Below are 281,050 nucleotides of genomic sequence, written 5' to 3'. Positions count from 1 at the left end.
TCCTCGGGGCGCGTCTTGCTTGGGCCTCTCTCCTAGAGGCCCTCTGTCAGACCCAGTGTTAACATGTGGCAAGACGCTCCTCGGGGCGCGTCTTGCTTGGGCCTCTCTCCTGGAGGCACTCAGTCAGACTGAGTAGTGACATGTGGCCTGACGCTCCTCGGGGCGCGTGTTGCTTGGGCCTCCCTCCTGGAGGCGCTCAGTCAGACCAAGTGGTGACATGTGGCAAGACACTCCTCGGGGCGCGTCTTGCTTGGGCCTCTCTCCTGGAGGCCCTCTGTCAGACCCAGAGTTGACATGTGTCAAGACGCTCCTCGGGGCGCGTCTTGCTTGGGCTTCTCTCCTGGAGGCCCTCAGTCAGACCCATTGTTGACATGTGGCAAGACGCTCCTCGGGGCGCGTCTTGCTTGGGCCTCTCTCCTGGAGGCGCTCAGTCAGACCGAGTGCTGACATAAGGCAAGAAGCTCCTCGGGGCGCGTCTTGCTTGGGCCTCTCTCCTGGAGGCGCTCAGTCAGACCCAGTGCTGACATGTGGCAAGATGCTCCTCGGGGCGCGTCTTGCTTGGGCCTCTCTCCTGGAGGCGCTCAGTCAGACTGAGTAGTGACATGTGGCAAGAAGCTCCTCGGGGCGCGTCTTGCTTGGGCTTCTCTCCTGGAGGCCCTCAGTAAGACCCATTGTTGACATGTGGCAAGACGCTCCTCGGGGCGCGTCTTGCTTGGGCCTCTCTCCTGGAGGCGCTCAGTCAGACTGAGTAGTGACATGTGTCCTGACGCTCCTCGGGGCGCGTGTTGCTTGGGCCTCCCTCCTGGAGGCGCTCAGTCAGACCAAGTGGTGACATGTGGCAAGACACTCCTCGGGGCGCGTCTTGCTTGGGCCTCTCTCCTGGAGGCCCTCTGTCAGACCCAGTGTTGACATGTGTCAAGACGCTCCTCGGGGCGCGTCTTGCTTGGGCTTCTCTCCTGGAGGCCCTCAGTCAGACCCATTGTTGACATGTGGCAAGACGCTCCTCGGGGCGCGTCTTGCTTGGGCCTCTCTCCTGGAGGCGCTCAGTCAGACCGAGTGCTGACATGTGGCAAGACGCTCCTCGGGCCGCGTGTTGCTTGGGCTTCTCTCCTGGAGGCCCTCAGTCAGACCCATTGTTGACATGTGGCAAGACGCTCCTCGGGGCGCGTCTTGCTTGGGCCTCTCTCCGGGAGGCGCTCAGTCAGACCGAGTGCTGACATAAGGCAAGAAGCTCCTCGGGGCGCGTCTTGCTGGGGCCTCTCTCCTGGAGGCGCTCAGTCAGACCCAGTGCTGACATGTGGCAAGATGCTCCTCGGGGCGCGTCTTGCTTGGGCCTCTCTCCTGGAGGCGCTCAGTCAGACTGAGTAGTGACATGTGGCCTGACGCTCCTCGGGGCGCGTCTTGCTTGGGCCTCTCTCCTGGAGGCGCTCAGTCAGACCCAGTGGTGACATGTGGCAAGACACTCCTCGGGGCGCGTCTTGCTTGGGCCTCTCTCCTGGAGGCCCTCTGTCAGACCCAGTGTTGACATGTGTCAAGACGCTCCTCGGGGCGCGTCTTGCTTGGGCTTCTCTCCTGGAGGCCCTCAGTCAGACCCATTGTTGACATGTGGCAAGACGCTCCTCGGGGCGCGTCTTGCTTGGGCCTCTCTCCTGGAGGCGCTCAGTCAGACCGAGTGCTGACATGTGGCAAGACGCTCCTCGGGCCGCGTGTTGCTTGGGCTTCTCTCCTGGAGGCCCTCAGTCAGACCCATTGTTGACATGTGGCAAGACGCTCCTCGGGGCGCGTCTTGCTTGGGCCTCTCTCCGGGAGGCGCTCAGTCAGACCGAGTGCTGACATAAGGCAAGATGCTCCTCGGGGCGCGTCTTGCTTGGGCCTCTCTCCTGGAGGCGCTCAGTCAGACTGAGTAGTGACATGTGGCCTGACGCTCCTCGGGGCGCGTCTTGCTTGGGCCTCTCTCCTGGAGGCGATCAGTCAGACCCAGTGGTGACATGTGGCAAGACACTCCTCGGGGCGCGTCTTGCTTGGGCCTCTCTCCTGGAGGCCCTCTGTCAGACCCAGTGTTAACATGTGGCAAGACGCTCCTCGGGGCGCGTCTTGCTTGGGCCTCTCTCCTGGAGGCACTCAGTCAGACTGAGTAGTGACATGTGGCCTGACGCTCCTCGGGGCGCGTGTTGCTTGGGCCTCCCTCCTGGAGGCGCTCAGTCAGACCAAGTGGTGACATGTGGCAAGACACTCCTCGGGGCGCATCTTGCTTGGGCCTCTCTCCTGGAGGCCCTCTGTCAGACCCAGAGTTGACATGTGTCAAGACGCTCCTCGGGGCGCGTCTTGCTTGGGCTTCTCTCCTGGAGGCCCTCAGTCAGACCCATTGTTGACATGTGGCAAGACGCTCCTCGGGGCGCGTCTTGCTTGGGCCTCTCTCCTGGAGGCGCTCAGTCAGACCGAGTGCTGACATAAGGCAAGAAGCTCCTCGGGGCGCGTCTTGCTGGGGCCTCTCTCCTGGAGGCGCTCAGTCAGACCCAGTGCTGACATGTGGCAAGATGCTCCTCGGGGCGCGTCTTGCTTGGGCCTCTCTCCTGGAGGCGCTCAGTCAGACTGAGTAGTGACATGTGGCCTGACGCTCCTCGGGGCGTGTCTTGCTTGGGCCTCTCTCCTGGAGGCGCTCAGTCAGACCCAGTGGTGACATGTGGCAAGACACTCCTCGGGGCGCATCTTGCTTGGGCCTCTCTCCTGGAGGCCCTCTGTCAGACCCAGTGTTGACATGTGTCAAGACGCTCCTCGGGGCGCGTCTTGCTTGGGCTTCTCTCCTGGAGGCCCTCAGTCAGACCCATTGTTGACATGTGGCAAGACGCTCCTCGGGGCGCGTCTTGCTTGGGCTTCTCTCCTGGAGGCGCTCAGACAGACCCAGTGTTGACATGTGACAAGATGCTCCTCGGGGCGCGTCTTGCTTGGGCCTCTTTCCTGGAGGCGCTCAGTCAGACCCAGAGGTGACATGTGGCAAGACGCTCCTCGGGGCGCGTCTTATTTGGGCCTCTCTCCTGGGGGCCCGCAGTCAGACCCAGTGTTGACATGTGGCAAGACGCTCCTCGGGGCGCGTCTTGCTTGGGCTTCTCTCCTGGAGGCCCTCAGTCAGACCCATTGTTGACATGTGGCAAGACGCTCCTCGGGGCACGTCTTGCTTGGGCCTCTCTCCTGGAGGCGCTCAGCCAGACCGAGTAGTGACATGTGGCAAGACGCTCCTCGGGGCGCGTCTTGCTTGGGCCGAACTCCAGAAGGCCCTCAATCAGACCCAGTGTAAACACGTGGCAAGACGCTCCTCGGGGCGCGTCTTACTTGGGGCTCTCTCCTGGAGGCGCTCAGTCAGACCAAGTGGTGACATGTGGCAAGATACTCCTCGGGGCGCGTCTTGCTTGGCCCTCTCTCCTGGAGGCCCTCTGTCAGACCCAGTGTTGACATGTGGCAAGACACTCCTCGGGAGGCGTCTTGCTTGGGCCTCTCTCATGGAGGCCCTCTGTCAGACCCAGTGTTGACATGTGTCAAGACGCTCCTCGGGGCGCGTCTTGCTTGGGCCTCTCTCCAGAAGGCCCTCAATCAGACCGAGTGCTGACATGTGGCAAGAAGCTCCTCGGGGCGCGTCTTGCTTGGGCTTCTCTCCTGGAGGCCCTCAGTAAGACCCATTGTTGACATGTGGCAAGACGCTCCTCCGGGCGCATCTTGCTTGGGCCTCTCTCCTGGAGGCCCTCAGTCAGACCCATTGTTGACATGTGGCAAGACGCTCCTCGGGGCGCGTCTTGCTTGGGCCTCTCTCCTGGAGGCGCTCAGTCAGACCGAGTGCTGACATAAGGCAAGACGCTCCTCGGGGCGCGTCGTGCTGGGGCCTCTCTCCTGGAGGCGCTCAGTCAGACCCAGTGCTGACATGTGGCAAGACGCTCCTCGGGGCGCGTCTTGCTTGGGCCTCTCTCCTGGAGGCGCTCATTCAGACCCAGTGGTGACATGTGGCAAGACGCTCCTCGGGGCGCGTATTGCTTGGGCCTCTCTCCTGAATGACCTATGTCAGACCGAGTGTTGACATGTGGCAAGACTCTCCCCGGGGCGTGTCTTGCTTGGGCTTCTCTCATGGAGGCCCTCAGTCCGACCCAGTGTTGACATGTGTCAAGACGCTCCTCGGGGCGTGTCTTGCTTGGGCCTCTCTCCTGGAGGCGCTCAGTCAGACCCAGTGTTGACATGTGTCAAGACGCTCCTCGGGGCGTGTCTTGCTTGGGCCTCTCTCCTGGAGGCGCTCAGTCAGACCCAGTGTTGACATGTGGCAAGAAGCTCCTCTGGGCGCGTCTTGCTTGGGCTTCTCTCCTGGAGGCGCTCAGTCAGACCGAGTAGTGACATTTGGCAAGATGCTCCTTGGGGCGCGTCTTGCTTGGACCTCTCTCCTGGAGGCGCTCAGTTAGACCGAGTAGTGACATGTGGCAAGACACTCCTCAGGGTGCGTCTTGCTTGGGCCTCTCTCCTGGAGGCGCTCAGTCAGACCGAGTGCTGACATAAGGCAAGACGCTCCTCGGGGCGCGTCTTGCTGGGGCCTCTCTCCTGGAGGTGCTCAATCAGACCCAGTGGTGACACGTGGCAAGACGCTCCTCTGGGCGCGTCTTGCTTGGGCCTCTCTCCTGGAGGAGCTCAGTCAGACCCAGTGGTGACACGTGGCAAGACGCTCCTCGGGGCGCGTCTTGCTTGGGCCTCTCTCCTGGAGGCGCTCAGTCAGACCCAGTGTTGACATGTGTCAAGACGCTCCTCGGGCGTTTGTTGCTTGCGCCTCTCTCCTGGAGGCGCTCAGTCAGACCCAGAGGTGACATGTGGCAAGACGCTCCTTGGGCCTCTCTCCTGGAGGCGCTCAGTCAGACCCAGTGTTGACATGTGGCAAGACGTTCCTCGGGGCACGTCTTGCTTGGACCTCTCTCCTGGAGGTGCTCAGTCAGACCCAGTGTTGACATGTGGCAAGACGCTCATCGGGGCGCGTCTTGCTGGGGCTTCTCTCATGGAGGCACTCAGTCAGACCCATTGTTGACATGTGGCAAGATGCTCCTCGGGGCACGTCTTGCTTGGGCCTCTCTCCTGGAGGCGCTCAGTCTGACCCAGAGGAGACATGTGTCAAGACGCTCCTCGGGGTGCGTCTTGCTTGGGCCTCTCTCCTGGAGGCGCTCAGTCAGACCGAGTGCTGACATGTGGCAAGACGCTCCTCCGGGCGTGTCTTGCTTGGGCCTCTCTCCAGGAGGCGCTCAGTCAGACCCAGTGTTCACATGGGCTCCCCGAGGAGCGTCTTGCTACATGTCAACAATGGGTCTGACTGAGGGCCTCCAGGAGAGAAGCCAAAGCAAAACGCGCCCCGAGGAGCTTCTTTCCACATGTCAACAATGGGTCTTACTGAGGGCCTCCATGAGAGAAGCCCAAGCAAGACGCGCCCCGAGGAGTGTCTTGCCACATGTCAACACTGTGTCTGACTGAGCGCCTCCAGGAGAGAGGCCCAAGCAAGATGCGCCCCGAGGAGCGTCTTGCCACGTGTCACCACTGGGTCTGACTGAGCTCCTCCAGGAGAGAGGCCCAAGCAAGACGCGCCCAGAGGAGCGTCTTGCCTTATGTCAGCACTCGGTCTGACTGAGCGCCTCCAGGAGAGATGCCCAAGCAAGACGCGCCCTGAGGAGCGTCTTGCCACATGTCACTACTCGGTTTAACTGAGCGCCTCCAGGAGAGAGGTCCAAGCAAGACGCGCCCCGAGGAGCGTCTTGCCAAATGTCACTACTCGGTCTGACTGAGCGCCTCCAGGAGGGAGGTCCAAGCAAGACGCGCCCCGAGGAGCGTCAGGCCACATGTCACTACTCAGTCTGACTGAGCGCCTCCAGGAGAGAGGCCCAAGCAAGACGCGCCCCGAGGAGCGTCTTGCCACATGTCAACACTGGGTCTAATTGAGCGCCTCCAGGAGAGAGGCCTAAGCAAGACGCGCCCCGAGGAGCCTCTTGCCACATGTCACTACTCGGTCTGACTGAGCGCCTCCAGGAGAGAGGTCCAAGCAACACGCGCCCCGAGGAGCGTCTTGCCACATGTCACTACTCGGTCTGACTGATCGCCTCCAGGAGAGAGGCCCAAGCAAGACACGCCCCGGGAGCGTCTTGACACATGTCAACACTGGGTCTGACTGAGGGCCTCCATGAGAGAATCCCAAGCAAGACGCGCCCCGAGGAGAGTCTTGCCACATGTCAACACTGGGTCTGACAGAGGGCATCCAGGAGAGAGGCCCAAGCAAAACGCGCCCCGAGGAGCGTCTTGCCACATGTCAACAATGGGTCTTACTGAGGGCCTCCATGAGAGAAGCCCAAGCAAGACGCGCCCCGAGGAGTGTCTTGCCACATGTCAACACTGTGTCTGACTGAGCGCCTCCAGGAGAGAGGGCCAAGCAAGATGCGCCCCGAGGAGCGTCTTGCCACGTGTCACTACTGGGTCTGACTGAGCTCCTCCAGGAGAGAGGCCCAAGCAAGACGCGCCCAGAGGAGCGTCTTGCCACGTGTCACCACTGGGTCTGATTGAGCACCTCCAGGAGAGAGGCCCCAGCAAGACGCGCCCAGAGGAGCGTCTTGCCACGTGTCACCACTGGGTCTGACTGAGCTCCTCCAGGAGAGAGACCCAAGCAAGACGCGCCCCGAGGAGTGTCTTGCCACATGTCAACACTGGGTCTGACAGAGGGCCTCCAGGAGAGAGGCCCAAGCAAGACGAGCCCCGAGGAGTGTCTTGCCACATGTCACCACTTGGTCTGACTGAGCGCCTCCAGGAGAGAGGCCCAAGCAACACGCGCCCCGAGGAGCGTCTTGCCAAATGTCACTACTCGGTCTGACTGAGCGCCTCCAGGAGGGAGGTCCAAGCAAGACGCGCCCCGAGGAGCGTCAGGCCACATGTCACTACTCAGTCTGACTGAGCGCCTCCAGGAGAGAGGCCCAAGCAAGACGCGCCCCGAGGAGCGTCTTGCCACATGTCAACACTGGGTCTAATTGAGCGCCTCCAGGAGAGAGGCCTAAGCAAGACGCGCCCCGAGGAGCGTCTTGCCACATGTCACTACTCGGTCTGACTGAGCGCCTCCAGGAGAGAGGTCCAAGCAACACGCGCCCCGAGGAGCGTCTTGCCACATGTCACTACTCGGTCTGACTGATCGCCTCCAGGAGAGAGGCCCAAGCAAGACACGCCCCGGGAGCGTCTTGACACATGTCAACACTGGGTCTGACTGAGGGCCTCCATGAGAGAATCCCAAGCAAGACGCGCCCCGAGGAGAGTCTTGCCACATGTCAACACTGGGTCTGACAGAGGGCATCCAGGAGAGAGGCCCAAGCAAAACGCGCCCCGAGGAGCGTCTTGCCACATGTCAACAATGGGTCTTACTGAGGGCCTCCATGAGAGAAGCCCAAGCAAGACGCGCCCCGAGGAGTGTCTTGCCACATGTCAACACTGTGTCTGACTGAGCGCCTCCAGGAGAGAGGCCCAAGCAAGATGCGCCCCGAGGAGCGTCTTGCCACGTGTCACCACTGGGTCTGACTGAGCTCCTCCAGGAGAGAGGCCCAAGCAAGACGCGCCCAGAGGAGCGTCTTGCCACGTGTCACCACTGGGTCTGATTGAGCACCTCCAGGAGAGAGGCCCCAGCAAGACGCGCCCAGAGGAGCGTCTTGCCACGTGTCACCACTGGGTCTGACTGAGCTCCTCCAGGAGAGAGACCCAAGCAAGACGCGCCCCGAGGAGTGTCTTGCCACATGTCAACACTGGGTCTGACAGAGGGCCTCCAGGAGAGAGGCCCAAGCAAGACGAGCCCCGAGGAGTGTCTTGCCACATGTCACCACTTGGTCTGACTGAGCGCCTCCAGGAGAGAGGCCCAAGCAACACGCGCCCCGAGGAGCATCAGGCCACATGTCACTACTCAGTCTGACTGAGCGCCTCCAGGAGAGAGGCCCAAGCAAGACGCGCCCCGAGGAGCGTCTTGCCACGTGTCAACACTGGGTCTGATTGAGGGCCTTCTGGAGAGAGGCCCAAGCAAGACGCGCCCCGAGGAGCGTCTTGCCACATGTCACCACTTGGTCTGACTGAGCGCCTCCAGGAGAGAGGCCCAAGCAACACACGCCCCGAGGAGCGTCAGGCCACATGTCACTACTCAGTCTGACTGAGCGCCTCCAGGAGAGAGGCCCAAGCAAGACACGCCCCAAGGAGCGTCTTGCCACATGTCAACAATGGGTCTTACTGAGGGCCTCCAGGAGAGAAGCCCAAGCAAGACGCGCCCCGAGGAGCTTCTTGCCACAGTACTCAGCACTCGGTCTGACTGAGCGCCTCCAGGAGAGAGGCCAAAGCAAGACGCGCCCCGAGGAGCGTCTTGACACATGTCAACACTGGGTCTGACAGAGGGCCTCCATGAGAGAGGCCCAAGCAAGACGCGCCCCGAGGAGTGTCGTGCCACATGTCAACACTGGGTCTGACAGAGGGCCTCCAGGAGAGAGGCCCAAGCAAGACGCGCCCCAAGGAGTGTCTTGCCACATGTCACCACTTGGTCTGACTGAGCGCCTCCAGGAGAGAGGCCCAAGCAACACGCGCCCCGAGGAGCGTCAGGCCACATGTCACTACTCAGTCTGACTAAGCGGCTCCAGGAGAGAGGCCCAAGCAAGACGCGCCCCGAGGAGCGTCTTGCCACATGTCAACAATGGGTCTGACTGAGGGCCTCCAGGAGAGAAGCCCAAGCAAGACGCGCCCCGAGGAGCGTTTTGCCACATGTCAACAATGGGTCTTACTGAGGGCCTCCATGAGAGAAGCCCAAGCAAGACGCGCCCCGAGGAGTGTCTTGCCACATGTCAACACTGTGTCTGACTGAGCGCCTCCAGGAGAGAGGCCCAAGCAAGATGCGCCCCGAGGAGCGTCTTGCCACGTGTCACCACTGGGTCTGACTGAGCTCCTCCAGGAGAGAGGCCCAAGCAAGACGCGCCCAGAGGAGCGTCTTGCCACGTGTCACCACTGGGTCTGATTGAGCACCTCCAGGAGAGAGGCCCCAGCAAGACGCGCCCAGAGGAGCGTCTTGCCACGTGTCACCACTGGGTCTGACTGAGCTCCTCCAGGAGAGAGACCCAAGCAAGACGCGCCCCGAGGAGTGTCTTGCCACATGTCAACACTGGGTCTGACAGAGGGCCTCCAGGAGAGAGGCCCAAGCAAGACGAGCCCCGAGGAGTGTCTTGCCACATGTCACCACTTGGTCTGACTGAGCGCCTCCAGGAGAGAGGCCCAAGCAACACGCGCCCCGAGGAGCATCAGGCCACATGTCACTACTCAGTCTGACTGAGCGCCTCCAGGAGAGAGGCCCAAGCAAGACGCGCCCCGAGGAGCGTCTTGCCACGTGTCAACACTGGGTCTGATTGAGGGCCTTCTGGAGAGAGGCCCAAGCAAGACGCGCCCCGAGGAGCGTCTTGCCACATGTCACCACTTGGTCTGACTGAGCGCCTCCAGGAGAGAGGCCCAAGCAACACACGCCCCGAGGAGCGTCAGGCCACATGTCACTACTCAGTCTGACTGAGCGCCTCCAGGAGAGAGGCCCAAGCAAGACACGCCCCAAGGAGCGTCTTGCCACATGTCAACAATGGGTCTTACTGAGGGCCTCCAGGAGAGAAGCCCAAGCAAGACGCGCCCCGAGGAGCGTCTTGCCACATGTCACTACTCGGTCTGACTGAGCGCCTCCAGGAGAGAGGTCCAAGCAACACGCGCCCCGAGGAGCGTCTTGCCACATGTCACTACTCGGTCTGACTGATCGCCTCCAGGAGAGAGGCCCAAGCAAGACACGCCCCGGGAGCGTCTTGACACATGTCAACACTGGGTCTGACTGAGGGCCTCCATGAGAGAATCCCAAGCAAGACGCGCCCCGAGGAGAGTCTTGCCACATGTCAACACTGGGTCTGACAGAGGGCATCCAGGAGAGAGGCCCAAGCAAAACGCGCCCCGAGGAGCGTCTTGCCACATGTCAACAATGGGTCTTACTGAGGGCCTCCATGAGAGAAGCCCAAGCAAGACGCGCCCCGAGGAGTGTCTTGCCACATGTCAACACTGTGTCTGACTGAGCGCCTCCAGGAGAGAGGCCCAAGCAAGATGCGCCCCGAGGAGCGTCTTGCCACGTGTCACCACTGGGTCTGACTGAGCTCCTCCAGGAGAGAGGCCCAAGCAAGACGCGCCCAGAGGAGCGTCTTGCCACGTGTCACCACTGGGTCTGATTGAGCACCTCCAGGAGAGAGGCCCCAGCAAGACGCGCCCAGAGGAGCGTCTTGCCACGTGTCACCACTGGGTCTGACTGAGCTCCTCCAGGAGAGAGACCCAAGCAAGACGCGCCCCGAGGAGTGTCTTGCCACATGTCAACACTGGGTCTGACAGAGGGCCTCCAGGAGAGAGGCCCAAGCAAGACGAGCCCCGAGGAGTGTCTTGCCACATGTCACCACTTGGTCTGACTGAGCGCCTCCAGGAGAGAGGCCCAAGCAACACGCGCCCCGAGGAGCATCAGGCCACATGTCACTACTCAGTCTGACTGAGCGCCTCCAGGAGAGAGGCCCAAGCAAGACGCGCCCCGAGGAGCGTCTTGCCACGTGTCAACACTGGGTCTGATTGAGGGCCTTCTGGAGAGAGGCCCAAGCAAGACGCGCCCCGAGGAGCGTCTTGCCACATGTCACCACTTGGTCTGACTGAGCGCCTCCAGGAGAGAGGCCCAAGCAACACACGCCCCGAGGAGCGTCAGGCCACATGTCACTACTCAGTCTGACTGAGCGCCTCCAGGAGAGAGGCCCAAGCAAGACACGCCCCAAGGAGCGTCTTGCCACATGTCAACAATGGGTCTTACTGAGGGCCTCCAGGAGAGAAGCCCAAGCAAGACGCGCCCCGAGGAGCTTCTTGCCACAGTACTCAGCACTCGGTCTGACTGAGCGCCTCCAGGAGAGAGGCCAAAGCAAGACGCGCCCCGAGGAGCGTCTTGACACATGTCAACACTGGGTCTGACAGAGGGCCTCCATGAGAGAGGCCCAAGCAAGACGCGCCCCGAGGAGTGTCGTGCCACATGTCAACACTGGGTCTGACAGAGGGCCTCCAGGAGAGAGGCCCAAGCAAGACGCGCCCCAAGGAGTGTCTTGCCACATGTCACCACTTGGTCTGACTGAGCGCCTCCAGGAGAGAGGCCCAAGCAACACGCGCCCCGAGGAGCGTCAGGCCACATGTCACTACTCAGTCTGACTAAGCGGCTCCAGGAGAGAGGCCCAAGCAAGACGCGCTCCGAGGAGCGTCTTGCCACATGTCAACAATGGGTCTGACTGAGGGCCTCCAGGAGAGAAGCCCAAGCAAGACGCGCCCCGAGGAGCGTTTTGCCACATGTCAACAATGGGTCTTACTGAGGGCCTCCATGAGAGAAGCCCAAGCAAGACGCGCCCCGAGGAGTGTCTTGCCACATGTCAACACTGTGTCTGACTGAGCGCCTCCAGGAGAGAGGCCCAAGCAAGATGCGCCCCGAGGAGCGTCTTGCCACGTGTCACCACTGGGTCTGACTGAGCTCCTCCAGGAGAGAGGCCCAAGCAAGACGCGCCCAGAGGAGCGTCTTGCCACGTGTCACCACTGGGTCTGATTGAGCACCTCCAGGAGAGAGGCCCCAGCAAGACGCGCCCAGAGGAGCGTCTTGCCACGTGTCACCACTGGGTCTGACTGAGCTCCTCCAGGAGAGAGACCCAAGCAAGACGCGCCCCGAGGAGTGTCTTGCCACATGTCAACACTGGGTCTGACAGAGGGCCTCCAGGAGAGAGGCCCAAGCAAGACGAGCCCCGAGGAGTGTCTTGCCACATGTCACCACTTGGTCTGACTGAGCGCCTCCAGGAGAGAGGCCCAAGCAACACGCGCCCCGAGGAGCATCAGGCCACATGTCACTACTCAGTCTGACTGAGCGCCTCCAGGAGAGAGGCCCAAGCAAGACGCGCCCCGAGGAGCGTCTTGCCACGTGTCAACACTGGGTCTGATTGAGGGCCTTCTGGAGAGAGGCCCAAGCAAGACGCGCCCCGAGGAGCGTCTTGCCACATGTCACCACTTGGTCTGACTGAGCGCCTCCAGGAGAGAGGCCCAAGCAACACACGCCCCGAGGAGCGTCAGGCCACATGTCACTACTCAGTCTGACTGAGCGCCTCCAGGAGAGAGGCCCAAGCAAGACACGCCCCAAGGAGCGTCTTGCCACATGTCAACAATGGGTCTTACTGAGGGCCTCCAGGAGAGAAGCCCAAGCAAGACGCGCCCCGAGGAGCTTCTTGCCACAGTACTCAGCACTCGGTCTGACTGAGCGCCTCCAGGAGAGAGGCCAAAGCAAGACGCGCCCCGAGGAGCGTCTTGACACATGTCAACACTGGGTCTGACAGAGGGCCTCCATGAGAGAGGCCCAAGCAAGACGCGCCCCGAGGAGTGTCGTGCCACATGTCAACACTGGGTCTGACAGAGGGCCTCCAGGAGAGAGGCCCAAGCAAGACGCGCCCCAAGGAGTGTCTTGCCACATGTCACCACTTGGTCTGACTGAGCGCCTCCAGGAGAGAGGCCCAAGCAACACGCGCCCCGAGGAGCGTCAGGCCACATGTCACTACTCAGTCTGACTAAGCGGCTCCAGGAGAGAGGCCCAAGCAAGACGCGCCCCGAGGAGCGTCTTGCCACATGTCAACAATGGGTCTGACTGAGGGCCTCCAGGAGAGAAGCCCAAGCAAGACGCGCCCCGAGGAGCGTTTTGCCACATGTCAACACTGGGTCTGACTGAGGGCCTCCAGGAGAGAAGCCCAAGCAAGACGCGCCCCGAGGAGCGTTTTGCCACATGTCAACAATGGGTCTGACTGAGGGCCTCCAGGAGAGAAGCCCAGGCAAGACGCGCCCCGAGGAGCGTCTTGCCACATGTCAGCACTGGGTCTGATTGAGGGCCTTCTGGAGAGAGGCCCAAGCAAGACGTGCCCCGAGGAGCGTCTTGCCACATGTCAACAATGGGTCTGACTGAGGGCCTCCAGGAGAGAAGCCCAAGCAAGACGCGCCCCGAGGAGCGTCTTGCCACATGTCAGCACTCGGTCTGACTGAGCGCCTCCAGGAGAGAGGCCCACGCAAGACGCGCCCCGAGGAGCGTCTTACCACATGTCAACACTGGGTCTGACTGAGCGCCTCCAGGAGAGAGGCCCAAGCAAGACGCGCCCCGAGGAGCGTCTTGCCACATGTGAACACTGGGTCTGACTGAGTGCCTCCAGGAGAGAGTCCCAAGCAAGACGCGCTCGGAGGAGCGTCTTGCCACATGTCAGCACTCGGTCTGACTGAGCGCCTCCAGGAGAGAGGCCCAAGCAAGACGTGCCCCGAGGAGCATCTTGACACATGTCTCCTCTGGGTCTGACTGAGCGCCTCCAGGAGAGAGGCCCAAGCAAGACGCGCCCCGAGGAGCGTCTTGCCACATGTCAACACTGGGTCTGACTGAGTGCCTCCATGAGAGAAGCCCCAGCAAGATGCGCCCCGAGGAGCATCTTGCCACATGTCAACACTGGGTCTGACTGAGAACCTCCAGGAGAGAGGCCCAAGCAAGACGCGCCCCGAGGAGCGTCTTGCCACATGTCAACACTGGGTCTGACTGAGCGCCTCCAGGAGAGAGGCCCAAGCAAGACGCGCCCCGAGGAGCGTCTTGTCACATGTCACTACTCGGTCTGACTGAGCGCCTCCAGGAGAGAGGCCCAAGCAAGACGTGCCCCGAGTAGCGTGTTGCCACATGTCAACAATGGTTCTGACTGAGGGCTTCCAGGAGAGAAGCCCAAGCAAGAAGCGCCCCCAGGAGCGTCTTGCCACATGTCAACACTGGGTCTGACTGAGCGCCTCCAAGAGAGAGGCCCAAGCAAGACACGCCCCGAGGAGCGTCTTGACACATGTCAACACTGGGTCTGACTGAGGGCCTCCATGAGAGAAGCCCAAGCAAGACGCGCCCCGAGGAGAGTCTTGCCACATGTCAACACTGGGTCTGACAGAGGGCATCCAGGAGAGAGGCCCAAGCAATACGCGCCCCGAGGAGCGTCTTGCCACATGTCACCACTGGGTCTGACTGAGCGCCTCCAGGAGAGAGGCCCCAGAAAGACGCGCCCCGAGGAGCGTCTTGCCTTATGTCAGCACTCGGTCTGACTGAGCGCCTCCAGGAGAGAGGCCCAAGCAAGACGTGCCCCGAGGAGCGTCTTGCCACATGTCAACACTGGGTCTGACTGAGGGCCTCTAGGAGAGAGGCCCAAATAAGACGCGCCCTGAGGAGCGTCTTGCCACATGTCAACAATGGGTCTGACTGAGGGCCTCCAGGAGAGAAGCCCAAGCAAGACGCGCCCCGAGGAGCGTCTTGCCACATGTCAGCAATCGGTCTGACTGAGCGCCTCCAGGAGAGAGGCCCAAGCAAGACGCGCCCCGAGGAGCGTCTTGCCACATTTCAACACTGGGTCTGACTGAGCGCCTCCAGGAGAGAGGCCCAAGCAATACGCGCCCCGAGGAGAGTCTTGCCACATGTGAAAACTGGGTCTGACTGAGCGCCTCCAGGAGAGAGGCCCAAGCAAGACGCGCCCGGAGGAGCGTCTTGCCACATGTCAGCACTGGGTCTGACTGAGCGCCTCCAGGAGAGAGGCCCAAGCAAGACACGCCCCGAGGAGCGTCTTGACACATGTCAACACTGGGTCGGACTGAGGGCCTCCATGAGAGAAGCCCAAGCAAGACGCGCCCCGAGGAGAGTCTTGCCACATGTCAACACTCGGTCTGACAGAGGGCATTCAGGAGAGAGGCCCAAGCAATACGCGCCCCGAGGAGCGTCTTGCCACATGTCACCACTGGGTCTGAATGAGCGCCTCCAGGAAAGAGGCCCAACCAAGACGCGCCCCGAGGAGCGTCTTGCCACGTGACAACACTGGGTCTGACTGAGCGCCTCCAGGAGAGAGGCCCAAGCAAGACGCGCCCCGAGGAGCGTCTTTCCACGTGTCACCACTGGGTCTGACTGAGCGCCTCCAGGAGAGAGGCCCAAGCAAGACACGCCCCGAGGAGCGTATTGAAACATGTCAACACTGGGTCTGACAGAGGGCCTCCAGGAGAGAGGCCCAAGCAAGACGCGCCCCGAGGAGCGTCAGGTCACATGTCAACAATGGGTCTGACTGAGGGCCTCTAGGAGAGAGGCCCAAATAAGACGCGCCCCGAGGAGCGTCTTGCCACATGTCAACAATGGGTCTGACTGAGGGCCTCCAGGAGAGAAGCCCAAGCAAGACGCGCCCCGAGGAGCGTCTTGCCACATGTCAGCACTCGGTCTGACTGAGCGCCTCCAGGAGAGAGGCCCAAGCAAGATGCGCCCCGAGGAGCGTCTTGCCACGTGTCACCACTGGGTCTGACTGAGCTCCTCCAGGAGAGAGGCCCAAGCAAGACGCGCCCAGAGGAGCGTCTTGCCACGTGTCACCACTGGGTCTGATTGAGCACCTCCAGGAGAGAGGCCCCAGCAAGACGCGCCCAGAGGAGCGTCTTGCCACGTGTCACCACTGGGTCTGACTGAGCTCCTCCAGGAGAGAGACCCAAGCAAGACGCGCCCCGAGGAGTGTCTTGCCACATGTCAACACTGGGTCTGACAGAGGGCCTCCAGGAGAGAGGCCCAAGCAAGACGAGCCCCGAGGAGTGTCTTGCCACATGTCACCACTTGGTCTGACTGAGCGCCTCCAGGAGAGAGGCCCAAGCAACACGCGCCCCGAGGAGCATCAGGCCACATGTCACTACTCAGTCTGACTGAGCGCCTCCAGGAGAGAGGCCCAAGCAAGACGCGCCCCGAGGAGCGTCTTGCCACGTGTCAACACTGGGTCTGATTGAGGGCCTTCTGGAGAGAGGCCCAAGCAAGACGCGCCCCGAGGAGCGTCTTGCCACATGTCACCACTTGGTCTGACTGAGCGCCTCCAGGAGAGAGGCCCAAGCAACACACGCCCCGAGGAGCGTCAGGCCACATGTCACTACTCAGTCTGACTGAGCGCCTCCAGGAGAGAGGCCCAAGCAAGACACGCCCCAAGGAGCGTCTTGCCACATGTCAACAATGGGTCTTACTGAGGGCCTCCAGGAGAGAAGCCCAAGCAAGACGCGCCCCGAGGAGCTTCTTGCCACAGTACTCAGCACTCGGTCTGACTGAGCGCCTCCAGGAGAGAGGCCAAAGCAAGACGCGCCCCGAGGAGCGTCTTGACACATGTCAACACTGGGTCTGACAGAGGGCCTCCATGAGAGAGGCCCAAGCAAGACGCGCCCCGAGGAGTGTCGTGCCACATGTCAACACTGGGTCTGACAGAGGGCCTCCAGGAGAGAGGCCCAAGCAAGACGCGCCCCAAGGAGTGTCTTGCCACATGTCACCACTTGGTCTGACTGAGCGCCTCCAGGAGAGAGGCCCAAGCAACACGCGCCCCGAGGAGCGTCAGGCCACATGTCACTACTCAGTCTGACTAAGCGGCTCCAGGAGAGAGGCCCAAGCAAGACGCGCCCCGAGGAGCGTCTTGCCACATGTCAACAATGGGTCTGACTGAGGGCCTCCAGGAGAGAAGCCCAAGCAAGACGCGCCCCGAGGAGCGTTTTGCCACATGTCAACACTGGGTCTGACTGAGGGCCTCCAGGAGAGAAGCCCAAGCAAGACGCGCCCCGAGGAGCGTTTTGCCACATGTCAACAATGGGTCTGACTGAGGGCCTCCAGGAGAGAAGCCCAGGCAAGACGCGCCCCGAGGAGCGTCTTGCCACATGTCAGCACTGGGTCTGATTGAGGGCCTTCTGGAGAGAGGCCCAAGCAAGACGTGCCCCGAGGAGCGTCTTGCCACATGTCAACAATGGGTCTGACTGAGGGCCTCCAGGAGAGAAGCCCAAGCAAGACGCGCCCCGAGGAGCGTCTTGCCACATGTCAGCACTCGGTCTGACTGAGCGCCTCCAGGAGAGAGGCCCACGCAAGACGCGCCCCGAGGAGCGTCTTACCACATGTCAACACTGGGTCTGACTGAGCGCCTCCAGGAGAGAGGCCCAAGCAAGACGCGCCCCGAGGAGCGTCTTGCCACATGTGAACACTGGGTCTGACTGAGTGCCTCCAGGAGAGAGTCCCAAGCAAGACGCGCTCGGAGGAGCGTCTTGCCACATGTCAGCACTCGGTCTGACTGAGCGCCTCCAGGAGAGAGGCCCAAGCAAGACGTGCCCCGAGGAGCATCTTGACACATGTCTCCTCTGGGTCTGACTGAGCGCCTCCAGGAGAGAGGCCCAAGCAAGACGCGCCCCGAGGAGCGTCTTGCCACATGTCAACACTGGGTCTGACTGAGTGCCTCCATGAGAGAAGCCCCAGCAAGATGCGCCCCGAGGAGCATCTTGCCACATGTCAACACTGGGTCTGACTGAGAACCTCCAGGAGAGAGGCCCAAGCAAGACGCGCCCCGAGGAGCGTCTTGCCACATGTCAACACTGGGTCTGACTGAGCGCCTCCAGGAGAGAGGCCCAAGCAAGACGCGCCCCGAGGAGCGTCTTGTCACATGTCACTACTCGGTCTGACTGAGCGCCTCCAGGAGAGAGGCCCAAGCAAGACGTGCCCCGAGTAGCGTGTTGCCACATGTCAACAATGGTTCTGACTGAGGGCTTCCAGGAGAGAAGCCCAAGCAAGAAGCGCCCCCAGGAGCGTCTTGCCACATGTCAACACTGGGTCTGACTGAGCGCCTCCAAGAGAGAGGCCCAAGCAAGACACGCACCGAGGAGCGTCTTGACACATGTCAACACTGGGTCTGACTGAGGGCCTCCATGAGAGAAGCCCAAGCAAGACGCGCCCCGAGGAGAGTCTTGCCACATGTCAACACTGGGTCTGACAGAGGGCATCCAGGAGAGAGGCCCAAGCAATACGCGCCCCGAGGAGCGTCTTGCCACATGTCACCACTGGGTCTGACTGAGCGCCTCCAGGAGAGAGGCCCCAGAAAGACGCGCCCCGAGGAGCGTCTTGCCTTATGTCAGCACTCGGTCTGACTGAGCGCCTCCAGGAGAGAGGCCCAAGCAAGACGTGCCCCGAGGAGCGTCTTGCCACATGTCAACACTGGGTCTGACTGAGGGCCTCTAGGAGAGAGGCCCAAATAAGACGCGCCCTGAGGAGCGTCTTGCCACATGTCAACAATGGGTCTGACTGAGGGCCTCCAGGAGAGAAGCCCAAGCAAGACGCGCCCCGAGGAGCGTCTTGCCACATGTCAGCAATCGGTCTGACTGAGCGCCTCCAGGAGAGAGGCCCAAGCAAGACGCGCCCCGAGGAGCGTCTTGCCACATTTCAACACTGGGTCTGACTGAGCGCCTCCAGGAGAGAGGCACAAGCAATACGCGCCCCGAGGAGAGTCTTGCCACATGTGAAAACTGGGTCTGACTGAGCGCCTCCAGGAGAGAGGCCCAAGCAAGACGCGCCCGGAGGAGCGTCTTGCCACATGTCAGCACTGGGTCTGACTGAGCGCCTCCAGGAGAGAGGCCCAAGCAAGACACGCCCCGAGGAGCGTCTTGACACATGTCAACACTGGGTCGGACTGAGGGCCTCCATGAGAGAAGCCCAAGCAAGACGCGCCCCGAGGAGAGTCTTGCCACATGTCAACACTCGGTCTGACAGAGGGCATTCAGGAGAGAGGCCCAAGCAATACGCGCCCCGAGGAGCGTCTTGCCACATGTCACCACTGGGTCTGAATGAGCGCCTCCAGGAAAGAGGCCCAACCAAGACGCGCCCCGAGGAGCGTCTTGCCACGTGACAACACTGGGTCTGACTGAGCGCCTCCAGGAGAGAGGCCCAAGCAAGACGCGCCCCGAGGAGCGTCTTTCCACGTGTCACCACTGGGTCTGACTGAGCGCCTCCAGGAGAGAGGCCCAAGCAAGACACGCCCCGAGGAGCGTATTGAAACATGTCAACACTGGGTCTGACAGAGGGCCTCCAGGAGAGAGGCCCAAGCAAGACGCGCCCCGAGGAGCGTCAGGTCACATGTCAACAATGGGTCTGACTGAGGGCCTCTAGGAGAGAGGCCCAAATAAGACGCGCCCCGAGGAGCGTCTTGCCACATGTCAACAATGGGTCTGACTGAGGGCCTCCAGGAGAGAAGCCCAAGCAAGACGCGCCCCGAGGAGCGTCTTGCCACATGTCAGCACTCGGTCTGACTGAGCGCCTCCAGGAGAGAGGCCCAAGCAAGACGCGCCCCGAGGAGCGTCTTGCCACATGTCAACACTGGGTCTGACTGAGCTCCTCCAGGAGAGAGGCCCAAGCAAGACGCGCCCCGAGGAGAGTCTTGCCACATGTGAAAACTGGGTCTGACTGAGCGCCTCCAGGACAGAGGCCCAAGCAAGACGCGCCCGGAGTAGCGTCTTGCCACATGTCAGCACTGGGTCTGACTGAGCGCCTCCAGGAGAGAGGCCCAAGCAAGACACGCCCCGAGGAGCGTCTTGACACATGTCAACACTGGGTCGGACTGAGGGTCTCCATGAGAGAAGCCCAAGCAAGACGCGCCCCGAGGAGAGTCTTGCCACATGTCAACACTCGGTCTGACAGAGGGCATTCAGGAGAGAGGCCCAAGCAATACGCGCCCCGAGGAGCGTCTTGCCACATGTCACCACTGGGTCTGAATGAGCGCCTCCAGGAAAGAGGCCCAACCAAGACGCGCCCCGAGGAGCGTCTTGCCACGTGACAACACTGGGTCTGACTGAGCACCTCCAGGAGAGAGGCCCAAGCAAGACGCGCCCCGAGGAGCGTCTTTCCACGTGTCACCACTGGGTCTGACTGAGCGCCTCCAGGAGAGAGGCCCAAGCAAGACACGCCCCGAGGAGCGTATTGACGCATGTCAACACTGGGTCTGACAGAAGGCCTCCAGGAGAGAGGCCCAAGCAAGACGCGCCCCCAGGAGTGTCTTGCCACATGTCACCACTGGGTCTGACTGAGCGCCTCCAGGAGAGAGGCCCAAGCAAGACGCGCCCCGAGGAGTGTCAGGCCACATGTCACTACTCAGTCTGACTGAGCGCCTCCAGGAGAGAGGCCCAAGCAAGACGCGCCCCGAGGAGCGTCTTGCCACATGTCAGCACTGGGTCTGACTGAGCGCCTCCAGGAGAGAGGCCCAAGCAAGACGCGCCCCGAGGAGTGTCTTGCCACACGTCACCACTTGGTCTGACTGAGCGCCTCCAGGAGAGAGGCCCAAGCAACACGCGCCCCGAGGAGCGTCAGGCCACATGTCACTACTCAGTCTGACTGAGCGCCTCCAAGAGAGAGGCCCAAGTAAGACGTGCCCCGAGGAGCGTCTTGCCACGTGTCAACACTGGGTCTGATTGAGGGCCTTCTGGAGAGAGGCCCAAGCAAGACGCGCCCCGAGGAGCGTCTTGCCACATGTCAACAATGGGTCTTACTGAGGGCCTCCAGGAGAGAAGCCCAAGCAACACGCGCCCCGAGGAGCTTCTTGCCACATGTCAGCACTCGGTCTGACTGAGCGCCTCCAGGAGAGAGGCCAAAGCAAGACGCGCCCCGAGGAGCGTCTTGACACATGTCAACACTGGGTCTAACAGAGGGCTTCCATGAGAGAGGCCGAAGCAAGACGCACCCCGAGGAGTGTCTTGCCACATGTCAACACTGGGTCTGACTGAGCGCCTCCAGGAGAGAGGCCCAAGCAAGACGCGCCCCGAGGAGCGTCTTGCCACGTGTCAACACTGGGTCTGACTGAGCGCCTCCAGGAGAGAGGCCCAAGCAAGATGCGCCCCGAGGAGCGTCTTGCCACGTGTCACCACTGGGTCTGACTGAGCGCCTCCAGGAGAGAGGCCCAAGCAAGACGCGCCCAGAGGAGCGTCTTGCCACGTGTCACCACTGGGTATGATTGAGCGCCTCCAGAAGAGAGGCCCCAGCAAGACGCGCCCCGAGGAGCATCTTGCCTTATGTCACTACTCGGTCTGACTGAGCGCCTCCAGGAGAGAGGCCCAAGCAAGACGTGCCCCGAGGAGCGTCTTGCCACATGTCAACACTGGGTCTGACTGAGGGCCTCCAGGAGAGAAGCCCAAGCAAGACGCGCCCCGAGGAGCGTCTTACCACATGTCATTACTGGGTCTGACTGAGCGCCTCCAGAAGAGAGGCCCAAGCAAGACGCGCCCCGAGGAGCGTCAGGCCACATGTCACTACTCAGTCTGACTGAGCGCCTCCAGGAGAGAGGCCCAAGCGAGACGCGCCCCGAGGAGCGTCTTGCCACATGTCAACACTGGGTCTGATTGAGGGCCTTCTGGAGAGAGGCCCAAGCAAGACGCGCCCCGAGGAGCGTCTTGCCACATGTCAACAATGGGTCTTACTGAGGGCCTCCAGGAGAGAGGCCCAAGCAAGATGCGCCCGGAGGAGCGTCTTGCCACATGTCAACACTGGGTTTGACAGAGGGCCTCCAGGAGAGAGGCCCAAGCAAGACGCGCCCCGAGGAGCGTCTTGCCACATGTCACCTCTGGTTCTGACTGAGCGCCTCCAGGAGAGAGGCCAAAGCAAGACGCGCCCCGAGGAGCGTCTTGCCACATGTCAACAATGGGTCTGACTGAGGGCCTCCAGGAAAGAAGCCCAAGCAACACGCGGCCCGAGGAGCGTCTTGCCACATGTCAGCATTCGGTCTTACTGAGCGCCTCCAGGAGAGAGGCCCAAGCAAGACGCGCCCCGAGGAGCGTCTTGCCACATGTCAACAATGGGTCTGACTGAGGGCCTCCAGGAGAGAAGCCCAAGCAAGACGCGCCCCATGGAGCGTCTTGACACATGTTAACACTGGGTCTGACAGAGGGCCTCCAGGAGAGAGGCGCAAGCAAAACGCGCCCCGAGGAGTGTCTTGCCACATGTCACCACTGGGTCTGACTGAGCGCCTACAGGAGAGAGGCCCAAGCAAGACGCGCCCCGAGGAGCGTCAGGCCACATGTCACTACTCAGTCTGACTGAGCGCCTCCAGGAGAGAGGCCCAAGCAAGAAGCGCCCCGAGGAGCGTCTTGCCACATGTCAACACTGGGTCTGACTGAGCGCCTCCAGGAGAGAGGCCCAAGCAAGACGCGCCCCGACGAGCGTCTTGCCACTTGTCAACACTGGGTCTGACTGAGCGCCTCCAGGAGAGAGGCCCAAGCAAGATGCGCCCCGAGGAGCTTCTTGCCACGTGTCACCACTGGGTCTGACTGAGCGCCTCCAGGAGAGAGGCCCAAGCAAGACGCGCCCCGAGGAGCGTCTTGCCACGTGTCACCACTGGGTCTGATTGAGCGCCTCCAGGAGAGAGGCCCCAGCAAGACCGGTCAGGCCTGCAGTGTACACATCAGAGACATGATGTTCTTTCACAGAACTGAGGTTGTTCATTACTAAATGACTTTTACAGGAATATTGTTATTATACTATTCAACAGGTTGATCATAATAATGTGTATTAAACCCACAACATAGCACTGAGGACAGAGGGACTTTATATGAATTAGTACTTAATGGAAACGATACATAATGATACATAAGAGCCATGTCATACATTCAGCCTAGGAATAGTAGCATTGTGCACTATTAAAAATATACACATCATTTGCTCGAATCCCATTGTTGCAAAGTAAAACTCTAATAAAACTCTAGTCTGACATCAACAGAGAAGACTTAGTGTATGTACTACAAATACAGCATTAGGATTTCGAGTGGACCCTGCACCTTGTGAACCATCAGAGGCTTATGACGCAACATATCTTCCAGTTGCTATTAGACAAGTTATAATTCTCGACCATTTTTCGGAACTGGTTTCTTGGGTCCGTGAGTAAATGCCAAATGAGATGATAGTCCTTAAGTAAGTTCCTGGCGATCCCACGTCACGCTCTTGCCCATCAGCCGGTGAACGCTGAGACGGAACTCGATGAGAGCGATGTATTTTTTAAGTGCTCCGAATGTACTTCTAACAAGCGTGCGATTCACTTCGTGAGTAAACCGCAGCTGCAGCTGATTCAAACAGTCAAGCCAACTTTCTACATCACAATATGCGTTTTGTAGTTAGTCGAGTTACCTTTTGTGTGGCGCTTGCACGGGTTGTTAGCGTCCAGCTCCCAGCTTAGAGAGTCCTGTATTGACACAGACGTCAATACATCTCGATGTCATGCAACACACAAAGTCTGTCGCATACAGGTGGGTTAACACATGTACGATACCTTTTGTGTGGCGCATGCACGGGTCGTTAGCGTCCAGCTCCCGGCTTATAGAGAGTCCTGTATGGACACAGATGTCAATACATCCCGATGTCATGCAACACACAAAGTCTGTCGCATACAGGTGGGTTAACACACATGTACGATATGTGCGATGGCACGCCCGTTTACAATGGGACACTAGTTGTTGTGCGGCCGAGAGTATCGCGATCATACCGTTGAGATGTGTAGAAAGCGCGTACACGCCAGCCTTCCACGTTTCCAAAGTTTCCAGCAGTCTAGAGGGACTTGTCTTAGCGCGCACGGCTGTGCTGAATTTGCGTTGGGTAGACACAACGGCTTCGACCTCGCTTAGGATCTGTGGGCTCATGTACTCGTGGTAGGCCAAGACGTGTATAGTCGAGCGCGGTGACGCCCCGAACACTTGACCCGGTTTTGTTGTGGCGATATGCGTGTCCAGTTACGCTGCAAAGTCCGCATGTCTAGCGTGTATTGATTTCACAGCTCGCTCATACCCCAACAGTACGGTCCGTAGAAGTTCGTTCACTTGTTTCCATGCGCTCGTGGAACACAGGACATCGCAACCTCTGTGATACTCAAGTAAAGCCTCACACACCAGCTGCTTGCACGTTGGAAATACAATCGGTAGTAACTTCTTACTCCACTCTATGTTGAACTCGTATAGTATGTACATGGGCGGTTGCGGCGGTTTGCGCATTTTCTATCTACCCTCCGCTAATATGACTCTCTGGTCTGTCTCCTGAGATGGTGCGGTTGGAACTTGCGAGAGTGCACTATCGACGGTCGGCGTTTCCATTTCGTCAACTGTGCCATTTTCAGCCGCTGGCAAACGGCCATCGACGGTCGATGCGAGACACCAACATAACGTTAGACCGCGACCCTCATGCCAGTTTTCTGTAGTACTGGTTGTAGTTTCTGGTGCACACTCGAAACGCCATTACGATCACAATTACGTTGATTAATAAATCCAGTGTTGTAGCGACTTCAGCCAGCGCCGTCGCGCAACTCGTGTCGGTGTTATCTCTCGATACTTTCATTCGTATCCGAGCGTATGCAGAATCTACGGATCTGGTGAAGTTGCTTGTCACTAGCTTGCGCACATTTGATATGGCACTTAGCGCGAGACTCACACAACCTGCAGTGGCGACCGTCGCGTCAGTGCAAAGTTTTTCGGATATATCGCTCGCAACATCGTTTGTCATTTGCTGTACACTGCGCACACTGGCCGCGAGGTCGCGGAGAGGGTCTTCGTTACGAGCTACTCTGGTAGCGCCGTGGTTGATGAGGATGATCATCTTTAGCAATAGTTCATCTCGAAGCGCAACGATGGTGAGGGCGACGGGTTGGCCGGTTCCGCCTTCAGGCCACTCGGTTGCCGCTAGATTGCCCAATGCCACACACGCAGACGAACCCTGTACACACTCAATGACCCGTGTGCGATCGTTGATTTCTGCTAGTACGTTTGCTAGTTCTACGTGCTTCCACGGATCGGGCGTGGGCACGCGCTTGTTTTAGAGGCGTTTTCGCGCAGCCTCTACCCTGCACGACCGCTCGTGGCCGCACTAACTATATTTATCTTTATTTGTTTCACACACACACACACACACACACACACACACACACACACACACACACACACACACACACACACACACACACACACACACACACACACACACACACACAAACACACACACACACACACACACACACACACACACACACACACACACACACACACACACAGGCCCTTGCGTGCAAACCCCGGTCAGGCCTGCAGTGTACACATCAGAGACATGATGTTCTTTCACAGAACTGAGGTTGTTCATTACTAAATGACTTTTACAGGAATATTGTTATTATACTATTCAACAGGTTGATCGTAATAATGTGTATTAAACCCACAACCTAGCACTGAGGACAGAGGGACTTTATTTAAATTAGTACTTAATGGAAACGATACATAATGATACATAAGAGCCATGTCATACATTCAGCCTAGGAATAGTAGCATTGTGCACTATTAAAAATATACACATCAATTGCTCGAATCCCATTGTTGCAAAGTAAAACTCTAATAAAACTCGTCTGACATCAACAGAGAAGACTTAGTGTATGTACTACAAATACAGCATTAGGATTTCGAGTGGACCGTGCACCTTGTGAACCATCAGAGGCTTATGACGCAACATATCTTCCAGTTGCTATTAGACAAGTTATAATTCTCGACCATTTTTCGGAATTGGTTTCTTGGGTCCGTGAGTAAATGCCAAATGAGATGATAGTCCTTAAGTAAGTTCCTGGCGATCCCATGTCACGCTCTTGCCCATCAGCCGGTGAACGCTGAGACAGAACTCGATGAGAGCGATGTATTTTTTAAGTGCTCCGAATGTACTTCTAACAAGCGTGCGATTCACTTCGTGAGTAAACCGCAGCTGCAGCTGATTCAAACAGTCGAGCCAACTTTCTACATCACAATATTTGTTTTGTAGTTAGTCGAGTTACCTTTTGTGTGGCGCATGCACGGGTCGTTAGCGTCCAGCTCCCAGCTTAGAGAGTCCTGTATTGACACAGACGTCAATACATCTCGATGTCATGCAACACACAAAGTCTGTCGCATACAGGTGGGTTAACACATGTACGATACCTTTTGTGTGGCGCATGCACGGGTCGTTAGCGTCCAGCTCCCGGCTTATAGAGAGTCCTGTATTGACACAGACGTCAATACATCTCGATGTCATGCAAAACACAAAGTCTGTCGCATACAGGTGGGTGAACACACATGTACGATGTGTGCAATGGCGCGCCCGTTTACAATGGGACACGGCGATGATCATTGTTAACCAAACTCTTGTTTCTCACGACAGGTGGTAGCGTTGTCTCCTGCACCTGGTCTTCGTGCACAGAGGGTGTTGTAATGTGCTCGTCATAGTCGCGATCGTTGTCACTCGAATCCGTTGTTCTCACGACAGGTGGTAGCGTTGTCTCCTGCATGTTGTCTTCGCGTGCGGCAAGCGTTGTGCTGTGCTCGTTATAATGGTTGTCTTCGTACAAAGGGGGTGTTGAATACTTCTTCGCGAGTAGTCTAGGAAGTGGTGTGATGGGACGTATCTCAGAGGCATTATGTGAGCGTACCATCATGGCCTGAGCAACTGCGACTACTGAGAGTACACCCAGTACAGACAGCGAGACCTTTTTTTTTCTTGGGTGTTGTACGTGTGGGTACAGCCGCTTTAATGGCAGTGAGAGCAAGTGGTCAAATGTATTTATAGGTCACTAGCAGAAACTAAGGCACGTGGTCAGAGTGTAATCGTAACCACCGTAGCTCTTGTCATAATTTAATATACATAGAAATCAGAAACGGGCATGTCAGGATAGACATCGCGAGTGATAATGCGGCCAGTACCTGTGTGCGCTTGAGAGCACCTTGTTGTTCTACTGTGGTGCCCACGCCGCCGGGTCTGTAAATGTCATCGACCTTCTTTATATACGCATACGCTAAAGACCGTATATTCTCTATGGATTTGAACACGTCCTTTGTTTCGCGTAACGCTTGAGCTGTCTCGAGCGTGATGTTGTGAGGCTACGCCAGTGTTTCGCGTGCACCGAGGTCCGAAAGGGCGTGCGCTACAACTATTAACCTTGGTTTGGGAGTGTGGCGAAACGCTCGCTCCGCTGTAATGGGCAGATGCAATGTTATCACCTGGTACGTTTCGTTAGTCGGGTCATAACACACCGGTCCGTGACACGGACCGTAACGACCTGTGCATGCGCCACACAAAAGGTATCGTACATGTGTTAACCCACCTGTATGCGACAGACTTTGTGTGTTGAATGACATCGAGATGTATTGACGTCTGTGTCAATACAGGACTCTCTAAGCTGGGAGCTGGACGCTAACGACCCGTGCATGCGCCACACAAAAGGTAACTCGACTAACTACAAAACGAATATTGTGATGTAGAAAGTTGGCTCGACTGTTTGAATCAGCTGCAGCTGCGGTTTACTCACGAAGTGAATCGCACGCTTGTTAGAAGTAAATTCGGAGCACTTAAAAAATACATCGCTCTCATCGAGTTCTGTCTCAGCGTTCACCGGCTGATGGGCAAGAGTGTGACATGGGATCGCCAGGAACTTACTTAAGGACTATCATCTCATTTGGCATTTACTCACGGACCCAAGAAACCAGTTCCGAAAAATGGTCGAGAATTATAACTTGTCTAATAGCAACTGGAAGATATGTTGCGTCATAAGCCTCTGATGGTTCACAAGGTGCACGGTCCACTCGAAATCCTAATGCTGTATTTGTAGTACATACACTAAGTCTTCTCTGTTGATGTCAGACTAGAGTTTTATTAGAGTTTTACTTTGCAACAATGGGATTCGAGCAATTGATGTGTATATTTTTAATAGTGCACAATGCTACTATTCCTAGGCTGAATGTATGACATGGCTCTTATGTATCATTATGTATCGTTTCCATTAAGTACTAATTTAAATAAAGTCCCTCTGTCCTCAGTGCTAGGTTGTGGGTTTAATACACATTATTATGATCAACCTGTTGAATAGTATAATAACAATATTCCTGTAAAAGTCATTTAGTAATGAACAACCTCAGTTCTGTGAAAGAACATCATGTCTCTGATGTGTACACTGCAGGCCTGACCGGGGTTTGCACGCAAGGGCCTGTGTGTGTGTGTGTGTGTGTGTGTGTGTGTGTGTGTGTGTGTGTGTGTGTGTGTGTGTGTGTGTGCGTGTGTGTGTGTGTGTGTGTGTGTGTGTGTGTGTGTGTGTGTGTGTGTGTGTGTGTGTGTGTGTGTGTGTGTGTGTGTGTGTGTGTGTGTGTGAAACAAATAAAGATAAATATAGCTAGTGCGGCCACGAGCGGTCGTGCAGGGTAGAGGCTGCGCGAAAACGCCTCTAAAACAAGCGCGTGCCCACGCCCGATCCGTGGAAGCACGTAGAACTAGCAAACGTACTAGCAGAAATCAACGATCGCACACGGGTCATTGAGTGTGTACAGGGTTCGTCTGCGTGTGTGGCATTGGGCAATCTAGCGGCAAGCGAGTGGCCTTAAGGCGGAACCGGCCAACCCGTCGCCCTCACCATCGTTGCGCTTCGAGATGAACTATTGCTAAAGATGATCATCCTCATCAACCACGGCGCTACCAGAGTAGCTCGTAACGAAGACCCTCTCCGCGACCTCGCGGCCAGTGTGCGCAGTGTACAGCAAATGACAAACGATGTTGCGAGCGATATATCCGAAAAACTTTGCACTGACGCGACGGTCGCCACCGCAGGTTGTGTGAGTCTCGCGCTAAGTGCCATATCAAATGTGCGCAAGCTAGTGACAAGCAACTTCACCAGATCCGTAGATTCTGCATACGCTCGGATACGAATGAAAGTATCGAGAGATAACACCAACACGAGTTGCGCGACGGCGCTGGCTGAAGTCGCTACAACACTGGATTTATTAATCAACGTAATTGTGATCGTAATGGCGTTTCGAGTGTGCACCAGAAACTACAACCAGTACTACAGAAAACTGGCATGAGGGTCGCAGTCTAACGTTATGTTGGTGTCTCGCATCGACCGTCGACGGCCGTTTGCCAGCGGCTGAAAATGGCACAGCTGACGAAATGGAAACGCCGACCGTCGATAGTGCACTCTCGCAAGTTCCAACCGCACCATCTCAGGAGACAGACCACAGAGTCATATTAGCGGAGGGTAGATAGAAAATTCGCAAACCGCCGCAACCGCCCATATACATACTATACGAGTTCAACATAGAGTGGAGTAAGAAGTTACTACCGATTGTATTTCCAACGTGCAAGCAGCTGGTGTGTGACGCTTTACTTGAGTATCACATAGGTTGCGATGTCCTGTGTTCCACGAGCGCATGGAAACAAGTGAACGAACTTCTACGGACCGTACTGTTGGGGTATGAGCGAGCTGTGAAATCAATACACGCTAGACATGCGGACTTTGCCGCGTAACTGGACACGCATATCGCCACAACAAAACCGGGTCAAGTGTTCGGGGCGTCACCGCGCTCGACTATACACGTCTTGGCCTACCACGAGTACATGAGCCCACAGATCCTAAGCGAGGTCGAAGCCGTTGTGTCTACCCAACGCAAATTCAGCACAGCCGTGCGCGCTAAGACAAGTCCCTCTAGACTGCTGGAAACTTTGGAAACGTGGAAGGCTGGCGTGTACGCGCTTTCTACACATCTCAACGGTATGATCGCGATACTCTCGGCCGCACAACAACTAGTGTCCCATTGTAAACGGGCGTGCCATCGCACATATCGTACATGTGTGTTAACCCACCTGTATGCGACAGACTTTGTGTGTTGCATGACATCGGGATGTATTGACGTCTGTGTCCATACAGGACTCTCTATAAGCCGGGAGCTGGACGCTAACGACCCGTGCATGCGCCACACAAAAGGTATCGTACATGTGTTAACCCACCTGTATGCGACAGACTTTGTGTGTTGCATGACATCGAGATGTATTGACGTCTGTGTCAATACAGGACTCTCTAAGCTGGGAGCTGGACGCTAACAACCCGTGCAAGCGCCACACAAAAGGTAACTCGACTAACTACAAAACGCATATTAAGATGTAGAAAGTTGGCTTGACTGTTTGAATCAGCTGCAGCTGCGGTTTACTCACGAAGTGAATCGCACGCTTGTTAGAAGTACATTCGGAGCACTTAAAAAATACATCGCTCTCATCGAGTTCCGTCTCAGCGTTCACCGGCTGATGGGCAAGAGCGTGACGTGGGATCGCCAGGAACTTACTTAAGGACTATCATCTCATTTGGCATTTAATCACGGACCCAAGAAACCAGTTCCGAAAAATGGTCGAGAATTATAACTTGTCTAATAGCAACTGGAAGATATGTTGCGTCATAAGCCTCTGATGGTTCACAAGGTGCACGGTCCACTCGAAATCCTAATGCTGTATTTGTAGTACATACACTAAGTCTTCTCTGTTGATGTCAGACTAGAGTTTTATTAGAGTTTTACTTTGCAACAATGGGATTCGAGCAATTGATGTGTATATTTTTAATAGCCTATTCCTAGGCTGAATGTATGACATGGCTCTTATGTATCATTATGTATCGTTTCCATTAAGTACTAATTTAAATAAAGTCCCTCTGTCCTCAGTGCTAGGTTGTGGGTTTAATACACATTATTAAGATCAACCTGTTGATTAGTATAACAACAATATTCCTGTAAAAGTCATTTAGTAATGAACAACCTCAGTTCTGTGAAAGAACATCATGTCTCTGATGTGTACACTGCAGGCCTGACCGGGGTTTGCACGCAAGGGCCTGTGTGTGTGTGTGTGTGCGTGTGTGTGTGTGTGTGTGTGTGTGTGTGTGTGTGTGTGTGTGTGAAACAAATAAAGATAAATATAGCTAGTGCGGCCACGAGCGGTCGTGCAGGGTAGAGGCTGCACGAAAACACCTCTAAAACAAGCGCGTGCCCACGCCCGATCCGTGGAAGCACGTAGAACTAGCAAACGTACTAGCAGAAATCAACGATCGCACACGGGTCATTGAGTGTGTACAGGGTTCATCTGCGTGTGTGGCATTGGGCAATCTAGCGGCAACCGAGTGGCCTGAAGGCGGAACCGGCCAACCCGTCGCTCTCACCATCGTTGCGCTTCGAGATGAACTATTGCTAAAGATGATCGTCCTCGTCAACCACTGCGCTACCAGAGTTACCACGACATGCACCTTAAAAGCGTTCTCGTTTGGGTCAGCGCCACCAGAATTGAATTGGAGGTGCTCAGTCAGACCGAGTGCTGACATGTGGCAAGACGCTCCTAGAGCCGCGTGTTGCTTGGGCTTCTCTCCTGGAGGCCCTCAGTCAGACCCCTTGTTGACATGTGGCAAGACGCTCCTCGGGGTGCGTCTTGCTTGGGCCTCTCTCCTGGAGGCGCTCAGTCAGACCGAGTGCTGACATGTGGCAAGACGCTCCTCGGGGCGCGTCTTGCTTTGGCTTCTCTCCTGGAGGCGCTCAGAAAGACCCAGTGTTGACATGTGACAAGACCCTCCTCGGGGCGCGTCTTGCTTGGGCCTCTCTCCTGGAGGCGCTCAGTCAGAACCAGAGGTGACATGTGGCAAGACGCTCCTCTGGGCGCGTCTTGCTTGGGCCTCTCTCCTGGAGGCCCTCTTTCAGACCCAGTGTTGACATGTGGCAAGATGCTCTTCCGGGCGCATCTTGCTTGGGCCTCTCTCCTGGAGGCCCTCAGTCAGACCCATTGTTGACATGTGGCAAGACGCTCCTCGGGGCGCGTCTTGCTTGGGCCTCTCTCCTGGAGGCGCTCAGTCAGACCGAGTGCTGACATAAGGCAAGACGCTCCTCGGGGCGCGTCTTGCTGGGGCCTCTCTCCTGGAGGCGCTCAGTCAGACCCAGTGCTGACATGTGGCAAGACGCTCCTCGGGGCGCGTCTTGCTTGGGCCTCTCTCCTGGAGGCGCTCAGTCAGACTGAGTAGTGACATGTGGCCTGACGCTCCTCGGGGCGCGTCTTGTTTGGGCCTCTCTCCTGGAGGCGCTCAGTCAGACCCAGTGGTGACATGTGGCAAGACACTCCTCGGGGCGCGTCTTGCTTGGGCCTCTCTCCTGGAGGCCTTCTGTCAGACCCAGTGTTGACATGCGTCAATACGCTCCTCGGGGCGTGTCTTGCTTGGGCCTCTCTCCTGGAGGCGCTCAGTCAGACTCAGTGGTGACACGTGGAAAGACGCTCCTCGGGGCTCCTCTTGCTTGGGCCTCTCTCCTGGAGGCGCTCAGTCAGACCCAGTGTTGTCACGTGGCAAGACGCTCCTCGGGGCGCGTCTTGGTTGGGCCTCTTTCCTGGAGGCGCTCATTCAGACCCAGTGGTGACATGTGGCAAGACGCTCCTCGGGGCGCGTATTGCTTGGGCCTCTCTCCTGAATGCCCTCTGTCAGACCGAGTGTTGACATGTGGCAAGACTCTCCTCGGCGCGCGTCTTGCTTGGGCTTCTCTCATGGAGGCCCTCAGTCCAACCCAGTGTTGACATGTGACATGTTTCAATACGCTCCTCGGGGCGTGTCTTGCTTGGGCCTCTCTCCTGGAGGCGCTCAGTCAGACCCAGTGGTGACACGTGGAAAGACGCTCCTCGGGGCGCGTCTTGCTTGGGCCTCTCTCCTGGAGGCGCTCAGTCAGACCCAGTGTTGTCACGTGGCAAGACGCTCCTCGGGACGCGTCTTGGTTGGGCCTCTTTCCTGGAGGCGCTCATTCAGACCCAGTGGTGACATGTGGCAAGACGCTCCTCGGGGTGCGTATTGCTTGGGCCTCTCTCCTGAATGCCCTCTGTCAGACCGAGTGTTGACATGTGGCAAGACTCTCCTCGGGGCGCGTCTTGCTTGGGCTTCTCTCATGGAGGCCCTCAGTCCGACCCAGTGTTGACATGTGTCAAGACGCTCCTCGGGGCGTGTCTTGCTTGGGCCTCTCTCCTGGAGGCGCTCAGTCAGACCCAGTGCTGACATGTGGCAAGACGCTCCTCCGGGCGCGTCTTGCTTGGGCCTCTCTCCTGGAGGCGCTCAGTCAGACCCAGTTTTCACATGTGGCAAGACTCTCCTCGGGGCGCGTCTTGCTTGGGCCTCTCTCCTGGAGGCGCTCAGTCAGACCCAGTGATGAAATGTGGCAAGACGCTCCTCGGGGCGCGTCTTGCTTGGGCCTCTCTCCTGGAGGCGCTCAGTCAGACCGATTGCTGACATGTGGCAAGACGCTCCTCGGGGCGCGTCTTGCTTGGGCTTCTCTCCTGGAGGCCCTCAGTCAGACCCATTGTTGACATGTGGCAAGACGCTCCTCGGGGCGCGTCTTATTTGGGCCTCTCTCCTAGAGGCCCTCAGTCAGACCCAGTGTTGACATGTGGCAAGACGCTCCTCGGGGCACGTCTTGCTTGGGCCTCTCTCCTGGAGGCGCTCAGTCAGACCGATTAGTGACATGTGGCAAGACGCTCCTCGGGGCGCGTCTTGCTAGGGCCTCTCTCCTGGAGGCGCTCAGTCAGACCGAGTGCTGACATAAGGCAAGACGCTCCTCGGGGCGCGTCTTTCTGGGGCCTCTCTCCTGGAGGCGCTCAGTCAGACCCAGTGGTGACATGTGGCAAGACGCTCCTCGGGGCGCGTATTGCTTGGGCCTCTCTCCTGGATGCCCTCTGTCAGACCCAGTGTTGACATGTGGCAAGACTCTCCTCGGGACGCGTCTTGCTTGGGCTTCTCTCATGGAGGCCCTCAGTCAGACCCAGTGTTGACATGTGTCAAGACGCTCCTCGGGGCTTGTCTTGCTTGGGCCTCTCTCTTGGAGGCGCTCAGTCAGACCCAGTGTTGACATGTGGCAAGACGCTCCTCGGGGCGCTTCTTGCTTGGGCTTCTCTCCTGGAAGCCCTCAGTCAGAACCATTGTTGACATGTGGCAAGACGCTACTCGGGGCACATCTTGCTTGGGCCTCTCTCCTGGAGGCGCTCAGTCAGACCGAGTAGTGACATGTGACAAGACGCTCCTCGGGGTGCGTCTTGCTTGGGCCTCTCTCCTGGAGGCGCTCAGTCAGACCCAGTGTTGACATGTGGCAAGACGCTCCTCGGGGCGCGTCTTGCTTGGGCCTCTCTCCTGGAGGTTCTCAGTCAGACCCAGTGTTGACATGTGGCAAGATGCTCCTCGGGGCGCATCTTGCTGGGGCTTCTCTCATGCAGGCACTCAGTCAGACCCAGTGTTGACATGTGGCAAGACGCTCCTCGGGGCGCGTCTTGCTTGGGCCTCTCTCCTGGAGGCGCTCAGTCAGACCCAGAGGAGACATGTGTCAAGATGCTCCTCGGGGCACGTCTTGCTTGGGCCTCTCTCCTGGAGGCGCTCAGTCAGACCGAGTGCTGACATGTGGCAAGACGCTCCTCCGAGCGCGTCTTGCTTGGGACTCTCTCCTGGAGGCACTCAGTCAGACCCAGTGTTCACATGTGGCAAGACGCTCCTCGGGGCGCGTCTTGCTTGGGCCTCTCTCCTGGAGGCGCTCAGTCAGACCCAGTGTTGACATGTGGCAAGACGCTCCTCGGGGCTCGTCTTGCGTGGGCCTCTCTCCTGGAGGCGCTCAGTCAGACCGAGTGCTGACATGTGGCAAGACGCTCCTCGGGGCGCGTCTTGCTTGGGCTTCTCTCCTGGAGGCCCTCAGTCAGACCCATTGTTGACATGTGGCAAGACGCTCCTCGGGGCGCGTCTTGCTTGGGCCTCTCTCCAGAAGGCCCTCAATCAGACCCAGTGCTGACATGTGGCAAGACGCTCCTCGCGGCGCGTCTGGCCTGGGCTTCTCTCCTGGAGGCCCTCAGTCAGACCCATTGTTGACATGTGGCAAGCCGCTCCTCGGGGCGCGTCTCATTTGGGCCTCTCTCCTGGAGGCCCTCAGTCAGACCCATTGTTGACATGTGGCAAAACGCTCCTCGGGGCGCGTCTTGCTTGGGCCTCTCTCCTGGAGCCGCTTAGTCAGACTGAGTAGTGACATGTGGCCTGACGCTCCTCGGGGCGCGTGTTGCTTGGGCCTCTCTCCTGGAGGCGCTCAGTCAGACCAAGTGGTGACATGTGGCAAGACACTCCTTGGGGCGCGTCTTGCTTGGGCCTCTCTCCTGGAGGCCCTCTGTCAGACCCAGTGTTGACATGTGGCACGACACTCCTCGGGGCGCGTCTTGCTTGGGCCTCTCTCCTGGAGGCCCTCTGTCAGACCCAGTGTTGACATGTGGGAAGACACTCCTCGGGGCGCGTCTTGCTTGGGTCTCTCTCCTGGAGGAGCTCAGTCAGACCCAGGGGTGACACGTGGCAAGACGCTCCTCGGGGCGCGTCTTGCTGGGGCCTCTCTCCTGGAGGTGCTCAATAAGACCCAGTGGTGACACGTGGCAAGACGCTCCTCTGGGCGCATCTTGCTTGGGCCTCTCTCCTGGAGGAGCTCAGTCAGACCCAGTGGTGACACGTGGCAAGACGCTCCTCGGGGCGCATCTTGCTTGGGCCTCTGTCCTGGAGGCGCTCAGTCAGACACAGTGTTGACATGTGGCAAGACACTCCTCGGGGCGCGTCTTGCTTGGGCTTCTCTCATGGAGGCCCTCAGTAAGACCCATTGTTGACATGTGGCAAGACGCTCCTCGGGGCGCGTATTGCTTGGGCCTCTCTCCTGGATGCCCTCTGTCAGACCCAGTGTTGACATGTGGCAAGACTCTCCTCGGGGCGCGTCTTGCTTGGGATTCTCTCATGGAGGCCCTCAGTCAGACCCAGTGTTGACATGTGTCAAGACGCTCCCGGGGCGTGTCTTGCTTGGGCCTCTCTCCTGGAGGCGATCAGTCAGACCGAGTAGTGACATGTGGCAAGACGCTCCTCGGGGCGCGTCTTGCTTAGGCCTCTCTCCTGGAGGCGCTCAATTAGACCCAGTGTTGACATGTGCCAAGACGCTCCTCGGGGCGCGTCTTGCTTGGGCCTCTCTCCTGGAGGCGCTCAGTCAGACTGAGTAGTGACATGTGGCCTGACGCTCCTCGGGGCGCGTCTTGCTTGGACCTCCCTCCTGGAGGCGCTCAGTCAGACCGAGTAGTGACATTTGGCAAGACGCTCCTCGGGGCGCGTCTTGCTTGGACCTCTCCCCTGGAGGCGCTCAGTTAAACCGAGTAGTGACATGTGGCAAGACGCTCCTCGGGGCGCGTCTTGCTTGGGCCTCTCTCCTGGAGGCGCTCAGTCAGACCGAGTGCTGACATAAGGCAAGACGCTCCTCTAGGAGCGTCTTGCTTGGGCCTCTCTCCTGGAGGAGCTCAGTCAGACCCAGTGGTGACACGTGGCAAGACGCTCCTCGGGGCGCATCTTGCTTGGGCCTCTCTCCTGGAGGCGCTCAGTCAGACACAGTGTTGACATGTGGCAAGACACTCCTCGGGGCGCGTCTTGCTTGGGCTTCTCTCATGGAGGCCCTCAGTAAGACCCATTGTTGACATGTGGAAAGAAGCTCCTCGGGGCGCGTTTTGCTTTGGCTTCTCTCCTGGAGGCCCTCAGTCAGACCCATTGTTGACATGTAGCAAGACGCTCCTCGGGGCGCGTGTTGCTTGGGCTTCTCTCCTGGAGGCCCTCAGTAAGACCCATTGTTGACATGTGGCAAGACGCTCCTCGGGGCGCGTCTTGCTTGGGCCTCTCTCCAGAAGGCCCTCAATCAGACCCAGTGTTGACACGTGGCAAGACGCTCCTCGGGGCACGTCTTACTTGGGCCTCTCTCCTGGAGGAGCTCAGTCAGACCAAGTGGTGACATGTGGCAAGACACTCCTCGGGGCGTGTCTTGCTTGGGCCTCTCTCCTGGAGGCCCTCTGTCAGACCCAGTGTTGACAAGTGTCAAGACACTCCTCGGGGCGCGTCTTGCTTGGGCTTCTCTCCTGGAGGCACTCAGAAAGACCCAGTGTTGACATGTGAAAAGACGCTCCTCAGGGCGCGTCTTGGTTGGGTCTCTCTCCTGGAGGCGCTCAGTCAGACCCAGTGGTGACATGTGGCAAGACGCTCCTCGGGGCGCGTCTTGCTTGGGCCTCTCTCCTGGATGCCCTCTGTCAGACCGAGTGTTGACATGTGGCAAGACTCTCCTCGGGGCGCGTCTTGCTTGGGCTTCTCTCATGGAGGCGCTCAGTCAGACCCAGTGTTGACATGTGTCAAGACGCTCCGCGGGGCGTGTCTTGCTTGGGCTTCTCTCCTGGAGGCCCTCAGTCAGACCCATTGTTGACATGTTGCAAGACGCTCCTCAGGGCACGTCTTGCTTGGGCCTCTCTCCTGGAGGCGCTCAAACAGACCGAGTAGTGACATGTGGCAAGACGCTTCTCGGGGCGCGTCTTGCTGGGGCTTCTCTCATGGAGGCACTCAGTCAGACCCAGTGTTGACATGTGGCAAGACGCTCCTCGGGGCGCGTCTTGCTTGGACCTCTCTCCCTGAGGCGCTCAGTCAGACCGAGTAGTGACATGTGGCAAGACGCTCCTCGGGGCGCGTCTTGCTTGGACCTCTCTCCCTGAGGCGCTCAGTCAGACCCAGTATTGACATTTGGCAAGACACTCCTCGGGGCGCGTCTTGCTTGGGCCTCTCTCATGGAGGCCCTCTGTCAGACCCAGTGTTGACATGTGTCAAGACGCTCCTCGGTGCGCGTCTTGCTTGGGCCTCTCTCCTGGAGGTGCTCAGTCAGACCGAGTGCTGACATGTGGCAAGACGCTCCTCGAGCCGCGTGTTGCTTGGGCTTCTCTCCTGGAGGCCCTCAGTCAGACCCCTTGTTGACATGTGGCAAGACGCTCCTCGGGGCGCGTCTTGCTTGGGCCTCTCTCCTGAAGGCGCTCAGTCAGACCGAGTGCTGACATGTGGCAAGACGCTCCTCGGGGCGCATCTTGCTTGGGCTTCTCTCCTGGAGGCGCTCAGAAAGACCCAGTGTTGACATGTGACAAGACGCTCCTCGGGGCGCGTCTGGCTTGGGCCTCTCTCCTGGAGGCGCTCAGTCAGAACCAGAGGTGACATGTGGCAAGACGCTCCTCGGGGCGCGTTTTGCTTGGGCCTCTCTCCTGGAGGCCCTCTTTCAGACCCAGTGTTGACATGTGGCAAGATGCTCCTCCGGGCGCATCTTGCTTGGGCCTCTCTCCTGGAGGCCCTCAGTCAGACCCATTGTTGACATGTGGCAAGACGCTCCTCGGGGCGCGTCTTGCTTGGGCCTCTCTCCTGGAGGCGCTGAGTCAGACCGAGTGCTGACATAAGGCAAGACGCTCCTCGTGGCGCGTCTTGCTGGGGCCTCTCTCCTGGAGGCGCTCAGTCAGACCCAGTGCTGACATGTGGCAAGACGCTCCTCGGGGCGCGTCTTGCTTGGGCCTCTCTCCTGGAGGCGCTCAGTCAGACCCAGTGGTGACATGTGGCAAGACACTCCTCGGGGCGCGTCTTGCTTGGGCCTCTCTCCTGGAGGCCCTCTGTCAGACCCAGTGTTGACATGTGTCAATACGCTCCTCGGGGCGTGTCTTGCTTGGGCCTCTCTCCTGGAGGCGCTCAGTCAGACCCAGTGGTGACACGTGGAAAGACGCTCCTCGGGGCGCGTCTTGCTTGGGCCTCTCTCCTGGAGGCGCTCAGTCAGACCCAGTGTTGTCACGTGGCAAGACGCTCCTCGGGGCGCGTCTTGGTTGGGTCTCTTTCCTGGAGGCGCTCATTCAGACCCAGTGGTGACATGTGGCAAGACGCTCCTCGGGGCGCGTATTGCTTGGGCCTCTCTCCTGAATGCCCTCTGTCAGACCGAGTGTTGACATGTGGCAAGACTCTCCTCGGGGCGCGTCTTGCTTGGGCTTCTCTCATGGAGGCCCTCAGTCCGACCCAGTGTTGACATGTGTCAAGACGCTCCTCGGGGCGTGTCTTGCTTGGGCCTCTCTCCTGGAGGCGCTCAGTCAGACCCAGTGCTGACATGTGGCAAAACGCTCCTCCGGGCGCGTCTTGCTTGGGCCTCTCTCCTGGAGGCGCTCAGTCAGACCCAGTTTTCACATGTGGCAAGACTCTCCTCGGGGCGCGTCTTGCTTGGGCCTCTCTCCTGGAGGCGCTCAGTCAGACCCAGTGTTGACATGTGGCAAGACGCTCCTCGGGGCGCGTCTTGCTTGGGCCTCTCTCCTGGAGGCGCTCAGTCAGACCGAGTGCTGACATGTGGCAAGACGCTCTTCGGGGCGCGTCTTGCTTGGGCTTCTCTCCTGGAGGCCCTCAGTCAGACCCATTGTTTGACCTGTGGCAAGACGCTCTTCGGGGCGCGTCTTATTTGGGCCTCTCTCCTAGAGGCCCTCAGTCAGACCCATTGTTGACATGTGGCCTGACGCTCCTCGGGGCGCGTCTTGCTTGGGCCTCTCTCCTGGAGGCCCTCTGTCAGACCCAGTGTTGACATGTTTCAATACGCTCCTCGGGGCGTGTCTTGCTTGGGCCTCTCTCCTGGAGGCGCTCAGTCAGACCCAGTGGTGACACGTGGAAAGACGCTCCTCGGGGCGCGTCTTGCTTGGGCCTCTCTCCTGGAGGCGCTCAGTCAGACCCAGTGTTGTCACGTTGCAAGACGCTCCTCGGGGCGCGTCTTGGTTGGGCCTCTTTCCTGGAGGCGCTCATTCAGACCCCGTGGTGACATGTGGCAAGACGCTCCTCGGGGCGCGTATTGCTTGGGCCTCTCTCCTGAATGCCCTCTGTCAGACCGAGTGTTGACATGTGGCAAGACTCTCCTCGGGGCGCGTCTTGCTTGGGCTTCTCTCATGGAGGCCCTCAGTCCGACCCAGTGTTGACATGTGTCAAGACGCTCCTCGGGGCGTGTCTTGCTTGGGCCTCTCACCTGGAGGCGCTCAGTCAGACCCAGTTTTCACATGTGGCAAGACTCTCCTCGGGGCGCGTCTTGCTTGGGCCTCTCTCCTGGAGGCGCTCAGTCAGACCCAGTGTTGAAATGTGGCAAGACGCTCCTCGGGGCGCGTCTTGCTTGGGCCTCTCTCCTGGAGGCGCTCAGTCAGACCAAGTGCTGACATGTGGCAAGACGCTCCTCGGGGCGCGTCTTGCTTGGGCTTCTCTCCTGGAGGCCCTCAGTCAGACCCTTTGTTGACATGTGGCAAGACGCTCCTCGGGGCGCGTCTTATTTGGGCCTCTCTCCTAGAGGCCCTCAGTCAGACCCAGTGTTGACATGTGGCAAGACGCTCCTCGGGGCGTGTCTTGCTTGGGCCTCTCTCCTGGAGGCGCTCAGTCAGACCCAGTTTTCACATGTGGCAAGACTCTCCTCGGGGCGCGTCTTGCTTGGGCCTCTCTCCTGGAGGCGCTCAGTCAGACCCAGTGTTGAAATGTGGCAAGACGCTCCTCGGGGCGCGTCTTGCTTGGGCCTCTCTCCTGGAGGCGCTCAGTCAGACCAAGTGCTGACATGTGGCAAGACGCTCCTCGGGGCGCGTCTTGCTTGGGCTTCTCTCCTGGAGGCCCTCAGTCAGACCCTTTGTTGACATGTGGCAAGACGCTCCTCGGGGCGCGTCTTATTTGGGCCTCTCTCCTAGAGGCCCTCAGTCAGACCCAGTGTTGACATGTGGCAAGACGCTCCTCGGGGCACGTCTTGCTTGGGCCTCTCTCCTGGAGGTGCTCAGTCAGACCGATTAGTGACATGTGGCAAGACGCTCCTCGGGGCGCTTCTTGCTAGGGCCTCTCTCCTGGAGGCGCTCAGTCAGACCGAGTGCTGACATAAGGCAAGACGCTCCTCGGGGGGCGTCTTTCTGCGGCCTCTCTCCTGGAGGCGCTCAGTCAGACCCAGTGGTGACATGTGGCAAGACGCTCCTCGGGGCGCGTATTGCTTGGGCCTCTCTCCTGGATGCCCTCTGTTAGACCCAGTGTTGACATGTGGCAAGACTCTCCTCGGGGCGCGTCTTGCTTGGGCTTCTCTCATGGAGGCCCTAAGTCAGACCCAGTGTTGACATGTGTCAAGACGCTCCTCGGGGCGTGTCTTGCTTGGGCCTCTCTCCTGGAGGCGCTCAGTCAGACCCAGTGTTGACATGTGGCAAGACGCTCCTCGGGGCGCTTCTTGCTTGGGCTTCTCTCCTGGAGGCCCTCAGTCAGACCCATTGTTGACATGTGGCAAGACGCTCCTCGGGGCGCGTCTTATTTGGGCCTCTCTCCTAGAGGCCCTCAGTCAGACCCATTGTTGACATGTGGCCTGACGCTCCTCGGGGCGCGTCTTGCTTGGGCCTCTCTCCTGGAGGCCCTCTGTCAGACCCAGTGTTGACATGTTTCAATACGCTCCTCGGGGCGTGTCTTGCTTGGGCCTCTCTCCTGGAGGCGCTCAGTCAGACCCAGTGGTGACACGTGGAAAGACGCTCCTCGGGGCGCGTCTTGCTTGGGCCTCTCTCCTGGAGGCGCTCAGTCAGACCCAGTGTTGTCACGTTGCAAGACGCTCCTCGGGGCGCGTCTTGGTTGGGCCTCTCTCCTGGAGGCGCTCAGTCAGACCGAGTGCTGACATGTGGCAAGACGCTCTTCGGGGCGCGTCTTGCTTGGGCTTCTCTCCTGGAGGCCCTCAGTCAGACCCATTGTTTGACCTGTGGCAAGACGCTCCTCGGGGTGCGTCTTATTTGGGCCTCTCTCCTAGAGGCCCTCAGTCAGACCCATTGTTGACATGTGGCAAGACACTCCTCGGGGCGCGTCTTGGTTGGGCCTCTCTCCTGGAGGCGCTCAGTCAGACTGAGTAGTGACATGTGGCCTGACGCTCCTCGGGGCGCGTGTTGCTTGGGCCTCTCTCCTGGAGGCGCTCAGTCAGACCAAGTGGTGACATGTGGCAAGACGCTCCTCGGGGCGCGTCTTGCTTGGGCCTCTCTCCAGAAGGCCCTCAATCAGACCCAGTGTTGACACGTGGCAAGACGCTCCTCGGGGCGCGTCTTGCTTGGGCCTCTCTCCTGGAGGCGCTCAGTCAGACTGAGTAGTGACATGTGGCCTGATGCTCCTCGGGGCGCATGTTGCTTGGGCCTCTCTCCTGGAGGCGCTCAGTCAGACCAAGTGGTGACATGTGGCAAGACACTCCTCGGGGCTCGTCTTGCTTGGGCCTCTCTCCTGGAGGCCCTCTGTCAGACCCATTGTTGACATGTGGCAAGACACTCCTCGGGGCGCGTCTTGCTTTGGTCTCTCTCCTGGAGGAGCTCAGTCAGACCCAGTGGTGACACGTGGCAAGACGCTCCTCGGGGCGCGTCTTGCTGGGGCCTCTCTCCTGGAGGTGCTCAATCAGACCCAGTGGTGACACGTGGCAAGACGCTCCTCTGGGCGCGTCTTGCTTGGGCCTCTCTCCTGGAGGAGCTCAGTCAGACCCAGTGGTGACACGTGGCAAGACGCTCCTCGGGGCGCATCTTGCTTGGGCCTCTCTCCTGGAGTCGCTCAGTCAGACACAGTGTTGACATGTGGCAAGACACTCCTCGGGGCGCGTCTTGCCTGGGCTTCTCTCATGGAGGCCCTCAGTAAGACCCATTGTTGACATGTGGAAAGAAGCTCCTCAGGGAGCGTTTTGCTTTGGCTTCTCTCCTGGAGGCCCTCAGTCAGACCCATTGTTGACATGTGGCAAGACGCTCCTCGGGGCGCGTATTGCTTGGGCCTCTCTCCTGGATGCCCTCTGTCAGACCCAGTGTTGACATGTGGCAAGACTCTCCTCGGGGCGCGTCTTGCCTGGGATTCTCTCATGGAGGCCCTCAGTCAGACCCAGTGTTGACATGTGTCAAGACGCTCCCGGGGCGTGTCTTGCTTGGGCCTCTCTCCTGGAGGCGCTCAGTCAGACCGAGTAGTGACATGTGGCAAAACGCTCATCGGGGCCCGTCTTGCTGGGGCTTCTCTCATGGAGGCACTCAGTCAGACCCAGTGTTGACATGTGGCAAGACGCTCCTCGGGGCGCGTCTTGCTTGGGCCTCTCTCCTGGAGGCGCTCAATTAGACCCAGTGTTGACATGTGGCAAGACGCTCCTCGGGGCGCGTCTTGCTTGGGCCTCTCACCTGGAGGCGCTCAGTCAGACCCAGTGCTGACATGTGGCAAGACGCTCCTCGGGGCGCGTCTTGCTTGGGCCTCTCTCCTGGAGGCGCTCAGTCAGACTGAGTAGTGACATGTGGCCTGACGCTCCTCGGGGCGCGTCTTGCTTGGACCTCCCTCCTGGAGGCGCTCAGTCAGACCGAGTAGTGACATTTGGCAAGACGCTCCTCGGGGCGCGTCTTGCCTTGACCTCTCTCCTGGAGGCGCTCAGTTAAACCGAGTAGTGACATGTGGCAAGACGCTCTTCGGGGCGCGTCTTGCTTGGGCCTCTCTCCTGGAGGCGCTCAGTCAGACCGAGTGCTGACATAAGGCAAGACGCACCTCGGGGCGCGTCTTGCTGGGGCCTCTCTCCTGGAGGTGCTCAATCAGACCCAGTCGTGACACGTGGCAAGACGCTCCTCTGGGCGCGTCTTGCTTGGGCCTCTCTCCTGGAGGAGCTCAGTCAGACCCAGTGGTGACACGTGGCAAGACGCTCCTCGGGGCGCATCTTGCTTGGGCCTCTCTCCTGGAGGCGCTCAGTCAGACACAGTGTTGACATGTGGCAAGACACTCCTCGGGGCGCGTCTTGCTTGGGCTTTTCTCATGGAGGCCCTCAGTAAGACCCATTGTTGACATGTGGAAAGAAGCTCCTCGGGGCGCGTTTTGCTTTGGCTTCTCTCCTGGAGGCCCTCAGTCAGACCCATTGTTGACATGTAGCAAGACGCTCCTCGGGGCGCGTATTGCTTGGGCCTCTCTCCTGGATGCCCTCTGTCAGACCCAGTGTTGACATGTGGCAAGACTCTCCTCGGGGCGCGTCTTGCTTGGGATTCTCTCATGGAGGCCCTCAGTCAGACCCAGTGTTGACATGTGTCAAGACGCTCCCGGGAAGTGTCTTGCTTCGGCCTCTCTCCTGGATGCGCTCAGTCAGACCCAGTGTTGACATGTGGCAAGACGCTCCTCGGGGCACGTCTTGCTTGGGCCTCTCTCCTGGAGGCGCTCAGTCAGACCGAGTAGTGACATGTGGCAAGACGCTCCTCGGGGCCCGTCTTGCTGGGGCTTCTCTCATGGAGGAACTCAGTCAGACCCAGTGTTGACATGTGGCAAGACGCTCCTCGGGGCGCGTGTTGCTTGGACCTCTCTCCTGGAGGCGCTCAATTAGACCCAGTGTTGACATGTGGCAAGACGCTCCTCGGGGCGCGTCTTGCTTGGGCCTCTCTCCAGAAGGCCCTCAATCAGACCCAGTGTTGACATGTGGCAAGACGCTCCTCGGGGCGCGTGTTGCTTGGGCCTCTCTCCTGGAGGCGCTCAGTCAGACTGAGTAGTGACATGTGGCATGACGCTCCTCGGGGCGCGTGTTGCTTGGGCCTCTCTCCTGTAGGCGCTCAGTCAGACCAAGTGGTGACATGTGGCAAGACACTCCTCGGGGCTCGTCTTGCTTGGGCCTCTCTCCTGGAGGCCCTCTGTCAGACCCAGTGTTGACATGTGGCAAGACACTCCTCGGGGCGCGTCTTGCTTGGGCCTCTCTCATGGAGGCCCTCTGTCAGACCCAGTGTTGACATGTGTCAAGACGCTCCTCGGGGCGCATCTTGCTTTGGCCTCTCTCCTGGAGGCGCTCAGTCAGACCGAGTGCTGACATGTGGCAAGAAGCTCCTCGGGGCGCGTCTTGCTTGGGCTTCTCTCCTGGAGGCCGTCAGTAAGACCCATTGTTGACATGTGGAAAGACGCTCCTCGGGGCGCGTCTTGCTTGGGCCTCTCTCCTGGAGGCGCTCAGTCAGACTGAGTAGTGACATGTGGCCTGACGCTCCTCGGGGCGCGTGTTGCTTGGGCTTCTCTCCTGGAGGCGCTCAGTCAGACCAAGTGGTGACATGTGGCAAGACACTCCTCGGGGCGCGTCTTGCTTGCGCCTCTCTCCTGGAGGCCCTCTGTCAGACCCAGTGTTGACATGTGTCAAGACGCTCCTCGGGGCGCGTCTTGCTTGGGCTACTCTCCTGGAGGCCCTCAGTCAGACCCATTGTTGACATGTGGCAAGACGCTCCTCGGGGCGCGTCTTGCTTGGGCCTCTCTCCTGGAGGCGCTCAGTCAGACCGAGTGCTGACATGTGGCAAGACGCTCCTCGGGCCGCGTGTTGCTTGGGCTTCTCTCCTGGAGGCCCTCAGTCAGACCCATTGTTGACATGTGGCAAGACGCTCCTCGGGGCGTGTCTTGCTTGGGCCTCTCTCCTGGAGGCGCTCAGACAGACCCAGTGTTGACATGTGACAAGACGCTCCTCGGGGCGCGTCTTGCTTGGGCCTCTCTCCTGGAGGCTCTCAGTCAGAACCAGAGGTGACATGTGGCAAGACGCTCCTCGGGGCGCGTCTTGCTTGGGCCTCTCTCCTGGAGGCCCTCTGTCAGACCCAGTGTTGACATGTGGCAAGACGCTCCTCCGGGCGCATCTTGCTTGGGCCTCTCTCCTGGAGGCCCTCAGTCAGACCCATTGTTGACATGTGGCAAGACGCTCCTCGGGGCGCGTCTTGCTTGGGCCTCTCTCCTGGAGGCGCTCTGTCAGACCGAGTGCTGACATAAGGCAAGACGCTCCTCGGGGCGCGTCTTGCTGGGGCCTCTCTCCTGGAGGCGCTCAGTCAGACCCAGTGCTGACATGTGGCAAGACGATCCTCGGGGCGCGTCTTGCTTGGGCCTCTCACCTGGAGGCGCTCAGTCAGACCCAGTGTTGACATGTGGCAAGACGCTCCTCGGGGCGCGTCTTGCTTGGGCCTCTCTCCTGGAGGCGCTCAGTCAGACCCAGTGTTGACATGTGGCAAGAGGCTCCTGTGGGCGCGTCTTGCTTGGGCCTCTCTCCTGGAGGCGCTCAGTCAGACCCAGTGGTGACACGTGGAAAGACGCTCCTCGGGGTGCGTCTTGCTTGGGCCTCTCTCCTGGAGGCGCTCAGTCAGACCCAGTGGTGACATGTGGCAAGACGCTCCTCGGGGCGCATATTGCTGGGGCCTCTCTCCTGAATGCCCTCTGTCAGACCGAGTGTTGACATGTGGCAAGACTCTCCTCGGGGCGCGTCTTGCTTGGGCTTCTCTCATGGAGGCCCTCAGTCCGACCCAGTCTTGACATGTGTCAAGACGCTCCTCGGGGAGTGTCTTGCTTGGGCCTCTCTCCTGGAGGCGCTCAGTCAGACCCAGTGCTGACATGTGGCAAGACGCTCCTCGGGGCGCGTCTTGCTTGGGCCTCTCTCCTGGAGGCGCTCAGTCAGACTGAGTAGTGACATGTGGCCTGACGCTCCTCGGGGCGCGTCTTGCTTGGACCTCCCTCCTGGAGGCGCTCAGTCAGACCGAGTAGTGACATTTGGCAAGACGCTCCTCGGGGCGCGTCTTGCTTGGACCTCTCTCCTGGAGGCGCTCAGTTAGACCGAGTAGTGACATGTGGCAAGACGCTCCTCGGGGCGCGTCTTGCTGGGGCCTCTCTCCTGGAGGTGCTCAATCAGACCCAGTGGTGACACGTGGCAAGACGCTCCTCTGGGCGCGTCTTGCTTGGGCCTCTCTGCTGGAGGAGCTCAGTCAGACCCAGTGGTGACACGTGGCAAGACGCTCCTCGGGGCGCATCTTGCTTGGGCCTCTCTCCTGGAGGCGCTAAGTCAGACCCAGTGTTGACACGTGGCAAGACGCTCCTCGGGGCGCGTCTTGCTTGGGCCTCTCTCCTGGAGGCGCTCAGTCAGACACAGTGTTGACATGTGGAAAGACACTCCTCGGGGCGCGTCTTGCTTGGGCTTCTCTCATGGAGGCCCTCAGTAAGACCCATTGATGACATGTGGAAAGAAGCTCCTCAGGGCGCGTCTTGCTTTGGCTTCTCTCCTGGAGGCCCTCAGTCAGACCCATTGTTGACAAGTGGCAAGACGCTCCTCGGGGCGCGTATTGCTTGGGCCTCTCTCCTGGATGCCCTCTGTCAGACCCAGTGTTGACATGTGGCAAGACTCTTCTCGGGGCGCGTCTTGCTTGGGCTTCTCTCATGGAGGCCCTCAGTCAGACCCAGTGTTGACATGTGTCAAGACGCTCCTCGAGGCGTGTCTTGCTTGGGCCTCTCTCCTGGAGGCGCTCAGTCAGACCCAGTGTTGACATGTGGCAAGCCGTTCCTCGGGGCACGTCTTGCTTGGGCCTCTCTCCTGGAGGCGCTCAGTCAGACCGAGTAGTGACATGTGGCAAGACGCTCCTCGGGGCCCGTCTTGCTGGGGCTTCTCTCATGGAGGCACTCAGTCAGACCCAGTGTTGACATGTGGCAAGACGCTCCTCGGGGCGCGTGTTGCTTGGACCTCTCTCCTTGAGGCGCTCAGTCAGACCGAGTAGTGACATGTGGCAAGACGCTCCTCGAGGCGCGTCTTGCTTGGCCCTCTCTCCTGGAGGCGCTCAATTAGACCCAGTGTTGACATGTGGCAAGACGCTCCTCGGGGCGCGTCTTGCTTGGGCTTCTCCCCTGGAGGCCCTCAGTCAGACCCATTGTTGACATATGGCAAGACGCTCCTCGGGGCGCTTCTTGCTTGGGCCTCTCTCCTGGAGGCGCTCAGTCAGACCGAGTGCTGACATGAGGCAAGACGCTCCTCGGGGCGCGTCTTGCTGGGGCCTCTCTCCTAGAGGCGCTCAGTCAGACCGAGTAGTGACATGTGGCAAGACGCTCCTCGGGGCGCGTCTTGCTTGGGCCTCTCTCCTCGAGGCGCTCATTCAGACCGAGTGCTGACATAAGGCAAGACGCTCCTCGGGGCGCGTCTTGCTGGGGCCTCTCTCCTGGAGGTGCTCATTCAGACCCAGTGGTGACACGTGGCAAGACGCTCCTCTGGGCGCGTCTTGCTTGGGCCTCTCTCCTGGAGGAGCTCAGTCAGACCAAGTGGTGACACGTGGCAAGACGCTCCTCGGGGCGCATCTTGCTTGGGCCTCTCTCCTGGAGGCGCTAAGTCAGACCCAGTGTTGACACGTGGCAAGACGCTCCTCGGGGCGCGTCTTGCTTGGGCCTCTCTCCTGGAGGCGCTCAGTCAGACACAGTGTTGACATGTGGCAAGACACTCCTCGGGGCGCGTCTTGCTTGGGCTTCTCTCATGGAGGCCCTCAGTAAGACCCATTGTTGACATGTGGAAAGAAGCTCCTCGGGGCGCGTCTTGCTTTGGCTTCTCTCCTGGAGGCCCTCAGTCAGACCCATTGTTGACATGTGGCAAGACGCTCCTCGGGGCGCGTATTGCTTGGGCCTCTCTCCTGGATGCCCTCTGTCAGACCCAGTGTTGACATGTGGCAAGACTCTCCTCGGGCCGCGTCTTGCTTGGGCTTCTCTCATGGAGGCCCTCAGTCAGACCCAGTGTTGACATGTGTCAAGACGCTCCTCGGGGCGTGTCTTGCTTGGGCCTCTCTCCTGGAGGCGCTCAGTAAGACCCAGTGTTGACATGTGGCAAGACGCTCCTCGGGGCACGTCTTGCTTGGGCCTCTCTCCTGGAGGCGCTCAGTCAGACCGAGTAGTGACATGTGGCAAGACGCTCCTCGGGGCGCTTCTTGCTTGGGCCTCTCTCCTGGAGGCGCTCAGTGAGACCGAGTGCTGACATGAGGCAAGACGCTCCTCGGGGCGCGTCTTGCTGGGGCCTCTCTCCTGGAGGTGCTCATTCAGACCCAGTGGTGACACGTGGCAAGACGCTCCTCTGGGCGCGTCTTGCTTGGGCCTCTCTCCTGGAGGAGCTCAGGCAGACCCAGTGGTGACACGTGGCAAGACGCTCCTCGGGGCGCATCTTGCTTGGGCCTCTCTCCTGGAGGCGCTAAGTCAGACCCAGTGTTGACACGTGGCAAGACGCTCCTCGGGGCGCGTCTTGCTTGGGCCTCTCTCCTGGAGGCGCTCAGTCAGACACAGTGTTGACAGGTGGCAAGACACTCCTCGGGGCGCGTCTTGCTTGGGCTTCTCTCATGGAGGCCCTCAGTAAGACCCATTGTTGACATGTGGAAAGAAGCTCCTCGGGGCGCGTCTTGCTTTGGCTTCTCTCCTGGAGGCCCTCAGTCAGACCCATTGTTGACATGTGGCAAGACGCTCCTCGGGGCGCGTATTGCTTGGGCCTCTCTCCTGGAGGCGCTCAGTCAGACCGAGTGCTGACATGAGGCAAGACGCTCCTCGGGGCGCGTCTTGCTGGGGCCTCTCTCCTGGAGGCGCTCAGTCAGACCCAGAGGTGACATGTGGCAAGACGCTCCTCGGGCCTCTCTCCTGGAGGCGCTCAGTCAGACCCAGTGTAGACATGTGGCAAGTCTCTCCTCGGGGCGCATCTTGCTTGGGCTTCTCTCCTGGAGGCCCTCAGTCAGACCCAGTGTTGACATGTGGCAAGACGCTCCTCGGGGCGCGTCTTATTTGGGACTCTCTCCTGGAGGCCCTCAGTCAGACCCAGTGTTGACATGTGGCAAGACGCTCCTCGGGGCGCGTCTTGCTTGGGCTTCTCTCCTGGAGGCCCTCAGTCATACCCATTGTTGACATGTGGCAAGACGCTCCTCGGGGCACGTCTTGCTTGGGCCTCTCTCCTGGAGGCGCTCAGTCAGACCGAGTAGTGACATGTGGCAAGACGCTCCTCGGGGCTCGTCTTGCTTGGGCCTCTCTCCAGAAGGCCCTCAATCAGACCCAGTGTAAACACGTGGCAAGACGCTCCTCGGGGCGCGTCTTACTTGGGGCTCTCTCCTGGAGGCGCTCAGTCAGACTGAGTAGTGACATGTGGCCTGACGCTCCTCGGGGCATGTGTTGCTTGGGCCTCTCTCCTGGAGGCGCTCAGTCAGACCAAGTGGTGACATGTGGCAAGATACTCCTCGGGGCGCGTCTTGCTTGGGCCTCTCTCCTGGAGGCCCTCTGTCAGACCCAGTGATGACATGTGGCAAGACACTCCTCGGGGCGCGTCTTGCTTGGGCCTCTCTCATGGAGGCCCTCTGTCAGACCCAGTGTTGACATGTGTCAAGACGCTCCTCGGGGCGCGTCTTGCTTGGGCCTCTCTCCAGAAGGCCCTCAATCAGACCGAGTGCTGACATGTGGCAAGAAGCTCCTCGGGGCGCGTCTTGCTTGGGCTTCTCTCCTGGAGGCCCTCAGTAAGACCCATTGTTGACATGTGGCAAGACGCTCCTCGGGGCGCGTCTTGCTTGGGCCTCTCTCCTGGAGGCGCTCAGTCAGACTGAGTAGTGACATGTGGCCTGACGCTCCTCGGGGCGCGTGTTGCTTGGGCCTCCCTCCTGGAGGCGCTCAGTCAGACCAAGTGGTGACATGTGTCAAGACGCTCCTCGGGGCGCGTCTTGCTTGGGCTTCTCTCCTGGAGGCCCTCAGTCAGACCCATTGTTGACATGTGGCAAGACGCTCCTCGGGGCGCGTCTTGCTAGGGCCTCTCTCCTGGAGGCGCTCAGTCAGACCGAGTGCTGACATGTGGCAAGACGCTCCTCGGGCCGCGTGTTGCTCGGGCTTCTCTCCTGGAGGCCCTCAGTCAGACCCATTGTTGACATGTGGCAAGACGCTCCTCGGGGCGCTTTTTGCTTGGGCCTCTCTCCTGGAGGCGCTCAGTCAGACCGAGTGCTGACATAAGGCAAGAAGCTCCTCGGGGCGCGTCTTGCTGGGGCCTCTCTCCTGGAGGCGCTCAGTCAGACCCAGTGCTGACATGTGGCAAGATGCTCCTCGGGGCGCGTCTTGCTTGGGCCTCTCTCCTGGAGGCGCTCAGTCAGACCCAGAGGTGACATGTGGCAAGACGCTCCTCGGGGCGCGTCTTATTTGGGCCTCTCTCCTGGAGGCCCTCAGTCAGACCCAGTGTTGACATGTGGCAAGACGCTCCTCGGGGCGCGTCTTGCTTGGGCTTCTCTCCTGGAGGCCCTCAGTCAGACCCATTGTTGACATGTGGCAAGACGCTCCTCGGGGCACGTCTTGCTTGGGCCTCTCTCCTGGAGGCGCTCAGTCAGACCGAGTAGTGACATGTGGCAAGACGCTCCTCGGGGCGCGTCTTGCTTGGGCCTCTCTCCAGAAGGCCCTCAATCAGACCCAGTGTAAACACGTGGCAAGACGCTCCTCGGGGCGCGTCTTACTTGGGGCTCTCTCCTGGAGGCGCTCAGTCAGACCAAGTGGTGACATGTGGCAAGATACTCCTCGGGGCGCGTCTTGCTTGGGCCTCTCTCCTGGAGGCCCTCTGTCAGACCCAGTGTTGACATGTGGCAAGACACTCCTCGGGGCGCGTCTTGCTTGGGCCTCTCTCATGGAGGCCCTCTGTCAGACCCAGTGTTGACATGTGTCAAGACGCTCCTCGGGGCGCGTCTTGCTTGGGCCTCTCTCCAGAAGGCCCTCAATCAGACCGAGTGCTGACATGTGGCAAGAAGCTCCTCGGGGCGCGTCTTGCTTGGGCTTCTCTCCTGGAGGCCCTCAGTAAGACCCATTGTTGACATGTGGCAAGACGCTCCTCGGGGCGCGTCTTGCTTGGGCCTCTCTCCTGGAGGCGCTCAGTCAGACTGAGTAGTGACATGTGGCCTGACGCTCCTCGGGGCGCGTGTTGCTTGGGCCTCCCTCCTGGAGGCGCTCAGTCAGACCAAGTGGTGACATGTGGCAAGACACTCCTCGGGGCGCGTCTTGCTTGGGCCTCTCTCCTGGAGGCCCTCTGTCAGACCCAGTGTTGACATGTGTCAAGACGCTCCTCGGGGCGCGTCTTGCTTGGGCTTCTCTCCTGGAGGCCCTCAGTCAGACCCATTGTTGACATGTGGCAAGACGCTCCTCGGGGCGCGTCTTGCTTGGGCCTCTCTCCTGGAGGCGCTCAGTCAGACCGAGTGCTGACATGTGGCAAGACGCTCCTCGGGCCGCGTGTTGCTTGGGGTTCTCTCCTGGAGGCCCTCAGTCAGACCCATTGTTGACATGTGGCAAGACGCTCCTCGGCGCGCGTCTTGCTTGGGCCTCTCTCCGGGAGGCGCTCAGTCAGACCGAGTGCTGACATAAGGCAAGAAGCTCCTCGGGGCGCGTCTTGCTGGGGCCTCTCTCCTGGAGGCGCTCAGTCAGACCCAGTGCTGACATGTGGCAAGATGCTCCTCGGGGCGCGTCTTGCTTGGGCCTCTCTCCTGGAGGCGCTCAGTCAGACTGAGTAGTGACATGTGGCCTGACGCTCCTCGGGGCGCGTCTTGCTTGGGCCTCTCTCCTGGAGGCGCTCAGTCAGACCCAGTGGTGACATGTGGCAAGACACTCCTCGGGGCGCGTCTTGCTTGGGCCTCTCTCCTGGAGGCCCTCTGTCAGACCCAGTGTTAACATGTGGCAAGACGCTCCTCGGGGCGCGTCTTGCTTGGGCCTCTCTCCTGGAGGCACTCAGTCAGAGTGAGTAGTGACATGTGGCCTGACGCTCCTGGGGGCGCGTGTTGCTTGGGCCTCCCTCCTGGAGGCGCTCAGTCAGACCAAGTGGTGACATGTGGCAAGACACTCCTCGGGGCGCGTCTTGCTTGGGCCTCTCTCCTGGAGGCCCTCTGTCAGAACCAGAGTTGACATGTGTCAAGACGCTCCTCGGGGCGCGTCTTGCTTGGGCTTCTCTCCTGGAGGCCCTCAGTCAGACCCATTGTTGACATGTGGCAAGACGCTCCTCGGGGCGCGTCTTGCTTGGGCCTCTCTCCTGGAGGCGCTCAGTCAGACCGAGTGCTGACATGTGGCAAGACGCTCCTCGGGCCGCGTGTTGCTTGGGCTTCTCTCCTGGAGGCCCTCAGTCAGACCCATTGTTGACATGTGGCAAGACGCTCCTCGGGGCGCGTCTTGCTTGGGCCTCTCTCCTGGAGGCGCTCAGTCAGACCGAGTGCTGACATAAGGCAAGAAGCTCCTCGGGGCGCGTCTTGCTTGGGCCTCTCTCCTGGAGGCGCTCAGTCAGACCGATTGCTGACATGTGGCAAGACGCTCCTCGGGCCGCGTGTTGCTTGGGCTTCTCTCCTGGAGGCCCTCAGTCAGACCCATTGTTGACATGTGGCAAGACGCTCCTCGGGGCGCTTTTTGCTTGGGCCTCTCTCCTGGAGGCGCTCAGTCAGACCGAGTGCTGACATAAGGCAAGAAGCTCCTCGGGGCGCGTCTTGCTGCGGCCTCTCTCCTGGAGGCGCTCAGTCAGACCCAGTGCTAACATGTGGCAAGATGCTCCTCGGGGCGCGTCTTGCTTGGGCCTCTCTCCTGGAGGCGCTCAGTCAGACTGAGTAGTGACATGTGGCCTGACGCTCCTCGGGGCGCGTCTTGCTTGGGCCTCTCTCCTGGAGGCGCTCAGTCAGACCCAGTGGTGACATGTGGCAAGACACTCCTCGGGGCGCGTCTTGCTTGGGCCTCTCTCCTGGAGGCCCTCTGTCAGACCCAGTGTTGACATGTGTCAAGACGCTCCTCGGGGCGCGTCTTGCTTGGGCTTCTCTCCTGGAGGCCCTCAGTCAGACCCATTGTTGACATGTGGCAAGACGCTCCTCGGGGCGCGTCTTGCTTGGGCTTCTCTCCTGGAGGCGCTCAGACAGACCCAGTGTTGACATGTGACAAGATGCTCCTCGGGGCGCGTCTTGCTTGGGCCTCTCTCCTGGAGGCGCTCAGTCAGACCCAGAGGTGACATGTGGCAAGACGCTCCTCGGGGCGCGTCTTATTTGGGCCTCTCTCCTGGAGGCCCTCAGTCAGACCCAGTGTTGACATGTGGCAAGACGCTCCTCGGGGCGCGTCTTGCTTGGGCTTCTCTCCTGGAGGCCCTCAGTCAGACCCATTGTTGACATGTGGCAAGACGCTCCTCGGGGCAGGTCTTGCTTGGGCCTCTCTCCTGGAGGCGCTCAGTCAGACCGAGTAGTGACATGTGGCAAGACGCTCCTCGGGGCGCGTCTTGCTTGGGCCTCTCTCCAGAAGGCCCTCAATCAGACCCAGTGTAAACACGTGGCAAGACGCTCCTCGGGGTGCGTCTTACTTGGGGCTCTCTCCTGGAGGCGCTCAGTCAGACCAAGTGGTGACATGTGGCAAGATACTCCTCGGGGCGCGTCTTGCTTGGGCCTCTCTCCTGGAGGCCCTCTGTCAGACCCAGTGTTGACATGTGGCAAGACACTCCTCGGGGCGCGTCTTGCTTGGGCCTCTCTCATGGAGGCCCTCTGTCAGACCCAGTGTTGACATGTGTCAAGACGCTCCTCGGGGCGCGTCTTGCTTGGGCCTCTCTCCAGAAGGCCCTCAATCAGACCGAGTGCTGACATGTGGCAAGAAGCTCCTCGGGGCGCGTCTTGCTTGGGCTTCTCTCCTGGAGGCCCTCAGTAAGACCCATTGTTGACATGTGGCAAGACGCTCCTCGGGGCGCGTCTTGCTTGGGCCTCTCTCCTGGAGGCGCTCAGTCAGACTGAGTAGTGACATGTGGCCTGACGCTCCTCGGGGCGCGTGTTGCTTGGGCCTCCCTCCTGGAGGCGCTCAGTCAGACCAAGTGGTGACATGTGGCAAGACACTCCTCGGGGCGCGTCTTGCTTGGGCCTCTCTCCTGGAGGCCCTCTGTCAGACCCAGTGTTGACATGTGTCAAGACGCTCCTCGGGGCGCGTCTTGCTTGGGCTTCTCTCCTGGAGGCCCTCAGTCAGACCCATTGTTGACATGTGGCAAGACGCTCCTCGGGGCGCGTCTTGCTTGGGCCTCTCTCCTGGAGGCGCTCAGTCAGACCGAGTGCTGACATGTGGCAAGACGCTCCTCGGGCCGCGTGTTGCTTGGGCTTCTCTCCTGGAGGCCCTCAGTCAGACCCATTGTTGACATGTGGCAAGACGCTCCTCGGCGCGCGTCTTGCTTGGGCCTCTCTCCGGGAGGCGCTCAGTCAGACCGAGTGCTGACATAAGGCAAGAAGCTCCTCGGGGCGCGTCTTGCTGGGGCCTCTCTCCTGGAGGCGCTCAGTCAGACCCAGTGCTGACATGTGGCAAGATGCTCCTCGGGGCGCGTCTTGCTTGGGCCTCTCTCCTGGAGGCGCTCAGTCAGACTGAGTAGTGACATGTGGCCTGACGCTCCTCGGGGCGCGTCTTGCTTGGGCCTCTCTCCTGGAGGCGCTCAGTCAGACCCAGTGGTGACATGTGGCAAGACACTCCTCGGGGCGCGTCTTGCTTGGGCCTCTCTCCTGGAGGCCCTCTGTCAGACCCAGTGTTAACATGTGGCAAGACGCTCCTCGGGGCGCGTCTTGCTTGGGCCTCTCTCCTGGAGGCACTCAGTCAGACTGAGTAGTGACATGTGGCCTGATTCTCCTCGGGGCGCGTGTTGCTTGGGCCTCCCTCCTGGAGGCGCTCAGTCAGTTCAAGTGGTGACATGTGGCAAGACACTCCTCGGGGCGCGTCTTGCTTGGGCCTCTCTCCTGGAGGCCCTCTGTCAGAACCAGAGTTGACATGTGTCAAGACGCTCCTCGGGGCGCGTCTTGCTTGGGCTTCTCTCCTGGAGGCCCTCAGTCAGACCCATTGTTGACATGTGGCAAGACGCTCCTCGGGGCGCGTCTTGCTTGGGCCTCTCTCCTGGAGGTGCTCAGTCAGACCGAGTGCTGACATGTGGCAAGACGCTCCTCGGGCCGCGTGTTGCTTGGGCTTCTCTCCTGGAGGCCCTCAGTCAGACCCATTGTTGACATGTGGCAAGACGCTCCTCGGGGCGCGTCTTGCTTGGGCCTCTCTCCTGGAGGCGCTCAGTCAGACCGAGTGCTGACATAAGGCAAGAAGCTCCTCGGGGCGCGTCTTGCTGGGGCCTCTCTCCTGGAGGCGCTCAGTCAGACCCAGTGCTGACATGTGGCAAGATGCTCCTCGGGGCGCGTCTTGCTTGGGCCTCTCTCCTGGAGGCGCTCAGTCAGACTGAGTAGTGACATGTGGCCTGACGCTCCTCGGGGCGTGTCTTGCTTGGGCCTCTCTCCTGGAGGCGCTCAGTCAGACCCAGTGGTGACATGTGGCAAGACGCTCCTCCGGGCGCGTCTTGCTTGGGCCTCTCTCCTGGAGGCCCTCTGTCAGACCCAGTGTTGACATGTGGCAAGACACTCCTCGGGGCGCGTCTTGCTTGGGCCTCTCTCATGGAGGCCCTCTGTCAGACCCAGTGTTGACATGTGTCAAGACGCTCCTCGGGGCGCGTCTTGCTTGGGCCTCTCTCCAGAAGGCCCTCAATCAGACCGAGTGCTGACATGTGGCAAGAAGCTCCTCGGGGCGCGTCTTGCTTGGGCTTCTCTCCTGGAGGCCCTCAGTAAGACCCATTGTTGACATGTGGCAAGACGCTCCTCCGGGCGCATCTTGCTTGGGCCTCTCTCCTGGAGGCCCTCAGTCAGACCCATTGTTGACATGTGGCAAGACGCTCCTCGGGGCGCGTCTTGCTTGGGCCTCTCTCCTGGAGGCGCTCAGTCAGACCGAGTGCTGACATAAGGCAAGACGCTCCTCGGGGCGCGTCGTGCTGGGGCCTCTCTCCTGGAGGCGCTCAGTCAGACCCAGTGCTGACATGTGGCAAGATGCTCCTCGGGGCGCGTCTTGCTTGGGCCTCTCTCCTGGAGGCGCTCATTCAGACCCAGTGGTGACATGTGGCAAGACGCTCCTCGGGGCGCGTATTGCTTGGGCCTCTCTCCTGAATGACCTATGTCAGACCGAGTGTTGACATGTGGCAAGACTCTCCCCGGGGCGCGTCTTGCTTGGGCCTCTCTCCTGGAGGCCCTCTGTCAGAACCAGAGTTGACATGTGTCAAGACGCTCCTCGGGGCGCGTCTTGCTTGGGCTTCTCTCCTGGAGGCCCTCAGTCAGACCCATTGTTGACATGTGGCAAGACGCTCCTCGGGGCGCGTCTTGCTTGGGCCTCTCTCCTGGAGGCGCTCAGTCAGACCGAGTGCTGACATGTGGCAAGACGCTCCTCGGGCCGCGTGTTGCTTGGGCTTCTCTCCTGGAGGCCCTCAGTCAGACCCATTGTTGACATGTGGCAAGACGCTCCTCGGGGTGCGTCTTGCTTGGGCCTCTCTCCTGGAGGCGCTCAGTCAGACCGATTGCTGACATAAGGCAAGAAGCTCCTCGGGGCGCGTCTTGCTGGGGCCTCTCTCCTGGAGGCGCTCAGTCAGACCCAGTGCTGACATGTGGCAAGATGCTCCTCGGGGCGCGTCTTGCTTGGGCCTCTCTCCTGGAGGCGCTCAGTCAGACTGAGTAGTGACATGTGGCCTGACGCTCCTCGGGGCGTGTCTTGCTTGGGCCTCTCTCCTGGAGGCGCTCAGTCAGACCCAGTGGTGACATGTGGCAAGACACTCCTCGGGGCGCATCTTGCTTGGGCCTCTCTCCTGGAGGCCCTCTGTCAGACCCAGTGTTGACATGTGTCAAGACGCTCCTCGGGGCGCGTCTTGCTTGGGCTTCTCTCCTGGAGGCCCTCAGTCAGACCCATTGTTGACATGTGGCAAGACGCTCCTCGGGGCGCGTCTTGCTTGGGCTTCTCTCCTGGAGGTGCTCAGACAGACCCAGTGTTGACATGTGACAAGATGCTCCTCGGGGCGCGTCTTGCTTGGGCCTCTCTCCTGGAGGCGCTCAGTCAGACCCAGAGGTGACATGTGGCAAGACGCTCCTCGGGGCGCGTCTTATTTGGGCCTCTCTCCTGGAGGCCCGCAGTCAGACCCAGTGTTGACATGTGGCAAGACGCTCCTCGGGGCACGTCTTGCTTGGGCCTCTCTCCTGGAGGCGCTCAGCCAGACCGAGTAGTGACATGTGGCAAGACGCTCCTCGGGGCGCGTCTTGCTTGGGCCGCTCTCCAGAAGGCCCTCAATCAGACCCAGTGTAAACACGTGGCAAGACGCTCCTCGGGGCGCGTCTTACTTGGGGCTCTCTCCTGGAGGCGCTCAGTCAGACCAAGTGGTGACATGTGGCAAGATACTCCTCGGGGCGCGTCTTGCTTGGGCCTCTCTCCTGGAGGCCCTCTGTCAGACCCAGTGTTGACATGTGGCAAGACACTCCTCGGGGCGCGTCTTGCTTGGGCCTCTCTCATGGAGGCCCTCTGTCAGACCCAGTGTTGACATGTGTCAAGACGCTCCTCGGGGCGCGTCTTGCTTGGGCCTCTCTCCAGAAGGCCCTCAATCAGACCGAGTGCTGACATGTGGCAAGAAGCTCCTCGGGGCGCGTCTTGCTTGGGCTTCTCTCCTGGAGGCCCTCAGTAAGACCCATTGTTGACATGTGGCAAGACGCTCCTCCGGGCGCATCTTGCTTGGGCCTCTCTCCTGGAGGCCCTCAGTCAGACCCATTGTTGACATGTGGCAAGACGCTCCTCGGGGCGCGTCTTGCTTGGGCCTCTCTCCTGGAGGCGCTCAGTCAGACCGAGTGCTGACTTAAGGCAAGACGCTCCTCGGGGCGCGTCGTGCTGGGGCCTCTCTCCTGGAGGCGCTCAGTCAGACCCAGTGCTGACATGTGGCAAGATGCTCCTCGGGGCGCGTCTTGCTTGGGCCTCTCTCCTGGAGGCGCTCATTCAGACCCAGTGGTGACATGTGTCAAGACGCTCCTCGGGGCGCGTATTGCTTGGGCCTCTCTCCTGAATGACCTATGTCAGACCGAGTGTTGACATGTGGCAAGACTCTCCCCGGGGCGCGTCTTGCTTGGGCTTCTCTCATGGAGGCCCTCAGTCCGACCCAGTGTTGACATGTGTCAAGACGCTCCTCGGGGCGTGTCTTGCTTGGGCCTCTCTCCTGGAGGCGCTCAGTCAGACCCAGTGTTGACATGTGGCAAGACGCTCCTCTGGGCTCGTCTTGCTTGGGCTTCTCTCCTGGAGGCGCTCAGTCAGACCGAGTAGTGACATTTGGCAAGACGCTCCTCGGGGCGCGTCTTGCTTGGACCTCTCTCCTGGAGGCGCTCAGTTAGACCGAGTAGTGACATGTGGCAAGACGCTCCTCAGGGCGCGTCTTGCTTGGGCCTCTCTCCTGGAGGCGCTCAGTCAGACCGAGTGCTGACATAAGGCAAGACGCTCCTCGGGGCGCGTCTTGCTGGGGCCTCTCTCCTGGAGGTGCTCAATCAGACCCAGTGGTGACACGTGGCAAGACGCTCCTCTGGGCGCGTCTTGCTTGGGCCTCTCTCCTGGAGGAGCTCAGTCAGACCCAGTGGTGACACGTGGCAAGACGCTCCTCGGGGCGCATCTTGCTGGGGCCTCTCTCCTGGAGGCGCTCAGTCAGACCCAGTGCTGACATGTGGCAAGATGCTCCTCGGGGCGCGTCTTGCTTGGGCCTCTCTCCTGGAGGCGCTCAGTCAGACTGAGTAGTGACATGTGGCCTGACGCTCCTCGGGGCGTGTCTTGCTTGGGCCTCTCTCCTGGAGGCGCTCAGTCAGACCCAGTGGTGACATGTGGCAAGACACTCCTCGGGGCGCATCTTGCTTGGGCCTCTCTCCTGGAGGCCCTCTGTCAGACCCAGTGTTGACATGTGTCAAGACGCTCCTCGGGGCGCGTCTTGCTTGGGCTTCTCTCCTGGAGGCCCTCAGTCAGACCCATTGTTGACATGTGGCAAGACGCTCCTCGGGGCGCGTCTTGCTTGGGCTTCTCTCCTGGAGGTGCTCAGACAGACCCAGTGTTGACATGTGACAAGATGCTCCTCGGGGCGCGTCTTGCTTGGGCCTCTCTCCTGGAGGCGCTCAGTCAGACCCAGAGGTGACATGTGGCAAGACGCTCCTCGGGGCGCGTCTTATTTGGGCCTCTCTCCTGGAGGCCCGCAGTCAGACCCAGTGTTGACATGTGGCAAGACGCTCCTCGGGGCACGTCTTGCTTGGGCCTCTCTCCTGGAGGCGCTCAGCCAGACCGAGTAGTGACATGTGGCAAGACGCTCCTCGGGGCGCGTCTTGCTTGGGCCGCTCTCCAGAAGGCCCTCAATCAGACCCAGTGTAAACACGTGGCAAGACGCTCCTCGGGGCGCGTCTTACTTGGGGCTCTCTCCTGGAGGCGCTCAGTCAGACCAAGTGGTGACATGTGGCAAGATACTCCTCGGGGCGCGTCTTGCTTGGGCCTCTCTCCTGGAGGCCCTCTGTCAGACCCAGTGTTGACATGTGGCAAGACACTCCTCGGGGCGCGTCTTGCTTGGGCCTCTCTCATGGAGGCCCTCTGTCAGACCCAGTGTTGACATGTGTCAAGACGCTCCTCGGGGCGCGTCTTGCTTGGGCCTCTCTCCAGAAGGCCCTCAATCAGACCGAGTGCTGACATGTGGCAAGAAGCTCCTCGGGGCGCGTCTTGCTTGGGCTTCTCTCCTGGAGGCCCTCAGTAAGACCCATTGTTGACATGTGGCAAGACGCTCCTCCGGGCGCATCTTGCTTGGGCCTCTCTCCTGGAGGCCCTCAGTCAGACCCATTGTTGACATGTGGCAAGACGCTCCTCGGGGCGCGTCTTGCTTGGGCCTCTCTCCTGGAGGCGCTCAGTCAGACCGAGTGCTGACTTAAGGCAAGACGCTCCTCGGGGCGCGTCGTGCTGGGGCCTCTCTCCTGGAGGCGCTCAGTCAGACCCAGTGCTGACATGTGGCAAGATGCTCCTCGGGGCGCGTCTTGCTTGGGCCTCTCTCCTGGAGGCGCTCATTCAGACCCAGTGGTGACATGTGTCAAGACGCTCCTCGGGGCGCGTATTGCTTGGGCCTCTCTCCTGAATGACCTATGTCAGACCGAGTGTTGACATGTGGCAAGACTCTCCCCGGGGCGCGTCTTGCTTGGGCTTCTCTCATGGAGGCCCTCAGTCCGACCCAGTGTTGACATGTGTCAAGACGCTCCTCGGGGCGTGTCTTGCTTGGGCCTCTCTCCTGGAGGCGCTCAGTCAGACCCAGTGTTGACATGTGGCAAGACGCTCCTCTGGGCTCGTCTTGCTTGGGCTTCTCTCCTGGAGGCGCTCAGTCAGACCGAGTAGTGACATTTGGCAAGACGCTCCTCGGGGCGCGTCTTGCTTGGACCTCTCTCCTGGAGGCGCTCAGTTAGACCGAGTAGTGACATGTGGCAAGACGCTCCTCAGGGCGCGTCTTGCTTGGGCCTCTCTCCTGGAGGCGCTCAGTCAGACCGAGTGCTGACATAAGGCAAGACGCTCCTCGGGGCGCGTCTTGCTGGGGCCTCTCTCCTGGAGGTGCTCAATCAGACCCAGTGGTGACACGTGGCAAGACGCTCCTCTGGGCGCGTCTTGCTTGGGCCTCTCTCCTGGAGGAGCTCAGTCAGACCCAGTGGTGACACGTGGCAAGACGCTCCTCGGGGCGCATCTTGCTTGGGCCTCTCTCCTGGAGGCGCTAAGTCAGACCCAGTGTTGACACGTGGCAAGACGCTCCTCGGGGCGCGTCTTGCTTGGGCCTCTCTCCTGGAGGCGCTCAGTCAGACACAGTGTTGACATGTGGCAAGACACTCCTCGGGGCGCGTCTTGCTTGGGCTTCTCTCATGGAGGCCCTCAGTAAGACCCATTGTTGACATGTGGAAAGAAGCTCCTCGGGGAGCGTCTTGCTTTGGCTTCTCTCCTGGAGGCCCTCAGTCAGACCCATTGTTCACATGTGGCAAGACGCTCCTCGGGGCGCTTATTGCTTGGGCCTCTCTCCTGGATGCCCTCTGTCAGACCCAGTGTTGACATGTGGCAAGACTCTCCTCGGGGCGCGTCTTGCTTGGGCATCTCTCATGGAGGCCCTCAGTCAGACCCAGTGTTGACATGTGTCAAGACGCTCCTCGGGGAGCTTCTTGCTTGGGCTTCTCTCCTGGAGGCCCTCAGTCAGACCCATTGTTGACATGTGGCAAGACGCTCCTCGGGGCACGTCTTGCTTGGGCCTCTCTCCTGGAGGCGCTCAGTCAGACCGAGTAGTGACATGTGGCAAGACGCTCCTCGGGGCGCGTGTTGCTTGGGCCTCTCTCCTGGAGGCGCTCAATTAGACCAAGTGTTGACATGTGGCAAGACGCTCCTCGGGGCGCGTCTTGCTTGGGCTTCTCTCCTGGAGGCCCTCAGTCAGACCCATTGTTGACATGTGGCAAGATGCTCCTCGGGGCGCTTCTTGCTTGGGCCTCTCTCCTGGAGGCGCTCAGTCAGACCCAGTGTTGACATGTGTCAAGACGCTCCTCGGGCATTTGTTGCTTGCGCCTCTCTCCTGGAGGCGCTCAGTCAGACCCAGAGGTGACATGTGGCAAGACGCTCCTTGGGCCTCTCTCCTGGAGGCGCTCAGTCAGACCCAGTGTTGACATGTGGCAAGACGTTCCTCGGGGCGCGTCTTGCTTGGACCTCTCTCCTGGAGGTGCTCAGTCAGACCCAGTGTTGACATGTGGCAAGACGCTCATCGGGGCGCGTCTTGCTGGGGCTTCTCTCATGGAGGCACTCAGTCAGACCCAGTGTTGACATGTGGCAAGATGCTCCTCGGGGCACGTCTTGCTTGGGCCTCTCTCCTGGAGGCGCTCAGTCAGACCCAGAGGAGACATGTGTCAAGACGCTCCTCGGGGTGCGTCTTGCTTGGGCCTCTCTCCTGGAGGCGCTCAGTCAGACCGAGTGCTGACATGTGGCAAGACGCTCCTCCGGGCGCGTCTTGCTTGGGCCTCTCTCCAGGAGGCGCTCAGTCAGACCCAGTGTTCACATGTGGCAAGACGCTCCTCGGGGCGCGTCTTGCTTGGGCCTCTCTCCTGGAGGCGCTCAGTCAGACCCAGTGGTGACATGTGGCAAGACGCTCCTCCGGGCGCATCTTGCTTGGGCCTCTCTCCTGGAGGCCCTCAGTCAGACCCATTGTTGACATGTGGCAAGATGCTCCTCGGGGCGCGTCTTGCTTGGGCCTCTCTCCTGGAGGCGCTCAGTCAGACCGAGTGCTGACATAAGGCAAGACGCTCCTCGGGGCGCGTCGTGCTGGGGCCTCTCTCCTGGAGGCGCTCAGTCAGACCCAGTGCTGACATGTGGCAAGACGCTCCTCGGGGCGCGTCTTGCTTGGGCCTCTCTCCTGGAGGCGCTCATTCAGACCCAGTGGTGAAAGGTGGCAAGACGCTCCTCGGGGCGCGTATTGCTTGGGCCTCTCTCCTGAATGCCCTATGTCAGACCGAGTGTTGACAGGTGGCAAGACTCTCCCCGGGGCGCGTCTTGCTTGGGCTTCTCTCATGGAGGCCCTCAGTCCGACCCAGTGTTGACATGTGTCAAGACGCTCCTCGGGGCGTGTCTTGCTTGGGCCTCTCTCCTGGAGGCGCTCAGTCAGACCCAGTGTTGACATGTGGCAAGACGCTCCTCGGGACACGTCTTGCTTGGGCCTCTCTCCTGGAGGCGCTCAGTCGGACCGAGTAGTGACATGTGGCAAGACGCTCCTCGGGGCGCGTCTTGCTTGGACATCCCTCCTGGAGGCGCTCAGTCAGACCGAGTAGTGACATTTGGCAAGACGCTCCTCGGGGCGCGTCTTGCTTGGACCTCTCTCCTGGAGGCGCTCAGTTAGACCGAGTAGTGACATGTGGCAAGACGCTCCTCAGGGCGCGTCTTGCTTGGGCCTCTCTCCTGGAGGTGCTCAATCAGACCCAGTGGTGACACGTGGCAAGACACTCCTCTGGGCGCGTCTTGCTTGGGCCTCTCTCCTGGAGGAGCTCAGTCAGACCCAGTGGTGACACGTGGCAAGACGCTCCTCGGGGCGCATCTTGCTTGGGCCTCTCTCCTGGAGGCGCTAAGTCAGACCCAGTGTTGACACGTGGCAAGACGCTCCTCGGGGCGCGTCTTGCTTGGGCCTCTCTCCTGGAGGCGCTCAGTCAGACACAGTGTTGACATGTGGCAAGACACTCCTCGGGGCGCGTCTTGCTTGGGCTTCTCTCATGGAGGCCCTCAGTAAGACCCATTGTTGACATGTGGCAAGACGCTCCTCGGGGCACGTCTTGCTTGGGCCTCTCTCCTGGAGGCGCTCAGTCAGACCGAGTAGTGACATGTGGGAAGACGCTCCTCGGGGCGCGTCTTGCTGGGGCTTCTCTCATGGATGCACTCAGTCAGACCCAGTGTTGACATGTGTCAAGACGCTCCTCGGGGAGCTTCTTGCTTGGGCTTCTCTCCTGGAGGCCCTCAGTCAGACCCATTGTTGACATGTGGCAAGACGCTCCTCGGGGCACGTCTTGCTTGGGCCTCTCTCCTGGAGGCGCTCAGTCAGACCGAGTAGTGACATGTGGGAAGACGCTCCTCGGGGCGCGTCTTGCTGGGGCTTCTCTCATGGATGCACTCAGTCAGACCCAGTGTTGACATGTGTCAAGACGCTCCTCGGGGCGCGTGTTGCTTGCGCCTCTCTCCTGGAGGCGCTCAGTCAGACCCAGAGGTGACATGTGGCAAGATGCTCCTTGGGCCTCTCTCCTGGAGGCGCTCAGTCAGACCCAGTGTTGACATGTAGCAAGACGTTCCTCGGGGCGCGTCTTGCTTGGACCTCTCTCCTGGAGGTGCTCAGTCAGACCCAGTGTTGACATGTGGCAAGACGCTCATCGGGGCGCGTCTTGCTGGGGCTTCTCTCATGGAGGCACTCAGTCAGACCCAGTGTTGACATGTGGCAAGATGCTCCTCGGGGCACTTCTTGCTTGGGCCTCTCTCCTGGAGGCGCTCAGTCAGACCCAGAGGAGACATGTGTCAAGACGCTCCTCGGGGTGCGTCTTGCTTGGGCCTCTCTCCTGGAGGCGCTCAGTCAGACCGAGTGCTGACATGTGGCAAGACGCTCCTCCGGGCGCGTCTTGCTTGGGCCTCTCTCCAGGAGGCGCTCAGTCAGACCCAGTGTTCACATGGGCTCCCCGAGGAGCGTCTTGCCACATGTCAACAATGGGTCTTACTAAGGGGCTCCAGGAGAGAAGCCCAAGCAACACGCGCCCCGAGGAGCGTCTTGCTACATGTCAACAATGGGTCTGACTGAGGGCCTCCAGGAGAGAAGCCAAAGCAAAACGCGCCCCGAGGAGCTTCTTTCCACATGTCAACAATGGGTCTTACTGAGGGCCTCCATGAGAGAAGCCCAAGCAAGACGCGCCCCGAGGAGTGTCTTGCCACATGTCAACACTGTGTCTGACTGAGCGCCTCCAGGAGAGAGGCCCAAGCAAGATGCGCCCCGAGGAGCGTCTTGCCACGTGTCACCACTGGGTCTGACTGAGCTCCTCCAGGAGAGAGGCCCAAGCAAGATGCGCCCAGAGGAGCGTCTTGCCTTATGTCAGCACTCGGTCTGACTGAGCGCCTCCAGGAGAGATGCCCAAGCAAGACGCGCCCCGAGGAGCGTCTTGCCACATGTCACTACTCGGTTTAACTGAGCGCCTCCAGGAGAGAGGCCCAAGCAAGACGCGCCCCGGGGAGCGTCTTGCCACATGTCAACACTCGGTCTAATTGAGCGCCTCCAGGAGAGAGGCCTAAGCAAGACGCGCCCCGAGGAGCGGCTTGCCACATGTCACTACTCGGTCTGACTGAGCGCCTCCAGGAGAGAGGTCCAAGCAACACGCGCCCCGAGGAGCGTCTTGCCACATGTCACTACTCGGTCTGACTGATCGCCTCCAGGAGAGAGGCCCAAGCAAGACACGCCCCGGGAGCGTCTTGACACATGTCAACACTGGGTCTGACTGAGGGCCTCCATGAGAGAATCCCAAGCAAGACGCGCCCCGAGGAGAGTCTTGCCACATGTCAACACTGGGTCTGACAGAGGGCATCCAGGAGAGAGGCCCAAGCAATACGCGCCCCGAGGAGCGTCTTGCCACATGTCAACAATGGGTCTTACTGAGGGCCTCCATGAGAGAAGCCCAAGCAAGACGCGCCCCGAGGAGTGTCTTGCCACATGTCAACACTGTGTCTGACTGAGCGCCTCCAGGAGAGAGGCCCAAGCAAGATGCGCCCCGAGGAGCGTCTTGCCACGTGTCACCACTGGGTCTGACTGAGCTCCTCCAGGAGAGAGGCCCAAGCAAGACGCGCCCAGAGGAGCGTCTTGCCACGTGTCACCACTGGGTCTGATTGAGCACCTCCAGGAGAGAGGCCCCAGCAAGACGCGCCCAGAGGAGCGTCTTGCCACGTGTCACCACTGGGTCTGACTGAGCTCCTCCAGGAGAGAGACCCAAGCAAGACGCGCCCCGAGGAGTGTCTTGCCACATGTCAACACTGGGTCTGACAGAGGGCCTCCAGGAGAGAGGCCCAAGCAAGACGAGCCCCGAGGAGTGTCTTGCCACATGTCACCACTTGGTCTGACTGAGCGCCTCCAGGAGAGAGGCCCAAGCAACACGCGCCCCGAGGAGCATCAGGCCACATGTCACTACTCAGTCTGACTGAGCGCCTCCAGGAGAGAGGCCCAAGCAAGACGCGCCCCGAGGAGCGTCTTGCCACGTGTCGACACTGGGTCTGATTGAGGGCCTTCTGGAGAGAGGCCCAAGCAAGACGCGCCCCGAGGAGCGTCTTGCCACATGTCACCACTTGGTCTGACTGAGCGCCTCCAGGAGAGAGGCCCAAGCAACACGCGCCCCGAGGAGCGTCAGGCCACATGTCACTACTCAGTCTGACTGAGCGCCTCCAGGAGAGAGGCCCAAGCAAGACACGCCCCAAGGAGCATCTTGCCACATGTCAACAATGGGTCTTACTGAGGGCCTCCAGGAGAGAAGCCCAAGCAAGACGCGCCCCGAGGAGCTTCTTGCCACAGTACTCAGCACTCCGTCTGACTGAGCGCCTCCAGGAGAGAGGCCAAAGCAAGACGCGCCCCGAGGAGCGTCTTGACACATGTCAACACTGGGTCTGACAGAGGGCCTCCATGAGAGAGGCCCAAGCAAGACGCGCCCCAAGGAGTGTCGTGCCACATGTCAACACTGGGTCTGACAGAGGGCCTCCAGGAGAGAGGCCCAAGCAAGACGCGCCCCAAGGAGTGTCTTGCCACATGTCACCACTTGGTCTGACTGAGCGCCTCCAGGAGAGAGGCCCAAGCAACACGCGCCCCGAGGAGCGTCAGGCCACATGTCACTACTCAGTCTGACTAAGCGGCTCCAGGAGAGAGGCCCAAGCAAGACGCGCCCCGAGGAGCGTCTTGCCACATGTCAACAATGGGTCTGACTGAGGGCCTCCAGGAGAGAAGCCCAAGCAAGACGCGCCCCGAGGAGCGTTTTGTCACATGTCAACACTGGGTCTGACTGAGGGCCTCCAGGAGAGAGGCCCAAATGAGACGCGCCCCGAGGAGCGGCTTGCCACATGTCAACAATGGGTCTGACTGAGGGCCTCCAGGAGAGAAGCCCAGGCAAGACGCGCCCCGAGGAGCGTCTTGCCACATGTCAGCACTGGGTCTGATTGAGGGCCTTCTGGAGAGAGGCCCAAGCAAGACGTGCCCCGAGGAGCGTCTTGCCACATGTCAACAATGGGTCTGACTGAGGGCCTCCAGGAGAGAAGCCCAAGCAAGACGCGCCCCGAGGAGCGTCTTGCCACATGTCAGCACTCGGTCTGACTGAGCGCCTCCAGGAGAGAGGCCCACGCAAGACGCGCCCCGAGGAGCGTCTTGCCACATGTCAACACTGGGTCTGACTGAGCGCCTCCAGGAGAGAGGCCCAAGCAAGACGCGCCCCGAGGAGCGTCTTGCCACATGTGAACACTGGGTCTGACTAAGTGCCTCCAGGAGATAGTCCCAAGCAAGACGCGCTCGGAGGAGCGTCTTGCCACATGTCAGCACTCGGTCTGACTGAGCGCCTCCAGGAGAGAGGCCCAAGCAAGACGTGCCCCGAGGAGCATCTTGACACATGTCTCCTCTGGGTCTGACTGAGCACCTCCAGGAGAGAGGCCCAAGCAAGACGCGCCCCGAGGAGCGTCTTGCCACATGTCAACACTGGGTCTGACTGAGTGCCTCCATGAGAGAAGCCCCAGCAAGATGCGCCCCGAGGAGCATCTTGCCACATGTCAACACTGGGTCTGACTGAGAACCTCCAGGAGAGAGGCCCAAGCAAGACGCGCCCCGAGGAGCGTCTTGCCACATGTCAACACTGGGTCTGACTGAGCGCCTCCAGGAGAGAGGCCCAAGCAAGACGCGCCCCGAGGAGCGTCTTGTCACATGTCACTACTCGGTCTGACTGAGCGCCTCCAGGAGAGAGGCCCAAGCAAGACGTGCCCCGAGTAGCGTGTTGCCACATGTCAACAATGGTTCTGACTGAGGGCTTCCAGGAGAGAAGCCCAAGCAAGAAGCGCCCCCAGGAGCGTCTTGCCACATGTCAACACTGGGTCTGACTGAGCGCCTCCAAGAGAGAGGCCCAAGCAAGACACGCCCCGAGGAGCGTCTTGACACATGTTAACACTGGGTCTGACTGAGGGCCTCCATGAGAGAAGCCCAAGCAAGACGCGCCCCGAGGAGAGTCTTGCCACATGTCAACACTGGGTCTGACAGAGGGCATCCAGGAGAGAGGCCCAAGCAATACGCGCCCTGAGGAGCGTCTTGCCACATGTCACCACTGGGTCTGACTGAGCGCCTCCAGGAGAGAGGCCCCAGAAAGACGCGCCCCGAAGAGCGTCTTGCCTTATGTCAGCACTCGGTCTGACTGAGCGCCTCCAGGAGAGAGGCCCAAGCAAGACGTGCCCCGAGGAGCGTCTTGCCACATGTCAACACTGGGTCTGACTGAGGGCCTCTAGGAGAGAGGCCCAAATAAGACGCGCCCTGAGGAGCGTCTTGCCACATGTCAACAATGGGTCTGACTGAGGGCCTCCAGGATAGAAGCCCAAGCAAGACGCGCCCCGAGGAGCGTCTTGCCACATGTCAGCAATCGGTCTGACTGAGCGCCTCCAGGAGAGAGGCCCAAGCAAGACGCGCCCCGAGGAGCGTCTTGCCACATTTCAACACTGGGTCTGACTGAGCGCCTCCAGGAGAGAGGCCCAAGCAAGACGCGCCCCGAGGAGAGTCTTGCCACATGTGAAAACTGGGTCTGACTGAGCGCCTCCAGGAGAGAGGCCCAAGCAAGACGCGCCCGGAGGAGCGTCTTGCCACATGTCAGCACTGGGTCTGACTGAGCGCCTCCAGGAGAGAGGCCCAAGCAAGACATGCCCCGAGGAGCGTCTTGACACATGTCAACACTGGGTCGGACTGAGGGCCTCCATGAGAGAAGCCCAAGCAAGACGCGCCCCGAGGAGAGTCTTGCCACATGTCAACACTCGGTCTGACAGAGGGCATTCAGGAGAGAGGCCCAAGCAATACGCGCCCCGAGGAGCGTCTTGCCACATGTCACCACTGGGTCTGAATGAGCGCCTCCAGGAAAGAGGCCCAACCAAGACGCGCCCCGAGGAGCGTCTTGCCACGTGACAACACTGGGTCTGACTGAGCGCCTCCAGGAGAGAGGCCCAAGCAAGATGCGCCCCGAGGAGCGTCTTTCCACGTGTCACCACTGGGTCTGACTGAGCGCCTCCAGGAGAGAGGCCCAAGCAAGACACGCCCCGAGGAGCGTATTGAAACATGTCAACACTGGGTCTGACAGAGGGCCTCCAGGAGAGAGGCCCAAGCAAGACGCGCCCCGAGGAGCGTCAGGCCACATGTCAACAATGGGTCACACTGAGGGCCTCCAGGAGAGAAGCCCAAGCAAGACGCGCCCCGAGGAGCGTCTTGCCACATGTCAGCACTCGGTCTGACTGAGCGCCTCCAGGAGAGAGGCCCAAGCAAGACGCGCCCCGAGGAGCGTCTTGCCACATGTCAACACTGGGTCTGACTGAGCGCCTCCAGGAGAGAGGCCCAAGCAAGACGCGCCCCGAGGAGAGTCTTGCCACATGTGAAAACTGGGTCTGACTGAGCGGCTCCAGGAGAGAGGCCCAAGCAAGACGCGCCCGGAGTAGCGTCTTGCCACATGTCAGCACTGGGTCTGACTGAGCGCCTCCAGGAGAGAGGCCCAAGCAACACGCGCCCCGAGGAGCGTCAGGCCACATGTCACTACTCAGTCTGACTAAGCGGCTCCAGGAGAGAGGCCCAAGCAAGACGCGCCCCGAGGAGCGTCTTGCCACATGTCAACAATGGGTCTGACTGAGGGCCTCCAGGAGAGAAGCCCAAGCAAGACGCGCCCCGAGGAGCGTTTTGCCACATGTCAACACTGGGTCTGACTGAGGGCCTCCAGGAGAGAGGCCCAAATGAGACGCGCCCCGAGGAGCGGCTTGCCACATGTCAACAATGGGTCTGACTGAGGGCCTCCAGGAGAGAAGCCCAGGCAAGACGCGCCCCGAGGAGCGTCTTGCCACATGTCAGCACTGGGTCTGATTGAGGGCCTTCTGGAGAGAGGCCCAAGCAAGACGTGCCCCGAGGAGCGTCTTGCCACATGTCAACAATGGGTCTGACTGAGGGCCTCCAGGAGAGAAGCCCAAGCAAGACGCGCCCCGAGGAGCGTCTTGCCACATGTCAGCACTCGGTCTGACTGAGCGCCTCCAGGAGAGAGGCCCACGCAAGACGCGCCCCGAGGAGCGTCTTGCCACATGTCAACACTGGGTCTGACTGAGCGCCTCCAGGAGAGAGGCCCAAGCAAGACGCGCCCCGAGGAGCGTCTTGCCACATGTGAACACTGGGTCTGACTAAGTGCCTCCAGGAGATAGTCCCAAGCAAGACGCGCTCGGAGGAGCGTCTTGCCACATGTCAGCACTCGGTCTGACTGAGCGCCTCCAGGAGAGAGGCCCAAGCAAGACGTGCCCCGAGGAGCATCTTGACACATGTCTCCTCTGGGTCTGACTGAGCGCCTCCAGGAGAGAGGCCCAAGCAAGACGCGCCCCGAGGAGCGTCTTGCCACATGTCAACACTGGGTCTGACTGAGTGCCTCCATGAGAGAAGCCCCAGCAAGATGCGCCCCGAGGAGCATCTTGCCACATGTCAACACTGGGTCTGACTGAGAACCTCCAGGAGAGAGGCCCAAGCAAGACGCGCCCCGAGGAGCGTCTTGCCACATGTCAACACTGGGTCTGACTGAGCGCCTCCAGGAGAGAGGCCCAAGCAAGACGCGCCCCGAGGAGCGTCTTGTCAAATGTCACTACTCGGTCTGACTGAGCGCCTCCAGGAGAGAGGCCCAAGCAAGACGTGCCCCGAGTAGCGTGTTGCCACATGTCAACAATGGTTCTGACTGAGGGCTTCCAGGAGAGAAGCCCAAGCAAGAAGCGCCCCCAGGAGCGTCTTGCCACATGTCAACACTGGGTCTGACTGAGCGCCTCCAAGAGAGAGGCCCAAGCAAGACACGCCCCGAGGAGCGTCTTGACACATGTCAACACTGGGTCTGACTGAGGGCCTCCATGAGAGAAGCCCAAGCAAGACGCGCCCCGAGGAGAGTCTTGCCACATGTCAACACTGGGTCTGACAGAGGGCATCCAGGAGAGAGGCCCAAGCAATACGCGCCCTGAGGAGCGTCTTGCCACATGTCACCACTGGGTCTGACTGAGCGCCTCCAGGAGAGAGGCCCCAGAAAGACGCGCCCCGAGGAGCGTCTTGCCTTATGTCAGCACTCAGTCTGACTGAGCGCCTCCAGGAGAGAGGCCCAAGCAAGACGTGCCCCGAGGAGCGTCTTGCCACATGTCAACACTGGGTCTGACTGAGGGCCTCTAGGAGAGAGGCCCAAATAAGACGCGCCCTGAGGAGCGTCTTGCCACATGTCAACAATGGGTCTGACTGAGGGCCTCCAGGAGAGAAGCCCAAGCAAGACGCGCCCCGAGGAGCGTCTTGCCACATGTCAGCAATCGGTCTGACTGAGCGCCTCCAGGAGAGAGGCCCAAGCAAGACACGCCCCGAGGAGCGTCATGCCACATTTCAACACTGGGTCTGACTGAGCGCCTCCAGGAGAGAGGCCCAAGCAAGACGCGCCCCGAGGAGAGTCTTGCCACATGTGAAAACTGGGTCTGACTGAGCGCCTCCAGGAGAGAGGCCCAAGCAAGACGCGCCCGGAGGAGCGTCTTGCCACATGTCAGCACTGGGTCTGACTGAGCGCCTCCAGGAGAGAGGCCCAAGCAAGACACACCCCGAGGAGTGTCTTAACACATGTCAACACTGGGTCGGACTGAGGGCCTCCATGAGAGAAGCCCAAGCAAGACGCGCCCCGAGGAGAGTCTTGCCACATGTCAACACTCGGTCTGACAGAGGGCATTCAGGAGAGAGGCCCAAGCAATACGCGCCCCGAGGAGCGTCTTGCCACATGTCACCACTGGGTCTGAATGAGCGCCTCCAGGAAAGAGGCCCAACCAAGACGCGCCCCGAGGAGCGTCTTGCCACGTGACAACACTGGGTCTGACTGAGCGCCTCCAGGAGAGAGGCCCAAGCAAGACGCGCCCCGAGGAGCGTCTTTCCACGTGTCACCACTGGGTCTGACTGAGCACCTCCAGGAGAGAGGCCCAAGCAAGACACGCCCCGAGGAGCGTATTGAAACATGTCAACACTGGGTCTGACAGAGGGCCTCCAGGAGAGAGGCCCAAGCAAGACGCGCCCCGAGGAGCGTCAGGCCACATGTCAACAATGGGTCTGACTGAGGGCCTCTAGGAGAGAGGCCCAAATAAGACGCGCCCCGAGAAGCGTCTTGCCACATGTCAACAATGGGTCTGACTGAGGGCCTCCAGGAGAGAAGCCCAAGCAAGACGCGCCCGGAGTAGCGTCTTGCCACATGTCAGCACTGGGTCTGACTGAGCGCCTCCAGGAGAGAGGCCCAAGCAAGACACGCCCCGAGGAGCGTCTTGACACATGTCAACACTGGGTCGGACTGAGGGCCTCCATGAGAGAAGCCCAAGCAAGACGCGCCCCGAGGAGAGTCTTGCCACATGTCAACACTCGGTCTGACAGAGGGCATTCAGGAGAGAGGCCCAAGCAATACGCGCCCCAAGGAGCGTCTTGCCACATGTCACCACTGGGTCTGAATGAGCGCCTCCAGGAAAGAGGCCCAACCAAGACGCGCCCCGAGGAGCGTCTTGCCACGTGACAACACTGGGTCTGACTGAGCGCCTCCAGGAGAGAGGCCCAAGCAAGACGCGCCCCGAGGAGCGTCTTTCCACGTGTCACCACTGGGTCTGACTGAGCTTCTCCAGGAGAGAGACCCAAGCAAGACACGCCCCCAGGAGTGTCTTGCCACATGTCACCACTGGGTCTGACTGAGCGCCTGCAGGAGAGAGGCCCAAGCAAGACGAGCCCCGAGGAGCGTCAGGCCACATGTCACTACTCAGTCTGACTGAGCGCCTCCAGGAGAGAGGCCCAAGCAACACGCGCCCCGAGGAGCGTCTTGCCACATGTCATCAATGGGTCTTACTGAGGGCCTCCAGGAGAGAAGCCCAAGCAACACGCGCCCCGAGGAGCTTCTTGCCACATGTCAGCACTCGGTCTGACTGAGCGCCTCCAGGAGAGAGGCCAAAGCAAGACGTGCCCCGAGGAGCGTCTTGACACATGTCAACACTGGGTCTAACAGAGGGCCTCCATGAGAGAGGCCGAAGCAAGACGCACCCCGAGGAGTGTCTTGCCACATGTCAACACTGGGTCTGACTTAGCGCCTCCAGGAGAGAGGCCCAAGCAAGACGCGCCCCGAGGAGCGTCTTGCCACGTGTCAACACTGGGTCTTACTGAGCGCCTCCAGGAGAGAGGCCCAAGCAAGATGCGCCCCGAGGAGCGTCTTGCCACGTGTCACCACTGGGTATGATTGAGCGCCTCCAGGAGAGAGGCCCCAGCAAGACGCGCCCCGAGGAGCGTCTTGCCTTATGTCACTACTCGGTCTGACTGAGCGCCTCCAGGAGAGAGGCCCAAGCAAGACGTGCCCCGAGGAGCGTCTTGCCACATGTCAACACTGGGTCTGACTGAGGGCCTCCAGGAGAGAAGCCCAAGCAAGACGCTCCCCGAGGAGCGTCTTACCACATGTCATTACTGGGTCTGACTGAGCGCCTCCAGAAGAGAGGCCCAAGCAAGACGCGCCCCGAGGAGCGTCAGGCCACATGTCACTACTCAGTCCGACTGAGCGCCTCCAGGAGAGAGGCCCAAGCGAGACGCGCCCCGAGGAGCGTCTTGCCACATGTCAACACTGGGTCTGATTGAGGGCCTTCTGGAGAGAGGCCCAAGCAAGACGCGCCCAGAGGAGCGTCTTGCCACATGTCAACAATGGGTCTTACTGAGGGCCTCCAGGAGTTAGGCCCAAGCAAGATGCGCCCGGAGGAGCGTCTTGCCACATGTCAACACTGGGTTTGACAGAGGGCCTCCAGGAGAGAGGCCCAAGCAAGACGCGCCCCGAGGAGCGTCTTGCCACATGTCACCTCTGGTTCTGACTGAGCGCCTCCAGGAGAGAGGCCAAAGCAAGACGCGCCCCGAGGAGCGTCTTGCCACATGTCAACAATGGGTCTGACTGAGGGCCTCCAGGAAAGAAGCCCAAGCAACACGCGGCTCGAGGAGCGTCTTGCCACATGTCAGCATTCGGTCTTACTGAGCGCCTCCAGGAGAGAGGCCCAAGCAAGACGCGCCCCGAGGAGCGTCTTGCCACATGTCAACAATGGGTCTGACTGAGGGCCTCCAGGAGAGAAGCCCAAGCAAGACGCGCCCCGTGGAGCGTCTTGACACATGTTAACACTGGGTCTCACAGAGGGCCTCCAGGAGAGAGGCGCAAGCAAGACGCGCCCCGAGGAGTGTCTTGCCACATGTCACCACTGGGTCTGACTGAGCGCCTACAGGAGAGAGGCCCAAGCAAGACGCGCCCCGAGGAGCGTCAGGCCACATGTCACTACTCAGTCTGACTGAGCGCCTCCAGGAGAGAGGCCCAAGCAAGAAGCGCCCCGAGGAGCGTCTTGCCACATGTCAACACTGGGTCTGACTGAGCGCCTCCAGGAGAGAGGCCCAAGCAAGACGCGCCCCGACGAGCGTCTTGCCACTTGTCAACACTGGGTCTGACTGAGCGCCTCCAGGAGAGAGGCCCAAGCAAGATGCGCCCCGAGGAGCTTCTTGCCACGTGTCACCACTGGGTCTGACTGAGCGCCTCCAGGAGAGAGGCCCAAGCAAGACGCGCCCCGAGGAGCGTCTTGCCACGTGTCACCACTGGGTCTGATTGAGCGCCTCCAGGAGAGAGGCCCCAGCAAGACCGGTCAGGCCTGCAGTGTACACATCAGAGACATGATGTTCTTTCACAGAACTGAGGTTGTTCATTACTAAATGACTTTTACAGGAATATTGTTATTATACTATTCAACAGGTTGATCATAATAATGTGTATTAAACCCACAACCTAGCACTGAGGACAGAGGGACTTTATTTAAATTAGTACTTAATGGAAACGATACATAATGATACATAAGAGCCATGTCATACATTCAGCCTAGGAATAGTAGCATTGTGCACTATTAAAAATATACACATCAATTGCTCGAATCCCATTGTTGCAAAGTAAAACTCTAATAAAACTCTAGTCTGACATCAACAGAGAAGACTTAGTGTATGTACTACAAATACAGCATTAGGATTTCGAGTGGACCGTGCACCTTGTGAACCATCAGAGGCTTATGACGCAACATATCTTCCAGTTGCTATTAGACAAGTTATAATTCTCGACCATTTTTCGGAACTGGTTTCTTGGGTCCCTGAGTAAATGCCAAATGAGATGATAGTCCTTAAGTAAGTTCCTGGCGATCCCATGTCACGCTCTTGCCCATCAGCCGTTGAACGCTGAGACAGAACTCGATGAGAGCGATGTATTTTTTAAGTGCTCCGAATTTACTTCTAACAAGCGTGCGATTCACTTCGTGAGTAAACCGCAGCTGCAGCTGATTCAAACAGTCGAGCCAACTTTCTACATCACAATATTCGTTTTGTAGTTAGTCAAGTTACCTTTTTTGTGGCGCATGCACGGGTCGTTAGCGTCCAGCTCCCAGCTTAGAGAGTCCTGTATTGACACAGACGTCAATACATCTCGATGTCATGCAACACACAAAGTCTGTCGCATACAGGTGGGTTAACACATGTACGATACCTTTTGTGTGGCGCATGCACAGGTCGTTACGGTCCGTGTCACGGACCGGTGTGTTACGACCCGACTAACGAAACGTACCAGGTGATAACATTGCATCTGCCCATTACAGCGGAGCGAGCGTTTCGCCACACTCCCAAACCAAGGTTAATAGTTGTAGCGCACGCCCTTTCGGACCTCGGTGCACGCGAAACACTGGCGTAGCCTCACAACATCACGCTCGAGACAGCTCAAGCGTTACGCGAAACAAAGGACGTGTTCAAATCCATAGAGAATATACGGTCTTTAGCGTATGCCTATATAAAGAAGGTCGATGACATTTACAGACCCGGCGGCGTGGGCACCACAGTAGAACAACAAGGTGCTCTCAAGCGCACACAGGTACTGGCCGCATTATCACTCGCGATGTCTATCCTGACATGCCCGTTTCTGATTTCTATGTATATTAAATTATGACAAGAGCTACGGTGGTTACGATTACACTCTGACCACGTGCCTTAGTTTCTGCTAGTGACCTATAAATACATTTGACCACTTGCTCTCACTGCCATTAAAGCGGCTGTACCCACACGTACAACACCCAAGAAAAAAAAAGGTCTCGCTGTCTGTACTGGGTGTACTCTCAGTAGTCGCAGTTGCTCAGGCCATGATGGTACGCTCACATAACGCCTCTGAGATACGTCCCATCACACCACTTCCTAGACTACTCGCGAAGGAGTATTCAACACCCCCTTTGTACGAAGACAACCATTATAACGAGCACAGCACAACGCTTGCCGCACGCAAAGACAAAATGCAGGAGACAACGCTACCACCTGTCGTGAGAACAACGGATTCGAGTGACAACGATCGCGACTATGACGAGCACATTACAACACCCTCTGTGCACGAAGACCAGGTGCAGGAGACAACGCTACCACCTGTCGTGAGAAACAAGAGTTTGGTTAACAATGATCATCGCCGTGTCCCATTGTAAACGGGCGCGCCATTGCACACATCGTACATGTGTGTTAACCCACCTGTATGCGACAGACTTTGTGTGTTGCATGACATCGAGATGTATTGACGTCTGTGTCAATACAGGACTCTCTATAAGCCGGGAGCTGGACGCTAACGACCCGTGCATGCGCCACACAAAAGGTATCGTACATGTGTTAACCCACCTGTATGCGACAGACTTTGTGTGTTGCATGACATCGAGATGTATTGACGTCTGTGTCAATACAGGACTCTCTAAGCTGGGAGCTGGACGCTAACGACCCGTGCATGCGCCACACAAAAGGTAACTCGACTAACTACAAAACAAATATTGTGATGTAGAAAGTTGGCTCGACTGTTTGAATCAGCTGTAGCTGCGGTTTACTCACGAAGTGAATCGCACGCTTGTTAGAAGTACATTCGGAGCACTTAAAAAATACATCGCTCTCATCGAGTTCTGTCTCAGCGTTCACCGGCTGATGGGCAAGAGCGTGACATGGGATCGCCAGGAACTTACTTAAGGACTATCATCTCATTTGGCATTTACTCACGGACCCAAGAAACCAGTTCCGAAAAATGGTCGAGAATTATAACTTGTCTAATAGCAACTGGAAGATATGTTGCGTCATAAGCCTCTGATGGTTCACAAGGTGCACGGTCCACTCGAAATCCTAATGCTGTATTTGTAGTACATACACTAAGTCTTCTCTGTTGATGTCAGACTAGAGTTTTATTAGAGTTTTACTTTGCAACAATGGGATTCGAGCAATTGATGTGTATATTTTTAATAGCCTATTCCTAGGCTGAATGTATGACATGGCTCTTATGTATCATTATGTATCGTTTCCATTAAGTACTAATTTAAATAAAGTCCCTCTGTCCTCAGTGCTAGGTTGTGGGTTTAATACACATTATTATGATCAACCTGTTGATTAGTATAACAACAATATTCCTGTAAAAGTCATTTAGTAATGAACAACCTCAGATCTGTGAAAGAACATCATGTCTCTGATGTGTACACTGCAGGCCTCACCGGGGTTTGCACGCAAGGGCCTGTGTGTGTGTGTGTGTGTGTGTGTGTGTGTGTGTGCGTGTGTGTGTGTGTGTGTGTGTGTGTGTGTGTGTGTGTGTGTGTGTGTGTGTGTGTGTGTGAAACAAATAAAGATAAATATAGCTAGTGCGGCCACGAGCGGTCGTGCAGGGTAGAGGCTGCACGAAAACACCTCTAAAACAAGCACGTGCCCACGCCCGATCCGTGGAAGCACGTAGAACTAGCAAACGTACTAGCAGAAATCAACGATCGCACACGGGTCATTGAGTGTGTACAGGGTTCATCTGCGTGTGTGGCATTGGGCAATCTAGCGGCAACCGAGTGGCCTGAAGGCGGAACCGGCCAACCCGTCGCTCTCACCATCGTTGCGCTTCGAGATGAACTATTGCTAAAGATGATCGTCCTCGTCAACCACTGCGCTACCAGAGTTACCACGACATGCGCCTTAAAAGCGTTCTCGTTTGGGTCAGCGCCACCAGAATTGAATCGGCAAGTCAGCGGATATTACACAACTCGTAACGAAGACCCTCTCCGCGACGTCGCGGCCAGTGTGCGCAGTGTACAGCAAATGACAAACGATGTTGCGAGCGATATATCGGAAAAACTTTGCACTGACTCGACGGTCGCCACTGCAGGTTGTGTGAGTCTCGCGCAAAGTGCCATATCAAACGTGCGCAAGCTAGTGACAGGCAACTTCACCAGATCCGTAGATTCTGCATACGCTTGGATACGAATGAAAGTATCGAGAGATAACACCGACACGAGTTGCGCGACGGCGCTGGCTGCAGTCGCTACAACACTGGATTTATTAATCAACGCAATTGTGATCGTAATGGCGTATCGAGTGTGCACCAGAAACTACAACCAGTACTACAGAAAACTGGCATGAGGGTCGCGGTCTAACGTTATGTTGGTGTCTCGCATCGACCGTCGACAGCCGTTTGCCAGCGGCTGAAAATGGCACAGTTGACGAAATGGAAACGCCGACCGTCGATAGTGCACTCTCGCAAGTTCCAACCGCACCATCTCAGGAGACAGACCACAGAGGCATATTAGCGGAGGGTAGATAGAAAATGCGCAAACCGCCGCAACCGCCCATATACATACTATACGAGTTCAACATAGAGTGGAGTAAGAAGTTACTACCGATTGTATTTCCAACGTGCAAGCAGCTGGTGTGTGACGCTTTACTTGAGTATCACAGAGGTTGCGATGTCCTGTGTTCCACGAGCGCATGGAAACAAGTGAACGAACTTCTACGGACCGTACTGTTGGGGTGTGAGCGAGCTGTAAAATCAATACACGCTAGACACGCGGACTTTGCCGCGTTACTGGACACGCATATCGCCACAACAAAACCGGGTCACGTGTTCGGGGCGTCACCGCGCTCGACTATACACGTCTTGGCCTACCACGAGTACATGAGCCCACAGATCCTAAGCGAGGTCGAAGCCGTTGTGTCTACCCAACGCAAATTCAGCACAGCCGTGCGCGCTAAGACAAGTCCCTCTAGACTGCTGGAAACTTTGGAAACGTGGAAGGCTGGCGTGTAATCGCTTTCTACACATCTCAACGGTATGATCGCGATACTCTCGGCCGCACAACAACTAATGGTCATGTGTTCGGAAGGTCTGATCAGGTCTGACATGACCGGTTGTCAATCGACGTCGAGCGTTCACTCACACACGGATATCCTGGCGTACAGTAAAGCGACGGCGACCTCTACACTCACGTTGATCGCCAATGTTTCGAAGGGCAATCGAGTGTGTTGGCTGACGAAAGCTATGGTGACCGACGGTCGCGTCGACTACAATGTGCCTCATTGCGACTGGAGAGGCGTATGTGATCCTTTGCAAATCGATAACACCACCGCGGTCGAGTGCGAAGTCACGGTCGGCGGCGTGTTGTCCTTACTGTGCCCCATACAATGTGACGGTCCATGTGACGGACCGGTGTGTTACGACCCGACTAACGAAACGTACCAGGTGATAACATTGCAACAGCCCATTACAGTGGAGCGAGCGTTTCGCCACACTCCCAAACCAAGGTTAATAGTTGTAGCGCACGCCCTTTCGGACCTCGGTGCACGTGAAACACTGGCGTACACTCACAACATCACGCTCGAGACAGCTCAAGCGTTACGCGAAACAAAGGACGTGTTCAAATCCATAGAGAATATACGGTCTTTAGCGTATGCGTATATAAAGAAGGTCGATGACATTTACAGACCCGGCGGCGTGGGCACCACAGTAGAACAACAAGGTGCTCTCAAGCGCACACAGATACTGGCCGCATTATCACTCGCGATGTCTATCCTGACATGCCCGTTTCTGATTTCTATGTATATTAAATTATGACAAGAGGTACGGTGGTTACGATTACACTCTGACCACGTGCCTTAGTTTCTGCTAGTGACCTATAAATACATTTGCCCACTTGCTCTCACTGCCATTAAAGCGGCTGTACCCACACGTACAACATCCAAGAAAAAAAAAGATCTCGCTGTCTGTACTGGGTGTACTCTCAGTAGTCGCAGTTGCTCAGGCCATGGTGGTACGCTCACATAACGCCTCTGAGATACGTCCCATCACACCACCTCCTACACTACTCGCGAAGGAGTATTCAACCTCCCCTTTGTACGAAGACAACCATTATAACGAGCACAGCACAACGCTTGCCGCACGCGAAGACAACATGCAGGAGACAACGCTACCACCTGTCGTGAGAAAAACGTATTCGAGTGACAACGATCGCGACTATGATGAGCACATTACAAAACCCTCTGTGCACGAAGACCAGGTGCAGGAGACAACGCTACCACCTGTCGTGAGAAACAAGAATTTGGTTAACAATGATCATCGTCGTGTCCCATTGTAAACGGGCGTGCCATCGCACACATCGTACATGTGTGTTAACCCACCTGTATGCGACAGACTTTGTGTGTTGCATGACATCGAGATGTATTGACGTCTGTGTCAATACAGGACTCTCTATAAGCCGGGAGCTGGACGCTAACGACCCGTGCATGCGCCACACAAAAGGTATCGTACATGTGTTAACCCACCTGTATGCGACAGACTTTGTGTGTTGCATGACATCGAGATGTATTGACGTCTGTGTCAATACAGGACTCTCTAAGCTGGGAGCTGGACGCTAACAACCCGTGCATGCGCCACACAAAAGGTAACTCGACTAACTACAAAACGAATATTGTGATGTAGAAAGTTGGCTTGACTGTTTGAATCAGCTGCAGCTGCGGTTTACACACGAAGTGAATCGCACGCTTGTTAGAAGTACATTCGAAGCACTTAAAAAATACATCGCTCTCATCGAGTTCCGTCTCAGCGTTCACCGGCTGATGGGCAAGTGCGTGACGTGGGATCGCCAGGAACTTACTTAAGGACTATCATCTCATTTGGCATTTACTCACGGACCCAAGAAACCAGTTCCGAAAAATGGTCGAGAATTATAACTTGTCTAATAGCAACTGGAAGATATGTTGCGTCATAAGCCTCTGATGGTTCACAAGGTGCACGGTCCACTCGAAATCCTAATGCTGTATTTGTAGTACATACACTAAGTCTTCTCTGTTGATGTCAAACTAGAGTTTTATTAGAGTTTTACTTTGCAACAATGGGATTCGAGCAATTGATGTGTATATTTTTAATAGTGCACAATGCTACTATTCCTAGGCTGAATGTATGACATGGCTCTTATGTATCATTATGTATCGTTTCCATTAAGTACTAATTTAAATAAAGTCCCTCTGTCCTCACTGCTAGGTTGTGGGTTTAATACACATTATTATGATAAACCTGTTGAATAGTATAATAACAATATTCCTGTAAAAGTCATTTAGTAATGAACAACCTCAGTTCTGTGAAAGAACATCATGTCTCTGATGTGTACACTGCAGGCCTGACCGGTCTTGCTGGGGCCTCTCTCCTGGAGGCGCTCAATCAGACCCAGTGGTGACACGTGGCAAGACGCTCCTCGGGGCGCGTCTTGCTTGGGCCTCTCTCCTGGAGGCGCTCAGTCAGACCCAGTGGTGACACGTGGCAAGAACCTCCTCGGGGCGCATCTTGCTTGGGCCTCTCTCCTGAAGGCGCTCAGTCAGACCCAGTGTTGACACATGGCAAGACGCTCGTCGGGGCGCGTCTTGCTTGGGCCTCTCTCCTGGAGGCGCTCAGTCAGACCCAGTGTTGACATGTGGCAAGACACTCCTCGGGGCGCATCTTGCTTGGGCCTCTCTCATGGAGGCCCTCTGTCAGACCCAGTGTTGACATGTGTCAAGACGCTCCTCGGGGCGCGTCTTGCTTTGGCCTCTCTCCTGGAGGCGCTCAGTCAGACCGAGTGCTGACATGTGGCAAGAAGCTCCTCGGGGCGCGTCTTGCTTGGGCTTCTCTCCTGGAGGCCCTCAGTAAGCCCCATTGTTGGCATGTGGCAAGACGCTCCTCGTGGCGCGTATTGCTTGGGCCTCTCTCCAGAAGGCCCTCAATCAGACCCAGTGTTGACACGTGGCAAGACGCTCCTTGGGGCGCGTCTTGCTTGGGCCTCTCTCCTGGAGGCGCTCAGTCAGACTGAGTAGTGACATGTGGCCTGACGCTCCTCGGGGCGCGTCTTGCTTGGGCCTCTCTCCTGGAGGCGCTCAGTCAGACCCAGTGGTGACATGTGGCAAGACACTCCTCGGGGCGCGTCTTGCTTGGGCCTCTCTCCTGGAGGCCCTCTGTCAGACCCAGTGTTGACATGTGTCAAGACGCTCCACGGTGCGCGTCTTGCTTGGGCTTCTTTCCTGGAGGCCCTCAGTCAGACCCATTGTTGACATGTGGCAAGACGCTCCTCTGGGCGCGTCTTGCTTGGGCCTCTCTCCTGGAGGCGCTCAGTCAGAACCAGAGGTGACATGTGGAAAGACGCTCCTCGGGGCGCGTCTGGCTTGGGCCTCTCTCCAGAAGGCCCTCAATCAGACCCAGTGTTGACATGTGGCAAGATGCTCCTCAGGGCGCGTCTCGCTTGGGCCTCTCTACTGGAGGCGCTCAGTCAGACCCAGTGTTGACATGTGGTAAGACGCTCCTCGGGGCGCGTCTTGCTTGGGCTTCTCTCCTGGAGGCCCTCAGTCAGACCCATTGTTGACATGTGGCAAGACGCTCCTCGGGGCACGTCATGCTTGGGCCTCTCTCCTGGAGGCGCTCAGTCAGACCGAGTAGTGACATAAGGCAAGACGCTCCTCGGGGCGCGTCTTGCTGGGGCCTCTCTCCTGGAGGCGCTCAATCAGACCCAGTGGTGACACGTGGCAAGACGCTCCTCGGGGCACGTCTTGCTTGGGCTTCTCTCCTGGAGGCGCTCAGTCAGACCCAGTGGTGACACGTGGCAAGATGCTCCTCGGGGGGCATCTTGCTTGGGCGTCTCTCCTGGAGGCCCTCAGTCATACCCATTGTTGACATGTGGCAAGACGCTCCTCGGGGAGCGTCTTGCTTGGGCCTCTCTCCTGGAGGCGATCAGTCAGACCGAGTGCTGACATGTGGCAAGACGCTCCTCCCCGGCCGCGTGTTGCTTGGGCTTCTCTCCTGGAGGCCCTCAGTCATACCCATTGTTGACATGTGGCAAGACGCTCCTCGGGGCGCGTCTTGCTTTGGCCTCTCTCCTGGAGGCGCTCAGTCAGACCGAGTGCTGACATGTGGAAAGACGCTCCTCGGGGCACGTATTGCTTGGGCATCTCTCCTGGATGCCCTCTGTCAGACCGAGTGTTGACATGTGGCAAGACTCTCCTTGGGGCGCGTCTTGCTTGGGCTACTCTCATGGAGGCCCTCAGTCAGACCCAGTGTTGACATGTGTCAAGACGCTCCTCGGGGCGTGTCTTGCTTGGGCTTCTCTCCTGGAGGCCCTCAGTCAGACCCATTGTTGACATGTGGCAAGACGCTCCTCGGGGCACGTTTTGCTTGGGCCTCTCTCCTGGAGGCGCTCAAACAGACCGAGTAGTGACATGTGGCAAGACGCTCCTCGGGGCGCGTCTTGCTGGGGCTTCTCTCATGGAGGCACTCAGTCAGACCCAGTGTTGACATGTGGCAAGACGCTCCTCGGGGCGCGTCTTGCTTGGACCTCTCTCCCTGAGGCGCTCAGTCAGACCGAGTAGTGACATGTGGCAAGACGCTCCTCGGGGCGCGTCTTGCTTGGACCTCTCTCCCTGAGGCGCTCAGTCAGACCCAGTGTTGACATTTGGCAAGACACTCCTCGGGGCGCGTCTTGCTTGGGCCTCCCTCATGCAGGCCCTCTGTCAGACCCAGTGTTGACATGTGTCAAGACGCTCCTCGGGGCGCGTCTTGCTTGGGCCTCTCTCCTGGAGGCGCTCAGTCAGACCGAGTGCTGACATGTGGCAAGACGCTCCTCGAGTCGCGTGTTGCTTGGGCTTCTCTCCTGGAGGCCCTCAGTCAGACCCATTGTTGACATGTGGCAAGACGCTCCTCGGGGCGCGTCTTGCTTGGGCCTCTCTCCTGGAGGCGCTCAGTCAGACCAAGTGCTGACATGTGGCAAGACGCTCCTCGGGGCGCATCTTGCTTGGGCTTCTCTCCTGGAGGCGCTCAGAAAGACCCAGTGTTGACATGTGACAAGACGCTCCTCGGGGCGCGTCTTGCTTGGGCCTCTCTCCTCGAGGCGCTTAGTCAGAACCAGAGGTGACATGTGGCAAGACGCTCCTCGGGGCGCTTCTTGCTTGGGCCTCTCTCCTGGAGGCCCTCTTTCAGACCCAGTGTTGACATGTGGCAAGACGCTCCTCCGGGTGCATCTTGCTTGGGCCTCTCTCCTGGAGGCCCTCAGTCAGTCCCAGTGTTGACATGTGGCAAGACGCTCCTCGGGGCGCGTCTTGCTTGGGCCTCTCTCCTGGAGGCGCTCAGTCAGACTGAGTGCTGACATAAGGCAAGGCGCTCCTCGGGGCGCATCTTGCTGGGGCCTCTCTCCTGGAGGCGCTCAGTCAGACCCAGTGCTGACATATGGAAAGACGCTCCTCCGGGCGCGTCTTGCTTGGGCCTCTCTCCTGGAGGTGCTCAGTCAGACTGAGTAGTGACATGTGGCCTGACGCTCCTCGGGGCGCGTCTTGCTTGGGCCTCTCTCCTGGAGGCGCTCAGTCAGACCCAGTGGTGACATGTGGCAAGACACTCCTCGGGGCGCGTCTTTCTTGGGCCTCTCTCCTGGAGGCCCTCTGTCAGACCCAGTGTTGACATGTGTCAATACGCTCCTCGGGGCGTGTCTTGCTTGGGCCTCTCTCCTGGAGGCCCTCAGTCAGACCCAGTGGTGACACGTGGAAAGACGCTCCTCGGGGCGCGTCTTGCTTGGGCCTCTCTCCGGGAGGCGCTCAGTCAGACCCAGTGTTGACACGTGGCAAGACGCTCCTCGGGGCGCGTCTTGGTTGGGCCTCTTTCCTGGAGGCGCTCATTCAGACCCAGTGGGGACATGTGGCAAGACGCTCCTCTGGGCGCGTATTGCTTGGGCCTCTCTCCTGAATGCCCTATGTCAGACCGAGTGTTGACATGTGGCAAGACTCTCCTTGGGGCGCGTCTTGCTTGGGCTTCTCTCATGGAGGCCCTCAGTCCGACCCAGTGTTGACATGTGTCAAGACGCTCCTCGGGGCGTGTCTTGCTTGGGCCTCTCTCCTGGAGGCGCTCAGTCAGACCCAGTGCTGACATGTGGCAAGACGCTCATCCGGGCGCGTCTTGCTTGGGCCTCTCTCCTGGAGGCGCTCAGTCACACCCAGTGTTCACATGTGGCAAGACTCTCCTCGGGGCGCGTCTTGCTTGGGCCTATCTCCTGGAGGCGCTCAGTCAGACCCACTGTTGACATGTGGCAAGACGCTCCTCGGGGCGCGTCTTGCTTGGGCCTCTCTCCTGGAGGCGCTCAGTCAGACCGAGTGCTGACATGTGGCAAGACGCTCCTCGGGGCGCGTCTTGCTTGGGCTTCTCTCCTGGAGGCCCTCAGTCAGACCCATTGTTGACATGTGGCAAGACGCTCCTCGGGGCGCGTCTTATTTGGACCTCTCTCCTAGAGGCCCTCAGTCAGACCCAGTGTTGACATGTGGCAAGACGCTCCTCGGGGCGCGTCTTGCTTGGGCTTCTCTCCTGGAGGCCCTCAGTCAGACCCATTGTTGACATGTGGCAAGACGCTCCTCGGGGCACGTCTTGCTTGGGCCTCTCTCCTGGAGGCGCTCAGTCAGACCGAGTAGTGACATGTGGCAAGACGCTCCTCGGGGCGCGTCTTGCTTGGACCTCTCTCCTGGAGGCGCTCAGTTAGACCGAGTATTGACATGTGGCAAGTAGCTCCTCGGGGCGCGTCTTGCTTGGGCCTCTCTCCTGGAGGCGCTCAGTCAGACCGAGTGCTGACATAAGGCAAGACGCTCCTCAGGGCGCATCATGCTGGGGCCTCTCTCCTGGAGGTGCTCAATCAGACCCAGTGGTGACACGTGGCAAGACACTCCTCGGGGCGTGTCTTGCTTGGGCCTCTCTCCTGGAGGAGCTCAGTCAGACCCAGTGGTGACACGTGGCAAGACACTCCTCGGGGCGCGTCTTGCTTGGGCCTCTCTCATGGAGGCCCTCTGTCAGACCCAGTGTTGACATGTGTCAAGACGCTCTTCGGGGCGCGTCTTGCTTGGGCCTCTCTCCTGGAGGCGCTCAGTCAGACCGAGTGCTGACATGTGGCAAGAAGCTCCTCGGGGCGCGTCTTGCTTGGGCTTCTCTCCTGGAGGCCCTCAGTCAGACCCATTGTTAACATGTGGCAAGACGCTCCTCGGGGCGCGTCTTGCTTGGGCCTCTCTCCAGAAGGCCCTCAATCAGACCCAGTGTTGACACGTGGCAAGACGCTCCTCGAGCGCTTCTTGCTTGGGCCTCTCTCCTGGAGGCGCTCAGTCGGACCCAGTGGTGACATGTGGCAAGACGCTCCTCGGGGCGCGTATTGCTTGGGCCTCTCTCCTGGATGCCCTCTGTCAGACCCAGTGTTGACATGTGGCAAGACTCTCCTCGGGGCGCGTCTTGCTTGGGCTTCTCTCATGGAGGCCCTCAGTCAGACCCAGTGTTGACATGTGTCAAGACGCTCCTCGGGGCGTGTCTTGCTTGGGCCTATCTCCTGGAGGCGCTCAGTCAGACCCAGTGTTGACATGTGGCAAGACGCTCCTCGGGGCGCTTCTTGCTTGGGCTTCTCTCCTGGAGGCCCTCAGTCAGACCCATTGTTGACATGTGGCAAGACGCTCCTCGGGGCGCGTCTTGCTTGGGCCTCTCTCCTGGAGGTTCTCAGTCAGACCCAGTGTTGACATGTGGCAAGATGCTCCTCGGGGCGCGTCTTGCTGGGGCTTCTCTCATGGAGGCACTCAGTCAGACCCAGTGTTGACATGTGGCAAGAGGCTCCTCGGGGCACGTCTTGCTTGGGCCTCTCTCCTGGAGGCGCTCAGTCAGAACCAGAGGAGACATGTGTCAAGATGCTCCTCGGGGCGCGTCTTGCTTGGGCCTCTCTCCTGGAGGCGCTCAGTCAGACCGAGTGCTGACATGTGGCAAGACGCTCCTCCGGGCGCGTCTTGCTTGGGCCTCTCTCCTGGAGGCGCTCAGTCAGACCCAGTGTTCACATGTGGCAAGACGCTCCTCGGGGTGCGTCTTGCTTGGGCCTCACTCCTGGAGGCGCTCAGTCAGACCCAGTGTTGACATGTGGCAAGACGCTCCTCGGGGCACGTCTTGCTTGGGCCTCTCTCCTGGAGGCGCTCAGTCAGACCGAGTGCTGACATGTCGCAAGACGCTCCTCGGGGTGCGTCTTGCTTGGGCTTCTCTCCTGGAGGCCCTCAGTCAGACCCATTGTTGACATGTGGCAAGACGCTCCTCGGGGCGCGTCTCATTTGGGCCTCTCTCCTGGAGGCCCTCAGTCAGACCCAGTGTTGACATGTGGCAAGACGCTCCTCGGGGCGCGTCTTGCTTGGGCTTCTCTCCTGGAGGCCCTCAGTCAGACCCATTGTTGACATAAGACAAGACGCTCCTCGGGGCGCGTCTTGCTTGGGCCTTTCACCAGAAGGCCCTCAATCAGACCCAGTGCTGACATGTGGCAAGACGCTCCTCGGGGCCCGTCTTGCTTGGGCTTCTCTCCTGGAGGCCCTCAGTCAGACCCATTGTTGACATGTGGCAAGCGCTCCTCGGGGCACGTCTTGCTTGGGCCTCTCTCCTGGAGGCGCTCAGTCAGACCGAGTAGTGACATGTGGCAAGACGCTCCTCGGGGCGTGTCTTGCTTGGGCCTCTCTCCTGGAGGCGCTCAGTCAGACCGAGTGCTGACATAAGGCAAGACGCTCCTCGGGGCGCGTCTTGCTGAGGCCTCTCTCCTGGAGGTGCTCTATCAGACCCAGTGGTGACACGTGGCAAGACGCTCCTCGGGGCGCGTCTTGCTTGGGCCTCTCTCCTGGAGGAGCTCAGTCAGATCCAGTGGTGACACGTGGCAAGACGCTCCTCAGGGCGCATCTTGCTTGGGCCTCTCTCCTGGAGGCGCTAAGTCAGACCCTGTGTTGAAACGTGGCAAGACGCTCCTCGGGGCGCGTCTTGCTTTGGCCTCTCTCCTGGAGGCGCTCAGTCAGACCGAGTGCTGACATGTGGCAAGAAGCTCCTCAGGGCGCGTCTTGCTTGGGCTTCTCTCCTGGAGGCCCTCAGTCAGACCCATTGTTGACATGTGGCAAGACGCTCCTCGGGGCGCGTCTTGCTTGGGCCTCTCTCAAGAAGGCCCTCAATCAGACCCAGTGTTGACACGTGGCAAGACGCTCCTCGGGGCGCTTCTTGCTTGGGCCTCTCTCCTGGAGGCGCTCAGTCAGACCCAGTGTTGACATGTGGCAAGACGCTCCTCGGGGCGCTTCTTGCTTGGGCTTCTCTCCTGGAGGCCCTCAGTCAGACCCATTGTTGACATGTGGCAAGACGCTCAACGGGGCACGTCTTGCTTGGGCCTCTCTCCTGGAGGCGCTCAGTCAGACCGAGTAGTGACATGTGACAAGACGCTCCTCGGGGCGCGTCTTGCTTGGGCCTCTCTCCTGGAGGCGCTCAGAAAGACCCAGTGTTGACATGTGACAAGACGCTCCTCGGGGCGCGTCTTGCTTGGGCCTCTCTCCTGGAGGCGCTCAGTCAGACCCAGTGGTGACATGTGGCAAGACACTCCTCGGGGCGCGTCTTGGTTGGGTCTCTCTCCTGGAGGCGCTCAGTCAGACCCAGTGGTGACATGTGGCAAGACGCTCCTCGGGGCGCGTATTGCTTGGGCTTCTCTCCTGGAGGCCCTCAGTCAGACCCATTGTTGACATGTGGCAAGACGCTCCTCGGGGCACGTCTTGCTTGGGCCTCTCTCCTGGAGGCGCTCAAACAGACCGAGTAGTGACATGTGGCAAGACGCTCCTCGGGGCGCGTCTTGCTGGGGCTTCTCTCATGGAGGCACTCAGTCAGACCCAGTGTTGACATGTGGCAAGACGCTCCTCGGGGCACGTCTTGCTTGGACCTCTCTCCCTGAGGCGCTCAGTCAGACCGAGTAGTGACATGTGGCAAGACGCTCCTCGGGGCGCGTCTTGCTTGGACCTCTCTCCCTGAGGCGCTCTGTCAGACCCAGTGTTGACATTTGGCAAGACACTCCTCGGGGCGCGTCTTGCTTGGGCCTCTCTCATGGAGGCCCTCTGTCAGACCCAGTGTTGACATGTGTCAAGACGCTCCGCGGGGCGCGTCTTGCTTGGGCCTCTCTCCTGGAGGCGCTCAGTCAGACCGAGTGCTGACATGTGGCAAGACGCTCCTCGAGCCGCGTGTTGCTTGGGCTTCTCTCCTGGAGGCCCTCAGTCAGACCCATTGTTGACATGTGGCAAGACGCTCCTCGGGGCGTGTCTTGCTTGGGCCTCTCTCCTGGAGGCGCTCAGTCAGACCGAGTAGTGACATGTGACAAGACGCTCCTCGGGGCGCGTCTTGCTTGGGCCTCTCTCCTGGAGGCGCTCAGAAAGACCCAGTGTTGACATGTGACAAGACGCTCCTCGGGGCGCGTCTTGCTTGGGCCTCTCTCCTGGAGGCGCTCAGTCAGACCCAGTGGTGACATGTGGCAAGACACTCCTCGGGGCGCGTCTTGGTTGGGTCTCTCTCCTGGAGGCGCTCAGTCAGACCCAGTGGTGACATGTGGCAAGACGCTCCTCGGGGCGCGTATTGCTTGGGCTTCTCTCCTGGAGGCCCTCAGTCAGACCCATTGTTGACATGTGGCAAGACGCTCCTCGGGGCACGTCTTGCTTGGGCCTCTCTCCTGGAGGCGCTCAAACAGACCGAGTAGTGACATGTGGCAAGACGCTCCTCGGGGCGCGTCTTGCTGGGGCTTCTCTCATGGAGGCACTCAGTCAGACCCAGTGTTGACATGTGGCAAGACGCTCCTCGGGGCACGTCTTGCTTGGACCTCTCTCCCTGAGGCGCTCAGTCAGACCGAGTAGTGACATGTGGCAAGACGCTCCTCGGGGCGCGTCTTGCTTGGACCTCTCTCCCTGAGGCGCTCAGTCAGACCCAGTGTTGACATTTGGCAAGACACTCCTCGGGGCGCGTCTTGCTTGGGCCTCTCTCATGGAGGCCCTCTGTCAGACCCAGTGTTGACATGTGTCAAGACGCTCCGCGGGGCGCGTCTTGCTTGGGCCTCTCTCCTGGAGGCGCTCAGTCAGACCGAGTGCTGACATGTGGCAAGACGCTCCTCGAGCCGCGTGTTGCTTGGGCTTCTCTCCTGGAGGCCCTCAGTCAGAACCAGAGGTGACATGTGGCAAGACGCTCCTCGGGGCGCGTCTTGCTTGGGCCTCTCTCCAGAAGGCCCTCAATCAGACCCAGTGTTGACACGTGGCAAGACGCTCCTCGGGGCGCGTCTTGCTTGGGCCTCTCTCCTGGAGGCGCTCAGTCAGACCCAGTGGTGACATGTGGCAAGACGCACCTCGGGGCGCGTATTGCTTGGGCCTCTCTCCTGGATGCCCTCTGTCAGACCCAGTGTTGACATGTGGCAAGACTCTCCTCGGGGCGCGTCTTGCTTGGGCTTCTCTCATGGAGGCCCTCAGTCAGACCCAGTGTTGACATGTGTCAAGAAGCTCCTCGGGGCGTGTCTTGCTTGGGCCTCTCTCCTGGAGGCGCTCAGTCAGACCCAGTGTTGACATGTGGCAAGACGCTCCTCGGGGCACTTCTTGCTTGGGCTTCTCTCCTGGAGGCCCTCAGTCAGACCCATTGTTGACATGTGGCAAGACGCTCCTCGGGGCACGTCTTGCTTGGGCCTCTCTCCTGGAGGCGCTCAGTCAGACCGAGTAGTGACATGTGACAAGACGCTCCTCGGGGTGCGTCTTGCTTGGGCCTCTCTCCTGGAGGCGCTCCGTCAGACCCAGTGTTGACATGTGGCAAGACGCTCCTCGGGGCACGTCTTGCTTGGGCCTCTCTCCTGGAGGCGCTCAGTCAGACCGAGTGCTGACATGTTGCAAGACGCTCCTCGGGGCGCGTCTTGCTTGGGCTTCTCTCCTGGAGGCCCTCAGTCAGACCCATTGTTGACATGTGGCAAGACGCTCCTCGGGGCGCGTCTCATTTGGGCCTCTCTCCTGGAGGCTCTCAGTCAGACCCAGTGTTGACATGTGGCAAGACGCTCCTCGGGGCGCATCTTGCTTGGGCTTCTCTCCTGTAGGCCCTCAGTCAGACCCATTGTTGACATGTGGCAAGACGCTCCTCGGGGCACGTCTTGCTTGGGCCTCTCTCCTAGAGGCGCTCAGTCAGACCGAGTAGTGACATGTGGCAAGACGCTCCTCGGTGCGTTTCATGCTTGGGCCTCTCTCCTGGAGGCGCTCAGTCAGACCGAGTGCTGACATAAGGCAAGACGCTCCTCGGGGCGCGTCTTGCTGGGGCCTCTCTCCTGGAGGTGTTCTATCAGACCCAGTGGTGACACGTGGCAAGACGCTCCTCGGGGCGCGTCTTGCTTGGGCCTCTCTCCTGGAGGAGCTCAGTCAGACCCAGTGGTGACACGTGGCAGGACGCTCCTCGGGGCGCATCTTGCTTGGGCCGCTCTCCTGGAGGCGCTAAGTCAGACCCAGTGTTGACTTGTGGCAAGACGCTCCTCGGGGCGCGTCTTGCTTTGGCCTCTCTCCTGGAGGCGCTCAGTCAGACCGAGTACTGACATGTGGCAAGAAGCTCCTCGGGGCGCGTCTTGCTTGGGCTTCTCTCCTGGAGGCCCTCAGTCAGACCCATTGTTGACATGTGGCAAGACGCTCCTCGGGGCGCGTCTTGCTTGGGCCTCTCTCCAGAAGGCCCTCAATCATACCCAGTGTTGACATGTGGCAAGACGCTCCTCGGGGCGCGTCTTGCTTGGGCCTCTCTCCTGGAGGCGCTCAGTCAGACTGAGTAGTGACATGTGGTCTGACGCTCCTCGGGGCGCGTCTTGCTTGGGCCTCTCTCCTGGAGGCGCTCAGTCAGACCCAGTGGTGACATGTGGCAAGACACTCCTCGGGGCGCGTCTTGCTTGGGCCTCTCTCCTGGAGGCCCTCTGTCAGACCCAGTGTTGACATGTGTCAAGACGTTCCACGGGGCGCGTCTTGCTTGGCCTTCTCTCCTGGAGGCCCTCAGTCAAACCCATTGTTGACATGTGGCAAGACGCTCCTCGGGGCGCGTCTTGCTTGGGCCTCTCTCCTGGAGGGGCTCAGTCAGACAGAGTGCTGACATGTGGCAAGACGCTCCTCGGGCCGCGTGTTGCTTGGGCTTCTTTCCTGGAGGCCCTCAGTAAGACCAATTGTTGACATGTGGCAAGACGCTCCTCGGGGCGCGTCTTGCTTGTGCCTTTCTCCAGAAGGCCCTCAATCAGACCCAGTGTTGACATGTGGCAAGACGCTCCTCGGGGCGCGTCTTGCTGGGGCTTCTCTCATGGAGGCACTCAGTCAGACCCAGTGTTGACATGTTGCAAGACGCTCCTCGGGGCACGTCTTGCTTGGGCCTCTCTCCTGGAGGCGCTCAGTCAGACCCAGAGGAGACATGTGTCAAGATGCTCCTCGGGGCGCGTCTTGCTTGGGCCTCTCTCCTGGAGGCGCTCAGTCAGACCGAGTGCTGACATGTGGCAAGACGCTCCTCCGGGCGCGTCTTGCTTGGGCCTCTCTCCTGGAGGCGCTCAGTCAGACCCAGTGTTCACATGTGGCAAGACGCTCCTCGGGGTGCGTCTTGCTTGGGCCTCTCTCCTGGAGGCGCTCCGTCAGACCCAGTGTTGACATGTGGCAAGATGCTCCTCGGGGCACGTCTTGCTTGGGCCTCTCTCCTGGAGGCGCTCAGTCAGACCGAGTGCTGACATGTTGCAAGACGCTCCTCGGGGCGCGTCTTGCTTGGGCTTCTCTCCTGGAGGCCCTCAGTCAGACCCATTGTTGACATGTGGCAAGACGCTCCTCGGGGCGCGTCTCATTTGGGCCTCTCTCCTGGAGGCTCTCAGTCAGACCCAGTGTTGACATGTGGCAAGACGCTCCTTGGGGCGCATCTTGCTTGGGCTTCTCTCCTGTAGGCCCTCAGTCAGACCCATTGTTGACATGTGGCAAGACGCTCCTCGGGGCACGTCTTGCTTGGGCCTCTCTCCTGGAGGCGCTCAGTCAGACCGAGTAGTGACATGTGGCAAGACGCTCCTCAGTGCGTGTCATGCTTGGGCCTCTCTCCTGGAGGCGCTCAGTCAGACCGAGTGCTGACATAAGGCAAGACGCTCCTCGGGGCGCGTCTTGCTGGGGCCTCTCTCCTGGAGGTGTTCTATCAGACCCAGTGGTGACACGTGGCAAGACGCTCCTCGGGGCGCGTCTTGCTTGGGCCTCTCTCCTGGAGGAGCTCAGTCAGACCCAGTGGTGACACGTGGCATGACGCTCCTCGGGGCGCATCTTGCTTGGGCCGCTCTCCTGGAGGCGCTAAGTCAGACCCAGTGTTGACATGTGGCAAGACGCTCCTCGGGGCGCGTCTTGCTTTGGCCTCTCTCCTGGAGGCGCTCAGTCAGACCGAGTGCTGACATGTGGCAAGAAGCTCCTCGGGGCGCGTCTTGCTTGGGCATCTCTCCTGGAGGCCCTCAGTCAGACCCATTGTTGACATGTGGCAAGACGCTCCTCGGGGCGCGTCTTGCTTGGGCCTCTCTCCAGAAGGCCCTCAATCATACCCAGTGTTGACACGTGGCAAGACTCTCCTCGGGGCGCGTCTTGCTTGGGCCTCTCTCCTGGAGGCGCTCAGTCGGACTGAGTAGTGACATGTGGTCTGACGCTCCTCGGGGCGCGTCTTGCTTGGGCCTCTCTCCTGGAGGCGCTCAGTCAGACCCAGTGGTGACATGTGGCAAGACACTCCTCGGGGCGCGTCTTGCTTGGGCCTCTCTCCTGGAGGCCCTCTGTCAGACCCAGTGTTGACATGTGTCAAGACGTTCCACGGGGCGCGTCTTGCTTGGCCTTCTCTCCTGGAGGCCCTCAGTCAAACCCATTGTTGACATGTGGCAAGACGCTCCTCGGTGCGCGTCTTGCTTGGGCCTCTCTCCTGGAGGCGCTCAGTCAGAACCAGAGGTGACATGTGGCAAGACGCTCCTCGGGGCGCGTCTTGCTTCAGCCTCTCTCCTGGAGGCCCTCTGTCAGACCCAGTGTTGACATGTGGCAAGACTTTCCTCCGGGCGCATCTTGCTTTGGCCTTTCTCCTGCAGACCCTCAGTAAGACCCATTGTTGACATGTGGCAAGACGCTCCTCGGGGCGCGTCTTGCTTGTGCCTTTCTCCAGAAGGCCCTCAATCAGACCCAGTGTTGACATGTGGCAAGACGCTCCTCGGGGCGCATCTTGCTTGGGCCTCTCTCCTGGAGACTCTCAGTCAGACTGAGTAGTGACATGTGGCCTGACGCTCCTCGGGGCGCGTCTTGCTTGGGCCTCTCTCCTGGAGGCGCTCGGTCAGACCCAGTGTTGACATGTGGCAAGACGCTCCTCGGGGCACGTCTTGCTTGGGCCTCTCTCCTGGAGGCGCTCAGTCAGACCGAGTAGTGACATGTGGCAAGACGCTCCTCGGGGCGCGTCATGCTTGGACCTCTCTCCTGGAGGCGCTCAGTTAGACCGAGTAGTGACATGTCGCAAGACGCTCCTCGGGGCGCGTCTTGCTTGGGCCTCTCTCCTGGAGGCGCTCAGTCAGACCGAGTGCTGACATAAGGCAAGACGCTCCTCGGGGCGTGTCTTGCTGGGGCCTCTCTCCTGGAGGCGCTCAATCAGACCCAGTGGTGACACGTGGCAAGACGCACCTCGGGGCGCGTCTTGCTTGGGCCTCTCTCCTGGAGGCGCTCAGTCAGAGCCAGTGGTGTTACGTGGCAAGACGCTCCTCGGGGCGCATCTTGCTTGGGCCTCTCTCCTGGAGGCACTCAGTCAGACCCAGTGTTGACACGTGGCAAGACATTCCTCGGGGCGCGTCTTGCTTGGGCCTCTCTCCTGGAGGCGCTCAGTCAGACCCAGTGTTGACATGTGGCAAGACACTCCTCGGGGCGTGTCTTGCTTGGGCCTCTCTCATGGAGGCCCTCTGTCAGACCCAGTGTTGACATGTGTCAAGACGCTCCTCGGGGCGCGTCTTCCTTTGGCCTCTCTCCTGGAGGCCCTCTGTCAGACCCAGTGTTGACATGTGTCAAGACGCTCCTCAGGGCGCGTCTTGCTTGGGCTTCTCTCCTGGACGCCCTCAGTCATACCCATTGTTGACATGTGGCAAGACGCTCCTCGGGGCGCGTCTTGCTTTGGCCTCTCTCCTGGAGGCGCTCAGTCAGACCGAGTGCTGACATGTGGCAAGACACTCCTCGGGCCGCGTGTTGCTTGGGCTTCTCTCCTAGAGGCCCTCAGTCAGACCCATTGTTGACCAGTTGCAAGACGCTCCTCGGGGCGCGTCTTGCTTGGGCCTCTCTCCTGCAGGCGCTCAGTCAGACCGAGTGCTGACATGTGGAAAGACGCTCCTCGGGGCGCGTCTTGCTTGGGCTTCTCTCCTGGAGGCGCTCAGAAAGACCCAGTGTTGACATGTGACAAGACGCTCCTCGGGGCGCGTCTTGCTTGGGCCTCTCTCCTGCAGGCGCTCAGTCAGACCCAGTGGTGACATGTGGCAAGACACTCCTCGGGGCGCATCTTGCTTGGGCCTCTCTCCTGGAGGCCCTCTGTCAGACCCAGTGTTGGCATGTGGCAAGACATTCCTCAGGGCGCGTCTTGGTTGGGCTTCTCTCATGGAGGCCCTCAGTCAGACCCAGTGTTGACATGTGTCAAGACGCTCCTCGGGGCGTGTCTTGCTTGGGCCTCTCTCCTGGAGGCGCTCAGTCAGACCCAGTGTTGACATGTGGCAAGACGCTCCTCGGGGCGCGTCTTGCTTGGGCTACTCTCCTGGAGGCCCTCAGTCAGACCCATTGTTGACATGTGGCAAGACGCTCCTCGGGGCACGTCTTGCTTGGACCTCTCTCCCTGAGGCGCTCAGTCAGACCGAGTAGTGACATGTGGCAAGACGCTCCTCGGGGCGCGTCTTGCTTGGACCTCTCTCCCTGAGGCGCTCTGTCAGACCCAGTGTTGACATTTGGCAAGACACTCCTCGGGGCGCGTCTTGCTTGGGCCTCTCTCATGGAGGCCCTCTGTCAGACCCAGTGTTGACATGTGTCAAGACGCTCCTCGGGGGAAGTCTTGCTTTGGCCTCTCTCCTGGAGGCGCTCAGTCATACCCATTGTTGACATGTGGCAAGACGCTCCTCGGGACGCGTCTTGCTTGGGCCTCTCTCCAGAAGGCCCTCAATCAGGCCCAGTGTTGACACGTGGCAAGACGCTCCTCGGGCGCGTGTCTTGCTTGGGCCTCTCTCCTGGAGGCGCTCAGTCAGACCCAGTGGTGACACTAGCAAGACGCTCCTCGGGGCGCATCTTGCTTGGGCCTCTCTCCTGGAGGCGCTCAGTCAGACCCAGTGTTGACACGTGGCAAGACGCTCCTCGGGGCGCGTCTTGCTTGGGCCTCTCTCCTGGAGGCGCTCAGTCAGACCAAGTGTTGACACGTGGCAAGACGCTCCTCGGGGCGTGTCTTGCTTGGGCCTCTCTCCTGGAGGCGCTCAGTCAGACCCAGTGGTGACACTAGCAAGACGCTCCTCGGGGCGCATCTTGCTTGGGCCTCTCTCCTGGAGGCGCTCAGTCAGACCCAGTGTTGACACGTGGCAAGACGCTCCTCGGGGCGCGTCTTGCTTGGGCCTCTCTCCTGGAGGCGCTCAGTCAGACCAAGTGTTGACATGTGGCAAGACACTCCTCCGGGCGCGTCTTGCTTGGGCCTCTCTCATGGACGCCCTCTGTCAGACCCAGTGTTGACATGTGTCAAGACGCTCCTCAGGGCGCATCTTGCTTTGGCCTCTCTCCTGGAGGCCCTCAGTCATACCCATTGTTGACATGTGGCAAGACGCTCCTCGGGGCGCGTCTTGCTTTGGCCTCTCTCCTGGAGGCGCTCAGTCAGACCGAGTGCTGACATGTGGCAAGACGCTCCTCGGGCCGCGTGTTGCTTGGGCTTCTCTCCTGGAGGCCCTCAGTCAGACCCATTGTTGACATCTTGCAAGACGCTCCTTTGGGCGCGTCTTGCTTGGGCCTCTCTCCTGGAGGCGCTCAGTAAGACCCAGTTTTGACATGTGACAAGACGCTCCTCGGGGCGCGTCTTGCTTGGGCCTCTCTCCTGGAGGCGCTCAGTCAGACCCAGTGGTGACATGTGGCAAGACACTCCTCGGGGCGCGTCTTGCTTCAGCCTCTCTCCTGGAGGCCCTCTGTCAGACCCAGTGTTGACATGTGGCAAGACTTTCCTCCGGGCGCATCTTGCTTTGGCCTTTCTCCTGCAGACCCTCAGTAAGACCCATTGTTGACATGTGGCAAGACGCTCCTCGGGGCGCGTCTTGCTTGTGCCTTTCTCCAGAAGGCCCTCAATCAGACCCAGTGTTGACATGTGGCAAGACGCTCCTCGGGGCGCATCTTGCTTGGGCCTCTCTCCTGGAGGCGCTCAGTCAGACTGAGTAGTGACATTTGGCCTGACGCTCCTCGGAGCGCGTCTTGCTTGGGCCTCTCTCCTGGAGGCGCTCGGTCAGACCCAGTGTTGACATGTGGCAAGACGCTCCTCGGGGCACGTCTTGCTTGGGCCTCTCTCCTGGAGGCGCTCAGTCAGACCGAGTAGTGACATGTGGCAAGACGCTCCTCGGGGCGCGTCATGCTTGGACCTCTCTCCTGGAGGCGCTCAGTTAGACCGAGTAGTGACATGTCGCAAGACGCTCCTCGGGGCGCGTCTTGCTTGGGCCTCTCTCCTGGAGGCGCTCAGTCAGACCGAGTGCTGACATAAGGCAAGAAGCTCCTCGGGGCGTGTCTTGCTGGGGCCTCTCTCCTGGAGGCGCTCAATCAGACCCAGTGGTGACACGTGGCAAGACGCACCTCGGGGCGCGTCTTGCTTGGGCCTCTCTCCTGGAGGCGCTCAGTCAGAGCCAGTGGTGTTACGTGGCAAGACGCTCCTCGGGGCGCATCTTGCTTGGGCCTCTCTCCTGGAGGCACTCAGTCAGACCCAGTGTTGACACGTGGCAAGACATTCCTCGGGGCGCGTCTTGCTTGGGCCTCTCTCCTGGAGGCGCTCAGTCAGACCCAGTGTTGACATGTGGCAAGACACTCCTCGGGGCGCATCTTGCTTGGGCCTCTCTCCTGGAGGCCCTCTGTCAGACCCAGTGTTGGCATGTGGCAAGACATTCCTCAGGGCGCGTCTTGGTTGGGCTTCTCTCATGGAGGCCCTCAGTCAGACCCAGTGTTGACATGTGTCAAGACGCTCCTCGGGGCGTGTCTTGCTTGGGCCTCTCTCCTGGAGGCGCTCAGTCAGACCCAGTGTTGACATGTGGCAAGACGCTCCTCGGGGCGCGTCTTGCTTGGGCTACTCTCCTGGAGGCCCTCAGTCAGACCCATTGTTGACATGTGGCAAGACGCTCCTCATGGCACGTCTTGCTTGGGCTTCTCTCCTGGAGGCGCTCAAACAGACCGAGTAGTGACATGTGGCAAGACACTCCTCGGGGCGCGTCTTGCTGGGGCTTCTCTCATGGAGGCACTCAGTCAGACCCAGTGTTGACATGTGTCAAGACGTTCCACGGGGCGCGTCTTGCTTGGCCTTCTCTCCTGGAGGCCCTCAGTCAAACCCATTGTTGACATGTGGCAAGACGCTCCTCGGGGCGCGTCTTGCTTGGGCCTCTCTCCTGGAGGGGCTCAGTCAGACCGAGTGCTGACATGTGGCAAGACGCTCCTCGGGCCGCGTGTTGCTTGGGCTTCTTTCCTGGAGGCCCTCAGTCAGACCCATTGTTGACATGTGGCAAGACGCTCCTCGGTGCGCGTCTTGCTTGGGCCTTTCTCCTGCAGACCCTCAGTAAGACCAATTGTTGACATGTGGCGAGACGCTCCTCGGGGCGCGTCTTGCTTGTGCCTTTCTCCAGAAGGCCCTCAATCAGACCCAGTGTTGACATGTGGCAAGACGCTCCTCGGGGCGCGTCTTGCTGGGGCTTCTCTCATGGAGGCACTCAGTCAGACCCAGTGTTGACATGTTGCAAGACGCTCCTCGGGGCACGTCTTGCTTGGGCCTCTCTCCTGGAGGCGCTCAGTCAGACCCAGAGGAGACATGTGTCAAGATGCTCCTCGGGGCGCGTCTTGCTTGGGCCTCTCTCCTGGAGGCGCTCAGTCAGACCGAGTGCTGACATGTGGCAAGACGCTCCTCCGGGCGCGTCTTGCTTGGGCCTCTCTCCTGGAGGCGCTCAGTCAGACCCAGTGTTCACATGTGGCAAGACGCTCCTCGGGGTGCGTCTTGCTTGGGCCTCTCTCCTGGAGGCGCTCCGTCAGACCCAGTGTTGACATGTGGCAAGATGCTCCTCGGGGCACGTCTTGCTTGGGCCTCTCTCCTGGAGGCGCTCAGTCAGACCGAGTGCTGACATGTTGCAAGACGCTCCTCGGGGCGCGTCTTGCTTGGGCTTCTCTCCTGGAGGCCCTCAGTCAGACCCATTGTTGACATGTGGCAAGACGCTCCTCGGGGCGCGTCTCATTTGGGCCTCTCTCCTGGAGGCTCTCAGTCAGACCCAGTGTTGACATGTGGCAAGACGCTCCTTGGGGCGCATCTTGCTTGGGCTTCTCTCCTGTAGGCCCTCAGTCAGACCCATTGTAGACATGTGGCAAGACGCTCCTCGGGGCACGTCTTGCTTGGGCCTCTCTCCTGGAGGCGCTCAGTCAGACCGAGTAGTGACATGTGGCAAGACGCTCCTCAGTGCGTGTCATGCTTGGGCCTCTCTCCTGGAGGCGCTCAGTCAGACCGAGTGCTGACATAAGGCAAGACGCTCCTCGGGGCGCGTCTTGCTGGGGCCTCTCTCCTGGAGGTGTTCTATCAGACCCAGTGGTGACACGTGGCAAGACGCTCCTCGGGGCGCGTCTTGCTTGGGCCTCTCTCCTGGAGGAGCTCAGTCAGACCCAGTGGTGACACGTGGCATGACGCTCCTCGGGGCGCATCTTGCTTGGGCCGCTCTCCTGGAGGCGCTAAGTCAGACCCAGTGTTGACATGTGGCAAGACGCTCCTCGGGGCGCGTCTTGCTTTGGCCTCTCTCCTGGAGGCGCTCAGTCAGACCGAGTGCTGACATGTGGCAAGAAGCTCCTCGGGGCGCGTCTTGCTTGGGCATCTCTCCTGGAGGCCCTCAGTCAGACCCATTGTTGACATGTGGCAAGACGCTCCTCGGGGCGCGTCTTGCTTGGGCCTCTCTCCAGAAGGCCCTCAATCATACCCAGTGTTGACACGTGGCAAGACTCTCCTCGGGGCGCGTCTTGCTTGGGCCTCTCTCCTGGAGGCGCTCAGTCGGACTGAGTAGTGACATGTGGTCTGACGCTCCTCGGGGCGCGTCTTGCTTGGGCCTCTCTCCTGGAGGCGCTCAGTCAGACCCAGTGGTGACATGTGGCAAGACACTCCTCGGGGCGCGTCTTGCTTGGGCCTCTCTCCTGGAGGCCCTCTGTCAGACCCAGTGTTGACATGTGTCAAGACGTTCCACGGGGCGCGTCTTGCTTGGCCTTCTCTCCTGGAGGCCCTCAGTCAAACCCATTGTTGACATGTGGCAAGACGCTCCTCGGTGCGCGTCTTGCTTGGGCCTCTCTCCTGGAGGCGCTCAGTCAGAACCAGAGGTGACATGTGGCAAGACGCTCCTCGGGGCGCGTCTTGCTTCAGCCTCTCTCCTGGAGGCCCTCTGTCAGACCCAGTGTTGACATGTGGCAAGACTTTCCTCCGGGCGCATCTTGCTTTGGCCTTTCTCCTGCAGACCCTCAGTAAGACCCATTGTTGACATGTGGCAAGACGCTCCTCGGGGCGCGTCTTGCTTGTGCCTTTCTCCAGAAGGCCCTCAATCAGACCCAGTGTTGACATGTGGCAAGACGCTCCTCGGGGCGCATCTTGCTTGGGCCTCTCTCCTGGAGGCGCTCAGTCAGACTGAGTAGTGACATGTGGCCTGACGCTCCTCGGGGCGCGTCTTGCTTGGGCCTCTCTCCTGGAGGCGCTCGGTCAGACCCAGTGTTGACATGTGGCAAGACGCTCCTCGGGGCACGTCTTGCTTGGGCCTCTCTCCTGGAGGCGCTCAGTCAGACCGAGTAGTGACATGTGGCAAGACGCTCCTCGGGGCGCGTCATGCTTGGACCTCTCTCCTGGAGGCGCTCAGTTAGACCGAGTAGTGACATGTCGCAAGACGCTCCTCGGGGCGCGTCTTGCTTGGGCCTCTCTCCTGGAGGCGCTCAGTCAGACCGAGTGCTGACATAAGGCAAGACGCTCCTCGGGGCGTGTCTTGCTGGGGCCTCTCTCCTGGAGGCGCTCAATCAGACCCAGTGGTGACACGTGGCAAGACGCACCTCGGGGCGCGTCTTGCTTGGGCCTCTCTCCTGGAGGCGCTCAGTCAGAGCCAGTGGTGTTACGTGGCAAGACGCTCCTCGGGGCGCATCTTGCTTGGGCCTCTCTCCTGGAGGCACTCAGTCAGACCCAGTGTTGACACGTGGCAAGACATTCCTCGGGGCGCGTCTTGCTTGGGCCTCTCTCCTGGAGGCGCTCAGTCAGACCCAGTGTTGACATGTGGCAAGACACTCCTCGGGGCGTGTCTTGCTTGGGCCTCTCTCATGGAGGCCCTCTGTCAGACCCAGTGTTGACATGTGTCAAGACGCTCCTCGGGGCGCGTCTTCCTTTGGCCTCTCTCCTGGAGGCCCTCTGTCAGACCCAGTGTTGACATGTGTCAAGACGCTCCTCAGGGCGCGTCTTGCTTGGGCTTCTCTCCTGGACGCCCTCAGTCATACCCATTGTTGACATGTGGCAAGACACTCCTCGGGGCGCGTCTTGCTTTGGCCTCTCTCCTGGAGGCGCTCAGTCAGACCGAGTGCTGACATGTGGCAAGACACTCCTCGGGCCGCGTGTTGCTTGGGCTTCTCTCCTAGAGGCCCTCAGTCAGACCCATTGTTGACCAGTTGCAAGACGCTCCTCGGGGCGCGTCTTGCTTGGGCCTCTCTCCTGCAGGCGCTCAGTCAGACCGAGTGCTGACATGTGGAAAGACGCTCCTCGGGGCGCGTCTTGCTTGGGCTTCTCTCCTGGAGGCGCTCAGAAAGACCCAGTGTTGACATGTGACAAGACGCTCCTCGGGGCGCGTCTTGCTTGGGCCTCTCTCCTGCAGGCGCTCAGTCAGACCCAGTGGTGACATGTGGCAAGACACTCCTCGGGGCGCATCTTGCTTGGGCCTCTCTCCTGGAGGCCCTCTGTCAGACCCAGTGTTGGCATGTGGCAAGACATTCCTCAGGGCGCGTCTTGGTTGGGCTTCTCTCATGGAGGCCCTCAGTCAGACCCAGTGTTGACATGTGTCAAGACGCTCCTCGGGGCGTGTCTTGCTTGGGCCTCTCTCCTGGAGGCGCTCAGTCAGACCCAGTGTTGACATGTGGCAAGACGCTCCTCGGGGCGCGTCTTGCTTGGGCTACTCTCCTGGAGGCCCTCAGTCAGACCCATTGTTGACATGTGGCAAGACGCTCCTCGGGGCACGTCTTGCTTGGACCTCTCTCCCTGAGGCGCTCAGTCAGACCGAGTAGTGACATGTGGCAAGACGCTCCTCGGGGCGCGTCTTGCTTGGACCTCTCTCCCTGAGGCGCTCTGTCAGACCCAGTGTTGACATTTGGCAAGACACTCCTCGGGGCGCGTCTTGCTTGGGCCTCTCTCATGGAGGCCCTCTGTCAGACCCAGTGTTGACATGTGTCAAGACGCTCCTCGGGGGAAGTCTTGCTTTGGCCTCTCTCCTGGAGGCGCTCAGTCATACCCATTGTTGACATGTGGCAAGACGCTCCTCGGGACGCGTCTTGCTTGGGCCTCTCTCCAGAAGGCCCTCAATCAGGCCCAGTGTTGACACGTGGCAAGACGCTCCTCGGGCGCGTGTCTTGCTTGGGCCTCTCTCCTGGAGGCGCTCAGTCAGACCCAGTGGTGACACTAGCAAGACGCTCCTCGGGGCGCATCTTGCTTGGGCCTCTCTCCTGGAGGCGCTCAGTCAGACCCAGTGTTGACACGTGGCAAGACGCTCCTCGGGGCGCGTCTTGCTTGGGCCTCTCTCCTGGAGGCGCTCAGTCAGACCAAGTGTTGACATGTGGCAAGACACTCCTCCGGGCGCGTCTTGCTTGGGCCTCTCTCATGGACGCCCTCTGTCAGACCCAGTGTTGACATGTGTCAAGACGCTCCTCAGGGCGCATCTTGCTTTGGCCTCTCTCCTGGAGGCCCTCAGTCATACCCATTGTTGACATGTGGCAAGACGCTCCTCGGGGCGCGTCTTGCTTTGGCCTCTCTCCTGGAGGCGCTCAGTCAGACCGAGTGCTGACATGTGGCAAGACGCTCCTCGGGCCGCGTGTTGCTTGGGCTTCTCTCCTGGAGGCCCTCAGTCAGACCCATTGTTGACATCTTGCAAGACGCTCCTTTGGGCGCGTCTTGCTTGGGCCTCTCTCCTGGAGGCGCTCAGTAAGACCCAGTTTTGACATGTGACAAGACGCTCCTCGGGGCGCGTCTTGCTTGGGCCTCTCTCCTGGAGGCGCTCAGTCAGACCCAGTGGTGACATGTGGCAAGACACTCCTCGGGGCGCGTCTTGCTTCAGCCTCTCTCCTGGAGGCCCTCTGTCAGACCCAGTGTTGACATGTGGCAAGACTTTCCTCCGGGCGCATCTTGCTTTGGCCTTTCTCCTGCAGACCCTCAGTAAGACCCATTGTTGACATGTGGCAAGACGCTCCTCGGGGCGCGTCTTGCTTGTGCCTTTCTCCAGAAGGCCCTCAATCAGACCCAGTGTTGACATGTGGCAAGACGCTCCTCGGGGCGCATCTTGCTTGGGCCTCTCTCCTGGAGGCGCTCAGTCAGACTGAGTAGTGACATTTGGCCTGACGCTCCTCGGAGCGCGTCTTGCTTGGGCCTCTCTCCTGGAGGCGCTCGGTCAGACCCAGTGTTGACATGTGGCAAGACGCTCCTCGGGGCACGTCTTGCTTGGGCCTCTCTCCTGGAGGCGCTCAGTCAGACCGAGTAGTGACATGTGGCAAGACGCTCCTCGGGGCGCGTCATGCTTGGACCTCTCTCCTGGAGGCGCTCAGTTAGACCGAGTAGTGACATGTCGCAAGACGCTCCTCGGGGCGCGTCTTGCTTGGGCCTCTCTCCTGGAGGCGCTCAGTCAGACCGAGTGCTGACATAAGGCAAGAAGCTCCTCGGGGCGTGTCTTGCTGGGGCCTCTCTCCTGGAGGCGCTCAATCAGACCCAGTGGTGACACGTGGCAAGACGCACCTCGGGGCGCGTCTTGCTTGGGCCTCTCTCCTGGAGGCGCTCAGTCAGAGCCAGTGGTGTTACGTGGCAAGACGCTCCTCGGGGCGCATCTTGCTTGGGCCTCTCTCCTGGAGGCACTCAGTCAGACCCAGTGTTGACACGTGGCAAGACATTCCTCGGGGCGCGTCTTGCTTGGGCCTCTCTCCTGGAGGCGCTCAGTCAGACCCAGTGTTGACATGTGGCAAGACACTCCTCGGGGCGCGTCTTGCTTGGGCCTCTCTCATGGAGGCCCTCTGTCAGACCCAGTGTTGACATGTGTCAAGACACTCCTCGGGCCGCGTGTTGCTTGGGCTTCTCTCCTAGAGGCCCTCAGTCAGACCCATTGTTGACATGTTGCAAGACGCTCCTCGGGGCGCGTCTTGCTTGGGCCTCTCTCCTGCAGGCGCTCAGTCAGACCGAGTGCTGACATGTGGAAAGACGCTCCTCGGGGCGCGTCTTGCTTGGGCTTCTCTCCTGGAGGCGCTCAGAAAGACCCAGTGTTGACATGTGACAAGACGCTCCTCGGGGCGCGTCTTGCTTGGGCCTCTCTCCTGGAGGCGCTCAGTCAGACCCAGTGGTGACATGTGGCAAGACACTCCTCGGGGCGCATCTTGCTTGGGCCTCTCTCCTGGAGGCCCTCTGTCAGACCCAGTGTTGGCATGTGGCAAGACATTCCTCAGGGCGCGTCTTGGTTGGGCTTCTCTCATGGAGGCCCTCAGTCAGACCCAGTGTTGACATGTGTCAAGACGCTCCTCGGGGCGTGTCTTGCTTGGGCCTCTCTCCTGGAGGCGCTCAGTCAGACCCAGTGGTGACATGTGGCAAGACACTCCTCGGGGCGCATCTTGCTTGGGCCTCTCTCCTGGAGGCCCTCTGTCAGACCCAGTGTTGGCATGTGGCAAGACATTCCTCAGGGCACGTCTTGGTTGGGCTTCTCTCATGGAGGCCCTCAGTCAGACCCAGTGTTGACATGTGTCAAGACGCTCCTCGGGGCGTGTCTTGCTTGGGCCTCTCTCCTGGAGGCGCTCAGTCAGACCCAGTGTTGACATGTGGCAAGACGCTCCTCGGGGCGCGTCTTGCTTGGGCTACTCTCCTGGAGGCCCTCAGTCAGACCCATTGTTGACATGTGGCAAGACGCTCCTCGGGGCACGTCTTGCTTGGGCTTCTCTCCTGGAGGCGCTCAAACAGACCGAGTAGTGACATGTGGCAAGACACTCCTCGGGGCGCGTCTTGCTGGGGCTTCTCTCATGGAGGCACTCAGTCAGACCCAGTGTTGACATGTGGCAAGACGCTCCTCGGGGCGCGTCTTGCTTGGACCTCTCTCCCTGAGGCGCTCAGTCAGACCGAGTAGTGACATGTGGCAAGACGCTCCTCGGGGCGCGTCTTGCTTGGACCTCTCTCCCTGAGGCGCTCTGTCAGACCCAGTGTTGACATTTGGCAAGACACTCCTCGGGGCGCGTCTTGCTTGGGCCTCTCTCATGGAGGCCCTCTGTCAGACCCAGTGTTGACATGTGTCAAGACGCTCCTCGGGGGAAGTCTTGCTTTGGCCTCTCTCCTGGAGGCGCTCAGTCATACCCATTGTTGACATGTGGCAAGAAGCTCCTCGGGGCGCGTCTTGCTTGGGCTTCTCTCCTGGAGGCCCTCAGTAAGAACCATTGTTGACATGTGGCAAGACGCTCCTCGGGACGCGTCTTGCTTGGGCCTCTCTCCAGAAGGCCCTCAATCAGACCCAGTGTTGACACGTGGCAAGACGCTCCTCGGGCGCGTGTCTTGCTTGGGCCTCTCTCCTGGAGGCGCTCAGTCAGACCCAGTGGTGACACTAGCAAGACGCTCCTCGGGGCGCATCTTGCTTGGGCCTCTCTCCTGGAGGCGCTCAGTCAGACCCAGTGTTGACACGTGGCAAGACGCTCCTCGGGGCGCGTCTTGCTTGGGCCTCTCTCCTGGAGGCGCTCAGTCAGACCAAGTGTTGACACGTGGCAAGACGCTCCTCGGGGCTTGTCTTGCTTGGGCCTCTCTCCTGGAGGCGCTCAGTCAGACCCAGTGGTGACACTAGCAAGACGCTCCTCGGGGCGCATCTTGCTTGGGCCTCTCTCCTGGAGGCGCTCAGTCAGACCCAGTGTTGACACGTGGCAAGACGCTCCTCGGGGCGCGTCTTGCTTGGGCCTCTCTCCTGGAGGCGCTCAGTCAGACCAAGTGTTGACATGTGGCAAGACACTCCTCCGGGCGCGTCTTGCTTGGGCCTCTCTCATGGACGCCCTCTGTCAGACCCAGTGTTGACATGTGTCAAGACGCTCCTCAGGGCGCATCTTGCTTTGGCCTCTCTCCTGGAGGCCCTCAGTCATACCCATTGTTGACATGTGGCAAGACGCTCCTCGGGGCGCGTCTTGCTTTGGCCTCTCTCCTGGAGGCGCTCAGTCAGACCGAGTGCTGACATGTGGCAAGACGCTCCTCGGTCCGCGTGTTGCTTGGGCTTCTCTCCTGGAGGCCCTCAGTCAGACCCATTGTTGACATGTTGCAAGACGCTCCTTTGGGCGCGTCTTGCTTGGGCCTCTCTCCTGGAGGCGCTCAGTAAGACCCAGTTTTGACATGTGACAAGACGCTCCTCGGGGCGCGTCTTGCTTGGGCCTCTCTCCTGGAGGCGCTCAGTCAGACCCAGTGGTGACATGTGGCAAGACACTCCTCGGGGCGCGTCTTGGTTGGGCCTCTCTCCTGGAGGCCCTCTGTCAGACCCAGTGTTGGCATGTGGCAAGACGCTCCTCGGGGCGCGTCTTGGTTGGGCCTCTCTCCTGGAGGTGCTCAGTCAGACCCAGTGGTGACATGTGGCAAGACGCTCCTCGGGGCGCGTATTGCTTGGGCCTCTCTCCTGGATGCCCTCTGTCAGACCGAGTGTTGACATGTGGCAAGACTCTCCTCGGGGCGCGTCTTCTTTGGGCTTCTCTAATGGAGGCCCTCAGTCAGACCCAGTGTTGACATGTGTCAAGACACTCCTCGGGGCATGTCTTGCTTGGGCCTCTCTCCTGGAGGCGCTCAGTCAGACCCAGTGTGACATGTGGCAAGACGCTCCTGGGGGCGCGTCTTGCTTGGGCTTCTCTCCTGGAGGCCCTCAGTCAGACCCATTGTTGACATGTGGCAAGATGCTCCTCGGGGCACGTCTTGCTTGGGCTACTCTCCTAGAGGCGCTCAAACAGACCGAGTAGTGACATGTGGCAAGACGCTCCTCGGGGCGCGTCTTGCTGGGGCTTCTCTCATGGAGGCACTCAGTCAGACCCAGTGTTGACTTGTGGCAAGACGCTCCTCGGGGGGCGTCCTTCTTTGGCCTCTCTCCTGGAGGCGCTCAGTCAGACCCAGTGTTGACATGTGGCAAGACGCTCCTGGGGGCACGTCTTGCTTGGGCTACTCTCCTAGAGGCGCTCAAACAGACCGAGTAGTGACATGTGGCAAGACGCTCCTCGGGGCGCGTCTTGCTTGGGCTTCTCTCCTGGAGGCCCTCAGTAAGAACCATTGTTGACATGTGGCAAGACGCTCCTCGGGGCGCTTCTTGCTTGGGCCTCTCTCCAGAAGGCCTTCAATCAGACCCAGTGTTGACACGTGGCAAGACGCTCCTCGGGGCGCGACTTGCTTGGGCCTCTCTCCTGGAGGCGCTTAGTCAGACTGAGTAGTGACATGTGGCCTGACGCTCCTCGGGGCGCGTGTTGCTTGGGCCTCTCTCCTGGAGGCGCTCAGTCAGACCAAGTGGTGACATGTGGCAAGACACTCCTCGGGGCGCGTCTTGCTTGGGCCTCTCTCCTGGAGGCCCTCTGTTAGACCCAGTGTTGACATGTGGCAAGACACTCCTCGGGGCGCGTCTTGCTTGGGCCTCTCTCATGGAGGCCCTCTGTCAGACCCAGTGTTGACATGTGTCAAGACGCTCCTCGGGGCGCGTCTTGCTTTGGCCTCTCTCCTGGAGGCGCTCAGTCAGACCGAGTGCTGAGTACTGTGGCAAGAAGCTCCTCGGGGCGCGTCTTGCTTGGGCTTCTCTCCTGGAGTCCCTCAGTAAGACCCATTGTTGACATGTGGCAAGACGCTCCTTGGGGCGCTTCTTGCTTGGGCCTCTCTCCTGGAGGCGCTCAGTCAGACTGAGTAGTGACATGTGGCCTGACGCTCCTCGGGGCGCGTGTTGCTTGGGCCTCTCTCTTGGAGGCGCTCAGTAAGACCAAGTGGTGACATGTGGCAAGACGCTCCTCGGGGCGCTTCTTGCTTGGGCCTCTCTCCTGGAGGCGCTCAGTCAGACCGAGTGCTGACATAAGGCAAGACGCTCCTCGGGGCGCGTCTTGCTTGGGCCTCTCTCCTGGAGGCCCTCAGTCAGACCCAGTGTTGACATGTGACAAGACGCTCCTCGGGGCGCGTCTTGCTTGGGCCTCTCTCCTGGAGGCTCTCAGTCAGAACCAGAGGTGACATGTGGCAAGACGCTCCTCGGGGCGCGTCTTGCTTGGGCCTCTCTCCTGGAGGCCCTCTGTCAGACCCAGTGTTGACATGTGGCAAGACGCTCCTCCGGGCGCATCTTGCTTGGGCCTCTCTCCTGGAGGCCCTCAGTCAGACCCATTGTTGACATGTGGCAAGACGCTCCTCGGGGCGCGTCTTGCTTGGGCCTCTCTCCTGGAGGCGCTCAGTCAGACCGAGTGCTGACATAAGGCAAGACGCTCCTCGGGGCGCGTCTTGCTGGGGCCTCTCTCCTGGAGGCGCTCAGTCAGACCCAGTGCTGACATGTGGCAAGACGATCCTCGGGGCGCGTCTTGCTTGGGCCTCTCTCCTGGAGGCGCTCAGTCAGACCCAGTGTTGACATGTGGCAAGACGCTCCTCGGGGCGCGTCTTGCTTGGGCCTCTCTCCTGGAGGCGCTCAGTCAGACCCAGTGTTGACATGTGGCAAGACGCTCCTCTGGGCGCGTCTTGCTTGGGCCTCTCTCCTGGAGGCGCTCAGTCATCCCCAGTGGTGACACGTGGAAAGACGCTCCTCGGGGCGCGTCTTGCTTGGGCCTCTCTCCTGGAGGCTTTCAGTCAGACCCAGTGTTGGCATGTGGCAAGACACTCCTCGGGGCGCGTCTTGGTTGGGCCTCTTTCCTGGAGGCGCTCATTCAGACCCAGTGGTGACATGTGGCAAGACGCTCCTCGGGGCGCGTATTGCTTGGGCCGCCCTCCTGAATGCCCTCTGTCAGACCGAGTGTTGACATGTGGCAAGACTCTCCTCGGGGCGCGTCTTGCTTGGGCTTCTCTCATGGAGGCCCTCAGTCCGACCCAGTGTTGACATGTGTCAAGACGCTCCTCGGGGCGTGTCTTGCTTGGGCCTCTCTCCTGGAGGCGCTCAGTCAGACCCAGTGCTGACATGTGGCAAGACGCTCCTCGGGGCGCGTCTTACTTGGGCCTCTCTCCTGGAGGCGCTCAGTCAGACTGAGTAGTGACATGTGGCCTGACGCTCCTCGGGGCGCGTCTTGCTTGGACCTCCCTCCTGGAGGCGCTCAGTCAGACCGAGTAGTGACATTTGGCAAGACGCTCCTCGGGGCGCGTCTTGCTTGGGCCTCTCTCCTGGAGGCGCTCAGTTAGACCGAGTAGTGACATGTGGCAAGACGCTCCTCGGGGCGCGTCTTGCTTGGGCCTCTCTCCTGGAGGCGCTCAGTCAGACTGAGTGCTGACATAAGGCAAGACGCTCCTCGGGGCGCGTCTTGCTGGGGCCTCTCTCCTGGAGGTGCTCAATCAGACCCAGTGATGACAAGTGGCAAGACGCTCCTCTGGGCGCGTCTTGCTTGGGCCTCTCTCCTGGAGGAGCTCAGTCAGACCCAGTGGTGACACGTGGCAAGACGCTCCTCGGGGCACATCTTGCTTGGGCCTCTCTCCTGGAGGCGCTAAGTCAGACCCAGAGTTGACACGTGGCAAGACGCTCCTCGGGGCGCGTCTTGCTTGGGCCTCTCTCCTGGAGGCGCTCAGTCAGACACAGTGTTGACATGTGGCAAGACACTCCTCGGGGCGCGTCTTGCTTGGGCTTCTCTCATGGAGGCCCTCAGTAAGACCCATTGTTGACATGTGGAAAGAAGCTCCTCGGGGCGCGTCTTGCTTTGTCTTCTCTCCTGGAGGCCCTCAGTCAGACCCATTGTTGACATGTGGCAAGATGCTCCTCGGGGCGCGTATTGCTTGGGCCTCTCTCCTGGATGCCCTCTGTCAGACCCAGTGTTGACATGTGGCAAGACACTCCTCGGGGCGCGTCTTGCTTGGGCTTCTCTCATGGAGGCCCTCAGTCAGACCCAGTGTTGACATGTGTCAAGACGCTCCTCGGGGCATGTCTTGCTTGGGCCTCTCTCCTGGAGGCGCTCAGTCAGACCCAGTGTGACATGTGGCAAGACGCTCCTGGGGGCGCGTCTTGCTTGGGCTTCTCTCCTGGAGGCCCTCAGTCAGACCCATTGTTGACATGTGGCAAGATGCTCCTCGGGGCACGTCTTGCTTGGGCTACTCTCCTAGAGGCGCTCAAACAGACCGAGTAGTGACATGTGGCAAGACGCTCCTCGGGGCGCGTCTTGCTGGGGCTTCTCTCATGGAGGCACTCAGTCAGACCCAGTGTTGACTTGTGGCAAGACGCTCCTCGGGGGGCGTCCTTCTTTGGCCTCTCTCCTGGAGGCGCTCAGTCAGACCCAGTGTTGACATGTGGCAAGACGCTCCTGGGGGCACGTCTTGCTTGGGCTACTCTCCTAGAGGCGCTCAAACAGACCGAGTAGTGACATGTGGCAAGACGCTCCTCGGGGCGCGTCTTGCTTGGGCTTCTCTCCTGGAGGCCCTCAGTAAGAACCATTGTTGACATGTGGCAAGACGCTCCTCGGGGCGCGTCTTGCTTGGGCCTCTCTCCAGAAGGCCTTCAATCAGACCCAGTGTTGACACGTGGCAAGACGCTCCTCGGGGCGCGACTTGCTTGGGCCTCTCTCCTGGAGGCGCTTAGTCAGACTGAGTAGTGACATGTGGCCTGACGCTCCTCGGGGCGCGTGTTGCTTGGGCCTCTCTCCTGGAGGCGCTCAGTCAGACCAAGTGGTGACATGTGGCAAGACACTCCTCGGGGCGCGTCTTGCTTGGGCCTCTCTCCTGGAGGCCCTCTGTTAGACCCAGTGTTGACATGTGGCAAGACACTCCTCGGGGCGCGTCTTGCTTGGGCCTCTCTCATGGAGGCCCTCTGTCAGACCCAGTGTTGACATGTGTCAAGACGCTCCTCGGGGCGCGTCTTGCTTTGGCCTCTCTCCTGGAGGCGCTCAGTCAGACCGAGTGCTGAGTACTGTGGCAAGAAGCTCCTCGGGGCGCGTCTTGCTTGGGCTTCTCTCCTGGAGTCCCTCAGTAAGACCCATTGTTGACATGTGGCAAGACGCTCCTTGGGGCGCTTCTTGCTTGGGCCTCTCTCCTGGAGGCGCTCAGTCAGACTGAGTAGTGACATGTGGCCTGACGCTCCTCGGGGCGCGTGTTGCTTGGGCCTCTCTCCTGGAGGCGCTCAGTAAGACCAAGTGGTGACATGTGGCAAGACGCTCCTCGGGGCGCTTCTTGCTTGGGCCTCTCTCCTGGAGGCGCTCAGTCAGACCGAGTGCTGACATAAGGCAAGACGCTCCTCGGGGCGCGTCTTGCTTGGGCCTCTCTCCTGGAGGCCCTCAGTCAGACCCAGTGTTGACATGTGACAAGACGCTCCTCGGGGCGCGTCTTGCTTGGGCCTCTCTCCTGGAGGCTCTCAGTCAGAACCAGAGGTGACATGTGGCAAGACGCTCCTCGGGGTGCGTCTTGCTTGGGCCTCTCTCCTGGAGGCGCTCTGTCAGACCCAGTGTTGACATGTGGCAAGACGCTCCTCCGGGCGCATCTTGCTTGGGCCTCTCTCCTGGAGGCCCTCAGTCAGACCCATTGTTGACATGTGGCAAGACGCTCCTCGGGGCGCGTCTTGCTTGGGCCTCTCTCCTGGAGGCGCTCAGTCAGACCGAGTGCTGACATAAGGCAAGACGCTCCTCGGGGCGCGTCTTGCTGGGGCCTCTCTCCTGGAGGCGCTCAGTCAGACCCAGTGCTGACATGTGGCAAGACGATCCTCGGGGCGCGTCTTGCTTGGGCCTCTCTCCTGGAGGCGCTCAGTCAGACCCAGTGTTGACATGTGGCAAGACGCTCCTCGGGGCGCGTCTTGCTTGGGCCTCTCTCCTGGAGGCGCTCAGTCAGACCCAGTGTTGACATGTGGCAAGACGCTCCTCTGGGCGCGTCTTGCTTGGGCCTCTCTCCTGGAGGCGCTCAGTCATCCCCAGTGGTGACACGTGGAAAGACGCTCCTCGGGGCGCGTCTTGCTTGGGCCTCTCTCCTGGAGGCTTTCAGTCAGACCCAGTGTTGGCATGTGGCAAGACACTCCTCGGGGCGCGTCTTGGTTGGGCCTCTTTCCTGGAGGCGCTCATTAAGACCCAGTGGTGACATGTGGCAAGACGCTCCTCGGGGCGCGTATTGCTTGGGCCGCCCTCCTGAATGCCCTCTGTCAGACCGAGTGTTGACATGTGGCAAGACTCTCCTCGGGGCGCGTCTTGCTTGGGCTTCTCTCATGGAGGCCCTCAGTCCGACCCAGTGTTGACATGTGTCAAGACGCTCCTCGGGGCGTGTCTTGCTTGGGCCTCTCTCCTGGAGGCGCTCAGTCAGACCCAGTGCTGACATGTGGCAAGACGCTCCTCGGGGCGCGTCTTACTTGGGCCTCTCTCCTGGAGGCGCTCAGTCAGACTGAGTAGTGACATGTGGCCTGACGCTCCTCGGGGCGCGTCTTGCTTGGACCTCCCTCCTGGAGGCGCTCAGTCAGACCGAGTAGTGACATTTGGCAAGACGCTCCTCGGGGCGCGTCTTGCTTGGACCTCTCTCCTGGAGGCGCTCAGTTAGACCGAGTAGTGACATGTGGCAAGACGCTCCTCGGGGCGCGTCTTGCTTGGGCCTCTCTCCTGGAGGCGCTCAGTCAGACCGAGTGCTGACATAAGGCAAGACGCTCCTCGGGGCGCGTCTTGCTGGGGCCTCTCTCCTGGAGGTGCTCAATCAGACCCAGTGATGACAAGTGGCAAGACGCTCCTCTGGGCGCGTCTTGCTTGGGCCTCTCTCCTGGAGGAGCTCAGTCAGACCCAGTGGTGACACGTGGCAAGACGCTCCTCGGGGCGCATCTTGCTTGGGCCTCTCTCCTGGAGGCGCTAAGTCAGTCCCAGAGTTGACACGTGGCAAGACGCTCCTCGGGGCGCGTCTTGCTTGGGCCTCTCTCCTGGAGGCGCTCAGTCAGACACAGTGTTGACATGTGGCAAGACACTCCTCGGGGCGCGTCTTGCTTGGGCTTCTCTCATGGAGGCCCTCAGTAAGACCCATTGTTGACATGTGGAAAGAAGCTCCTCGGGGCGCGTCTTGCTTTGTCTTCTCTCCTGGAGGCCCTCAGTCAGACCCATTGTTGACATGTGGCAAGATGCTCCTCGGGGCGCGTATTGCTTGGGCCTCTCTCCTGGATGCCCTCTGTCAGACCCAGTGTTGACATGTGGCAAGACACTCCTCGGGGCGCGTCTTGCTTGGGCTTCTCTCATGGAGGCCCTCAGTCAGACCCAGTGTTGACATGTGTCAAGAAGCTCCTCGGGGCGTGTCTTGCTTGGGCCTCTCTCCTGGAGGCGCTCAGTCAGACCCAGTGTTGACATGTGGCAAGACGCTCCTCGGGGCACATCTTGCTTGGGCCTCTCTCCTGGAGGCGCTCAGTCAGACCGAGTAGTGCCATGTGGCAAGACGCTCCTCGGGGCCCGTCTTGCTGGGGCTTCTCTCATGGAGGCACTCAGTCAGACCCAGTGTTGACATGTGGCAAGACGCTCCTCGGGGCGCGTGTTGCTTGGACCTCTCTCCTGGAGGCGCTCAGTCAGACCGAGTAGTGACATGTGGCAAGACGCTCCTCGGGGCACGTCTTGCTTGGGCTTCTCCCCTGGAGGCCCTCAGTCAGACCCATTGTTGACATGTGGCAAGACGCTCCTCGGGGTGCTTCTTGCTTGGGCCTCTCTCCTGGAGGCGCTCAGTCAGACCCAGTGTTTACATGTGTCAAGACGCTCCTCGGGCGTTTCTTGCTTGCGCCTCTCTCCTGGAGGCGCTCAGTCAGACCCAGAGGTGACATGTGGCAAGACGCTGCTCGGGGCGCATCTTGCTTGGGCTTCTCTCCTGGAGGCCCTCAGTCAGACCCAGTGTTGACATGTGGCAAGACGCTCCTAGGGGCGCGTCTTATTTGGGCCTCTCTCCTGGAGGCCCTCAGTCAGACCCAGTGTTGACATGGGGCAAGACGCTCCTCGGGGCGCGTCTTGCTTGGGCTTCTCTCCTGGAGGCCCTCAGTCAGACCCATTGTTGACATGTGGCAAGACGCTCCTCGGGGCACGTCTTGCTTGGGCCTCTCTCCTGGAGGCGCTCAGTCAGACCAAGTAGTGACATGTGGCAAGACGCTCCTCGGGGCGCTTCTTGCTTGGGCCTCTCTCCTGGAGGCGCTCAGTCAGACCGAGTGCTGACATAAGGCAAGACGCTCCTCGGGGCGCGTGTTGCTGGGGCCTCTCTCCTGGAGGTGCTCAATCAGACCCAGTGGTGACACGTGGCAAGACGCTCCTCTGGGCGCGTCTTGCTTGGGCCTCTCTCCTGGAGGCGCTCAGTCAGACCGAGTAGTGCCATGTGGCAAGACGCTCCTCGGGGCCCGTCTTGCTGGGGTTTCTCTCATGTAGGCACTCAGTCAGACCCAGTGTTGACATGTGGCAAGACGCTCCTCGGGGCGCGTGTTGCTTGGACCTCTCTCCTGGAGGCGCTCAGTCAGACCGAGTAGTGACATGTGGCAAGACGCTCCTCGGGGCACGTCTTGCTTGGGCTTCTCCCCTGGAGGCCCTCAGTCAGACCCATTGTTGACATGTGGCAAGACGCTCCTCGGGGCGCGTCTTGCTGGGGCCTCTCTCCTGGAGGCGCTCAGTCAGACCCAGTGTTTACATGTGTCAAGACGCTCCTCGGGCGTTTCATGCTTGCGCCTCTCTCCTGGAGGCGCTCAGTCAGACCCAGAGGTGACATGTGGCAAGACGCTCCTCGGGGCGCATCTTGCTTGGGCTTCTCTCCTGGAGGCCCTCAGTCAGACCCAGTGTTGACATGTGGCAAGACGCTCCTCGGGGCGCGTCTTATTTGGGCCTCTCTCCTGGAGGCCCTCAGTCAGACCCAGTGTTGACATGGGGCAAGACGCTCCTCGGGGCACGTCTTGCTTGGGCCTCTCTCCTGGAGGCGCTCAGTCAGACCAAGTAGTGACATGTGGCAAGACGCTCCTCGGGGCGCTTCTTGCTTGGGCCTCTCTCCTGGAGGCGCTCAGTCAGACCGAGTGCTGACATAAGGCAAGACGCTCCTCGGGGCGCGTGTTGCTGGGGCCTCTCTCCTGGAGGTGCTCAATCAGACCCAGTGGTGACACGTGGCAAGACGCTCCTCTGGGCGCGTCTTGCTTGGGCCTCTCCCCTGGAGGCCCTCAGTCAGACCCATTGTTGACATGTGGCAAGACGCTCCTCGGGGCGCTTCTTGCTTGGGCCTCTCTCCTGGAGGCGCTCAGTCAGACCCAGTGTTGACATGTGTCAAGACGCTCCTCGGGCGTTTCTTGCTTGCGCCTCTCTCCTGGAGGCGCTCAGTCAGACCCAGAGGTGACATGTGGCAAGACGCTCCTCGGGCCTCTCTCCTGGAGGCCCTCAGTCAGACCCATTGTTGACATGTGGCAAGACGCTCCTCGGGGCACGTCTTGCTTGGGCCTCTCTCCTGGAGGCGCTCAGTCAGACCGAGTACTGACATGTGACAAGACGCTCCTCGGGGCGCGTCTTGCTTGGGCCTCTCTCCTGGAGGCGCTCAGTCAGACACAGTGTTGACATGTGGCAAGATGCTCCTCGGGGCGCGTCTTGCTTGGGCCTCTCTCCTGGAGGTTCTCAGTCAGACCCAGTGTTGACATGTGGCAAGATGCTCCTCGGGGCGCGTCTTGCTGGGGCTTCTCTCATGGAGGCACTCAGTCAGACCCAGTGTTGACATGTGGCAAGACGCTCCTCGGGGCACGTCTTGCTTGGGCCTCTCTCCTGGAGGCACTCAGTCAGACCCAGAGGAGACATTTGTCAAGATGCTCCTCGGGGCGCGTCTTGCTTGGGCCTCTCTCCTGGAGGTGCTCAGTCAGACCGAGTGCTGACATGTGGCAAGACGCTCCTCCGGGCGCGTCTTGCTTGGGCCTCTCTCCTGGAGGCGCTCAGTAAGACCCAGTGTTCACATGTGGCAAGACGCTCCTCGGGGCGCGTCTTGCTTGGGCCTCTCTCCTGGAGGCGCTCAGTCAGACCCAGTGTTGACATGTGGCAAGACGCTCCTCGGGGCACGTCTTGCTTGGGCCTCTCTCCTGGAGGCGCTCAGTCAGACCGAGTGCTGACATGTGGCAAGACGATCCTCGGGGCGCGTCTTGCTTGGGCTTCTCTCCTGGAGGCCCTCAGTCAGACCCATTGTTGACATGTGGCAAGACGCTCCTCAATGCGCGTCTTGCTTGGGCCTCTCTCCAGAAGGCCCTCAATCAGACCCAGTGTTGACACGTGGCAAGACGCTCCTCGGGGCGCTTCTTGCTTGGCCCTTTCTCCTGGAGGCGCTCAGTCAGACCCAGTGGTGACATGTGGCAAGACGCTCCTCGGGGCGTGTATTGCTTGGGCCTCTCTTCTGGATGCCCTCTGTCAGACCCAGTGTTGACATGTGGCAAGACTCTCCTCGGGGCGCGTCTTGCTTGGGCTTATGTCAGCACTCGGTCTGACTGAGCGCCTCCAGGAGAGAGGCCCAAGCAAGACGCGCCCCGAGGAGCGTCTTGCCACATGTCACTACTCGGTCTAACTGAGCGCCTCCAGGAGAGAGGTCCAAGCAAGACGCGCCCCGAGGAGCGTCTTGCCAAATGTCACTACTGGGTCTGACTGAGCGCCTCCAGGAGGGAGGTCCAAGCAAGACGCGCCCCGAGGAGCGTCAGGCCACATGTCACTACTCAGTCTGACTGAGCGCCTCCAGGAGAGAGGCCCAAGTAAGACGCGCCCCGAGGAGCGTCTTGCCATATGTCAGCACTGTGTCTGACTGAGCGCCTCCAGGAGAGAGGCCCAAGCAAGACACGCCCCGAGGAGCGTCTTGACACATGTCAACACTGGGTCGGACTGAGGGCCTCCATGAGAGAAGCCCAAGCAAGACGCGCCCCGAGGAGAGTCTTGCCACATGTCTACACTCGGTCTGACAGAGGGCATTCAGGAGAGCGGCCCAAGCAATACGCGCCCCGAGGAGCGTCTTGCCACATGTCACCACTGGGTCTGAATGAGCGCCTCCAGGAAAGAGGCCCAACCAAGACGCGCCCCGAGGAGTGTCTTGCCACATGCCAACACTGGGTCTGACTGAAAGCCTCCAGGAGAGAGGCCCAAGCAAGACGCGCCCCGAGGAGCGTCTTTCCACGTGTCACCACTGGGGATGACTGAGCGCCTCCAGGAGAGAGGCCCAATCAAGACGCGCCCAGAGGAGCGTCTTGCCACATGTCAACACTGGGTCTGACTGAGCGCCTCCAGGAGAGAGGCCCAAGCAAGAAGCGCCCCGAGAAGCGTCTTGCCACATGTCAACACTGGGTCTGACTGAGCGCCTCCAGGAGAGAGGCCCAAGCAAGACGCGCCCCGAGGATCGTCTTGCCACATGTCAGCACTGGGTCTGACTGAGCGCCTCCAGGAGAGAGGCCCCAGCAAGACGCGCCCCGAGGAGCGTCTTGCCTTATGTCAGCACTCGGTCTGACTGAGCGCCTCCAGGAGAGAGGCCCAAGCAAGACGCGCCCCGAGGAGCGTCTTGCCACATGTCAACAATGGGTCTGACTGAGGGCCTCCAGGAGAGAGGCCCAAGCAAGATGCGCCCGGAGGAGCGTCTTGCCACATGTCAACACTGGGTCTGACAGAGGGCCTCCAAGAGAGAGGCCCAAGCAAGACGCGCCCCGAGGAGCGTCTTGCCACATGTCACCTCTGGTTCTGACTGAGAGCCTCCAGGAGAGAGGCCCAAGCAAGACGCGCCCCGAGGAGCGTCTTGTCACATGTCAACACTGGGTCTGACTGAGGGCCTCCAGGAGAGAGGCCCAAGCAAGACGCGCCCCGAGGAGCGTCTTGCCTTATGTCAGCACTCGGTCTGACTGAGCGCCTCCAGGAGAGAGGCCCAAGCAAGACGCGCCCCGAGGAGCGTCTTGCCACATGTCAACAATGGGTCTGACTTAGGGCCTCCAGGAGAGAGGCCCAAGCAAGACGCGCCCGGAGGAGCGTCTTGCCACATGTCAACACTGGGTCTGACAGAGGGCCTCCAGGAGAGAGGCCCAAGCAAGACGCGCCCCGAGGAGCGTCTTGACACATGTCACCACTTGGTCTGACTGAGCGCCTCCAGGAGAGAGGCCCAAGCAACACGCGCCCCTAGGAGCGTCAGGCCACATATCACTACTCAGTCTGACTGAGCGCCTCCAGGAGAGAGGCCCAAGCAAGACGCGCCCCGAGGAGCGTCTTGCCACGTGTCAACACTGGGTCTGATTGAGGGCCTTCTGGAGAGAGGCCCAAGCAAGACGCGCCCCGAGGAGCGTCTTGCCACATGTCACCACTTGGTCTTACTGAGCACCTCCAGGAGAGAGGCCCAAGCAAGACATGCCCCGAGGAGCGTCTTGACACATGTCAACACTGGGTCTGACTGAGGGCCTCCATGAGAGAAGCCCAAGCAAGACGCGCCCCGAGGAGAGTCTTGCCACATGTCAACACTCGGTCTGACAGAGGGCATCCAGGAGAGAGGCCCAAGCAATACGCGCCCCGAGGAGCGTCTTGCCACATGTCACCACTGGGTCTGACTGAGCACCTCCAGGAGAGAGGCCCAACCAAGACGCGCCCTGAGGAGCGTCTTGCCACATGCCAACACTGGGTCTGACAGAGGGCCTCCAGGAGAGAGGCCCAACCAAGACGCGCCCCGAGGAGTGTCTTGCCACATGTCACCACTGGGTCTGACTGAGCGCCTCCTGGAGAGAGGCCCAAGCAAGACGCGCCCCGAGGAGCGTCTTGTCACATGTCAACACTGGGTCTTACTGAGCGCCTCCAGGAGAGAGGCCCAAGCAAGACGCGCCCAAAGGAGCGTCTTGCAACATGTCAACAATGGGTCTGACTGAGGGCCTCCAGGAGAGAAGCCCAAGCAACACGCGGCCCGAGGAGCGTCTTGCCACATGTCAGCACTCGGTCTGACTGAGCCCCTCCAGGAGAGAGGCCAAAGCAAGACGCGCCCCGAGGAGCGTCTTGCCACATGTCAACAATGGGTATGACTGAGGGCCTCCAGGAGAGAAGCCCAAGCAAGATGCGCCCCGAGGAGCGTCTTGACACATGTCAACACTGGGTCTGACAGAGGGCCTCCAGGAGAGAGGCCAAAGCAAGACGCGCCCTGAGGAGCGTCTTGACACATGTCAACACTGGGTCTGACAGAGGGCGTCCATGAGAGAGGCCCAAGCAAGACGCGCCCGGAGGAGTGTCTTGCCACATGTCAACACTGGGTCTGACTGAGCGCCTCCAGGAGAGAGGCCCAAGCAAGACGCGCCCCGAGGAGCGTCTTGCCACGTGTCAACACTGGGTCTGACTGAGCGCCTCCAGGAGAGAGGCCCAAGCAAGATGCGCCCCGAGGAGCGTCTTGCCACGTGTCACCACTGGGTCTGACTGAGCGCCTCCAGGAGAGAGGCCCAAGCAAGACACGCCCAGAGGAGCGTCTTGCCACGTGTCAACACTGGGTCTGATTGAGGGCCTTCTGGAGAGAGGCCCAAGCATGACGCGTCCCGAGGAGCGTCTTGCCACATGTCAACAATGGTTCTTACTGAGGGCCTCCAGGAGAGAAGCCCAAGCAAGACGCGCCCCGAGGAGCTTCTTGCCACATGTCAACAATGGGTATGACTGAGCGCCTCCAGGAGAGAGGCCAAAGCAAGACTTCCCCCGAGGAGCGTCTTGACACATGTCAACACTGGGTCTGACAGAGGGCCTCCATGAGAGAGGCCCAAGCAAGACGCGCCCCGAGGAGTGTCTTGCCAAATGTCAACACTGGGTCTGACAGAGCGCCTCAGGGAGAGAGGTCCAAGCAAGACGCGCCCCGAGGAGCGTATTGCCACATGTCACTACTCGGTCTGACTGAGCGCCTCAGCGAGAGAGGTCCAAGCAAGACGCGCCCCGAGGAGCGTCTTGCCACATGTCAACACTGGGTCTGACTGAGTGCCTCCATGAGAGAAGCCCCAGCAAGACGCGCCCCGAGGAGCGTCTTGCCACATGTCACTACTCGGTCTGTTTGAGCGCCTCCAGGAGAGAAGCCCAAGCAAGACGTGCCCCGAGGAGCCTCTTGCCACATGTCAACAATGGGTCTGACTGAGGGCCTCCAGGAGAGTAGCCCAAGCAAGACGCGCCCCGAGGAGCGTCTTGCCACATGTCAACACTGGGTCTGACTGAGCGCCTCCAGGAGAGAGGCCCAAGCAAGATGCGCCCCGAGGAGTGTCTTGCCACATGTAACCACTGGGTCTGACTGAGCGCCTCCAGGAGAGAGGCCCAAGCAAGACGCGCCCCGAGGAGCGTCTTGTCACATGTCAACACTGGGTCTTTCTGAGCGCCTCCAGGAGAGAAGCCCAAGCAAGACGCGCCCCGAGGAGCGTCTTTCCACATGTCAGCACTCGGTCTGACTGAGCGCCTGCAGGAGAGAGGCCCAAGCAAGACGCGCCCCGAGGAGCGTCTTGCAACATGTCAACAATGGGTCTGACTGAGGGCCTCCAGGAGAGAAGCCCAAGCAACACGCGGCCCGAGGAGCGTCTTGCCACATGTCAGCACTCGGTCTGACTGAGCGCCTCCAGGAGAGAGGCCAAAGCAAGACGCGCCCCGAGGAGTGTCTTGCCACATGTCAACAATGGGTATGACTGAGGGCGTCCAGGAGAGAAGCCCAAGCAAGACGCGCCCCGAGGAGCGTCTTGACACATGTCATTACTGGGTCTGACAGAGGGCCTCCAGGAGAGAGGCCAAAGCAAGACGCGCCCCGAGGAGCGTCTTGACACATGTCAACACTGGGTCTGACAGAGGGCCTCCATGAGAGAGGCCCAAGCAAGACGCGCCCCGAGGAGCGTCAGGCCACATGTCACTACTCAGTCTGACTGAGCGCCTCCAGGAGAGAGGCCCAAGCAAGATGCGCCCCGAGGAGCGTCTTGCCACATGTCAACACTGGGTCTGAATGAGGGCCTTCTGGAGAAAGGCACAAGCAAGACGCACCCCGAGGAGCGTCTTGCCACATGTCAACAATGGGTTTTACTGAGGGTCTGCAGGAGAGAGGCCAAAGCAAGATGCGCCCGGAGGAAAGTCTTGCCACATGTCAACACTGGTTCTGACAGAGGACCTCCAGGAGAGAGGCCGAAGCAAGACGCGCCCCGAGGAGCGTCTTGCCACATGTCACCTCTGGTTCTGACTGAGCGCCTCCAGGAGAGAGGCCCAAGCAAGACGCGCCCCGAGGAGCGTCTTGCCACATGTCTACAATGGGTCTGACTGAGGGCCTCCAGGAAAGAAGCCCAAGCAACACACGGCCCGAGGTGCGTCTTGCCACATGTCAGCACTCGGTCTGACTGAGCCCCTCCAGGAGAGAGGCCCAAGCAAGACGCGCCCCGAGGAGCGTCTTGCCACATGTCAACAATGGGTTTGACTGAGGGCCTCCAGGAGAGAAGGCCAAGCAAGACGCGCCCCGTGGAGCGTCTTGACACATGTCAACACTGGGTCTGACAGAGGGCCTCCAGGAGAGAGGCCCAAGCAAGACGCGCCCCGAGGAGTGTCTTGCCACATGTCACCACTGGGTCTGACTGAGCGCCTCCAGGAGAGAGGCCCAAGTAAGACGCGCCCCGAGGAGCGTCAGACCACATGTCACTACTCAGTCTGTCTGAGCGCCTCCAGGAGAGAGGCCCAAGCAAGACGCGCCCCGAGGAGCGTCTTGCCACGTGTCAACACTGGGTATGATTGAGGGCCTTCTGGAGAGAGGCCCAAGCAACACGCGCCCCGAGGAGCGTCAGGCCACATGTCACTACTCAGTCTGACTGAGCGCCTCCAGGAGAGAGGCCCAAGCAAGAAGCGCCCCAAGGAGCGTCTTGCCACATGTCAACAATGGGTCTTACTGAGGGCCTCCAGGAGAGAAGCCCAAGCAAGACGCGCCCCGAGGAGCTTCTTGCCACAGTACTCAGCACTCGGTCTGACTGAGCGCCTCCAGGAGAGAGGCCAAAGCAAGACGCGCCCCGAGGAGCGTCTTGACACATGTCAACACTGGGTCTGACAGAGGGCCTCCATGAGAGAGGCCCAAGCAAGACGCGCCCCGAGGAGTGTCTTGCCACATGTCAACACTGGGTCTAACAGAGGGCCTCCAGGAGAGAGGCCCAAGCAAGACGCGCCCCGAGGAGTGTCTTGCCACATGTCACCACTTGGTCTGACTGAGCGCCTCCAGGAGAGAGGCCCAAGCAACACGCGCCCCGAGGAGCGTCAGGCCACATGTCACTACTCAGTCTGACTAAGCGCCTCCAGGAGAGAGGCCCAAGCAAGTCGCGCCCCGAGGAGCGTCTTGCCACGTGTCAACACTGGGTCTGATTGAGGGCCTTCTGGAGAGAGGCCCAAGCAAGACGCGCCCCGAGGAGCGTCTTGCCACATGTCAACAATGGTTCTTACTGAGGGCCTCTAGGAGAGAAGCCCAAGCAAGACGCGCCCCGAGGAGCTTCTTGCCACATGTCAGCACTCGGTCTGACTGAGCGCCTCCAGGAGAGAGGCCAAAGAAGGACGCCCCCCGAGGAGCGTCTTGCCACAAGTCAACACTGGGTCTGACTGAGTTCCTCCATGAGAGAAGCCCCAGCAAGACGCGCCCCGAGGAACGTCTTGCCACATGTCACTACTCGGTCTGTTTGAGCGCCTCTAGGAGAGTAGCCCAAGCAAGACGTGCCCCGAGGAGCATCTTGCCACATGTCAACAATGGGTCTGACTGAGGGCCTCCAGGAGAGAAGCCCAAGCAAGACGCGCCCCCAGGAGCGTCTTGCCACATGTCAACACTGGGTCTGACTGAGCGCCTCCAGGAGAGAGGCCCAAGCAAGACATGCCCCGAGGAGCGTCTTGACACATGTCAACACTGGGTCTGACTGAGGGCCTCCATGAGAGAAGCCCAAGCAAGACGCGCCCCGAGGAGAGTCTTGCCACATGTCAACACTCGGTCTGACAGACGGCATCCAGGAGAGAGGCCCAAGCAATACGCGCCCCGAGGAGCGTCTTGCCACATGTCACCACTGGGTCTGACTGAGCACCTCCAGGAGAGAGGCCCAACCAAGACGCGCCCTGAGGAGCGTCTTGCCACATGCCAACACTGGGTCTGACAGAGGGCCTCCAGGAGAGAGGCCCAACCAAGACGCGCCCCGAGGAGTGTCTTGCCACATGTCACCACTGGGTCTGACTGAGCGCCTCCTGGAGAGAGGCCCAAGCAAGACGCGCCCCGAGGAGCGTCTTGTCACATGTCAACACTGGGTCTTACTGAGCGCCTCCAGGAGAGAGGCCCAAGCAAGACGCGCCCAAAGGAGCGTCTTGCAACATGTCAACAATGGGTCTGACTGAGGGCCTCCAGGAGAGAAGCCCAAGCAACACGCGGCCCGAGGAGCGTCTTGCCACATGTCAGCACTCGGTCTGACTGAGCGCCTCCAGGAGAGAGGCCAAAGCAAGACGCGCCCCGAGGAGCGTCTTGCCACATGTCAACAATGGGTATGACTGAGGGCCTCCAGGAGAGAAGCCCAAGCAAGATGCGCCCCGAGGAGCGTCTTGACACATGTCAACACTGGGTCTGACAGAGGGCCTCCAGGAGAGAGGCCAAAGCAAGACGCGCCCTGAGGAGCGTCTTGACACATGTCAACACTGGGTCTGACAGAGGGCGTCCATGAGAGAGGCCCAAGCAAGACGCGCCCGGAGGAGTGTCTTGCCACATGTCAACACTGGGTCTGACTGAGCGCCTCCAGGAGAGAGGCCCAAGCAAGACGCGCCCCGAGGAGCGTCTTGCCACGTGTCAACACTGGGTCTGACTGAGCTCCTCCAGGAGAGAGGCCCAAGCAAGATGCGCCCCGAGGAGCGTCTTGCCACGTGTCACCACTGGGTCTGACTGAGCGCCTCCAGGAGAGAGGCCCAAGCAAGACACGCCCAGAGGAGCGTCTTGCCACGTGTCAACACTGGGTCTGATTGAGGGCCTTCTGGAGAGAGGCCCAAGCAAGACGCGTCCCGAGGAGCGTCTTGCCACATGTCAACAATGGTTCTTACTGAGGGCCTCCAGGAGAGAAGCCCAAGCAAGACGCGCCCCGAGGAGCTTCTTGCCACATGTCAACAATGGGTATGACTGAGCGCCTCCAGGAGAGAGGCCAAAGCAAGACTTCCCCCGAGGAGCGTCTTGACACATGTCAACACTGGGTCTGACAGAGGGCCTCCATGAGAGAGGCCCAAGCAAGACGCGCCCCGAGGAGTGTCTTGCCACATGTCAACACTGGGTCTGACTGAGTGCCTCCATGAGAGAAGCCCCAGCAAGACGCGCCCCGAGGAGCGTCTTGCCACATGTCACTACTCGGTCTGTTTGAGCGCCTCCAGGAGAGAAGCCCAAGCAAGACGTGCCCGGAGGAGCCTCTTGCCACATGTCAACAATGGGTCTGACTGAGGGCCTCCAGGAGAGTAGCCCAAGCAAGACGCGCCCCGAGGAGCGTCTTGCCACATGTCAACACTGGGTCTGACTGAGCACCTCCAGGAGAGAGGCCCAAGCAAGACGCGCCCCGAGGAGCGTCTTGTCACATGTCAACACTGGGTCTTTCTGAGCGCCTCCAGGAGAGAAGCCCAAGCAAGACGCGCCCCGAGGAGCGTCTTTCCACATGTCAGCACTCGGTCTGACTGAGCGCCTCCAGGAGAGAGGCCCAAGCAAGACGCGCCCCGAGGAGCGTCTTGACACATGTCAACACTGGGTCTGACAGAGGGCCTCCAGGAGAGAGGCCAAAGCAAGACGCGCCCCGAGGAGCGTCTTGACACATGTCAACACTGGGTCTGACAGAGGGCCTCCGTGAGAGAGGCCCAAGCAAGACGCGCCCCGAGGAGTGTCTTGCCACATGTCAACACTGGGTCTGACTGAGCGCCTCCAGGAGAGAGGCCCAAGCAAGACGCGCCCCGAGGAATGTCTTGCCACGTGTCAACACTGGGTCTGACTGAGTGCCTCCAGGAGAGAGGCCCAAGCAAGATGCGCCCCGAGGAGCGTCTTGCCACGTGTCACCACTGGCTCTGACTGAGCGCCTCCAGGAGAGAGGCCCAAGCAAGACGCGCCCCGAGGAGCGTCTTGCCACGTGTCACCACTGGGTCTGATTGAGCGCCTCCAGGAGAGAGGCCCCAGCAAGACACGCCCCGAGGAGCGTCTTGCCTTATGTCAGCACTCGGTCTGACTGAGCGCCTCCAGGAGAGAGGCCCAAGCAAGACGCGCCCCGAGGAGCGTCTTGCGACATGTCACTACTCGGTCTAACTGAGCGCCTCCAGGAGAGAGGTCCAAGCAAGACGCGCCCCGAGGAGCGTCTTGCCACATGTCACTACTCGGCCTGACTGAGCGCCTCCAGGAGAGAGGCCCAAGCAAGACGTGCCCCGAGGAGCGTCTTGCCACATGTCAACACTGGGTCTGACTGAGCGCCTCCAGGAGAGAGGCCCAAGCAAGACGCGCCCCGAGGAGCGTCAGGCCACATGTCACTACTCAGTCTGACTGAGCGCCTCCAGGAGAGAGGCCCAAGCAAGATGCGCCCCGAGGAGCGTCTTGCCACATGTCAACACTGGGTCTGATTGAGGGCCTTCTGGAGAAAGGCACAAGCAAGACGCACCCCGAGGAGCGTCTTGCCACATGTCAACAATGGGTCTTACTGAGGGTCTGCAGGAGAGAGGCCAAAGCAAGATGCGCCCGGAGGAAAGTCTTGCCACATGTCAACACTGGGTCTGACAGAGGACCTCCAGGAGAGAGGCCGAAGCAAGACGCGCCCCGAGGAGCGTCTTGCCACATGTCACCTCTGGTTCTGACTGAGCGCCTCCAGGAGAGAGGCCCAAGCAAGACGCGCCCCGAGGAGCGTCTTGCCACATGTCAACAATGGGTCTGACTGAGGGCCTCCAGGAAAGAAGCCCAAGCAACACGCGGCCCGAGGTGCGTCTTGCCACATGTCAGCACTCGGTCTGACTGAGCCCCTCCAGGAGAGAGGCCCAAGCAAGACGCGCCCCGAGGAGCGTCTTGCCACATGTCAACAATGGGTTTGACTGAGGGCCTCCAGGAGAGAAGGCCAAGCAAGACGCGCCCCGTGGAGCGTCTTGACACATGTCAACACTGGGTCTGACAGAGGGCCTCCAGGAGAGAGGCCCAAGCAAGACGCGCCCCGAGGAGTGTCTTGCCACATGTCACCACTGGGTCTGACTGAGCGCCTCCAGGAGAGAGGCCCAAGCAAGACGCGCCCCGAGGAGCGTCAGACCACATGTCACTACTCAGTCTGTCTGAGCGCCTCCAGGAGAGAGGCCCAAGCAAGACGCGCCCCGAGGAGCGTCTTGCCACGTGTCAACACTGGGTATGATTGAGGGCCTTCTGGAGAGAGGCCCAAGCAAGACGCGCCCCGAGGAGCGTCTTGCCACATGTCAACAATGGGTCTGACTGAGGGCCTCCAGGAGAGAAGCCCAAGCAAGACGCGCCCCGAGGAGCTTCTTGCCACATGTCAGCACTCGGTCTGACTGAGCGCCTCCAGGAGAGAGGCCAAAGCAAGACGCGCCCCGAGGAGCGTCTTGCCACATGTCAACACTGGGTCTGACTTAGCGCCTCCAGGAGAGCGGCCCAAGCAAGATGCGCCCCGAGGAGCGTCTTGCCACGTGTCACCACTGGGTCTGACTGAGCTCCTCCAGGAGAGAGGCCCAAGCAAGACGCGCCCCGAGGAGCGTCTTGCCACGTGTCACCACTGGGTCTGATAGAGCACCTCCAGGAGAGAGGCCCCAGCAAGACGCGCCCCGAGGAGCGTCTTGCCTTATGTCAGCACTCGGTCTGACTGAGCGCCTCCAGGAGAGAGGCCCAAGCATGACACGCACCGAGGAGCGTCTTGCCACATGTCACTACTCGGTCTGACTGAGCGCCTCCAGGAGAGAGGCCCAAGCAAGACGTGCCCCGAGGAGCGTCTTGCCACATGTCAACAATGGGTCTGACTGAGGGCCTACAGGAGAGAAGCCCAAGCAAGACGCGCCCCGAGGAGCGTCTTGCCACATGTCAACACTGGGTCTGACTGAGAGCCTCCAGGAGAGAGGCCCAAATGAGACGCGCCCCGAGGAGCGTCTTGCCACATGTCAACAATGGGTCTGACTGAGGGCCTCCAGGAGAGAAGCCCAAGCAAGACGCGCCCCGAGGAGCGTCTTGCCACATGTCAGCACTCGGTCTGACTGAGCGCCTCCAGGAGAGAGGCCCAAGCAAGACGCGCCCCGAGGAGCGTCAGACCACATGTCACTACTCAGTCTGTCTGAGCGCCTCCAGGAGAGAGGCCCAAGCAAGACGCGCCCCGAGGAGCGTCTTGCCACATGTCAACAATGGGTATGACTGAGGGCGTCCAGGAGAGAAGCCCAAGCAAGACGCGCCCCGAGGAGCGTCTTGACACATGTCAACACTGGGTCTGACAGAGGGCCTCCAGGAGAGAGGCCAAAGCAAGACGCGCCCCGAGGAGCGTCTTGACACATGTCAACACTGGGTCTGACAGAGGGCCTCCATGAGAGAGGCCCAAGCAAGACGCGCCCCGAGGAGTGTCTTGCCACATGTCAACACTGGGTCTGACTGAGCGCCTCCAGGAGAGAGGCCCAAGCAAGACGCGCCCCGAGGAATGTCTTGCCACGTGTCAACACTGGGTCTGACTGAGTGCCTCCAGGAGAGAGGCCCAAGCAAAATGCGCCCCGAGGAGCGTCTTGCCACGTGTCACCACTGGCTCTGACTGAGCGCCTCCAGGAGAGAGGCCCAAGCAAGACGCGCCCCGAGGAGCGTCTTGCCACGTGTCACCACTGGGTCTGATTGAGCGCCTCCAGGAGAGAGGCCCCAGCAAGACACGCCCCGAGGAGCGTCTTGCCTTATGTCAGCACTCGGTCTGACTGAGCGCCTCCAGGAGAGAGGCCCAAGCAAGACGCGCCCCGAGGAGCGTCTTGCGACATGTCACTACTCGGTCTAACTGAGCGCCTCCAGGAGAGAGGTCCAAGCAAGACGTGCCCCGAGGAGCGTCTTGCCACATGTCAACACTGGGTCTGACTGAGCGCCTCCAGGAGAGAGGCCCAAGCAAGACGCGCCCCGAGGAGCGTCAGGCCACATGTCACTACTCAGTCTGACTGAGCGCCTCCAGGAGAGAGGCCCAAGCAAGATGCGCCCCGAGGAGCGTCTTGCCACATGTCAACAATGGGTCTTACTGAGGGTCTGCAGGAGAGAGGCCAAAGCAAGATGCGCCCGGAGGAAAGTCTTGCCACATGTCAACACTGGGTCTGACAGAGGACCTCCAGGAGAGAGGCCGAAGCAAGACGCGCCCCGAGGAGCGTCTTGCCACATGTCACCTCTGGTTCTGACTGAGCGCCTCCAGGAGAGAGGCCCAAGCAAGACGCGCCCCGAGGAGCGTCTTGCCACATGTCAACAATGGGTCTGACTGAGGGCCTCCAGGAAAGAAGCCCAAGCAACACGCGGCCCGAGGTGCGTCTTGCCACATGTCAGCACTCGGTCTGACTGAGCCCCTCCAGGAGAGAGGCCCAAGCAAGACGCACCCCGAGGAGCGTCTTGCCACATGTCAACAATGGGTTTGACTGAGGGCCTCCAGGAGAGAAGCCCAAGCAAGACGCGCCCCGAGGAGCTTCTTGCCACATGTCAGCACTCGGTCTGACTGAGCGCCTCCAGGAGAGAGGCCAAAGCAAGACGCGCCCCGAGGAGCGTCTTGCCACATGTCAACACTGGGTCTGACTTAGCGCCTCCAGGAGAGCGGCCCAAGCAAGATGCGCCCCGAGGAGCGTCTTGCCACGTGTCACCACTGGGTCTGACTGAGCTCCTCCAGGAGAGAGGCCCAAGCAAGACGTGCCCCGAGGAGCGTCTTGCCACGTGTCACCACTGGGTCTGATAGAGCACCTCCAGGAGAGAGGCCCCAGCAAGACGCGCCCCGAGGAGCGTCTTGCCACATGTCAGCACTCGGTCTGACTGAGCGCCTCCAGAAGAGAGGACCAAGCAAGACGTGCCCCGAGGAGCGTCTTGCCACATGTCAACACTGGGTCTGACGGAGCACCTCCAGGAGAGAGGCCCAAGCAAGACGCACCCCGAGGAGCGTCTTGCCACATGTGAACACTGGGTCTGACTGAGCGCCTCCAGGAGAGAGGCCCAAGCAAGACGCGCCCGGAGGAGCGTCTTGCCAAATGTCACCACTGGGTCTGACTGAGCGCCTCCAGGAGAGAGGCCCAAGCAAGACGCGCCCCGAGGAGCGTCTTGTCACATGTCAACACTGGGTCTTTCTGAGCGCCTCCAGGAGAGAAGCCCAAGCAAGACGCGCCCCGAGGAGCGTCTTTCCACATGTCAGCACTCGGTCTGACTGAGCGCCTGCAGGAGAGAGGCCCAAGCAAGACGCGCCCCGAGGAGCGTCTTGCCACATGTCAACAATGGGTATGACTGAGGGCGTCCAGGAGAGAAGCCCAAGCAAGACGCGCCCCGAGGAGCGTCTTGACACATGTCAACACTGGGTCTGACAGAGGGCCTCCAGGAGAGAGGCCAAAGCAAGACGCGCCCCGAGGAGCGTCTTGACACATGTCAACACTGGGTCTGACAGAGGGCCTCCATGAGAGAGGCCCAAGCAAGACGCGCCCCGAGGAGTGTCTTGCCACATGTCAACACTGGGTCTGACTGAGCGCCTCCAGGAGAGAGGCCCAAGCAAGACGCGCCCCGAGGAATGTCTTGCCACGTGTCAACACTGGGTCTGACTGAGTGCCTCCAGGAGAGAGGCCCAAGCAAAATGCGCCCCGAGGAGCGTCTTGCCACGTGTCACCACTGGATCTGACTGAGCGCCTCCAGGAGAGAGGCCCAAGCAAGACGCGCCCCGAGGAGCGTCTTGCCACGTGTCACCACTGGGTCTGATTGAGCGCCTCCAGGAGAGAGGCCCCAGCAAGACACGCCCCGAGGAGCGTCTTGCCTTATGTCAGCACTCGGTCTGACTGAGCGCCTCCAGGAGAGAGGCCCAAGCAAGACGCGCCCCGAGGAGCGTCTTGCGACATGTCACTACTCGGTCTAACTGAGCGCCTCCAGGAGAGAGGTCCAAGCAAGACGCGCCCCGAGGAGCGTCTTGCCACATGTCACTACTCGGTCTGACTGAGCGCCTCCAGGAGAGAGGCCCAAGCAAGACGTGCCCTGAGGAGCGTCTTGCCACATGTCAACACTGGGTCTGACTGAGCGCCTCCAGGAGAGAGGCCCAAGCAAGACGCGCCCCGAGGAGCGTCAGGCCACATGTCACTACTCAGTCTGACTGAGCGCCTCCAGGAGAGAGGCCCAAGCAAGATGCGCCCCGAGGAGCGTCTTGCCACATGTCAACAATGGGTCTTACTGAGGGTCTGCAGGAGAGAGGCCAAAGCAAGATGCGCCCGGAGGAAAGTCTTGCCACATGTCAACACTGGGTCTGACAGAGGACCTCCAGGAGAGAGGCCGAAGCAAGACGTGCCCCGAGGAGCGTCTTGCCACATGTCACCTCTGGTTCTGACTGAGCGCCTCCAGGAGAGAGGCCCAAGCAAGACGCGCCCCGAGGAGCGTCTTGCCACATGTCAACAATGGGTCTGACTGAGGGCCTCCAGGAAAGAAGCCCAAGCAACACGCGGCCCGAGGTGCGTCTTGCCACATGTCAGCACTCGGTCTGACTGAGCCCCTCCAGGAGAGAGGCCCAAGCAAGACGCACCCCGAGGAGCGTCTTGCCACATGTCAACAATGGGTTTGACTGAGGGCCTCCAGGAGAGAAGGCCAAGCAAGACGCGCCCCGTGGAGCGTCTTGACACATGTCAACACTGGGTCTGACAGAGGGCCTCCAGGAGAGAGGCCCAAGCAAGACGCGCCCCGAGGAGTGTCTTGCCACATGTCACCACTGGGTCTGACTGAGCGCCTCCAGGAGAGAGGCCCAAGCAAGACGCGCCCCGAGGAGCGTCAGACCACATGTCACTACTCAGTCTGTCTGAGCGCCTCCAGGAGAGAGGCCCAAGCAAGACGCGCCCCAAGGAGCGTCTTGCCACGTGTCAACACTGGGTATGATTGAGGGCCTTCTGGAGAGATGCCCAAGCAAGACGCGCCCCGAGGAGCGTCTTGCCACATGTCAACAATGGGTCTGACTGAGGGCCTCCAGGAGAGAAGCCCAAGCAAGACGCGCCCCGAGGAGCTTTTTGCCACATGTCAGCACTCGGTCTGACTGAGCGCCTCCAGGAGAGAGGCCAAAGCAAGACGCGCCCCGAGGAGCGTCTTGCCACATGTCAACACTGGGTCTGACTTAGCGCCTCCAGGAGAGCGGCCCAAGCAAGATGCGCCCCGAGGAGCGTCTTGCCACGTGTCACCACTGGGTCTGACTGAGCTCCTCCAGGAGAGAGGCCCAAGCAAGACGTGCCCCGAGGAGCGTCTTGCCACGTGTCACCACTGGGTCTGATAGAGCACCTCCAGGAGAGAGGCCCCAGCAAGACGCGCCCCGAGGAGCCTCTTGTCTTATGTCAGCACTCGGTCTGACTGAGCGCCTCCAGGAGAGAGGCCCAAGCATGACGCGCCCCGAGGAGCGTCTTGCGACATGTCACTACTCGGTCTAACTGAGCGCCTCCAGGAGAGAGGTCCAAGCAAGACGCGCCCCGAGGAGCGTCTTGCCACATGTCACTACTCGGTCTGACTGAGCGCCTCCAGGAGAGAGGCCCAAGCAAGACGTGCCCCGAGGAGCGTCTTGCCACATGTCAACACTGGGTCTGACTGAGCGCCTCCAGGAGAGAGGCCCAAGCAAGACGCGCCCCGAGGAGCGTCAGGCCACATGTCACTACTCAGTCTGACTGAGCGCCTCCAGGAGAGAGGCCCAAGCAAGATGCGCCCCGAGGAGCGTCTTGCCACATGTCAACACTGGGTCTGATTGAGGGCCTTCTGGAGAAAGGCACAAGCAAGACGCGCCCCGAGGAGCGTCTTGCCACATGTCAACAATGGGTCTTACTGAGGGTCTGCAGGAGAGAGGCCAAAGCAAGATGCGCCCGGAGGAAAGTCTTGCCACATGTCAACACTGGGTCTGACAGAGGACCTCCAGGAGAGAGGCCGAAGCAAGACGCGCCCCGAGGAGCGTCTTGCCACATGTCACCTCTGGTTCTGACTGAGCGCCTCCAGGAGAGAGGCCCAAGCAAGACGCGCCCCGAGGAGCGTCTTGCCACATGTCAACAATGGGTCTGACTGAGGGCCTCCAGGAAAGAAGCCCAAGCAACACGCGGCCCGAGGTGCGTCTTGCCACATGTCAGCACTCGGTCTGACTGAGCCCCTCCAGGAGAGAGGCCCAAGCAAGACGCGCCCCGAGGAGCGTCTTGCCACATGTCAACAATGGGTTTGACTGAGGGCCTCCAGGAGAGAAGGCCAAGCAAGACGCGCCCCGTGGAGCGTCTTGACACATGTCAACACTGGGTCTGACAGAGGGCCTCCAGGAGAGAGGCCCAAGCAAGACGCGCCCCGAGGAGTGTCTTGCCACATGTCACCACTGGGTCTGACTGAGCGCCTCCAGGAGAGAGGCCCAAGCAAGACGCGCCCCGAGGAGCATCAGACCACATGTCACTACTCAGTCTGTCTGAGCGCCTCCAGGAGAGAGGCCCAAGCAAGACGCGCCCCAAGGAGCGTCTTGCCACGTGTCAACACTGGGTATGATTGAGGGCCTTCTGGAGAGATGCCTAAGCAAGACGCGCCCCGAGGAGCGTCTTGCCACATGTCAACAATGGGTCTGACTGAGGGCCTCCAGGAGAGAAGCCCAAGCAAGACGCGCCCCGAGGAGCTTTTTGCCACATGTCAGCACTCGGTCTGACTGAGCGCCTCCAGGAGAGAGGCCAAAGCAAGACGCGCCCCGAGGAGCGTCTTGCCACATGTCAACACTGGGTCTGACTTAGCGCCTCCAGGAGAGCGGCCCAAGCAAGATGCGCCCCGAGGAGCGTCTTGCCACGTGTCACCACTGGGTCTGACTGAGCTCCTCCAGGAGAGAGGCCCAAGCAAGACGTGCCCCGAGGAGCGTCTTGCCACGTGTCACCACTGGGTCTGATAGAGCACCTCCAGGAGAGAGGCCCCAGCAAGACGCGCCCCGAGGAGCGTCTTGTCTTATGTCAGCACTCGGTCTGACTGAGCGCCTCCAGGAGAGAGGCCCAAGCATGACACGCACCGAGGAGCGTCTTGCCACATGTCACTACTCGGTCTGACTGAGCGCCTCCAGGAGAGAGGCCCAAGCAAGACGTGCCCCGAGGAGCGTCTTGCCACATGTCAACAATGGGTCTGACTGAGGGCCTACAGGAGAGAAGCCCAAGCAAGACGCGTCCCGAGGAGCGTCTTGCCACATGTCAACACTGGGTCTGACTGAGAGCCTCCAGGAGAGACGCCCAAATGAGACGCGCCCCGAGGAGCGTCTTGCCACATGTCAACAATGGGTCTGACTGAGGGCCTCCAGGAGAGAAGCCCAAGCAAGACGCGCCCCGAGGAGCGTCTTGCCACATGTCAGCACTCGGTCTGACTGAGCGCCTCCAGGAGAGAGGCCCAAGCAAGACGTGCCCCGAGGAGTGTCTTGCCACATGTCAACACTGGGTCTGACGGAGCGCCTCCAGGAGAGAGGCCCAAGCAAGACGTGCCCCGAGGAGCGTCTTGCCACATGTCAACAATGGGTCTGACTGAGGGCCTCCAGGAGAGAAGCCCAAGCAAGAAGTGCCCCGAGGAGCGTCTTGCCACATGTCAACACTGGGTCTGACTGAGCGCCTCCAGGAGAGAGGCCCAAGCAAGACACGCCCCGAGGAGGTTCTTGACACATGTCAACACTGGGTCTGACTGAGGGCCTCCATGAGAGAAGCCCAAGCAAGACGCGCCCCGAGGAGAGTCTTGCCACATGTCAACACTGGGTCTGACAGAGGGCATCCAGGAGAGAGGCCCAAGCAATACGCGCCCCGAGGAGCGTCTTGCCACATGTCACCACTGGGTCTGACTGAGCGCCTCCAGGAGAGAGGCCCAAGCAAGACGCGCCCCGAGGAGCATCTTGCCACGTGTCAACACTGGGTCTGATTGAGGGCCTTCTGGAGAGAGGCCCAAGCAAGACGCGCCCTGAGGAGCGTCTTGCCACATGTCAACAATGGGTCTGACTGAGGGCCTCCAGGAGAGAAGCCCAAGCAAGACGCACCCCGAGGAGCTTCTTCCCACATGTCAGCACTCGGTCTGACTGAGCGCCTCCAGGAGAGAGGCCCAAGCAAGACGCGCCCCGAGGAGCGTCTTGACACATGTCACTACTCGGTCTAACTGTGCGCCTCCAGGAGAAAGGTCCAAGCAAGACGCGCCCCGAGGAGCGTCTTGCCACATGTCACTACTCGGTTTGACTGAGCGCCTCCAGGAGAGAGGCCCAAGCAAGACGTGCCCCGAGGAGCGTCTTGCCACATGTCAACAATGGGTCTGACTGAGGGCCTCCAGGAGAGAAGCCCAAGCAAGACGTGCCCCGAGGAGCGTCTTGCCACATGTCAACACTGGGTCTGACTGAGGGCCTCTAGGAGAGAGGTCCAAATAAGACGCGCCCCGAGGAGCGTCTTGCCACATGTCAACAATGGGTCTGACTGAGGGCCTCCAGGAGAGAAGCCCAAGCAAGACGCGCCCCGAGGAGCGTCTTGCCACGTGTCAACACTGGGTCTGATTGAGGGCCTTCTGGAGAGAGACCCAAGCAAGACGCGCCCCGAGGAGCGTCTTGCCACCTGTCAACAATGGGTCTGACTGAGGGCCTCCAGGAGAGAAGCCCAAGCAAGACGCGCCCCGAGGAGCTTCTTGCCACATGTCAGCACTCGGTCTGACTGAGCGCCTCCAGGAGAGAGGCCAAACCAAGACGCGCCCCGAGGAGCGTCTTGCCACGTGTCAACACTGGGTCTGACTTAGCGCCTCCAGGAGAGAGGCCCAAGCAAGATGCGCCCCGAGGAGCGTCTTGCCACGTGTCACCACTGGGTCTGACTGAGCTCCTCCAGGAGAGAGGCCCAAGCAAGACGCGCCCCGAGGAGCGTCTTGCCACGTGTCACCACTGGGTCTGATAGAGCACCTCCAGGAGAGAGGCCCCAGCAAGACGCGCCCCGAGGAGCGTCTTGCCTTATGTCAGCACTCGGTCTGACTGAGCGCTTCCAGGAGAGAGGCCCAAGCAAGACACGCCCCGAGGAGCGTCTTGCCACATGTCACTACTCGGTCTGACTGAGCGAATCCAGGAGAGAGGCCCAAGCAAGACGTGTCCCGAGGAGCGTCTTGCCACATGTAACCAATGGGTCTGACTGAGGGCCTCCAGGAGAGAAGCCCAAGCAAGACGCGCCCCGAGGAGTGTCTTGCCACATGTCACCACTGGGTCTGACTGAGCGCCTCCAGGAGAGAGGCCCAAGCACGACGCGCCCCGAGGAGCGTCAGGCCACATGTCACTACTCAGTCTGAAAGAGGGCCTCCAGGAGAGAGGCCCAAGCAAGACGCGCCCCGAGGAGCGTCTTGACACATGTCACCTCTGGTTCTGACTGAGGGCCTCCAGGAGAGAAGCCCAAGCAAGACGCGCCCCGAGGAGCTTCTTGCCACATGTCAGCACTCGGTCTGACTGAGCGCCTCCAGGAGAGAGGCCCAAGCAAGACGCGCCCCGAGGAGCGTCTTGACACATGTCAACACTGGGTCTGACAGAGGGCCTCCATGAGAGAGGCCCAAGCAAGACGCGCCCCGAGGAGTGTCTTGCCAAATGTCAACACTGGGTCTGACTGAGCGCCACAGGGAGAGAGGTCCAAGCAAGACGCGCCCCGAGGAGCGTCTTGCCACATGTCACTACTCGGTCTGACTGAGCGCCTCAGGGAGAGAGGTCCAAGCAAGACGCGCCCCGAGGAGCGTCTTGCCACATGTCAACACTGGGTCTGACTGAGTGCCTCCATGAGAGAAGCCCCAGCAAGACGCGCCCCGAGGAGCGTCTTGCCACATGTCACTACTCGGTCTGTTTGAGCGCCTCCAGGAGAGAGGCCCAAGCAAGACGTGCCCCGAGGAGAGTCTTGCCACATGTCAACACTCTGTCTGACAGAGGGCATCCAGGAGAGAGGTCCAAGCAATACACGCCCCGAGGAGCATCTTGCCACATGTCACCACTGGGTCTGACTGAGCGCCTCCAGGAGAGAGACCCAACCAAGACGCGCCCTGAGGAGCGTCTTGCCACATGCCAACACTGGGTCTGACAGAGGGCCTCCAGGAGAGAGGCCCAAGCAAGACGCGCCCCGAGGAGTGTCTTGCCACATGTCACCACTGGTTCTGACTGAGCGCCTCCAGGAGAGAGGCCCAAGCAAGACGCGCCCCGAGGAGCGTCTTGTCACATGTCAACACTGGGTCTTTCTGAGCGCCTCCAGGAGAGAAGCCCAAGAAAGACGCGCCCCGAGGAGAGTCTTTCCACATGTCAGCACTCGGTCTGACTGAGCGCCTCCAGGAGAGAGGCCCAAGCAAGACGCGCCCAAAGGAGCGTCTTGCAACATGTCAACAATGGGTCTGACTGAGGGCCTCCAGGAGAGAAGCCCAAGCATCACGCGGCCCGAGGAGCGTCTTGCCACATGTCAGCACTCGGTCTGACTGAGCGCCTCCAGGAGAGAGGCCCAAGCAAGACGCGCCCCGAGGAGCGTCTTGCCACATGTCAACAATGGGTATGACTGAGGGCCTCCCGGAGAGAAGTCCAAGCAAGACGCGCCCCGAGGAGCGTCTTGACACATGTCAACACTGGGTCTGACAGAGGGCCTCCAGGAGAGAGGCCCAAGCAAGACGCGCCCCGAGGAGTGTCTTGCCACATGTCACCACTTGGTCTGACTGAGCGCCTCCAGGAGAGAGGCCCAAGCAACACGCGCCCCGAGGAGCGTCAGGCCACATGTCACTACTCAGTCTGACTGAGCGCCTCCAGGAGAGAGGCCAAAGTAAGACGTGCCCCGAGGAGCGTCTTGCCACGTGTCAACACTGGGTCTGATTGAGGGCCTTCTGGAGAGAGGCCCAAGCAAGACGCGCCCCGAGGAGCGTCTTGCCACATGTCAACCATGGGTCTTACTGAGGACCTCCAGGAGAGAAGCCCAAGCAACACGCGCCCCGAGGAGCTTCTTGCCACATGTCAGCACTCGGTCTGACTGGGCGCCTCCAGGAGAGAGGCCAAAGCAAGACGCGCCCCGAGGAGCGTCTTGACACATGTCAACACTGGGTCTGACAGAGGGCCTCCATGAGAGAGGCCCAAGCAAGACGCGCCCCGAGGAGTGTCTTGCCACATGTCAACACTGGGTCTGACTGAGCGCCTCCAGGAGAGAGGCCCAAGCAAGACGCGCCCCGAGGAGCGTCTTGCCACGTGTCAACACTGGGTCTGACTGAGCGCCTCCAGGAGAGAGGCCCAAGCAAGATGCGCCCCGAGGAGCGTCTTGCCACGTGTCACCACTGGGTCTGACTGAGCGCCTCCAGGAGAGAGGCCCCAGCAAGACGTGCCCCGAGGAGCGTCTTGCCTTATGTCAGCACTCGGTCTGACTGAGCGCCTCCAGGAGAGAGGCCCATGCAAGACGCGCCCCGAGGAGCGTCTTGCCACATGTCACTACTCGGTTTGACTGAGCGCCTCCAGGAGAGAGGCCAAACCAAGACGCGCCCCGAGGAGCGTCTTGCCACGTGTCAACACTGGGTCTGACTTAGCGCCTCCAGGAGAGAGGCCCAAGCAAGATGCGCCCCGAGGAGCGTCTTGCCACGTGTCACCACTGGGTCTGACTGAGCTCCTCCAGGAGAGAGGCCCAAGCAAGACGCGCCCCGAGGAGCGTCTTGCCACGTGTCACCACTGGGTCTGATAGAGCACCTCCAGGAGAGAGGCCCCAGCAAGACGCGCCCCGAGGAGCGTCTTGCCTTATGTCAGCACTCGGTCTGACTGAGCGCTTCCAGGAGAGAGGCCCAAGCAAGACACGCCCCGAGGAGCGTCTTGCCACATGTCACTACTCGGTCTGACTGAGCGAATCCAGGAGAGAGGCCCAAGCAAGACGTGTCCCGAGGAGCGTCTTGCCACATGTAACCAATGGGTCTGACTGAGGGCCTCCAGGAGAGAAGCCCAAGCAAGACGCGCCCCGAGGAGTGTCTTGCCACATGTCACCACTGGGTCTGACTGAGCGCCTCCAGGAGAGAGGCCCAAGCACGACGCGCCCCGAGGAGCGTCAGGCCACATGTCACTACTCAGTCTGAAAGAGGGCCTCCAGGAGAGAGGCCCAAGCAAGACGCGCCCCGAGGAGCGTCTTGACACATGTCACCTCTGGTTCTGACTGAGGGCCTCCAGGAGAGAAGCCCAAGCAAGACGCGCCCCGAGGAGCTTCTTGCCACATGTCAGCACTCGGTCTGACTGAGCGCCTCCAGGAGAGAGGCCCAAGCAAGACGCGCCCCGAGGAGCGTCTTGACACATGTCAACACTGGGTCTGACAGAGGGCCTCCATGAGAGAGGCCCAAGCAAGACGCGCCCCGAGGAGTGTCTTGCCAAATGTCAACACTGGGTCTGACTGAGCGCCACAGGGAGAGAGGTCCAAGCAAGACGCGCCCCGAGGAGCGTCTTGCCACATGTCACTACTCGGTCTGACTGAGCGCCTCAGGGAGAGAGGTCCAAGCAAGACGCGCCCCGAGGAGCGTCTTGCCACATGTCAACACTGGGTCTGACTGAGTGCCTCCATGAGAGAAGCCCCAGCAAGACGCGCCCCGAGGAGCGTCTTGCCACATGTCACTACTCGGTCTGTTTGAGCGCCTCCAGGAGAGAGGCCCAAGCAAGACGTGCCCCGAGGAGAGTCTTGCCACATGTCAACACTCTGTCTGACAGAGGGCATCCAGGAGAGAGGTCCAAGCAATACACGCCCCGAGGAGCATCTTGCCACATGTCACCACTGGGTCTGACTGAGCGCCTCCAGGAGAGAGACCCAACCAAGACGCGCCCTGAGGAGCGTCTTGCCACATGCCAACACTGGGTCTGACAGAGGGCCTCCAGGAGAGAGGCCCAAGCAAGACGCGCCCCGAGGAGTGTCTTGCCACATGTCACCACTGGTTCTGACTGAGCGCCTCCAGGAGAGAGGCCCAAGCAAGACGCGCCCCGAGGAGCGTCTTGTCACATGTCAACACTGGGTCTTTCTGAGCGCCTCCAGGAGAGAAGCCCAAGAAAGACGCGCCCCGAGGAGAGTCTTTCCACATGTCAGCACTCGGTCTGACTGAGCGCCTCCAGGAGAGAGGCCCAAGCAAGACGCGCCCAAAGGAGCGTCTTGCAACATGTCAACAATGGGTCTGACTGAGGGCCTCCAGGAGAGAAGCCCAAGCATCACGCGGCCCGAGGAGCGTCTTGCCACATGTCAGCACTCGGTCTGACTGAGCGCCTCCAGGAGAGAGGCCCAAGCAAGACGCGCCCCGAGGAGCGTCTTGCCACATGTCAACAATGGGTATGACTGAGGGCCTCCCGGAGAGAAGTCCAAGCAAGACGCGCCCCGAGGAGCGTCTTGACACATGTCAACACTGGGTCTGACAGAGGGCCTCCAGGAGAGAGGCCCAAGCAAGACGCGCCCCGAGGAGTGTCTTGCCACATGTCACCACTTGGTCTGACTGAGCGCCTCCAGGAGAGAGGCCCAAGCAACACGCGCCCCGAGGAGCGTCAGGCCACATGTCACTACTCAGTCTGACTGAGCGCCTCCAGGAGAGAGGCCAAAGTAAGACGTGCCCCGAGGAGCGTCTTGCCACGTGTCAACACTGGGTCTGATTGAGGGCCTTCTGGAGAGAGGCCCAAGCAAGACGCGCCCCGAGGAGCGTCTTGCCACATGTCAACCATGGGTCTTACTGAGGACCTCCAGGAGAGAAGCCCAAGCAACACGCGCCCCGAGGAGCTTCTTGCCACATGTCAGCACTCGGTCTGACTGGGCGCCTCCAGGAGAGAGGCCAAAGCAAGACGCGCCCCGAGGAGCGTCTTGACACATGTCAACACTGGGTCTGACAGAGGGCCTCCATGAGAGAGGCCCAAGCAAGACGCGCCCCGAGGAGTGTCTTGCCACATGTCAACACTGGGTCTGACTGAGCGCCTCCAGGAGAGAGGCCCAAGCAAGACGCGCCCCGAGGAGCGTCTTGCCACGTGTCAACACTGGGTCTGACTGAGCGCCTCCAGGAGAGAGGCCCAAGCAAGATGCGCCCCGAGGAGCGTCTTGCCACGTGTCACCACTGGGTCTGACTGAGCGCCTCCAGGAGAGAGGCCCCAGCAAGACGTGCCCCGAGGAGCGTCTTGCCTTATGTCAGCACTCGGTCTGACTGAGCGCCTCCAGGAGAGAGGCCCATGCAAGACGCGCCCCGAGGAGCGTCTTGCCACATGTCACTACTCGGTTTGACTGAGCGCCTCCAGGAGAGAGGCCCAAGCAAGACGTGCCCCGAGGAGCGTCTTGCCACATGTCAACACTGGGTCTGACTGAGGGCCTCCAGGAGAGAAGCCCAAGCAAGACGCGCCCCGAGGAGCGTCTTGCCACATGTCAACACTGGGTCTGACTGAGGGCCTCTAGGAGAGAGGTCCAAATAAGACGCGCCCCGAGGAGCGTCTTGCCACATGTCAACAATGGGTCTGACTGAGGGCTTCCAGGAGAGAAGCCCAAGCAAGACGCGCCCCGAGGAGCATCTTGCCACATGTCAGCACTCGGTCTGACTGAGCGCCTCCAGGAGAGAGGCCCAAGCAAGACGTGCCCCGAGGAGCGTCTTGCCACATGTCAACACTGGGTCTGACTGAGCGCCTCCAGGAGAGAGGCCCAAGCAAGATGCGCCCGGAGGAGCGTCTTGCCACATGTCAGCACTGGGTCTGACTGAGCGACTCCAGGAGAGAGGCCCAAGCAAGACACGCCCCGAGGAGCGTATTGACACATGTCAACACTGGGTCGGACTGAGGGCCTCCATGAGAGAAGCCCAAGCAAGACGCGCCCCAAGGAGAGTCTTGCCACATGTCAACACTCGGTCTGACAGAGGGCATTCAGGAGAGAGGCCCAAGCAATAGGCGCCCCGAGGAGCGTCTTGCCACATGTCACCACTGGGTCTGAATGAGCGCGTCCAGGAAAGCGGCCCAACCAAGACGCGCCCCGAGGAGCGTCTTGCCACGTGTCAACACTGGGTCTTACTGAGCGCCTCCAGGAGAGAGGCCCAAGCAAGACACGCCCCGAGGAGCGTATTGACACATGTCAACACTGGGTCTGACTGAGGGCCTCCAGGAGAGAGGCCCAAGCAAGATGCGCCCGGAGGAGCGTCTTGCCACATGTCAACACTGGGTCTGAAAGAGGGCCTCCAGGAGAGAGGCCCATCCAAGACGCGCCCCGAGGAGTGTCTTGCCACATGTCAACACTGGGTCTGACTGAGCGCCTCCAGGAGAGAGGCCCAAGCAAGACGCGCCCCGAGGAGCGTCTTGCCACGTGTCAACACTGGGTCTGACTGAGCGCCTCCAGGAGAGAGGCCCAAGCAAGATGCGCCCCGAGGAGCGTCTTGCCACGTGTCACCACTGGGTCTGACTGAGCGCCTCCAGGAGAGAGGCCCCAGCAAGACGTGCCCCGAGGAGCGTCTTGCCTTATGTCAGCACTCGGTCTGACTGAGCGCCTCCAGGAGAGAGGCCCAAGCAAGACGCGCCCCGAGGAGCGTCTTGCCACATGTCACTACTCGGTTTGACTGAGCGCCTCCAGGAGATAGGCCCAAGCAAGACGTGCCCCGAGGAGCATCTTGCCACATGTCAACAATGGGTCTGACTGAGGGCCTCCAGGAGAGAAGCCCAAGCAAGACGCGCCCCGAGGAGCGTCTTGCCACATGTCAACACTGGGTCTGACTGAGGGCCTCTAGGAGAGAGGTCCAAATAAGACGCGCCCCGAGGAGCGTCTTGCCACATGTCAACAATGGGTCTGACTGAGGGCTTCCAGGAGAGAAGCCCAAGCAAGACGCGCCCCGAGGAGCATCTTGCCACATGTCAGCGCTCGGTCTGACTGAGCGCCTCCAGGAGAGAGGCCCAAGCAAGACGTGCCCCGAGGAGCGTCTTGCCACATGTCAACACTGGGTCTGACTGAGCGCCTCCAGGAGAGAGGCCCAAGCAAGATGCGCCCGGAGGAGCGTCTTGCCACATGTCACCACTGGGTCTGACTGAGGGCCTCCAGGAGAGAAGCCCAAGCAAGACGCGCCCCGAGGAGCATCTTGCCACATGTCAGCACTCGGTCTGACTGAGCGCCTCCAGGAGAGAGGCCCAAGCAAGACGTGTCCCGAGGAGCGTCTTGCCACATGTCAACAATGGGTCTGACTGAGGGCCTCCAGGAGAGAAACCCAAGCAAGACGCGCCCCGAGGAGTGTCTTGCCACATGTCACCACTGGGTCTGACTGAGCGCCTCCAGGAGAGAGGCCCAAGCACGACACGCCCCGAGGAGCGTCAGGCCACATGTCACTACTCAGTCTGAAAGAGGGCCTCCAGGAGAGAGGCCCAAGCAAGACGCGCCCCGAGGAGCGTCTTGCCACATGTCACCTCTGGTTCTGACTGAGCGCCTCCAGGAGAGAAGCCCAAGCAAGACGCGCCCCGAGGAGCGTCTTGCCAAATGTCAACAATGGGTCTGACTGAGGGCCTCCAGGAGAGAAGCCCAAGCAAGACGCGCCCCGAGGAGCTTCTTGCCACATGTCAGCACTCGGTCTGACTGAGCGCCTCCAGGAGAGAGGCCCAAGCAAGACGCGCCCCGAGGAGCGTCTTGACACATGTCAACACTGGGTCTGACAGAGGGCCTCCATGAGAGAGGCCCGAGCAAGACGCGCCCCGAGGAGTGTCTTGCCAAATGTCAACACTGGGTCTGACTGAGCGCCACAGGGAGAGAGGTCCAAGCAAGACGCGCCCCGAGGAGCGTCTTGCCACATGTCACTACTCGGTCTGACTGAGCGCCTCAGGGAGAGAGGTCCAAGCAAGACGCGCCCCGAGGAGCGTCTTGCCACATGTCAACACTGGGTCTGACTGAGTGCCTCCATGAGAGAAGCCCCAGCAAGACGCGCCCCGAGGAGCGTCTTGCCACATGTCACTACTCGGTCTGTTTGAGCGCCTCCAGGAGAGAGGCCCAAGCAAGACGTGCCCCGAGGAGAGTCTTGCCACATGTCAACACTCTGTCTGACAGAGGGCATCCAGGAGAGAGGTCCAAGCAATACACGCCCCGAGGAGCATCTTGCCACATGTCACCACAGGGTCTGACTGAGCGCCTCCAGGAGAGAGACCCAACCAAGACGCGCCCCGAGGAGCGTCTTGCCTTATGTCAGCACTCGGTCTGACTGAGCGCCTCCAGGAGAGAGGCCCAAGCAAGACGCGCCCCGAGGAGCGTCTTGCCACATGTCACTACTCGGTTTGACTGAGCGCCTCCAGGAGATAGGCCCAAGCAAGACGTGCCCCGAGGAGCATCTTGCCACATGTCAACAATGGGTCTGACTGAGGGCCTCCAGGAGAGAAGCCCAAGCAAGACGCGCCCCGAGGAGCGTCTTGCCACATGTCAACACTGGGTCTGACTGAGGGCCTCTAGGAGAGAGGTCCAAATAAGACGCGCCCCGAGGAGCGTCTTGCCACATGTCAACAATGGGTCTGACTGAGGGCTTCCAGGAGAGAAGCCCAAGCAAGACGCGCCCCGAGGAGCATCTTGCCACATGTCAGCGCTCGGTCTGACTGAGCGCCTCCAGGAGAGAGGCCCAAGCAAGACGTGCCCCGAGGAGCGTCTTGCCACATGTCAACACTGGGTCTGACTGAGCGCCTCCAGGAGAGAGGCCCAAGCAAGATGCGCCCGGAGGAGCGTCTTGCCACATGTCACCACTGGGTCTGACTGAGGGCCTCCAGGAGAGAAGCCCAAGCAAGACGCGCCCCGAGGAGCATCTTGCCACATGTCAGCACTCGGTCTGACTGAGCGCCTCCAGGAGAGAGGCCCAAGCAAGACGTGTCCCGAGGAGCGTCTTGCCACATGTCAACAATGGGTCTGACTGAGGGCCTCCAGGAGAGAAGCCCAAGCAAGACGCGCCCCGAGGAGTGTCTTGCCACATGTCACCACTGGGTCTGACTGAGCGCCTCCAGGAGAGAGGCCCAAGCACGACGCGCCCCGAGGAGCGTCAGGCCACATGTCACTACTCAGTCTGAAAGAGGGCCTCCAGGAGAGAGGCCCAAGCAAGACGCGCCCCGAGGAGCGTCTTGCCACATGTCACCTCTGGTTCTGACTGAGCGCCTCCAGGAGAGAAGCCCAAGCAAGACGCGCCCCGAGGAGCGTCTTGCCAAATGTCAACAATGGGTCTGACTGAGGGCCTCCAGGAGAGAAGCCCAAGCAAGACGCGCCCCGAGGAGCTTCTTGCCACATGTCAGCACTCGGTCTGACTGAGCGCCTCCAGGAGAGAGGCCCATGCAAGACGCGCCCCGAGGAGCGTCTTGACACATGTCAACACTGGGTCTGACAGAGGGCCTCCATGAGAGAGGCCCGAGCAAGACGCGCCCCGAGGAGTGTCTTGCCAAATGTCAACACTGGGTCTGACTGAGCGCCACAGGGAGAGAGGTCCAAGCAAGACGCGCCCCGAGGAGCGTCTTGCCACATGTCACTACTCGGTCTGACTGAGCGCCTCAGGGAGAGAGGTCCAAGCAAGACGCGCCCCGAGGAGCGTCTTGCCACATGTCAACACTGGGTCTGACTGAGTGCCTCCATGAGAGAAGCCCCAGCAAGACGCGCCCCGAGGAGCGTCTTGCCACATGTCACTACTCGGTCTGTTTGAGCGCCTCCAGGAGAGAGGCCCAAGCAAGACGTGCCCCGAGGAGAGTCTTGCCACATGTCAACACTCTGTCTGACAGAGGGCATCCAGGAGAGAGGTCCAAGCAATACACGCCCCGAGGAGCATCTTGCCACATGTCACCACTGGGTCTGACTGAGCGCCTCCAGGAGAGAGACCCAACCAAGACGCGCCCTGAGGAGCGTCTTGCCACATGCCAACACTGGGTCTGACAGAGGGCCTCCAGGAGAGAGGCCCAAGCAAGACGCGCCCCGAGGAGTGTCTTGCCACATGTCACCACTGGTTCTGACTGAGCGCCTCCAGGAGAGAGGCCCAAGCAAGACGCGCCCCGAGGAGCGTCTTGTCACATGTCAACACTGGGTCTTTCTGAGCGCCTCCAGGAGAGAAGCCCAAGAAAGACGCGCCCCGAGGAGAGTCTTTCCACATGTCAGCACTCGGTCTGACTGAGCGCCTCCAGGAGAGAGGCCCAAGCAAGACGCGCCCAAAGGAGCGTCTTGCAACATGTCAACAATGGGTCTGACTGAGGGCCTCCAGGAGAGAAGCCCAAGCATCACGCGGCCCGAGGAGCGTCTTGCCACATGTCAGCACTCGGTCTTACTGAGCGCCTCCAGGAGAGAGGCCCAAGCAAGACGCGCCCCGAGGAGCGTCTTGCCACATGTCAACAATGGGTATGACTGAGGGCCTCCCGGAGAGAAGTCCAAGCAAGACGCGCCCCGAGGAGCGTCTTGACACATGTCAACACTGGGTCTGACAGAGGGCCTCCAGGAGAGAGGCCCAAGCAAGACGCGCCCCGAGGAGTGTCTTGCCACATGTCACCACTTGGTCTGACTGAGCGCCTCCAGGAGAGAGGCCCAAGCAACACGCGCCCCGAGGAGCGTCAGGCCACATGTCACTACTCAGTCTGACTGAGCGCCTCCAGGAGAGAGGCCAAAGTAAGACGTGCCCCGAGGAGCGTCTTGCCACGTGTCAACACTGGGTCTGATTGAGGGCCTTCTGGAGAGAGGCCCAAGCAAGACGCGCCCCGAGGAGCGTCTTGCCACATGTCAACCATGGGTCTTACTGAGGACCTCCAGGAGAGAAGCCCAAGCAACACGCGCCCCGAGGAGCTTCTTGCCACATGTCAGCACTCGGTCTGACTGGGCGCCTCCAGGAGAGAGGCCAAAGCAAGACGCGCCCCGAGGAGCGTCTTGACACATGTCAACACTGGGTCTGACAGAGGGCCTCCATGAGAGAGGCCCAAGCAAGACGCGCCCCGAGGAGTGTCTTGCCACATGTCAACACTGGGTCTGACTGAGCGCCTCCAGGAGAGAGGCCCAAGCAAGACGCGCCCCGAGGAGCGTCTTGCCACGTGTCAACACTGGGTCTGACTGAGCGCCTCCAGGAGAGAGGCCCAAGCAAGATGCGCCCCGAGGAGCGTCTTGCCACGTGTCACCACTGGGTCTGACTGAGCGCCTCCAGGAGAGAGGCCCCAGCAAGACGTGCCCCGAGGAGCGTCTTGCCTTATGTCAGCACTCGGTCTGACTGAGCGCCTCCAGGAGAGAGGCCCATGCAAGACGCGCCCCGAGGAGCGTCTTGCCACATGTCACTACTCGGTTTGACTGAGCGCCTCCAGGAGAGAGGCCCAAGCAAGACGTGCCCCGAGGAGCGTCTTGCCACATGTCAACACTGGGTCTGACTGAGGGCCTCCAGGAGAGAAGCCCAAGCAAGACGCGCCCCGAGGAGCGTCTTGCCACATGTCAACACTGGGTCTGACTGAGGGCCTCTAGGAGAGAGGTCCAAATAAGACGCGCCCCGAGGAGCGTCTTGCCACATGTCAACAATGGGTCTGACTGAGGGCTTCCAGGAGAGAAGCCCAAGCAAGACGCGCCCCGAGGAGCATCTTGCCACATGTCAGCACTCGGTCTGACTGAGCGCCTCCAGGAGAGAGGCCCAAGCAAGACGTGCCCCGAGGAGCGTCTTGCCACATGTCAACACTGGGTCTGACTGAGCGCCTCCAGGAGAGAGGCCCAAGCAAGATGCGCCCGGAGGAGCGTCTTGCCACATGTCAGCACTGGGTCTGACTGAGCGACTCCAGGAGAGAGGCCCAAGCAAGACACGCCCCGAGGAGCGTATTGACACATGTCAACACTGGGTCGGACTGAGGGCCTCCATGAGAGAAGCCCAAGCAAGACGCGCCCCGAGGAGAGTCTTGCCACATGTCAACACTCGGTCTGACAGAGGGCATTCAGGAGAGAGGCCCAAGCAATAGGCGCCCCGAGGAGCGTCTTGCCACATGTCACCACTGGGTCTGAATGAGCGCGTCCAGGAAAGCGGCCCAACCAAGACGCGCCCCGAGGAGCGTCTTGCCACGTGTCAACACTGGGTCTTACTGAGCACCTCCAGGAGAGAGGCCCAAGCAAGACACGCCCCGAGGAGCGTATTGACACATGTCAACACTGGGTCTGACTGAGGGCCTCCAGGAGAGAGGCCCAAGCAAGATGCGCCCGGAGGAGCGTCTTGCCACATGTCAACACTGGGTCTGAAAGAGGGCCTCCAGGAGAGAGGCCCAAGCAAGACGCGCCCCGAGGAGCGTCTTGCCACGTGTCAACACTGGGTCTGACTTAGCGCCTCCAGGAGAGAGGCCCATCCAAGACGCGCCCCGAGGAGTGTCTTGCCACATGTCAACACTGGGTCTGACTGAGCGCCTCCAGGAGAGAGGCCCAAGCAAGACGCGCCCCGAGGAGCGTCTTGCCACGTGTCAACACTGGGTCTGACTGAGCGCCTCCAGGAGAGAGGCCCAAGCAAGATGCGCCCCGAGGAGCGTCTTGCCACGTGTCACCACTGGGTCTGACTGAGCGCCTCCAGGAGAGAGGCCCCAGCAAGACGTGCCCCGAGGAGCGTCTTGCCTTATGTCAGCACTCGGTCTGACTGAGCGCCTCCAGGAGAGAGGCCCAAGCAAGACGCGCCCCGAGGAGCGTCTTGCCACATGTCACTACTCGGTTTGACTGAGCACCTCCAGGAGATAGGCCCAAGCAAGACGTGCCCCGAGGAGCATCTTGCCACATGTCAACAATGGGTCTGACTGAGGGCCTCCAGGAGAGAAGCCCAAGCAAGACGCGCCCCGAGGAGCGTCTTGCCACATGTCAACACTGGGTCTGACTGAGGGCCTCTAGGAGAGAGGTCCAAATAAGACGCGCCCCGAGGAGCGTCTTGCCACATGTCAACAATGGGTCTGACTGAGGGCTTCCAGGAGAGAAGCCCAAGCAAGACGTGCCCCGAGGAGCATCTTGCCACATGTCAGCACTCGGTCTGACTGAGCGCCTCCAGGAGAGAGGCCCAAGCAAGACGTGCCCCGAGGAGCGTCTTGCCACATGTCAACACTGGGTCTGACTGAGCGCCTCCAGGAGAGAGGCCCAAGCAAGATGCGCCCGGAGGAGCGTCTTGCCACATGTCAGCACTGGGTTTGACTGAGCGCCTCCAGGAGAGAGGCCCAAGCAAGACACGCCCCGAGGAGCGTATTGACACATGTCAACACTGGGTCGGACTGAGGGCCTCCATGAGAGAAGCCCAAGCAAGACGCGCCCCGAGGAGAGTCTTGCCACATGTCAACACTCGGTCTGACAGAGGGCATTCAGGAGAGAGGCCCAAGCAATACGCGCCCCGAGGAGCGTCTTGCCACATGTCACCACTGGGTCTGAATGAGCGCGTCCAGGAAAGCGGCCCAACCAAGACGCGCCCCGAGGAGCGTCTTGCCACGTGTCAACACTGGGTCTTACTGAGCGCCTCCAGGAGAGAGGCCCAAGCAAGACACGCCCCGAGGAGCGTATTGACACATGTCAACACTGGGTCTGACTGAGGGCCTCCAGGAGAGAGGCCCAAGCAAGATGCGCCCGGAGGAGCGTCTTGCCACATGTCAACACTGGGTCTGAAAGAGGGCCTCCAGGAGAGAGGCCCAAGCAAGACGCGCCCCGAGGAGCGTCTTGCCACGTGTCAACACTGGGTCTGACTTAGCGCCTCCAGGAGAGAGGCCCAAGCAAGATGCGCCCCGAGGAGCGTCTTGCCATGTGTCACCACTGGGTCTGACTGAGCTCCTCCAGGAGAGAGGCCCAAGCAAGACGCGCCCCGAGGAGCGTCTTGCCACGTGTCACCACTGGGTCTGATAGAGCACCTCCAGGAGAGAGACCCCAGCAAGACGCGCCCCGAGGAGCGTCTTGCCTTATGTCAGCACTCGGTCTGACTGAGCGCCTCCAGGAGAGAGGCCCAAGCAAGACACGCCCCGAGGAGCGTCTTGCCACATGTCACTACTCGGTCTGACTGAGCGAATCCAGGAGAGAGGCCCAAGCAAGACGTGTCCCGAGGAGCGTCTTGCCACATGTCAACAATGGGTCTGACTGAGGGCCTCCAGGAGAGAAGCCCAAGCAAGACGCGCCCCGAGGAGTGTCTTGCCACATGTCACCACTGGGTCTGACTGAGCGCCTCCAGGAGAGAGGCCCAAGCAAGACGCGCCCCGAGGAGCGTCAGGCCACATGTCACTACTCAGTCTGAAAGAGGGCCTCCAGGAGAGAGGCCCAAGCAAGACGCGCCCCGAGGAGCATCTTGCCACATGTCTCCTCTGGTTCTGACTGAGCGCCTCCAGGAGAGAGGCCCAAGCAAGACGCGCCCCGAGGAGCGTCTTGTCACATGTCAACACTGGGTCTTTCTGAGCGCCTCCAGGAGAGAAGCCCAAGCAAGACGCGCCCCGAGGAGCGTCTTGCCTCATGTCAACAATGGGTCTGACTGAGGGCCGCCAGGAGAGAAGCCCAAGCAAGACGCGCCCCGAGGAGCTTCTTGCCACATGTCAGCACTCGGTCTGACTGAGCGCCTCCAGGAGAGAGGCCCAAGCAAGACGCGCCCCGAGGAGCGTCTTGACACATGTCAACACTGGGTCTGACAGAGGGCCTCCATGAGAGAGGCCCAAGCAAGAAGCGCCCCGAGGAGTGTCTTGCCAAATGTCAACACTGGGTGTGACTGAGCGCCACAGGGAGAGAGGTCCAAGCAAGACGCGCCCCGAGGAGCGTCTTGCCACATGTCACTACTCGGTCTGACTGAGCGCCTCAGGGAGAGAGGTCCAAGCAAGACGCGCCCCGAGGAGCGTCTTGCCACATGTCAACACTGGGTCTGACTGAGTGCCTCCATGAGAGAAGCCCCAGCAAGACGCGCCCCAAGGAGCGTCTTGCCACATGTCACTACTCGGTCTGTTTGAGCGCCTCCAGGAGAGAGGCCCAAATAAGACGTGCCGCGAGGAGAGTCTTGCCACATGTCAACACTCGGTCTGACAGAGGGCATCCAGGAGAGAGGCCCAAGCAATACACGCCCCGAGGAGCGTCTTGCCACATGTCACCACTGGGTCTGACTGAGCGCCTCCAGGAGAGAGACCCAACCAAGACGCGCCCTGAGGAGCGTCTTGCCACATGCCAACACTGGGTCTGACAGAGTGCCTCCAGGAGAGAGGCCCAAGCAAGACGCACCCCGAGGAATGTCTTGCCCCATGTCACCACTGGTTCTGACTGAGCGCCTCCAGGAGAGAGGCCCAAGCAAGACGCGCCCCGAGGAGCGTCTTGTCACATGTCAACACTGGGTCTTTCTGAGCGCCTCCAGGAGAGAAGCCCAAGCAAGACGCGCCCCGAGGAGAGTCTTTCCACATGTCAGCACTCTGTCTGACTGAGCGCCTCCAGGAGAGAGGCCCAAGCAAGACGCGCCCAAAGGAGCGTCTTGCAACATGTCAACAATGGGTCTGACTGAGGGCCTCCAGGAGAGAAGCACAAGCATCACGCGGCCCGAGGAGCGTCTTGACACATGTCAACACTGGGTCTGACAGAGGGCCTCCAGGAGAGAGGCCCAAGCAAGACGCGCCCCGAGGAGTGTCTTGCCACATGTCACCACTTGGTCTGACTGAGCGCCTCCAGGAGAGAGGCCAAAGCAACACGCGCCCCGAGGTGCGTCAGGCCACATGTCACTACTCAGTCTGACTGAGCGCCTCCAGGAGAGAGTCCAAAGTAAGACGTGCCCCGAGGAGCGTCTTGCCACGTGTCAACACTGGGTCTGATTGAGGGACTTCTGGAGAGAGGCCCAAGCAAGACGCGCCCCGAGGAGCGTCTTGCCACGTGTCAACAATGGGTCTTACTGAGGGCCTCCAGGAGAAAAGCCCAAGCAACACGCGCCCCGAGGAGCTTCTTGCCACATGTCAGCAGTCGGTCTGACTGGGCGCCTCCAGGAGAGAGGCCAAAGCAAGACGCGCCCCGAGGAGCGTCTTGACACATGTCAACACTGGGTCTGACTGAGCGCCTCCAGGAGAGAGGCCCAAGCAAGACGCGCCCCGAGGAGCGTCTTGCCACGTGTCACCACTGGGTCTGACTGAGCGCCTCCAGGAGAGAGGCCCCAGCCTGACGCGCCCCGAGGAGCGTCTTGCCTTATGTCAGCACTCGGTCTGACTGAGCGCCTCCAGGAGAAAGGCCCAAGCAAGACGCGCCCCGAGGAGCGTCTTGCCACATGTCACTACTCGGTTTGACTGAGCGCCTCCAGGAGAGAGGCCCAAGCAAGACGTGCCCCGAGGAGCGTCTTGCCACATGTCAACAATGGGTCTGACTGAGCGCCTCCAGGAGAGAAGCCCAAGCAAGAAGCGCCCCGAGGAGCGTCTTTCCACATGTCAACACTGGGTCAGACTGAGCGCCTCCAGGAGAGAGGCCCAAGCAAGACACGCCCCGAGGAGCGTCTTGACACATGTCAACACTGGGTCTGACTGAGGGCCTCCATGAGAGAAGCCCAAGCAAGACGCGCCACGAGGAGAGTCTTGCCACATGTCAACACTGGGTCTGACAGAGGGCATCCAGGAGAGAGGCCCAAGCAATACGCGCCCCGAGGAGCGTCTTGCCACATGTCACCACTGGGTCTGACTGAGCGCCTCCAGGAGAGAGGCCCAAGCAAGACGTGCCCCGAGGAGCGTCTTGCCTTATGTCAGCACTCGGTCTGACTGAGCGCCTCCAGGAGAGAGGCCCAAGCAAGACGCGCCCCGAGGAGCGTCTTGCCACATGTCACTACTCGGTTTGACTGAGCGCCTCCAGGAGAGAGGCCCAAGCAAGACGTGCCCCGAGGAGCGTCTTGCCACATGTCAACAATGGGTCTGACTGAGGGCCTCCAGGAGAGAAGCCCAAGCAAGACGCGCCCCGAGGAGCGTCTTGCCACATGTCAACACTGGGTCTGACTGAGGGCCTCTAGGAGAGAGGTCCAAATAAGACGCGCCCCGAGGAGTGTCTTGCCACATGTCACCACTTGGTCTGACTGAGCGCCTCCAGGAGAGAGGCCCAAGCAACACGCGCCCCGAGGAGCGTCAGGCCACATGTCACTACTCAGTCTGACTGAGCGCTTCCAGGAGAGAGGCCAAAGTAAGACGTGCCCCGAGGAGCGTCTTGCCACGTGTCAACACTGGGTCTGATTGAGGGCCTTCTGGAGAGAGGCCCAAGCAAGACGCGCCCCGAGGAGCGTCTTGCCACATGTCAACAATGGGTCTTACTGAGGGCCTCCAGGAGAGAAGCCCAAGCAACACGCGCCCCGAGGAGCTTCTTGCCACATGTCAGCACTCGGTCTGACTGGGCGCCTCCAGGAGAGAGTTCAAAGCAAGACGCGCCCCGAGGAGCGTCTTGACACATGTCAACACTGGGTCTGACAGAGGGCCTCCATGAGAGAGGCCCAAGCAAGACGCGCCCCGAGGAGTGTCTTGCCACATGTCAACACTGGGTCTGACTGAGCGCCTCCAGGAGAGAGGCCCAAGCAAGACGCGCACCGAGGAGCGTCTTGCCACGTGTCAACACTGGGTCTGACTGAGCGCCTCTAGGAGAGAGGTCCAAATAAGACGCGCCCCGAGGAGCGTCTTGCCACATGTCAACAATGGGTCTGACTGAGGGCTTCCAGGAGAGAAGCCCAAGCAAGACGCGCCCCGAGGAGCATCTTGCCACACGTCAGCACTCGGTCTGACTGAGCGCCTCCAGGAGAGAGGCCCAAGCAAGTTGTGCCCCGAGGAGCGTCTTGCCACATGTCAACACTGGGTCTGACTGAGCGCCTCCAGGAGAGAGGCCCAAGCAAGATGCGCCCGGAGGAGCGTCTTGCCACATGTCAGCACTGGGTCTGACTGAGCGCCTCCAGGAGAGAGGCCCAAGCAAGACACGCCCCGAGGAGCGTATTGACACATGTCAACACTGGGTCGGACTGAGGGCCTCCATGAGAGAAGCCCAAGCAAGACGCGCCCCGAGGAGAGTCTTGCCACATGTCAACACTCGGTCTGACAGAGGGCATTCAGGAGAGAGGCCCAAGCAATACGCGCCCCGAGGAGCGTCTTGCCACATGTCACCACTGGGTCTGAATGAGCGCGTCCAGGAAAGCGGCCCAACCAAGACGCGCCCCGTGGAGCGTCTTGCCACGTGTCAACACTGGGTCTGACTGAGCGCCTCCAGGAGAGAGGCCCAAGCAAGACACGCCCCGAGGAGCGTATTGACACATGTCAACACTGGGTCTGACTGAGGGCCTCCAGGAGAGAGGCCCAAGCAAGATGCGCCCGGAGGAGCGTCTTGCCACATGTCAACACTGGGTCTGAAAGAGGGCCTCCAGGAGAGAGGCCCAAGCAAGACGCGCCCCGAGGAGCGTCTTGCCACGTGTCAACACTGGGTCTGACTTAGCGCCTCCAGGAGAGAGGCCCAAGCAAGATGCGCCCCGAGGAGCGTCTTGCCATGTGTCACCACTGGGTCTGACTGAGCTCCTCCAGGAGAGAGGCCCAAGCAAGACGCGCCCCGAGGAGCGTCTTGCCACGTGTCACCACTGGGTCTGATAGAGCACCTCCAGGAGAGAGGCCCCAGCAAGACGCGCCCCGAGGAGCGTCTTGCCTTATGTCAGCACTCGGTCTGACTGAGCGCCTCCAGGAGAGAGGCCCAAGCAAGACACGCCCCGAGGAGCGTCTTGCCACATGTCACTACTCGGTCTGACTGAGCGAATCCAGGAGAGAGGCCCAAGCAAGACGTGTCCCGAGGAGCGTCTTGCCACATGTCAACAATGGGTCTGACTGAGGGCCTCCAGGAGAGAAGCCCAAGCAAGACGCGCCCCGAGGAGTGTCTTGCCACATGTCACCACTGGGTCTGACTGAGCGCCTCCAGGAGAGAGGCCCAAGCAAGACGCGCCCCGAGGAGCGTCAGGCCACATGTCACTACTCAGTCTGAAAGAGGGCCTCCAGGAGAGAGGCCCAAGCAAGACGCGCCCCGAGGAGCGTCTTGCCACATGTCACCTCTGGTTCTGACTGAGCGCCTCCAGGAGAGAGGCCCAAGCAAGACGCGCCCCAAGGAGCGTCTTGTCACATGTCAACACTGGGTCTTTCTGAGCGCCTCCAGGAGAGAAGCCCAAGCAAGACGCGCCCCGAGGAGCGTCTTGCCTCATGTCAACAATGGGTCTGACTGAGGGCCGCCAGGAGAGAAGCCCAAGCAAGACGCGCCCCGAGGAGCTTCTTGCCACATGTCAGCACTCGGTCTGACTGAGCGCCTCCAGGAGAGAGGCCCAAGCAAGACGCGCCCCGAGGAGCGTCTTGACACATGTCAACACTGGGTCTGACAGAGGGCCTCCATGAGAGAGGCCCAAGCAAGACGCGCCCCGAGGAGTGTCTTGCCAAATGTCAACACTGGGTGTGACTGAGCGCCACAGGGAGAGAGGTCCAAGCAAGACGCGCCCCGAGGAGCGTCTTGCCACATGTCAACACTGGGTCTGACTGAGTGCCTCCATGAGAGAAGCCCCAGCAAGACGCGCCCCAAGGAGCGTCTTGCCACATGTCACTACTCGGTGTGACTGAGCGCCTCAGGGAGAGAGGTCCAAGCAAGACGCGCCCCGAGGAGCGTCTTGCCACATGTCAACACTGGGTCTGACTGAGTGCCTCCATGAGAGAAGCCCCAGCAAGACGCGCCCCAAGGAGCGTCTTGCCACATGTCACTACTCGGTCTGTTTGAGCGCCTCCAGGAGAGAGGCCCAAATAAGACGTGCCCCGAGGAGAGTCTTGCCACATGTCAACACTCGGTCTGACAGAGGGCATCCAGGAGAGAGGCCCAAGCAATACACGCCCCGAGGAGCGTCTTGCCACATGTCACCACTGGGTCTGACTGAGTGCCTCCAGGAGAGAGACCCAACCAAGACGCGCCCTGAGGAGCGTCTTGCCACATGCCAACACTGGGTCTGACAGAGGGCCTCCAGGAGAGAGGCCCAAGCAAGACGCGCCCCGAGGAGTGTCTTGCCCCATGTCACCACTGGTTCTGACTGAGCGCCTCCAGGAGAGAGGCCCAAGCAAGACGCGCCCCGAGGAGTGTCTTGCCACATGTCACCACTGGGTCTGACTGAGCGCCTCCAGGAGAGAGGCCCAAGCAAGACGCGCCCCGAGGAGCGTCAGGCCACATGTCACTACTCAGTCTGAAAGAGGGCCTCCAGGAGAGAGGCCCAAGCAAGACGCGCCCCGAGGAGCGTCTTGCCACATGTCACCTCTGGTTCTGACTGAGCGCCTCCAGGAGAGAGGCCCAAGCAAGACGCGCCCCAAGGAGCGTCTTGTCACATGTCAACACTGGGTCTTTCTGAGCGCCTCCAGGAGAGAAGCCCAAGCAAGACGCGCCCCGAGGAGCGTCTTGCCTCATGTCAACAATGGGTCTGACTGAGGGCCGCCAGGAGAGAAGCCCAAGCAAGACGCGCCCCGAGGAGCTTCTTGCCACATGTCAGCACTCGGTCTGACTGAGCGCCTCCAGGAGAGAGGCCCAAGCAAGACGCGCCCCGAGGAGCGTCTTGACACATGTCAACACTGGGTCTGACAGAGGGCCTCCATGAGAGAGGCCCAAGCAAGACGCGCCCCGAGGAGTGTCTTGCCAAATGTCAACACTGGGTGTGACTGAGCGCCACAGGGAGAGAGGTCCAAGCAAGACGCGCCCCGAGGAGCGTCTTGCCACATGTCAACACTGGGTCTGACTGAGTGCCTCCATGAGAGAAGCCCCAGCAAGACGCGCCCCAAGGAGCGTCTTGCCACATGTCACTACTCGGTGTGACTGAGCGCCTCAGGGAGAGAGGTCCAAGCAAGACGCGCCCCGAGGAGCGTCTTGCCACATGTCAACACTGGGTCTGACTGAGTGCCTCCATGAGAGAAGCCCCAGCAAGACGCGCCCCAAGGAGCGTCTTGCCACATGTCACTACTCGGTCTGTTTGAGCGCCTCCAGGAGAGAGGCCCAAATAAGACGTGCCCCGAGGAGAGTCTTGCCACATGTCAACACTCGGTCTGACAGAGGGCATCCAGGAGAGAGGCCCAAGCAATACACGCCCCGAGGAGCGTCTTGCCACATGTCACCACTGGGTCTGACTGAGTGCCTCCAGGAGAGAGACCCAACCAAGACGCGCCCTGAGGAGCGTCTTGCCACATGCCAACACTGGGTCTGACAGAGGGCCTCCAGGAGAGAGGCCCAAGCAAGACGCGCCCCGAGGAGTGTCTTGCCCCATGTCACCACTGGTTCTGACTGAGCGCCTCCAGGAGAGAGGCCCAAGCAAGACGCGCCCCGAGGAGCGTCTTGTCACATGTCAACACTGGGTCTTTCTGAGCGCCTCCAGGAGAGAAGCCCAAGCAAGACGCGCCCCGAGGAGAGTCTTTCCACATGTCAGCACTCGGTCTGACTGAGCGCCTCCAGGAGAGAGGCCCAAGCAAGACGCGCCCAAAGGAGCGTCTTGCAACATGTCAACAATGGGTCTGACTGAGGGCCTCCAGGAGAGAAGCACAAGCATCACGCGGCCCGAGGAGCGTCTTGACACATGTCAACACTGGGTCTGACAGAGGGCCTCCAGGAGAGAGGCCCAAGCAAGACGCGCCCCGAGGAGTGTCTTGCCACATGTCACCACTTGGTCTGACTGAGCGCCTCCAGGAGAGAGGCCAAAGCAACACGCGCCCCGAGGAGCGTCAGGCCACATGTCACTACTCAGTCTGACTGAGCGCCTCCAGGAGAGAGTCCAAAGTAAGACGTGCCCCGAGGAGCGTCTTGCCACGTGTCAACACTGGGTCTGATTGAGGGCCTTCTGGAGAGAGGCCCAAACAAGACGCGCCCCGAGGAGCGTCTTGCCATGTGTCAACAATGGGTCTTACTGAGGGCCTCCAGGAGAGAAGCCCAAGCAACACGCGCCCCGAGGAGCTTCTTGCCACATGTCAGCACTCGGTCTGACTGGGCGCCTCCAGGAGAGAGGCCAAAGCAAGACGCGCCCCGAGGAGCGTCTTGACACATGTCAACACTGGGTCTGACTGAGCGCCTCCAGGAGAGAGGCCCAAGCAAGACGCGCCCCGAGGAGCGTCTTGCCACGTGTCAACACTGGGTCTGACTGAGCGCCTCCAGGAGAGAGGCCCAAGCAAGTTGCGCCCCGAGGAGCGTCTTGCCACGTGTCACCACTGGGTCTGACTGAGCGCCTCCAGGAGAGAGGCCCCAGCAAGACGCGCCCCGAGGAGCGTCTTGCCTTATGTCAGCACTCGGTCTGACTGAGCGCCTCCAGGGGAGAGGCCCAAGCAAGACGCGCCCCGAGGTGCGTCTTGCCACATGTCACTACTCGGTTTGACTGAGCGCCTCCCGGAGAGAGGCCCAAGCAAGACGTGCCCCGAGGAGCGTCTTGCCACATGTCAACAATGGGTCTGACTGAGCGCCTCCAGGAGAGAAGCCCAAGCAACAAGCGCCCCGAGGAGCGTCTTTCCACATGTCAACACTGGGTCAGACTGAGCGCCTCCAGGAGAGAGGCCCAAGCAAGACACGCCCCGAGGAGCGTCTTGACACATGTCAACACTGGGTCTGACTGAGGGCCTCCATGAGAGAAGCCCAAGCAAGACGCGCCACGAGGAGAGTCTTGCCACATGTCAACACTGGGTCTGACAGAGGGCATCCAGGAGAGAGGCCCAAGCAATACGCGCCCCGAGGAGCGTCTTGCCACATGTCACCACTGGGTCTGACTGAAAGCCTCCAGGAGAGAGGCCCAAGCAAGAAGCGCCCCGAGGAGCGTCTTGCCACGTGTCAGCACTGGGTCTGACTGAGCGCCTCCAGGAGAGAGGCCCCAGCAAGACGCGCCCCGAGGAGCGTCTTGCCTTATGTCAGCACTCGGTCTGACTGAGCGCCTCCAGGAGAGAGAACCAAGCAAGACGCGCCCCGAGGAGCGTCATTCCACATGTCAACAATGGGTCTGACTGAGGGCCTCCAGGAGAGAGGCCCAAGCAAGATGCGCCCTGAGGAGCGTCTTGCCACATGTCAACACTAGGTCTGAAAGAGGGCCTCCAGGAGAGAGGCCCAAGCAAGACGCGCCCCGAGGAGCGTCTTGCCACATGTCACCTCTGGTTCTGACTGAGCGCCTCCAGGAGAGAGGCCCAAACAAGACGCGCCCCGAGGAGCGTCTTGTCACATGTCAACACTGGGTCTTTCTGAGCGCCTCCAGGAGAGAAGCCCAAGCAAGACGCGCCCCGAGGAGCGTCTTGCCACATGTCAGCACTCGGTCTGACTGAGCGCCTCCAGGAGAGACGCCCAAGCAAGACGCGCCCCGAGGAGCGTCTTGCCACATGTCAACAATGGGTCTGACTGAGGGCCTCCAGGAGAGAAGACCAAGCAACACGCGGCTCGAGGAGCGTCTTGCCACATGTCAGCACTCGGTCTGACTGAGCGCCTCCAGGAGAGAGGCCCAAGCAAGACGCGCCCCAAGGAGCGTCTTGAAACATGTCAACACTGGGTCTGACAGAGGGCCTCCATGAGAGAGGCCCAAGCAAGACGCGCCCCGAGGAGTGTCTTGCCAAATGTCAACACTGGGTCTGACTGAGCGCCTCAGGGAGAGAGGTCCAAGCAAGACGCGCCCCGAGGAGCGTCTTGCCACATATCAGCACTGGGTCTGACTGAGCGCCTCCAGGAGAGAGGCCCCAGCAAGACGCGCCCCGAGGAGCGTCTTGCCTTATGTCAGCACTCGGTCTGACTGAGCGCCTCCAGGAGAGAGGCCCAAGCAAGACGCGCCCCGAGGAGCGTCTTGCCACATGTCAACAATGGGTCTGACTGAGGGCCTCCAGGAGAGAGGCCCAAGCAAGATGCGCCCGGAGGAGCGTCTTGCCACATGTCAACACTGGGTCTGAAAGAGGGCCTCCAGGAGAGAGGCCCAAGCAAGACGCGTCCCGAGGAGCGTCTTGCCACATGTCACCTCTGGTTCTGACTGAGCGCCTCCAGGAGAGAGGCCCAAGCAAGACGCGCCCCGAGGAGCGTCTTGTCACATGTCAACACTGGGTCTTTCTGAGCGCCTCCAGGAGAGAAGCCCAAGCAAGACGCGCCCCGAGGAGCGTCTTGCCACATGTCAGCACTCGGTCTGACTGAGCGCCTCCAGGAGAGAGGCCCAAGCAAGACGCGCCCCGAGGAGCGTCTTGACACATGTCAACAATGGGTCTGACTGAGGGCCTCCAGGAGAGAAGCCCAAGCAACACGCGGCTCGAGGAGCGTCTTGCCACATGTCAGCACTCGGTCTGACTGAGCGCCTCCAGGAGAGAGGCCCAAGCAAGACGCGCCCCGCGGAGCGTCTTGACACATGTCAACACTGGGTCTGACAGAGGGCCTCCATGAGAGAGGCCCAAGCAAGACGCGCCCCGAGGAGTGTCTTGCCAAATGTCAACACTGGGTCTGACTGAGCGCCTCAGGGAGAGAGGTCCAAGCAAGACGCGCCCCGAGGAGCGTCTTGCCACATGTCACTACTCGGTCTGACTGAGCGCCTCAGGGAGAGAGGTCCAAGCAAGACGCGCCCCGAGGAGCGTCTAGCCACATGTCAACACTGGGTCTGACTGAGTGCCTCCATGAGAGAAGCCCCAGCAAGACGCGCCCCGAGGAGCGTCTTGCCACATGTCACTACTCGGTCTGTTAGAGCGCCTCCAGGAGAGAGGCCCAAGCAAGACGTGCCCCGAGGAGCGTCTTGCCACATGTCAACAATGGGTCTGACTGAGGGCCTCCAGGAGAGAAGCCCAAGCAATACGCGCCACGAGGAGCGTCTTGCCACATGTCACCACTGGGTCTGACTGAGCGCCTCCAGGAGAGAGACCCAACCAAGACGCGCCCTGAGGAGCGTCTTGCCACATGCCAACACTGGGTCTGACAGAGGGCCTCCAGGAGAGAGGCCCAAGCAAGACGCGCCCCGAGGAGTGTCTTGCCACATGTCACCACTGGGTCTGACTGAGCGCCTCCAGGAGAGAGGCCCAAGCAAGACGCGCCCCGAGGAGCGTCTTGTCACATGTCACTACTCGGTCTGACTGAGCGCCTCCAGGAGAGAGGCCCAAGCAAGACGTGCCCCGAGGAGCGTCTTGCCACATGTCAACAATGGGTCTGACTGAGGGCCTCCAGGAGAGAAGCCCAAGCAAGAAGCGCCCCGAGGAGCGTCTTGCCACATGTCAACACTGGGTCTGACTGAGGGCCTCCATGAGAGAAGCCCAAGCAAGACGCGCCCCGAGGAGAGTCTTGCCACATGTCAACACTGGGTCTGACAGAGGTCATCCAGGAGAGAGGCCCAAGCAATACGCGCCCCGAGGAGCGTCTTTCAACATGTCACCACTGGGTCTGACTGAGCGCCTCCAGGAGAGAGGCCCAAGCAAGAAGCGCCCCGAGGAGCGTCTTGCCACGTGTCAACACTGGGTCTGATTGAGGGCCTTCTTGAGAGAGGCCCAAGCAAGACGCGCCCCGAGGAGCGTCTTGCCACATGTCAACAATAGGTCTGACTGAGGGCCTCCAGGAGAGAAGCCCAAGCAAGACGCGCCCCGAGGAGCTTCTTGCCACATGTCAGCACTCGGTCTGACTGAGCGCCTCCAGGAGAGAGGCCAAAGCAAGACGCGCCCCGAGGAGTGTCTTGCCACGTTTCAACACTGGGTCTGACTTAGCGCCTCCAGGAGAGAGGCCCAAGCAAGATGCGCCCTGAGGAGCGTCTTGCCATGTGTCACCACTGGATCTGACTGAGCTCCTCCAGGAGAGAGGCCCAAGCAAGACGCGCCCCGAGGAGCGTCTTGCCACGTGTCACCACTTGGTCTGATAGAGCACCTCCAGGAGAGAGGCCCAAGCAAGACACGCCCCGAGGAGCGTCTTGCCACATGTCACTACTCGGTCTGACTGAGCGCCTCCAGGAGAGAGGCCCAAGCAAGACGTGCCCCGAGGAGCGTCTTGCCACATGTCAACAATGGGTCTGACTGAGGGCCTCCAGGAGAGAAGCCCAAGCAAGACGCGCCCCGAGGAGCGTCTTGCCACATGTCAACACTGGGTCTGACTGAGGGCCTCCAGGAGAGAGGCCCAAATGAGACGCGCCCCGAGGAGCGTCTTGCCACATATCAACAATGGGTCTGACTGAGGGCCTCCAGGAGAGAAGCCCAAGCAAGACGCGCCCCGAGGAGCGTCTTGCCACATGTCAGCACTGGGTCTGATTGAGGGCCTTCTGGTGAAAGGCCCAAGCAAGACGCGCCCCGAGGAGCGTCTTGCCACATGTCAACAATGGGTCTGACTGAGGGCCTCCAGGAGAGAAGCCCAAGCAAGACGCACCCCGAGGAGCGTCTTGCGACATGTCAGCACTCGGTCTGACTGAGCGCCTCCAGGAGAGAGGCCCAAGCAAGACGTGCCCCGAGGAGCGTCTTGCCACATGTCAACACTGGGTCTGACTGAGCGCCTCCAGGAGAGAGGCCCAAGCAAGACGCACCCCGAGGAGCGTCTTGCCACATGTGAACACTGGGTCTGACTGAGCGCCTCCAGGAGAGAGGCCCAAGCAAGACGCGCCCGGAGGAGCGTCTTGCCACATGTCAGCACTCGGTCTGACCGAGCGCCTCCAGGAGAGAGGCCCAAGCAAGACGCGCCCCGAGGAGCATCTTGACACATGTCTCCTCTGGGTCTGACTGAGCGCCTCCCGGAGAGAGGCCCAAGCAAGACGTGCCCCGAGGAGCCTCTTGCGACATGTCAACACTGGGTCTGACTGAGTGCCTCCATGAGAGAAGCCCCAGGAAGACGCGCCCCGAGGAGCATCTTGCCACATGTCAACACTGGGTCTGACTGAGAACCTCCAGGAGATAGGCCCAAGCCAGACGCGCCCCGAGGAGCGTCTTGCCACATGTCAACACTGGGTCAGACTGAGCGCCTCCAGGAGAGAGGCCCAAGCAAGACGCGCCCCGAGGAGCGTCTTGTCACATGTCACTACTCGGTCTGACTGAGCACCTCCAGGAGAGAGGCCCAAGCAAGACGTGCCCCGAGGAGCGTCTTGCCACATGTCAACAATGGGTCTGACTGAGGGCCTCCAGGAGAGAAGCCCAAGCAAGAAGCACCCCGAGGAGCGTCTTGCCACATGTCAACACTGGGTCTGACTGAGCGCCTCCAGGAGATAGGCCCAAGCAAGACACGCCCCGAGGAGCGTCTTGACACATGTCAACACTGGGTCTGACTGAGGGCCTCCATGAGAGAAGCCCAAGCAAGACGCGCCCCGAGGAGAGTCTTGCCACATGTCAACACTGGGTCTGACAGAGGGCATCCAGGAGAGAGGCCCAAGCAATACGCGCCCCGAGGAGCGTCTTGCCACATGTCACCACTGAGTCTGACTGAGCGCCTCCAGGAGAGAGGCCCAAGCAAGAAGCGCCCCGAGGAGCGTCTTGCCACGTGTCAACACTGGGTCTGATTGAGGGCCTTCTGGAGAGAGGCCCAAGCAAGACGCGCCCCGAGGAGCGTCTTGCCACATGTTAACAATGGGTCTGACTGAGGGCCTCCAGGAGAGAAGCCCAAGCAAGACGCGCCCCGAGGAGCTTCTTGCCACATGTCAGCACTCGGTCTGACTGAGCGCCTCCAGGAGAGAGGCCCAAGCAAGACGCGCCCCGAGGAGCGTCTTGACACATGTCAACACTGGGTCTGACAGAGGGCCTCCATGAGAGAGGCCCAAGCAAGACGCGCCCCGAGGAGCGTCTTGCCACGTGTCACCACTGGGTCTGACTGAGCTCCTCCAGGAGAGAGGCCCAAGCAGGACGGGCCCCGAGGAGTGTCTTGCCACGTGTCACCACTGGGTCTGATTGAGCACCTCCAGGAGAGAGGCCCCAGCATGATGCGCCCTGAGGAGCGTCTTGCCTTATGTCAGCACTCGGTCTGACTGAGCGCCTCCAGGAGAGAGGCCCAAGCAAGACGCGCCCCGAGGAGCTACTTGCCACATGTCAATACTCGGTCTAACTGAGCGCCTCCAGGAGAGAGGTCCAAGCAAGACGCGCCCCGAGGAGCGTCTTGCCACATGTCACTACTCGGTCTGACTGAGCGCCTCCAGGAGAGAGGCCCAAGCAAGACGTGCCCCGAGGAGCGTCTTGCCACATGTCAACAATGGGTCTGACTGAGGGCCTCCAGGAGAGAAGCCCAAGCAAGACGCGCCCCGAGGAGCGTCTTGCCACATGTCAACACTGGGTCTGACTGAGGGCCTCTAGGAGAGAGGTCCAAATAAGACGCGCCCCGAGGAGCGTCTTGCCACATGTCAGCACTCGGTCTGACTGAGCGCCTCCAGGAGAGAGGCCCAAGCAAGACGCGCCCCAAGGAGCGTCTTGCCACATGTCAACAGTGGGTCTGACTGAGCGCCTCCAGGAGAGAGGCCCAAGCAAGACGCGCCCGGAGGAGCGTCTTGCCACATGTCAGCACTGGGTCTGACTGAGCGCCTCCAGGAGAGAGGCCCAAGCAAGACACGCCCCGAGGAGCGTCTTGACACATGTCAACACTGGGTCGGACTGAGGGCCTCCATGAGAGAAGCCCAAGCAAGACGCGCCCCAAGGAGAGTCTTGCCACATGTCAACACTCGGTCTGACATAGGGCATTCAGGAGAGAGGCCCAAGCAATACACGCCCAGAAGAGCGTCTTGCCACTTGTCCCCACTGGGTCTGAATGAGCGCCTCCAGGAAAGAGGCCCAACCAAGACGCGCCCCGAGGAGCGTCTTGCCACGTGTCAACACTGGGTCTGACTGAGCGCCTCCAGGAGAGAGGCCCAAGCAAGACGCGCCCTGAGGAGCGTCTTTCCACGTGTCACCACTGGGTCTGACTGAGCGCCTCCAGGAGAGAGGCCCAAGCAAGACACGCCCCGAGGAGCGTATTGACACATGTCAACTTTGGGTCTGACAGAGGGCCTCCAGGAGAGAGGCCCAAGAAAGACGCGCCCCGAGGAGTGTCTTGCCACATGTCACCACTGGGTCTGACTGAGCGCCTCCAGGAGAGAGGCCCAAGCAAGGCGCGCCCCGAGGAGCGTCAGGCCACATGTCACTACTCAGTCTGACTGAGCACCTCCAGGAGAGAGGCCCAAGCAAGACGCGCCCGGAGGAGCGTCTTGCCATATGTCAGCACTGGGTCTGACTGAGCGCCTCCAGGAGAGAGGCCCCAGCAAGATGCGCCCCGAGGAGCGTCTTGCCTTATGTCAGCACTCGGTCTGACTGAGCGCCTCCAGGAGAGAGGCCCAAGCAAGACGCGCCCGGAGGAGCGTCTTGCCACATGTCAACAATGGGTCTGACTGAGGGCCTCCAGGAGAGAAGCCCAAGCAACACGCGACTCGAGGAGCGTCTTGCAACATGTCAGCACTCGGTCTGACTGAGCGCCTCCAGGAGAGAGGCCCAAGCAAGACATGCCCCGAGGAGCGTCTTGACACATGTCAACACTGGGTCTGACAGAGGGCCTGCATGAGGGAGGCCCAAGCAAGACGCGCCCCGAGGAGTGTCTTGCCAAATGTCAACACTGGGTCTGACTGAGCGCCTCAGGGAGAGAGGTCCAAGCAAGACGCACCCCGAGGAGCGTCTTGCCACATGTCACTACTCGGTCTGACTGAGCGCCTCAGGGAGAGAGGTCCAAGCAAGACGCGCCCCGAGGAGCGTCTTGCCACATGTCAACACTGGGTCTGACTGAGTGCCTCCATGAGAGAAGCCCCAGCAAGACGCGCCCCGAGGAGCGTCTTGCCACATGTCACTACTCGGTCTGTTTGAGCGCCTCCAGGAGAGAGGCCCAAGCAAAACGTGCCCCGAGGAGCGTCTTGCCACATGTCAACAATGGGTCTGACTGAGGGCCTCCAGGAGAGAAGCCCAAGCAAGACACGCCCCGAGGAGCGTCTTGACACATGTCAACACTGGGTCTGACTGAGGGCCTCCATGAGAGAAGCCCAAGCAAGACGCGCCCCAAGGAGAGTCTTGCCACATGTCAACACTCGGTCTGACAGAGGGCATCCAGGAGAGATGCCCAAGCAATACGTGCCCCGAGGAGCGTCTTGCCACATGTCACCACTGGGTCTGACTGAGCGCCTCCAGGAGAGAGACCCAACCAAGACGCACCCTGAGGAGCGTCTTGTCACATGTCAACACTGGGTCTTTCTGAGCGCCTCCAGGAGAGAAGCCCAAGCAAGACGCGCCCCGAGGAGCGTCTTTCCACATGTCAGCACTCGGTCTGACTGAGCGCCTCCAGGAGAGAGGCCCAAGCAAGACGCGCCCAAAGGAGCGTCTTGCAACATGTCAACAATGGGTCTGACTGAGGGCCTCCAGGAGAGAAGCCCAAGCAACACGCGGCCGGGGAGGAGCGTCTTGCCACATGTCAGCACTCGGTCTGACTGAGCGCCTCCAGGAGAGAGGCCAAAGCAAGACGCGCCCCGAGGAGCGTCTTGCCACATGTCAACAATGGGTATGACTGAGGGCCTCCCGGAGAGAAGCCCAAGCAAGACGAGCCCCGAGGAGCGTCTTGACACATGTCAACACTGGGTCTGACAGAGGGCCTCCAGGAGAGAGGCCCAAGCAAGACGCGCCCCGAGGAGTGTCTTGCCACATGTCACCACTTGGTCTGACTGAGCACCTCCAGGAGAGAGGCCCAAGCAACACGCGCCCCGAGGAGCGTCAGGCCACATGTCACTACTCAGTCTGACTGAGCGCCTCCAGGAGAGAGGCCAAAGTAAGACGTGCCCCGAGGAGCGTCTTGCCACGTGTCAACACTGGGTCTGATTGAGGGCCTTCTAGAGAGAGGCCCAAGCAAGACGCGCCCCGAGGAGCGTATTGCCACATGTCAACAATGGGTCTTACTGAGGGCCTCCAGGAGAGAAGCCCAAGCAACACGCGCCCCGAGGAGCTTCTTGCCACATGTCAGCACTCGGTCTGACTGAGCACCTCCAGGAGAGAGGCCAAAGCAAGACGCGACCCGAGGAGCGTCTTGACACATGTCAACACTGGGTCTGACTGAGCGCCTCCAGGAGAGAGGCCCAAGCAAGACGCGCCCCGAGGAGCGTCTGGCCACGTGTCAACACTGGGTCTGACTGAGCGCCTCCAGGAGAGAGGCCCAAGCAAGATGCGCCCCGAGGAGCGTCTTGCCACGTGACACCACTGGGTCTGACTGAGCGCCTCCAGGAGAGAAGCCCAAGCAAGACGTGCCCCGAGGAGCGTCTTGCCACGTGTCACCACTGGGTCTGATTGAGCGCCTCCAGGAGAGAGGCCCCAGCAAGACGCGCCCCGAGGAGCGTCTTGCCTTATGTCACTACTCGGTCTGACTGAGCGCCTCCAGGAGAGAGGCCCAAGCAAGACGTGCCCCGAGGAGCGTCTTGCCACATGTCAACAATGGGTCTGACTGAGGGCCTCCAGGAGAGAAGCCCAATCAAGACGCGCCTCGAGGAGCGTCTTACCACATGTCAACACTGGGTCTGACTGAGCGCCTCCAGGAGAGAGGCCCAAGCAAGACGCGCCCCGAGGAGCGTCAGGCCACATGTCACTACTCAGTCTGACTGAGCGCCTCCAGTAGAGAGGCCCAAGCGAGACGCGCCCTGAGGAGCGTCTTGCCACATGTCAACACTGGGTCTGATTGAGGGCCTTCTGGAGAGAGGCCCAAGCAAGACGCGCCCCGAGGAGCGTCTTGCCACATGTCACCTCTGGTTCTGACTGAGCGCCTCCAGGAGAGAGGCCCAAGCAAGACGCGCCCCGAGGAGCGTCTTGCCACATGTCAACAATGGGTCTGACTGAGGGCCTCCAGGAAAGAAGCCCAAGCAAGACGCGCCCCGTGGAGCGTCTTGCCACATGTCAACAATGGGTCTGACTGAGGGCCTCCAGGAGAGAAGCCCAAGCAAGACGCGCCCCGTGGAGCGTCTTGACACATGTCAACACTGGGTCTGACAGAGGGCCTCCAGGAGAGAGGCCCAAGCAAGACGCTCCCAGAGGAGTGTCTTGCCACATGTCACCACTGGGTCTGACTGAGCGCCTCCAGGAGAGAGGCCCAAGCAAGACGCGCCCCGAGGAGCGTCAGGCCACATGTCATTACTCAGTCTGACTGAGCGCCTCCAGGAGAGAGGCCCAAGCAAGACGCGCCCCGAGGAGCGTCTTGCCACGTGTCAACACTGGGTCTGATTGAGGGCCTTCTGGAGAGAGGCCCAAGCAATACGCGCCACGAGGAGCGTCTTGCCACATAACAACAATGGGGCTTACTGAGGGCCTCCAGGAGAGAAGCCCAAGCAAGACGCGCCCCGAGGAGCTTCTTGCCACATGTCAGCACTCGGTCTGACTGAGCGCCTCCAGGAGAGAGGCCAAAGCAAGACGCGCCCCGAGGAGCGTCTTGACACATGTCAACACTGGGTCTGACAGAGGGCCTCCATGAGAGAGGCCCAAGCAAGACGCGCCCCGAGGAGTGTCTTGCCACATGTCAACACTGGTTCTGACTGAGCGCCTCCAGGAGAGAGGCCCAAGCAAGACGCGCCCCGACGAGCGTCTTGCCACGTGTCAACACTGGGTCTGACTGAGCGCCTCCAGGAGAGAGGCCCAAGCAAGATGCGCCCCGAGGAGCTTCTTGCCACGTGTCACCACTGGGTCTGACTGAGCGCCTCCAGGAGAGAGGCCCAAGAAAGACGCACCCCGAGGAGCGTCTTGCCACGTGTCACCACTGGGTCTGATTGAGCGCCTCCAGGAGAGAGGCCCCAGCAAGACCGGTCAGGCCTGCAGTGTACACATCAGAGACATGATGTTCTTTCACAGAACTGAGGTTGTTCATTACTAAATGACTTTTACAGGAATATTGTTATTATACTATTCAACAGGTTTATCATAATAATGTGTATTAAACCCACAACCTAGCAGTGAGGACAGAGGGACTTTATTTAAATTAGTACTTAATGGAAACGATACATAATGATACATAAGAGCCATGTCATACATTCAGCCTAGGAATAGTAGCATTGTGCACTATTAAAAATATACACATCAATTGCTCGAATCCCATTGTTGCAAAGTAAAACTCTAATAAAACTCTAGTTTGACATCAACAGAGAAGACTTAGTGTATGTACTACAAATACAGCATTAGGATTTCGAGTGGACCGTGCACCTTGTGAACCATCAGAGGCTTATGACGCAACATATCTTCCAGTTGCTATTAGACAAGTTATAATTCCCGACCATTTTTCGGAACTGGTTTCTTGGGTCCGTGAGTAAATGCCAAATGAGATGATAGTCCTTAAGTAAGTTCCTGGCGATCCCACGTCACGCTCTTGCCCATCAGCCGGTGAACGCTGAGACGGAACTCGATGAGAGCGATGTATTTTTTAAGTGCTCCGAATGTACTTCTAACAAGCGTGCGATTCACTTCGTGAGTAAACCGCAGCTGCAGCTGATTCAAACAGTCAAGCCAACTTTCTACATCACAATATTCGTTTTGTAGTTAGTCGAGTTACCTTTTGTGTGGCGCATGCACGGGTTGTTAGCGTCCAGCTCCCAGCTTAGAGAGTCCTGTATTGACACAGACGTCAATACATCTCGATGTCATGCAACACACAAAGTCTGTCGCTTACAGGTGGGTTAACACATGTACGATACCTTTTGTGTGGCGCATTCACGGGTCGTTAGTGTCCAGCTCCCGGCTTATAGAGAGTCCTGTATTGACACAGATGTCAATACATCTCGATGTCATGCAACACACAAAGTCTGTCGCATACAGGTGGGTTAACACACATGTACGATGTGTGCGATGGCACGCCCGTTTACAATGGGACACGACGATGATCATTGTTAACCAAATTCTTGTTTCTCACGACAGGTGGTAGCGTTGTCTCCTGCACCTGGTCTTCGTGCACAGAGGGTTTTGTAATGTGCTCGTCATAGTCGCGATCGTTGTCACTCGAATCCGTTTTTCTCACGACAGGTGGTAGCGTTGTCTCCTGCATGTTGTCTTCGCGTGCGGCAAGCGTTGTGCTGTGCTCGTTATAATGGTTGTCTTCGTACAAAGGGGGTGTTGAATACTCCTTCACGAGTAGTGTAGGAGGTGGTGTGATGGGACGTATCTCAGAGGCGTTATGTGAGCGTACCACCATGGCCTGAGCAACTGCGACTACTGAGAGTACACCCAGTACAGACAGCGAGATCTTTTTTTTTCTTGGATGTTGTACGTGTGGGTACAGCCGCTTTAATGGCAGTGAGAGCAAGTGGGCAAATGTATTTATAGGTCACTAGCAGAAACTAAGGCACGTGGTCAGAGTGTAATCGTAACCACCGTAGCTCTTGTCATAATTTAATATACATAGAAATCAGAAACGGGCATGTCAGGATAGACATCGCGAGTGATAATGCGGCCAGTATCTGTGTGCGCTTGAGAGCACCTTGTTGTTCTACTGTGGTGCCCACGCCGCCGGGTCTGTAAATGTCATCGACCTTCTTTATATACGCATACGCTAAAGACCGTATATTCTCTATGGATTTGAACACGTCCTTTGTTTCGCGTAATGCTTGAGCTGTCTCGAGCGTGATGTTGTGAGTGTACGCCAGTGTTTCACGTGCACCGAGGTCCGAAAGGGCGTGCGCTACAATTATTAACCTTGGTTTGGGAGTGTGGCGAAACGCTCGCTCCACTGTAATGGGCGGATGCAATGTTATCACCTGGTACGTTTCGTTAGTCGGGTCGTAACACACCGGTCCGTCACATGGACCGTCACATTGTATGGGGCACAGTAAGGACAACACGCCGCCGACCGTGACTTCGCACTCGACCGCGGTGGTGTTATCGATTTGCAAAGGATCACATACGCCTCTCCAGTCGCAATGAGGCACATTGTCGTCGACGCGACCGTCGGTCACCATAGCTTTCGTCAGCCAACACACTCGATTGCCCTTCGAAACATTGGCGATCAACGTGAGCGTAGAGGTCGCCGTCGCTTTACTGTACGCCAGGATATCCGTGTGTGAGTGAACGCTCGACGTCGATTGACAACCGGTCATGTCAGACCTGATCAGACCTTCCGAACACATGACCATTAGTTGTTGTGCGGCCGAGAGTATCGCAATCATACCGTTGAGATGTGTAGAAAGCGATTACACGCCAGCCTTCCACGTTTCCAAAGTTTCCAGCAGTCTAGAGGGACTTGTCTTAGCGCGCACGGCTGTGCTGAATTTGCGTTGGGTAGACACAACGGCTTCGACCTCGCTTAGGATCTGTGGGCTCATGTACTCGTGGTAGGCCAAGACGTGTATAGTCGAGCGCGGTGACGCCCCGAACACGTGACCTGGTTTTGTTGTGGCGATATGCGTGTCCAGTAACGCGGCAAAGTCCACGTGTCTAGCGTGTATTGATTTTACAGCTCGCTCACACCCCAACAGTACGGTCCGTAGAAGTTCGTTCACTTGTTTCCATGCGCTCGTGGAACACAGGACATCGCAACCTCTGTGATACTCAAGTAAAGCGTCACACACCAGCTGCTTGCACGTTGGAAATACAATCGGTAGTAACTTCTTACTCCACTCTATGTTGAACTCGTATAGTATGTATATGGGCGGTTGCGGCGGTTTGCGCATTTTCTATCTACCCTCCGCTAATATGCCTCTGTGGTCTGTCTCCTGAGATGGTGCGGTTGGAACTTGCGAGAGTGCACTATCGACGGTCGGCGTTTCCATTTCGTCAACTGTGCCATTTTCAGCCGCTGGCAAACGGCTGTCGACGGTCGATGCGAGACACCAACATAACGTTAGACCGCGACCCTCATGCCAGTTTTCTGTAGTACTGGTTGTAGTTTCATGTGCACACTCGATACGCCATTACGATCACAATTGCGTTGATTAATAAATCCAGTGTTGTAGCGACTGCAGCCAGCGCCGTCGCGCAACTCGTGTCGGTGTTACCTCTCGATACTTTCATTCGTATCCAAGCGTATGCAGAATCTACGGATCTGGTGAAGTTGCCTGTCACTAGCTTGCGCACGTTTGATATGGCACTTTGCGCGAGACTCACACAACCTGCAGTGGTGACCGTCGAGTCAGTGCAAAGTTTTTCCGATATATCGCTCGCAACATCGTTTGTCATTTGCTGTACACTGCACACACTGGCCGCGACGTCGCGGAGAGGGTCTTCGTTACGAGTTGTGTAATATCCGCTGACTTGCCGATTCAATTCTGGTGGCGCTGACCCAAACGAGAACGCTTTTAAGGCGCATGTCGTGGTAACTCTGGTAGCGCCGTGGTTGACGAGGATGATCATCTTTAGCAATAGTTCATCTTGAAGCGCAACGATGGTGAGGGCGACGGGTTGGCCGGTTCCGCCTTCAGGCCACTCGGTTGCCGCTAGATTGCCCAATGCCACACACGCAGACGAACCCTGTACACACTCAATGACCCGTGTGCCATCGTTGATTTCTGCTAGTACGTTTGCTAGTTCTACGTGCTTCCACGGATCGGGCGTGGGCACGCGCTTGTTTTAGAGGTGTTTTCGTGCAGCCTCTACCCTGCACGACCGCTCGTGGCCGCACTAGCTATATTTATCTTTATTTGTTTCACACACACACACACACACACACACACACACACACACACACACACACACACACACACACACACACACACACACACACACACACACACACACACACACACACACACACACACACACACACACACACACACACACACACACACACACACACACACACAGGCCCTTGCGTGCAAACCCCGGTCAGGCCTGCAGTGTACACATCAGAGACATGATGTTCTTTCACAGAACTGAGGTTGTTCATTACTAAATGACTTTTACAGGAATATTGTTGTTATACTAATCAACAGGTTGATCATAATAATGTGTATTAAACCCACAACCTAGCACTGAGGACAGAGGGACTTTATTTAAATTAGTACTTAATGGAAACGATACATAATGATACATAAGAGCCATGTCATACATTCAGCCTAGGAATAGGCTATTAAAAATATACACATCAATTGCTCGAATCCCATTGTTGCAAAGTAAAACTCTAATAAAACTCTAGTCTGACATCAACAGAGAAGACTTAGTGTATGTACTACAAATACAGCATTAGGATTTCGAGTGGACCGTGCACCTTGTGAACCATCAGAGGCTTATGACGCAACATATCTTCCAGTTGCTATTAGACAAGTTATAATTCTCGACCATTTTTCGGAATTGGTTTCTTGGGTCCGTGAGTAAATGCCAAATGAGATGATAGTCCTTAAGTAAGTTCCTGGCGATCCCATGTCACGCTCTTGCCCATCAGCCGGTGAACGCTGAGACAGAACTCGATGAGAGCGATGTATTTTTTAAGTGCTCCGAATGTACTTCTAACAAGCGTGCGATTCACTTCGTGAGTAAACCGCAGCTGCAGCTGATTCAAACAGTCGAGCCAACTTTCTACATCACAATATTTGTTTTGTAGTTAGTCGAGTTACCTTTTGTGTGGCGCATGCACGGGTCGTTAGCGTCCAGCTCCCAGCTTAGAGAGTCCTGTATTGACACAGACGTCAATACATCTCGATGTCATGCAACACACAAAGTCTGTCGCATACAGGTGGGTTAACACATGTACGATACCTTTTGTGTGGCGCATGCACGGGTCGTTAGCGTCCAGCTCCCGGCTTATAGAGAGTCCTGTATTGACACAGACGTCAATACATCTCGATGTCATGCAAAACACAAAGTCTGTCGCATACAGGTGGGTTAACACACATGTACGATGTGTGCAATGGCGCGCCCGTTTACAATGGGACACGGCGATGATCATTGTTAACCAAACTCTTGTTTCTCACGACAGGTGGTAGCGTTGTCTCCTGCACCTGGTCTTCGTGCACAGAGGGTGTTGTAATGTGCTCGTCATAGTCGCGATCGTTGTCACTCGAATCCGTTGTTCTCACGACAGGTGGTAGCGTTGTCTCCTGCATGTTGTCTTCGCGTGCGGCAAGCGTTGTGCTGTGCTCGTTATAATGGTTGTCTTCGTACAAAGGGGGTGTTGAATACTTCTTCGCGAGTAGTCTAGGAAGTGGTGTGATGGGACGTATCTCAGAGGCATTATGTGAGCGTACCATCATGGCCTGAGCAACTGCGACTACTGAGAGTACACCCAGTACAGACAGCGAGACCTTTTTTTTTCTTGGGTGTTGTACGTGTGGGTACAGCCGCTTTAATGGCAGTGAGAGCAAGTGGTCAAATGTATTTATAGGTCACTAGCAGAAACTAAGGCACGTGGTCAGAGTGTAATCGTAACCACCGTAGCTCTTGTCATAATTTAATATACATAGAAATCAGAAACGGGCATGTCAGGATAGACATCGCGAGTGATAATGCGGCCAGTACCTGTGTGCGCTTGAGAGCACCTTGTTGTTCTACTGTGGTGCCCACGCCGCCGGGTCTGTAAATGTCATCGACCTTCTTTATATACGCATACGCTAAAGACCGTATATTCTCTATGGATTTGAACACGTCCTTTGTTTCGCGTAACGCTTGAGCTGTCTCGAGCGTGATGTTGTGAGGCTACGCCAGTGTTTCGCGTGCACCGAGGTCCGAAAGGGCGTGCGCTACAACTATTAACCTTGGTTTGGGAGTGTGGCGAAACGCTCGCTCCGCTGTAATGGGCAGATGCAATGTTATCACCTGGTACGTTTCGTTAGTCGGGTCATAACACACCGGTCCGTGACACGGACCGTAACGACCTGTGCATGCGCCACACAAAAGGTATCGTACATGTGTTAACCCACCTGTATGCGACAGACTTTGTGTGTTGCATGACATCGAGATGTATTGACGTCTGTGTCAATACAGGACTCTCTAAGCTGGGAGCTGGACGCTAACGACCCGTGCATGCGCCACACAAAAGGTAACTCGACTAACTACAAAACGAATATTGTGATGTAGAAAGTTGGCTCGACTGTTTGAATCAGCTGCAGCTGCGGTTTACTCACGAAGTGAATCGCACGCTTGTTAGAAGTAAATTCGGAGCACTTAAAAAATACATCGCTCTCATCGAGTTCTGTCTCAGCGTTCACCGGCTGATGGGCAAGAGTGTGACATGGGATCGCCAGGAACTTACTTAAGGACTATCATCTCATTTGGCATTTACTCACGGACCCAAGAAACCAGTTCCGAAAAATGGTCGAGAATTATAACTTGTCTAATAGCAACTGGAAGATATGTTGCGTCATAAGCCTCTGATGGTTCACAAGGTGCACGGTCCACTCGAAATCCTAATGCTGTATTTGTAGTACATACACTAAGTCTTCTCTGTTGATGTCAGACTAGAGTTTTATTAGAGTTTTACTTTGCAACAATGGGATTCGAGCAATTGATGTGTATATTTTTAATAGTGCACAATGCTACTATTCCTAGGCTGAATGTATGACATGGCTCTTATGTATCATTATGTATCGTTTCCATTAAGTACTAATTTAAATAAAGTCCCTCTGTCCTCAGTGCTAGGTTGTGGGTTTAATACACATTATTATGATCAACCTGTTGAATAGTATAATAACAATATTCCTGTAAAAGTCATTTAGTAATGAACAACCTCAGTTCTGTGAAAGAACATCATGTCTCTGATGTGTACACTGCAGGCCTGACCGGGGTTTGCACGCAAGGGCCTGTGTGTGTGTGTGTGTGTGTGTGTGTGCGCGTGTGTGTGTGTGTGTGTGTGTGTGTGTGTGTGTGTGTGTGTGTGTGTGTGTGTGTGTGTGTGTGTGTGTGTGTGTGTGTGTGTGTGTGTGTGTGTGTGTGAAACAAATAAAGATAAATATAGCTAGTGCGGCCACGAGCGGTCGTGCAGGGTAGAGGCTGCGCGAAAACGCCTCTAAAACAAGCGCGTGCCCACGCCCGATCCGTGGAAGCACGTAGAACTAGCAAACGTACTAGCAGAAATCAACGATCGCACACGGGTCATTGAGTGTGTACAGGGTTCGTCTGCGTGTGTGGCATTGGGCAATCTAGCGGCAACCGAGTGGCCTTAAGGCGGAACCGGCCAACCCGTCGCCCTCACCATCGTTGCGCTTCGAGATGAACTATTGCTAAAGATGATCATCCTCATCAACCACGGCGCTACCAGAGTAGCTCGTAACGAAGACCCTCTCCGCGACCTCGCGGCCAGTGTGCGCAGTGTACAGCAAATGACAAACGATGTTGCGAGCGATATATCCGAAAAACTTTGCACTGACGCGACGGTCGCCACCGCAGGTTGTGTGAGTCTCGCGCTAAGTGCCATATCAAATGTGCGCAAGCTAGTGACAAGCAACTTCACCAGATCCGTAGATTCTGCATACGCTCGGATACGAATGAAAGTATCGAGAGATAACACCGACACGAGTTGCGCGACGGCGCTGGCTGAAGTCGCTACAACACTGGATTTATTAATCAACGTAATTGTGATCGTAATGGCGTTTCGAGTGTGCACCAGAAACTACAACCAGTACTACAGAAAACTGGCATGAGGGTCGCAGTCTAACGTTATGTTGGTGTCTCGCATCGACCGTCGACGGCCGTTTGCCAGCGGCTGAAAATGGCACAGCTGACGAAATGGAAACGCCGACCGTCGATAGTGCACTCTCGCAAGTTCCAACCGCACCATCTCAGGAGACAGACCACAGAGTCATATTAGCGGAGGGTAGATAGAAAATTCGCAAACCGCCGCAACCGCCCATATACATACTATACGAGTTCAACATAGAGTGGAGTAAGAAGTTACTACCGATTGTATTTCCAACGTGCAAGCAGCTGGTGTGTGACGCTTTACTTGAGTATCACATAGGTTGCGATGTCCTGTGTTCCACGAGCGCATGGAAACAAGTGAACGAACTTCTACGGACCGTACTGTTGGGGTATGAGCGAGCTGTGAAATCAATACACGCTAGACATGCGGACTTTGCCGCGTAACTGGACACGCATATCGCCACAACAAAACCGGGTCAAGTGTTCGGGGCGTCACCGCGCTCGACTATACACGTCTTGGCCTACCACGAGTACATGAGCCCACAGATCCTAAGCGAGGTCGAAGCCGTTGTGTCTACCCAACGCAAATTCAGCACAGCCGTGCGCGCTAAGACAAGTCCCTCTAGACTGCTGGAAACTTTGGAAACGTGGAAGGCTGGCGTGTACGCGCTTTCTACACATCTCAACGGTATGATCGCGATACTCTCGGCCGCACAACAACTAGTGTCCCATTGTAAACGGGCGTGCCATCGCACATATCGTACATGTGTGTTAACCCACCTGTATGCGACAGACTTTGTGTGTTGCATGACATCGGGATGTATTGACGTCTGTGTCCATACAGGACTCTCTATAAGCCGGGAGCTGGACGCTAACGACCCGTGCATGCGCCACACAAAAGGTATCGTACATGTGTTAACCCACCTGTATGCGACAGACTTTGTGTGTTGCATGACATCGAGATGTATTGACGTCTGTGTCAATACAGGACTCTCTAAGCTGGGAGCTGGACGCTAACAACCCGTGCAAGCGCCACACAAAAGGTAACTCGACTAACTACAAAACGCATATTAAGATGTAGAAAGTTGGCTTGACTGTTTGAATCAGCTGCAGCTGCGGTTTACTCACGAAGTGAATCGCACGCTTGTTAGAAGTACATTCGGAGCACTTAAAAAATACATCGCTCTCATCGAGTTCCGTCTCAGCGTTCACCGGCTGATGGGCAAGAGCGTGACGTGGGATCGCCAGGAACTTACTTAAGGACTATCATCTCATTTGGCATTTAATCACGGACCCAAGAAACCAGTTCCGAAAAATGGTCGAGAATTATAACTTGTCTAATAGCAACTGGAAGATATGTTGCGTCATAAGCCTCTGATGGTTCACAAGGTGCAGGGTCCACTCGAAATCCTAATGCTGTATTTGTAGTACATACACTAAGTCTTCTCTGTTGATGTCAGACTAGAGTTTTATTAGAGTTTTACTTTGCAACAATGGGATTCGAGCAATTGATGTGTATAGTTTTAATAGTGCACAATGCTACTATTCCTAGGCTGAATGTATGACATGGCTCTTATGTATCATTATGTATCGTTTCCATTAAGTACTAATTCATATAAAGTCCCTCTGTCCTCAGTGCTAGGTTGTGGGTTTAATACACATTATTATGATCAACCTGTTGAATAGTATAATAACAATATTCCTGTAAAAGTCATTTAGTAATGAACAACCTCAGTTCTGTGAAAGAACATCATGTCTCTGATGTGTACACTGCAGGCCTGACCGGTCTTGCTGGGGCCTCTCTCCTGGAGGCGCTCAATCAGACCCAGTGGTGACACGTGGCAAGACGCTCCTCGGGGCGCGTCTTGCTTGGGCCTCTCTCCTGGAGGCGCTCAGTCAGACCCAGTGGTGACACGTGGCAAGAAGCTCCTCGGGGCGCATCTTGCTTGGGCCTCTCTCCTGGAGGCGCTCAGTCAGACCCATTGTTGACAAGTGGCAAGACGCTCGTCGGGGCGCGTCTTGCTTGGGCCTCTCTCCTGGAGGCGCTCAGTCAGACCCAGTGTTGACATGTGGCAAGACACTCCTCGGGGCGCGTCTTGCTTGGGCCTGTCTCATGGAGGCCCTCTGTCAGACCCAGTGTTGACATGTGTCAAGACACTCCTCGGGGCGCGTCTTACTTTGGCCTCTCTCCTGGAGGCGCTCAGTCAGACCGAGTGCTGACATGTGGCAAGAAGCTCCTCGGGGCGCGTCTTGCTTGGGCTTCTCTCCTGGAGGCCCTCAGTAAGACCCATTGTTGACATGTGGCAAGTCGCTCCTCGTGGCGCGTCTTGCTTGGGCCTCTCTCCAGAAGTCCCTCAATCAGGCCCAGTGTTGACACGTGGCAAGACGCTCCTCGGGGCGCGTCTTGCTTGGGCCTCTCTCCTGGAGGCGCTCAGTCAGACTGAGTAGTGACATGTGGCCTGACGCTCCTCGGGGCGCGTCTTGCTTGGGCCTCTCTCCTGGAGGCGCTCAGTCAGACCCAGTGGTGACATGTGGCAAGACACTCCTCGGGGCGCGTCTTGCTTGGGCCTCTCTCCTGGAGGCCCTCTGTCAGACCCAATGTTGACATGTGTCAAGACGCTCCACGGGGCGCGTCTTGCTTGGGCTTCTCTCCTGGAGGCCCTCAGTCAGACCCATTGTTGACATGTGGCAAGACGCTCCTCGGGGCGCGTCTTGCTTGGGCCTCTCTCCTGGAGGCGCTCAGTCAGACCGAATGCTGACATGTGGCAAGACGCTCCTCGGGCCGCGTGTTGCTTGGGCTTATTTCCTGGAGGCCCTCAGTCAGACCCATTGTTGACATGTGGCAAGACGCTCCTCGGGGCGCGTCTTGCTTGGGCCTCTCTCCTGGAGGCCCTCTGTCAGACCCAGTGTTGACATGTGTCAAGACGCTCCTGGGGGCGCGTCTTGCTTGGGCCTCTCTCCTGGAGGCGCTCAGTCAGAACCAGAGGTGACATGTGGCAAGACGCTCCTCGGGGCGCGTCTTGCTTGGGCCTCTCTCCTGGAGGCCCTCTGTCAGACCCAGTGTTGACATGTGTCAAGACGCTCCTGGGGGCGCGTCTTGCTTGCGCCTCTCTAATGGAGGTGCTCAGTCAGACCGAGTGCTGACATGTGGCAAGACGCTCCTAGAGCCGCGTGTTGCTTGGGCTTCTCTCCTGGAGGCCCTCAGTCAGACCCCTTGTTGACATGTGGCAAGACGCTCCTCGGGGTGCGTCTTGCTTGGGCCTCTCTCCTGGAGGCGCTCAGTCAGACCGAGTGCTGACATGTGGCAAGACGCTCCTCGGGGCGCGTCTTGCTTGGGACTCTCTCCTGGAGGCCCTCTTTCAGACCCAGTGTTGACATGTGGCAAGATGCTCCTCCGGGCGCATCTTGCTTGGGCATCTCTCCTGGAGGCCCTCAGTCAGACCCATTGTTGACATGTGGCAAGACACTCCTCGGGGCACGTCTTGCTTGGGCCTCTCTCCTGGAGGCGCTCAGTCAGACCCAGTGGTGACATGTGGCAAGACACTCCTCGGGGCGCGTCTTGCTTGGGACTCTCTCCTGGAGGCCCTCTTTCAGACCCAATGTTGACATGTGGCAAGATGCTCCTCCGGGCGCGTCTTGCTGGGGCCTCTCTCCTGGAGGCGCTCAGTCAGACCCAGTGCTGACATGTGGCAAGACGCTCCTCGGGGCGCGTCTTGCTTGGGCCTCTCTCCTGGAGGCGCTCAGTCAGACTGAGTAGTGACATGTGGCCTGACGCTCCTCGGGGCGCGTCTTGCTTGGGCCTCTCTCCTGGAGGCGCTCAGTCAGACCCAGTGGTGACATGTGGCAAGACACTCCTCGGGGCGCGTCTTGCTTGGGCCTCTCTCCTGGAGGCCTTCTGTCAGACCCAGTGTTGACATGCGTCAATACGCTCCTCGGGGCGTGTCTTGCTTGGGCCTCTCTCCTGGAGGCGCTCAGTCAGACCCAGTGGTGACACGTGGAAAGACTCTCCTCGGGGCGCGTCTTGCTTGGGCCTCTCTCCTGGAGGCGCTCAGTCAGACCCAGTGTTGTCACGTGGCAAGACGCTCCTCGGGGCGCGTCTTGGTTGGGCCTCTTTCCTGGAGGCGCTCATTCAGACCCAGTGGTGACATGTGGCAAGACGCTCCTCGGGGCGCGTATTGCTTGGGCCTCTCTCCTGAATGCCCACTGTCAGACCGAGTGTTGACATGTGGCAAGACTCTCCTCGGGGCGCGTCTTGCTTGGGCTTCTCTCATGGAGGCCCTCAGTCCGACCCAGTGTTGACATGTGTCAAGACGCTCCTCGGGGCGTGTCTTGCTTGGGCCTCTCTCCTGGAGGCGCTCAGTCAGACCCAGTGCTGACATGTGGCAAGACGCTCCTCGGGGCGCGTATTGCTTGGGCCTCTCTCCTGGATGCCCTCTGTCAGACCCAGTGTTGACATGTGGCAAGACTCTCCTCGGGGCGCGTCTTGCTTGGGCTTCTCTCATGGAGGCCCTCAGTCAGACCCAGTGTTGACATGTGTCAAGACGCTCCTCGGGGCGTGTCTTGCTTGGGCCTCTCTCTTGGAGGCGCTCAGTCAGACCCAGTGTTGACATGTGGCAAGACGCTCCTCGGGGCGCTTCTTGCTTGGGCTTTTCTCCTGGAAGCCCTCAGTCAGAACCATTGTTGACATGTGGCAAGACGCTACTCGGGGCACGTCTTGCTTGGGCCTCTCTCCTGGAGGCACTCAGTCAGACCGAGTAGTGACATGTGACAAGACGCTCCTCGGGGTGCGTCTTGCTTGGGCCTCTCTCCTGGAGGCGCTCAGTCAGACCCAGTGTTGACATGTGGCAAGACGCTCCTCGGGGCGCGTCTTGCTTGGGCCTCTCTCCTGGAGGTTCTCAGTCAGACCCAGTGTTGACATGTGGCAAGATGCTCCTCGGGGCGCATCTTGCTGGGGCTTCTCTCATGGAGGCACTCAGTCAGACCCAGTGTTGACATGTGGCAAGACGCTCCTCGGGGCGCGTCTTGCTTGGGCCTCTCTCCTGGAGGCGCTCAGTCAGACCCAGAGGAGACAGGTGTCAAGATGCTCCTCGGGGCACGTCTTGCTTGGGCCTCTCTCCTGGAGGCGCTCAGTCAGACCGAGTGCTGACATGTGGCAAGACGCTCCTCCGAGCGCGTCTTGCTTGGGACTCTCTTCTGGAGGCACTCAGTCAGACCCAGTGTTCACATGTGGCAAGACGCTCCTCGGGGCGCGTCTTGCTTGGGCCTCTCTCCTGGAGGCGCTCAGTCAGACCCAGTGTTGACATGTGGCAAGACGCTCCTCGGGGCGCATCTTGCTGGGGCTTCTCTCATGGAGGCACTCAGTCAGACCCAGTGTTGACATGTGGCAAGACGCTCCTCGGGGCGCGTCTTGCTTGGGCCTCTCTCCTGGAGGCGCTCAGTCAGACCCAGAGGAGACATGTGGCAAGACACTCCTCGGGGCGCGTCTTGCTTGGGCCTCTCTCCTGGAGGCCTTCTGTCAGACCCAGTGTTGACATGCGTCAATACGCTCCTCGGGGCGTGTCTTGCTTGGGCCTCTCTCCTGGAGGCGCTCAGTCAGACCCAGTGGTGACACGTGGAAAGACGCTCCTCGGGGCGCGTCTTGCTTGGGCCTCTCTCCTGGAGGCGCTCAGTCAGACCCAGTGTTGTCACGTGGCAAGACGCTCCTCGGGGCGCGTCTTGGTTGGGCCTCTTTCCTGGAGGCGCTCATTCAGACCCAGTGGTGACATGTGGCAAGACGCTCCTCGGGGCGCGTATTGCTTGGGCCTCTCTCCTGAATGCCCTCTGTCAGACCGAGTGTTGACATGTGGCAAGACTCTCCTCGGGGCGCGTCTTGCTTGGGCTTCTCTCATGGAGGCCCTCAGTCCGACCCAGTGTTGACATGTGTCAAGACGCTCCTCGGGGCGTGTCTTGCTTGGGCCTCTCTCCTGGAGGCGCTCAGTCAGACCCAGTGCTGACATGTGGCAAGACGCTCCTCGGGGCGCGTATTGCTTGGGCCTCTCTCCTGGATGCCCTCTGTCAGACCCAGTGTTGACATGTGGCAAGACTCTCCTCGGGGCGCGTCTTGCTTGGGCTTCTCTCATGGAGGCCCTCAGTCAGACCCAGTGTTGACATGTGTCAAGACGCTCCTCGGGGCGTGTCTTGCTTGGGCCTCTCTCTTGGAGGCGCTCAGTCAGACCCAGTGTTGACATGTGGCAAGACGCTCCTCGGGGCGCTTCTTGCTTGGGCTTTTCTCCTGGAAGCCCTCAGTCAGAACCATTGTTGACATGTGGCAAGACGCTACTCGGGGCACGTCTTGCTTGGGCCTCTCTCCTGGAGGCGCTCAGTCAGACCGAGTAGTGACATGTGACAAGACGCTCCTCGGGGTGCGTCTTGCTTGGGCCTCTCTCCTGGAGGCGCTCAGTCAGACCCAGTGTTGACATGTGGCAAGACGCTCCTCGGGGCGCGTCTTGCTTGGGCCTCTCTCCTGGAGGTTCTCAGTCAGACCCAGTGTTGACATGTGGCAAGATGCTCCTCGGGGCGCATCTTGCTGGGGCTTCTCTCCTGGAGGCACTCAGTCAGACCCAGTGTTGACATGTGGCAAGACGCTCCTCGGGGCGCGTCTTGCTTGGGCCTCTCTCCTGGAGGCGCTCAGTCAGACCCAGAGGAGACATGTGTCAAGATGCTCCTCGGGGCACGTCTTGCTTGGGCCTCTCTCCTGGAGGCGCTCAGTCAGACCGAGTGCTGACATGTGGCAAGACGCTCCTCCGAGCGCGTCTTGCTTGGGACTCTCTCCTGGAGGCACTCAGTCAGACCCAGTGTTCACATGTGGCAAGACGCTCCTCGGGGCGCGTCTTGCTTGGGCCTCTCTCCTGGAGGCGCTCAGTCAGACCCAGTGTTGACATGTGGCAAGACGCTCCTCGGGGCGCGTCTTGCTTGGGCCTCTCTCCTGGAGGCGCTCAGTCAGACCGAGTGCTGACATGTGGCAAGACGCTCCTCGGGGCGCGTCTTGCTTGGGCTTCTCTCCTGGAGGCCCTCAGTCAGACCCATTGTTGACATGTGGCAAGACGCTCCTCGGGGCGCGTATTGCTTGGGCCTCTCTCCTGAATGCCCTCTGTCAGACCGAGTGTTGACATGTGGCAAGACTCTCCTCGGGGCGCGTCTTGCTTGGGCTTCTCTCATGGAGGCCCTCAGTCCGACCCAGTGTTGACATGTGTCAAGACGCTCCTCAGGGCGTGTCTTGCTTGGGCCTCTCTCCTGGAGGCGCTCAGTCAGACCCAGTGCTGACATGTGGCAAGACGCTCCTCGGGGCGCGTATTGCTTGGGCCTCTCTCCTGGATGCCCTCTGTCAGACCCAGTGTTGACATGTGTCAAGACGCTCCTCGGGGCGCGTCTTGCTTGGGCTTCTCTCCTGGAGGCCCTCAGTCAGACCCATTGTTGACATGTGGCAAGATGCTCCTCGGGGCGCGTCTTGCTTGGGCCTCTCTCCTGGATGCCCTCTGTCAGACCCAGTGTTGACATGTGTCAAGACGCTCCTCGGGGCGCGTCTTGCTTGGGCTTCTCTCCTGGAGGCCCTCAGTCAGACCCATTGTTGACATGTGGCAAGATGCTCCTCGGGGCGCGTCTTGCTTGGGCTTCTCTCCTGGAAGCCCTCAGTCAGAACCATTGTTGACATGTGGCAAGACGCTACTCGGGGCACGTCTTGCTTGGGCCTCTCTCCTGGAGGCGCTCAGTCAGACCGAGTAGTGACATGTGACAAGACGCTCCTCGGGGTGCGTCTTGCTTGGGCCTCTCTCCTGGAGGCGCTCAGTCAGACCCAGTGTTGACATGTGGCAAGACGCTCCTCGGGGCGCGTCTTGCTTGGGCCTCTCTCCTGGAGGTTCTCAGTCAGACCCAGTGTTGACATGTGGCAAGATGCTCCTCGGGGCGCATCTTGCTGGGGCTTCTCTCCTGGAGGCACTCAGTCAGACCCAGTGTTGACATGTGGCAAGACGCTCCTCGGGGCGCGTCTTGCTTGGGCCTCTCTCCTGGAGGCGCTCAGTCAGACCCAGAGGAGACATGTGTCAAGATGCTCCTCGGGGCACGTCTTGCTTGGGCCTCTCTCCTGGAGGCGCTCAGTCAGACCGAGTGCTGACATGTGGCAAGACGCACCTCCGAGCGCGTCTTGCTTGGGACTCTCTCCTGGAGGCACTCAGTCAGACCCAGTGTTCACATGTGGCAAGACGCTCCTCGGGGCGCGTCTTGCTTGGGCCTCTCTCCTGGAGGCGCTCAGTCAGACCCAGTGTTGACATGTGGCAAGACGCTCCTCGGGGCGCGTCTTGCTTGGGCCTCTCTCCCGGAGGCGCTCAGTCAGACCGAGTGCTGACATGTGGCAAGACGCTCCTCGGGGCGCGTCTTGCTTGGGCTTCTCTCCTGGAGGCCCTCAGTCAGACCCATTGTTGACATGTGGCAAGACGCTCCTCGGGGCGCGTCTTGCTTGGGCCTCTCTCCAGAAGGCCCTCAATCAGACCCAGTGCTGACATGTGGCAAGCCGCTCCTCGGGGCGCGTCTCATTTGGGCCTCTCTCCTGGAGGCCCTCAGTCAGACCCATTGTTGACATGTGGCAAGACGGTCCTCGGGGCGCGTCTTGCTTGGGCGTCTCTCCTGGAGCCGCTTAGTCAGACTGAGTAGTGACATATGGCCTGACGCTCCTCGGGGCGCGTCTTGCTTGGGCCTCTCTCCTGGAGGCGCTCAGTCAGACCCAGTGGTGACATGTGGCAAGACACTCCTCGGGGCGCGTCTTGCTTGGGCCTCTCTCCTGGAGGCCTTCTGTCAGACCCAGTGTTGACATGCGTCAATACGCTCCTCGGGGCGTGTCTTGCTTGGGCCTCTCTCCTGGAGGCGCTCAGTCAGACCCAGTGGTGACACGTGGAAAGACTCTCCTCGGGGCGCGTCTTGCTTGGGCCTCTCTCCTGGAGGCGCTCAGTCAGACCCAGTGTTGTCACGTGGCAAGACGCTCCTCGGGGCGCGTCTTGGTTGGGCCTCTTTCCTGGAGGCGCTCATTCAGACCCAGTGGTGACATGTGGCAAGACGCTCCTCGGGGCGCGTATTGCTTGGGCCTCTCTCCTGAATGCCCTCTGTCAGACCGAGTGTTGACATGTGGCAAGACTCTCCTCGGGGCGCGTCTTGCTTGGGCTTCTCTCATGGAGGCCCTCAGTCCGACCCAGTGTTGACATGTGTCAAGACGCTCCTCGGGGCGTGTCTTGCTTGGGCCTCTCTCCTGGAGGCGCTCAGTCAGACCCAGTGCTGACATGTGGCAAGACGCTCCTCGGGGCGCGTATTGCTTGGGCCTCTCTCCTGGATGCCCTCTGTCAGACCCAGTGTTGACATGTGGCAAGACTCTCCTCGGGGCGCGTCTTGCTTGGGCTTCTCTCATGGAGGCCCTCAGTCAGACCCAGTGTTGACATGTGTCAAGACGCTCCTCGGGGCGTGTCTTGCTTGGGCCTCTCTCTTGGAGGCGCTCAGTCAGACCCAGTGTTGACATGTGGCAAGACGCTCCTCGGGGCGCTTCTTGCTTGGGCTTTTCTCCTGGAAGCCCTCAGTCAGAACCATTGTTGACATGTGGCAAGACGCTACTCGGGGCACGTCTTGCTTGGGCCTCTCTCCTGGAGGCACTCAGTCAGACCGAGTAGTGACATGTGACAAGACGCTCCTCGGGGTGCGTCTTGCTTGGGCCTCTCTCCTGGAGGCGCTCAGTCAGACCCAGTGTTGACATGTGGCAAGACGCTCCTCGGGGCGCGTCTTGCTTGGGCCTCTCTCCTGGAGGTTCTCAGTCAGACCCAGTGTTGACATGTGGCAAGATGCTCCTCGGGGCGCATCTTGCTGGGGCTTCTCTCATGGAGGCACTCAGTCAGACCCAGTGTTGACATGTGGCAAGACGCTCCTCGGGGCGCGTCTTGCTTGGGCCTCTCTCCTGGAGGCGCTCAGTCAGACCCAGAGGAGACATGTGTCAAGATGCTCCTCGGGGCACGTCTTGCTTGGGCCTCTCTCCTGGAGGCGCTCAGTCAGACCGAGTGCTGACATGTGGCAAGACGCTCCTCCGAGCGCGTCTTGCTTGGGACTCTCTTCTGGAGGCACTCAGTCAGACCCAGTGTTCACATGTGGCAAGACGCTCCTCGGGGCGCGTCTTGCTTGGGCCTCTCTCCTGGAGGCGCTCAGTCAGACCCAGTGTTGACATGTGGCAAGACGCTCCTCGGGGCGCATCTTGCTGGGGCTTCTCTCATGGAGGCACTCAGTCAGACCCAGTGTTGACATGTGGCAAGACGCTCCTCGGGGCGCGTCTTGCTTGGGCCTCTCTCCTGGAGGCGCTCAGTCAGACCCAGAGGAGACATGTGGCAAGACACTCCTCGGGGCGCGTCTTGCTTGGGCCTCTCTCCTGGAGGCCTTCTGTCAGACCCAGTGTTGACATGCGTCAATACGCTCCTCGGGGCGTGTCTTGCTTGGGCCTCTCTCCTGGAGGCGCTCAGTCAGACCCAGTGGTGACACGTGGAAAGACGCTCCTCGGGGCGCGTCTTGCTTGGGCCTCTCTCCTGGAGGCGCTCAGTCAGACCCAGTGTTGTCACGTGGCAAGACGCTCCTCGGGGCGCGTCTTGGTTGGGCCTCTTTCCTGGAGGCGCTCATTCAGACCCAGTGGTGACATGTGGCAAGACGCTCCTCGGGGCGCGTATTGCTTGGGCCTCTCTCCTGAATGCCCTCTGTCAGACCGAGTGTTGACATGTGGCAAGACTCTCCTCGGGGCGCGTCTTGCTTGGGCTTCTCTCATGGAGGCCCTCAGTCCGACCCAGTGTTGACATGTGTCAAGACGCTCCTCGGGGCGTGTCTTGCTTGGGCCTCTCTCCTGGAGGCGCTCAGTCAGACCCAGTGCTGACATGTGGCAAGACGCTCCTCGGGGCGCGTATTGCTTGGGCCTCTCTCCTGGATGCCCTCTGTCAGACCCAGTGTTGACATGTGGCAAGACTCTCCTCGGGGCGCGTCTTGCTTGGGCTTCTCTCATGGAGGCCCTCAGTCAGACCCAGTGTTGACATGTGTCAAGACGCTCCTCGGGGCGTGTCTTGCTTGGGCCTCTCTCTTGGAGGCGCTCAGTCAGACCCAGTGTTGACATGTGGCAAGACGCTCCTCGGGGCGCTTCTTGCTTGGGCTTTTCTCCTGGAAGCCCTCAGTCAGAACCATTGTTGACATGTGGCAAGACGCTACTCGGGGCACGTCTTGCTTGGGCCTCTCTCCTGGAGGCGCTCAGTCAGACCGAGTAGTGACATGTGACAAGACGCTCCTCGGGGTGCGTCTTGCTTGGGCCTCTCTCCTGGAGGCGCTCAGTCAGACCCAGTGTTGACATGTGGCAAGACGCTCCTCGGGGCGCGTCTTGCTTGGGCCTCTCTCCTGGAGGTTCTCAGTCAGACCCAGTGTTGACATGTGGCAAGATGCTCCTCGGGGCGCATCTTGCTGGGGCTTCTCTCCTGGAGGCACTCAGTCAGACCCAGTGTTGACATGTGGCAAGACGCTCCTCGGGGCGCGTCTTGCTTGGGCCTCTCTCCTGGAGGCGCTCAGTCAGACCCAGAGGAGACATGTGTCAAGATGCTCCTCGGGGCACGTCTTGCTTGGGCCTCTCTCCTGGAGGCGCTCAGTCAGACCGAGTGCTGACATGTGGCAAGACGCTCCTCCGAGCGCGTCTTGCTTGGGACTCTCTCCTGGAGGCACTCAGTCAGACCCAGTGTTCACATGTGGCAAGACGCTCCTCGGGGCGCGTCTTGCTTGGGCCTCTCTCCTGGAGGCGCTCAGTCAGACCCAGTGTTGACATGTGGCAAGACGCTCCTCGGGGCGCGTCTTGCTTGGGCCTCTCTCCTGGAGGCGCTCAGTCAGACCGAGTGCTGACATGTGGCAAGACGCTCCTCGGGGCGCGTCTTGCTTGGGCTTCTCTCCTGGAGGCCCTCAGTCAGACCCATTGTTGACATGTGGCAAGACGCTCCTCGGGGCGCGTATTGCTTGGGCCTCTCTCCTGAATGCCCTCTGTCAGACCGAGTGTTGACATGTGGCAAGACTCTCCTCGGGGCGCGTCTTGCTTGGGCTTCTCTCATGGAGGCCCTCAGTCCGACCCAGTGTTGACATGTGTCAAGACGCTCCTCGGGGCGTGTCTTGCTTGGGCCTCTCTCCTGGAGGCGCTCAGTCAGACCCAGTGCTGACATGTGGCAAGACGCTCCTCGGGGCGCGTATTGCTTGGGCCTCTCTCCTGGATGCCCTCTGTCAGACCCAGTGTTGACATGTGTCAAGACGCTCCTCGGGGCGCGTCTTGCTTGGGCTTCTCTCCTGGAGGCCCTCAGTCAGACCCATTGTTGACATGTGGCAAGATGCTCCTCGGGGCGCGTCTTGCTTGGGCCTCTCTCCTGGATGCCCTCTGTCAGACCCAGTGTTGACATGTGTCAAGACGCTCCTCGGGGCGCGTCTTGCTTGGGCTTCTCTCCTGGAGGCCCTCAGTCAGACCCATTGTTGACATGTGGCAAGATGCTCCTCGGGGCGCGTCTTGCTTGGGCTTCTCTCCTGGAAGCCCTCAGTCAGAACCATTGTTGACATGTGGCAAGACGCTACTCGGGGCACGTCTTGCTTGGGCCTCTCTCCTGGAGGCGCTCAGTCAGACCGAGTAGTGACATGTGACAAGACGCTCCTCGGGGTGCGTCTTGCTTGGGCCTCTCTCCTGGAGGCGCTCAGTCAGACCCAGTGTTGACATGTGGCAAGACGCTCCTCGGGGCGCGTCTTGCTTGGGCCTCTCTCCTGGAGGTTCTCAGTCAGACCCAGTGTTGACATGTGGCAAGATGCTCCTCGGGGCGCATCTTGCTGGGGCTTCTCTCCTGGAGGCACTCAGTCAGACCCAGTGTTGACATGTGGCAAGACGCTCCTCGGGGCGCGTCTTGCTTGGGCCTCTCTCCTGGAGGCGCTCAGTCAGACCCAGAGGAGACATGTGTCAAGATGCTCCTCGGGGCACGTCTTGCTTGGGCCTCTCTCCTGGAGGCGCTCAGTCAGACCGAGTGCTGACATGTGGCAAGACGCACCTCCGAGCGCGTCTTGCTTGGGACTCTCTCCTGGAGGCACTCAGTCAGACCCAGTGTTCACATGTGGCAAGACGCTCCTCGGGGCGCGTCTTGCTTGGGCCTCTCTCCTGGAGGCGCTCAGTCAGACCCAGTGTTGACATGTGGCAAGACGCTCCTCGGGGCGCGTCTTGCTTGGGCCTCTCTCCTGGAGGCGCTCAGTCAGACCGAGTGCTGACATGTGGCAAGACGCTCCTCGGGGCGCGTCTTGCTTGGGCTTCTCTCCTGGAGGCCCTCAGTCAGACCCATTGTTGACATGTGGCAAGACGCTCCTCGGGGCGCGTCTTGCTTGGGCCTCTCTCCAGAAGGCCCTCAATCAGACCCAGTGCTGACATGTGGCAAGCCGCTCCTCGGGGCGCGTCTCATTTGGGCCTCTCTCCTGGAGGCCCTCAGTCAGACCCATTGTTGACATGTGGCAAGACGCTCCTCGGGGCGCGTCTTGCTTGGGCGTCTCTCCTGGAGCCGCTTAGTCAGACTGAGTAGTGACATATGGCCTGACGCTCCTCGGGGCGCGTGTTGCTTGGGCCTCTCTCCTGGAGGCGCTCAGTCAGACCAAGTGGTGACATGTGGCAAGACACTCCTTGGGGCGCGTCTTGCTTGGGCCTCTCACCTGGAGGCCCTCTGTCAGACCCAGTGTTGACATGTGGCACGACACTCCTCGGGGCGCGTCTTGCTTGGGCCTCTCTCCTGGAGGTTCTCAGTCAGACCCAGTGTTGACAAGTGGCAAGATGCTCCTCGGGGCGCATCTTGCTGGGGCTTCTCTCATGGAGGCACTCAGTCAGACCCAGTGTTGACATGTGGCAAGACGCTCCTCGGGGCGCGTCTTGCTTGGGCCTCTCTCCTGGAGGCGCTCAGTCAGACCCAGAGGAGACATGTGTCAAGATGCTCCTCGGGGCACGTCTTGTTTGGGCCTCTCTCCTGGAGGCGCTAAGTCAGACCGAGTGCTGACATGTGGCAAGACGCTCCTCCGAGCGCGTCTTGCTTGGGACTCTCTCCTGGAGGCACTCAGTCAGACCCAGTGTTCACATGTGGCAAGACGCTCCTCGGGGCGCGTCTTGCTTGGGCCTCTCTCCTGGAGGCGCTCAGTCAGACCCAGTGTTGACATGTGGCAAGACGCTCCTCGGGGCGCGTCTTGCTTGGGCCTCTCTCCTGGAGGCGCTCAGTCAGACCGAGTGCTGACATGTGGCAAGACGCTCCTCGGGGCGCGTCTTGCTTGGGCTTCTCTCCTGGAGGCCCTCAGTCAGACCCATTGTTGACATGTGGCAAGACGCTCCTCGGGGCGCGTCTTGCTTGGGCCTCTCTCCAGAAGGCCCTCAATCAGACCCAGTGCTGACATGTGGCAAGACGCTCCTCGGGGCGCGTCTTGCCTGGGCTTCTCTCCTGGAGGCCCTCAGTCAGACCCATTGTTGACATGTGGCAAGCCGCTCCTCGGGGCGCGTCTCATTTGGGCCTCTCTCCTGGAGGCCCTCAGTCAGACCCAGTGTTGACATGTGGCAAGACGCTCCTTGGGGCGAGTCTTGCTTGGGCTTCTCTCCTGGAGGCCCTCAGTCAGACCCATTGTTGACATGTGGCAAGACGCTCCTCGGGGCGCGTCTTGCTTGGGTCTCTCTCCTGGAGCCGCTTAGTCAGACTGAGTAGTGACATGTGGCCTGACGCTCCTCGGGGCGCGTGTTGCTTGGGCCTCTCTCCTGGATGCGCTCAGTCAGACCAAGTGGTGACATGTGGCAAGACACTCCTTGGGGCGCGTCTTGCTTGGGCCTCTCTCCTGGAGGCCCTCTGTCAGACCCAGTGTTGACATGTGGCACGACACTCCTCGGGGCGCATCTTGCTTGGGCCTCTCTCATGGAGGCCCTCTGTCAGACCCAGTGTTGACATGTGTCAAGACGCTCCTTGGGGCGCGTCTTGCTTGGGCCTCTCTCCTGGAGGCCCTCTGTCAGACCCAGTGTTGACATGTGGCACGACACTCCTCGGGGCGCGTCTTGCTTGGGCCTCTCTCATGGAGGCCCTCTGTCAGACCCAGTGTTGACATGTGTCAAGACGCTCCTCGGGGCACGTCTTGCTTGGGCTTCTCTCCTGGAGGCCCTCAGTAAGACCCATTGTTGACATGTGGCAAGATGCTCCTTGGGGCGTGTCTTGCTTGGGCCTCTCTCCTGGAGGCGCTCAGTCAGACTGAGTAGTGACATGTGGCCTGACGCTCCTCGGGGCGCGTGTTGCTTGGGCCTCTCTCCTGGAGGCGCTCAGTCAGACCAAGTGGTGACATGTGGCAAGACGCTCCTCGGGGCGCGTCTTGCTTGGGCCTCTCTCCAGAAGGCCCTCAATCAGACCCAGTGTTGACACGTGGCAAGACGCTCCTCGGGGCGCATCTTGCTTGGGCCTCTCTCCTAGAGGCGCTCAGTCAGACTGAGTAGTGACATGTGGCCTGATGCTCCTCGGGGCGCGTGTTGCTTGGGCCTCTCTCCTGGAGGCGCTCAGTCAGACCAAGTGGTGACATGTGGCAAGACACTCCTCGGGGCTCGTCTTGCTTGGGCCTCTCTCCTGGAGGCCCTCTGTCAGACCCAGTGTTGACATGTGGCAAGACACTCCTCGGGGCGCGTCTTGCTTGGGTCTCTCTCCTGGAGGAGCTCAGTCAGACCCAGTGGTGACACGTGGCAAGACGCTCCTCGGGGCGCGTCTTGCTGGGGCCTCTCTCCTGGAGGTGCTCAATCAGACCCAGTGTTGACACGTGGCAAGACGCTCCTCTGGGCGCGTCTTGCTTGGGCCTCTCTCCTGGAGGAGCTCAGTCAGACCCAGTGGTGACACGTGGCAAGACGCTCCTCGGGGCGCATCTTGCTTGGGCCTCTCTCCTGGAGGCGCTCAGTCAGACACAGTGTTGACATGTGGCAAGACACTCCTCGGGGCGCGTCTTGCTTGGGCTTCTCTCATGGAGGCCCTCAGTAAGACCCATTGTTGACATGTGGCAAGACGCTCCTCGGGGCGCGTATTGCTTGGGCCTCTCTCCTGGATGCCCTCTGTCAGACCCAGTGTTGACATGTGGCAAGACTCTCATCGGGGCGCGTCTTGCTTGGGATTCTCTCATGGAGGCCCTCAGTCAGACCCAGTGTTGACATGTGTCAAGACGCTCCCGGGGCGTGTCTTGCTTGGGCCTCTCTCCTGGAGGCGCTCAGTCAGACCGAGTAGTGACATGTGGCAAGACGCTCCTCGGGGCGCGTGTTGCTTGGACCTCTCTCCTGGAGGAGCTCAGTCAGACCGAGTAGTGACATGTGGCAAGACGCTCCTCGGGGCGCGTTTTTCTTGGGCCTCTCTCCTGGAGGCGCTCAATTAGACCCAGTGTTGACATGTGGCAAGACGCTCCTCGGGGCGCGTCTTGCTTGGGCCTCTCTCCTGGAGGCGCTCAGTCAGACTGAGTAGTGACATGTGGCCTGACGCTCCTCGGGGCGCGTCTTGCTTGGACCTCCCTCCTGGAGGCGCTCAGTCAGACCGAGTAGTGACATTTGGCAAGACGCTCCTCGGGGCGCGTCTTGCTTGGACCTCTCTCCTGGAGGCGCTCAGTTAAACCGAGTAGTGACATGTGGCAAGACGCTCCTCGGGGCGCGTCTTGCTTGGGCCTCTCTCCTGGAGGCGCTCAGTCAGACCGAGTGCTGACATATGGCAAGATGCTCCTCTGGGCGCGTCTTGCTTGGGCCTCTCTCCTGGAGGAGCTCAGTCAGACCCAGTGGTGACACGTGGCAAGACGCTCCTCGGGGCGCATCTTGCTTGGGCCTCTCTCCTGGAGGCGCTCAGTCAGACACAGTGTTGACATGTGGCAAGACACTCCTCGGGGCGCGTCTTGCTTGGGCTTCTCTCATGGAGGCCCTCAGTAAGACCCATTGTTGACATGTGGAAAGAAGCTCCTCGGGGCGCGTTTTGCTTTGGCTTCTCTCCTGGAGGCCCTCAGTCAGACCCATTGTTGACATGTAGCAAGACGCTCCTCGGGGCGCGTGTTGCTTGGGCTTCTCTCCTGGAGGCCCTCAGTAAGACCCATTGTTGACATGTGGCAAGACGCTCCTCGGGGCGCGTCTTGCTTGGGCCTCTCTCCAGAAGGCCCTCAATCAGACCCAGTGTTGACACGTGGCAAGACGCTCCTCGGGGCACGTCTTACTTGGGCCTCTCTCCTGGAGGCGCTCAGTCAGACCAAGTGGTGACATGTGGCAAGACACTCCTCGGGGCGCGTCTTGCTTGGGCCTCTCTCCTGGAGGCCCTCAGTCAGACCCATTGTTGACATGTTGCAAGACGCTCCTCGGGGCACGTCTTGCTTGGGCCTCTCTCCTGGAGGCGCTCAAACAGACCGAGTAGTGACATGTGGCAAGACGCTTCTCGGGGCGCGTCTTGCTGGGGCTTCTCTCATGGAGGCACTCAGTCAGACCCAGTGTTGACATGTGGCAAGACGCTCCTCGGGGCGCGTCTTGCTTGGACCTCTCTCCCTGAGGCGCTCAGTCAGACCGAGTAGTGACATGTGGCAAGACGCTCCTCGGGGCGCGTCTTGCTTGGACCTCTCCCCCTGAGGCGCTCAGTCAGACCCAGTGTTGACATTTGGCAAGCCACTCCTCGGGGCGCGTCTTGCTTGGGCCTCTCTCATGGAGGCCCTCTGTCAGACCCAGTGTTGACATGTGTCAAGACGCTCCTCGAGCGCGTCTTGCTTGGGCCTCTCTCCTGGAGGTGCTCAGTCAGACCGAGTGCTGACATGTGGCAAGACGCTCCTCGAGCCGCGTGTTGCTTGGGCTTCTCTCCTGGAGGCCCTCAGTCAGACCCCTTGTTGACATGTGGCAAGACGCTCCTCGGGGCGCGTCTTGCTTGGGCCTCTCTCCTGGAGGCGCTCAGTCAGACCGAGTGCTGACATGTGGCAAGACGCTCCTCGGGGCGCATCTTGCTTGGGCTTCTCTCCTGGAGGCGCTCAGAAAGACCCAGTGTTGACATGTGACAAGACGCTCCTCGGGGCGCGTCTTGCTTGGGCCTCTCTCCTGGAGGCGCTCAGTCAGAACCAGAGGTGACATGTGGCAAGACGCTCCTCGGGGCGCGTCTTGCTTGGGCCTCTCTCCTGGAGGCCCTCTTTCAGACCCAGTGTTGACATGTGGCAAGATGCTCCTCCGGGCGCATCTTGCTTGGGCCTCTCTCCTGGAGGCCCTCAGTCAGACCGAGTGCTGACATAAGGCAAGACGCTCCTCGGGGCGCGTCTTGCTGGGGCCTCTCTCCTGGAGGCGCTCAGTCAGACCCAGTGCTGACATGTGGCCTGACGCTCCTCGGGGCGCGTCTTGCTTGGGCCTCTCTCCTGGAGGCGCTCAGTCAGACCCAGTGGTGACATGTGGCAAGACACTCCTCGGGGCGCGTCTTGCTTGGGCCTCTCTCCTGGAGGCCCTCTGTCAGACCCAGTGTTGACCTCTGTCAATACACTCCTCGGGGAGTGTCTTGCTTGGGCCTCTCTCCTGGAGGCGCTCAGTCAGACCCAGTGGTGACACGTGGAAAGACGCTCCTCGGGGCGCGTCTTGCTTGGGCCTCTCTCCTGGAGGCGCTCAGTCAGACCCAGTGTTGTCACGTGGCAAGACGCTCCTCGGGGCGCGTCTTGGTTGGGCCTCTTTCCTGGAGGCGCTCATTCAGACCCAGTGGTGACATGTGGCAAGACGCTCCTCGGGGCGCGTATTGCTTGGGCCTCTCTCCTGAATGCCCTCTGTCAGACCGAGTGTTGACATGTGGCAAGACTCTCCTCGGGGCGCGTCTTGCTTGGGCTTCTCTCATGGAGGCCCTCAGTCGGACCCAGTGCTGACATGTGGCAAGACGCTCCTCCGGGCGCGTCTTGCTTGGGCCTCTCTCCTGGAGGCGCTCAGTCAGACCCAGTTTTCACATGTGGCAAGACTCTCCTCGGGGCGCGTCTTGCTTGGGCCTCTCTCCTGGAGGCGCTCAGTCAGACCCAGTGTTGACATGTGGCAAGACGCTCCTCGGGGCGCGTCTTGCTTGGGCCTCTCTCCTGGAGGCGCTCAGTCAGACCGAGTGCTGACATGTGGCAAGACGCTCCTCGGGGCGCGTCTTACTTGGGCTTCTCTCCTGGAGGCCCTCAGTCAGACCCATTGTTTGACCTGTGGCAAGACGCTCCTCGGGGCGCGTCTTATTTGGGCCTCTCTCCTAGAGGCCCTCAGTCAGACCCATTGTTGACATGTGGCCTGACGCTCCTCGGGGCGCGTCTTGCTTGGGCCTCTCTCCTGGAGGCCCTCTGTCAGACCCAGTGTTGACATGTTTCAATACGCTCCTCGGGGCGCGTCTTGCTTGGGCCTCTCTCCTGGAGGCGCTCAGTCAGACCCAGTGTTGTCACGTTGCAAGACGCTCCTCGGGGCGCGTCTTGGTTGGGCCTCTTTCCTGGAGGCGCTCATTCAGACCCCGTGGTGACATGTGGCAAGACGCTCCTCGGGGCGCGTATTGCTTGGGCCTCTCTCCTGAATGCCCTCTGTCAGACCGAGTGTTGACATGTGGCAAGACACTCCTCGGGGCGCGTCTTGCTTGGGCTTCTCTCATGGAGGCCCTCAGTCCGACCCAGTGTTGACATGTGTCAAGACGCTCCTCGGGGCGTGTCTTGCTTGGGCCTCTCTCCTGGAGGCGCTCAGTCAGACCCAGTGCTGACATGTGGCAAGACGCTCCTCCGGGCGCGTCTTGCTTGGGCCTCTCTCCTGGAGGCGCTCAGTCAGACCCAGTTTTCACATGTGGCAAGATTCTCCTCGGGGCGCGTCTTGCTTGGGCCTCTCTCCTGGAGGCGCTCAGTCAGACCCAGTGTTGAAATGTGGCAAGACGCTCCTCGGGGCGCGTCTTGCTTGGGCCTCTCTCCTGGAGGCGCTCAGTCAGACCGAGTGCTGATATGTGGCAAGACACTCCTCGGGGCGCGTCTTGCTTGGGCTTCTCTCCTGGAGGCCCTCAGTCAGACCCTTTGTTGACATGTGGCAAGACGCTCCTCGGGGCGCGTCTTATTTGGGCCTCTCTCCTAGAGGCCTTCAGTCAGACCCAGTGTTGACATGTGGCAAGACGCTCCTCGGGGCACGTCTTGCTTGGGCCTCTCTCCTGGAGGCGCTCAGTCAGACCAATTAGTGACATGTGGCAAGACGCTCCTCGGGGCGCGTCTTGCTAGGGCCTCTCTCCTGGAGGCGCTCAGTCAGACCGAGTGCTGACATAAGGCAAGACGCTCCTCGGGGCGCGTCTTTCTGGGGCCTCTCTCCTGGAGGCGCTCAGTCAGACCCAGTGGTGACATGTGGCAAGACGCTCCTCGGGGCGCGTATTGCTTGGGCCTCTCTCCTGGATGCCCTCTGTCAGACCCAGTGTTGACATGTGGCAAGACTCTCCTCGGGGCGCGTCTTGCTTGGGCTTCTCTCATGGAGGCCCTAAGTCAGACCCAGTGTTGACATGTGTCAAGACGCTCCTCGGGGCGTGTCTTGCTTGGGCCTCTCTCCTGGAGGCGCTCAGTCAGACCCAGTGTTGACATGTGGCAAGACGCTCCTCGGGGCGCTTCTTGCTTGGGCTTCTCTCCTGGAGGCCCTCAGTCAGACCCATTGTTGACATGTGGCAAGACGCTCCTCGAGGCACGTCTTGCTTGGGCCTCTCTCCTGGAGGCGCTCAGTCAGACCGAGTAGTGACATGTGACAAGACGCTCCTCGGGGCGCGTCTTGCTTGGGCCTCTCTCCTGGAGGCGCTCAGTCAGACCCAGTGTTGACATGTGGCAAGACGCTCCTCGGGGCGCGTCTTGCTTGGGCCTCTCTCCTGGAGGTTCTCAGTCAGACCCAGTGTTGACATGTGGCAAGATGCTCCTCGGGGCGCGTCTTGCTGGGGCTTCTCTCATGGAGGCACTCAGTCAGACCCAGTGTTGACATGTGTCAAGACGCTCCTCGGGGCGTGTCTTGCTTGGGCCTCTCTCCTGGAGGCGCTCAGTCAGACCGAGTAGTGACATGTGACAAGACGCTCCTCGGGGCGCGTCTTGCTTGGGCCTCTCTCCTGGAGGCGCTCAGTCAGACCCAGTGTTGACATGTGGCAAGACGCTCCTCGGGGCGCGTCTTGCTTGGGCCTCTCTCCTGGAGGTTCTCAGTCAGACCCAGTGTTGACATGTGGCAAGATGCTCCTCGAAGCGCGTCTTGCTTGGGCCTCTCTCCTGGACGCGCTCAGTCAGACCGAGTGCTGACATGTGGCAAGACGCTCCTCCGAGCGCGTCTTGCTTGGGACTCTCTCCTGGAGGCACTCAGTCAGACCCAGTGTTCACATGTGGCAAGACGCTCCTCGGGGTGCGTCTTGCTTGGGCCTCTCTCCTGGAGGCGCTCAGTCAGACCCAGTGTTGACATGTGGCAAGACGCTCCTCGGGGCACGTCTTGCTTGGGCCTCTCTCCTGGAGGCGCTCAGTCAGACCGAGTGCTGACATGTGGCAAGACGCTCCTCGGGGCGCGTCTTGCTTGGGCTTCTCTCCTGGAGGCCCTCAGTCAGACCCATTGTTGACATGTGGCAAGACGCTCCTCGGGGCGCGTCTTGCTTGGGCCTCTCTCCAGAAGGCCCTCAATCAGACCCAGTGCTGACATGTGGCAAGACGCTCCTCGGGGCACGTCTTGCTTGGGCCTCTCTCCTGGAGGCGCTCAGTCAGACCGAGTAGTGACATGTGACAAGACGCTCCTCGGGGCGCGTCTTGCTTGGGCCTCTCTCCTGGAGGCGCTCAGTCAGACCCAGTGTTGACATGTGGCAAGACGCTCCTCGGGGCGCGTCTTGCTTGGGCCTCTCTCCTGGAGGTTCTCAGTCAGACCCAGTGTTGACATGTGGCAAGATGCTCCTCGAAGCGCGTCTTGCTTGGGCCTCTCTCCTGGACGCGCTCAGTCAGACCGAGTGCTGACATGTGGCAAGACGCTCCTCCGAGCGCGTCTTGCTTGGGACTCTCTCCTGGAGGCCCTCTGTCAGACCCAGTGTTGACATGTGGCAAGACACTCCTTGGGGCGCGTCTTGCTTGGGTCTCTCTCCTGGAGGAGCTCAGTCAGACCCAGTGGTGACACGTGGCAAGACGCTCCTCGGGGCGCGTCTTGCTGGGGCCTCTCTCCTGGAGGTGCTCAATCAGACCCAGTGGTGACACGTGGCAAGACGCTCCTCTGGGCGCGTCTTGCTTGGGCCTCTCTCCTAGAGGAGCTCAGTCAGACCCAGTGGTGACACGTGGCAAGACGCTCCTCGGGGCGCATCTTGCTTGGGCCTCTCTCCTGGAGTCGCTCAGTCAGACACAGTGTTGACATGTGGCAAGACACTCCTCGGGGCGCGTCTTGCTTGGGCTTCTCTCATGGAGGCCCTCAGTAAGACCCATTGTTGACATGTGGAAAGAAGCTCCTCGGGGAGCGTTTTGCTTTGGCTTCTCTCCTGGAGGCCCTCAGTCAGACCCATTGTTGACATGTGGCAAGACGCTCCTCGGGGCGCGTATTGCTTGGGCCTCTCTCCTGGATGCCCTCTGTCAGACCCAGTGTTGACATGTGGCAAGACTCTCCTCGGGAGGCGTCTTGCTTGGGATTCTCTCATGGAGGCCCTCAGTCAGACCCAGTGTTGATATGTGTCAAGACGCTCCCGGGGCGTGTCTTGCTTGGGCCTCTCTCCTGGAGGCGCTCAATTAGACCCAGTGTTGACATGTGGCAAGACGCTCCTCGGGGCGCGTCTTGCTTGGGCCTCTCACCTGGAGGCGCTCAGTCAGACTCAGTGCTGACATGTGGCAAGACGCTCCTTGGGGCGCGTCTTGCTTGGGCCTCTCTCCTGGAGGCGCTCAGTCAGACTGAGTAGTGACATGTGGCCTGACGCTCCTCGGGGCGCGTCTTGCTTGGACCTCCCTCCTGGAGGCGCTCAGTCAGACCGAGTAGTGACATGTGGCAAGACGCTCCTCGGGGCGCGTCTTGCTTGGACCTCTCTCCTGGAGGCGCTCAGTTAAACCGAGTAGTGACATGTGGCAAGACGCTCTTCGGGGCGCGTCTTGCTTGGGCCTCTCTCCTGGAGGCGCTCAGTCAGACCGAGTGCTGACATAAGGCAAGACGCACCTCGGGGCGCGTCTTGCTGGGGCCTCTCTCCTGGAGGTGCTCAATCAGACCCAGTCGTGACACGTGGCAAGACACTCCTCTGGACGCGTCTTGCTTGGGCCTCTCTCCTGGAGGAGCTCAGTCAGACCCAGTGGTGACACGTGGCAAGACGCTTCTCGGGGCGCATCTTGCTTGGGCCTCTCTCCTGGAGGCGCTCAGTCAGACACAGTGTTGACATGTGGCAAGACACTCCTCGGGGCGCGTCTTGCTTGGGCTTCTCTCATGGAGGCCCTCAGTAAGACCCATTGTTGACATGTGGAAAGAAGCTCCTCGGGGCGCGTTTTGCTTTGGCTTCTCTCCTGGAGGCCCTCAGTCAGACCCATTGTTGACATGTAGCAAGACGCTCCTCGGGGCGCGTATTGCTTGGGCCTCTCTCCTGGATGCCCTCTGTCAGACCCAGTGTTGACATGTGGCAAGACTCTCCTCGGGGCGCGTCTTGCTTGGGATTCTCTCATGGAGGCCCTCAGTCAGACCCAGTGTTGACATGTGTCAAGACGCTCCCGGGGCGTGTCTTGCTTCGGCCTCTCTCCTGGATGCGCTCAGTCAGACCCAGTGTTGACATGTGGCAAGACGCTCCTCGGGGCACGTCTTGCTTGGGCCTCTCTCCTGGAGGCGCTCAGTCAGACCGAGTAGTGACATGTGGCAAGACGCTCCTCGGGGCCCGTCTTGCTGGGGCTTCTCTAATGGAGGCACTCAGTCAGACCCAGTGTTGACATGTGGCAAGACGCTCCTCGGGGCGCGTCTTGCTTGGGCCTCTCTCCAGAAGGCCCTCAATCAGAACCAGTGTTGATACGTGGCAAGACGCTCCTCGGGGCGCGTCTTGCTTGGACCTCTCTCCTGGAGGCACTCAGTCAGACCCAGTGTTGACATGTGGCAAGACGCTCCTCGGGGCGCGTGTTGCTTGGGCCTCTCTCCTGCAGGCGCTCAGTCAGACTGAGTAGTGACATGTGGCATGACGCTCCTCAGGGCGCGTGTTGCTTGGGCCTCTCTCCTGGAGGCGCTCAGTCAGACCAAGTGGTGACATGTGGCAAGACACTCCTCGGGGCTCGTCTTGCTTGGGCCTCTCTCCTGGAGGCCCTCTGTAAGACCCAGTGTTGACATGTGGCAAGACACTCCTCGGGGCGCGTCTTGCTTGGGCCTCTCTCATGGAGGCCCTCTGTCAGACCCAGTGTTGACATGTGTCAAGACGCTCCTCGGGGCGCATCTTGCTTTGGCCTCTCTCCTGGAGGCGCTCAGTCAGACCGAGTGCTGACATGTGGCAAGAAGCTCCTCGGGGCGCGTCTTGCTTGGGCTTCTCTCCTGGAGGCCGTCAGTAAGAGCCATTGTTGACATGTGGCAAGACGCTCCTCGGGGCGCGTCTTGCTTGGACCTCCCTCCTGGAGGCGCTCAGTCAGACCGAGTAGTGACATTTGGCAAGACGCTCCTCGGGGCGCGTCTTGCTTGGACCTCTCTCCTGGAGGCGCTCAGTTAAACCGAGTAGTGACATGTGGCAAGACGCTCTTCGGGGCGCGTCTTGCTTGGGCCTCTCTCATGGAGGCGCTCAGTCAGACCGAGTGCTGACATAAGGCAAGACGCACCTCGGGGCGCGTCTTGCTGGGGCCTCTCTCCTGGAGGTGCTCAATCAGACCCAGTCGTGACACGTGGCAAGAAGCTCCTCTGGACGCGTCTTGCTTGGGCCTCTCTCCTGGAGGAGCTCAGTCAGACCCAGTGGTGACACGTGGCAAGACGCTCCTTGGGGCGCATCTTGCTTGGGCCTCTCTCCTGGAGGCGCTCAGTCAGACACAGTGTTGACATGTGGCAAGACACTCCTCGGGGCGCATCTTGCTTGGGCTTCTCTCATGGAGGCCCTCAGTAAGACCCATTGTTGACATGTGGAAAGAAGCTCCTCGGGGCGCGTTTTGCTTTGGCTTCTCTCCTGGAGGCCCTCAGTCAGACCCATTGTTAGGGCCTCCAGGAGAGAGGCCCAAGCAAGACGCGCCCGAAGGAGCGTCTTGCCACATGTCAACACTGGGTCTGACAGAGGGCCTCCAGGAGAGAGGCCCAAGCAAGACGCGCCCCGAGGAGCGTCTTGACACATGTCACCACTTGGTCTGACTGAGCGCCTCCAGGAGAGAGGCCCAAGCAACACGCGCCCCTAGGAGCGTCAGGCCACATGTCACTACTCAGTCTGACTGAGCGCCTCCAGGAGAGAGGCCCAAGCAAGACGCGCCCCGAGGAGCGTCTTGCCACGTGTCAACACTGGGTCTGATTGAGGGCCTTCTGGAGAGAGGCCAAAGCAAGACGCGCCCCGAGGAGCATCTTGCCACATGTCACCACTTGGTCTTACTGAGCGCCTCCAGGAGAGAGGCCCAAGCAACACGCGCCCCGAGGAGCGTCAGGCCACATGTCACTACTCAGTCTGACTGAGCGCCTCCAGGAGAGAGGCCCAAGCAAGAAGCGCCCCAAGGAGCGTCTTGCCACATGTCAACAATGGGTCTTACTGAGGGCCTCCAGGAGAGAAGCCCAAGCAAGACGTGCCCCGAGGAGCTTCTTGCCACAGTACTCAGCACTCGGTCTGACTGAGCGCCTCCAGGAGAGAGGCCAAAGCAAGACGCGCCCCGAGGAGCGTCTTGACACATGTCAACACTGGGTCTGACAGAGGGCCTCCATGAGAGAGGCCCAAGCAAGACGCGCCCCGAGGAGTGTCTTGCCACATGTCAACACTGGGTCTAACAGAGGGCCTCCAGGAGAGAGGCCCAAGCAAGACGCGCCCCGAGGAGTGTCTTGCCACATGTAACCACTTGGTCTGACTGAGCGCCTCCAGGAGAGAGGCCCAAGCAACACGCGCCCCGAGGAGCGTCAGGCCACATGTCACTACTCAGTCTGACTAAGCGCCTCCAGGAGAGAGGCCCAAGCAAGTCACGCCCCGAGGAGCGTCTTGCCACGTGTCAACACTGGGTCTGATTGAGGGCCTTCTGGAGAGAGGCCCAAGCAAGAAGCGCCCCGAGGAGCGTCTTGCCACATGTCAACAATGGTTCTTACTGAGGGCCCCCAGGAGAGAAGCCCAAGCAAGACGCGCCCCGAGGAGCTTCTTGCCACATGTCAGCACTCGGTCTGACTGAGCGCCTCCAGGAGAGAGGCCAAAGAAGGACGCCCCCCGAGGAGCGTCTTGCCACAAGTCAACGGTGGGTCTGACTGAGTGCCTCCATGAGAGAAGCCCCAGCAAGACGCGCCCCGAGGAGCGTCTTGCCACATGTCACTACTCGGTCTTTTTGAGCGCCTCTAGGAGAGTAGCCCAAGCAAGACGTTCCCCGAGGAGCATCTTGCCACATGTCAACAATGGGTCTGACTGAGGGCCTCCAGGAGAGAAGCCCAAGCAAGACGCGCCCCCAGGAGCGTCTTGCCACATGTCAACACTGGGTCTGACTGAGCGCCTCCAGGAGAGAGGCCCAAGCAAGACATGCCCCGAGGAGCGTCTTGACACATGTCAACACTGGGTCTGACTGAGGGCCTCCATGAGAGAAGCCCAAGCAAGACGCGCCCCGAGGAGAGTCTTGCCACATGTCAACACTCGGTCTGACAGAGGGCATCCAGGAGAGAGGCCCAAGCAATACGCGCCCCGAGGAGCGTCTTGCCACATGTCACCACTGGGTCTGACTGAGCGCCTCCAGGAGAGAGGCCCAACCAAGACGCGCCCTGAGGAGCGTCTTGCAACATGTCAACAATGGGTATGACTGAGCGCCTCCAGGAGAGAGGCCAAAGCAAGACTTCCCCCGAGGAGCGTCTTGACACATGTCAACACTGGGTCTGACAGAGGGCCTCCATGAGAGAGGCCCAAGCAAGACGCGCCCCGACGAGTGTCTTGCCAAATGTCAACACTGGGTCTGACAGAGCGCCTCAGGGAGAGAGGTCCAAGCAAGACGCGCCCCGAGGAGCGTCTTGCCACATGTGACTACTCGGTCTGACTGAGCGCCTCAGGGAGAGAGGTCCAAGCAAGACGCGCCCCGAGGAGCGTCTTGCCACATGTCAACACTGGGTCTGACTGAGTGCCTCCATGAGAGAAGCCCCAGCAAGACGCGCCCCGAGGAGCGTCTTGCCACATGTCACTACTCGGTCTGTTTGAGCGCCTCCAGGAGAGAAGCCCAAGCAAGACGTGCCCCGAGGAGCGTCTTGCCACATGTCAACAATGGGTCTGACTGAGGGCCTCCAGGAGAGAAGCCCAAGCAAGACGCGCCCCGAGGAGCGTCTTGCCACATGTCAACACTGGGTCTGACTGAGCGCCTCCAGGAGAGAGGCCCAAGCAAGACACGCCCCGAGGAGCGTCTTGACACATGTCAACACTGGGTCTGACTGAGGGCCTCCATGAGAGAAGCCCAACCAAGACGCGCCCTGAGGAACGTCTTGCCACATGCCAACACTGGGTCTGACAGAGGGCCTCCAGGAGAGAGGCCCAAGCAAGACGCGCCCCGAGGAGTGTCTTGCCACATGTCACCACTGGGTCTGACTGAGCGCCTCCAGGAGAGAGGCCCAAGCAAGACGCGCCCCTAGGAGCTTCTTGTCACATGTCAACACTGGGTCTTTCTGAGCGCCTCCAGGAGAGAAGCCCAAGCAAGACGCGCCCCGAGGAGCGTCTTTCCACATGTCAGCACTCGGTCTGACTGAGCGCCTGCAGGAGAGAGGCCCAAGCAAGACGCGCCCAAAGGAGCGTCTTGCAACATGTCAACAATGGGTCTGACTGAGGGCCTCCAGGAGAGAAGCCCAAGCAACACGCGGCCCGAGGAGCGTCTTGCCACATGTCAGCACTCGGTCTGACTGAGCGCCTCCAGGAGAGAGGCCAAAGCAAGACGCGCCCCGAGGAGTGTCTTGCCACATGTCAACAATGGGTATGACTGAGGGCGTCCAGGAGAGAAGCCCAAGCAAGACGCGCCCCGAGGAGCGTCTTGACCAATGTCAACACTGGGTCTGACAGAGGGCCTCCAGGAGAGAGGCCAATGCAAGACGCGCCCCGAGGAGCTTCTTGACACATGTCAACACTGGGTCTGACAGAGGGCCTCCATGAGAGAGGGCCAAGCAAGACGCGCCCCGAGGAGTGTCTTGCCACATGTCAACACTGGGTCTGACTGAGCGCCTCCAGGAGAGAGGCCCAAGCAAGACGCGCCCCGAGGAATGTCTTGCCACGTGTCAACACTGGGTCTGACTGAGTGCCTCCAGGAGAGAGGCCCAAGCAAGATGTGCCCCGAGGAGCGTCTTGCCACATGTCACCACTGGCTCTGACTGAGCGCCTCCAGGAGAGAGGCCCAAGCAAGACGAGCCCCGAGGAGCGTCTTGCCACGTGTCACCACTGGGTCTGATTGAGCGCCTCCAGGAGAGAGGCCCCAGCAAGACACGCCCCGAGGAGCGTCTTGCCTTATGTCAGCACTCGGTCTGACTGAGCGCCTCCAGGAGAGAGGCCCAAGCAAAACGCGCCCCGAGGAGCGTCTTGCGACATGTCACTACTCGGTCTAACTGAGCGCCTCCAGGAGAGAGGTCCAAGCAAGACGCGCCCCGAGGAGCGTCTTGCCACATGTCACTACTCGGTCTGACTGAGCGCCTCCAGGAGAGAGGCCCAAGCAAGACGTGCCCCGAGGAGCGTCTTGCCACATGTCAACACTGGGTCTGACTGAGCGCCTCCAGGAGAGAGGCCCAAGCAAGACGCGCCCCGAGGAGCGTCAGGCCACATGTCACTACTCAGTCTGACTGAGCGCCTCCAGGAGAGAGGCCCAAGCAAGATGCGCCCCGAGGAGCGTCTTGCCACATGTCAACAATGGGTCTTACTGAGGGTCTGCAGGAGAGAGGCCAAAGCAAGATGCGCCCGGAGGAGCGTCTTGCCACATGTCAACACTGGGTCTGACAGAGGGCCTCCAGGAGAGAGGCCGAAGCAAGACGCGCCCCGAGGAGCGTCTTGCCACATGTCACCTCTGGTTCTGACTGAGCGCCTCCAGGAGAGAGGCCCAAGCAAGACGCGCCCCGAGGAGCGTCTTGCCACATGTCAACAATGGGTCTGACTGAGGGCCTCCAGGAAAGAAGCCCAAGCAACATGCGGCCCGAGGAGCGTCTTGCCACATGTCAGCACTCGGTCTGACTGAGCGCCTCCAGGAGAGAGGCCCAAGCAAGACGCGCCCCGAGGAGCGTCTTGCCACATGTCAACAATGGGTTTGACTGAGGGCCTCCAGGAGAGAAGGCCAAGCAAGACGCGCCCCGTGGAGCGTCTTGACACATGTCAACACTGGGTCTGACAGAGGGCCTCCAGGAGAGAGGCCCAAGCAAGACGCGCCCCGAGGAGTGTCTTGCTACATGTCACCACTGGGTCTGACTGAGCGCCTCCAGGAGAGAGGCCCAAGCAAGACGCGCCCAGAGGAGCGTCAGACCACATGTCACTACTCAGTCTGAATGAGCGCCTCCAGGAGAGAGGCCCAAGCAAGACGCGCCCCGAGGAGCGTCTTGCCACATGTCAACACTGGGTCTGACTGAGGGCCTCCAGGAGAGAGGCCCAAGCAAGACGCGCCCCGAGGAGCGTCTTGCCACGTGTCAACACTGGGTCTGATTGAGGGCCTTCTGGAGAGAGACCCAAGCAAGACGCGCCCCGAGGAGCGTCTTGCCACATGTCAACAATGGGTCTGACTGAGCGCCTCCAGGAGAGAGGCCAAAGCAAGATGCGCCCCGAGGAGCGTCTTCCCACGTATCACCACTGGGTCTGACTGAGCATCTCCAGGAGAGAGGCCCAAGCAAGACGCACCCCGAGGAGCGTCTTGCCACGTGTCAACACTGGGTCTGATAGAGCACCTCCAGGAGAGAGGCCCCAGCAAGACGCGCCCCGAGGAGCGTCTTGCCTTATGTCAGCACTCGGTCTGACTGAGCGCCTCCAGGAGAGAGGCCCAAGCAAGACACGCCCCGAGGAGCGTCGTGCCTAATGTCACTACTCGGTCTGACTGAGTGAATCCAGGAGAGAGGCCCAAGCAAGACGTGTCCCGAGGAGGGTCTTGCCACATGTCAACAATGGGTCTGACTGAGGGCCTCCAGGAGAGAAGCCCAAGCAAGACGCGCCCCGAGGAGCGTCTTGCCACATGTCAACACTGGGTCTGACTGAGGGCCTCCAGGAGAGAGGCCCAAATGAGACGCGCCCCGAGGAGCGTCTTGCCACATGTCAACAATGGGTCTGACTGAGGGCCTCCAGGAGAGAAGCCCAAGCAAAACGCGCCCCGAGGAGCGTCTTGCCACATGTCAGCACTGGGTCTGATTGAGGGCCTTCTGGTGAAAGGCCCAAGCAAGACGCGCCCCGAGGAGCGTCTTGCCACATGTCAACAATGGGTCTGACTGAGGGCCTCCAGGAGAGAGGCCCAAGCAAGACGCGCCCCGAGGAGCATCTTGACACAGGTCTCCTCTGGGTCTGACTGAGAGCCTCCAGGAGAGAGGCCCAAGCAAGACGTGCCCCGAGGAGCGTCATGCCACATGTCAACACTGGGTCTGACTGAGTGCCTCCATGAGAGAAGCCCCAGCAAGACGCGCCCCGAGGAGCATCTTGCCACATGTCAACACTGGATCTGACTGAGAACCTCCAGGAGAGAGGCCCAAGCAAGACGCACCCCGAGGAGCGTCTTGCCACATGTCAACACTGGGTCTGACTGAGCCCCTCCAGGAGAGAGGCCCAAGCAAGACGCGCCCCGAGGAGCGTCTTGTCACATGTCACTACTCGGTCTGACTGAGCGCCTCCAGGAGAGAAGCCCAAGCAAGACGTGCCCCGAGGAGCGTCTTGCCACATGTCAACAATGGGTCTGACTGAGGGCCTCCAGGAGAGAAGCCCAAGCAAGAAGCGCCCCGAGGAGCATCTTGCCACATGTCAACACTGGGTCTGACTGAGCGCCTCCAGGAGAGAGGCCAAAACAAGACACGCCCCGAGGAGCTTCTTGACACATGTCAACACTGGGTCTGACTGAGGGCCTCCATGAGAGAAGCCCAAGCAAGACGCGCCCCGAGGAGAGTCTTGCCACATGTCAACACTGGGTCTGACAGAGGGCATCCAGGAGAGAGGCCCAAGCAATACGCTCCCCGAGGAGCTTCTTGCCACATGTCACCACTGGGTCTGACTGAGCGCCTCCAGGAGAGAGGCCCAAGCAAGACGCGCCCCAAGGAGCGTCTTGCCTTATGTCAGCACTCGGTCTGACTGAGCGCCTCCAGGAGAGAGGCCCAAGAGAGACGCGCCACGAGGAGCGTCTTGCCACATGTCACTACTCGGTCTAACTGAGCGCCTCCAGGAGAAAGGTCCAAGCAAGACGCGCCCCGAGGAGCGTCTTGCCACATGTCACTACTCGGTTTGACTGAGCGCCTCCAGGAGAGAGGCCCAAGCAAGACGTGCCCCGAGGAGCGTCTTGCCACATGTCAACAATGGGTCTGACTGAGGGCCTCCAAGAGAGAAGCCCAAGCAAGACGCGCCCCGAGGAGCGTCTTGCCACATGTCAACACTGGGTCTGACTGAGGGACTCTAGGAGAGAGGTCCAAATAAGACGCGCCCCGAGGAGCGTCTTGCCACATGTCAACAATGGGTCTGACTGAGGGCCTCCAGGAGAGAAGCCCAAGCAAAACGCGCCCCGAGGAGCGTCTTGCCACATGTCAGCACTGGGTCTGATTGAGGGCCTTCTGGTGAAAGGCCCAAGCAAGACGTGCCCCGAGGAGCGTCTTGCCACATGTCAACACTGGGTCTGACTGAGCGCCTCCAGGAGAGAGGCCCAAGCAAGATGCGCCCCGAGGAGCATCTTGACACATGTCTCCTCTGGGTCTGACTGAGGGCCTCCAGGAGAGAGGCCCAAGCAAGACGTGCCCCGAGGAGCGTCTTGCCACATGTCAACACTGGGTCTGACTGAGTGCCTCCATGAGAGAAGCCCCAGCAAGACGCGCCCCGAGGAGCATCTTGCCACATGTCAACACTGGATCTGACTGAGAACCTCCAGGAGAGAGGCCCAAGCAAGACGCGCCCCGAGGAGCGTCTTGCCACATGTCAACACTGGGTCTGACTGAGCGCCTCCAGGAGAGAGGCCCAAGCAAGACGCGCCCCGAGGAGCGTCTTGTCACATGTCACTACTCGGTCTGACTGAGCGCCTCCAGGAGAGAAGCCCAAGCAAGACGTGCCCCGAGGAGCGTCTTGCCACATGTCAACAATGGGTCTGACTGAGGGCCTCCAGGAGAGAAGCCCAAGCAAGAAGCGCCCCGAGGAGCGTCTTGCCACATGTCAACACTGGGTCTGACTGAGCGCCTCCAGGAGAGAGGCCCAAGCAAGACACGCCCCGAGGAGCGTCTTGACACATGTCAACACTGGGTCTGACTGAGGGCCTCCATGAGAGAAGCCCAAGCAAGACGCGCCCCGAGGAGAGTCTTGCCACATGTCAACACTGGGTCTGACAGAGGGCATCCAGGAGAGAGGCCCAAGCAATACGCGCCCCGAGGAGCTTCTTGCCACATGTCACCACTGGGTCTGACTGAGCGCCTCCAGGAGAGAGGCCCAAGCAAGACGCGCCCCGAGGAGCGTCTTGCCACGTGTCAACACTGGGTCTGACTTAGCGCCTCCAGGAGAGAGGCCCAAGCAAGATGCGCCCCAAGGAGCGTCTTGCCACGTGTCACCACTGGGTCTGACTGAGCTCCTCCAGGAGAGAGGCCCAAGCAAGATGCGCCCCGAGGAGCGTCTTGCCACGTGTCACCACTGGGTCTGATTGAGCACCTCCAGGAGAGAGGCCCCAGCAAGATGCGCCCCGAGGAGCGTCTTGCCTTATGTCAGCACTCGGTCTGACTGAGCGCCTCCAGGAGAGAGGCCCAAGCAAGACGCGCCCCGAGGAGCGTCTTGCCACATGTCACTACTCGGTCTAACTGAGCGCCTCCAGGAGAAAGGTCCAAGCAAGACGCGCCCCGAGGAGCGTCTTGCCACATGTCACTACTCGGTTTGACTGAGCGCCTCCAGGAGAGAGGCCCAAGCAAGACGTGCCCCGAGGAGCTTCTTGCCACATGTCAACAATGGGTCTGACTGAGGGCCTCCAGGAGAGAAGCCCAAGCAAGACGCGCCCCGAGGAGCTTCTTGCCACATGTCAGCACTCGGTCTGACTGAGCGCCTCCAGGAGAGAGGCCAAAGCAAGACGCGTCCCGAGGAGCGTCTTGCCACGTGTCAACACTGGGTCTGACTTAGCGCCTCCAGGAGAGAAGCCCAAGCAAGACGCGCCCCGAGGAGAGTCTTGCCACATGTCAACACTGGGTCTGACAGAGGGCATCCAGGAGAGAGGCCCAAGCAATACGCGCCCCGAGGAGCTTCTTGCCACATGTCACCACTGGGTCTGACTGAGCGCCTCCAGGAGAGAGGCCCAAGCAAGACGCGCCCCGAGGAGCGTCTTGCCACGTGTCAACACTGGGTCTGACTTAGCGCCTCCAGGAGAGAGGCCCAAGCAAGATGCGCCCCGAGGAGCGTCTTGCCACGTGTCACCACTGGGTCTGACTGAGCTCCTCCAGGAGAGAGGCCCAAGCAAGATGCGCCCCGAGGAGCGTCTTGCCACGTGTCACCACTGGGTCTGATTGAGCACCTCCAGGAGAGAGGCCCCAGCAAGACGCGCCCCGAGGAGCGTCTTGCCTTATGTCAGCACTCGGTCTGACTGAGCGCCTCCAGGAGAGAGGCCCAAGCAAGACGCGCCCCGAGGAGCGTCTTGCCACATGTCACTACTCGGTCTAACTGAGCGCCTCCAGGAGAAAGGTCCAAGCAAGACGCGCCCCGAGGAGCGTCTTGCCACATGTCACTACTCGGTTTGACTGAGCGCCTCCAGGAGAGAGGCCCAAGCAAGACGTGCCCCGAGGAGCGTCTTGCCACATGTCAACAATGGGTCTGACTGAGGGCCTCCAGGAGAGAAGCCCAAGCAAGACGCGCCCCGAGGAGCTTCTTGCCACATGTCAGCACTCGGTCTGACTGAGCGCCTCCAGGAGAGAGGCCAAAGCAAGACGCGCCCCGAGGAGCGTCTTGCCACGTGTCAACACTGGGTCTGACTTAGCGCCTCCAGGAGAGAGGCCCAAGCAAGATGCGCCCCGAGGAGCGTCTTGCCACGTGTCACCACTGGGTCTGACTGAGCTCCTCCAGGAGAGAGGCCCAAGCAAGACGCGCCCCGAGGAGCGTCTTGCCACGTGTCAACACTGGGTCTGACTTAGCGCCTCCAGGAGAGAGGCCCAATCAAGATGCGCCCCGAGGAGCGTCTTGCCACGTGTCACCACTGGGTCTGATAGAGCACCTCCAGGAGAGAGGCCCCAGCAAGACGCGCCCCGAGGAGCGTCTTGCCTGATGTCAGCACTCGGTCTGACTGAGCGCCTCCAGGAGAGAGGCCGAAGCAAGACACGCCCCGAGGAGCGTCTTGCCACATGTCACTACTCGGTCTGACTGAGCGCCTCCAGGAGAGAGGCCCAAGCAAGACGTGTCCCGAGGAGCGTCTTGCCACATGTCAACAATGGGTCTGACTGAGGGCCTCAAGGAGAGAAGCCCAAGCAAGACGCGCCCCGAGGAGCGTCTTGCCACATGTGAACACTGGGTCTGACTGAGGGCCTCCAGGAGAGAGGCCCAAATGAGACGCGCCCCGAGGAGCGTCTTGCCACATGTCAACAATGGGTCTGACTGAGGGCCTCCAGGAGAGAAGCCCAAGCAAGACGCGCCCCGAGGAGCGTCTTGCCACATGTCAGCACTGGGTCTGATTGAGGGCCTTCTGGTGAAAGGCCCAAGCAAGACGCGCCCCGAGGAGCGTCTTGCCACATGTCAACACTGGGTCTGACAGAGGGCATCCAGGAGAGAGGCCCAAGCAATACGCGCCCCGAGGAGCTTCTTGCCACATGTCACCACTGGGTCTGACTGAGCGCCTCCAGGAGAGAGGCCCAAGCAAGACGCGCCCCGAGGAGCGTCTTGCCACGTGTCAACACTGGGTCTGACTTAGCGCCTCCAGGAGAGAGGCCCAAGCAAGATGCGCCCCGAGGAGCGTCTTGCCACGTGTCACCACTGGGTCTGACTGAGCTCCTCCAGGAGAGAGGCCCAAGCAAGATGCGCCCCGAGGAGCGTCTTGCCACGTGTCACCACTGGGTCTGATTGAGCACCTCCAGGAGAGAGGCCCCAGCAAGACGCGCCCCGAGGAGCGTCTTGCCTTATGTCAGCACTCGGTCTGACTGAGCGCCTCCAGGAGAGAGGCCCAAGCAAGACGCGCCCCGAGGAGCGTCTTGCCACATGTCACTACTCGGTCTAACTGAGCGCCTCCAGGAGAAAGGTCCAAGCAAGACGCGCCCCGAGGAGCGTCTTGCCACATGTCACTACTCGGTTTGACTGAGCGCCTCCAGGAGAGAGGCCCAAGCAAGACGTGCCCCGAGGAGCGTCTTGCCACATGTCAACAATGGGTCTGACTGAGGGCCTCCAGGAGAGAAGCCCAAGCAAGACGCGCCCCGAGGAGCTTCTTGCCACATGTCAGCACTCGGTCTGACTGAGCGCCTCCAGGAGAGAGGCCAAAGCAAGACGCGCCCCGAGGAGCGTCTTGCCACGTGTCAACACTGGGTCTGACTTAGCGCCTCCAGGAGAGAGGCCCAAGCAAGATGCGCCCCGAGGAGCGTCTTGCCACGTGTCACCACTGGGTCTGACTGAGCTCCTCCAGGAGAGAGGCCCAAGCAAGACGTGTCCCGAGGAGCGTCTTGCCACATGTCAACAATGGGTCTGACTGAGGGCCTCAAGGAGAGAAGCCCAAGCAAGACGCGCCCCGAGGAGCGTCTTGCCACATGTGAACACTGGGTCTGACTGAGGGCCTCCAGGAGAGAGGCCCAAATGAGACGCGCCCCGAGGAGCGTCTTGCCACATGTCAACAATGGGTCTGACTGAGGGCCTCCAGGAGAGAAGCCCAAGCAAGACGCGCCCCGAGGAGCGTCTTGCCACATGTCAGCACTGGGTCTGATTGAGGGCCTTCTGGTGAAAGGCCCAAGCAAGACGCGCCCCGAGGAGCGTCTTGCCACATGTCAACAATGTGTCTGACTGAGGGCCTCCAGGAGAGAAGCCCAAGCAAGACCCGCCCCGAGGAGCGTCTTGCCACATGCCAGCACTCGGTCTGACTGAGCGCCTCCAGGAGAGAGGCCCAAGCAAGACGTGCCCCGAGGAGCGTCTTGCCACATGTCAACACTGGGTCTGACTGAGCGCCTCCAGGAGAGAGGCCCAAGCAAGACGCAGCCCGAGGAGCGTCTTGCCACATGTGAACACTGGGTCTGACTGAGCGCCTCCAGGAGAGAGGCCCAAGCAAGACGCGCCCGGAGGAGCGTCTTGCCACATGTCAGCACTCGGTCTGACTGAGCGTCTCCAGGAGAGAGGCCCAAGCAAGACGCGCCCCGAGGAGCATCTTGACACATGTCTCCTCTGGGTCTGACTGAGCGCCTCCAGGAGAGAGGCCCAAGCAAGACGCGCCCCGAGGAGCGTCTTGCCACATGACAACACTGGATCTGACTGAGAACCTCCAGGAGAGAGGCCCAAGCAAGACGCGCCCCGAGGAGCGTCTTGCCACATGTCAACACTGGGTCTGACTGAGCGCCTCTAGGATAGAGGCCCAAGCAAGACGCACCCCGAGGAGCGTCTTGTCACATGTCACTACTCGGTCTGACTGAGCGCCTCCAGGAGAGAGGCCCAAGCAAGACGTGCCCCGAGGAGCGTCTTGCCACATGTCAACAATGGGTCTGACTGAGGGCCTCCAGGAGAGAAGCCCAAGCAAGAAGCGCCCCGAGGAGCGTCTTGCCACATGTCAACACTGGGTCTGACTGAGCGCCTCCAGGAGAGAGGCCCAAGCAAGACACGCCCCGAGGAGCTTCTTGACACATGTCAACACTGGGTCTGACTGAGGGCCTCCATGAGAGAAGCCCAAGCAAGAAGCGCCCCGAGGAGAGTCTTGCCACATGTCAACACTGGGTCTGACAGAGGGCATCCAGGAGAGAGGCCCAAGCAATACGCGCCCCGAGGAGCGTCTTGCCACATGTCACCACTGGGTCTGACTGAGCGCCTCCAGGAGAGAGGCCCAAGCAAGACGCGCTCCGAGGAGTGTCTTGCCACATGTCAACAATGGGTCTGACTGAGGGCCTCCAGGAGAGAAGCCCAAGCAAGACGCGCCCCGAGGAGCTTCTTGCCACATGTCAGCACTCGGTCTGACTGAGCGCCTCCAGGAGAGAGGCCCAAGCAAGACGCGCCCCGAGGAGCGTCTTGACACATGTCAACACTGGGTCTGACAGAGGGCCTCCATGAGAGAGGCCCAAGCAAGACGCGCCCCGAGGAGTGTCTTGCCACATGTCAACACTGGGTCTGACTGAGCGCCTCCAGGAGAGAGGCCCAAGCAAGACGCGCCCCGAGGAGCGTCTTGCCACGTGTCAACACTGGGTCTGACTTAGCGCCTCCAGGAGAGAGGCCCAAGCAAGATGCGCCCCGAGGAGAGTCTTGCCACGTGTCACCACTGGGTATGACTGAGCTCCTCCAGGAGAGAGGCCCAAGCAAGACGCGCCCCGAGGAGCGTCTTGCCTTATGTCAGCACTCGGTCTGACTGAGCGCCTCCAGGAGAGAGGCCCAAGCAAGACGCGCCCCGAGGAGCGTCTTGCCACGTGTCAACACTGGGTCTGACTTAGCGCCTCCAGGAGAGAGGCCCAAGCAATACGCGCCCCGAGGAGCTTCTTGCCACATGTCACCACTGGGTCTGACTGAGCGCCTCCAGGAGAGAGGCCCAAGCAAGACGCGCCCCGAGGAGCGTCTTGCCACGTGTCAACACTGGGTCTGACTTAGCGCCTCCAGGAGAGAGGCCCAAGCAAGATGCGCCCCGAGGAGCGTCTTGCCACGTGTCACCACTGGGTATGACTGAGCTCCTCCAGGAGAGAGGCCCAAGCAAGACGCGCCCCGAGGAGCGTCTTGCCTTATGTCAGCACTCGGTCTGACTGAGCGCCTCCAGGAGAGAGGCCCAAGCAAGACGCGCCCCGAGGAGCGTCTTGCCACGTGTCAACACTGGGTCTGACTTAGCGCCTCCAGGAGAGAGGCCCAAGCAATACGCGCCCCGAGGAGCTTCTTGCCACATGTCACCACTGGGTCTGACTGAGCGCCTCCAGGAGAGAGGCCCAAGCAAGACGCGCCCCGAGGAGCGTCTTGCCACGTGTCAACACTGGGTCTGACTTAGCGCCTCCAGGAGAGAGGCCCAAGCAAGATGCGCCCCGAGGAGCGTCTTGCCACGTGTCACCACTGGGTCTGACTGAGCTCCTCCAGGAGAGAGGCCCAAGCAAGATGCGCCCCAAGGAGCGTCTTGCCACGTGTCACCACTGGGTCTGATTGAGCGCCTCCAGGAGAGAGGCCCAAGCAAGACGCGCCCCGAGGAGCGTCTTGCCACATGTCACTACTCGGTCTAACTGAGCGCCTCCAGGAGAAAGGTCCAAGCAAGACGCGCCACGAGGAGCGTCTTGCCACATGTCACTACTCGGTTTGACTGAGCGCCTCCAGGAGAGAGGCCCAAGCAAGACGTGCCCCGAGGAGCGTCTTGCCACATGTCAACAATGGGTCTGACTGAGGGCCTCCAGGAGAGAAGCCAAAACACGACGCGCCCCGAGGAGTGTCTTGCCACATGTCAACACTGGGTCTGACAGAGGGCCTCCAGGAGAGAGGCCCAAGCAAGACGCGCCCCGAGGAGTGTCTTGCCACATGTCACCACTTGGTCTGACTGAGCGCCTTCAGGAGAGAGGCCCAAGCAACACGCTCCCCGAGGAGCGTCAGGCCACATGTCACTACTCAGTCTGACTGAGCGCCTCCAGGAGAGAGGCCCAAGCAAGACGCGCCCCGAGGAGCATCTTGCCACATGTCACCACTTGGTCTGACTGAGCGCCTCCAGGAGAGAGGCCCAAGCAACACGCGCCCCGAGGAGCGTCTTGCCACGTGTCAACACTGGGTGTGACTGAGCGCCTCCAGGAGAGAGGCCCAAGCAAGATGCGCCCCGAGGAGCGTCTTGCCACGTGTCACCACTGGGTCTGACTGAGCGCCTCCAGGAGAGAGGCCCAAGAAAGACGCGCCCCGAGGAGCGTCTTGCCACGTGTCACCACTGGGTCTGATTGAGCGCCTCCAGGAGAGAGGCCCCAGCAAGACGCGCCCCGAGGAGCGTCTTGCCTTATGTCACTACTCGGTCTGACTGAGCGCCTCCAGGAGAGAGGTCCAAGCAAGACGTGCCCCGAGGAGCGTCTTGCCACATGTCAACAATGGGTCTGACTGAGGGCCTCCAGGAGAGAAGCCCAAGCAAGACACGCCCCGAGGAGCGTCTTGCCACATGTCAATACTGAGTCTGACTGAGCGCCTCCAGGAGAGAGGCCCAAGCAAGACGCGCCCCGCGGAGCGTCAGGCCACATGTCACTACTCAGTCTGACTGAGCGCCTCCAGGAGAGAGGCCCAAGCTTGACGCGCCCCGAGGAGCGTCTTGCCACATGTCACCACTTGGTCTGACTGAGCGCCTCCAGGAGAGAGGCCCAAGCAACACGCGCCCCGAGGAGCGTCTTGCCACGTGTCAACACTGGGTCTGACTGAGCGCCTCCAGGAGAGAGGCCCAAGCAAGATGCGCCCCGAGGAGCGTCTTGCCACGTGTCACCACTGGGTCTGACTGAGCGCCTCCAGGAGAGAGGCCCAAGAAAGACGCGCCCCGAGGAGCGTCTTGCCACGTCTCACCACTGGGTCTGTTTGAGCGCCTCCAGGAGAGAGGCCCAAGCAACACGCGCCCCGAGGAGCGTCTTGCCACGTGTCAACACTGGGTCTGACTGAGCGCCTCCAGGAGAGAGGCCCAAGCAAGATGCGCCCCGAGGAGCGTCTTGCCATGTGTCACCACTGGGTCTGACTGAGCGCCTCCAGGAGAGAGGCCCAAGAAAGACGCGCCCCGAGGAGCGTCTTGCCACGTGTCACCACTGGGTCTGATTGAGCGCCTCCAGGAGAGAGGCCCCAGCAAGACGCGCCCGAGGAGCGTCTTGCCTTATGTCACTACTCGGTCTGACTGAGCGCCTCCAGGAGAGAGGTCTAAGCAAGACGTGCCCCGAGGAGCGTCTTGCCACATGTCAACAATGGGTCTGACTGAGGGCCTCCAGGAGAGAAGCCCAAGCAAGACGCGCCCCGAGGAGCGTCTTGCCACATGTCAATACTGGGTCTGACTGAGCGCCTCCAGGAGAGAGGCCCAAGCAAGACGCGCCCCGCGGAGCGTCAGGCCACATGTCACTACTCAGTCTGACTGAGCGCCTCCAGGAGAGAGGCCCAAGCGAGACGCGCCCCGAGGAGAGTCTTGCCACATGTCAACACTGGGTCTGATTGAGGGCCTTCTGGAGAGAGGCCCAAGAAAGACGCGCCCCGAGGAGCTTCTTGCCACATGTCAACAATGGGTCTTACTGAGGGCTTCCAGGAGAGAGGCCCAAGCAAGATGCGCCCGGAGGAGCGTCTTGCCACATGTCAACACTGGGTCTGACAGAGGGCCTCCAGGAGAGAGGCCCAAGCAAGACGCGCCCCGAGGACCGTCTTGCCAGATGTCACCTCTGGTTCTGACTGAGCGCCTCCAGGAGAGAGGCCCAAGCAAGACGCGCCCCGAGGAGCGTCTTGCCACATGTCAACAATGGGTCTGACTGAGGGCCTCCAGGAAAGAAGCCCAAGCAACACTTGGCCCGAGGAGCGTCTTGCCACATGTCAGCACTCGGTCTGACTGAGCGCCTCCAGGAGAGAGGCCCAAGCAAGACGCGCCCCGAGGAGCGTCTTGCCACATGTCAACAATGGGTCTGACTGAGGGCCTCCAGGAGAGAAGCCCAAGCAAGACGCGCCCCGAGGAGCGTCTTGACACATGTCAACACTGGGTCTGACAGAGGGCCTCCAGGAGAGAGGCCCAAGCAAGACGTGCCCCGAGGAGTGTCTTGCCACATGTCACCACTTGGTCTGACTGAGCGCCTCCAGGAGAGAGGCCCAAGCAACACGCGCCCCGAGGAGCGTCAGGCCACATGTCACTACTCAGTCTAACTGAGCGACTCCAGGAGAGAGGCCCAAGCAAGACGCGCCCCGAGGAGCGTCTTGTCACATTTCAACAATGGGTCTTACTGAGGGCCTCCAGGAGAGAAGCCCAAGCAAGACTCGCCCCGAGGAGCTTCTTGCCAAATGTCAGCACTCGGTCTGACTGAGCGCCTCCAGGAGAGAGGCCAAAGCAAGACGCGCCCCGAGGAGTGTCTTGCCACATGTCAACACTGGGTCTGACAGAGGGCCTCCAGGAGAGAGGCCCAAGCAAGACGCGCCCCGAGGAGCGTCTTGCCACATGTCACCACTTGGTCTGACTGAGCGCCTCCAGGAGAGAGGCCCAAGCAACACGCGCCCCGAGGAGCGTCAGGCCACATGTCACTACTCAGTCTGACTGAGCGCCTCCAGGAGAGAGGCCCAAGCAAGACGCGCCCCGAGGAGCGTCTTGCCACATGTCAACAATGGGTCTTACTGAGGGCCTCCAGGAGAGAAGCCCAAGCAAGACGCGCCCCGAGGAGCTTCTTGCCACAGTACTCAGCACTCGGTCTGACTGAGCGCCTACAGGAGAGAGGCCAAAACAAGACGCGCCCCGAGGAGCGTCTTGACACATGTCAACACTAGGTCTGACAGAGGGCCTCCATGAGAGAGGCCCAAGCAAGACTCGCCCCGAGGAGTGTCTTGCCACATGTCAACACTGGGTCTGACTGAGCGCCTCCAGGAGAGAGGCCCAAGCAAGACGCGCCCCGAGGAGCGTCTTGTCACATGTCACTACTCGGTCTGACTGAGCGCCTCCAGGAGAGAGGCCCAAGCAAGACGTGCCCCGAGGAGCGTCTTGCCACATGTCAACACTGGGTCTGACTGAGGGCCTCCATGAGAAAAGCCCAAGCAAGACGCGCCCCGAGGAGAGTCTTGCCACATGTCAACACTGGGTCTGACAGAGGGCATCGAGGAGAGAGGCCCAAGCAATACGCGCCACGAGGAGCGTCTTGCCACATGTCACCACTGGGTCTGACTGAGCGCCTCCAGGAGAGAGGCCCAAGCAAGAAGCGCCCCGAGGAGCGTCTTGCCACGTGTCAACACTGGGTCCGATTGAGTGCCTTCTGGAGAGAGGCCCAAGCAAGACGCGCCCCGGGGAGCGTCTTGCCACATGTCAACAATGGGTCTGACTGAGGGCCTCCAGGAGAGAAGCCCAAGCAACACGCGCCCCGAGGAATTTCTTGCCACATTTCAGCATTCGGTCTGACTGAGCGCCTCCAGGAGAGAGGCCAAAGCAAGACGCGCCCCGAGGAGCGTCTTGACACATGTCAACACTGGGTCTGACAGAGGGCCTCCATGAGAGAGGCCCAAGCAAGACGCGCCCCGAGGAGTGTCTTGCCACATGTCAACACTGGGTCTGACTGAGCGCCTCCAGGAGAGAGGCCCAAGCAAGACGCGCCCCGAGGAGCGTCTTGCCACGTGTCAACACTGGGTCTGACTGAGCGCCTCCAGGAGACAGGCCCAAGCAAGATGCGCCCCGAGGAGCGTCTTGCCACGTGTCACCACTGGGTCTGACTGAGCGCCTCCAGGAGAGAGGCCCAAGAAAGACGCGCCCCGAGGAGCGTCTTGCCACGTGTCACCACTGGGTCTGATTGAGCGCCTCCAGGAGAGAGGCCCCAGCAAGACGCGCCCCGAGGAGCGTCTTGCCTTATGTCACTACTCGGTCTGACTGAGCGCCTCCAGGAGAGAGGTCCAAGCAAGACGTGCCCCGAGGAGCGTCTTGCCACATGTCAACAATGGGTCTGACTGAGGGCCTCCAGGAGAGAAACCCAAGCAAGACGCGCCCCGAGGAGCGTCTTGCCACATGTCAATACTGGGTCTGACTGAGCGCCTCCAGGAGAGAGGCCCAAGCAAGACGCGCCCCGCGGAGCGTCAGGCCACATGTCACTACTCAGTCTGACTGAGCGCCTCCAGGAGAGAGGCCCAAGCGAGATGCGCCCCGAGGAGAGTCTTGCCACATGTCAACAATGGGTCTTACTGAGGGCCTCCAGGAGAGAGGCCCAAGCAAGATGCGCCCGGAGGAGCGTCTTGCCACATGTCAACACTGGGTCTGAAAGAGGGCCTCCAGGAGAGAGGCCCAAGCAAGACGCGCCCCGAGGAGCGTCTTGCCACATGTCACCTCTGGTTCTGACTGAGCGCCTCCAGGAGAGAGGCCCAAGAAAGACGCGCCCCGAGGAGCGTCTTGCCACATGTCAACAATGGGTCTGACTGAGGGCCTCCAGGAAAGAAGCCCAAGCAACACTCGGCCCGAGGAGCGTCTTGCCACATGTCAGCACTCGGTCTGACTGAGCGCCTCCAGAAGAGAGGCCCAAGCAAGACGCGCCCCGAGGAGCGTCTTGCCACATGTCAACAATGGGTCTGACTGAGGGCCTCCAGGAGAGAAGCCCAAGCAAGACGCGCCCCGAGGAGCGTCTTGACACATGTCAACACTGGGTCTGACAGAGGGCCTCCAGGAGAGAGGCCCAAGCAAGACGTGCCCCGAGGAGTGTCTTGCCACATGTCACCACTTGGTCTGACTGAGCGCCTCCAGGAGAGAGGCCCAAGCAACACGCTCCCCGAGGAGCGTCAGGCCACATGTCACTACTCAGTCTGACTGAGCGCCTCCAGGAGAGAGGCCCAAGCAAGACGCGCCCCGAGGAGCGTCTTGCCACATGTCAACAATGGGTCTTACTGAGGGCCTCCAGGAGAGAAGCCCAAGCAAGACGCGCCCCGAGGAGCGTCTTGACACATGTCAACACTGGGTCTGACAGAGGGCCTCCAGGAGAGAGGCCCAAGCAAGACGTGCCCCGAGGAGTGTCTTGCCACATGTCACCACTTGGTCTGACTGAGCGCCTCCAGGAGAGAGGCCCAAGCAACACGCGCCCCGAGGAGCGTCAGGCCACATGTCACTACTCAGTCTGACTGAGCGCCTCCAGGAGAGAGGCCCAAGCAAGACGCGCCCCGAGGAGCGTCTTGCCACATTTCAACAATGGGTCTTACTGAGGGCCTCCAGGAGAGAAGCCCAAGCAAGACTCGCCCCGAGGAGCTTCTTGCCAAATGTCAGCACTCGGTCTGACTGAGCGCCTCCAGGAGAGAGGCCAAAGCAAGACGCGCCCCGAGGAGTGTCTTGCCACATGTCAACACTGGGTCTGACAGAGGGCCTCCAGGAGAGAGGCCCAAGCAAGACGCGCCCCGAGGAGTGTCTTGCCACATGTCACCACTTGGTCTGACTGAGCGCCTCCAGGAGAGAGGCCCAAGCAACACGCGCCCCGAGAAGCGTCAGGCCACATGTCACTACTCAGTCTGACTGAGCGCCTCCAGGAGAGAGGCCCAAGCAAGACGCGCCCCGAGGAGCGTCTTGCCACGTGTCAACACTGGGTCTGATTGAGGGCCTTCTGGAGAGAGGCCCAAGCAAGACGCGCCCCGAGGAGCGTCTTGCCACATGTCACCACTTGGTCTGACTGAGCGCCTCCAGGAGAGAGGCCCAAGCAACACGCGCCCCGAGGAGCGTCAGGCCACATGTCACTACTCAGTCTGACTGAGCGCCTCCAGGAGAGAGGCCCAAGCAAGACGCGCCCCGAGGAGCGTCTTGCCACATGTCAACAATGGGTCTTACTGAGGGCCTCCAGGAGAGAAGCCCAAGCAAGACGCACCCCGAGGAGCTTCTTGCCACAGTACTCAGCACTCGGTCTGACTGAGCGCCTACAGGAGAGAGGCCAAAACAAGACGCGCCCCGAGGAGCGTCTTGACACATGTCAACACTAGGTCTGACAGAGGGCCTCCATGAGAGAGGCCCAAGCAAGACTCGCCCCGAGGAGTGTCTTGCCACATGTCAACACTGGGTCTGACTGAGCGCCTCCAGGAGAGAGGCCCAAGCAAGACGCGCCCCGAGGAGCGTCTTGTCACATGTCACTACTCGGTCTGACTGAGCGCCTCCAGGAGAGAGGCCCAAGCAAGACGTGCCCCGAGGAGCGTCTGGCCACATGTCAACACTGGGTCTGACTGAGGGCCTCCATGAGAGAAGCCCAAGCAAGACGCGCCCCGAGGAGAGTCTTGCCACATGTCAACACTGGGTCTGACAGAGGGCATCCAGGAGAGAGGCCCAAGCAATACGTGCCCCGAGGAGCGTCTTGCCACATGTCACCACTGGGTCTGACTGAGCGCCTCCAGGAGAGAGGCCCAAGCAAGAAGCGCCCCGAGGAGCGTCTTGCCACGTGTCAACACTGGGTCCGATTGAGGGCCTTCTGGAGAGAGGCCCAAGCAAGACGCGCCCCGAGGAGCGTCTTGCCACATGTCAACAATGGGTCTGACTGAGGGCCTCCAGGAGAGAAGCCCAAGCAACACGCGCCCCGAGGAGCTTCTTGCCACATTTCAGCATTCGGTCTGACTGAGCGCCTCCAGGAGAGAGGCCAAAGCAAGACGCGCCCCGAGGAGCGTCTTGACACATGTCAACACTGGGTCTGACAGAGGGCCTCCATGAGAGAGGCCCAAGCAAGACGCGCCCCGAGGAGTGTCTTGCCACATGTCAACACTGGGTCTGACTGAGCGCCTCCAGGAGAGAGGCCCAAGCAAGACGCGCCCCGAGGAGCGTCTTGCCACGTGTCAACACTGGGTCTGACTGAGCGCCTCCAGGAGAGAAGCCCAAGCAAGACGCGCCCCGAGGAGCGTCTTGACACATGTCAATACTGGGTCTGACTGAGCGCCTCTAATAGAGAGGCCCAAGCAAGACGCGCCCCGCGGAGAGTCAGGCCACATGTCACTACTCAGTCTGACTGAGCGCCTCCAGGAGAGAGGCCCAAGCGAGACGCGCCCCGAGGAGAGTCTTGCCACATGTCAACACTGGGTCTGATTGAGGGCCTTCTGGAGAGAGGCCCAAGCAAGACGCGCCCCGAGGAGCTTCTTGCCACATGTCAACAATGGGTCTTACTGAGGGCCTCCAGGAGAGAGGCCCAAGCAAGATGCGCCCGGAGGAGCGTCTTGCCACATGTCAACACTGGGTCTGACAGAGGGCCTCCAGGAGAGGCCCAAGCAAGACGCGCCCCGCGGAGCGTCTTGCCACATGTCACCTCTGGTTCTGACTGAGCGCCTCCAGGAGAGAGGCCCAAGCAAGACGCGCCCCGAGGAGCGTCTTGCCACATGTCAACAATGGGTCTGACTGAGGGCCTCCAGGAAAGAAGCCCAAGCAACACTCGGCCCGAGGAGCGTCTTGCCACATGTCAGCACTCGGTCTGACTGAGCGCCTCCAGGAGAGAGGCCCAAGCAAGACGCGCCCCGAGGAGCGTCTTGCCACATGTCAACAATGGGTCTGACTGAGGGCCTCCAGGAGAGAAGCCCAAGCAAGACGCGCCCCGAGGAGCGTCTTGACACATGTCAACACTTGGTCTGACTGAGCGCCTCCAGGAGAGAGGCCCAAGCAAGACGCGCCCCGAGGAGCGTCTTGCCACATGTCAACAATGGGTCTTACTGAGGGCCTCCAGGAGAGAAGCCCAAGCAAGACTCGCCCCGAGGAGCTTCTTGCCAAATGTCAGCACTCGGTCTGACTGAGCGCCTCCAGGAGAGTCTCCAAAGCAAGACGCGCCCCGAGGAGTGTCTTGCCACATGTCAAAACTGGGTCTGACAGAGGGCCTCCAGGAGAGAGGCCCAAGCAAGACGCGCCCCGAGGAGTGTCTTGCCACATGTCACCACTTGGTCTGACTGAGCGCCTCCAGGAGAGAGGCCCAAGCAACACGCGCCCCGAGGAGCGTCAGGCCACATGTCACTACTCAGTCTGACTGAGCGCCTCCAGGAGAGAGGCCCAAGCAAGACGCGCCCCGAGGAGCGTCTTGCCACGTGTCACCACTTGGTCTGACTGAGCGCCTCCAGGAGAGAGGCCCAAGCAACACGCGCCCCGAGGAGCGTCTTGCCACGTGTCACCACTGGCTCTGATTGAGCGCCTACAGGAGAGAGGCCCCAGCAAGACGCGCCCCGAGGAGCGTCTTGCCTTATGTCACTACTCGGTCTGACTGAGCGCCTCCAGGAGAGAGGTCCAAGCAAGACGTGCCCCGAGGAGCGTCTTGCCACATGTCAACAATGGGTCTGACTGAGGGCCCCCAGGAGAGAAGCCCAAGCAAGACGCGCCCCGAGGAGCGTCTTGCCACATGTCAATACTGGGTCTGACTGAGCGCCTCCAGGAGAGAGGCCCAAGCAAGACGCGACCCGCGGAGCGTCAGGCCACATGTCACTACTCAGTCTGACTGAGCGCCTCCAGGAGAGAGGCCCAAGCGAGACGCGCCCCGAGGAGCGTCTTGCCACGTGTCAACACTGGGTCTGACTGAGCACCTCCAGGAGAGAGGCCCAAGCAAGATGCGCCCCGAGGAGCGTCTTGCCACGTGTCACCACTGGGTCTGACTGAGCGCCTCCAGGAGAGAGGCCCAAGAAAGACGCGCCCCGAGGAGCGTCTTGCCACGTGTCACCACTGGGTCTGATTGAGCGCCTCCAGGAGAGAGGCCCAAGCAACACGCGCCCCGAGGAGCGTCTTGCCACGTGTCAACACTGGGTCTGACTGAGCTCCTCCAGGAGAGAGGCCCAAGCAAGATGCGCCCCGAGGAGCGTCTTGCCACGTGTCAACACTGGGTCTGACTGAGCGCCTCCAGGAGAGAGGCCCAAGCAAGATGCGCCCCGAGGAGCGTCTTGCCACGTGTCACCACTGGGTCTGACTGAGCGCCTCCAGGAGAGAGGCCCAAGAAAGACGCGCCCCGAGGAGCGTCTTGCCACGTGTCACCACTGGGTCTGACTGAGCGCCTCCAGGAGAGAGGCCCAAGCAAGACGCGCCGCGCGGAGCGTCAGGCCACATGTCACTACTCAGTCTGACTGAGCGCCTCCAGGAGAGAGGCCCAAGCGAGACGCGCCCCGAGGAGAGTCTTGCCACATGTCAACACTGGGTCTGATTGAGGGCCTTCTGGAGAGAGGCCCAAGAAAGACGCGCCCCGAGGAGCTTCTTGCCACATGTCAACAATGGGTCTTACTGAGGGCCTCCAGGAGAGAGGCCCAAGCAAGATGCGCCCGGAGGAGCGTCTTGCCACATGTCAACACTGGGTCTGACAGAGGGCCTCCAGGAGAGAGGCCCAAGCAAGACGCGCCCCGAGGAGCGTCTTGCCACATGTCAACAATGGGTCTGACTGAGGGCCTCCAGGAAAGAAGCCCAAGCAACACTCGGCCCGAGGAGCGTCTTGCCACATGTCAGCACTCGGTCTGACTGAGCGCCTCCAGGAGAGAGGCCCAAGCAAGACGCGCCCCGAGGAGCGTCTTGCCACATGTCAACAATGGGTCTGACTGAGGGCCTCCAGGAGAGAAGCCCAAGCAAGACGCGCCCCGAGGAGCGTCTTGACACATGTCAACACTGGGTCTGACAGAGGGCCTCCAGGAGAGAGGCCCAAGCAAGACGTGCCCCGAGGAGTGTCTTGCCACATGTCACCACTTGGTCTGACTGAGCGCCTCCAGGAGAGAGGCCCAAGCAACACGCGCCCCGAGGAGCGTCAGGCCACATGTCACTACTCAGTCTGACTGAGCGCCTCCAGGAGAGAGGCCCAAGCAAGACGCGCCCCGAGGAGCGTCTTGCCACATGTCAACAATGGGTCTTACTGAGGGCCTCCAGGAGAGAAGCCCAAGCAAGACTCGCCCCGAGGAGCTTCTTGCCACAGTACTCAGCACTCGGTCTGACTGAGCGCCTACAGGAGAGAGGCCAAAACAAGACGCGCCCCGAGGAGCGTCTTGTCACATGTCACTACTCGGTCTGACTGAGCGCCTCCAGGAGAGAGGCCCAAGCAAGACGTGCCCCGAGGAGCGTCTTGCCACATGTCAACACTGGGTCTGACTGAGGGCCTCCATGAGAGAAGCCCAAGCAAGACGCGCCCCGAGGAGAGTCTTGCCACATGTCAACACTGGGTCTGACAGAGGGCATCCAGGAGAGAGGCCCAAGCAATACGCGCCCCGAGGAGCGTCTTGCCACGTGTCACCACTGGGTCTGACTGAGCACCTCCAGGAGAGAGGCCCAAGCAAGAAGCGCCCCGAGGAGCGTCTTGCCACGTGTCAACACTGGGTCCGATTGAGGGCCTTCTGGAGAGAGGCCCAAGCAAGACGCGCCCCGAGGAGCGTCTTGCCACATGTCAACAATGGGTCTGACTGAGGGCCTCCAGGAGAGAAGCCCAAGCAACACGCGCCCCGAGGAGCTTCTTGCCACATTTCAGCATTCGGTCTGACTGAGCGCCTCCAGGAGAGAGGCCAAAGCAAGACGCGCCCCGAGGAGCGTCTTGACACATGTCAACACTGGGTCTGACAGAGGGCCTCCATGAGAGAGGCCCAAGCAAGACGCGCCCCGAGGAGTGTCTTGCCACATGTCAACACTGTGTCTGACTGAGCGCCTCCAGGAGAGAGGCCCAAGCAAGACGCGCCCCGAGGAGCGTCTTGCCACGTGTCAACACTGGGTCTGACTGAGCGCCTCCAGGAGAGAGGCCCAAGCAAGATGCGCCCCGAGGAGCGTCTTGCCACGTGTCACCACTGGGTCTGACTGAGCGCCTCCAGGAGAGAGGCCCAAGAAAGACGCGCCCCGAGGAGCGTCTTGCCACGTGTCACCACTGGGTCTGATTGAGCGCCTTCAGGAGAGAGGCCCCAGCAAGACGCGCCCCGAGAAAAGTCTTGCCTTATGTCACTACTCGGTCTGACTGAGCGCCTCCAGGAGATAGGTCCAAGCAAGACGTGCCCCGAGGAGCGTCTTGCCACATGTCAACAATGGGTCTGACTGAGGGCCTCCAGGAGAGAAGCCCAAGCAAGACGCGCCCCGAGGAGCGTCTTGACACATGTCAATACTGGGTCTGACTGAGCGCCTCCAGGAGAGAGGCCCAAGCAAGACGCGCCCCGCGGAGCGTCAGGCCACATGTCACTACTCAGTCTGACTGAGCGCCTCCAGGAGAGAGGCCCAAGCGAGACGCGCCCCGAGGAGAGTCTTGCCACATGTCAACACTGGGTCTGATTGAGGGCCTTCTGGAGAGAGGCCCAAGCAAGACGCGCCCCGAGGAGCTTCTTGCCACATGTCAACAATGGGTCTTACTGAGGGCCTCCAGGAGAGAGGCCCAAGCAAGATGCGCCCGGAGGAGCGTCTTGCCACATGTCAACACTGGGTCTTACAGAGGGCCTCCAGGAGAGAGGCCCAAGCAAGACGCGCCCCGCGGAGCGTCTTGCCACATGTCACCTCTGGTTCTGACGAGCGCCTCCAGGAGAGAGGCCCAAGCAAGACGCGCCCCGAGGAGCGTCTTGCCACATGTCAACAATGGGTCTGACTGAGGGCCTCCAGGAAAGAAGCCCAAGCAACACTCGGCCCGAGGAGCGTCTTGCCACATGTCAGCACTCGGTCTGACTGAGCGCCTCCAGGAGAGAGGCCCAAGCAAGACGCGCCTTGAGGAGCGTCTTGCCACATGTCAACAATGGGTCTGACTGAGCGCCTCCAGGAGAGAGGCCCAAGCAGCACGCTCCCCGAGGAGCGTCAGGCCACATGTCACTACTCAGTCTGACTGAGCGCCTCCAGGAGAGAGGCCCAAGCAAGACGCGCCCCGAGGAGCGTCTTGCCACATGTCAACAATGGGTCTTACTGAGGGCCTCCAGGAGAGAAGCCCAAGCAAGACTCGCCCCGAGGAGCTTCTTGCCAAATGTCAGCACTCGGTCTGACTGAGCGCCTCCAGGAGAGACGCCAAAGCAAGACGCGCCCCGAGGAGTGTCTTGCCACATGTCAACACTGGGTCTGACAGAGGGCCTCCAGGAGAGAGGCCCAAGCAAGACGCGCCCCGAGGAGTGTCTTGCCACATGTCACCACTTGGTCTGACTGAGCGCCTCCAGGAGAGAGGCCCAAGCAACACGCGCCCCGAGGAGCGTCAGGCCACATGTCACTACTCAGTCTGACTGAGCGCCTCCAGGAGAGAGGCCCAAGCAAGACGCGCCCCGAGGAGCGTCTTGCCAAATGTCACCACTTGGTCTGACTGAGCGCCTCCAGGAGAGAGGCCCAAGCAACACGCGCCCCGAGGAGCGTCTTGCCACGTGTCAACACTGGGTCTGACTGAGCGCGTCCAGGAGAGAGGCCCAAGCAAGATGCGCCCCGAGGAGCGTCTTGCCACGTGTCACCACTGGGTCTGACTGAGCGCCTCCAGGAGAGAGGCCCAAGAAAGACGCGCCCCGAGGAGCGTCTTGCCACGTGTCACCACTGGGTCTGATTGAGCGCCTCCAGGAGAGAGGCCCCAGCAAGACGAGCCCCGAGGAGCGTCTTGCCTTATGTCACTACTCGGTCTGACTGAGCGCCTCCAGGAGAGAGGTCCAAGCAAGACGTGCCCCGAGGAGCGTCTTGCCACATGTCAACAATGGGTCTGACTGAGGGCCTCCAGGAGAGAAGCCCAAGCAAGAAGCGCCCCGAGGAGCGTCTTGCCACATGTCAATACTGGGTCTGACTGAGCGCCTCCAGGAGAGAGGCCCAAGCAAGACGCGCCCCGCGGAGTGTCAGGCCACATGTCACTACTCAGTCTGACTGAGCGCCTCCAGGAGAGAGGCCCAAGCGAGACAAGCCCCGAGGAGCGTCTTGCCACATGTCACCACTTGGTCTGACTGAGCGCCTCCAGGAGAGAGGCCCAAGCAACACGCGCCCCGAGGAGCGTCTTGCCACGTGTCAACACTGGGTCTGACTGAGCGCCTCCAGGAGAGAGGCCCAAGCAAGATGCGCCCCGAGGAGCGTCTTGCCACGTGTCACCACTGGGTCAGACTGAGCGCCTCCAGGAGAGAGGCCCAAGAAAGACGCGCCCCGAGGAGCGTCTTGCCACGTGTCACCACTGGGTCTGATTGAGCGCCTCCAGGAGAGAGGCCCAAGCAACACGCGCCCCGAGGAGCGTCTTGCCACGTGTCAACACTGGGTCTGACTGAGCGCCTCCAGGAGAGAGGCCCAAGCAAGATGCGCCCCGAGGAGTGTCTTGCCATGTGTCACCACTGGGTCTGACTGAGCGCCTCCAGGAGAGAGGCCCAAGAAAGACGCGCCCCGAGGAGCGTCTTGCCACGTGTCACCACTGGGTCTGATTGAGCGCCTCCAGGAGAGAGGCCCCAGCAAGACGCGCCCCGAGGAGCGTCTTGCCTTATGTCACTACTCGGTCTGACTGAGCGCCTCCAGGAGAGAGGTCCAAGCAAGACGTGCCCCGAGGAGCGTCTTGCCACATGTCAACAATGGGTCTGACTGAGGGCCTCCAGGAGAGAAGCCCAAGCAAGACGCGCCCCGAGGAGCGTCTTGCCACATGTCAATACTGGGTCTGACTGAGCGCCTCCAGGAGAGAGGCCCAAGCAAGACGCGCCCCGCGGAGCGTCAGGCCACATGTCACTACTCAGTCTGACTGAGCGCCTCCAGGAGAGAGGCCCAAGCGAGACGCGCCCCGAGGAGAGTCTTGCCACATGTCAACACTGGGTCTGATTGAGGGCCTTCTGGAGAGAGGCCCAGGCAAGACGCGCCCCGAGGAGCTTCTTGCCACATGTCAACAATGGGTCTTACTGAGGGCCTCCAGGAGAGAGGCCCAAGCAAGATGCGCCCGGAGGAGCGTCTTGCCACATGTCAACACTGGGTCTGACAGAGGGCCTCCAGGAGAGAGGCCCAAGCAAGACGCGCCCCGAGGAGCGTCTTGCCACATGTCACCTCTGGTTCTGACTGAGAGCCTCCAGGAGAGAGGCCCATGCAAGACGCGCCCCGAGGAGCGTCTTGCCACATGTCAACAATGGGTCTGACTGAGGGCCTCCAGGAAAGAAGCCCAAGCAACACTCGGCCCGAGGAGCGTCTTGCCACATGTCAGCACTCGGTCTGACTGAGCGCCTCCAGGAGAGAGGCCCAAGCAAGACGCGCCCCGAGGAGCGTCTTGCCACATGTCAACAATGGGTCTGACTGAGGGCCTCCAGGAGAGAAGCCAAAGCAAGACGCGCCCCGAGGAGCGTCTTGACACATGTCAACACTGGGTCTGACAGAGGGCCTCCAGGAGAGAGGCCCAAGCAAGACGTGCCCCGAGGAGTGTCTTGCCACATGTCACCACTTGGTCCGACTGAGCGCCTCCAGGAGAGAGGCCCAAGCAACACGCGCCCCGAGGAGCGTCAGGCCACATGTCACTACTCAGTCTGACTGAGCGCCTCCAGGAGAGAGGCCCAAGCAAGACGCGCCCCGAGGAGCGTCTTGCCACATGTCAACAATGGGTCTTACTGAGGGCCTCCAGGAGAGAAGCCCAAGCAAGACTCGCCCCGAGGAGCTTCTTGCCAAATGTCAGCACTCGGTCTGACTGAGCGCCTCCAGGAGAGAGGCCAAAGCAAGACGCGCCCCGAGGAGTGTCTTGCCACATGTCAACACTGGGTCTGACAGAGGGCCTCCAGGAGAGAGGCCCAAGCAAGACGCGCCCCGAGGAGTGTCTTGCCACATGTCACCACTTGGTCTGACTGAGCGCCTCCAGGAGAGAGGCCCAAGCAACACGCGCCCCGAGGAGCGTCAGGCCACATGTCAGTACTCAGTCTGACTGAGCGCCTCCAGGAGAGAGGCCCAAGCAAGACGCGCCCCGAGGAGCGTCTTGCCACGTGTCAACACTGGGTCTGATTGAGGGCCTTCTGGAGAGAGGCCCAAGCAAGACGCGCCCCGAGGAGCGTCTTGCCACATGTCACCACTTGGTCTGACTGAGCGCCTCCAGGTGAGAGGCCCAAGCAACACGCGCCCCGAGGAGCGTCAGGCCACATGTCACTACTCAGTCTGACTGAGCGCCTCCAGGAGAGAGGCCCAAGCAAGACACGCCCCGAGGAGCGTCTTGCCACATGTCAACAATGGGTCTTACTGAGGGCCTCCAGGAGAGAAGCCCAAGCAAGACGCGCCCCGAGGAGCTTCTTGCCACAGTACTCAGCACTCGGTCTGACTGAGCGCCTACAGGAGAGAGGCCAAAACAAGACGCGCCCCGAGGAGCGTCTTGACACATGTCAACACTAGGTCTGACAAAGGGCCTCCATGAGAGAGGCCCAAGCAAGACTCGCCCCGAGGAGTGTCTTGCCACATGTCAACACTGGGTCTGACTGAGCGCCTCCAGGAGAGAGGCCCAAGCAAGACGCGCCCCGAGGAGCGTCTTGTCACATGTCACTACTCGGTCTGACTGAGCGCCTCCAGGAGAGAGGCCCAAGCAAGACGTGCCCCGAGGAGCGTCTTGCCACATGTCAACACTGGGTCTGACTGAGGGCCTCCATGAGAGAAGCCCAAGCAAGACGCGCCCCGAGGAGAGTCTTGCCACATGTCAACACTGGGTCTGACAGAGGGCATCCAGGAGAGAGGCCCAAGCAATACGCGCCCCGAGGAGCGTCTTGCCACATGTCACCACTGGGTCTGACTGAGCGCCTCCAGGAGAGAGGCCCAAGCAAGAAGCGCCCCGAGGAGCGTCTTGCCACGTGTCAACACTGGGTCCGATTGAGGGCCTTCTGGAGAGAGGCCCAAGCAAGACGCACCCCGAGGAGCGTCTTGCCACATGTCAACAATGGGTCTGACTGAGGGCCTCCAGGAGAGAAGCCCCAGCAAGACGCGCCCCGAGGATCGTCTTGCCACATGTCAGCACTCGGTCTGACTGAGTGGCTCCAGGAGAGAGGCCCAAGCAAGACGTGCCCCAGGAGCGTCTTGCCACATGTCAACACTGGGTCTGACGGAGCGCCTCCAGGAGAGAGGCCCAAGCAAGACGCGCCCCGAGGAGCATCTTGACACATGTCTCCTCCGGGTCTCACTGAGCGCCTCCAGGAGAGAGGCCCAAGCAAGACGTGCCCCGAGGAGCGTCTTGCCACATGTCAACACTGGGTCTGACTGAGTGCCTCCATGAGAGAAGCCCCAGCAAGACGCGCCCCGAGGAGCATCTTGCCACATGTCAACACTGGGTCTGACTGAGCGCCTCCAGGAGAGAGGCCCAAGCAGGACGCGCCCCGAGGAGCGTCTTGTCACATGTCACTACTCGGTCTGACTGAGCGCCTCCAGGAGAGAGGCCCAAGCAAGACGTGCCCCGAGGAGCGTCTTGCCACATGTCAACACTGGGTCTGACTGTGGGCCTCCATGAGCGAAGCCCAAGCACGACGCGCCCCGAGGAGAGTCTTGCCACATGTCAACAATGGGTCTGACTGAGGGCCTCCAGGAGAGAAGCCCAAGCAAGAAGCGCCCCGAGGAGCGTCTTGCCACATGTCAGCACTCGGTCTGACTGAGCGCCTCCAGGAGAGAGGCCCAAGCAAGACGTGCCCCGAGGAGCGTCTTGCCACATGTCAACACTGGGTCTGACTGAGCGCCTCCAGGAGAGAGGCCCAAGCAAGACGCGCCCCGAGGAGCGTATTGCCACATGTGAACACTGGGTCTGACTGAGCGCCTCCAGGAGAGAGGCCCAAGCAAGACGCGCCCGGAGGAGCGTCTTGCCACATGTCAGCACTCGGTCTGACTGAGCGCCTCCAGGTGAGAGGCCCAAGCAAGACGCGCCCCGAGGAGCATCTTGACACATGTCTCCTCTGGGTCTGACTGAGCGCCTCCAGGAGAGAGGCCCAAGCAAGACGTGCCCCGAGGAGCGTCTTGCCACATGTCAACACTGGGTCTGACTGAGGGCCTCCATGAGAGAAGCCCCAGCAAGACGTGCCCCGAGGAGCATCTTGCCACTTGTCAACACTGGGTCTGACTGAGCGCCTCCAGGAGAGAGGCCCAAGCAAGAAGCGCCCCGAGGAGCGTCTTGCCACGTGTCAACACTGGGTTCGATTGAGGGCCTTCTGGAGAGAGGCCCAAGCAAGACGCGCCCCGAGGAGCGTCTTGCCACATGTCAACAATGGGTCTGACTGAGGGCCTCCAGGAGAGAAGCCCCAGCAAGACGCGCCCCGAGGATCGTCTTGCCACATGTCAGCACTCGGTCTGACTGAGTGCCTCCAGGAGAGAGGCCCAAGCAAGACGTGCCCCGAGGAGCGTCTTGCCACATGTCAACACTGGGTCTGACGGAGCGCCTCCAGGAGAGAGGCCCAAGCAAGACGCGCCCCGAGGAGCATCTTGACACATGTCTCCTCCGGGTCTCACTGAGCGCCTCCAGGAGAGAGGCCCAAGCAAGACGTGCCCCGAGGAGCGTCTTGCCACATGTCAACACTGGGTCTGACTGAGTGCCTCCATGAGAGAAGCCCCAGCAAGACGCGCCCCGAGGAGCATCTTGCCACATGTCAACACTGGGTCTGACTGAGCGCCTCCAGGAGAGAGGCCCAAGCAGGACGCGCCCCGAGGATCGTCTTGTCACATGTCACTACTCGGTCTGACTGAGCGCCTCCAGGAGAGAGGCCCAAGCAAGACGTGCCCCGAGGAGCGTCTTGCCACATGTCAACACTGGGTCTGACTGAGGGCCTCCATGAGAGAAGCCCAAGCACGACGCGCCCCGAGGAGAGTCTTGCCACATGTCAACAATGGGTCTGACTGAGGGCCTCCAGGAGAGAAGCCCAAGCAAGACGCGCCCCGAGGAGCGTCTTGCCACATGTCAGCACTCGGTCTGACTGAGCGCCTCCAGGAGAGAGGCCCAAGCAAGACGTGCCCCGAGGAGCGTCTTGCCACATGTGAACACTGGGTCTGACTGAGCGCCTCCAGGAGAGAGGCCCAAGCAAGACGCGCCCGGAGGAGCGTCTTGCCACATGTCAGCACTCGGTCTGACTGAGCGCCTCCAGGAGAGAGGCCCAAGCAAGACGCGCCCCGAGGAGCATCTTGACACATGTCTCCTCTGGGTCTGACTGAGCGCCTCCAGGAGAGAGGCCCAAGCAAGACGTGCCCCGAGGAGCGTCTTGCCACATGTCAACACTGGGTCTGACTGAGGGCCTCCATGAGAGAAGCCCCAGCAAGACGTGCCCCGAGGAGCATCTTGCCACTTGTCAACACTGGGTCTGACTGAGAACCTCCAGGAGAGAGGCCCAAGCAAGACGCGCCCCGAGGAGCGTCTTGCCACATGTCAGCACTCGGTCTGACTGAGCGCCTCCAGGAGAGAGGCCCAAGCAAGAAGCGCCCCGAGGAGCGTCTTGCCACGTGTCAACACTGGATTTGATTGAGGGCCTTCTGGAGAGAGGCCCAAGCAAGACGCGCCCCGAGGAGCGTCTTGCCACATGTCAACAATGGGTCTGACCGAGGGCCTCCAGGAGAGAAGCCCAAGCAAGACGCGCCCCGAGGAGCTTCTTGCCACATGTCAGCACTCGGTCTGACTGAGCGCCTCCAGGAGAGAGGCCCAAGCAAGACGCGCCCAGAGGAGCGTCTTGCCACATGTCAGCACTCGGTAGTACTGAGCGCCTCCAGGAGAGAGGCCCAAGCAAGACGCGCCCCGAGGAGCATCTTGACACATGTCTCTTCTGGGTCTGACTGAGCGCCTCCAGGAGAGAGGCCCAAGCAAGACGTGCCCCGAGGAGCGTCTTGCCACATGTCAACACTGGGTCTGACTGAGGGCCTCCATGAGAGAAGCCCCAGCAAGACGTGTCCCGAGGAGCATCTTGCCACTTGTCAACACTGGGTCTGACTGAGAACCTCCAGGAGAGAGGCCCAAGCAAGACGCGCCCCGAGGAGCGTCTTGCCACATGTCAACACTGGGTCTGACTGAGCGCCTCCAGGAGAGAGGCCCAAGCAAGACGCGCCCCGAGGAGCGTCTTGTCACATGTCAACAATGGGTCTGACTGAGGGCCTCCAGGAGAGAAGCCCAAGCAAGAAGCGCCCCGAGGAGCTTCTTGCCACATGTCAACACTGGGTCTGACTGAGCGCCTCCAGGAGAGAGGCCCATGCAAGACACGCCCCGAGGAGCGTCTTGACACATGTCAACACTGGGTCTGACTGAGGGCCTCCAGGAGAGAGCCCCAAATAAGACGTGCCCCGAGGAGCATCTTGCCACATGTCAACAATGGGTCTGACTGAGGGCCTCCAGGAGAGAAGCCCAAGCAAGACGCGCCCTGAGGAGCGTCTTGCCACATGTCAGCACTCGGTCTGACTGAGCGCCTCCAGGAGAGAGGCCCAAGCAAGACGCGCCCCGAGGAGAGTCTTGCCACATGTGAACACTGGGTCTGACTGAGCGCCTCCAGGAGAGAGGCCCAAGCAAGACGCGCCCGGAGGTGCGTCTTGCCACATGTCAGCACTCGGTGTGACTGAGCGCCTCCAGGGAAGAGGCCCAAGCAAGACGCGCCCCGAGGAGCGTCTTGACACATTTCTCCTCTGGGTCTGACTGAGCGCCTCCAGGAGAGAGGCCCAAGCAAGACGTGCCCCGAGGAGCGTCTTGCCACATGTCAACACTGGGTCTGACTGAGTGCCTCCATGAGAGAAGCCCCAGTAAGACGCGCCCCGAGGAGCGTCTTGCCACATGTCAACACTGGGTCTGACTGAGGGCCTCCATGAGAGAAGCCCAAGCAAGACGCGCCCCGAGGAGAGTCTTGCCACATGTCAACAATGGGTCTGACTGAGGGCCTCCAGGAGAGAAGCCCAAGCAAGACGCGCCCCGAGGAGCGTCTTGCCACATGTCAGCACTCGGTCTGACTGAGCGCCTCCAGGAGAGAGGCCCAAGCAAGACGTGCCCCGAGGAGCGTCTTGCCACATGTCAACACTGGGTCTGACTGAGCGCCTCCAGGAGAGAGGCCCAAGCAAGACGCGCCCCGAGGAGCGTCTTGCCACATGTGAACACTGGGTCTGACTGAGCGCCTCCAGGAGAGAGGCCCAAGCAGGACGCGCCCCGAGGAGCGTCTTGTCACATGTCACTACTCGGTCTGACTGAGCGCCTCCAGGAGAGAGGCCCAAGCAAGACGTGCCCCGAGGAGCGTCTTGCCACATGTCAACACTGGGTCTGACTGAGGGCCTCCATGAGAGAAGCCCAAGCACGACGCGCCCCGAGGAGAGTCTTGCCACATGTCAACAATGGGTCTGACTGAGGGCCTCCAGGAGAGAAGCCCAAGCAAGACGCGCCCCGAGGAGCGTCTTGCCACATGTCAGCACTCGGTCTGACTGAGCGCCTCCAGGAGAGAGGCCCAAGCAAGACGTGCCCCGAGGAGCGTCTTGCCACATGTGAACACTGGGTCTGACTGAGCGCCTCCAGGAGAGAGGCCCAAGCAAGACGCGCCCGGAGGAGCGTCTTGCCACATGTCAGCACTCGGTCTGACTGAGCGCCTCCAGGAGAGAGGCCCAAGCAAGACGCGCCCCGAGGAGCATCTTGACACATGTCTCCTCTGGGTCTGACTGAGCGCCTCCAGGAGAGAGGCCCAAGCAAGACGTGCCCCGAGGAGCGTCTTGCCACATGTCAACACTGGGTCTGACTGAGGGCCTCCATGAGAGAAGCCCCAGCAAGACGTGCCCCGAGGAGCATCTTGCCACTTGTCAACACTGGGTCTGACTGAGAACCTCCAGGAGAGAGGCCCAAGCAAGACGCGCCCCGAGGAGCGTCTTGCCACATGTCAGCACTCGGTCTGACTGAGCGCCTCCAGGAGAGAGGCCCAAGCAAGAAGCGCCCCGAGGAGCGTCTTGCCACGTGTCAACACTGGATTTGATTGAGGGCCTTCTGGAGAGAGGCCCAAGCAAGACGCGCCCCGAGGAGCGTCTTGCCACATGTCAACAATGGGTCTGACCGAGGGCCTCCAGGAGAGAAGCCCAAGCAAGACGCGCCCCGAGGAGCTTCTTGCCACATGTCAGCACTCGGTCTGACTGAGCGCCTCCAGGAGAGAGGCCCAAGCAAGACGCGCCCAGAGGAGCGTCTTGCCACATGTCAGCACTCGGTAGTACTGAGCGCCTCCAGGAGAGAGGCCCAAGCAAGACGCGCCCCGAGGAGCATCTTGACACATGTCTCTTCTGGGTCTGACTGAGCGCCTCCAGGAGAGAGGCCCAAGCAAGACGTGCCCCGAGGAGCGTCTTGCCACATGTCAACACTGGGTCTGACTGAGCGCCTCCAGGAGAGAGGCCCAAGCAAGACGCGCCCCGAGGAGCGTCTTGTCACATGTCAACAATGGGTCTGACTGAGGGCCTCCAGGAGAGAAGCCCAAGCAAGAAGCGCCCCGAGGAGCTTCTTGCCACATGTCAACACTGGGTCTGACTGAGCGCCTCCAGGAGAGAGGCCCATGCAAGACACGCCCCGAGGAGCGTCTTGACACATGTCAACACTGGGTCTGACTGAGGGCCTCCAGGAGAGAGCCCCAAATAAGACGTGCCCCGAGGAGCATCTTGCCACATGTCAACAATGGGTCTGACTGAGGGCCTCCAGGAGAGAAGCCCAAGCAAGACGCGCCCTGAGGAGCGTCTTGCCACATGTCAGCACTCGGTCTGACTGAGCGCCTCCAGGAGAGAGGCCCAAGCAAGACGCGCCCCGAGGAGAGTCTTGCCACATGTGAACACTGGGTCTGACTGAGCGCCTCCAGGAGAGAGGCCCAAGCAAGACGCGCCCGGAGGTGCGTCTTGCCACATGTCAGCACTCGGTGTGACTGAGCGCCTCCAGGGAAGAGGCCCAAGCAAGACGCGCCCCGAGGAGCGTCTTGACACATTTCTCCTCTGGGTCTGACTGAGCGCCTCCAGGAGAGAGGCCCAAGCAAGACGTGCCCCGAGGAGCGTCTTGCCACATGTCAACACTGGGTCTGACTGAGTGCCTCCATGAGAGAAGCCCCAGCAAGACGCGCCCCGAGGAGCGTCTTGCCACATGTCAACACTGGGTCTGACTGAGGGCCTCCATGAGAGAAGCCCAAGCAAGACGCGCCCCGAGGAGAGTCTTGCCACATGTCAACAATGGGTCTGACTGAGGGCCTCCAGGAGAGAAGCCCAAGCAAGACGCGCCCCGAGGAGCGTCTTGCCACATGTCAGCACTCGGTCTGACTGAGCGCCTCCAGGAGAGAGGCCCAAGCAAGACGTGCCCCGAGGAGCGTCTTGCCACATGTCAACACTGGGTCTGACTGAGCGCCTCCAGGAGAGAGGCCCAAGCAAGACGCGCCCCGAGGAGCGTCTTGCCACATGTGAACACTGGGTCTGACTGAGCGCCTCCAGGAGAGAGGCCCAAGCAAGACGCGCCCGGAGGAGCGTCTTGCCACATGTCAGCACTCGGTCTGACTGAGCGCCTCCAGGAGAGGGGCCCAAGCAAGACGCGCCCCGAGGAGCATCTTGACACATGTCTCCTCTGGGTCTGACTGAGCGCCTCCAGGAGAGAGGCCCAAGCAAGACGTGCCCCGAGGAGCGTCTTGCCACATGTCAACACTGAGTCTGACTGAGGGCCTCCATGAGAGAAGCCCCAGCAAGACGTGCCCCGAGGAGCATCTTGCCACTTGTCAACACTGGGTCTGACTGAGAACCTCCAGGAGAGAGGCCCAAGCAAGACGCGCCCCGATGAGCGTCTTGCCACATGTCAACACTGGATCTGACTGAGCGCCTCCAGGAGAGAGGCCCAAGCAAGACGCGCCCCGAGGAGCGTCTTGTCACATGTCAGCACTCGGTCTGACTGAGCGCCTCCAGGAGAGAGGCCCAAGCAAGACGTGCCCCGAGGAGCGTCTTGCCACATGTGAACACTGGGTCTGACTGAGCGCCTCCAGGAGAGAGGCCCAAGCAAGACGCGCCCGGAGGAGCGTCTTGCCACATGTCAGCACTCGGTCTGACTGAGCGCCTCCAGGAGAGAGGCCCAAGCAAGACGCGCCCCGAGGAGCATCTTGACACATGTCTCCTCTGGGTCTGACTGAGCGCCTCCAGGAGAGAGGCCCAAGCAAGACGTGCCCCGAGGAGCGTCTTGCCACATGTCAACACTGGGTCTGACTGAGGGCCTCCATGAGAGAAGCCCCAGCAAGACGTGCCCCGAGGAGCATCTTGCCACTTGTCAACACTGGGTCTGACTGAGAACCTCCAGGAGAGAGGCCCAAGCAAGACGCGCCCCGAGGAGCGTCTTGCCACATGTCAGCACTCGGTCTGACTGAGCGCCTCCAGGAGAGAGGCCCAAGCAAGAAGCGCCCCGAGGAGCGTCTTGCCACGTGTCAACACTGGATTTGATTGAGGGCCTTCTGGAGAGAGGCCCAAGCAAGACGCGCCCCGAGGAGCGTCTTGCCACATGTCAACAATGGGTCTGACCGAGGGCCTCCAGGAGAGAAGCCCAAGCAAGACGCGCCCCGAGGAGCTTCTTGCCACATGTCAGCACTCGGTCTGACTGAGCGCCTCCAGGAGAGAGGCCCAAGCAAGACGCGCCCAGAGGAGCGTCTTGCCACATGTCAGCACTCGGTAGTACTGAGCGCCTCCAGGAGAGAGGCCCAAGCAAGACGCGCCCCGAGGAGCATCTTGACACATGTCTCTTCTGGGTCTGACTGAGCGCCTCCAGGAGAGAGGCCCAAGCAAGACGTGCCCCGAGGAGCGTCTTGCCACATGTCAACACTGGGTCTGACTGAGCGCCTCCAGGAGAGAGGCCCAAGCAAGACGCGCCCCGAGGAGCGTCTTGTCACATGTCAACAATGGGTCTGACTGAGGGCCTCCAGGAGAGAAGCCCAAGCAAGAAGCGCCCCGAGGAGCTTCTTGCCACATGTCAACACTGGGTCTGACTGAGCGCCTCCAGGAGAGAGGCCCATGCAAGACACGCCCCGAGGAGCGTCTTGACACATGTCAACACTGGGTCTGACTGAGGGCCTCCAGGAGAGAGCCCCAAATAAGACGTGCCCCGAGGAGCATCTTGCCACATGTCAACAATGGGTCTGACTGAGGGCCTCCAGGAGAGAAGCCCAAGCAAGACGCGCCCTGAGGAGCGTCTTGCCACATGTCAGCACTCGGTCTGACTGAGCGCCTCCAGGAGAGAGGCCCAAGCAAGACGCGCCCCGAGGAGAGTCTTGCCACATGTGAACACTGGGTCTGACTGAGCGCCTCCAGGAGAGAGGCCCAAGCAAGACGCGCCCGGAGGTGCGTCTTGCCACATGTCAGCACTCGGTGTGACTGAGCGCCTCCAGGGAAGAGGCCCAAGCAAGACGCGCCCCGAGGAGCGTCTTGACACATTTCTCCTCTGGGTCTGACTGAGCGCCTCCAGGAGAGAGGCCCAAGCAAGACGTGCCCCGAGGAGCGTCTTGCCACATGTCAACACTGGGTCTGACTGAGTGCCTCCATGAGAGAAGCCCCAGCAAGACGCGCCCCGAGGAGCGTCTTGCCACATGTCAACACTGGGTCTGACTGAGGGCCTCCATGAGAGAAGCCCAAGCAAGACGCGCCCCGAGGAGAGTCTTGCCACATGTCAACAATGGGTCTGACTGAGGGCCTCCAGGAGAGAAGCCCAAGCAAGACGCGCCCCGAGGAGCGTCTTGCCACATGTCAGCACTCGGTCTGACTGAGCGCCTCCAGGAGAGAGGCCCAAGCAAGACGTGCCCCGAGGAGCGTCTTGCCACATGTCAACACTGGGTCTGACTGAGCGCCTCCAGGAGAGAGGCCCAAGCAAGACGCGCCCCGAGGAGCGTCTTGCCACATGTGAACACTGGGTCTGACTGAGCGCCTCCAGGAGAGAGGCCCAAGCAAGACGCGCCCGGAGGAGCGTCTTGCCACATGTCAGCACTCGGTCTGACTGAGCCCCTCCAGGAGAGGGGCCCAAGCAAGACGCGCCCCGAGGAGCATCTTGACACATGTCTCCTCTGGGTCTGACTGAGCGCCTCCAGGAGAGAGGCCCAAGCAAGACGTGCCCCGAGGAGCGTCTTGCCACATGTCAACACTGAGTCTGACTGAGGGCCTCCATGAGAGAAGCCCCAGCAAGACGTGCCCCGAGGAGCATCTTGCCACTTGTCAACACTGGGTCTGACTGAGAACCTCCAGGAGAGAGGCCCAAGCAAGACGCGCCCCGATGAGCGTCTTGCCACATGTCAACACTGGATCTGACTGAGCGCCTCCAGGAGAGAGGCCCAAGCAAGACGCGCCCCGAGGAGCGTCTTGTCACATGTCAACAATGGGTCTGACTGAGGGCCTCCAGGAGAGAAGCCCAAGCAAGAAGCGCCCCGAGGAGCTTCTTGCCACATGTCAACACTGGGTCTGACTGAGCGCCTCCAGGAGAGAGGCCCAAGCAAGACACGCCCCGAGGAGCGTCTTGACACATGTCAACACTGGGTCTGACTGAGGGCCTCCATGAGAGAAGCCCAAGCAAGACGCGCCCCGAGGAGTGTCTTGCCACATGTCAACACTGGGTCTGACAGAGGGCATCCAGGAGAGAGGCCCAAGCAATACGCGCCCCGAGGAGCGTCTTGCCACATGTCAGCACTCGGTCTGACTGAGCGCCTCCAGGAGAGAGGCCCAAGCAAGAAGCGCCCCGAGGAGCGTCTTGCCACGTGTCAACACTGGGTCTGATTGAGGGCCTTCTGGAGAGAGGCCCAAGCAAGACGCGCCCCGAGGAGCGTCTTGCCACATGTCAACAATGGGTCTGACTGAGGGCCTCCAGGAGAGAAGCCCAAGCAAGACGCGCCCCGAGGAGCTTCTTGCCACATGTCAGCACTCGGTCTGACTGAGCGCCTCCAGGAGAGAGGCCCAAGCAAGACGCGCCCGGAGGAGCGTCTTGCCACATGTCAGCACTCGGTCTGACTGAGCGCCTCCAGGAGAGAGGCCCAAGCAAGACGCGCCCCGAGGAGCATCTTGACACATGTCTCCTCTGGGTCTGACTGAGCGCCTCCAGGAGAGAGGCCCAAGCAAGACGTGCCCCGAGGAGCGTCTTGCCACATGTCAACACTGGGTCTCACTGAGGGCCTCCATGAGAGAAGCCCCAGCAAGACGTGCCCCGAGGAGCATCTTGCCACTTGTCAACCCTGGGTCTGACTGAGAACCTCCAGGAGAGAGGCCCAAGCAAGACGCGCCCCGAGGAGCGTCTTGCCACATGTCAACACTGGGTCTGACTGAGCGCCTCCAGGGGAGAGGAACAAGCAAGACGCGCCCCGAGGAGCGTCTTGTCACATGTCAACAATGGGTCTGACTGAGGGCCTCCAGGAGAGAAACCCAAGCAAGAAGCGCCCCGAGGAGCTTCTTGCCACATGTCAACACTGGGTCTGACTGAGCGCCTCCAGGAGAGAGGCCCAAGCAAGACACGCCCCGAGGAGCGTCTTGACACATGTCAACACTGGGTCTGACTGAGGGCCTTCATGAGAGAAGCCCAAGCAAGACGCGCCCTGAGGAGAGTCTTGCCACATGTCAACACTGGGTCTGACAGAGGGCATCCAGGAGAGAGGCCCAAGCAATACGCGCCCCGAGGAGCGTCTTGCCACATGTCAGCACTCGGTCTGACTGAGCGCCTCCAGGAGAGAGGCCCAAGCAAGAAGCGCCCCGAGGAGCATCTTGCCACGTGTCAACACTGGGTCTGATTGAGGGCCTTCTGGAGAGAGGCCCAAGCAAGACGCGCCCCGAGGAGCGTCTTGCCACATGTCAACAATGGGTCTGACTGAGGGCCTCCAGGAGAGAAGCCCAAGCAAGACGCGCCCCGAGGAGCTTCTTGCCACATGTCAGCACTCGGTCTGACTGAGCGCCTCCAGGAGAGAGGCCCAAGCAAGACGCGCCCCGAGGAGCGTCTTGACACATGTCAACACTGGGTCTGACAGAGGGCCTCCAGGAGAGAGGCCCAAATAAGACGTGCCCCGAGGAGCGTCTTGCCACATGTCAACAATGGGTCTGACTGAGGGCCTCCAGGAGAGAAGCCCAAGCAAGACGCGCCCCGAGGAGCGTCTTGCCACATGTGAACACTGGGTCTGACTGAGCGCCTCCAGGAGAGAGGCCCAAGCAAGACGCGCCCGGAAGTGCGTCTTGCCACATGTCAGCACTCGGTGTGACTGAGCGCCTCCAGGGAAGAGGCCCAAGCAAGACGCGCCCCGAGGAGCGTCTTGACACATTTCTCCTCTGGGTCTGACTGAGCGCCTCCAGGAGAGAGGCCCAAGCAAGACGTGCCCCGAGGAGCGTCTTGCCACATGTCAACACTGGGTCTGACTGAGTGGCTCCATGAGAGAAGCCCCAGCAAGACGCGCCCCGAGGAGCGTCTTGCCACATGTCAACACTGGGTCTGACTGAGCACCTCGAGAGAGGCCCAAGCAAGACGCGCCCCGAGGAGCGTCTTGCCCCATGTCAACACTGGGTCTGACTGAGCGCCTCCAGGAGAGAGGCCCGAGTAGCGTCTTGCCACATTTGACCTCTGGGTCTGACTGAGCGCCTCCAGGAGAGAGGCCCAAGCAAGACGCGCCCCGAGGAGCGTCTTGTCACATGTCAAAACTGGGTCTGACTGAGCGCCTCCAGGAGCGAGGCCCAAGCAAGAAACGCCCGAGGAGCGTCTTGACACATGTCAACACTGGGTCTGACTGAGCGCCTCCTGGAGAGAGGTCCAAGCAACACGCGCCCCGAGGAGCGTCTTGCCACATGTCAACACTGGGTCTGACTGAGTGCCTCCATGAGAGAAGCCCCAGCAAGACGCGCCCCGAGGAGCGTCTTGTCACATGTCACTACTCGGTCTGACTGAGCGCCTCCAGGAGAGAGGCCCAAGCAAGACGTGCCCCGAGGAGCGTCTTGCCACATGTCAACAATGGGTCTGATTGAGGGCCTCCAGGAGAGAAGCCCAAGCAAGAAGCGCCCCGAGGAGCGTCTTGCCAAATGTCAACACTGGGTCTGACTGAGCGCCTCCAGGAGAGAGGCCCAAGAAAGACACGCCCCGAGGAGCGTCTTGACACATGTTAACACTGGGTCTGACTGAGGGCCTCCATGTGAGAAGCCCAAGCAAGACGCGCCCCGAGGAGAGTCCCGCCACATGTCAACACTGGGTCTGACAGAGGGCATCCAGGAGAGAGGCCCAAGCAATACGCGCCCCGAGGAGCGTCTTGCCACATGTCAACAATGGGTCTGACTGAGGACCTACAGGAGAGAAGCCCAAGGAAGACGCGCCCCGAGGAGCTTCTTGCCACATGTCAGCACTCGGTCTGACTGAGCGCCTCCAGGAGAGAGGCCAAAGCAAGATGCGCCCCGAGGAGCGTCTTGACACATGTCAACAATGGGTCTGACAGAGGGCCTCCATGAGAGAGGCCCAAGCAAGACGCGCCCCGAGGAGCGTCTTGCCACATGTCACTACTCAGTCTGACTGAGGGCCTCCAGGAGAGAGGCCCAAATAAGACGCGCCCCGAGGAGCGTCTTGCCACATGTCAACACTGGGTCTGACTGAGGGCCTCCAGGAGAGAGGCCCAAATAAGACGCGCCCCGAGGAGCGTCTTGCCACATGTCAACACTGGGTCTGACTGAGGGCCTCCAGGAGTGAAGCCCAAGCAAGATGCGCCCCGAGGAGTGTCTTGCCAAATGTCAGCACTCGGTCTGACTGAGCGCCTCCAGGAGAGAGGCCCAAGCAAGACGCGCCCGGAGGAGCGTCTTGCCACATGTCAGCACTCGGTCTGACTGAGCGCCTCCAGGAGAGAGGCCGAAGCAAGACGCGCCCCGAGGAGCATCTTGACACATGTCTCCTCTGGGTCTGACTGTGCGCCTCCAGGAGAGAGGCCCAAGCAAGACGTGCCCCGAGGAGCATCTTGCCACATGTCAACACTGGGTCTGACTGAGTCCCTCCATGAGAGAAGCCCCAGCAAGACGCGCCCCGAGGAGCGTCTTGCCACATGTCAACACTGGGTCTGACTGAGCACATCCAGGAGAGAGGCCCAAGCAAGACGCGCCCCGAGGAGCGTCTTGCCACATGTCAACACTGGGTCTGACTGAGCGCCTCCAGGAGAGAGGCCCGAGGAGCGTCTTGCCACATGTCACCTCTGGGTCTGACTGAGCGCCTCCAGGAGAGAGGCGCAAGCAAGAAACGCCCGAGGAGCGTCTTGACACATGTCAACAATGGGTCTGACTGAGCGCCTCCAGGAGAGAGGCCCCAGCAAGACGCGCCCCGAGGAGCGTCTTGCCACATGTCAACACTGGGTCTGACTGAGCACATCCAGGAGAGAGGCCCAAGCAAGACGCGCCCCGAGGAGCGTCTTGCCACATGTCAACACTGGGTCTGACTGAGCGCCTCCAGGAGAGAGGCCCGAGGAGCGTCTTGCCACATGTCACCTCTGGGTCTGACTGAGCGCCTCCAGGAGAGAGGCGCAAGCAAGAAACGCCCGAGGAGCGTCTTGACACATGTCAACAATGGGTCTGACTGAGCGCCTCCAGGAGAGAGGCCCCAGCAAGACGCGCCCCGAGGAGCGTCTTGCCACATGTCAGCACTCGGTCTGACTGAGCGCCTCCAGGAGAGAGGCCCAAGCAAGAAGCGCCCCGAGGAGCGTCTTGCCACAGGTCAACAATGGGTCTGACTGAGGGCCTCCAGGAGAGAAGCCCAAGCAAGACGCGCCCCGAGGAGCGTCTTGCCACATGTCACTACTCGGTCTGACTGAGCGCCTCCAGGAGAGAGGTCCAAGCAACACGTGCCCCGAGGAGCGTCTTGCCACATGTCAACACTGGGTCTGACTGAGTGCCTCCATGAGAGAAGCCCCAGCAAGACGCGCCCCGAGGAGCGTCTTGCCACATGTCACTACTCGGTCTGACTGAGCGCCTCCAGGAGAGAGGCCCAAGCAAGACATGCCCCGAGGAGCATCTTGCCACATGTCAACAATGGGTCTGACTGAGGGCCTCCTGGAGAGAAGCCCAAGCAAGAAGCGCCCCGAGGAGCGTCTTGCCACATGTCAAAACTGGGTCTGACTGAGCGCCTCCAGGAGAGAGGCCCAAGCAAGACACGCCCCGAGGAGCGTCTTGACACATGTCAACACTGGGTCTGACTGAGGGCCTCCATGAGAGAAGGCCAAGCAAGAGGCGCCCCGAGGAGAGTCTTGCCACATGTCAACACTGGGTCTGACAGAGGGCATCCAGGAGAGAGGCCCAAGCAATACGCGCCCCGAGGAGTGTCTTGCCACATGTGAACAATGGGTCTGACTGAGGGCCTCCAGGAGAGAAGCCAAAGCAAGACGCGCCCCGAGGAGCTTCTTTCCACATGTCAACAATGGGTCTTACTGAGGGCCTCCATGAGAGAAGCCCAAGCAAGACGCGCCCCGAGGAGTGTCTTGCCACATGTCAACACTGTGTCTGACTGAGCGCCTCCAGGAGAGAGGCCCAAGCAAGACGCGCCCCGAGGAGCGTCTTGCCACGTGTCAACACTGGGTCTGACTTAGCGCCTCCAGGAGAGAGGCCCAAGCAAGATGCGCTTCGAGGAGCGTCTTGCCACGTGTCACCACTGGGTCTGACTGAGCTCCTCCAGGAGAGAGGCCCAAGCAAGACGCGCCCAGAGGAGCGTCTTGCCACGTGTCACCACTGGGTCTGATTGAGCACCTCCAGGAGAGAGGCCCCAGAAAGACGCGCCCCGAGGAGCGTCTTGCCTTATGTCAGCACTCGGTCTGACTGAGCGCCTCCAGGAGAGAGGCCCAAGCAAGACGCGCCCCGAGGAGCGTCTTGCCACATGTCACTACTCGGTCTAACTGAGCGCCTCCAGGAGAGAGGTCCAAGCAAAACGCGCCCCGAGGAGCGTCTTGCCACATGTCACTACTCGGTCTGACTGAGCGCCTCCAGGAGAGAGGCCCAAGCAAGACGTGCCCCGAGGAGCGTCTTGCCACATGTCAACAATGGGTCTGACAGAGGGCCTCCAGGAGAGAGGCCCAAATAAGACGTGCCCCGAGGAGCGTCTTGCCACATGTCAACAATGGGTCTGACTGAGGGCCTCCAGGAGAGAAGCCCAAGCAAGACGCGCCCCGAGGAGCGTCTTGCCACATGTGAACACTGGGTCTGACTGAGCGCCTCCAGGAGAGAGGCCCAAGCAAGACGCGCCCGGAAGTGCGTCTTGCCACATGTCAGCACTCGGTGTGACTGAGCGCCTCCAGGGAAGAGGCCCAAGCAAGACGCGCCCCGAGGAGCGTCTTGACACATTTCTCCTCTGGGTCTGACTGAGCGCCTCCAGGAGAGAGGCCCAAGCAAGACGTGCCCCGAGGAGCGTCTTGCCACATGTCAACACTGGGTCTGACTGAGTGCCTCCATGAGAGAAGCCCCAGCAAGACGCGCCCCGAGGAGCGTCTTGCCACATGTCAACACTGGGTCTGACTGAGCACCTCGAGAGAGGCCCAAGCAAGACGCGCCCCGAGGAGCGTCTTGCCACATGTCAACACTGGGTCTGACTGAGCGCCTCCAGGAGAGAGGCCCGAGTAGCGTCTTGCCACATTTGACCTCTGGGTCTGACTGAGCGCCTCCAGGAGAGAGGCCCAAGCAAGACGCGCCCCGAGGAGCGTCTTGTCACATGTCAACACTGGGTCTGACTGAGCGCCTCCAGGAGCGAGGCCCAAGCAAGAAACGCCCGAGGAGCGTCTTGACACATGTCAACACTGGGTCTGACTGAGCGCCTCCTGGAGAGAGGTCCAAGCAACACGCGCCCCGAGGAGCGTCTTGCCACATGTCAACACTGGGTCTGACTGAGTGCCTCCATGAGAGAAGCCCCAGCAAGACGCGCCCCGAGGAGCGTCTTGTCACATGTCACTACTCGGTCTGACTGAGCGCCTCCAGGAGAGAGGCCCAAGCAAGACGTGCCCCGAGGAGCGTCTTGCCACATGTCAACAATGGGTCTGATTGAGGGCCTCCAGGAGAGAAGCCCAAGCAAGAAGCGCCCCGAGGAGCGTCTTGCCAAATGTCAACACTGGGTCTGACTGAGCGCCTCCAGGAGAGAGGCCCAAGAAAGACACGCCCCAAGGAGCGTCTAGACACATGTTAACACTGGGTCTGACTGAGGGCCTCCATGTGAGAAGCCCAAGCAAGACGCGCCCCGAGGAGAGTCCCGCCACATGTCAACACTGGGTCTGACAGAGGGCATCCAGGAGAGAGGCCCAAGCAATACGCGCCCCGAGGAGCGTCTTGCCACATGTCAACAATGGGTCTGACTGAGGACCTACAGGAGAGAAGCCCAAGGAAGACGCGCCCCGAGGAGCTTCTTGCCACATGTCAGCACTCGGTCTGACTGAGCGCCTCCAGGAGAGAGGCCAAAGCAAGATGCGCCCCGAGGAGCGTCTTGACACATGTCAACAATGGGTCTGACAGAGGGCCTCCATGAGAGAGGCCCAAGCAAGACGCGCCCCGAGGAGCGTCTTGCCACATGTCACTACTCAGTCTGACTGAGGGCCTCCAGGAGAGAGGCCCAAATAAGACGCGCCCCGAGGAGCGTCTTGCCACATGTCAACACTGGGTCTGACCGAGGGCCTCCAGGAGAGAGGCCCAAATAAGACGCGCCCCGAGGAGCGTCTTGCCACATGTCAACACTGGGTCTGACTGAGGGCCTCCAGGAGTGAAGCCCAAGCAAGATGCGCCCCGAGGAGTGTCTTGCCAAATGTCAGCACTCGGTCTGACTGAGCGCCTCCAGGAGAGAGGCCCAAGCAAGACGCGCCCGGAGGAGCGTCTTGCCACATGTCAGCACTCGGTCTGACTGAGCGCCTCCAGGAGAGAGGCCGAAGCAAGACGCGCCCCGAGGAGCATCTTGACACATGTCTCCTCTGGGTCTGACTGTGCGCCTCCAGGAGAGAGGCCCAAGCAAGACGTGCCCCGAGGAGCATCTTGCCACATGTCAACACTGGGTCTGACTGAGTCCCTCCATGAGAGAAGCCCCAGCAAGACGCGCCCCGAGGAGCGTCTTGCCACATGTCAACACTGGGTCTGACTGAGCACATCCAGGAGAGAGGCCCAAGCAAGACGCGCCCCGAGGAGCGTCTTGCCACATGTCAACACTGGGTCTGACTGAGCGCCTCCAGGAGAGAGGCCCGAGGAGCGTCTTGCCACATGTCACCTCTGGGTCTGACTGAGCGCCTCCAGGAGAGAGGCGCAAGCAAGAAACGCCCGAGGAGCGTCTTGACACATGTCAACAATGGGTCTGACTGAGCGCCTCCAGGAGAGAGGCCCCAGCAAGACGCGCCCCGAGGAGCGTCTTGCCACATGTCAGCACTCGGTCTGACTGAGCGCCTCCAGGAGAGAGGCCCAAGCAAGAAGCGCCCCGAGGAGCGTCTTGCCACATGTCAACAATGGGTCTGACTGAGGGCCTCCAGGAGAGAAGCCCAAGCAAGACGCGCCCCGAGGAGCGTCTTGCCACATGTCAACACTGGGTCTAATTGAGCACCTCCAGGAGAGAGGCCCAAGCAAGACGCGCCCCGAGGAGCGTCTTGCCACATGTCACTACTCGGTCTGACTGAGCGCCTCCAGGAGAGAGGTCCAAGCAACACGCGCCCCGAGGAGCGTCTTGCCACATGTCAACACTGGGTCTGACTGAGTGCCTCCATGAGAGAAGCCCCAGCAAGACGCGCCCCGAGGAGCGTCTTGCCACATGTCACTACTCGGTCTGACTGAGCGCCTCCAGGAGAGAGGCCCAAGCAAGACATGCCCCGAGGAGCGTCTTGCCACATGTCAACAATGGGTCTGACTGAGGGCCTCCTGGAGAGAAGCCCAAGCAAGAAGCGCCCCGAGGAGCGTCTTGCCACATGTCAAAACTGGGTCTGACTGAGCGCCTCCAGGAGAGAGGCCCAAGCAAGACACGCCCCGAGGAGCGTCTTGACACATGTCAACACTGGGTCTGACTGAGGGCCTCCATGAGAGAAGGCCAAGCAAGAGGCGCCCCGAGGAGAGTCTTGCCACATGTCAACACTGGGTCTGACAGAGGGCATCCGGGAGAGAGGCCCAAGCAATACGCGCCCCGAGGAGTGTCTTGCCACATGTGAACAATGGGTCTGACTGAGGGCCTCCAGGAGAGAAGCCAAAGCAAGACGCGCCCCGAGGAGCTTCTTTCCACATGTCAACAATGGGTCTTACTGAGGGCCTCCATGAGAGAAGCCCAAGCAAGACGCGCCCCGAGGAGTGTCTTGCCACATGTCAACACTGTGTCTGACTGAGCGCCTCCAGGAGAGAGGCCCAAGCAAGACGCGCCCCGAGGAGCGTCTTGCCACGTGTCAACACTGGGTCTGACTTAGCGCCTCCAGGAGAGAGGCCCAAGCAAGATGCGCTTCGAGGAGCGTCTTGCCACGTGTCACCACTGGGTCTGACTGAGCTCCTCCAGGAGAGAGGCCCAAGCAAGACGCGCCCAGAGGAGCGTCTTGCCACGTGTCACCACTGGGTCTGATTGAGCACCTCCAGGAGAGAGGCCCCAGAAAGACGCGCCCCGAGGAGCGTCTTGCCTTATGTCAGCACTCGGTCTGACTGAGCGCCTCCAGGAGAGAGGCCCAAGCAAGACGCGCCCCGAGGAGCGTCTTGCCACATGTCACTACTCGGTCTAACTGAGCGCCTCCAGGAGAGAGGTCCAAGCAAAACGCGCCCCGAGGAGCGTCTTGCCACATGTCACTACTCGGTCTGACTGAGAGCCTCCAGGAGAGAGGCCCAAGCAAGACGTGCCCCGAGGAGCGTCTTGCCACATGTCAACAATGGGTCTGACTGAGGGCCTCCAGGAGAGAAGCCCAAGCAAGACGCGCCCAGAGGAGCGTCTTGCCACATGTCAACACTGGGTCTGACTGAGCGCCTCCAGGAGAGAGGCCCAAGCAAGACACGCCCCGAGGAGTGTCTTGACACATGTCAACACTGGGTCGGACTGAGGGCCTCCAGGAGAGAGGCCCAAGCAAGACGCGCCCCGAGGAGCGGCTTGCCACATGTCAACAATGGGTCTGACTGAGGGCCTCCAGGAGAGAGGCCCAAGCAAGATGCGCCGGGAGGAGCGTCTTGCCACATGTCAACACTGGGTCTGACAGAGGGCCTCCAGGAGAGAGGCCCAAGCAAGACGCGCCCCGAGGAGCGTCTTGCCACATGTCACCTCTGGTTCTGACTGAGCACCTCCAGGAGAGAGGCCCAAGCAAGACGCGCCCCGAGGAGCGTCTTGCCTCATGTCAACAATGGGTCTGACTGAGGGCCTCCAGGAAAGAGGCCCAAGCAAGACGCGCCCCGAGGAGCGTCAGGCCACATGTCACTACTCAGTCTGACTGAGCGCCTCCAGGAGAGAGGCCCAAGCAGGACGCGCCCCGAGGAGCGTCTTGCCACATGTCAGCACTGGGTCTGACTGAGCGCCTCCAGGAGAGAGGCCCCAGCAAGACGCGCCCCGAGGAGCGTCTTGCCTTATGTCAGCACTCGGTCTGACTGAGCGCCTCCAGGAGAGAGGCCCAAGCAAGACGCGCCCCGAGGAGCGTCTTGCGACATGTCAACAATGGGTCTGACTGAGGGCCTCCAGGAGAGAAGCCCAGGCAAGACGCGCCCCGAGGAGCGTCTTGACACATGTAAACACTGGGTCTGACAGAGGGCCTCCAGGAGAGAGGCCCAAGCAAGACGCGCCCCGAGGAGTGTCTTGCCACATGTCACCACTTGGTCTGACTGAGCGCCTCAAGGAGAGAGGCCCAAGCAACACGCGCCCCGAGGAGCGTCAGGCCACATGTCACTACTCAGTCTGACTGAGCGCCTCCAGGAGAGAGGCCCAAGCAAATCGCGCCCCGAGGAGCGTCTTGCCACATTTCAACAATGGGTCTTACTGAGGGCCTCCAGGAGAGAAGCCCAAGAAAGACGCGCCCCGAGGAGATTCTTGCCACATGTCAGCACTCGGTCTGACTGAGCGCCTCCAGGAGAGAGGCCAAAGCAAGACGCGCCCCGAGGAGCGTCTTGACACATGTCAACACTGGGTCTGACAGAGGGCCTCCATGAGAGAGGCCCAAGCAAGATGCGCCCCGAGGAGTGTCTTGCCACATGTCAACACTGGGTCTGACAGAGGGCCTCCAGGAGAGAGGCCCAAGCAAGACGCGCCCCGAGGAGTGTCTTGCCACATGTCACCACTTGGTCTGACTGAGCGCCTCCAGGAGAGAGGCCCCAGCAAGACGCGCCCCGAGGAGCGTCTTGCCACATGTCAGCACTCGGTCTGACTGAGCGCCTCCAGGAGAGAGGCCCAAGCAAGAAGCGCCCCGAGGAGCGTCTTGCCACATGTCAACAATGGGTCTGACTGAGGGCCTCCAGGAGAGAAGCCCAAGCAAGACGCGCCCCGAGGAGCGTCTTGCCACATGTCAACACTGGGTCTAATTGAGCACCTCCAGGAGAGAGGCCCAAGCAAGACGCGCCCCGAGGAGCGTCTTGCCACATGTCACTACTCGGTCTGACTGAGCGCCTCCAGGAGAGAGGTCCAAGCAACACGCGTCCCGAGGAGCGTCTTGCCACATGTCAACACTGGGTCTGACTGAGTGCCTCCATGAGAGAAGCCCCAGCAAGACGCGCCCCGAGGAGCGTCTTGCCACATGTCACTACTCGGTCTGACTGAGCGCCTCCAGGAGAGAGGCCCAAGCAAGACATGCCCCGAGGAGCGTCTTGCCACATGTCAACAATGGGTCTGACTGAGGGCCTCCTGGAGAGAAGCCCAAGCAAGAAGCGCCCCGAGGAGCGTCTTGCCACATGTCAAAACTGGGTCTGACTGAGCGCCTCCAGGAGAGAGGCCCAAGCAAGACACGCCCCGAGGAGCGTCTTGACACATGTCAACACTGGGTCTGACTGAGGGCCTCCATGAGAGAAGGCCAAGCAAGAGGCGCCCCGAGGAGAGTCTTGCCACATGTCAACACTGGGTCTGACAGAGGGCATCCAGGAGAGAGGCCCAAGCAATACGCGCCCCGAGGAGTGTCTTGCCACATGTGAACAATGGGTCTGACTGAGGGCCTCCAGGAGAGAAGCCAAAGCAAGACACGCCCCGAGGAGCTTCTTTGCACATGTCAACAATGGGTCTTACTGAGGGCCTCCATGAGAGAAGCCCAAGCAAGACGCGCCCCGAGGAGTGTCTTGCCACATGTCAACACTGTGTCTGACTGAGCGCCTCCAGGAGAGAGGCCCAAGCAAGACGCGCCCCGAGGAGCGTCTTGCCACGTGTCAACACTGGGTCTGACTTAGCGCCTCCAGGAGAGAGGCCCAAGCAAGATGCGCCCCGAGGAGCGTCTTGCCACGTGTCACCACTGGGTCTGACTGAGCTCCTCCAGGAGAGAGGCCCAAGCAAGACGCGCCCAGAGGAGCGTCTTGCCACGTGTCACCACTGGGTCTGATTGAGCACCTCCAGGAGAGAGGCCCCAGAAAGACGCGCCCCGAGGAGCGTCTTGCCTTATGTCAGCACTCGGTCTGACTGAGCGCCTCCAGGAGAGAGGCCCAAGCAAGACGCGCCCCGAGGAGCGTCTTGCCACATGTCACTACTCGGTCTAACTGGGCGCCTACAGGAGAGAGGTCCAAGCAAAACGCGCCCCGAGGAGCGTCTTGCCACATGTCACTACTCGGTCTGACTGAGCGTCTCCAGGAGAGAGGCCCAAGCAAGACGTGCCCCGAGGAGCGTCTTGCCACATGTCAACAATGGGTCTGACTGAGGGCCTCCAGGAGAGAAGCCCAAGCAAGACGCGCCCAGAGGAGCGTCTTGCCACATGTCAACACTGGGTCTGACTGAGCGCCTCCAGGAGAGAGGCCCAAGCAAGACACGCCCCGAGGAGTGTCTTGACACATGTCAACACTGGGTCGGACTGAGGGCCTCCATGAGAGAAGCCCAAGCAAGACGCGCCCCGAGGAGAGTCTTGCCACATGTCAACACTCGGTCTGACAGAGGGCATTCAGGAGAGAGGCCCAAGCAATACGCGCCCCGAGGAGCGTCTTGCCACATGTCACCACTGGGTCTGAATGAGCGCCTCCAGGAGAGAGGCCCAAGCAAGACGCGCCCCGAGGAGCGTCTTGCCACATGTCAGCACTGGGTCTAACTGCGCGCCTCCAGGAGAGAGGCCCCAGCAAGACGCGCCCCGAGGAGCGTCTTGCCTTATGTCAGCACTCGGTCTGACTGAGCGCCTCCAGGAGAGAGGCACAAGCAAGACGAGCCCCGAGGAGCGTCTTGACACATGTAAACACTGGGTCTGACAGAGGGCCTCCAGGAGAGAGGCCCAAGCAAGACGCGCCCCGAGGAGTGTCTTGCCACATGTCACCACTGGGTCTGACTGAGCGCCTCCAGGAGAGAGGCCCAAGCAAGACGCACCCCGAGGAGCGTCAGGCCACATGTCACTACTCAGTCTGACTGAGCGCCTCCAGGACAGAGGCCCAAGCAGGACGCGCCCCGAGGAGCGTCTTGCCTTATGTCAGCACTCGGTCTGACTGAGCGCCTCCAGGAGAGAGGCCCAAGCAAGACGCGCCCCGAGGAGCGTCTTTTCACATGTCAACACTGGGTCTTTCTGAGCGCCTCCAGGAGAGAAGCCCAAGCAAGACGCGCCCCGAGGAGCGTCTTGCCACATGTCAGCACTCGGTCTGACTGAGCACCTCCAGGAGAGAGGCCCAAGCAAGACACGCCCCGAGGAGCGTCTTGCCACATGTCAACAATGGGTCTGACTGAGGGCCTCCAGGAGAGAAGCCCAAGCAACACGCGGCCCGAGGAGCGTCTTGCCACATGTCAGCACTCGGTCTGACTGAGCGCCTCCAGGAGAGAGGCCCAAGCAAGACGCGCCCCGAGGAGCGTCTTGCCACATGTCAACAATGGGTCTGACTGAGGGCCTCCAGGAGAGAAGCCCAAGCAAGACGCGCCCCGAGGAGCGTCTTGACACATGTCAACACTGGGTCTGACAGAGGGCCTCCAGGAGAGAGGCCCAAGCAAGACGCGCCCCGAGGAGTGTCTTGCCACATGTCACCACTTGGTCTGACTGAGCGCCTCCAGGAGAGAGGCCCAAGCAAGACGCGCCCCGAGGAGCGGCTTGCCACATGTCAACAATGGGTCTGACTGAGGGCCTCCAGGAGAGAGGCCCAAGCAAGATGCGCCGGGAGGAGCGTCTTGCCACATGTCACCTCTGGTTCTGACTGAGCACCTCCAGGAGAGAGGCCCAAGCAAGACGCGCCCCGAGGAGCGTCTTGTCACATGTCAACACTGGGTCTGTCTGAGCGCCTCCAGGAGAGAAGCCCAAGCAAGACGCGCCCCGAGGAGCGTCTTGCCTCATGTCAACAATGGGTCTGACTGAGGGCCTCCAGGAAAGAGGCCCAAGCAAGACGCGCCCCGAGGAGCGTCAGGCCACATGTCACTACTCAGTCTGACTGAGCGCCTCCAGGAGAGAGGCCCAAGCAGGACGCGCCCCGAGGAGCGTCTTGCCACATGTCAGCACTGGGTCTGACTGAGCGCCTCCAGGAGAGAGGCCCCAGCAAGACGCGCCCCGAGGAGCGTCTTGCCTTATGTCAGCACTCGGTCTGACTGAGCGCCTCCAGGAGAGAGGCCCAAGCAAGACGCGCCCCGAGGAGCGTCTTGCCACATGTCAACAATGGGTCTGACTGAGGGCCTCCAGGAGAGAAGCCCAGGCAAGACGCGCCCCGAGGAGCGTCTTGACACATGTCAACACTGGGTCTGACAGAGGGCCTCCAGGAGAGAGGCCCAAGCAAGACGCGCCCCGAGGAGTGTCTTGCCACATGTCACCACTTGGTCTGACTGAGCGCCTCAAGGAGAGAGGCCCAAGCAACACGCGCCCCGAGGAGCGTCAGGCCACATGTCACTACTCAGTCTGACTGAGCGCCTCCAGGAGAGAGGCCCAAGCAAATCGCGCCCCGAGGAGCGTCTTGCCACATTTCAACAATGGGTCTTACTGAGGGCCTCCACGAGAGAAGCCCAAGCAAGACGCGCCCCGAGGAGCTTCTTGCCACATGTCAGCACTCGGTCTGACTGAGCGCCTCCAGGAGAGAGGCCAAAGCAAGACGCGCCCCGAGGAGCGTCTTGACACATGTCAACACTGGGTCTGACAGAGGGCCTCCATGAGAGAGGCCCAAGCAAGATGCGCCCCGAGGAGTGTCTTGCCACATGTCAACACTGGGTCTGACAGAGGGCCTCCAGGAGAGAGGCCCAAGCAAGACGCGCCCCGATGAGTGTCTTGCCACATGTCACCACTTGGTCTGACTGAGCGCCTCCAGGAGAGAGGCCCAAGCAACACGCGCCCCGAGGAGCGTCAGGCCACATGTCACTACTCAGTCTGACTGAGCGCCTCCAGGAGAGAGGCCCAAGCAAGACACGCCCCGAGGAGCGTCTTGCCACGTGTCAACAATGGTTCTTACTGAGGGCCTCCGGGAGAGAAGCCCAAGCAAGACGCGCCCCGAGGAGCTTCTTGCCACATGTCAGCACTCGGTCTGACTGAGTGCCTCAGGGAGAGAGGTCCATTCAAGATGCGCCCCGAGGAGCGTCTTGCCACATGTCACTACTCGGTCTGTTTGAGCGCCTCCAGGAGAGAGGCCCAAGCAAGACGTGCCCCGAGGAGTGTCTTGCCACATGTCAACACTGGGTCTGACTGAGCGCCTCCAGGAGAGAGGCCCAAGCAAGACACGCCCCGAGGAGCGTCTTGACACATGTCAACACTGGGTCTGACTGAGGGCCTCCATGAGAGAAGCCCAAGCAAGACGCGCCCCGAGGAGAGTCTTGCCACATGTCAACACTCTGTCTGACAGAGGGCATCCAGGAGAGAGGCCCAAGCAATACGCGCCCCGAGGAGCGTCTTGCCACATGTCACCACTGGGTCTGACTGAGCGCCTCCAGGAGAGAGACCCAACCAAGACGCGCCCTGAGGAGCGTCTTGCCACATGCCAACACTGGGTCTGACAGAGGGCCTCCAGGAGAGAGGCCCAAGCAAGACGCGCCCCGAGGAGCGTCTTGCCACGTGTCAGCACTCGGTCTGACTGAGCGCCTCCAGGAGAGAGGCCCAAGCACGACGCGCCCCGAGGAGCGTCTTGCCACATGTCTACACTGGGTCTGACTGAGCGCCTCCAGGAGAGAGGCCCAAGCAAGACGCGCCCCCAGGAGCGTCTTGCCACAAGTGAACACTGGGTCTGACTGAGCGCCTCCAGGAGAGAGGCCCAAGCAAGACGCGCCCCGAGGAGCGTCTTGCCACATGTCACCTCTGGTTCTGACTGAGCGCCTCCAGGAGAGAGGCCCAAGCAAGACGCGCCCCGAGGAGCGTCTTGTCACATGTCAACACTAGGTCTGTCTGAGCGCCTCCAGGAGAGAAGCCCAAGCAAGACGCGCCCCGAGGAGCGTCTTGCCTCATGTCAACAATGGGTCTGACTGAGGGCCTCCAGGAGAGAGGCCCAAGCAAGACGCGCCCCGAGGAGCGTCAGGCCTTATGTCAGCACTCGGTCTGACTGAGCGCCTCCAGGAGAGAGGCCCAAGCAAGACGCGCCCCGAGGAGCGTCTTGCGACATGTCAACAATGGGTCTGACTGAGGGCCTCCAGGAGAGAAGCCCAGGCAAGACGCGCCCCGAGGAGCGTCTTGACACATGTCAACACTGGGTCTGACAGAGGGCCTCCAGGAGAGAGGCCCAAGCAAGACACGCCCCGAGGAGTGTCTTGCCACATGTCACCACTTGGTCTGACTGAGCGCCTCAAGGAGAGAGGCCCAAGCAACACGCGCCCCGAGGAGCGTCAGGCCACATGTCACTACTCAGTGTGACTGAGCGCCTCCAGGAGAGAGGCCCAAGCAAATCGCGCCCCGAGGAGCGTCTTGCCACATTTCAACAATGGGTCTTACTGAGGGCCTCCAGGAGAGAAGCCCAAGCAAGACGCGCCCCGAGGAGCTTCTTGCCACATGTCAGCACTCGGTCTGACTGAGCGCCTCCAGGAGAGAGGCCAAAGCAAGACGCGCCCCGAGGAGCGTCTTGACACATGTCAACACTGGGTCTGACAGAGGGCCTCCATGAGAGAGGCCCAAGCAAGATGCGCCCCGAGGAGTGTCTTGCCACATGTCAACACTGGGTCTGACAGAGGGCCTCCAGGAGAGAGGCCCAAGCAAGACGCGCCCCGAGGAGTGTCTTGCCACATGTCACCACTTGGTCTGACTGAGCGCCTCCAGGAGAGAGGCCCAAGCAACACGCGCCCCGAGGAGCGTCAGGCCACATGTCACTACTCAGTCTGACTGAGCGCCTCCAGGAGAGAGGCCCAAGCAAGACACGCCCCGAGGAGCGTCTTGCCACGTGTCAACAATGGTTCTTACTGAGGGCCTCCGGGAGAGAAGCCCAAGCAAGACGCGCCCCGAGGAGCTTCTTGCCACATGTCAGCACTCGGTCTGACTGAGTGCCTCAGGGAGAGAGGTCCAAGCAAGATGCGCCCCGAGGAGCGTCTTGCCACATGTCACTACTCGGTCTGTTTGAGCGCCTCCAGGAGAGAGGCCCAAGCAAGACGTGCCCCGAGGAGCGTCTTGCCACATGTCAACACTGGGTCTGACTGAGCGCCTCCAGGAGAGAGGCCCAAGCAAGACACGCCCCGAGGAGCGTCTTGACACATGTCAACACTGGGTCTGACTGAGGGCCTCCATGAGAGAAGCCCAAGCAAGACGCGCCCCGAGGAGAGTCTTGCCACATGTCAACACTCTGTCTGACAGAGGGCATCCAGGAGAGAGGCCCAAGCAATACGCGCCCCGAGGAGCGTCTTGCCACATGTCACCACTGGGTCTGACTGAGCGCCTCCAGGAGAGAGACCCAACCAAGACGCGCCCTGAGGAGCGTCTTGCCACATGCCAACACTGGGTCTGACAGAGGGCCTCCAGGAGAGAGGCCCAAGCAAGACGCGCCCCGAGGAGCGTCTTGCCACGTGTCAGCACTCGGTCTGACTGAGCGCCTCCAGGAGAGAGGCCCAAGCACGACGCGCCCCGAGGAGCGTCTTGCCACATGTCTACACTGGGTCTGACTGAGCGCCTCCAGGAGAGAGGCCCAAGCAAGACGCGCCCCCAGGAGCGTCTTGCCACAAGTGAACACTGGGTCTGACTGAGCGCCTCCAGGAGAGAGGCCCAAGCAAGACGCGCCCCGAGGAGCGTCTTGCCACATGTCACCTCTGGTTCTGACTGAGCGCCTCCAGGAGAGAGGCCCAAGCAAGACGCGCCCCGAGGAGCGTCTTGTCACATGTCAACACTAGGTCTGTCTGAGCGCCTCCAGGAGAGAAGCCCAAGCAAGACGCGCCCCGAGGAGCGTCTTGCCTCATGTCAACAATGGGTCTGACTGAGGGCCTCCAGGAGAGAGGCCCAAGCAAGACGCGCCCCGAGGAGCGTCAGGCCACATGTCACTACTCAGTCTGACTGAGCGCCTCCAGGAGAGAGGCCCAAGCAGGAAGCGCCCCGAGGAGCGTCTTGCCACATGTCAGCACTGGGTCTGACTGAGCGCCTCCAGGAGAGAGGCCCAAGCAAGACGCGCCCCGAGGAGCGTCTTGCCACATGTCAACAATGGGTCTGACTGAGGGCCTCCAGGAGAGAAGCCCAAGCAAGACGCGCCCCGAGGAGCGTCTTGACACATGTCAACACTGGGTCTGACAGAGGGCCTCCAGGAGAGAGGCCCAAGCAAGACGCGCCCCGAGGAGTGTCTTGCCACATGTCACCACTTGGTCTGACTGAGCGCCTCAAGGAGAGAGGCCCAAGCAACACGCGCCCCGAGGAGCGTCAGGCCACATGTCACTACTCAGTCTGACTGAGCCCCTCCAGGAGAGAGGCCCAAGCAAATCGTGCCCCGAGGAGCGTCTTGCCACATGTCAACAATGGGTCTTACTGAGGGCCTCCAGGAGAGAATCCCAAGCAAGACGCGCCCCGAGGAGCTTCTTGCCACATGTCAGCACTCGGTCTGACAGAGGGCCTCCATGAGAGAGGCCCAAGCAAGACGCGCCCCGAGGAGTGTCTTGCCACATGTCAACACTGGGTCTGACAGAGGGCCTCCAGGAGAGAGGCCCAAGCAAGACGCGCCCCGAGGAGTGTCTTGCCACATGTCACCACTTGGTCTGACTGAGCGCCTCCAGGAGAAAGGCCCAAGCAACACGCGCCCCGAGGAGCGTCAGGCCACATGTCACTACTCAGTCTGACTGAGCGCCTCCAGGAGAGAGGCCCAAGCAAGACGCGCCCCGAGGGGCGTCTTGCCACGTGTCAACAATGGTTCTTACTGAGGGCCTCCGGGACAGAAGCCCAAGCAAGACGAGCCCCGAGGAGCTTCTTGCAAAATGTCAGCACTCGGTCTGACTGAGCGCCTCCAGGAGAGAGGCCAAAGCAAGACGCCCCCTGAGGAGCGTCTTGACACATGTCAACACTGGGTTTGACAGAGGGCCTCCATGAGAGAGGCCCAAGCAAGACGCGCCCCGAGGAGTGTCTTGCCAAATGTCAACACTGGGTCTGACTGAGCGCCTCAGGGAGAGAGGTCCAAGCAAGACGTGCCCCGAGGAGCGTCTTGCCACATGTCACTACTCGGTCTGACTCAGTGCCTCAGGGAGAGAGTTCCAAGCAAGACGCGCCCCGAGGAGCGTCTTGCCACATGTCACTACTCGGTCTGTTTGAGCGCCTCCAGGAGAGAGGCCCAAGCAAGACGTGCCCCGAGGAGCGTCTTGCCACATGTCAACAATGGGTCTGACTGAGGGCCTCCAGGAGAGAGGCCCAAGCAAGATACGCCCCGAGGAGCGTCTTGACACATGTCAACACTGGGTCTGACTGAGGGCCTCCATGAGAGAAGCCCAAGCAAGACGCGCCCCGAGGAGAGTCTTGCCACATGTCAACACTCTGTCTGACAGAGGGCATCCAGGAGAGAGGCCCAAGCAATACGCGCCCCGAGGAGCGTCTTGCCACATGTCACCACTGGGTCTGACTGAGCGCCTCCAGGAGAGAGACCCAAGCAAGACGCGCCCCGAGGAGCGTCTTGCCACATGTCTACACTGGGTCTGACTGAGCGCCTCCAGGACAGAGGCCCAAGCAAGACGCGCCCGGAGGAGCGTCTTGCCACATGTCAGCACTCGGTCTGACTGAGCGCCTCCAGGAGAGAGGCCCAAGCAAGACGCACCCCGAGGAGCGTCTTGACACATGTCTCCTCTGGGTCTGACTGAGCGCCTCCAGGAGAGAGGCCCACGCAAGACGTGCCCCGAGGAGCATCTTGCCACATGTCAACACTGTGTCTGACTGAGTGCCTCCATGAGAGAAGCCCCAGCAAGACGCGCCCCGAGGAGCGTATTGCCACATGTCAACACTGGGTCTGACTGAGCACCTCCAGGAGAGAGGCCCAAGCAAGACGCGCCCCGAGAAGCGTCTTGCCACATGTCAACACTGGGTCTGACTGAGCGCCTCCAGGAGAGAGGCCCGAGGAGCGTCTTGCCACATGTCACCTCTGGGTCTGACTGAGCGCCTCCAGGAGAGAGGCGCAAGCAAGAAACGCCCGAGGAGCGTCTTGAAACATGTCAACACAGGGTCTGACTGAGCGCCTCCAGGAGAGAGGCCCAAGCAAGAAGCGCCCCGAGGAGCGTCTTGCCACATGTCAACAATGGGTCTGACTGAGGGCCTCCAGGAGAGAAGCCCAAGCAAGACAAGCCCCGAGGAGCGTCTTGCCACATGTCAACACTGGGTCTAATTGAGCGCCTCCAGGAGAGAGGTCCAAGCAACACGCGCCCCGAGGAGCGTCTTGCCTTATGTCAGCACTCGGTCTGACTGAGCGCCTCCAGGAGAGAGGCACAAGCAAGACGAGCCCCGAGGAGCGTCTTGACACATGTCAACACTGGGTCTGACAGAGGGCCTCCAGGAGAGAGGCCCAAGCAAGACGCGCCCCGAGGAGTGTCTTGCCACATGTCACCACTGGGTCTGACTGAGCGCCTCCAGGAGAGAGGCCCAAGCAAGACGCACCCCGAGGAGCGTCAGGCCACATGTCACTACTCAGTCTGACTGAGCGCCTCCAGGACAGAGGCCCAAGCAGGACGCGCCCCGAGGAGCGTCTTGCCTTATGTCAGCACTCGGTCTGACTGAGCGCCTCCAGGAGAGAGGCCCAAGCAAGACGCGCCCCGAGGAGCGTCTTTTCACATGTCAACACTGGGTCTTTCTGAGCGCCTCCAGGAGAGAAGCCCAAGCAAGAGGCGCCCCGAGGAGCGTCTTGCCACATGTCAGCACTCGGTCTGACTGAGCACCTCCAGGAGAGAGGCCCAAGCAAGACACGCCCCGAGGAGCGTCTTGCCACATGTCACCAATGGGTCTGACTGAGGGCCTCCAGGAGAGAAGCCCAAGCAACACGCGGCCCGAGGAGCGTCTTACCACATGTCAGCACTCGGTCTGACTGAGCGCCTCCAGGAGAGAGGCCCAAGCAAGACGCGCCCCGAGGAGCGTCTTGCCACATGTCAACAATGGGTCTGACTGAGGGCCTCCAGGAGAGAAGCCCAAGCAAGACGCGCCCCGAGGAGCGTCTTGACACATGTCAACACTGGGTCTGACAGAGGGCCTCCAGGAGAGAGGCCCAAGCAAGACGCGCCCCGAGGAGTGTCTTGCCACATGTCACCACTTGGTCTGACTGAGCGCCTCCAGGAGAGAGGCCCAAGCAAGACGCGCCCCGAGGAGCGGCTTGCCACATGTCAACAATGGGTCTGACTGAGGGCCTCCAGGAGAGAGGCCCAAGCAAGATGCGCCGGGAGGAGTGTCTTGCCACATGTCAACACTGGGTCTGACAGAGGGCCTCCAGGAGAGAGGCCCAAGCAAGACGCGCCCCGAGGAGCGTCTTGCCACATGTCACCTCTGGTTCTGACTGAGCACCTCCAGGAGAGAGGCCCAAGCAAGACGCGCCCCGAGGAGCGTCTTGTCACATGTCAACACTGGGTCTGTCTGAGCGCCTCCAGGAGAGAAGCCCAAGCAAGACGCGCCCCGAGGAGCGTCTTGCCTCATGTCAACAATGGGTCTGACTGAGGGCCTCCAGGAAAGAGGCCCAAGCAAGACGCGCCCCGAGGAGCGTCAGGCCACATGTCACTACTCAGTCTGACTGAGCGCCTCCAGGAGAGAGGCCCAAGCAGGACGCGCCCCGAGGAGCGTCTTGCCACATGTCAGCACTGGGTCTGACTGAGCGCCTCCAGGAGAGAGGCCCCAGCAAGACGCGCCCCGAGGAGCGTCTTGCCTTATGTCAGCACTCGGTCTGACTGAGCGCCTCCAGGAGAGAGGCCCAAGCAAGACGCGCCCCGAGGAGCGTCTTGCGACATGTCAACAATGGGTCTGACTGAGGGCCTCCAGGAGAGAAGCCCAGGCAAGACGCGCCCCGAGGAGCGTCTTGACACATGTCAACACTGGGTCTGACAGAGGGCCTCCAGGAGAGAGGCCCAAGCAAGACGCGCCCCGAGGAGTGTCTTGCCACATGTCACCACTTGGTCTGACTGAGCGCCTCAAGGAGAGAGGCCCAAGCAACACGCGCCCCGAGGAGCGTCAGGCCACATGTCACTACTCAGTCTGACTGAGCGCCTCCAGGAGAGAGGCCCAAGCAAATCGCGCCCCGAGGAGCGTCTTGCCACATTTCAACAATGGGTCTTACTGAGGGCCTCCAGGAGAGAAGCCCAAGCAAGACGCGCCCCGAGGAGCTTCTTGCCACATGTCAGCACTCGGTCTGACTGAGCGCCTCCAGGAGAGAGGCCAAAGCAAGACGCGCCCCGAGGAGCGTCTTGACACATGTCAACACTGGGTCTGACAGAGGGCCTCCATGAGAGAGGCCCAAGCAAGATGCGCCCCGAGGAGTGTCTTGCCACATGTCAACACTGGGTCTGACAGAGGGCCTCCAGGAGAGAGGCCCAAGCAAGACGCGCCCCGAGGAGTGTCTTGCCACATGTCACCACTTGGTCTGACTGAGCGCCTCCAGGAGAGAGGCCCAAGCAACACGCGCCCCGAGGAGCGTCAGGCCACATGTCACTACTCAGTCTGACTGAGCGCCTCCAGGAGAGAGGCCCAAGCAAGACACGCCCCGAGGAGCGTCTTGCCACGTGTCAACAATGGTTCTTACTGAGGGCCTCCGGGAGAGAAGCCCAAGCAAGACGCGCCCCGAGGAGCTTCTTGCCACATGTCAGCACTCGGTCTGACTGAGTGCCTCAGGGAGAGAGGTCCAAGCAAGATGCGCCCCGAGGAGCGTCTTGCCACATGTCACTACTCGGTCTGTTTGAGCGCCTCCAGGAGAGAGACCCAAGCAAGACGTGCCCCGAGGAGCGTCTTGCCACATGTCAACACTGGGTCTGACTGAGCGCCTCCAGGAGAGAGGCCCAAGCAAGACACGCCCCGAGGAGCGTCTTGACACATGTCAACACTGGGTCTGACTGAGGGCCTCCATGAGAGAAGCCCAAGCAAGACGCGCCCCGAGGAGAGTCTTGCCACATGTCAACACTCTGTCTGACAGAGGGCATCCAGGAGAGAGGCCCAAGCAATACGCGCCCCGAGGAGCGTCTTGCCACATGTCACCACTGGGTCTGACTGAGCGCCTCCAGGAGAGAGACCCAACCAAGACGCGCCCTGAGGAGCGTCTTGCCACATGCCAACACTGGGTCTGACAGAGGGCCTCCAGGAGAGAGGCCCAAGCAAGACGCGCCCCGAGGAGCGTCTTGCCACGTGTCAGCACTCGGTCTGACTGAGCGCCTCCAGGAGAGAGGCCCAAGCACGACGCGCCCCGAGGAGCGTCTTGCCACATGTCTACACTTGGTCTGACTGAGCGCCTCCAGGAGAGAGGCCCAAGCAAGACGCGCCCCCAGGAGCGTCTTGCCACAAGTGAACACTGGGTCTGACTGAGCGCCTCCAGGAGAGAGGCCCAAGCAAGACGCGCCCGGAGGAGCGTCTTGCCACATGTCAGCACTCGGTCTGACTGAGCGCATCCAGGAGAGAGGCCCAAGCAAGACGCGCCCCGAGGAGCGTCTTGCCACATGTCACCTCTGGTTCTGACTGAGCGCCTCCAGGAGAGAGGCCCAAGCAAGACGCGCCCCGAGGAGCGTCTTGTCACATGTCAACACTAGGTCTGTCTGAGCGCCTCCAGGAGAGAAGCCCAAGCAAGACGCGCCCCTAGGAGCGTCTTGCCTCATGTCAACAATGGGTCTGACTGAGGGCCTCCAGGAGAGAGGCCCAAGCAAGACGCGCCCCGAGGAGCGTCAGGCCACATGTCACTACTCAGTCTGACTGAGCGCCTCCAGGAGAGAGGCCCAAGCAGGAAGCGCCCCGAGGAGCGTCTTGCCACATGTCAGCACTGGGTCTGACTGAGCGCCTCCAGGAGAGAGGCCCCAGCAAGACGCACCCCGAGGAGCGTCTTGCCTTATGTCAGCACTCGGTCTGACTGAGCGCCTCCAGGAGAGAGGCCCAAGCAAGACGCGCCCCGAGGAGCGTCTTGCCACATGTCAACAATGGGTCTGACTGAGGGCCTCCAGGAGAGAAGCCCAAGCAAGACGCGCCCCGAGGAGCGTCTTGACACATGTCAACACTGGGTCTGACAGAGGGCCTCCAGGAGAGAGGCCCAAGCAAGACGCGCCCCGAGGAGTGTCTTGCCACATGTCACCACTTGGTCTGACTGAGCGCCTCAAGGAGAGAGGCCCAAGCAACACGCGCCCCGAGGAGCGTCAGGCCACATGTCACTACTCAGTCTGACTGAGCCCCTCCAGGAGAGAGGCCCAAGCAAATCGCGCCCCGAGGAGCGTCTTGCCACATGTCAACAATGGGTCTTACTGAGGGCCTCCAGGAGAGAATCCCAAGCAAGACGCGCCCCGAGGAGCTTCTTGCCACATGTCAGCACTCGGTCTGACAGAGGGCCTCCATGAGAGAGGCCCAAGCAAGACGCGCCCCGAGGAGTGTCTTGCCACATGTCAACACTGGGTCTGACAGAGGGCCTCCAGGAGAGAGGCCCAAGCAAGACGCGCCCCGAGGAGTGTCTTGCCACATGTCACCACTTGGTCTGACTGAGCGCCTCCAGGAGAGAGGCCCAAGCAACACGCGCCCCGAGGAGCGTCAGGCCACATGTCACTACTCAGTCTGACTGAGCGCCTCCAGGAGAGAGGCCCAAGCAAGACGCGCCCCGAGGGGCGTCTTGCCACGTGTCAACAATGGTTCTTACTGAGGGCCTCCGGGAGAGAAGCCCAAGCAAGACGAGCCCCGAGGAGCTTCTTGCAAAATGTCAGCACTCGGTCTGACTGAGCGCCTCCAGGAGAGAGGCCAAAGCAAGACGCCCCCTGAGGAGCGTCTTGACACATGTCAACACTGGGTTTGACAGAGGGCCTCCATGAGAGAGGCCCAAGCAAGACGCGCCCCGAGGAGTGTCTTGCCAAATGTCAACACTGGGTCTGACTGAGCGCCTCAGGGAGAGAGGTCCAAGCAAGACGTGCCCCGAGGAGCGTCTTGCCACATGTCACTACTCGGTCTGACTCAGTGCCTCAGGGAGAGAGTTCCAAGCAAGACGCGCCCCGAGGAGCGTCTTGCCACATGTCACTACTCGGTCTGTTTGAGCGCCTCCAGGAGAGAGGCCCAAGCAAGACGTGCCCCGAGGAGCGTCTTGCCACATGTCAACAATGGGTCTGACTGAGGGCCTTCAGGAGAGAAGCCCAAGCAAGACGCGCCCCGAGGAGCGTCTTGCCACATGTCAACACTGGGTCTGACTGAGCGCCTCCAGGAGAGAGGCCCAAGCAAGATACGCCCCGAGGAGCGTCTTGACACATGTCAACACTGGGTCTGACTGAGGGCCTCCATGAGAGAAGCCCAAGCAAGACGTGCCCCGAGGAGAGTCTTGCCACATGTCAACACTCTGTCTGACAGAGGGCATCCAGGAGAGAGGCCCAAGCAATACGCGCCCCGAGGAGCGTCTTGCCACATGTCACCACTGGGTCTGACTGAGCGCCTCCAGGAGAGAGACCCAAGCAAGACGCGCCCCGAAGAGCGTCTTGCCACATGTCTACACTGGGTCTGACTGAGCGCCTCCAGGAGAGAGGCCCAAGCAAGACGCGCCCCGAGGAGCGTCTTGCCACATGGGAACACTGGGTCTGACTGAGCGCCTCCAGGAGAGAGGCCCAAGCAAGACGCGCCCGGAGGAGCGTCTTGCCACATGTCAGCACTCGGTCTGACTGAGCGCCTCCAGGAGAGAGGCCCAAGCAAGACGCACCCCGAGGAGCGTCTTGACACATGTCTCCTCTGGGTCTGACTGAGCGCCTCCAGGAGAGAGGCCCACGCAAGACGTGCCCCGAGGAGCATCTTGCCACATGTCAACACTGTGTCTGACTGAGTGCCTCCATGAGAGAAGCCCCAGCAAGACGCGCCCCGAGGAGCGTATTGCCACATGTCAACACTGGGTCTGACTGAGCACCTCCAGGAGAGAGGCCCAAGCAAGACGCGCCCCGAGAAGCGTCTTGCCACATGTCAACACTGGGTCTGACTGAGCGCCTCCAGGAGAGAGGCCCGAGGAGCGTCTTGCCACATGTCACCTCTGGGTCTGACTGAGCGCCTCCAGGAGAGAGGCGCAAGCAAGAAACGCCCGAGGAGCGTCTTGAAACATGTCAACACAGGGTCTGACTGAGCGCCTCCAGGAGAGAGGCCCAAGCAAGAAGCGCCCCGAGGAGCGTCTTGCCACATGTCAACAATGGGTCTGACTGAGGGCCTCCAGGAGAGAAGCCCAAGCAAGACAAGCCCCGAGGAGCGTCTTGCCACATGTCAACACTGGGTCTAATTGAGCGCCTCCAGGAGAGAGGTCCAAGCAACACGCGCCCCGAGGAGCGTTTTGCCACATGTCAACACTGGGTCTGACTGAGTGCCTCCATGAGAGAAGCCCCAGCAAGACGCGCCCCGAGGAGCGTCTTGCCACATGTGAACACTGGGTCTGACTGAGCGCCTCCAGGAGAGAGGCCCAAGCAAGACGCGCCCGGAGGAGCATCTTGCCACATGTCAGCACTCGGTCTGACTGAGCGCCTCCAGGAGAGAGGCCCAAGCAAGACGCGCCCCGAGGAGCGTCTTGCCACATGTCACCTCTGGTTCTGACTGAGCGCCTCCGGGAGAGAGGCCCAAGCAAGACGCGCCCCGAGGAGCGTCTTGTCACATTTCAACACTGGGTCTGTCTGAGCGCCTCCAGGAGAGAAGCCCAAGCAAGACGCGCCCCGAGGAGCGTCTTGCCTCATGTCACTACTCAGTCTGACTGAGCGCCTCCAGGAGAGAGGCCCAAGCAGGACGCACCCCGAGGAGCGTCTTGCCACATGTCAGCACTGGGTCTGACTGAGCGCCTCCAGGAGAGAGGCCCCAGCAAAACGCGCCCCGAGGAGCGTCTTGCCTTATGTCAGCACTCGGTCTGACTGAGCGCCTCCAGGAGAGAGGCCCAAGCAAGACGCGCCCCGAGGAGCGTCTTGCCACATGTCAACAATGGGTCTGACTGAGCGCCTCCAGGAGAGAGACCCAACCAAGACGCGCCCTGAGGAGCGTCTTGCCACATGCCAACACTGGGTCTGACAGAGGGCCTCCAGGAGAGAGGCCCAAGCAAGATGCGCCCCGAGGAGTGTCTTGCCACATGTCACCACTGGGTCTGACTGAGCGCCTCCAGGAGAGAGGCCCAAGCAAGACGCGCCCCGAGGAGCGTCTTGCCACATGTCACTACTCAGTCTGACTGAGCGCCTCCAGGAGAGAGGCCCAAGCAGGACGCACCCCGAGGAGCGTCTTGCCACATGTCAGCACTGGGTCTGACTGAGCGCCTCCAGGAGAGAGGCCCCAGCAAAACGCGCCCCGAGGAGCGTCTTGCCTTATGTCAGCACTCGGTCTGACTGAGCGCCTCCAGGAGAGAGGCCCAAGCAAGACGCGCCCCGAGGAGCGTCTTGCCACATGTCAACAATGGGTCTGACTGAGCGCCTCCAGGAGAGAGACCCAACCAAGACGCGCCCTGAGGAGCGTCTTGCCACATGCCAACACTGGGTCTGACAGAGGGCCTCCAGGAGAGAGGCCCAAGCAAGATGCGCCCCGAGGAGTGTCTTGCCACATGTCACCACTGGGTCTGACTGAGCGCCTCCAGGAGAGAGGCCCAAGCAAGACGCGCCCCGAGGAGTGTCTTGCCACATGTCAGCACTCGGTCTGCATGAGCGCCTCCAGGAGAGAGGCCCAAGCAAGACGCGCCCCGAGGAGCGTCTTGCCACATGTCTACACTGGGTCTGACTGAGCACCTCCTGGAGAGAGGCCCAAGCAAGACGCGCCCCGAGGAGCGTCTTGCCACATGTGAACACTGGGTCTGACTGAGCGCCTCCAGGAGAGAGGCCCAAACAAGACGCGCCCGGAGGAGCGTCTTGCCACATGTCAGCACTCGGTCTGACTGAGCGCCTCCAGGAGAAAGGCCCAAGCAAGACGCACCCCGAGGAGCGTCTTGACACATGTCTCCTCTGGGTCTGACTGAGCGCCTCCAGGAGAGAGGCCCACGCAAGACGTGCCCCGAGGAGCATCTTGCCACATGTCAACACTGGGTCTGACTGAGTGCCTCCATGAGAGAAGCCCCAGCAAGACGCGCCCCGATGAGCGTATTGCCACATGTCAACACTGGGTCTGACTGAGCACCTCCAGGAGAGAGGCCCAAGCAAGACGCGCCCCGAGAAGCGTCTTGCCACATGTCAACACTGGGTCTGACTGAGCGCCTCCAGGAGAGAGGCCCGAGGAGCGTCTTGCCACATGTCACCTCTGGGTCTGACTGAGCGCCTCCAGGAGAGAGGCGCAAGCAAGAAGCGCCCCGAGGAGCGTCTTGCCACATGTCAACAATGGGTCTGACTGAGGGCCTCCAGGAGAGAGGCCCAAGCAACACGCGCCCCGAGGAGCGTCAGGCCACATGTCACTACTCAGTCTGACTGAGCGCCTCCAGGAGAGAGGCCCAAGCAAGACACGCCCCGAGGAGCGTCTTGCCACGTGTCAACAATGGTTCTTACTGAGGGCCTCCGGGAGAGAAGCCCAAGCAAGACGCGCCCCGAGGAGCTTCTTGCCACATGTCAGCACTCGGTCTGACTGAGTGCCTCAGGGAGAGAGGTCCAAGCAAGATGCGCCCCGAGGAGCGTCTTGCCACATGTCACTACTCGGTCTGTTTGAGCGCCTCCAGGAGAGAGGCCAAAGCAAGACGTGCCCCGAGGAGCGTCTTGCCACATGTCAACACTGGGTCTGACTGAGCGCCTCCAGGAGAGAGGCCCAAGCAAGACACGCCCCGAGGAGCGTCTTGACACATGTCAACACTGGGTCTGACTGAGGGCCTCCATGAGAGAAGCCCAAGCAAGACGCGCCCCGAGGAGAGTCTTGCCACATGTCAACACCCTGTCTGACAGAGGGCATCCAGGAGAGAGGCCCAAGCAATACGCGCCCCGAGGAGCGTCTTGCCACATGTCACCACTGGGTCTGACTGAGCGCCTCCAGGAGAGAGACCCAACCAAGACGCGCCCTGAGGAGCGTCTTGCCACATGCCAACACTGGGTCTGACAGAGGGCCTCCAGGAGAGAGGCCCAAGCAAGACGCGCCCCGAGGAGCGTCTTGCCACGTGTCAGCACTCGGTCTGACTGAGCGCCTCCAGGAGAGAGGCCCAAGCACGACGCGCCCCGAGGAGCGTCTTGCCACATGTCTACACTGGGTCTGACTGAGCGCCTCCAGGAGAGAGGCCCAAGCAAGACGCGCCCCCAGGAGCGTCTTGCCACAAGTGAACACTGGGTCTGACTGAGCGCCTCCAGGAGAGAGGCCCAAGCAAGACGCGCCCGGAGGAGCGTCTTGCCACATGTCAGCACTCGGTCTGACTGAGCGCATCCAGGAGAGAGGCCCAAGCAAGACGCGCCCCGAGGAGCGTCTTGCCACATGTCACCTCTGGTTCTGACTGAGCGCCTCCAGGAGAGAGGCCCAAGCAAGACGCGCCCCGAGGAGCGTCTTGTCACATGTCAACACTAGGTCTGTCTGAGCGCCTCCAGGAGAGAAGCCCAAGCAAGACGCGCCCCGAGGAGCGTCTTGCCTCATGTCAACAATGGGTCTGACTGATGGCCTCCAGGAGAGAGGCCCAAGCAAGACGCGCCCCGAGGAGCGTCAGGCCACATGTCACTACTCAGTCTGACTGAGCGCCTCCAGGAGAGAGGCCCAAGCAGGAAGCGCCCCGAGGAGCGTCTTGCCACATGTCAGCACTGGGTCTGACTGAGCGCCTCCAGGAGAGAGGCCCCAGCAAGACGCGCCCCGAGGAGCGTCTTGCCTTATGTCAGCACTCGGTCTGACTGAGCGCCTCCAGGAGAGAGGCCCAAGCAAGACGCGCCCCGAGGAGCGTCTTGCCACATGTCAACAATGGGTCTGACTGAGGGCCTCCAGGAGAGAAGCCCAAGCAAGACGCGCCCCGAGGAGCGTCTTGACACATGTCAACACTGGGTCTGACAGAGGGCCTCCAGGAGAGAGGCCCAAGCAAGACGCGCCCCGAGGAGTGTCTTGCCACATGTCACCACTTGGTCTGACTGAGCGCCTCAAGGAGAGAGGCCCAAAAAACACGCGCCCCGAGGAGCGTCAGGCCACATGTCACTACTCAGTCTGACTGAGCCCCTCCAGGAGAGAGGCCCAAGCAAATCGCGCCCCGAGGAGCGTCTTGCCACATGTCAACAATGGGTCTTACTGAGGGCCTCCAGGAGAGAATCCCAAGCAAGACGCGCCCCGAGGAGCTTCTTGCCACATGTCAGCACTCGGTCTGACAGAGGGCCTCCATGAGAGAGGCCCAAGCAAGACGCGCCCCGAGGAGTGTCTTGCCACATGTCAACACTGGGTCTGACAGAGGGCCTCCAGGAGAGAGGCCCAAGCAAGACGCGCCCCGAGGAGTGTCTTGCCACATGTCACCACTTGGTCTGACTGAGCGCCTCCAGGAGAGAGGCCCAAGCAACACGCGCCCCGAGGAGCGTCAGGCCACATGTCACTACTCAGTCTGACTGAGCGCCTCCAGGAGAGAGGCCCAAGCAAGACGCGCCCCGAGAGGCGTCTTGCCACGTGTCAACAATGGTTCTTACTGAGGGCCTCCGGGAGAGAAGCCCAAGCAAGACGAGCCCCGAGGAGCTTCTTGCAAAATGTCAGCACTCGGTCTGACTGAGCGCCTCCAGGAGAGAGGCCAAAGCAAGACGCCCCCTGAGGAGCGTCTTGACACATGTCAACACTGGGTTTGACAGAGGGCCTCCATGAGAGAGGCCCAAGCAAGACGCGCCCCGAGGAGTGTCTTGCCAAATGTCAACACTGGGTCTGACTGAGCGCCTCAGGGAGAGAGGTCCAAGCAAGACGTGCCCCGAGGAGCGTCTTGCCACATGTCACTACTCGGTCTGACTCAGTGCCTCAGGGAGAGAGTTCCAAGCAAGACGCGCCCCGAGGAGCGTCTTGCCACATGTCACTACTCGGTCTGTTTGAGCGCCTCCAGGAGAGAGGCCCAAGCAAGACGTGCCCCGAGGAGCGTCTTGCCACATGTCAACAATGGGTCTGACTGAGGGCCTTCAGGAGAGAAGCCCAAGCAAGACGCGCCCCGAGGAGCGTCTTGCCACATGTCAACACTGGGTCTGACTGAGCGCCTCCAGGAGAGAGGCCCAAGCAAGATACGCCCCGAGGAGCGTCTTGACACATGTCAACACTGGGTCTGACTGAGGGCCTCCATGAGAGAAGCCCAAGCAAGACGCGCCCCGAGGAGAGTCTTGCCACATGTCAACACTCTGTCTGACAGAGGGCATCCAGGAGAGAGGCCCAAGCAATACGCGCCCCGAGGAGCGTCTTGCCACATGTCACCACTGGGTCTGACTGAGCGCCTCCAGGAGAGAGACCCAAGCAAGACGCGCCCCGAGGAGCGTCTTGCCACATGTCTACACTGGGTCTGACTGAGCGCCTCCAGGAGAGAGGCCCAAGCAAGACGCGCCCCGAGGAGCGTCTTGCCACATGGGAACACTGGGTCTGACTGAGCGCCTCCAGGAGAGAGGCCCAAGCAAGACGCGCCCGGAGGAGCGTCTTGCCACATGTCAGCACTCGGTCTGACTGAGCGCCTCCAGGAGAGAGGCCCAAGCAAGACGCACCCCGAGGAGCGTCTTGACACATGTCTCCTCTGGGTCTGACTGAGCGCCTCCAGGAGAGAGGCCCACGCAAGACGTGCCCCGAGGAGCATCTTGCCACATGTCAACACTGTGTCTGACTGAGTGCCTCCATGAGAGAAGCCCCAGCAAGACGCGCCCCGAGGAGCGTATTGCCACATGTCAACACTGGGTCTGACTGAGCACCTCCAGGAGAGAGGCCCAAGCAAGACGCGCCCCGAGAAGCGTCTTGCCACATGTCAACACTGGGTCTGACTGAGCGCCTCCAGGAGAGAGGCCCGAGGAGCGTCTTGCCACATGTCACCTCTGGGTCTTACTGAGCGCCTCCAGGAGAGAGGCGCAAGCAAGAAACGCCCGAGGAGCGTCTTGAAACATGTCAACACAGGGTCTGACTGAGCGCCTCCAGGAGAGAGGCCCAAGCAAGAAGCGCCCCGAGGAGCGTCTTGCCACATGTCAACAATGGGTCTGACTGAGGGCCTCCAGGAGAGAAGCCCAAGCAAGACAAGCCCCGAGGAGCGTCTTGCCACATGTCAACACTGGGTCTAATTGAGCGCCTCCAGGAGAGAGGTCCAAGCAACACGCGCCCCGAGGAGCGTTTTGCCACATGTCAACACTGGGTCTGACTGAGTGCCTCCATGAGAGAAGCCCCAGCAAGACGCGCCCCGAGGAGCGTCTTGCCACATGTGAACACTGGGTCTGACTGAGCGCCTCCAGGAGAGAGGCCCAAGCAAGACGCGCCCGGAGGAGCATCTTGCCACATGTCAGCACTCGGTCTGACTGAGCGCCTCCAGGAGAGAGGCCCAAGCAAGACGCGCCCCGAGGAGCGTCTTGCCACATGTCACCTCTGGTTCTGACTGAGCGCCTCCGGGAGAGAGGCCCAAGCAAGACGCGCCCCGAGGAGCGTCTTGTCACATGTCAACACTGGGTCTGTCTGAGCGCCTCCAGGAGAGAAGCCCAAGCAAGACGCGCCCCGAGGAGCGTCTTGCCTCATGTCACTACTCAGTCTGACTGAGCGCCTCCAGGAGAGAGGCCCAAGCAGGACGCGCCCCGAGGAGCGTCTTGCCACATGTCAGCACTGGGTCTGACTGAGCGCCTCCAGGAGAGAGGCCCCAGCAAAACGCGCCCCGAGGAGCGTCTTGCCTTATGTCAGCACTCGGTCTGACTGAGCGCCTCCAGGAGAGAGGCCCAAGCAAGACGCGCCCCGAGGAGCGTCTTGCCACATGTCAACAATGGGTCTGACTGAGCGCCTCCAGGAGAGAGACCCAACCAAGACGCGCCCTGAGGAGCGTCTTGCCACATGCCAACACTGGGTCTGACAGAGGGCCTCCAGGAGAGAGGCCCAAGCAAGATGCGCCCCGAGGAGTGTCTTGCCACATGTCACCACTGGGTCTGACTGAGCGCCTCCAGGAGAGAGGCCCAAGCAAGACGCGCCCCGAGGAGCGTCTTGCCACATGTCAGCACTCGGTCTGCATGAGCGCCTCCAGGAGAGAGGCCCAAGCAAGACGCGCCCCGAGGAGCGTCTTGCCACATGTCTACACTGGGTCTGACTGAGCACCTCCTGGAGAGAGGCCCAAGCAAGACGCGCCCCGAGGAGCGTCTTGCCACATGTGAACACTGGGTCTGACTGAGCGCCTCCAGGAGAGAGGCCCAAGCAAGACGCGCCCGGAGGAGAGTCTTGCCACATGTCAGCACTCGGTCTGACTGAGCGCCTCCAGGAGAGAGGCCCAAGCAAGACGCACCCCGAGGAGCGTCTTGACACATGTCTCCTCTGGGTCTGACTGAGCGCCTCCAGGAGAGAGGCCCATGCAAGACGTGCCCCGAGGAGCATCTTGCCACATGTCAACACTGGGTCTGACTGAGTGCCTCCATGAGAGAAGCCCCAGCAAGACGCGCCCCGATGAGCGTATTGCCACATGTCAACACTGGGTCTGACTGAGCACCTCCAGGAGAGAGGCCCAAGCAAGACGCGCCCCGAGAAGCGTCTTGCCACATGTCAACACTGGGTCTGACTGAGCGCCTCCAGGAGAGAGGCCCGAGGAGCGTCTTGCCACATGTCACCTCTGGGTCTGACTGAGCGCCTCCAGGAGAGAGGCGCAAGCAAGAAGCGCCCCGAGGAGCGTCTTGCCACATGTCAACAATGGGTCTGACTGAGGGCCTCCAGGAGAGAAGCCCAAGCAAGACAAGCCCCGAGGAGCGTCTTGCCACATGTCAACACTGGGTCTAATTGAGCGCCTCCAGGAGAGAGGCCCAAGCAAGACGCGCCCCGAGGAGCGTCTTGCCACATGTCACTACTCGGTCTGACTGAGCGCCTCCAGGAGAGAGGTCCAAGCAACACGCGCCCCGAGGAGCGTCTTGCCACATGTCAACACTGGGTCTGACTGAGTGCCTCCATGAGAGAAGCCCCAGCAAGACGCGCCCCGAGGAGCGTCTTGCCACATGTGAACACTGGGTCTGACTGAGCGCCTCCAGGAGAGAGGCCCAAGCAAGACGCGCCCGGAGGAGCGTCTTGCCACATGTCAGCACTCGGTCTGACTGAGCGCCTCCAGGAGAGAGGCCCAAGCAAGACGCGCCCCGAGGAGCGTCTTGCCACATGTCACCTCTGGTTCTGACTGAGTGCCTCCGGGAGAGAGGCCCAAGCAAGACGCGCCCCGAGGAGCGTCTTGTCACATGTCAACACTGGGTCTGTCTGAGCGCCTCCAGGAGAGAAGCCCAAGAAAGACGCGCCCCGAGGAGCGTCTTGCCTCATGTCAACAATGGGTCTGACTGAGGGCCTCCAGGAGAGAGGCCCAAGCAAGACGCGCCCCGAGGAGCATCAGGCCACATGTCACTACTCAGTCTGACTGAGCGCCTCCAGGAGAGAGGTCCAAGCAGGACGCGCCCCGAGGAGCGTCTTGCCACATGTCAGCACTGGGTCTGACTGAGCGCCTCCAGGAGAGAGGCCCCAGCAAAACGCGCCCCGAGGAGCGTCTTGCCTTATGTCAGCACTCGGTCTGACTGAGCGCCTCCAGGAGAGAGGCCCAAGCAAGACGCGCCCCGAGGAGCGTCTTGCCACATGTCAACAATGGGTCTGACTGAGGGCCTCCAGGAGAGAAGCCCAAGCAAGACGCGCCCCGAGGAGCGTCTTGACACATGTCAACACTGGGTCTGACAGAGGGCCTCCAGGAGAGAGGCCCAAGCAAGACGCGCCCCGAGGAGTGTCTTGCCACATGTCACCACTTGGTCTGACTGAGTGCCTCAAGGAGAGAGGCCCAAGCAACACGCGCCCCGAGGAGCGTCAGGCCACATGTCACTACTCAGTCTGACTGAGCGCCTCCAGGAGAGAGGCCCAAGCAAATCGCGCCCCGAGGAGCGTCTTGCCACATGTCAACAATGGGTCTTACTGAGGGCCTCCAGGAGAGAAGCCCAAGCAAGACGCGCCCCGAGGAGCTTCTTGCCACATGTCAGCACTCGGTCTGACTGAGCGCCTCCAGGAGAGAGGCCAAAGCAAGACGCGCCCCGAAGAGCGTCTTGACACATGTCAACACTGGGTCTGACAGAGGGCCTCCATGAGAGAGGCCCAAGCAAGACGCGCCCCGAGGAGTGTCTTGCCACATGTCAACACTGGGTCTGACAGAGGGCCTCCAGGAGAGAGGCCCAAGCAAGACGCGCCCCGAGGAGTGTCTTGCCACATGTCACCACTTGGTCTGACTGAGCGCCTCCAGGAGAGAGGGCCAAGCAACACGCGCCCCGAGGAGCGTCAGGCCACATGTCACTACTCAGTCTGACTGAGCGCCTCCAGGAGAGAGGCCCAAGCAAGACGCGCCCCGAGGAGCGTCTTGCCACGTGTCAACAATGGTTCTTACTGAGGGCCTCCGGGAGAGAAGCCCAAGCAAGACGCGCCCCGAGGAGCTTCTTGCCACATGTCAGCACTCGGTCTGACTGAGCGCCTCCAGGAGAGAGGCCAAAGCAAGACGCCCCCCGAGGAGTGTCTTGACACATGTCAACACTGGGTTTGACAGAGGGCCTCCATGAGAGAGGCCCAAGCAAGACGCGCCCCGAGGAGTGTCTTGCCAAATGTAAACACTGGGTCTGACTGAGCGCCTCAGGGAGAGAGGTCCAAGCAAGACGCGCCCCGAGGAGCGTCTTGCCACATGTCACTACTCGGTCTGACTGAGTGCCTCAGGGAGAGAGGTCCAAGCAAGACGCGCCCCGAGGACCGTCTTGCAACATGTCACTACTCGGTCTGTTTGAGCGCCTCCAGGAGAGAGGCCCAAGCAAGACGTGCCCCGAGGAGCGTCTTGCCACATGTCAACAATTCGTCTGACTGAGGGCCTCCAGGAGAGAAGCCCAAGCAAGACGCGCCCCGAGGAGCGTCTTGCCACATGTCAACACTGGGTCTGACTGAGCGCCTCCAGGAGAGAGGCCCAAGCAAGACACGCCCCGAGGAGCGTCTTGACACATGTCAACACTGGGTCTGACTGAGGGCCTCCATGAGAGAAGCCCAAGCAAGACGCGCCCCGAGGAGAGTCTTGCCACATGTCAACACTCTGTCTGACAGAGGGCATCCAGGAGAGAGGCCCAAGCAATACGCGCCCCGAGGAGCGTCTTGCCACATGTCACCACTGGGTCTGACTGAGCGCCTCCAGGAGAGAGACCCAACCAAGACGCGCCCTGAGGAGAATCTTGCCACATGCCAACACTGGGTCTGACAGAGGGCCTCCAGGAGAGAGGCCCAAGCAAGATGCGCCCCGAGGAGTGTCTTGCCACATGTCACCACTGGGTCTGACTGAGCGCCTCCAGGAGAGAGGCCCAAGCAACACGCGCCCCGAGGAGCGTCTTGCCACATGTCAGCACTCGGTCTGACTGAGCGCCTCCAGGAGAGAGGCCCAAGCAAGACGCGCCCCGAGGAGCGTCTTGCCACATGTCTACACTGGGTCTGACTGAGCGCCTCCAGGAGAGAGGCCCAAGCAAGACGCGCCCCGAGGAGCGTCTTGCCACATGTGAACACTGGGTCTGACTGAGCGCCTCCTGGAGAGAGGCCCAAGCAAGACGCGCCCGGAGGAGCGTCTTGCCACATGTCTCCTCTGGGTCTGACTGAGCGCCTCCAGGAGAGAGGCCCAAGCAAGACGTGCCCCGAGGAGCATCTTGCCACATGTCAACACTGGGTCTGACTGAGTGCCTCCATGAGAGAAGCCCCAGCAAGACGCGCCCCGATGAGCGTCCTGCCACATGTCAACACTGGGTCTGACTGAGCACCTCCAGGAGAGAGGTCCAAGCAAGACGCGCCCCGAGGAACGTCTTGCCACATGTCAACACTGGGTCTGACTGAGCGCCTCCAGGAGAGAGGCCCAAGCAAGAAGCGCCCCGAGGAGCGTCTTGCCACATGTCAACAATGGGTCTGACTGAGGGCCTCCAGGAGAGAAGCCCAAGCAAGACGCGCCCCGAGGAGCTTCTTGCCACATGTCAACACTGGGTCTAATTGAGCGCCTCCAGGAGAGAGGCCCAAGCAAGACGCGCCCCGAGGAGCGTCTTGCAACATGTCACCTCTGGGTCTGACTGAGCGCCTCCAGGAGAGAGGCGCAAGCAACAAACGCCCGAGGAGCGTCTTGACACATGTCAACACTGGGTCTGACTGAGCGCCTCCAGGAGAGAGGCCCAAGCAAGAAGCGCCCCGAGGAGCGTCTTGCCACATGTCAACAATGGGTCTGACTGAGGGCCTCCAGGAGAGAAGCCCAAGCAAGACGCGCCCCGAGGAGCGTCTTGCCACATGTCAACACTGGGTCTAATTGAGCGCCTCCAGGAGAGAGGCCCAAGCAAGACGCGCCCCGAGGAGCGTCTTGCCACATGTCACTACTCGGTCTGACTGAGCGCCTCCAGGAGAGAGGTCCAAGCAACACGCGCCCCGAGGAGCGTCTTGCCACATGTCAACACTGGGTCTGACTGAGTGCCTCCATGAGAGAAGCCCCAGCAAGACGCGCCCCGAGGAGCGTCTTGCCACATGTCACTACTCGGTCTGACTGAGCGCCTCCAGGAGAGAGGCCCAAGCAAGACGTGCCCCGAGGAGCGTCTTGCCACATGTCAACAATGGGTCTGACTGAGGGCCTCCAGGAGAGAAGCCCAAGCAAGACGCGCCCCGAGGAGCGTCTTGCCACATGTCAACACTGGGTCTAATTGAGCGCCTCCAGGAGAGAGGCCCAAGCAAGACGCGCCCCGAGGCGCGTCTTGCCACATGTCACTACTCGGTCTGACTGAGCGCCTCCAGGAGAGAGGCCCAAGCAAGACGTGCCCCGAGGAGCGTCTTGCCACATGTCAACAATGGGTCTGACTGAGGGCCTCCAGGAGAGAAGCCCAAGCAAGAAGCTCCCCGATGAGCGTCTTGCCACATGTCAACACTGGGTCTGACTGAGTGCCTCCAGGAGAGAGGCCCAAGCAAGACACGCCCCGAGGAGCGTCTTGACACATGTCAACACTGGGTCTGACTGAGGGCCTCCATGAGAGATGCCCAAGCAAGACGCGCCCCGAGGAGAGTCTTGCCACATGTCAACACTGGGTCTGACAGAGGGCATCCAGGAGAGAGGCCCAAGCAATAAGCGCCCCGAGGAGCGTCTTGCCACATGTGAACAATGGGTCTGACTGAGGGCCTCCAGGAGAGAAGCCAAAGCAAGACGCTCCCCGAGGAGCTTCTTTCCACATGTCAACAATGGGTCTTACTGAGGGCCTCCATGAGAGAAGCCCAAGCAAGACGCGCCCCGAGGAGTGTCTTGCCACATGTCAACACTGTGTCTGACTGAGCGCCTCCAGGAGAGAGGCCCAAGCAAGACGCGCCCCGAGGAGCGTCTTGCCACGTGTCAACACTGGGTCTGACTTAGCGCCTCCAGGAGAGAGGCCCAAGCAAGATGCGCCCCGAGGAGCGTCTTGCCACGTGTCACCACTGGGTCTGACTGAGCTCCTCCAGGAGAGAGGCCCAAGCAAGACGCGCCCAGAGGAGCGTCTTGCCACGTGTAACCACTGGGTCTGATTGAGCACCTCCAGGAGAGAGGCCCCAGCAAGACGCGCCCCGAGGAGCGTCTTGCCTTATGTCAGCACTCGGTCTGACTGAGCGCCTCCAGGAGAGAGGCCCAAGCAAGACGCGCCCTGAGGACCGTCTTGCCACATGTCACTACTCGGTCTAACTGAGCGCCTCCAGGAGAGAGGTCCAAGCAAGACGCGCCCCGAGGAGCGTCTTGCCAAATGTCACTACTCGGTCTGACTGAGCGCCTCCAGGAGGGAGGTACAAGCAAGACGCGCCCCGAGGAGCGTCTTGTCACATGTCACTACTCGGTCTGACTGAGCGCCTCCAGGAGAGAGGCCCAAGCAAGACGTGCCCCGAGGAGCGTCTTGCCACATGTCAACAATGGGTCTGACTGAGGGCCTCCAGGAGAGAAGCCCAAGCAAGACGCGCCCAGAGGAGCGTCTTGCCACATGTCAACACTGGGTCTGACTGAGCGCCTCCAGGAGAGAGGCCCAAGCAAGACACGCCCAGAGGAGCGTCTTGACAAATGTCAACACTGGGTCGGACTGAGGGCCTCCATGAGAGAAGCCCAAGCAAGACGCGCCCCGAGGAGAGTCTTGCCACATGTCAACACTCGGTCTGACATAGGGCATTCAGGAGAGAGGCCCAAGCAATACGCGTCCCGAGGAGCGTCTTGCCACATGTCACCACTGGGTCTGAATGAGCGCCTCCAGGAGAGAGGCCCAAGCAAGACGCGCCCCGAGGAGCGTCTTGCCACATGTCAGCACTGGGTCTGACTGAGCGCCTCCAGGAGAGAGGCCCCAGCACGACGCGCCCCGAGGAGCGTCTTGCCTTATGTCAGCACTCGGTCTGACTGAGCGCCTCCAGGAGAGAGGACCAAGCAAGACGCGCCCCGAGGAGCGTCTTGCCACATGTCAACAATGGGTCTGACTGAGGGCCTCCAGGAGAGAGGCCCAAGCAAGATGCGCCCGTAGGAGCGTCTTGCCACATGTCACCTCTGGTTCTGACTGAGCGCCTCCAGGAGAGAGGCCCAAGCAAGACGCGCCCCGAGGAGCATCTTGTCACATGTCAACACTGGGTCTGTCTGAGCGCCTCCAGGAGAGAAGCCCAAGCAAGACGCGCCCCGAGGAGCGTCTTGCCACATGTCAACAATGGGTCTGACTGAGGGCCTCCAGGAGAGAAGCCCAAGCAAGACGCGCCCCGAGGAGCGTCCTGACACATGTCAACACTGGGTCTGACAGAGGGCCTCCAGGAGAGAGGCCCAAGCAAGACTCGCCCCGAGGAGTGTCTTGCCACATGTCACCACTGGGTCTGACTGAGCGCCTCCAGGAGAGAGGCCCAAGCAAGACGCGCCCCGAGGAGCATCAGGCCACATGTCACTACTCAGTCTGACTGAGCGCCTCCAGGAGAGAGGCCCAAGCAAGACGCGCCCCGAGGAGCATCTTGCCACATGTCAGCACTGGGTCTGACTGAGCGCCTCCAGGAGAGAGTCCCCAGCAAGACGCGCCCCGAGGAGCTTCTTGCCTTATGTCAGCACTCGGTCTGACTGAGCGCCTCCAGGAGAGAGGCCCAAGCAAGACGCGCCCCGAGGAGCGTCTTGCCACTTGTCAACAATGGGTCTGACTGAGGGCCTCCAGGAGAGAAGCCCAAGCAACACGCGGCCCAAGGAGCGTCTTGCCACATGTCAACAATGGGTCTGACTGAGGGCCTCCAGGAGAGAGGCCAAAGCAAGACGCCCCCCGAGGAGCGTCTTTACACATGTCAACACTGGGTTTGACAGAGGGCCTCCATGAGAGAGGCCCAAGCAAGACGCGCCCCGAGGAGTGTCTTGCCAAATGTAAACACTGGGTCTGACTGAGCGCCTCAGGGAGAGAGGTCCAAGCAAGACGCGCCCCGAGGAGCGTCTTGCCACATGTCACTACTCGGTCTGTTTGAGCGCCTCCAGGAGAGAGGCCCAAGCAAGACGTGCCCCGAGGAGCGTCTTGCCACATGACA

The sequence above is a fragment of the Nothobranchius furzeri genome, chromosome 15 (genome assembly GCF_043380555.1).
Source record: "Nothobranchius furzeri strain GRZ-AD chromosome 15, NfurGRZ-RIMD1, whole genome shotgun sequence".
NCBI classification, from domain to species: Eukaryota; Metazoa; Chordata; class Actinopteri; order Cyprinodontiformes; family Nothobranchiidae; genus Nothobranchius; species Nothobranchius furzeri.
Note: the sequence above shows the minus strand (reverse complement) of the source record.